Source organism: Xyrauchen texanus, chromosome 23 (genome assembly GCF_025860055.1).
Source record: "Xyrauchen texanus isolate HMW12.3.18 chromosome 23, RBS_HiC_50CHRs, whole genome shotgun sequence".
NCBI lineage: Eukaryota > Metazoa > Chordata > Actinopteri > Cypriniformes > Catostomidae > Xyrauchen > Xyrauchen texanus.
Window position 1 is genome coordinate 7044179 of NC_068298.1, and position 281602 is coordinate 7325780.

Here is a 281602-nt window from a genome sequence, read left to right on the forward strand (position 1 = left end):
ATTCACAAGTTAAAACTTAAAGGAAAAAAAGTGTTCATGTAGTGCATTATTTGTAGTGCCAGTATAGCACAGTGTGTTTTTATTAGAAATTTCCATACTGTCCCAACCTTTTTGGTTTTCGGTTAGGGTGTATGATCAATAAAATATGCATTCCTGTTGACTGTATTCAATCATTGAACGCTAAAAACAGTTAACTTTTGGCGGCACTCTGTGGACATTTCACCTAGAAACTGGAGATAACATGCCCCTATTCATTCAACAACATGTTTCAGTTAAAACGTTTTAATTTTGTTAAGCACAGGCTGATTTTAGCTGAAGAACTTTTAACCTAATGTCATCAAATTCATTAAGAATCTGAAATTTTAAGTGTAGGATTTTGTTCTTTGCCTAAATGAATTCGTAAGCGATTGCATAAAGTAATGGCACACTTCTACTTTAAAAAAAACAGCACAGTTTGAGCTGCTATTTATGGCAACAGCGCAAATGTAGCATGAGACTTAAACACTCAGAGTAATAATTCACTTTAGCAAATACCACTCATAAATGAACAGCTGGTTTGAATTGCTCCTACAGATTTTTGGCTGTTTTCAAACAGTAATGGACTAATTACCGGCTGCCTTTAAAGATGTTAAACACTTGTTGGACTTTGCCCTTAGGTTTGTGAAGTAGCTTTAACCACACAGCACTGACGGATTGCCAAGTGTAGCGACCCAAGACTTTGCTCTAATATTGATCACTGCGCTGAAATGTTGCTCTCTGCCCCTTGGGCCAAAACTGCAGCTTCCCTCCCATTTTTTTCGGGGGTTATCCATTCAAGGGGGAGGCGGGGGCATCAAAGTCAAGCAGATCTTGAGCCGTGCAAGAGCAGGAATTTGGCACACTCATGCACCCCTCCGCATGCCGAGCACTGGCTCTTTTGTTGTGGGATACACGTTCATACACATGGTAATTAGACTCATGTGGCTGAGGCCTGCGGTGGAGGTACTGCCATGCGGGGGAGGCATGGATACAGAGTGAAAGTAAGAGATTAAGAGACGCATGGCAGCAGAGAATTACTTGGGGAAGTGTTTTAGTATGTTATAAAGTTTTGTGGGTGTGCCACTCGTGCAATGCTGTCTCAGAAAAGTGAGTAAAGCACCTGTTGTCTACATCAAGACCAGTTTTTCAGGTTCAGAAAACTGCAGTAACTCACTGCTGTTGCAAATTGCAAATCCTTTTATTTTCACGTTTCACAGTTTAACTGGAAGTTTAGGAAGATAACTTAAATGGATATTTCAGTGGAACGCAAAAGATGTTAACAGCCTCCATCACCATTCATTTTCACTGTATGGATAAAAAGATGCAATGAAAGTGAATGGTGTCTGAGGCTGTCATTCTGCCTAACATTTCCTTTCATGTTCCATGAAAGAGTATCAGTCATATGGGTTTGAACAACATGAGAATACTAAATGATGACCATTTTCATTTTAGGGTAACTTTCTCTTTATTAGCTTGCATTACATAGTACTTTGGCAGTTTTTACACAGTGTGCTGTATGAAAAAATTTCAAATTGAAGAATGGGGCCATCTGTTTTAAAAGCATGATTCATTCCTGACAGTCTGCTTCTGAAGTGAATTGTTGTAAAACAAGTTCTTAATTATGGTTAATGTACAGAAAGGTTTTTATTCATAGTCACTAGATGTTTGCCCTTTTAGTGTCATATTAGAGTTGTTTCAAACTGAATTAATAAGCCAAATCAAAGAGCTATTCACAATTATTCATAGGTTGTAACGTCTTGGTTTCTTTAACAGAGAATGTGAACAGAGATGTGTCTGCTGCCTTTGCTTTAGGCAAAATTTCATTTCCTTTCTTTACCTGACCAAAAGTGGCAAAATCCCCAAACAAATTATATCAATGAATTCAAACTTTCAGTTTACATTGGACACACATGTAGCAAAATAAAAGTGAGAAATGACTTGATGCACTGCTCTTTAAATAGTTGGCTTAATTGCTCATTTGATTTGTTTTATCTGTGCAGTTACAGGAGACTGTGAAGAGGAAGTTGGTGAATGCAGGTTCTCCACTGGGCCGTGACCAGGTCAACGGTTTCAGCGATGGCTACCCACCTATTAAAAAGGCCTGCGTGGAGGACACACTCTCTGGTCTTAATGGGGTCTCAAACGGCACTGTGCCACCTCTCTCACCCTTGGACTCCAAACATAATGTGATGATAGACTCCATGGTGCCCAACGGAAACCACAGAGCACCTGGCTCAGAGCACAGTGGCACTAGTATAACCGATAATGGTGCCACACGTGGTTCAGAGTGCGATTTTCGTCTGAAAGAAATGAAGCAGGAGCCGGTGGATGATATCTTGCCTTGCATACTGCCTACTGGAGGTTCAAACGGCAACAACAGCTTGTTCCCTGACCTCAACCTCAACGATCAAGACTGGAGTGAGATCATGGAGGAGTTCAACCGCTCCGTACCTTACGAGGACATACAGGAGCTCTTCAGCGATGGCTTTGGTGATCGCAAAGACCCTGATCTTCCATCTGGAGGTGCTGCTCAGAGCTTGATGCCTCCAGATCTGGCCAGTGTAAAGACAGAATTTTCTCCCGCCACGGTCACCTCCGCATTCGATCAGGACTCTTGCTCTGGTTCACCTCAGGTGAGACCCACCTCATCTGGGCCTCCGCTACACACAAACTCCCCCGTAACTGCTCCGGCAACTTCTACAGCCTCCTCGCCAGCGCTTCCAGTGCCACAACTTCCACAACAGCCCCCCATTCAGTCCTCCAGACCACTCCAGAATCACCTGCTGCCAGGTCCACCCAAAGACCTGTCACCTGCTCAACAGCTGCAGCAGTTAGCGGCACAACAGCAACGAGTGCAAATACTTCAGAGCCAACAGCAGCACGTGGTTCCGAAACAACCACAACAAAAACCACAGCAACATCAAGCAGTAAAATTCCACCAGCAACCCAACCACCCCTCATCCTGGCCCCAAAACGCACCCACCCAAAGTCAACTGGGTGGGACATTTGGCCTTGAGAAGCCCACAAGTCCTTCCTTGTACCCTCAAGACTTCCCCAACCCCAAGACCCTGCTAATGTCAGGCCAGCAGCCCAACAAAGGCTCTCCCAAAGCGGGCACCCCAGCTGGGTACATGCAGTCCGGTGGCCATGGCAACATGTTAAGCCACCCGGCAGCTCCTACAGGACCACTTAGCCACCCAGCCAACCCAGGGGCTCAGGCAGCTATGTTGGACTACAGTAACACTAAACCCTTGTCCCACTATGAGGCTGGAATGCCAGGAGCCCCCAGGGGCCCGCCCAACACACAGAACCAGAACAAACAGAATCAAGTGTTCCTGAATCTGATGCGACATCAGCAGTTGCAGAAGCAGAGGTTGACAGGCATGAACTTCAGACCACCACACCTCCAGCATGCTCAGGTAAGACCACCTTTCTACTGCACCTCCAACATATGCTGATAAGTAGTGGTTGTCTGATATAGCTTTTCTAATGTCTGATGCTGGTATCTAGAGAAACAAATATATATAGATATGTGCTATAGGCCTATATACATAATGTCAGCTATAAAAAAATAAATTCACACTTTTCTCTGAACAAACTTGAAAAATTGTTTTTCCTTTTAACCTACTGGTGGCAAAGTTGTTTGTAGTGCATATTTGAAATCAGTTTCCTCACAAAACTCAGTGTTTAAGGGGGGCAATAGAGTTACCTTCAAATGTCTGTTTCGTTAAACCTTATGCACTAATATTATGGTAGCTTGCTATAAACATGCCAACAGTTTAATTAACTTTAAATTGCTTAGAAAGATCTTTTCAAACTTTTGCTCCGCCATGACCTTAATTGACCAAAAATACAAAACCTTCTTTAGAAGTTTATGCTAATGCCTATTATAGTGCTCCTTTTGGCAATGCTGACTAAGCAATGCTTAAATTCGAATTTGAGTTTTGACACTTTTCAAACAGTTTAAGTATTGTTTTAGCATTTAGACACTTTGTGCAAATTTTGTTTGAAAAGTGTGTTTGTGCAATATTTCTTTTAAAATAAATGCCACTTGTTTTGAGATTTTAGTATCCAATGTAATCAGAGTGAGCTTTATTGCCAAGTATGCATACACATACAAGGACTTTGTCTTGGTGACAGAAACTTCCACTGCACAAACAATACAACAAGAATAGAATAAAAGTAAAAAGTGAGTAGAAAATACAAGTGTGTGTGTATATATAGAAATTAGGGCTGGGATAAACGATTATTTTTTAAACGATTAATCTAGCGATTAATTTTTTCGATGCAACGATTAATCTAACGATTCATTTTTTCAGTCCGATTCGATTTCGATTAATCGACTTGTGACAACACCGGTAATACCGGTTTCATCGGGGGTGGGGGTGTATAAAATGTAAAAAAAAAAAAAACATTTGCCGGGAGTTTGATTGACTGGCGATCTGATCCATCAATCATAATACGCCATTTTTGTCCGACAAAGTAGTCAGGAGAGAGAAGATTAACATCGGTAGATTTGAATTTGAATAATGGATTGTAGGCTACTATACTGACATCTTTCCGCGGTTAAAACAACAGTCCTTCTGATGTAGGCTACATTCATGTTTAGCCTATTTGATGCTATAAATTAACCAAGGAAAAGTTGATCGGCTCACGAGCAGCTTTAACTGAGGCAATCTGTCACGACACATTAAAGAGCCACAAAATAGTAGGCCTATTTATGGTTTAATTTTCTTTGAATGACCAAATTTGAAAGTTGAGACTTTATTAAATGTTACCTGCTTGGTCCTGTCTGTCAGCGCGTTGTCAGTGTCCTCTATGTATTTTTCACGACATTCATAGCTATAAGCGCATTATTAATAGCTATAAGCGAAAACTTTAGGTGTCGACAACGTATTATAGCCTACTCCAACATCGAGTGCAAAGTGGGGAGTTGAAAAAAAAACTTACGGTGCTCTGTCATCTGCAGCTGCTCCCGGGTGGCGCCTCTTCAGATGCTGGTGCATTGCCGTGGTGCTAGAATGGAAGGCCATCTCCATTTTGCAAAGACGACATATCACGGAATTGTTTCCTTTTAAAGAATTCCCATACTTTAGAGGAACGAGTGCATGCCGCCTTGCACTTCTGATAGTCTGAGGAGCCACTCGTGTTGCTACTACTCGCCGGCACTGCCGTCTTTGTTTTGGGTCCGACGAGTCGACGCGCATATTTTGTGTCGACGTATTTTTTGCGACGACGTCGACGAGTTGTCCCAGCCCTAATAGAAATGCAAAATAAGACAAATAACTTTTAAACTGTTCATGAGATGGATAGCCTGAGGGGAAAAAAACTGTTCTGGTTCTCAGTGCTCTGTAGCGCTGGCCAGAAGGCAACAGTTCAAAAAGGTAGCGGGCTAGGTCCAGAGTGAATTTTCCAGTCCTTTACCTCACTCTAGAATTGTATAGTTTGTGAAAGATGGTCAGGAGGCAACCAACAATCTGCTCAGCATTCCAAACTGTCCTTTTGTAGCTTTCTGATATCCGATTTCGTAGCTGAACCAAACCAGACAATTATTGAAGTGCAGAGGACTCAATGACTGCTGAGTAGAACTGTATCAGCAGTGCCTTAGACAGATTGAACTTCCTCAAATGGCAAAGGAAGTACAACCTCTGCTGGGCCTTTTTCACAGTGGAGTAAATGTGGGTCTCCCACTTCAGGTCCTTTGAGATGATAGAGCCCAGGAACCTGAATGACTCTACTGCTGCCACAGTGCTGTTTAGAATGGTGAGCCTCCTGAAGTCCATAATCATCTCCTCTGTTTTGAGCGTGTTCAGCTCCAGGTTGTTTTGACTGCATCAGATAGCCAGTTGTTCAATCTCTCTTCTGTATGCAGACTTGTCGTCATCTTGGATGCAAACTTCATGAGCTTGACAGAGGGGTCCTTGGTGGTTTAGTCATTTGTGTAGAGGTGTGACTTAAAGGGAGGCACAAAATGAAAATTCTCTCATCATTTACTCGCCCTTCTGTCATCCCAGATGTGTATGGCTTTCTTTCTTCTGTAGAACATAATTGAAGATTTTTAGTAGCATATTTCATCTCTGTAGGTCCATACAATGCAAGTGAATGGGTGCCAAAATGTTGACGCTTCAAAAAAGCACTTAAAGACTCCATAAAAGTAATGCATACGACTCCAGTGTTTTAGTCCATATTTCCAGAAGTGATATGATCGGTGTTGTTGAGAAACAGATCAATATGTATGAACTTGTTTGCTTAATTCTTCTCCCTGCCCAGTAGGGGGCGACATGCATGTGAACCACCTAAAGCACAAGAAGAATGTGACCGTGATCCGTTTCTCACCCACACTTATCATATCACTTCTGAAAATATGGACTAAAACACTGGAGTCGTATGATTACTTTTATGCTGACTTGTGAAATATTTGGAGCATTACCATTTTGGCACCCATTCACTTGCATTGTGTGTACCAAAAGAGTTGAGAAATTCTTCTAAAAATCTTAATTTGTGTTTCACAGATGAAATTCATACACATTAGGGCTGTCAAATTAAAATGAGAATATTCATCGAATTTAAGAAAAATACACCCATTCGAAATTTGGATGTGTGCCAAGCACTGCCGATGACTTTAGACCGATTGCATTCTTGCGCTAAAAAAAGCTAGATGAAGCGCAAAAAAATACAGTTTAACAGTAACCTGGTGACTCGGGGGGGCTGGGTAGCTCAGCGAGTATTGACGCTGACTACCACCCCTGGAGTCGCGAGTTTGAATCCAGGATGTGCTGAGTGACTCCAGCCAGGTCTCCTAAGCAACCAAATTGGCCCAGTTATTAGGGAGGGTAGAGTCACATGGGGGAACCACCTTGTGGCCATGATAATGTGGTTCGCTCTCGGTGGGGCGCATGGATGCCGCGGAGAATAACGCGAAGCCTCCTCACGCGCCATGTCTCAGCGGTAACATGCTCAATGCGAAGGCAAAGATTCATCCTCCACCAGTATAGAGGCGAGTCACTATGCCACCACGAGGACATGGAGAGCATTAGGGAATTAGTCATTCCAAATTGGGGAGAAAAAAAAAACTGGTATATCGCTGTTATTATGAAGTTTGTGTCTGTGGTAGTATATACTGTGGTACCAGTGCAAGTGTAAAACCATGTTAACACAGAACTGCCTATTGAAGCATTTCCCCCCTCATTTTACTTTTGACTGAAAATTTGAGAATATGGACAGACTAAATTAATTTTTTTATGCACTTTAGTTTAACAGACTGGAATGTTCTTTGGAATAAAATAACAAAGTGCTGGATGATTATAAGTATTCAATGCGCCCTCTTGTGGACTAAGGAAATAACGTCAATTTAAACTTTAATGTTTTAAGGGACAAATTTGAATTGAGTTTCTCTGCCCAATTGACAGTCCTGATACACATCTGGGATGGCATAAGGGTTAGTAAATGAGGAGTGAATTTTCATTTTTGGGTGAACTTTGGGCCACTGTACATGCTATGAAACCAGGAGATGCTGTGTCACTAGTGGAATTGTGACACTAAACTTAGACTGGACAAGGATGAAATTATGTATTGTCTTCTTTCACATTCTTCAGGGAAGGAATTGTTTCAGGAAACAGGTTAAAGATCTTCTCTGTACTGGTTTTCAGAATTCTTGGTCTTTTTATTTGTATTTAGTGCTTTTGTGTGTTGTCGGGCTTGGTCCTGCAGCTAAAAATATATCACAGTATTTTTCAGCCTTTTGACAATGTTCAATATTTGAATATTATGCTTTAAAGTAGTTTAAAAGTTTTTTGTTTTTCATCAGATGAATGATAATCATCAACTAGGTTAATGCAAAAATAATAAGGCATGTTTTTCAACATTGTTTTATATTAAATGAACACAAGGAAACATGTTGTTTACTATATTTTTTTCTGTTTATATGCACCATTATAACAATACATACTAATACACTGTAACATTTACAATCATACGTTTTAAGCATTTCATTAAATAACATAAACTAAATGTTTAATCAGAGTTTGGACTTGATTAATTGAAACGGAAAGTTTGATTTAATCACAAAAGTATCTAACTCTGCTTTTTTATTTTGCTACTGAGGTTTAAATCGGAAATGATATTTAAAGGTCTTCCTTCATACTTGAGGGTCGTGACGCAAGGAACAGGCACAAAACCAGTGTACTGCACTGTTCTTTTGTAAACTAATGTCCAATAAAAGCCCATTTAAAATGATTATATTTGCAATGTTGTTCTGCACAATGGTATTCTGCAACAAAATATTTAATATATCGTAAATGTACAATATACTGTCCAACCCTTGTGTGTTGTCTGTAGTGTTTTTGTCTTTGTGTGCGTGTTTGTGTCTGGCAATGGGCCTCATGCGCCCCAGGGTTGAACAGTTTGTCTGGGTCAGGCAGCTGGTTGCTAAGGAGTATAAAGCAGGCAGCCACACACACACACACACACACACACACACACACACACACACACACACACACACACACACACACACACAATGTGGTGGGGCTGGTATGGGCTGAGAGAGAGGAGTCAACAGAGAAAAGGAGAGACGAGGGGACGACAAAGCCGTCTTTCATGCGTGCTACTCACCCGCCCCTGGCTGTCCTCCTACACTGAGTATTTTCGGATCAGCCCCCCCTCCCCCCAATCATTCGTTCTTTTTAAATATAGGCATTTAGCGCGTTTGAGTTTTACTTTTTCCCAAGATATCAAATTTATACTCCTCGCTCTGTTAATCCACTTTGGATACATTATCATTAGCTCCCTCACGTTAAGCCTGTGTTTTTCATTCGCTCAGAATCCAGATGAACACTCACTTTCAGATAACGCTGGTCTGTCTGGTCGCTGACCCCGAAATACCTTCGTACTTGGTGTGTGTGAGCGTGAAGCGAAAACTGAAGCTAGAGCATGCAAGTGTGTGCTCTTGTGTTTGTTGTGAAAGGGAGGCAACCAGTGCTGGCATCCTTTAATTTCTGCAGTCCAGCTATGAAGTGCTGAGGATGGTTTTTACCTCATAATCTGGGCGGATCAGAGAGGAAATTACTTTTCATCTACTTTGAATTTTGAATTACAATGCAAGTTTCTAAGTGGCACAGTTTGAAACATTTAACTGGTGTAGATTTTAATTATGCTTCCAGGAGGTTCAAAGAATGAAAATGGCTTCTAAAGTGCTTTTGATGTAGGCCTAAATGTAATTGTGAATTAACTAGTCTGCACAAGTTTTGATTTTAAGATGATTCAATATTTGGTTAATTTTGATAATATTAAAAGTAAATCTGTTCCAGTGGATTCCTTTGTTTAAATTTTACTTGTAATGTACTCTCTTAATCTGCAAACAATAATGGCTACTTTTTCCCTATCAAAGTAAAGGCAGATGCTGATATCTTGAAAGCAGGATGGGCTTATGATCAATGTATTGTGTATATAGATATAATACAATTTATTTATAGTGTAAAAAACAATCCAAAATTAAATGAAAACCTTTGTTGCTCAATATACTAAAACCATTCGAAAACAAAGTGTGGATTATCCATTTTCAAAGGTGTCAATAGATATTAGAACTGTTGCACTTCTGTTAATTAGATTGAAGCATGTTTATCTTGATTAATCGGTCCGGTAGAAAAATTAGTTTGTTTTTTTTCTGTTGTACTTTGAAGCACATGTTAAAATCAGCTTTAAATTTCTCCCTCTCTCTCTCTCTGAAGGAGTCAGGATCATACTCCACTGCCTCCCATGTTCCCGGTCCTGGTAACACCATGACGCCGCAGCCGAGCGGCAACAGCATCCCAGGTAACCATGGTAATGCAGCTTACATGAAGCAGATGCAGATGATGAGCCAGCAGCAGAAACAGTTCATCCAGAGACAGATGATGGCTGAACAGGTTCAATTCTCACTACTCTATTATTGTAGGAATAAAGCTGGAAAACTTTGTGGATTTTAGAATCGATGAGCCTGATGCAGTAATTTTACCATGTTAAAGGTGACGTGTAATTTCTGCTATTGTTTTAATTGCACAGCAGTGTCTATATAGTATATATACTATATACTCTTGTCAGGGATACTCTTATCAACCTACAAATGGGTTCCTTAAATGTATATTCACCCAAAAATGTAAATTATCATCATTTACTCACCCTCAGGCCATCCCCAATGTGTATGACTTTCTTTCTTGTGCAGAACACAAAGATTTGTAGAAGAGTATCTCAGCTCAGTTGGTCCATATAATGGTAGACAGAACATTGAAGCTCAAAAAACCATGTAAAGGCAGCATAAAAGTATGCAAGTATACAATCCAGTGGTTAAATCCATATCTTCTGAAGCGATATGATAAGTGTGGGTAAAAAAAACAGGTAAATATTTAAGTCCTTTTTTACTATAAATCTCCACGTTCACGTTCACATTCTTTAGTTATTTAGTGATTTGCATTCTTAGTGCATGTCACCACCTTCTTTGGTCAAATGTGGCGATTTATAGTAAAAAAACACGTATCGTATTACTTTAGAAGACATGGATTTAACCACTGGACTCTTATACATTACTTTTATGCTACCTTTATATGCTTTTTGGGTGTGTCAAAAGTCTTTGTCACCATTCACTTGCATTGGATGGACCTACAGAGCGGAGGTATTTAAAAAATATATATTTTTTAGTGTTTGAAGGAATGCTTAACCATGATAAAACCACTAGATCACCTTTTGTGGCTATTTGCTAAATGCAGACAACATCATTGTGATAAAATACACCAATATTCAATAACAATTTAAGTAAAAAGTTAATTAGCCTAATGATTTTGTGCCATGCATTAATATAGAATTAAAGGAACGTTCTGGATTCAATACAAGTTAAGCTCAGTTGAAAGCATTTGTGGCATTTAGTTGATTAACACAAAAATGAATTTCAGCTAATTTCTCCTTTTCTTTAAAAAAAGCAGTGAGACACTTACAATGGAAGTGAATGGGGGCCAATTTTTGAACAATAAAATACTTACTGTTACAAAAGTATAGCCACATGGCTTATAGGATATGCATGTAAACATGATTTTAGTGTGATAAAATCACGTGCTAACCTATACTGTCTAAAGTTATACATTTTACAACTTCATTACCATGATGATGTAATGTCAACAAACCCTAAACTAACTGCAAAAATTACAATTGAAACAAATTTACAGCTCAAATAACACATGAGTTTTAACAGAAGAATTAATGTGTGTTTTTATAAAATTATAAACTTCACATTTCTGTTTAAACCCCCCCAAAAATTGGCAACATTCACTTCCATTGTAAGTGCAACCTTGATTTTTGTTTTTTAAAGAAAAGGAAGGATGAGTCGAAATTAATATTTGTGATTATCAACATTATGCCACAAAGGTGTTCGATTGAGCTCAACTTGTAATGTATTGGCTCATCTGTTCAGAGTTTGCAATCAAAACTATCAGTTTTATAAATCCTAGTTTGTATCTATTGTATTGCTTTGGGTTTGTAATGCTAATGGTTATTCAGTTCTCTGTGTTCCTGCATTCTTCTGCAGTGCCTCTGGAGGGCGCCGGTCTCATGAGAATATTTTAACCTTTAGCATCTGTGTGTCCTTCCTCTCCTTGAATTCAATGGTATTATGTATGTATGTATGTTTGTTGTAGGAGAAACAGCGGCAGCAGCAAGAACAGCAGTTACAGAGGCACTTGACCCGTCCCCCGCCCCAGTACCAGGACCAACAAAGCCAGCAGGCCCAGCCGAATCCATTCCAGCAACAGCAGCAGGTCTCCCAGTTCACAGGTGCAGCTCCCTGCTTGGCTCAGCAGCACTCCTCCGGCTTTACAGAACACAACATCTCTGGTATGTAATTTCTTTTATTGGCCCTTATTGGCCACATATGGAATCATGTGCAGTCAGTCAGTCGGTCATTATTGCCAAATGACCCCTGACAGGACTTGCATCATCCTGAGGGTGTTTATTGTGATAATTACTGGCTGAGTGTGCATTTATCTTGCTTAATACACCGCTACAGTGAGGGAAAAAATATTTGATCTTTACTGATATTGTTCGTTTGCCCATTGACAAACAAATGATCAGTCTATAATTTTAATGGTAGGTTAATTTCAACAGTGAGAGACAGAATAACAAACAAAAGAATCCAGAAAAATGCATGTCAAAATGTTATAAATTGAATTACATTTTAATGAGGGAAATAAGTGTTCGACCCCTCTGCAAAACTTAGTACTTGGTGGCAAAACCCTTGTTGGCAATCACAGAGGTCAGACGTTTCTTGTAGTTGTCCACCAGGTTTGCACACATCTAAGGAGGGATTTTGTCCCACTCCTCTTTGCAGATCTTCTCCAAGTCATTAAGGTTTCGAGGCTGATGTTTGGCAACTCTAACCTTCAGCTCCCTCCACAGATTTTCTATGGGATTAAGGTCTGGAGACTGGCTAGGCCACTCCAGGACCTTAATGTGCTTCTTCTTGAGCCACTCCTTTGTTGCCTTGGACGTGTGTTTTGGGTGATTGTCATGCTGGAATAACCATCCACGACCCATTTTCAATGCCCTGGCTGAGGGAAGGAGGTTCTCACCCAAGATTTGATGGTACATGGCCCCGTCCATCGTCCCTTTGATGTGGTGAAGTTGTCCCGTCCCCTTAGCAGAAAAACAACCCCAAAGCATAATGTTTCCACCTCCATGTTTGACGGTGGGGATGTTCTAGGCAGCATTCCTCCTCCTCCAAACATGGCGAATTGAGCTGATGCCAAAGAGCTTGATTTCACACAGTTGTCCTCTGAATCATTCAGATGTTCATTGGCAAACTTCAGACGGGCCTGTACATGTGCTTTCTTGAGCAGGGGGACCTTGCGGGCACTGCAGGATTTCAGTCCTTCACGGCGTATTGTGTTACCAATTGTTTTCTTGGTGACTATGGTCCCAGCTGCTTGAGATCATTGACAAGATCATCCCGTGTAGTTCTGGGCCGATTCCTCACCATTCTCATGATCATTGCAACTCCACTTGGTGAGATCTTTCATGGAGCCCCAGACCGAGGGAGATTGTGTTTCTTCCATTTGCGAATAATCGCACCAACTGTTGTCACCTTCTCACCAAGCTGCCTGGCGATGCTCTTGTAGCCCATTCCAGCCTTGTGTAGATCTACAATCTTGTCCCTGACATCCATGGACAGCTCTTTGGTCTTGGCCATGGTGGAGAGTTTGGAATCTGATTGATTGATTGCTTCTTTGAACAGGTGTCTTTTATACAGGTAACAAGTTGAGATTAGGAGCACTCCCTTTAAGAGTGTGATGTGCGTTTTTCTGGGTTTTTGTTGTTATTCTGTCTCTCACTGTTCAAATTAACCTACCATTAAAATTATAGACTGATCATTTGTTTGTCAGTGGGCAAACGTACAAAATCAGCAGGGGATTAAATATTGTTTCCCTCACTCTATGTACCAAAAAAATAAAGAGCATTGATTTGAGTTTATTTTATAATGTGAGAAGAGTGCGAGTTTGGATTTGCTACGGGAGACTAGCAAAGTGTAGGAAATGGGTTTATCAACTAGACAGTTTAGCTGTCATTGTACAAAAATAGTTTACTGCAGATTGCTGTGATTGACCAAAATCAAGTATTTATCCAAAGAAGTTCACACTATGAATTCTTTCGTTTACTGTTCAGAGAAATGTTAAATGATATTAATAAGAGTGAATGGCGACTGTCTAGGATACAGCTTTACACATTAGCATTTAAACTTCAAGTGAGATGTGATGAGGTTGACCACCTTTGGAGTTTTGAGTGAGCGAATGGGGCTGCACGATAATAGCAAAAATCATAATTGTCGATTATTTTCCTTGATCTATTGTAATCACGATTATTAAGTCGATTAAAATATTACATTTCCATGACGTCACAAAGCAAGCAACAGTGTGGTTCTTCAGAGCAGCAGATTTTAATGGTGGATATGAGCTGCGCTCCAGTTTCTTTTAAGCATTATATTGTAATAATGTTTAAGGTAAGGCAAATAAAAATGATTTTAAATGGATATCTATGGTATAGAATAAATTTAATTATTGCTAAATTACTGCTTAAATTATTAGTCGACGTACAATAAATAATATGGAATATTCAGTATTCAAACTTATTAACAGACAATTTAAATCGACCAAGTTACTGCATTTAATAAGCCATTTCATGGAGAGACAGGGGACCATTTAACCTGTTAGATATTCACTGGTGATCTTGTTCATGTAAGATCATCGTAAGATCACTTTTTGGCCTCAGTGGTTGCACTTAAAAACAGTCATTTGCTATCAGAGTTGTGACGCTCTGCACAATGTTCTGCACTCTCACGAATGCTCTCATTAAAAACAAAGCTGTCTAAGCAGCATAATAATTCAATTATTTACACCACGCCTGTACCTTGATGAGAACGGGAGTGTTTTAGTTTAGTCATGTTGTTCATTTGCAGTGTATTTAACATCTATGTTCAAAGCAAGCGGCTCTACAGCTTCTTTTCGAGTGTCAGGTGATGTTTCTTCAGTGTTAATTTTTGTGTGCCATAAAGCAAGCATCTGGGCATTCAGATGGTTTAAAACTTGCGCATTAGGATCAGTTGTCATTACAGATAGGATGGAGGACTAATCTAAGCCGCTCTGATTGGCCATTGCCATTTCGTTGCTCAACGGATATGTTAGTTATTGGTGAGAATACTCAACTGCTGCAAAAACACATTGTAAATAGAAATCATTGATGCGACTGGAGCAGATTTAAATTGAATGCTGTAAATTGATCGTCATTTTTCACGATTACATTATCGTGGCAGCCGTAATCGCAATTCGTTTTTCGATTAATTGGGCAGCCCTAATTTTACCCTATTTACATCTGCATTTAGAGCTTTCTGGTTGTGATTGGGTCACTCAGCATGGATGTTAATACCAGTTGTAAATGGCCTCTCTCTTTCTACTCATCAGAGAACTTCTGTTTGACATGACTGGCCTGGCTATTTATTTCAGCAAATAACAAACAAATTAGAGTCCACTTCTAATGCCTGTTTTTACTTTTTGTTTCTTTTCCGTTCAAAAATGAATTTACCATTTTCTCTTTGGAACTTGTAATTAGAATTTTAGAATTTTATTATTGCCAGTGTTACTTTGATCTGTATATTCTTGAGCAAAATCATAGATGTGAAGTAAAGTATTTTGCTGTCATCAACAGCAAGGACTCATAAATCCAGCTTGGCGTTATGAGAATTAGGCCCATTGAATACTTTGATCTCAGATGCTAAGCGTTTGCGTCAAAACCAGTTGAACGCTAGCTTTTCTAATCATGCGTCATTTGACAGTGTGGCAAGCACATATGTGTGTCTGAGTGGTGGTGGCGTAGTGGGCTGAAGCACATAACTGGTAATCAGAAGGTTGATGGTTCAATCCCCACAGCCACCACCATTGTGTCCTTGAGCAAGGCACTTAAATCCAGGTTGCTCCGGGGGGATTGTTCCTGTAATAAGTGCACTGTAAGCCACTTTGGATAAAAGCGTCTGCCAAATGCATAAATATAAATATGTGCTACAATGTGCATATTGACTATTTCTCTTTGGGATTTTAAACCCATAAATATGTCTTTATAGTTCTTCAGACTTGAGTTATACAAATGCAGGTATCACCTGACCTCTTTAAACATGTGCTTTTGACATGCACATTTGGATTCCACCTTCATCTTCTGTTATTTGGCTGTGTACATCTTGTAGGGCTTCTTTGTGACACCAATGGCTCAACTATGAGTGTTGCCACCTTGTGGGCCCACTAATTAGTGTAAATAATTCCAGGTGCATTGGCATTTAGAAAATAAAAAAATCAGCAAATTAGAGTGCATTTTAATTTGTAGTAAGATTATTTTGAATATGCATTGTCTGATTGTGTCTACTTTTATTTTTAGGTTCGTCACAGCCAATTGGAAACGTAAACTCTCTCGGTGGTCCTGCATCTGGAGCTCAACGAATGTTCTCTCAGACGCAAGGTATCCCAGCTCCTGGTGCCCCTCCAGCTGCCAGTCAAGCAGACATGAGCCTCCCATCCTGTGCAGGTGGTCTTGATGTACAACAAGTCCTATACAGCAACATGCCCATGCACCCCTCCCACCCCAACCAGCAAAGACCACCTGTATCAGCCATGTCTGCGGCCTACAGACAAAACATTCTAGCAGCCCAGCACCAAGCACATTTAAAGAACCAACCCAATGCCACCCTGTTGAAACAACAACAACAACAACAACAGCAACAACAACAACAGCAGCAGCAGCAGCAGCAACAACAACAACAACAGCTCGCCCGTCTGCCCAACAGCATATCCAATGCATTGGCTAGTAACATTAGTGCTGCTATGCCCAACACCATGCCGACAAGTATTCAGGGTGCTTTGCCTACACAGACCCAAGCCTGGCAGCAGCAGTCTCAACAGCATCCAGGTCTCCAGCAGGGCATGGGCGCCGGAGGCAATCCTGCCGGGTTTGCCAACTCTGGCTTCCACATGCAGTCTAGGATGGCCAAACTACCCAACAATGGCCCATTTCCCCAGGGTGGAATGGGTAACAGCGCAGCTGGTAGGGCTTTGGTGGGCATGAATACTGCGCAAATGATTCCTAACATGAATCAGCAACGGACCAATAACCCTGCCATGGGGCAACAATTGCCCCCTCCCAACCAGCAGGTGCCCCAGCAAGGGCAGCCACAAGCGCCACTTCAAACCCAGCAGGTTCTTGCTGATCTGGGGCCCTTTGGGCAGTCGCAAACAGGACAGGTGCCCAACCGCACCGTGGGACTCCAGTGCAATCAGGCCTATCAGCTCAACAGGACAGCCAATCAGCAATTGCAGTTCAGCTACAATACCCAGTCAGGAGGCAGCTTAACCGGCTTCCCTGGTGAGACCGATCTAGTGGACTCGCTGTTGAAGAATCAGTCAACACAAGAGTGGATGGCCGATTTGGATGAGCTATTGGCCAGTAACCAATGAGTGATGCCGATGGGCCAAATACAAAACTTTGTAAGGGGCTGTTCAGGCTGAACTCGTTTTTGCTAGATGCAACACAAAGAATAGAACAGAATGCAGGTGTCTAGAAATGTGTTTTTAAAAGTTTCAGTTCTTTAAGTTCTGGGTTCAATACAAGTAAAGCTCAATCTACAGCATTTGTGGCACAATGTTGATAACCAAAAGGAGTCTGTCCTTTTCTTTAAAAAAAAAAAAGCAAATATCAAGGTTACAGTGAGGCACTTACAATGGAAGTGAATGGGGCCAATTTTTGGAGGGTGTAAAGGCTGTAATGTGAAGCTTATGATTGTAAAAATATCCTTGCATTAATTCTTCTATATAAAACTTGTGCATTATTGGAGCTTTTATGGAGGGTTTTATGACATTACGTCATCACGTCAAAAAAATTATATAGAATTTACAAAGAAAGGGTTAGAAGCAAAATTATTACACTTAAATCAGGTTAACACGTACTATTTGAGTCTTGTGTCTATACTTTTGAAACGGTGTGTATTTTAACACGGATTGGCCCCATTCACTTCTATTGTAAGTGCCTCCCTGTAACCTAGATTTTTGGTTTTGTTCTTTTAAAGAAACGAATGAAGAGAACAAGAAGAAAGGGAAAGACAAGTCGAAATTATGTGTTGTGGTAATCAACATTAGACCACAAATGCTGTCGATTGAGCTTAACTCATTTTAATCCATCATATTCCTTTAACTTGAAATGTGGTTTAAAAATCGCAACACATCTGCACGAAATGCAGCGCAATGGTCAAAAATGTCCATCTAATGTGTCTTTGTATAGGAAAACCATTTAAAAACTGTGCAGATGGATGCAAAAACATGTTCATTGTGAACAGCCACTAAGTCATTTCGGTGCCTTTGACAGAGAAGATCTGTGAACGTCCACTTTTGGATGTTGGTGAAAATGCATATACTGGTCATTTAGTGGTTAGATCTGCTGTTGTCTCTAGTATGTACATTGTGTATATAGTACAACACGAGTTGGGCACAGGACCAAGAGCCTGTGAGGTATTGAAGTATTCTCTGGACGGGAAATTTCAAGGGAAACATTCTACTACTGAACCTGTGGCTCAGTAAAACCACTGAATTTTACTATGATGTGATGAGTGTGCACTCGTACACAGCCTCATTATTTCATGGTTTTAAAGGATAGTTCAGATGTTTATTTTTTACTTTAATTCCTTCAAGTTCCAGATGGTTTATGGTCATTGGATAGTTTTATATTCACTAATTATAGGAATGGGATGCTTTGGAATTTATCAGGTTGTGACAGCTTACAGGAGTGACACTGTAACCATAAACCGTAAAAGAGGAAGAACATTTGAATTTATTAAAACACTACAATACTGAAGTGAAAGTGGGTGGAGCCATGCAATGTCAGCATTACACTTTTACATGTTACTCAATTAAATTCTGAAATTTGCTTAAAAAAAAAAGCCAAAGTTATAGACCTTTCCATTGGTAAGAGGGTTTATATTCTGTTTTCCTGTTTCGGTAAAGGTTCACCCTCTGTGTATTATGTTGTGTTGATGGAAGGGCAGGTGCTTGTTAGAATGGGCTTTACCTGCCTCACGACTAGACTGTTTCTGCATCCGAGTCTGTGATGGAAATTCATGTATATTTATATTTTTTGTATGTATGCAGTTTCTATTGTTCAGGAGAAGATAGAGCTTATTTTTATATGTACATTATTGCACATTTTTGTAAGTATTTTTTACTTTTTATTACTGTTCTCTGTAAAACAAGAGTATTGTGTAAATATAGTTCTCTAGAAACAGGCTTGTTTGGTGTGTGTTTGTATATTTTGTGTATGATGCATGTCTTGAATGGTCTAAGTCGGAGGTATTTGCTTTTTTTGCAGCCAGCCTAGATTTAACATTTAATATTACATTGAGGAAAGCTTCAAGTAATGCAATATAGAAATAAAGCGGTATAAGTAAGCACAGGGGTTATAAAAAGGATTAATTTATATCTAGCCTAAAATGCATCTCCAAACAAAACAAGTAGTTAATGATCAAAGGAATACTTGAAAAGGTCAGTGAATGAAATGAATATTTATTGAGTTGAGCAGTGCTTAATTAGTAAGTTGCAAAAGGATTGGTGACAGATCCTGCTTTTTGGAATGCCGAATTCCCAATGCGCTAAGTCCTTGTGGTGGCGTAGTGACTCCCCTCATTCTGGGTGATGGGGGATGACTCTGTGTCCTTCACGTCTGAGGCTGCCAATCCACGTATCTTATCACGTGGCTTGTTAAGCGCGTTACCGCAGAGACGTAGCGCATGTGGAGACCCACGCTATTCTCTGCGGCATCCAATCACAACTCGCCACGCACCCCACCGAGAGCGAGAACCACTCATTATAGCGACCACCAGGAGGTTACCCCATGTGACTCTACCCTCCCTAGCAACCGCCCCATTTTGGTTGCCTGGATTCGGCATCAATATTGTTGAGCTACCCAGGCCAGAGTCCTGCCTACCCGACGGGTGACCCGCAAATTTTGGTCAAACGGGTGAAAAATATCCAACTGTGTCGGATACGGATGCGGGTCGGGTCGGACACCGGTTCAAAACAGTCACGTGCAAATGTAAAAATAAATGCATATTTTTAGGAACACATCTACAAAACTATGCCTGCCCTGTATTTCAAGTTGATAAAATATTTGTTTTTAGTTTATTTGAGCCCGCGCCCTCCCATGAGTCTCTAGGCCTAACGTTACATTCACTTTTAAAAAAATCACACAACCACTCGAACTGCTGCATGAGTCGTCTAGATGGATAGTGAGGAGTTGAAAAAAAAATAGCTAGAGGAGATTATAAAGTTGTCGACAATACTTCATCGAAACTCAAGTCAAGTGTGTGGGAGAAATTTGGAGTCATCTCTGATGAAGAAAGCAACACTGTGAAAGGCTTTGCTGCATGCAAAACCTGCCTTAAAGTTTTATTATTCCTATTTGGATGAAGAGGTCCTCTCCGACTTTGTTGCATTCCTGGAGCGATTTAAGGAAGCCACTAAAGCGTTAGAGGCATCGAAAACCCCGACCCTCCATCTAACCATTGTTTGGTATGAGCATCAGACGCCACTTGCGAGCTTCTTCAAATGATAGCGTGACCATTTCCTCACTGAAGGAGAAATGCCTCAGTATCCTCCAGGACAAGTTCGAAATTCATCGTTTGCACAAACTTGCAATGTTCCTGCATCCTAAACTAAAAAGTATGAAGCTACTTGCTGCTGACAGTGAAGTGGCAAGCGTGCACAGTGAGATGCGGCGCCATGTGAAAGGTCAGTATTATTGCAACACAGCCACAAGGGAAAAAAATGTATATTTTTTTTTAAATAACATTTGAAAACCTGTATAAACTGAACAATAACAATATTAACTATTGAGAGGTTCATGAAAAATGTCACAAAGAAACGGCAAAAGTAGCCTAATGATTATTGAATAGGCCTATGTCAAATATAGCCAGGAGACAGAACAGTCTGTTTTCTTTCGTTTTGAAATTTGTTTTGTTTAAAAGTACACATTTCAAGCTTTCTATATACTTATCAGGTCTGTGATGCATGTAGCAGTAGTTTATATGCTGAGTTTCGTTAATTTCCAGTTCATGCGCCGTTGCTATTACTTCTTATTTATTAAATTCAGACAATTGGTTATAAAACATTGATTAAAATTAAGATAAAATTAATACAAAACGAAATTCACTTTAAAGAAATGCTTTATACAATACGAAACTTAATGAAGTGGTCAATAACGTCTGCCCACTCTGTCTCCCGACATATTGCACAAGTTATGATCTTAGGCTACTATGCTTTTCACGCCTCATATAATCAACATTGATGAAATAATATATAAATATATATAAAATTGTGAAACTAAATGTTTTCTTTAATGCCTAGCGCATACCACACGTAGGCCTAATAGCCTACAGTAGCCTACCCTAAATAATTTCTATGTCGGAGTGGGATTTGAACGAAAGAAAAATGATTTGCCACCTAAAAGTTACAGATTTTTTTGTCACACGTAGGCATTGTGTATTTCCCTCATATTAAATATAAAACGCATGTGTAGACTGATATTTTTCCTTTATTAAGGGAGTATGGATGCATAAACAGACGTTTCCATATATTGGTATTAAATGCATTTTCATTTATAAAATGCAGTTTTGACTGCAAATGTCACGTCCATAAAATTTTTGCAATATTTGTTTACATTTATTATAGACCTTAAGGATGAAGTCCTGAGGAAGCGCAGTCCCACTCCCCACCGGAGAAGCGAGTTCGAGTGTCGGCGGACACTTTATCTGACGTGGAAGATTCCAGTGAGGGCCCGCAGTATCAGGACGAAGTGGCTGCTTACATCGATCACAAATCGCCAAAAGATGACCATTTTGACATTTTGTCATGGTGGCAAGACCATGCTCACCTTTTCCCTAATATTGCCCAGATTGCGAGGTCTATCCTCGCCATCCCTGCATCCAGCGCTGCAAGTGAGCGAGACTTCTCTTGTGCTGGATACGTTATACGAGTCAGCTGAAACCGTCAACAGTGGACGATGTGCTTTTTTTACACAGCAATTTAAAACACCACAAATAGGATCTAATCACCTCGCACTGGATTCATAAACGGGACAGTTTCACGTCTCAGCCCTAATTAGTTGCCGGTGTATGCGTTTAGGATTCGCATACAACTGGACTTTTCTTTCATTTAAAATTATCACATAGCCTACACTGTTTGTTATTGTCTAATTTAAAACTGTTAAGTAGGCCTATGTGTGGTGTGAAATTGTCTGATGTGCTAGACGAAATTGCATTGTTTTGTGGTAACGTTAGCCATGTTCTGTATAGGCTATCGGCTTTTTGACAGCTTCGGCTGTTGTCCTTGTCTTAAGGCAATCCGCCAAAGGCAATACAAATTTGAAAAAAGTGTGTCTATAATGTGATTGGCTAAACTGATGGGTCTCGGTTCAATTTTAAGCGGATCGTGTCGGGTTGCGGATTGTAATTAGTGCTGCTGTCGGAAAACGGGTCGGATGCGGTTTTAAGCACTGCGGGTACGGGCGGGTGCGGATTTACAAAATCGGACCTGTGCAGCTCTCTGACCCAGGCCCCCAATAGATCCTGCTTTCTAATTGCGTCTTTATTAAAGCTAAGCGTATTTAGAGTAGGTATGTGTGTGCAAAATTGGCTTTAGAATCCAATGTATTGTCTATTTCCATATTATTAAACATAAGCCAATCATTGGCCTACAGTTCACACTAATCCTTTTTGCAACTGAATTCATCAGTCAGTGCTTTTCTAATGACGTGTCAGCAAGGCCGGATTTACCACCGGGCCGATTGGGCCGGTGCCCGGGGGCCTCCGACCTCTAGGGGGCCTCCAAGACCCCACTAACTGTGTGGCCTCATCCTTTTTTGTAATTTTTTTCTTAGTATTAAATTAAATTAAAATTCATGAATGCGTGTGTAATTGTGCGTATGTGTGTTAACAATAATTTATTTACATGCAAAAAAGTATCATGATCAGTTTTTCGGCTGTGTCGGATGATGACGAGTCAGGTTACCGCGGAAACTGTTGATAGCGGCAAAACAGGCGGTAGAAGATAGTGTGAAAAACAGAGAGTTGAGGACATCGAAAAAAACAAACAAAATGGATAAAAAACGGTGGAGCAGCGGAGCCACAAAACGTAAAGCTAAAAAGGAGAAGGATAGCAGAGAGGTTTTAATTAGGAGTAATATTCCAGCCATCTCTACTTTTTTCAAAAGTCGGCTCAACGAAAATAAAGAGACTGGCGGCGCCGGCGCCTGCGGTGATGCTGGGTTTAGCACAATATCCAGCTTTGCTATTATAGATGAACCTGAGCATCAGCACCAGCACCAGCACCAGCACGACAGGATAGAGAACCCCAGCCCGCCTGGAGTGACAGACACCTATTCAAATGCCTCCCCACCACCACAGTCTCCGACTCCGCTTGAGACCGAAACCGAAGCTGGTGCTGAAGGCGGCAGAGACCCGGCGGTGACGTGCATTACCAGTTTGACCGCCTCAAAATGTAGGCATATCTATTACCTTTTCCCCTTATTAAAAACCCTGATTATTAGATGCCCGGATCTAGGGAATTGGTTGATGAAACATTGATTAAAATTAAGATTTAAATGAATACAAAACGAAATTCACTTTAAAGAAAGTCTTTGTGCTTTCTGTTTGAGGTCTCTGTGAAAACGTTTTAAAGCATTCTTTTACTTTTAGTGCCGCTTTCAGAGCGGTCACGTCCGTAACGGAGAACTGTCACGTCCGTAACATTTTTTTTCCTCATAAATGCGAACACGAAAAATAAAATAAAATGAATATTTTATTCTGTGGAGACTGTCAATCCTTCTTCATCCGGTGCCGGTGGGTACTATTACTTTTGATTTGCGCAGTGTAATTCTCTGAATTGATTGCTCTGCTACCAGCCTCTGTCACGTTACAACCTAGTATATCGTTGATCATATGTTTCTCCGTAAAAAAAAAACAGACTGTACAGACATGACTATAGTTATTCTTAGTTATGTTATTAGCCTGTATTTTCATAGATTTTAATCTGCTTTTATTCCAATAAATTCTGTTGATTTTGTTCTGTGATAGTTTCCATTTTGTCTTTTGTTTTATAGATATTTATAGATCTCTTTTGCTGTCACAGTTAACATCTCAAGAAATGGAGTTGGTGTTTTTGTTTTTAACTAAAGAAAAACGAGGAAAGGAAAAAGAAAAAGAGGAGAGGAGGAGGAGGAGGGGCCTCCAAGATTTTGTGCCCCGGGGCCTCTGCTTCCTAAATCCGTGCCTGCGTGTCAGAGTATACATGCATCTCACTTTGGTTGCAGCGAACTAAAAAGATACCATTTTTAGTTTGCCATGTCAAGTGGAATGGAGTTTAATACTTCGAAAAGCATGTCATAAGATCCCTACGTTCGGATTTGCGCTCCATCAAGCTCTGTTTAAACGCAAGAACGGGTTCTCATTTTGTGCTTTGATTTCTGCAGTCGGCAAGTGTGGTTTGTTCTCTGTATAAGCTGCACATTGCCTATACAGCTGAAGTGCCGCTTACTGCCCCCTGGAGAAAACAGGTTATAGCCTAATTCGAGCTTATATTGCAAGTTGGAAGATTACTTATACGCTGATTCCGGTAACATGATTAATTGCGTTTTGTAACGTGTTATTTTTTATATAATTAATTGCACTTAATGTACACGTTAAAACGGCCCTAGTCTTTATATGGCTTTTTCCAACTATTGCATTTTTTATTTTTATATAGTGTAATTGTGACTTTATTTCTCTAAAATGTGACCGTATAATTGAGAAATATTTTCTAGCATTTGTGACTTTCTATGGCAGAATTGCAATTTTATATGATTTTTATTTTGTGCAGTTGCGATTGTGTATCATGCAATTGTGACTTTCTCATAGGAATGATTTTACACCAATTAATTGTGCGATTATGTCACATAATTGCAAATGTATTTATTGCAATTGCAAGATACTGTCTTGGGATTGCGAGTTTATATTTTACAACTGAGATTATTTTTTGCAATTGTGTCTTTATGTAACACAACTGTGAAAAATGTAATCAGAATTGTGATATTACGAAGACATAATTTTTTATTCCGTGGCAGGATCTGACTTAAATACTTTTAACTTGGGAGGAGAAAGCTACCACTCAGGACACACTAACAACCAAATCATTTATATTAAATTCCAAAGGTGCTGGATTAGGATCTGTTATAGCACACATTCAGCATTGTTTTTTCACCCAATGCATATTTCATTACTAAAATGCATTCTTTAATATGTTTAATTTCTAGCATATCAAGCGATACTTGGTTTACTCCCAGTGAACTCCTGTTCAGTCAAACAGCTAACGGTTAAAAAATCTATCAGTGATGTAACATGGGAAATTTGTTCACGTCCGAGTCCCGCCCACTCTGGGCAGGCTGAGATAAGTAATTGAGAAAGAGACATGTGTTCACAGTGTGTCGATTGACCAGAGAGGAGAGCACATCTAACTGTCCCCTGTCTCCATTAGAATAATGCTGGATCAGGTTGTGATGTTAGCAGCTGTTACATTGCTGGGAATTCTGGAACAAGGTAATTATTACATGCTTGTAGTTGGTCAAGTTCTTTACATTGATGTACTTGGAGAAACAGATCGCACTACAATTAAATTCTTTGTGCTTATGGCCGTTTCTGAGAAAATGACAAATATTATAATTTGAGGTTTCAGCTTGAAAACGTTCAAAATTGTCAATGGAACGAGACAAAATTGACTTTTCCCATTTTTCAATCTCTTACATTCTCACATTTAAAATGTATTAATTGGGAAAAACTCTGCTTGAAGTTTTGACTTTTAAATGTAAGTTGACTTAAAATGTCATGTTTTGTGTAGATTTACGCTAGTTATTTGTGAATTTAATATGTCATTTTCTATTTGCTCGCCTACGTTAACTGTGTGTGCTATATTTTTTCATGTCCAAAAAAAAGATACCTTTTTCATGGTTATTTATTTGAATGAGATATTTAAGATACGGTCTCTTAGATTTTTTTTATTTATCAAATATATCTTGTTTTAAGGACGTTTAGATATTTTTACTGGTAAGCAAGACAAATACACCAAGAAAAGGACATTTTGCAATGCATGTCTGGGTGTCTCTTGTGGTCACTCAGTATTGAAACATCTTATCTGGAGATGTCTGAATTATAAAAGTTTATCTCTTCCTTTCAGCATACTTCTCTTTAAAGGTAATCTATGCACGGAGGAAGCACTCAGTCACTCCTCCGGCCACAACTGGACCACCAGATTTTGAGAGAGTCTTTCGAGCCCAGTGAGTTTAATGAAACCAGGCAAATTTAGCTCATGGATGTTTTGAATGGATCACATTTACCTCTGTTACATGAATGCAGGACAAATTATGTTTGTCTGTATGTTTTTATTTTTTGACTCATTCATATTTTTGCTTTGCTAGAGCCAACTGTTCAGAGTATTTCCCCATTTTTATCTTCTCGCTTTGGGTGGCTGGAGTTTTCTTCAGTCAAGGTGTGTTTCTTTAAATTTGATTACTGTATGAACAGATATATATATACACAATATTCTGGGAACACTTCACAATAAGGTTCAGTTTTTAATGCATTAGGTATCATGAATTAACAATTGAATAAAATACAGTAATATTACAGCATTTATTAATGTTGATTATTAAAAGTTTATAAAAATCCAATTGTTCAATGTTAGTTCATAGTCCCTTAACTTATGTTAACAACAGGGACGGATTATGACTTGCAAAGGCCCTGGGGCCAATTGTCTCCAAGGGCCCCCCTCCACCCAAAAGTTGTTTGGGGGGTTCGTTGTTCATGCCCAATATGGTTTTCAAGCAGGGGGATCACCAAACTAGATTGCACAGCCTTAAAGCCTAGGGCACCCCCGGGTAGTCAAGGGCCCTTGGGCACTGGCCCCATTGGCCCGGTCAGTAATGTATTAGTATATGTTGAAATTATCGTTAAGATTTATAAATGCTGTAAAAGTGTTGTTCATTATTTGTTCATGTTAACTAATGCAGTTAACTAATTTTAACAAATGGAACCTTATTGTGAAGCATTACCTATGTTTTTTGGTTAAATGTACAGTATATTAAAAGTTGCTCTTATATCTTTATATAGACAGTTGATAGCTCACACATCTAGTTCTGCAATCTGACCTTGGCTTCTTTGATATCTAAGGCAAGACATTGGTCACACAATGGGGTTTCAGCAAACATTTCTGCATACACCATTCCACCATAATCTAATAAAAGGGTACAAACACACAGCAGGTTTGCATGTTAAAAAAAAAGAAACTCCTTTGAAAATGTACTATGCAAAACATGGTGTGGTGTTGTCACTTTGCTGAGCTCTTACATGAAGCTTCCAAAAATACATTCATTCAGGTCTAAATGAAGTAGTCCAAAATATCTTTTGACTTGGGCCAGTAATAAACCACTCAAAATGTGGAATTATTGTATCTGTTTCTCCTCTCTAATGTCTTCTAATTGTTGTTTTCTACCTCTCAAGCTATGGCAGTATTCTTTGGACTGTTGTACCTTTATGGGCGCTATCTGTACTTCCACGGCTATTCGGAGTCGTCTCAGGGCAGGTAGGGGTCTGGAGATCTCACATTGTTCCAGTGCAGTTATGTGTATGTTTGCACTGTTGTTGCTCACGTTGTGTTTGTCTGGCAGACTGGAGCCTCTGTACTTCAGTGCAAATGTTCAGTGGATGCTGATCGCTCTGGCTGGGCTCGGGGTGATTTGCACCATGACTCAAGCTTATCTGGGTCTGGACCTGCTTCACTCCTTTAGTCATGTTCTGGGCCTGACTAAACACACATAAAGATAGTAAGTACTGGATTTGTACATGAAGCTGAGGGCAGAAGCAGCTTTGTCGTTTTATGGTGATCCGATGAAATAAAGAAACCAGAGTGGAATGGGTTACAACGAAGTCAGATGTGGAAACATAATAGAGGGCAGCTATATGTGCACTGACATTTTTTAAGATATATTTTGCATAGCAAAATCCCACCTAACTGAATTTAGTCATCTTTAACCTTATACGATTTTAAAAACCGAAATATTTTACAATTTATTTAATTTATTTTGAATTACACAATTCTAACTGATGTTGTTATGAAATTAAAATGTGTACATCTTTAATATTTTTTGGAGTGTATGTAAGGTGAACATTTACACTTGGGTGTGAAAAATTGAAGGCAGCAGCTGAAATATATGCAGATTTTAAGTGGTTAAATTTATTCTGAATGAATAATATGAACAATATTTCATATGATTGAGTTTTCTCATTAAATTGAAATGTTTACATCTTAAAAAGAGAGATCTGTTTTTGAGTGTAGTCACAAATGTTCATTCCACATCACTTTGTTATTGATTTTATATTTGTGTATAAGACACATATTTATAATCTCTACCATTCCAATTACTCAATTCTTATTTTGAATAAATTTACTTTAAAAAAAACATGAGAAAATAAATAAATAAGATGTTTGCTTTTAAAATATTTTGCTTATCTTTGTCTAGTTTTTTGTACTTTCTTTATTCACCCCTGGGAGGCGCTACAACACACTGTTTAAATCTTATAAAACTGCATATGTCTGGAAATAAAAGGAATAAAATGCTGTCCTCTCCAGATCAGTGTGACTGAGGTATTCCCTTTTCTTATGCATTTCCAGTTTCTCTCATTTGGGGAATTTACTGACCCAATACTGAACAATTTTGCCTAAATTAATCAGTCAATTAAATGCGTGATTAATTGTAAGAATTGGTATTTGCTAAGGAAATCACGATTATTAGGGTAACATACAGAATCTTTAACATGGGGTAAGGGATCATTGAGATGGCCTCAGTCACCATTCACTTTCATTGCAAAAGGGAAGGAAATCAGCGTTTATTCTGCATTATATATCCTGTTGTATTCCATGCAAGAAAGACGTACTGATTTTGAACAACAAGAGGGTGAGTAAATAATAACAATTTTCATTTGTTTTTTAGATTTCAAAGGTACCATATTTAGGACAGGAAATCAGTCCTTTCCATTCTTAAATGCCTCTGAAAAAATGTCATGTGGCAAATAATGTCCCTCGAGAAGCCACAATAAAGCATGTGGGGTACCCTACGGAGAATGTGGGATTTCCAAATTAGAGATGAAATAGTGTTGTCCTCTCTCTTACTCTGAAAATAATTAGCTGTAATAAGAAAAGTGGTTCAAACAACCTCCAACAATCAGTTTTGTCACCAGTTTATTGCTTTAGAACAGGGGTGGGCCACTATTTTGGTAAAGGGGCCACATCAGGCTTTAAGTAGTGCATAGGGGGCCACATTGTATTTATTTTGAGATACAATGTTCTGCCTTGATTTGGTTTTTGTAACTTTTAAGCCCAGAAAAAGGCAGAGATTATACATTTATTTTATCATCCCTACTTCCCTGTTAATTTCTTATTCAATTTAACACTCTCTACATCAGGGGTGTTTTAATAAAAATAAAAAAAATGTTTAGAACTTTTAATGTTTGTCGCAAAGTGGGCGAGTTTACAATTGTTTTTCTGAAACATTACCCATTTACATGCTAAAAGGGTCATGATGCGGGTCTCCTCGATGGATTGACTTTCAGCACACATCTGAATAACACAACTGCATGAAGATGATAAATTATTACTGCAAGATTTACATTAACATACAGGTGTGAAGGGACGTCAACATTTCTAAATTGCACAAATAAAAAATACATATAATATTCGTCTCCGGCTTGCTTTTGCTCGCATGTCAATGATGCTGAGATCTACTTTTATATTTAATTAATCACTGAGAAGGTTTGCCTGCAAAGTAGCATTAAACATCACAAGCAACCTCAAGAATGGACACAGGGTAACCGTATTACACTTTTTTCCTTTTTTGTTCAAATTTGTTCAAAGGAAAGTCAGAGACCGAAAAAGTGCACTCGCGTGCATGATTGCCAGATTGCACAAAACAAGTATAACATTAGGCAGAATATTTCCAATTTGCGCAAGTATAAATCTCAAACTGGGATGTTGCGTCTATTATCTGGCAACCCTGAGCATGTTAAAAGCATGTGGTGATGCGTTAGGTCCCAATGCAAGAAATATAGAATAAACAATTACGACAAAGGAGCCGCGGGGCCACATTAAACCAGTGGAAACATGTGGAGGGCCTGATCTGGCCCGCGGGCCATATGTTGCCCATGTCTGCTTTAGAATAAGATACATGTTAAAACTGATTTCATTTTAATAGATCAAGCCAAACTTACTTATAGGCCATGATATCTGTACCCGCTTTATTGAATTAAACATAATACACATATTGTGCATAAACTTCAAATTCACACGAGCATGCAAGGAATGCATGTTTTCTCTTTTTGGAATCCTTTTGGTGGTAAATGTTTAAACGTGTATGTGTGTGTGTGTGTCTCTATAAATGTGTATATATACATGTAGTGTGTGTGTGTGTGTGTGTATATATATATGTATATGTGTGTGTAAATGTGTACACATACTCACATTTGTATATATGTTAACACTTGTTAGATTTATTAAGCATTGTCTTATCCATTCTCTCTCTTTTACAATAACACTCACCCTCTGATACCGTGTGTGTGTGTGGATTGTTGTTTAATATAGTGAATGTTTCTCTTGGCTTGTTCTTATCAGCAACAGGATGCAGAAAGCTGCTTGTTAAAGGTGCCATGTCACCACTCTGTGATGCTGATAATTCTTATTTCCTGTAGCTGTACTCAACCGCTGCCCACTTCACTTGCCCAATGTGACACAAAGTGAGTAAAAACCAGAACTGAAAGTGTCTTTTCCCTGTTTCCAAAACTACCGAGAGACTTAAACTAGACCTGAATGTTTTAATTCTAGTGAAATAGTTTAGAGTGGTCCAAAAAAGCATTTAGACACTTAGGCCACACTTGTGCAAATGTATGTCATCACATTATATATCAAAATATAAAACCAAGTAGCATTATTTTAAAGGTAGGACAAACACACGTTTCAGGCATAACATTTCACACAGATAATTTTGTTTGGTTTTAAATGATAAAACAATAGATATACTGTTTAAAATTACAATAAAAAGTATTAAGACACTTTCTTGGAACATGTCCATACATAGTTCACCTAAAAAATTAAATTCACTCATCATTTACTCCCATCTATCTCTATGCTATCCCAGATGTGTATGACTTTCTTCTGCAGAACACAAATGACAATTATTAGAAGAATATCTCAGCTCTGTAGGTCATTCAAGTGAATGGTGGCCAAAACTCAAAACATCAAAATGCACAAAAAGGCAGCATATAAGTAATCCATAAGACTCCAGTGGCGATAATCAGATATATTTTTGTCTTTTATTACTATCAGTTCTCTTATCTGCCCAGTAGGTGGCTATATGCACTAAGAATGTGAGTTTTCAAAGACAAAAGAAGAAGAATATGAAAGTGAAAGTGAGATTGATGGTAAATGAGGACTTAAATATTGACCTGTTTCTCACCCACACTTATCATATCTCTTCTGAAGACATGGATTAACCCACTGGAGGATATTGATTACTTCTATGCTGTCTTTATATGCTTTTTGATGAATTTTCTCTTTTGGGTGAACTATCACTTTTAATGTGGTAATCTGGAAAGGAACTGTACCTATTAAAACGTACATTGACACTAGTTTATTAAATGCCAGTGCAATAATTTCTCTGAAAAAGTAGCGAAGTTAGCTATTTTTTCTTATGCAATGACATTTACAATACATTTTGTGTTTGGCTTAGGATTACAAATAATGTTTCGAACTATTGTATATTTATAAATGAATTATAAACCAGTACAAACCATTAAATGGTTTGTAAATCTATTGTACTGTTCTGTATTGTGATTATAAAAAAAATCCACAGCTGTATGGGTTTTAAAACGTGAGAGTCAATACTGCTGATTATATCAAGAACCCCCAAATGAGTCATACATGGGCGCTTTATTGTCGCTCTCTTTCACACACTCACTTTCTCCTAAACACACAGGTGCACACTCTTCAACTTCAACATTGATTTCAGCACTGACCTGGATAGGAAGTTGTGTGTTTGACCAACAGGAAAAAAAAATCATATGGGATTTTTTGCTGCTTCCTGTTGCAGGAAACACGTTCAAGGATGCTGAAAGCAGTGGGGTGATATGTGAATTAGGGAACGAGTGTTGCGATTAGTGAATCCTTACAGATGTTAAAGGCATAGTTCACACACAAATAAAATTATGTCATGATTTTCTTACCCTCATATTTTTCCAAACTCATTTTTTCTTGTGTGGAACACAGAAGGAGAAGTTTGGCAGAATGACAGCCTCAGTCACCATTCACTTACATTCTATGAAGAATAAAAAGATGAAAGCAAATGGTGACTGAGACCAACATTCTGCCTGACATCTATTTTGTTTTCCACAGAACAGAGAAAGTCATAGTGCTTGAATATTTCAATTTAAGCAGTTTGAGTGGGAATGTTTTAGCCCTGTGATGGACTGGCCACCTGTCCAGAGTATGTCCCTGCCTTCGGCCCGAGACAGCTGGGATAGGCTCCAGCACTACAAGCAGATCCAGCATGGACTGGAAAGTCCAACCCTACATAATACAAGCAGCAATAGATGATGGATGGATTTTGATTAAAGCTGTTGTAAAGTAGATTCTGAAATAGAATAAGCTGTAATGCTGGAAAATATTTTTGCAAAGGTTTATTGAAATACACATTCATACATCAAACGGGAAAAATAGATGGACAATGTCCAAAAAAAAATTATAAATTGCATTATAAAGATTGTAAAAGTACAGTTCAACATTTGATTTCAAGTAAACAATCTTCTTTAAGTGATGCTTTTTTTTTATGTTTCACATCTGGTTCGCATCAAGTTATTTTCAGACAATATCAAGACTCTCTCTCTCTGTTCCGTCGCTGCTCCCGTCAAGAGCTGTGAAGTCTCCATATTGGTTTCGCTCAGGGAAAAATCCTCCTCCACCAATACAATATTGCAAAACACACATCTATATCAGTCCAGGGCCAGAAATTAACCAAGGCTCGGGACAAAAATGCCCCTGAAATTAAAACTGTGGTGGTAAAAATTGCCCTTAATCCTTATTTGTAACATCAGAAATCATTGGCTGAGAAAAGAGTCATTTCGGATTACATCCAGTTGGAATAACCCCACAACACATGGCCATGACTGCTATATCAGAATTGAACACTCTGAAGGTGATGAAGCCAGACTCAAACTCCTCTGTGATAAGGAGAACAAACATCACACAATTTTGTATGATAATTTAACCCAATGAGCAATGACTCTGACTGGGAAATGAGCATTTTGGTTTCTCCCTAAAAGGAATTCTCTAATCAACAACATTTCTATAACAGTTCAATACTTCTAGCAGATGGTCCGTATAAGTCTGCTGTTGAATCCTTGTTTCCAGCATCATACACCACTGGACTGCTGGGTCCCATATCGGTTTTACAGTCCCCTGCTGCGAACGTCACAGGGTATTTCTGTTAAAACAGAGACAGAAAAAGCAAACATTTCAATTAAAATGAAAGTGTTCTATTTCAAGTTGAATATCTGCTCTTGTTTTAAGCTCCAACACCAACTTCATTATTGGTGCTAGAATATTGTTCACCCCAAACTGATTGGATTGCTTCAGAAGACGTGGATTAAACCACTAGAGTCATATGGATTACGTTTATGCTGACTTTATGTGCTTTTCAGAGCTTCAAAGTTTTGATCACCATTTACTTGCATTGTCTGGACCAAGTGTGCTGTACAAGCCCTCAAAAGTGAAGCCAAAATGTCTCGAACGCCCCGGTGACTGGTCCTAGTATAGGTCATAAACCCCGCCTCCCCATGTTATTCAATGGGACGTGACATGAGACCAACTAAACAATTAAATTACACTTCACATATCTTTTTTCCAAAGATAGTTTCTGTAATTTACTGTAGTTTCTATCACGGTGATGTAATTTCAAGTGTTTGTTTTCAAAATAAGTTTGTTTTTAGTTAAAACGGTGCTGTGACATCATGATTGACAGCTGTGATTGACAGGTTCTCTGAGTGAAGTAGTCACTGAAGCACCAAATTACTTTTTTTCAGGATCTTCAGAGGACTGAGGAGATTGGAGCTTTAAATGTAATATCTAAATTTTTATAATTAATTATTTCACACCGTCATAAGTTTAAAAGTGCGATTGATTCAGGGAGAGTGAGGGCGGGGCCTTGATTTCACGGCTTTACTTCCTGCTCACTACTACGCAGACTTAAGTCCCAAGATGTCAGCGCCATATCGGGACACTGGTGGCTTCAGTTCTCACCAATGGAAAAGAACGAAGGGGCGTCGTCCATCTTTTTTTACAGTCTATGGTCTGGACCTACAGGGCTGAAATAGTCTTCTAAAACTCTTAATTTGTGTTCAGCTGATGAAAGAAAGTCATACACATCTGAGTGTGACTCAGGGTGAGTAAATGATGAGAGAATTATCCGTTTTGGGTGAACTATTCTTTTAAACTGGATATTCCAGGAGGTAACCTACAGATTTTTAAGCACATTTTCTACAACTATATATGAGGTGGTAATTGAAAACAGGAAAATGTGTTTTACCTTGAATAAGTTGTAAAGGTTTCCTCCATGCTCACTCAGAAATGGCTCTCAGTGTGGTATTGTAGTATAGCAGAAGTCATCCAGTTTTTCAACAATTAATTGTTTGGAACATGCCACACTGACACATCTTGTGCAGGGATGTCATAATACCCAGGGTTCTTTGGAATAAGAACTCAATGGGCAATCAGATTGCCATTAATGCAATATCTTTTCAATATATAGTGACAAGTAACATAGCGACACAACTGATTTATGTGTTTCAGAGTGTGACAAAACAAGTTCAATGTTTCAAAATATACTCACTTTTCCAGTAACTAGCAACTTCTTCCAAAAGAGTTGCGGTGTGGTGCACCAAAAGGCTACATAGCTGTTTTTAATGTCACATTACAGCCATGAAGCAGTAATTGAACGTGCACTTCATAACTGTCCTCTTTTTCATATTTGTTACACACATTGGAAAGTCCAATTCGTTCTAGTAAATCACTCATAGGTCTCTCTGTTTCCCCCCCAGTTCTTTCTCATTTATCTTTATTTGTTTATCTATTTTTGATTGCATCAGCTCCTGAATATATCCTGATTCGCAGATTCAGTGAATGTACGGAGTTCTAAATGGTGTTTTTTTTTTTTTCATGAACAAATCTGTGTTTTTGAGTGAAAATCATTCTCATTTGCTACCATACACTCACTGAAGCATATTTCAACTAGAGGTAAACCGATATATCGGTTTTACCAGTTTATTGCTTTTGGAAATATCGGTTATCGGAAAATATCAACGAGATCAACGATGATGGTTGTAATTATTTCCTCTGTGTTCCTCCTCCAGAGAATACAGTTCTACAGTCTTTCATAATTTAAATATTCATCCATATTTTTATCCTAACTTCAATGCATATTTTGCTATTTTGATTAGTTAATCGAGTGTTCTAAATTGAAGCGAGAACATGCAAAGAAAAATTTGACTATGTGGAAAAGTGCCACGTCAGCACATGCATCATGTCTTAAACTTAATCTCTGCTGAAAAATATTTAGAAAATCCTTAATCTGGTGAATATATAAGCGATAAAAACCTTTTACATGGAGCAAGAGCCAATAATCCCAATAATCGTCAATTTGGATTTTGGTTGCACAATACATTGCATCTGGGATTTTATTAATTTGGTACACTTGTAGCCTGTCTTGTCTGTGCCCTTAATACTAAGGGCCGATTAATCAGTTATTGGTCTTCCACCAAATTCATTATTGTATCAGTAAAATCCACTGTCGGTCGACCTCTAAAGTCAACAGATTTTGGATATTTCAAATTTGAATAAAGGCTAAGAAAACTTGTTTCAATCATGAATGATTCTGTGCTTTTTAACGATTCAGTCAAATAAGTGATTCACCTGTGACATAAAATACACATTTGTCACCACCTACTGCTGTGAAGCAGTGTGGAAATGGCCAATGAACAAATCTTTTTGTCAATGGATTTAAAAGACTCTTAGGGATGACACAAAATTCCCACTACCGCTAGTGGCCAATGATTTAACCAGTCACAAATGTTCACGTTTACATGCGAAAATATGAAACACGCCGCCAACTTGCCACTCGTTATTTTCACTTGCAAACGAGCTTGTTATTCGCTGCAAATATTTGCCAGAATTTTGCAGCTCCACACCACTATTGGTGAACCTCCGGCAATCATTTGACAACAATGGACAATTTGCTGCAAGTTTGCCGCAAGGCTCATTTGCATGTGAAAATGATCAGTGGTGAATTTGTGACAAATTTGCCATTTTTGTAAGGGTGAGTCTGAACTCCACCTCTTCCTGTGCAGTAACTTATTTTCTGATTGTCCGATTCATCAGCCAATCAAATTGCTTTATTTTTAACTGTGGGTATAGACTTTAAAGATGCCCATACCTTGAGTTACACAATCATTCATGAAGCAACATAGATATTCCATATGAATATAATTTGTGCTTTTTGTGAGTTTTCTAATTTGTCGATTGCTTACAATGGTTTTATGGAAGTTTAGGCTGACTGGAGCGTTCACTGTCATGCTAAAATTGTTCATGTTTGTGAGCATGCTGCAATGTGACGTAAGGCACTGTAATGCATGTAGTCTATAGGGTGTCCAATCTGTTTTTTTGGGGGCGGCTGTGGATCAGGTGGTAGAGCAGGTTGGCCATTAATCACTAATGGGTTGGTGGTTCAATTCCCGGCCCACATGACTCCACATGCTGAAGTGTCCTTGGGCAAGACACTGAACCCCAAGTTGCTCCCAATGGTGGGTTAGCGCTTTTGCATATCAGCTCTTCTGTCATTGGAGTGAGTGTGTGTGTGAATGGGTGAATGAGTCACAGTGTAAAGCGCTTTGAAAAGGTTAAAAAAAGCACTATGTAAGTGCAGACCATTTACCATTTTCTTAATATGGCATGAATTGCACTGAACATAAAACACATGAACCACCACTGCCATGTAATAAGGCAAGGCAAGTTTATTCATATAGAACATTTCATACACAACAGTAATTCAAAGAGCTTAACATTAAAATAATGTACCTGTTAGTCATCACTCGTAGAACCCTCTGCAATTCCAAACGTATGGGTGTTCACCCATGTTTCATCTCCTTCAGGCTGGTATTGTTCATTACCCTGCTGGCTTGACCAGCGGTCACCGAGAGAGCACCTCCCATTTAAATTGTTCTCATGCACACTGGCCACAAGAGTCCAGCCACCTCCGGCTGTGGTCATATCACAGAAAGTCTGGTACACTGACCCATTCTCTGTTGACAGGAAGTAAATGCCATCTGAGGAGAAACAGAGTACTTAGATTTTACTGCCACAACAAAGGCGATGACCATCAAGACAGAGTTTTAAAAAGAAAAGTACAAGTATACACTACCAGTCAAAAGTCTGGACCCACTTGTTCATTCTTTATTATTACTATACACATTTTAGAACAATAAAGTTATATCCTGGAATACTTTTTAAACAATATTGAATGAGTTCCCATGTATGGATACATGTGATCTACTTTTCCCTCAAGCCCAACTCATCCTTTTAAATGTTTTTTATTTATTTCATTATTTTTTTTTAATAATTTAGTTTTATAAAGACGTGTATGTATTTAGGAACAGTTTATAATTGTATACAAAACTAATGTCAAGCATTTAAGGGAAGTGCATGATGTGCATGAGTAATCGATTAATCGAGTACTCATTCAGCTTTAAATATTCGACTGGTAAAACAAGTGAAGTCAATTTTATTTGTTTAGCGCCTTCCACAACACACATCGTTTCAAAGCAGCTTTACAGAAGATCAGCATTAACAGACAATAAAACTGTAATGTCTATAATGTCGATGAATCATCATTGTGTAATTAGATAAAATACGATTTTTAATCGTGTTTAAAAATAAGCAATTAAGTAATAATTGTATTAATAACAATACAAATTAAATTAAACAATAATTCAAAACACTACTCAATCTTCTACTCAAAAAAGGGCACCTCATGTTGCCGAGGGCAACAATTAAACTGCTTCTCTCACCCAAATCTTGCCATTACATATGCATTGGTTGGCACTGTGGATGCATGACATTGTTAAAGTAATGGTTAACCCAAAAGGAAAATTCGATCATTATTTAAAGTGATTGTATCACTTTAGAAGATTTGTTATGCTTTTATGTGTCAGTGCAAATGCAATTTGTTCCCCCTTTTTGTATTGTTTTAATCTAATGCAGATCGCTCATGTTTTCCATTTAAGACGCTTAAATTCTACATTTTAAGTAATCGATTACTCTGTTTTTTTTATGTGTCAAAGTACAAGACTATACAATTACTCAATGCCTATCCCTTAATTAAGTAGAAGCTTTTAGATAAAAATATCTTTTTAAGATCATAAGAAATGACAATTCAGTGAATGTACAAACTTTTGACTTTTTTTCTTCTCCAGAATACACTTTTATTAGTATGTAAAACAATACAACAAATAATTGTTGACTATTATATAAACTTGCCTTGTGAAGCACCATATTTCTCTTTGATATCCAGGCAGCTCCGAGCGAGCGTTCTCAGCCTAGCGTGATACTTGCCTAATTCTGGATTTATGTAGGTGCCATTTTTAATAATTGGATTCGGGGTGATGGCCCCCATAACACCCAGCGCTGCAAAGAAGCAGAGATATAATGGACTTTTTAATTATTGATGTCAATGCTAAATAAGATAACAGTCAACATAGATCACATAAATGTAGTTCTACATTTCATAATAACTTTCATAGCAATATTGATAATGATAGTCGCCTACTTGAGTGCCTTAACCGCAAAAGACATATCAGAAAGAAAATGCAACGCAACTTAATTCTCAGTTTTCAGCTCGGAGTTCTCATCTGATGAAGGTTGTGCTTTTTCAGCATTCAGTGCAGTCCAGTCTGACTGTGTGCGCAGCTTTTATCACCAGCTTATTTAGAGTAAATTTGACTTATTGGGCAACAAAGTCAATCTGGCCACTGGTTCAGTGTGCAATCATTAAACAACTCAGTACACGACTTTAAATCAGGGAAATGCCCATTATTGAAATAGAGACTGACCAGCTGTCTAGTACTCCAAACCCCTCTATACCAGCAAACCAGGCTAGGAGACTAGCTAAAACCAGCAAACCAGATTTGCCTGTCTTGAATTTGATTCTGACAGTTATTGGCAGCTATTGTGAAATCATGAGAAGGTGCAGTGATTTTAAACTTCTCATGGAAAGCCAATGCTCAGGCCCTGTAAACAGTGTGCCAGAAATGCCCATCAGGTAAACCCAACCAAGGCCGATGTCCACTGAGATGTTACTGTCTGTCTGTCAGTGTCATAACGTTCAGACTCTTATGTATTGCCCAATCACTGATAATTCAGTGTACTGTATTAATTCCCAAAACACAGTCAGATTCACAGTCACGGTTCGCTGATGACACGACCGTGGTGGGTCGTCAGTCAGATCAGCGAGTCAGCATACAGAGAGGAGGTGCAGAGGCTGACGGACTGGTGTAGAGCCAACAACCAGTCTCTGAAGGTGGAAAAAACAAAAGAGATGGTTGTTGAACATTGACGGCTCCTCTGTGGAGATCGTCAAGAGCACCAAATTCCTTGGTGTTCACCTGGCGGAGAACCTCACCTGGTCCCTCAACACCAGCTCTATCACCAAGAAAGCCCAGCAGCGTCTCTACTTTCTTCGAAGGCTGAGGAAAGCACATCTCCCAACCCCCGTCCTCACTACATTCTATAGAGGGACTATTGAGAGCATCCTGAGCAGCTGCATCACTGCCTGGTTTGGGACTTGCACCGTTTCGGACCGCAAAGCCCTGCAGAGGATAGTGAGGACAGCTGAGAAGATCATTGGGGTCTCTCTTCCCTCCATCAAAGACATTTACACAAAACGCTGTATCCGCAAAGCAACCAGAATTGTGGACGACCCCACACACCCCTCACACAAATTCGTCACCCTCCTGCACGTCTGGCAAGAGGTACCGAAGCATTCGGGCCCTCACGGCCAGACTGTGTAACAGCTTCTTCCCCCAAGCCATCAGACTCCTCAATACTCAGAGACTGGACTGACACACACACGTGTCCTGAGTTGCACTTTAATTATTGTCACTTTATAACTGTCTGCTACCTCAATAACTGCTATGTGCATAGAACATTATCTCATAGTATGTTATGTTTACATTTGCCATTTTTAGAAACTGTCATCTTTTTGCACTACTGAGTACTGGTCAGCGCTGCACTGTCTCTCACTGTGTCTATTGTCCTGTTCATTTTTTGTAATTTATTGTACCGTCCCGTACTTTTTGCACACGTTTGCACGTGCACTTTATATATGTATGTTATTAAGTCAGTGTAGTCCCCTGTGGTTCTGTGTTTGTCCTATGTTGTTTTATGTAGCACCATTGTCCTGGAGGAACGTTGTCTCGTTTCACTGTGTACTGTACTAACTGTATATGGTTGAAACGACAATAAAAACCACTTGACTTGACTTGACTTGACTTGAGATTCTTCCCATAATAAAACACTGGACAGGAACATTTGAGAAATATTTGGAAACGAGTCACAATTTGCTTGTTTAAAGTTAGTCAATTATAAATATAAAAATGCAGTTTTTCTACATCTCATTAATGATTCACTCTCCTTTAAATTTGCAGAACCAAGCCTGCCTTGGTTAAATAAAATGTACAATTATACCCTTACATTAGTGTACTGTACATAGAAATTGCCTTGTTTATTAAAAAAATAAAAGCAGTTACAGTAATTTACTGACAATGGAAGTAAATAGGGCCCATCCATAAGTGGAAAATACACACTGCTTCTTAAGTGTAGCCACAAGACGTAAACATTTACGTTAACATGATTTTAGCTTGATAAAATCACTCACTAACATTATTTGGGTAAAGTAATAACCAATACTTTGATTTCAAGGTGCCGATGTCATGCCAACAAAGTTTTAATAATGGAAATAACATAACACAGAGAGTTAGTGAATTATTTTATAACTATAAAATCATGCTAATACACATAATGTATATAACACATAAAACAGTGGGAATTTTAGCATTTATGGACTGGCCCCGTTAAGTGCCAGTATTTTCTTTTCCCCCATTTTATTTTCAAATAAAGGAAAGACCAGTCGAGATGATTTGTTTTATGGAAATCAACATTATGCCACAAATGCTGTCAATTGAGCTTGACTTGTACTGAACCTGGAATTTTCCTTTAAATGAGAGTTAATGGGAATGCTGGATTCAATGTATTTCACAGCTTGATGAGCTGGTAATAGGCACATTAATATGTGGAACCAAATAATAATGCATGATTCCAAAAAACATTTTTTATAAACTGTTATAGTTATTTTACAGACTTTATAATTCACCAGCAATTATTCACACTTCTGAGCTTTCTGGTCACAGAAGAAATAAGCAGATTGATGAATAATAGTTGTTTATAGTTGGGAGTTTGTTAAGATGCAATGTGAACTATCTATAGAGACACCTTATTCAGTGTAGGTTTATGACAGTAGATTTTCTTAGCGTGTGTTTTCAAATTGTTGTTGTAAATGTGGAAAATTGTCTTTAAGAGTGTCCAATATGTCTCTCTTGATCTCTGGTGATCACGTATCCTGTCTTGGCTCCCACCTCTTGTATTGAAATTAATATTTAGGTCAGTTGTGCAGCCATATCCTGCCCTAAACACAAACACACACACACACACACACACACACACACACACACACACACACACACACTGACCTACACCGACCTACACCACTACGGATGCACGGTAATCTTTCTTACTCCCTCCACACACACACACACACACACACACTTTTAACTCCATTGATTTGACACACACCATCCATATTCTTGTATTTTTGACCTGCTGTTAGAACCTATAGGGCCTGAGGTGAAGACACACACACAGGGATCAGTATTTAAGAGGCTGTGTTCTTGTCTTGACAGGTTGGGCTCTGAACACACAAAGGCAATGTGTTAAGTGTGTTGAGTGTGTGTGTAAGTGTCACAATCTCTTCACCATCAGTGAGGAGGTAAAAGTCAGACCGCCATCTCATACACCAATCACAGTGCATTGAATGGGGATTATCAAAGGAAAGTTCATCCAAAAAAGAAAATTGTGTCATCATTTACTCACCCTCATGTGTTCCAAACCTGTATTTCTTTCACATAGTGAGAAACTAGGTTGAATGTTTGCCACTTTCATTGTATGGAAAAAAAGATGCAATGAAAGTGACTGGTGAGACTAACATTCTCCCTAAACTCTTCCTTTTGTGCTCCAGGAAAGAAAGTAAGTCAAACGGGTTTGAAATAACATGAGGGTGAGTAAATGAAGACAGGATATTCATTTTTGGGTGAACTAGGATGTTGCTAGGCAGTTGTTACATGTCCCTTGTGGTTGCTAGGCAGTTGTTACATGTCCCTTGTGGTTGCTAGGCAGTTGTTACATGTCCCTTGTGGTTGCTAGGCAGTTGTTATATGTCCCTTGTGGTTGCTAGGCAGTTGTTACATGTCCCTTGTGGTTGCTAGGCAGTTGTTACATGTCCCTTGTTGTTGCTAGGCAGTTGTTGCATGTCCCTTGTAACACAACTAACTAGACTAGAAGTTCAAATAGAACAAAAGAAAGAGAGAGAAACTGTTACATCTTTAGTCAATTAAGGTGCTTTCCTTTGTTCTAGTGTTTAGGAGCTTAAAATAACTTGCGTGTGCCCATATTGCCTGCATTTCCTCACACGAACAAACACAGATGTTTGAAACCTGCTCCTATTTTGGGCTGATATAGCGTTTTATTTTATCTTTCCCTCCTATATCACTCTCATTCCTCCAGTCGCTTTCAAAAGGACTCACGCTTGCTTCTCCTGTTATCTCCAACTCAGTCGTGTGGTCTCTCTCTCTCTCTCTCTCTCTCTCTCTCTCTTTAGAGATATAGCTTTTTGTAAACCTTGTAAGCATTTCATTGTGATTTTTTAACTCCTTATCTGTTTGATATTACATTTGTTTCATGTTGCTATATCTAGTGCTGTGTAGGTTACTTCTGAATTGTAATCTGATTAAATGTCATCTGTTACTACCCAGCGCTGGCTACATCTCTTTTCGCCCTTGTTGCAAGACAACCCTTTTGCAAAGACCACCTTAGACCAGCATAGCCATGTTATTCACCATTAAAAAATGGTGGTCAACCAGCATAGTATTTCTAATGAAGCTGGTTAAGATAATTAAAAAGCCAGGTAGGGACACCAGCATACCAGCAACCAAAAGCAACCTACTGCTAACCAGCAATTCTGGCCTGGTGTTTTCAAAAGGGGAAAGTGCTTGTTTGAGCAGTTTGTTTATCAGATGCACATAGTTTGTTCAGTTATCCATCTTGAGATAAGAGATTGTCTGTGAGGAATGTGTTGTGAGATTGGTCAGCATTCCTTCCAACCCTCAAATGAGATGAAGTGACCTCAAGCCTATGAGACTTGTGTTTATGTGTGGCTTCACCATTTCCTCTAAGTCTGACAAACACATCAACAACAAGTAGCAGTTCACCGCTCTCAGCTGGTTTACTGTGTCATCGTCTATTGTTTAAGCAATACAATGATGTTTAGATCCCTCATCCTAATGTGATAAAGGAAGGTAAATGAGGTAGGGGAAATGGGGAGGGGGAGTTACCGGGTGTTGGGGGAGGTTAGTAGCTGAAACGAACGCATGAAATGAACATACAAAGCGTATCATGACTGTGGTCTAATTTCACTCACATATGCCGTTTGGAAGGAAATCTCAACACTGTGGCAGCCAGACAGGATATTATGGGACTTTACAAACAAAAGAGAGAGATATGAGCATCTTTACATATGAGTTATTATTTTAATTTGACTCAAAATAATTGCATATTTCCGTATGTACATTTTCATGACAATTAAGCACATCTGCCCCAAACATTTTCATTACCGTTGAGCAACTGGACATTGTACTTTATTTTTTTTTTTTACTTTTTTTTTTCTTGATTATTCTTAATAGATTCACATATATGGTTTTATACAGTATTACACTAAAATTACTGTTAACAATGTCTTTTTTTATTATTAAAAATACAAAGTAAAAGCAGTACAATAAATACTACCATGCTGTATAAACACTTTATAATTTAAATAAGACATACTTTTTCATATTACAACAATAAGTACTAGATTTTTTTTATATATATCTATATATATATATCTATATATATATATCTATATCTATATATCTATATATATATATATATATATATATATATATATATATATATATATATATATATATATATATATATATTTTTTTTTTTTTATTACATTAATTATAATTTGTATGTGCTTAATTTTCATTAAACTAATAAAAAAATAAATTAAAAAAAAACTAAGTGGGGACAAAAAACTGCTGTGACTGTAAAATAGGTTTAATTTTCACAAAAACAGGCTTTTTGTTTTGTGGTGAAATATGACCCATAATTATAAGGCATGTCATTCATAGGTTTGGTTACATTCATCCTTATAGATAGCGCAGATAAAAACGGATGTTCTGAAAGTTTATATGATTTTAAATGTATTTAACATTTATATTCCTAATACATTTAAAACAACAATGTGTACAAACACAACGTACAATCGAGGTGAAATGCCCAAACAAAAAGAGCATGAAGGAGAGAAAGTAAAAGAAAGTAAGTTGTAGGGACACACAGAGTGCAGGAAATGGTGGATGAATGGAGAGAAACGGCGAGAAGGAATATGAGAACTTGAGGGGTCAAACGCCTACACTTGGCCCAAATGGAGTTAATTAGAAAACAGAGAGAGAATTATGTGCGAAAGCCAAACTCTGTTTATTTTAGAGATAGACACCGATCACATGGTGTGACCTCTGACCCCTGACAAACACATGCACACAAGATCTCAGTGGAAGATTAACTCCCTACTGCCCGATTTATGAGCGCCACATCATGCACAAATATACAATTCTGAGTTTAGGCCACTGATGTCCCATTTGATGTCTTTGAACATGCATGTACTAACAGGGGTTAGGCTATCAGGTCATAATCTCCACGAGTTCTGTTATCACTCTGGGAAAAGCTTTTATTGGCTGGTAGGTAATGGGATAGTTTATATAATGAGACCCCCATGTAGAAGGGAAGTAGATGTCTGAACCTTTCCCCCTTAAACCATGCTCTTTTCATTGGCTACACGCCCTCAACAACATATATTCATCCTCTCGCCTGTATAACCAAATCCAGCGGGGGCTGTTTGAAATTCAATCTTTACAGTATATACAGTATGTAATATGGATAGTTGGCATTAAACACTTTAAGGAAGTTGACGGTTTGACATGCTATACTCCATCTAAAACTATTTTAAAATAGCATTGTACTTTTTTCTTAATCATTATTGTGCTTATATGTTATTAAATAATTTCAATTGAGAGACCGCATAGAATATTTGTACTTTATAAATTCAGTTGTCCCACTCGGGCCTTTATTTACTTATTTATTTTTTGCACAAAATAAATATATTAATTACTCATTTTGTTTCTGTTTATTTTGAGTTGTTTAGTTGCTGATTATGTTGAATTTAGTATTTGTAGTTTTAATTAGCGATAAACCATGAAGAGGTACACAGCAATTACAAAATTATACTAATACAAAAACAATGATTTTTGAGCATAATGAAAGCTTTAAAATGACCCCCCAGTAATTCCAGAGAAACATTAGATGCTTCCAAAAAACAAGAAAAATAAATAAATAAAAAAGGCAGAAAGCATGCATTATTATGGTTTGACATTTTAAAATAACTAGCACTACAGAAGTTGCTTGAATGATGTCAGTCTAGGTTTGTGAGAACAGCAACAGGTTCTGGAGTTTACATCAGAATCCTCAGAGTTCAGATCCAGGCCTCGTTTTTGTTTTTATTGCCCTTGAGGTCCCCACCTGAGGTTTTATTCAGCCACTGATGACAGAAGCTACAGACCACGACTCTTACTGTGTGTTTAGACAGTTTGGAAAAGAAGTAAAGTCAGATGTGTAAAAGGCTAGAGGCAGCGGGAGAAAGAAGTGGGATCATGTTTCGTTAAAAGCACACCATTGATTCCAGCCTAATTTCTACAGAATCCACTTCTTGCCACAGGCGGGTGGAGCTTAGAAACACTCTACACTCCCCCACTATTTCTGATTGGATCACTGGACATTCCCCCTCGCAAGTGCCATTCCAGCCCCCCTAACTTGCACAGTTCTTCACTCTATCCTGACTGGTGTGCTTGGCCTGGAAGCAAAATCTATGTGTGAGTGAGTACTGCTGGAGAGTTATTCTGATTTGCCTAAAAGAGAATGATAGATAAGGCTAGATTGGCAGGGTCTGGAGAGATTATTGAATATATGTGGTTTTGCTTTGTGAATAGTGATTGGTTTATGACATGATAATTTATTGGAGAATTTGTATTGTTGTGAAGTCTTAATATCAGTGATTTTCAGCATTAATATAGGGTAACACAACTTTAAAATTCAACTATGTAGTAAACTATAAAGGCAATTATTGTTTCCTTGTTTTTGTTCATTCACTGTACATGGTAATTTAAAGAGCACCTATTATGGTGGTACTGTTTTGAAATATATATTTTTTTCTATATGATATACACACTATTTTGTACTTTTAATGCCTTTTTTTAGAATATAACAAATAGATGTGATGTATTGGTTTTGAATATCAGTATCAGTTTAGCAGAGAACAGATAGATTAGGTGTATTTGTTTTAAATATCTGTCATAAATTGTGGATTTCTGATAGAATGTTTATCTAAGGCTTTGCACATCTGACTCTATGTAAAAGGAAAAAGTAAACCTCACACTCAGTCATGCTTCCGATTTTGCTCCTGGCAACTCTTATTGAGTGCCCACCCAGTCACGCCCACTATTTGGGCTCTGCTCCCCTAATTATCCAGTATCAGGTCTGGGAAGAGCAGCCCTCAGGGACAAGGGTGGGCCGCCTCCTGGATGACCTGCGTCAGCGTGGAGAGACCGGGTCACTTGAAAACTTCCAGGTCGTGCAGGATGGGCATGCCCTACCAGTTACAGTTGCTGCAAGAGATGGCACTGTGTCAACACTTGGTAAGCTGGACAGAGAAGAACTATGCTGGGGAGCAGAACTCTGCGAACTGGCCTTTAGCATCCTCTACAGAAAGGGTGGTGCTATGCACTTCCTATCAGTTCGTGTTGAGGTGATGGACATAAATGACCACAGCCCAGTCTTCCCAAGCCCAGTCCAGGAGGCCGAGATCTCAGAGACTGCCTTACTGAGAATGCGCATCCCTTTGGACCATGCATTGGATCCAGATGCTGGACCTAATGGCCTGCAAACCTACTCGCTGTCTTCCAACCAGCACTTTGCTTTGGATGTCCGTACCTCTGGAGGGACCAAGCAGGCTGAATTGGTGATCATCAAAGAGTTAGACAGAGAGTTGCAGACATCTTTAGAGTTGATTCTTACTGCCTGGGACAAAGGGAACCCACCCAAGTCAGGCAGCACAAAAGTTATAGTCACAATTCTGGACTCCAACGATAACAGCCCTGTATTTGAAGATGCCCCGCCATTTATTGAGCTGGCAGAGGATACCATTCATGGGACGCTTGTCATTAATCTCCAAGCAACAGACCCTGATCAAGGTGCAAATGGGGACGTGGAGTACACCCTTAGTAAACACGTCCCGGTAGAAGTTCAAAGACTTTTCAGCATCCATCCCAAAACCGGTGCTTTGACTTTACAAGGCCCTTTAGATTTTGAAGAAAAGAGCATGTATGAGGTAGACATCCAAGCTCGAGATCTTGGTCCCAATGCAATCCCATCTCATCACAAATTGCTGGTCAAATTGCGAGATGTCAACGACAATGCTCCACGGATACATATAACATGGACTCCACCAGATTCCCCTGTTGCAACAGTATTAGAGGGAGCACCAAGTGAGACTTTCCTTGCTCTTGTAATGGTGTCTGATGCTGATTCAGGGGCAAATGGCCAGGTACGAGTTCACATTCTGAATGGTTCTGGCCCCTTCCTTCTCAAGCAAATCCATGAAGATAATTACATGGTTGTAACCAATGATACTCTGGATCGTGAGAAACAAATGGAGTATAAACTCACTCTTCTAGCTCAAGACAGTGGTGATCCTTCTCTCTCCTGTATTAAGCACCTGACTGTCCATATTTTGGATGAAAACGATAATGCACCAGTGTTTACCAAAAGTTACTACCGCAGTGTCATCAAAGAAAACAACATACCTGGCTTCCATTTCTTGACAGTGGAGGCCCATGATGTTGACCTGGACTTCAGTGGAAGGGTATCATTCTCTATTCGGGAGTCAAATGAATTGGGGACACAGACAGTGTTTTTCTCTGTCCACCCAACCAGTGGGGCTGTTACTGTTCAGCAATCTTTAGACTATGAGGAATCACGCTCCTACTCTTTTATTGTAGAGGCTGTTGATCAAGGATATCCCCCAATGACCAGTAGTGCAACAGTGCTGGTTGAGATACAGGATGCTAATGACAATTATCCTGTAATACATGAGCCCTTACCCAAGAAAGGGGTTGCAACGCTAAGTGTCCCAGTGAATGTGGAAAAAGGGAAGATTGTGACTGAACTTGGGGGTAAAGCTCTTGAGAGTAGCTTCCACAAACCAAGAAATGGCTCTTCCCACAACAAACCTGATGGTTTTCTAGCCACCACCATCCAGGCCAGTGATCCAGATTCTGGTCTCAATGGAAGACTACATTTTAGGATAACCGATGACAGCCCCTCTAACATATTCTTTCTGGACAAAACTACTGGGCAACTCTATGTGAACACATCTAATGCAACTGAATTGATTGGTAGAACATTTAAACTGGGTATTGCAGTATCTGATATGGGAACACCTGTGCTAATCACAACAACCACTTTGGAAGTGACTTTCATCAACTTTCGTGACCACCTCAAGAACTTGTCTCAGGATAACCAGGCCCAGTACAGTTTTACAATGCTTTTAGCCATCTGTCTTGGATCAACCTGCCTGTTTTTACTTCTAGCCGTTGTGTTGGCCAAGACATTCTGTCATCCCAACAAACGGGACAACCATGCTTATAATTGTAGACAAGCTGAGTCAACCTACACCCGGCATCCACGACGCCCTCAGAAACACATTCGTAAGACTGACATCCAGTTGGTACCAGTGCTTAGGGGTCAAAAGGAAACCCCACCTGAACATGAATATGAGGCACTGTCCTCTACATCACCCCTAATGGAAAAGCCTTTTCCACAGTGCCAGTTTAACCTAACACCTACACTTGCTCGCATGGCTCAAAATCAAGCTTATTCAGAAATGGATGGGAACCTACCAGATACACCAAGCAAGACACTCAGGACACCTGGGAGCATAGAGTGGAATGGAACACTACCTTATCGAACCCTGCACAAGACCAGAAATGCTTCTTCCTCGTCTTTCTCAAACTCGCAGGTCGGCACACTCAGAGGCCACAGAAATGAAGAAGTCAACTCCACTACCATGGACCCCTCACAATCTATGGCTTCAGTTCACAGTAATCAGGCTACACTTTGGAGACCAAAGACCACAGAAAGAAGAGGAAGGATGGAAGAGTATGACCATAAGCAGATCCTGAAGAAACTTGTTCGACTCTCGATTGCAGCCTTTGAACACAACAGCTCCATTGAATTGTCCTCCGCATCACCTGAAGTGCAAGTAAGAGTTTTGCCATTGTGTTTTTAGATCATTTTAGATTTTAAAATACATTACCTCAAGCTACTTTAAAGGTTGTTAGAGATATTAAGGCACTGCAGTTCATATAAGTTTGAATTCATGATAGCTTGCTAAATTCTTGCTTGTTTTCCTACTCTGTATTTGTATTGTGGGACTGACCCATATCTATAACAACCTAAGGGTACAGCTGATATATGATGATTAAGGTACTGAAGTGTATTCAGGAATACTCCAGTCACAGACAGTAACATAAACATGAATATGCCTTAGGAAAATCTCTGCTAATACTCAATTATATCACATGACATAGTGCATGAGGGAAGGAAATACAGATTAATTTCACAGCTTTCCTTTGAGGGGGAAATCAACTTAAACCTAATGCATATTTTCTGCACAGTAAAATCAAACTTCTCTGACATGTTTGGGCTGGTGGCAGTCAGTAGGAAATCACATTTGCTGATCTGCTTTGACCTTTTTACTCATTTTAAACAGTTTTTCACCAGTTTATCTTTCAAAAGTGCTGTGCTGGTCAAACTGTGTATCCTCTGGACTTAGATCCACCCAGATGCTTACCTCTATTAATGTGTTTAGCAGAACAAAAGGTCCTGGCATGTGTTTTTGTCCTCACGTGAATACCATGGCCAGCCAGGAAAGAGTGTGGATCCTGATTCCAGCCCACCCCCCCTCCTTCTCCTTTCCTCTTCCCACATCCACCCTCACTCTCCACCCTCCCTTACTCACTTAGTCCAGTTGGCAAATTGACTTGAAGAGATGTATCCTATGGCGGCTGTATAGGATAGGGGCCGAAATGTCCCCAGTGCCTGTCCTTGTAGCCAAGGCTGGGTTTCTTATGTGCATCCTGGAATAGACCCTGTGTAGAAAGGGCTTCCTTTCTCTCCCCACCCATTCTACACGCCTTAACAATCTAACCCCTTTCCTCATCCCAGTATGCTCTGGTGTTTCTACTGTGTGGCTGCCCATCTACCATTTTGTGCTGTAGCTGCTTCCTTAAAAAACATAAATTATTATGTGGATTTTGAAGTTCTAGTTTTGCCAAAATGCCTTAAAACTTAGCAGGGTTTGTATGTTGTGATTCAGAGGCATCTGTTATGGTCAAGTTCATTTGTCCTATGTAGAGAACATCTGGAAAACGATGGCAAATATATTACAAGAAGTGCACCAATAATTTTTTGACGTGATCTGGAAAGTCATAAAATAATTGTAAATTGCTAATCAATATTGACATTAATTAGATTTATTTTAATGTCAAAGTTTATGTTTAATTCTACAGCAGGTGTCCCAGCTCTTGGCTCTGCTGCATCAGGGGCAACTTCAGCCTCGACCAAATTTTCGTGGAAACAAGTACTCACACCGAACTGGCAGGTAACCCCATGTATTCCTTCTTTTTGATTAAATGTATGTGAGCAGACAATAACCGCAGATAAATTTGGACATAAGCAATAAATGTAGTCTCATACATTTACATTACATTTACATTTATGCATTTGGCAGACGCTTCTATCCAAAGCAACTTACAGAGCCCTTATTACAGGGACAATCCCCCCTGTGGCTGTTGGGATTGAACCAGCGACCTTCTGATTACAAGTTATGCGCTTAGCCCACTACGCCACCACCACTCTGTTCATACACTTGTTCAAGTTTTGGGCTCATAACTCAAATATGTTTAGACTAAAGATTTTAAGTGTTGATAACTCAAACGATTGAGTACAAAACTGAGGCTATGGGGAATACCCATAATCCCTTAATCGCTTTTGCAGAATAATTTACGTATGTTGTTTTGTTGCAAATAGTTGTTTTGTGTAATGTCCATTAGGGTGATCTGTGTCCCCTTTAGTCAGGCTGGACCCTGTTAACTCTATTTCAGTTCATCATGTGCAAGTGCATCTAAAGTACAGGTTTCTACGATTCTGTGGAGAAATAGGCTTATTTTAATGATTAACCTAGAACTGGTATTAATCTTCTTTAACTATAATGAATGATCTAAAGTTGAGTCAGTTCAATTAACGTAGAAACAACAATGTTTAAATAGCAAATCTGAGTTAAGTCTACTTGCATCTAGTTACTTTAATTGTTAAGTTCATTATAAATGAACACCAAGTTAAGGGAACTTAATTACATGAGTTTTGGAGATGCCATTACTCAAGTCAATTGAGGGAACTAATTAACTCAAACAATTGAGTAAAGTCAACTTATTGGGTTTTCAGTGTACACAGAATAGAATTCAGTCGCATACATTACCAAAATCAGGGGCGCCTGCAGCTGTACGGCCGTACACACTGCGCGTACCATGAGCACTCCGACTGACCTGAGAAATATTTACTCTCAGAATATTTAATCAATCATGAAATGTGTACGGTATTTCTGTTAGCTCTTTAAAACAACTAGCAATGCCCAGTTTGCAAATTAATAATTCTTTTGAGTCTTTTTAGTGAATTGGCCAAACAGGCATACAAAATGGTCTGAATCGATTCGTGATTCAGTAAAATTTGTTTTGAGCACTCTCTCACTGAATCATTTGGAGCGGTTTCTCACACAGTAAAACAGTTTCTGGATATATTGCACTGTTTTTCAAACGTTTTCCATGTAAGCATTCGCTAGATAGATGTCTGTTGAAAACTGCTTCATGTTTCACTGTGTTTTTAGCATCTCTCACAGGACAGGAGTGCTGCATTTTTAGACGCTGTGTCAAGAGTCAAAACGTCTTCAACTGATAAAAATGCATCTCGAGACACTTGTGTTCTGCTCTATTCCTTGTGGCACATTTGGCTTTTTTAGCAAGAAAATGCATCTGTCTGAACGGTCACTGGAAAAAATGATTTAGCCATTAGTTACATGAATGCTTCTCATCCTAAAGAAAATAAAACAACTGCTTATCTCAAATTCACCAGTATTGAACGTTTTGGTGTTGTTTTTTGGCACACACAGAAAAAAAATATCTCCCAGGGGGGGGGGGCATGCCCCCGGACCCCCCTAGATATAACGTTTAGTAGGCAGGTTTCTGTGTGTACCCTCGGATAAAATCCTACAGTCGCCCCTAACCAAAATAACATCTTGGTATTTGGTTTTATAGTAACTGACTTTGGGATTTTATCAGGTAGTTTTCTTTGTAAACAAGGAAGTGTCAGTCAGTACAGAATGAGATGTCTCATACTTCTGATCAGCCGCTGTCTGTCTCACTCACCTAAAACACAGATCAGCATCAGAGAATGAAAAAGAAAAACAAAGGTGGCATTTGATATGTACAAAGCCATTTTGCAGCCAACATCAAAGCTTAATCCAGAGCTGTTTCTATGAATGTACAGTAGTCAAAGGAAATATTGTGACTCATCTTTACAAGACAGAACTTGCTTAAAGGGATAGTTCACCCATAAATTAAAATTCTCTCATCATTTACTCACCCCCATGCCATCCCAAATGTGTATGACTTTCTCTCCTCTTCAGAAGAACACAAACGATTTTTTTTTTTAATAATATCTCAGCTCTGTAGGTCCGTACAATGCAAGATAATGGTGACCAAAACTTTGGAGCTCAAAAAAGCACATAAAAACATCATAAAATTAATTCATAAACTCCAGTGTTTTAATCCATGTCGTCTGAAGCGATCCAATCGATTTTGGGGGAGAACAGCCCAAAATATAACTCCTTTTTCACTATAAATCTTAATATCTGCAGTCCCCTTGGCGATCAAGATTTCAAGTCAAATACACTTCCCAGCGCCATCTAGCACTCTGCGCATGCAAATAATAGGAAGTGTAATCAAGCTTCAAATCATGTTTGTGCCTAGAGACTGCAATGGCAAGATGTACAGTGAAAAAGGAGTCACATTTGGTCTGTTCTCACCAACTGGATCGCTTCTGAAGATATGGAGACATTTGGATTATTTTTATGCTGCCTTTATATGCTTTATGGAGCTTCAAAGTTTTGGTCACCATCCACTTGCATTATATGGACCAACAGTGCTGAGATACTCTTCAGAAAAAATCTTTGTTTGTATTCTACAGAAGAAAGAAAGTCATACGCATCTGGGATGGCATGAAGGTGAGTAAATGATGAGAGAATTTTTAGGTGAACTATTGCTTTAAATCAAAAGACCACACATTCACTCTCTGTGTATGTGTGTGTGTGTGTGTGTGTGTGTGTGTCATATTGTGTTAGTTTAGAGTTTATCTTACAGTGTAAATGTCAACTTGAGAACTGCATTTGTCTGATACTAGGGAGGATCTCACACTTCTTGCCTCTGATATTCCCTTACAAAAAAAGTATTGTGGTTGTACCATGGTACAGTAATAGTATCAGATAATACCAGTACCTTAATTGAATTAATAACTAACCAGTTCTATTTATTATAGTTATCATTTTAGAAATTAATGGATTTTTTTTGCTTTGTATTGAGTCCATTGACAGTCATGTGAGCTGTACTTTTCTTTGAGTGCTATCGTAGTTCAAGCCAATGTTTGAATAATACAGAGGTAATGTGGTCTGTGTTTTATGATTATAATTTTCTGTGACATTACAATTACATGAACTCAGTCTGTTTTAGCAGACCTAATGTTCCTCCTCTTATTGTGTATGGTAGGTCAGGGGCTCACGATGCTGACTGGCTGAGCACTAAGGACAGTGGTCATGGTGAGAGTGAAATGGGGGATATGGACTGGGAAACGGGCAGAGACTCACCTGTGGACCCCTTATATGAAGAAGACCTCAGTAATCTGCTTCATTCTGGTAAATACTGTATGTTCATGCTTTTAACACTGCAATGCTTTAAATTATTTGATGCTTGATGTTTAGTGTAATATAGGTTAAATTAGATGCCTAGACAGATTAGATGATCTTGGCTTTACAAAGCCTTATCTGAAAGTTTATGATAGATAGATAGATAGATAGATAGATAGATAGATAGATAGATAGATAGATAGATAGATAGATAGATAGATAGATAGATAGATAGATAGATAGATAGATAGATAGATAGATAGACAGACCTATTTTCATGTGTAAAGTCTTTTTATTTACTCTATACTAACATGTGTCGGCATATTTCAGCTGATGTGTTTCCTTTGTCTATGTATAGAGTAAATGTTTGTCAGTTCCTTCCATCTATTGTTATGAGCTTAGTCAGGTTCTGACTTAACAGGGACCTGTTTTGTTCTCCAGAATCAAAGGGTTTGCAAACTGACTGTAAGCAAACTTAGCTTGATTTCAGTGTTTATTTCCAACACATCAGATCTCATGTGGTGATGTATCACATTCTGACATTCCTATACACATTATTTCAGTTCAGTCACTAATTAGGTTTCATAACGGATGCCGTCTTAGAAGGCAGCAAAAAGCAAGGCAGCTCACTAGGTTCTGGAGCTCATTTGTTTTCAGAGTGTGGTTGTGTGATAGGTTTGAGTCAGTCCTGACGAGAACTTCATGTGGTTGTGCTGTTACTCATGCCAAAGCACACAGACAGACAGTAAAATGGCCAATGTTTATTGTCAGGGGCTACCTTTCTGAAACATGCAGGCACATATTCCTTGTGCTATAATGAGGTATCTCAGCTTTCCAAACCACTGACTCACATGATGGTAACCCTTTAGCAATTTGGTTTCAAGGGTGACGCATACACACCTGCTCACACTTCACATGTCCTTGGGCTACTCACATCCTTAATGTTAATTCATTAACACAATGGAGTTGAGGTGTGTGTGTTATGCATACCCTAAGGACAGAGAATATGATAGCGTGTGAAATGTGTTTGTGTGTGTTCTGTCTCTCCCTTTGAAGGCTGTGTATCTGTGGTCTCTACATATCCTATGGAGATGGAATTGTTTCATATTAACATACAAATGGAAAAAGATTCACAAATAGAAAGAATGAGATTTATAAATATATGCAAGGAGTTTCACAGAATATTGTGAATTCACAAATAAATACAATTATATTTGAAAATGATAAATGGTATTTACAAATATATATTTTTTAACTCACTGTAAAACAGTTAAAGGATAGGAAAGGAGGAGGCGAGAACTGGCTTGACGATATAAATCATAGTTTAATGGAAAACTTAAAAGACAACACAAACACACATGACGGACATGTCCGCTAACGATCTCTCTCTCCCGCACGGCCCTCTGCAGTCAGCCTTTAAACCTCACGGAGGCATAATTAGCCTAATACGGGACCGGGTGTGTAGGATCACGACCCGGCCCCGCCCTCCACCCTGCCACACTCATTCATTTGTGAATCACACACATTTATTTGTGGATTGCTTCCTGTGCATTTGCGGATCGCTATACACATCTGTTGATTTTAAAACAAGTCTAGAATCAAGATGTGCATGCAAATCTACAATTAGTTGGACTCCACCCATCGTCTACTCAAGCCAATCAGATAATGGCCACATGACCAATCGTAGCACGTACTATCTTCAACCAATCACACTTCATTTTACTATTATCGGGGCGGGACCAGATTCACAGCTCTCATGAGCATGGATTCAAGCACATATAGATAAGCTATGCCGTGTGTAAACCTCACTCTCCTGACCTCAAGAGATGCACTAGCGACTGACGCTAGCCTTTAGCTTCCTTGTTAGCATAGCTTAGAACTGAGTTCCAAAAAAAGCAACTATTGCCGCCGATTCATCTGTGAAAACTGATATATCTCTCTACCTCTACTAAAAATCACTCCTAACACCTTGTCAACTTTATAACAACACCATGACAACCACCCAGAACCCCATAGCAACACCCTAGCAACATTGTGTAACCGGTCCTGGTCGCTCCGAACGGGACTCGAACCGACGTCTCTGGCGTGGGAGGCAGGTGCGCTAAAAAGGAGGCTAAAGGCTGCAGCCTCTAGCGTCAGTCGCTAGTGCATCTCTTGAGGTCAGGAGAGTGAGGTTTACACACGGCATAGCTATCTACCAGCTGGCTCCCGTTACAATTGCAACACCCTAGCAACCACTTACATTGTGGAAGTGAGTTTTGCACTGGAATGCACCACTCATATTTGCAAATTTCTCTAATTGTCCATGGAATTTTGTACAGTGCATGTGTTTTTCTTTTCTTAAAGATAGTTTAACTAGGTGAATAATTGCCTATTTGAGAAAAAATAGAGTTCATAGCAGCACTAAACATGTTGGTTGAAAGTACACAAATGTCACACAGATGTAATGTGTGTACACACAGTCTGCTGTTGAGGTGGTTTGGATGTGGTTGGATTCTTTTGGTGATTTTAAACAAGTCTGTGGGTTTATGGGTTTTATTGTTTTTAAGGAATTAACAACCCTCACCATTTCCCTCCAGAATTATTTATGTGGCACTGTGAGGGAGGGAGATTTGGGGAAGGAAAGTAAGAAAGATGGAGCAAAACATTTATGTTACGGTATATAAAGTGACCCCAAAAAGCATTCGACCATACTTAAAATGCCTGAATGTCAATGCATTATTTTTCACATAACCAACTTTTTTGAAATTACCCGTTCTTTTAATCAACTGTCAAGGGGATTTTAAGTGGATGAATTTTTAAAAGTACAGATCTTTCAGGTTGTCTCTTAATATGAGGTTGGGAAAGTTGCTTGCAATAATTGTCAAATAAAATGCTGTTTAAAATGGTTTTAGATTTAGTACAACTTGTAAGACTGCAGGAAATGTCAACTTCCCCAAAAGTATTTAATGTCAACTACCCATTGTACTAAATGCAAGACAAATATGTAGTCTAGTAGTTAGTAAACGGTCTATAAAATATATCTAAACTAATTCTTTCCTCTTTCTTTAGATGTTTTCTCAGATGTTCCAGATCCAGCATGGATGGCTCGTCTCTCTCTTCCTTTCAGCACTGACTACCATGAAAACCTGTTTGTCCCAGATGGGCCACCATCCCCTGATGGCCCCTGCCCCATCTCTAGTCTTGATGATTCTACTTCCTTCTCCACCTTTGGTAAAACCTCAGATATGAGCAGCGCGCTGGACGGCAGAGCTCTGATGCCAGAAGTGAGCTCTCTTTTTGAGATGCTGTTGACACGGAAAGCTGATGCTCAGTCATGCCCGCCTGCAGAAGTGCTGTACAGACTCTCAGCAGCTTATAGACGCTCACTCGGGTTAGAGCCACCTGCGAATGGTGCCATGCCCCCACGTGCCACCAAGGGCCAACTTCCATAATGCAATGCTCCAAGCAAATGCCGTAACAGCAAGGAAAATATTGATATAATAATTTATTCCTTGTGCCATATTTGAGGTGTTCTGCCAAAACCTCAAAAATTGAACGTTGACCCCTAAAAACTTAACAGCAACAGTTCAAAATACCATTATCTTGGCCAGGTCTGTCTGGAACAGGTTATGGCCAATACGATCAAGAACCTTCTAGATACAGGAGGGTCCAAAAGTCTGATTTTCTAATTTAATACACAACTTTGTATTTTATCAACAATATGAGTAAAACGTTGGATAGAGACATTTTCAGTGTTTGGTTTGTCCATCTTGTGCATGCATTTAAATTAAGCATAGTGCAGATTCTTAAATACTTCCTAATAAAAAAAACTTATAATGACATCACAACTTTTTTTTTTTCTTCAAAATCCTAAATTGGGTTTAAAATTTGAATACAAAATTTTATTTTTATTTTAAACAAATAACAACATCCACTACAAAAAAAAAAAAAAGAGAAAGAAAAAAAGAATTAAGCCTATTTTATAAAATTCACAACAAAATTCCATCAAATTGAACTGTGTAATGTTTAACACAATTAAATTAGTAAAACTTAAAATACTTAATTTTCTTTAAGTTATTTTATTAAAAATGTTGTGCATCAATTTTATGAAATTTAAATGAGTACATTTAAAAAAACAATTGTCTATAAAAAAAATAAAAAATAAATACTTTTATCCAGTCCTGTGTTGCAATGCATGATAAAAGTGTGCAAATAATAATTATTCATTACAATATTTGTAGGCAACATAATCATCATTTTGCAACAAGAGTAATTCATTCTTAAGTCCTGTTGATTGGTGTGACTCCAGGACAGGAGACATGATTCTGTCCTCTTTTTTTTTATTCAGAGGAAATAGCTTTTTGTATTCCCTAAAGAGTAAACAACTTAACAAATCCTGTTTCTGACAAGGAATTTACTGAATTTTCTGTGTCACAGACTGCAGGATTTCCTCTGCCATGTCTGAACAGCTTCTAATGATGGTTGTTTTGGTTATTAAGCTTTCCCTCTAATCTCTTGTGGAGATACTATTTCGTAATTATTAAAAAGATATTTCATGGCCAGATAAGTTTGATCTAAACACTGTATATAATTAAATACCAGGTTCAGTGAAGACTGCAAAGCACTGAAGGCAAAATCCAGTTACGCTCTGAATGTTCAGATGATTTTCTTAGGATGATGTAAGTTATTGATTTCAAAATAAATGTGTAGAATTTTTGCAATACTATTTTGTATATAAAAGTAGCAATTTTTGTATGCATATAAGTGCTAGTGTTTTTGTAAACCATATAAGTGAAATAAACATTTCATAAACTCGTGTTTATTTAAAAGGGTGCTTTTGAATGATTTTGAATCTTACCTTTGCACTAGAATCTATACTCAGATCTTTTTGTGGGGTGGACTGTAATTTACGGAAGCCCTGAACCACAAGGTGGGAAAAAAAATAATATTGTCTCAGTTACTTCCAGAGCCGAAGTTTTCATCGTTTTTCTCTCTTCATATAAATGCATGCAGTACCAACCTTGGCCACCAGGTGCCACCATCAGTGAACATGTATGCTTTTTACATAATATGCTTTTTATGCGTTCACAATAAAGTTGCTAATCTACTAAAATGTAAAAAACACAAAATGTAAAATTAGACCATACGTTATTTATATCATGTATTTTACCTGGCGCCTATGATCACATATAGAAGTTACGTCCTTTACTAGGAATGTGAGAGCCCTTTCATGATCATCCATTCATCTGTGAAATAGTAAGGAATAATTGTATAATTATTATTACATACTGAGATCATACTAAACAGTGGTGTTTTGTTTTAAACATATTCTTTTCAATATTACAAGCATAAGATTACTGTTCACTGATAGTGGCACCTGGTGGCCAAAGCTGGTACTGCATGCATTCTTTGAAAAGATGTTGGAAAAAAAAAAACATTTTAAGAGTGAAAATATTTAAGACTAAGGCTCAGCAAGGAACTGAGACCATTATTTTTTTCACCCACCTTGTGGTTCACGGCTTCTGTAGTAATTCTTACTTTCTTCAGTTTCAGTATTGACAATTGTGTAATGTGTGTGTGTTTTTTTTTGGACTGCAAAAGGTCTCAACCTACATGAGGCTATTTCTGCCCATATATAAATATCCCTTCAATAAAAAAGCAATAGAGATTTTTTTCCCTACATTTGCCACCATCTAGATTCTAGATGAAGAAATTATATTAAAAAGAATGGGAGAAACTGTAAAGCCCAAAAATGGCGGATGTAGAAAAGGAAGTCCTGCCTTAAAGGTAAAAGAGCCAATCACCTTTAAGATCCAGACGGTCAACTCGAGAACACGCATGTGCATTAACTGAACCAGCCCAAACATCAGTTTTTTTGCATGATCGGAGCTAAAAGAGCACAATTTATGATACCAGGTTGCTCTGGGGGGATCGTCCCTGTAATAATTGCACTGTAAGTCGCTTTGGATAAAAGCGTCTGCCAAATGCATAAATGTAAAATGTAAATGTAAAATACCATTTTTTGGCAGATTTCACTGGTGATTTGAAATATTTTAATTGATCGTAATCTTGACCACCCGTTTTGGAGATCTCAGTCTTTTGCCATTCAAGTACATATGAGCTGCACTTGTATGACTTCCATTTGTAAAACCAATGCAAGACGGGGAGTTTTCTGATCAGCCATGACATCAATTTGTAGGCAAACCCAGAAGGTTTATTCACCATGGGTCCAGTTGGACATTCCCTAAATCTAAACCTAAAGCTACTTGGATGTTTTGTTCTCCAACATAAATTACAGTCGTACCTCAAACATAAATTTTGCAGCCGGCGTGTAATGTTGCTTACAAAAACCACAAGCATACAAGTTAACGTGCCTGATGATGCAAAAACGAGGTGTGACTGTAAAACGTCCAAGTATCTTAAAGTAATGTTTACCAAGGACCTTATTCTACGCCGATCAAAAATTCCCTATTTTGCACAAACACATTTTCCATAGGAAAAACCACAGGGAGCCCATGACTCGCTAATTCTTTTCCATGTTTTTGGACTACAACCTGAACAGCTCGATTCTGTTTGGTTACGCTAGTGTCCGAAAAATGACACTTTAAGCTTCAACGTGAAAAAACATTCGGAAAAGTGTTTTTAGAAAGAATTTCAACTTTATTGGAGTCTATTTCACATTGTTATTACTGTCCACAAAAGGACACAAATGAGTCAACGGACACTGACAAAGTTTCCAAGATACAAATCTTTAAAGTAGACAAAGAGAGGAAAAAATGAAATTATCAAATTAACCCTTATCTGCCAAAAGCATTCATGTGGTACTTGACAAAATAGAAGTTTCTGATGAAGTCAGAGGATACTGTATGCGTCTGTGACATTCTGTAACACTACAATGATGTAAATGACAGTAAACGTATATCTATGTATACACATGAACAATTTATAACTGACAGATCATGTTATTTCAGTGGACAAATTTCCATTGCAATTGGGGAAAAAAAACATCACATCCTTTCCAGGAGAAAATTGGATTTTCACTATTTCTACTACAAGCTGTAGAATTTGAGACTTCTGTCCATACCACTGGAAGCCAGGAACTGGGCATGCTCACCAAAAGCCACACCAGTCACCAGACCAGAATGATCTACAGGTAGAGAAGTTTAAAAGGGGAAAAAGGTTAAATAAGGCAAATGATATAAATGGCCTAATTTACTGTCTGGAAAAAATAAAAGCAGTTTGACTTAATGTGAAGCTTTTTGATAAAGAACATTTTAGACTAAAATGCACAGATGAATCATTCACAATAAGACCAGTAATGCACATTAAGTAAAAAGTGTCCATTTTTAAATTTCAACAACGGTTGTAACAAAATTGGATGCTTTGTAATCATACTCTCAATCTCACCAGAGAAGTTGAGGACTTCAGACCACTGTTTACAGATATAAACTCTAATGTCCGATCCACCCACAGCCAGATATGTTCCACTTTGATCAAAGACCAGAGACTTCACCTACAGAAGAGACAAATATTAGCCACGCTGTTTTTCCATAAATTAAATTTGTCCAAAAAGTCAACCACGTCATAAATGCATGTCATCGCTATCTATGAGGCATTTACTGAGACAGCAGACCTCATAACTGTTGTCCAATGTGATTGTCTTGAAGTTCTTGAGTTTCCTCAAATCCCAAAGCTTCAGTGAACTGTCCTGAGCACCTACAAGGGAAACAGAGGGCAGAAGTCATCAAACACACACCAAAAGACCAAAACGTTCTCTTCTGGGTCATCATTACCTACCAGTGGCCAAATAGTATCCATTCTCAGAGAAGGCGATGGCGGTCACAGGGCCGGAATGGCCAGGGAAGTTGGCTACATTGGTCCTTTCCTTCAGATCCCAGATCTTAATCTGAGAATCTGCTGTGCCCGTGCCGAAAATCAGACCGTCAGGATGGAACTGAGCACAGGTCAGTGCTGAGGTAAAAGATGGAGAAAATGGTTAGTATTTTTATTCTGAAATGAGGAAATATTGGCACTAAACTTCTAGAACATTTTTCAAACTCTCAATAGTTTTTTTTAATTGGTCTAATAACAATGTCCTACAGTGAATGTCCATGCATCACAGGAGATATCTGTAAAAAATTATTTTACTGAAACTCAAATAGTTTTTCACCATAGTATTAATTTCACCACATCTTAAATACTGTATTGTGTTCAATAGAATAACGTTATGGAAAGTTTTTAAGGACTTAATTTGACATTTTGAAAAACTTTCCAACTTTTTTCTTTGTGTGCATTTAGGATAAACTGTTAGCTACGAAATAACAACAATTGAATATTTTTACTCTTTGCATTGTTTGGCCAAATTACAGTTTGATTGGAAATGTCGTCCAATCAAAATATTCTGCTTTCAAGCAATATTTACAATTCATCAAACATGGTAAAATGGTCTGCACTTATATAGCACCTTTTTTAACCTTAACAGTATTAAAAGCGCTCTACACTGACTCATTCACACACATATACACCAATGGTGGCAGAGCTGCCATGCAAGGCGCTAGCCTGCCATTGGAAGCAACTTGGGGTTCAGTGTCTTGCCCAAGGACACTTCGGCATGTGGAGTCATGTGGGCCGGGATTCAAACCACCAATTAACTGCGATTAGTGGCCAATCCGCTCTACCAACTGAGCCACATCACTTGTTTAATCTCAAGCATGCTCTTTGCTGACACTTTTGTCGACTTACACTACCGGTCAAAAGTTTTGAAACACTTGACAAACGTTTCTCATGATCTTAAAAATCTTTTGATCTGAAGGCATATGCTCAAAAGCTTGAAATTAGTTTTGTAGACAAAACTAGAATTTTGCCACCATATTAATTTATTTAATTACAAAACTGAAAGTTAATGAATTTTTTTTTTTTTTTTTTAGAAATTGATGACTTGGACCAATTAATAAAGAAAAGAAGCCAATAATTGCCCAACTTACAATACTGTTTAAAAAGCATCCCAGGGTGAGAAAATGTCAAAAGTTCATGTCGGCAAATTGTAGGCAAAGGGAGACCACTTTGAAGATGCTAAAATATAACACCGTTTTGATTTATTTGGGATTTGGTTTAGTCACAACATAATTCCCATAGTTCCATTTGTGTTATTCCATAGTGTTGATGACTATTATAAAATGTGAAAAATTATAATAAAGAACAAAGTGTTTCAAAAATTGACCAGTAGTTGTACTAATTTAGAAATTTTTTTTTACTGGGGCAAAATAGTTTGTTGTAGTATAAATATTAGGTATATAAATGAAGGGTGTAAATATTGTAATGTTTTAGGTTCATTTCTCTATTTGTTTATATAATCATAGTTTTAAACATGTAATAATTAGCATTTTTATAATGGATTTTCATTGTTGTCCTAGAGTTCAGGACAAGTAAAAAGTACCAGAAATAAATGAAGGTCTGGTGTTTCTAAATTAGTTTTAACGTAACCTTCATACATATACATACAAATGTCCTGCCGCTCACTGGATGTTTTTTGTTTTTGGCACCATTCTGAGTAAATTCTAGAGACTGTTGCATGTGTAAATCCCAGGAGATCAGCAGTTACAGAAATACTCAATACAGCCCATTGTGTGGCAGCACTGCAGTGCATAGAATCATGCAGATACGGGTCAGGAGCTTCACATCAACCATTAGAATGGGGGAAAATGTGATCTCAATTATTTGGAAAGTGGCATGTTTGTTAGTGACAGATTCTGTTCAGAAGATCCACAGTCTCCTTTCCAAAAGGTTACCGGTTAGAACAAAATAAAAGAATGGTCTATTGAACGTTCTATAAATAAACAGTGCTCTGCACCAAGCGGTGCGTGAAATACCAATTGCAGTGTTCCCAGATCTCACAAGAGATACAAGATATTGCCTGGCTAAAATAAGCAATAATTTTTTCTTGTGTGGAGGATTTATCAGCATAGAAATCATAAGCAGTTAATTTACAGTTAAGTATAATTTTATTTACGGATCTGCTTCGGAGTCAAAACCCGGCAACATCAAATCTGTACCAATACATCATGTCTAACAATAATTCAGTGAAGACTTGGAAACAACTGAGAAATGTACTGTTTACCTCTAATAATGTTTCCCTTTTACCTGGATAAACCATGCATGCATATTTACATTTATGCATTTGGCAGATGCTTTTATCCAAAGTGACTTACAGTGCACTTACGACAGGGACAATCCCCCGGAGCAACCTGGAGTTAAGTGCCTTACTCAAAGACACAATGGTGATGGCTGTGGGGAGCGACCCAGCGACCTTCTGATTAACAGTGTTGTGCTTTAGCCACTACGCCACCACCACACCGCATATGTAGTAATTATTCATTGTTGTTAAAAAGTTCTTCATTCACAGAATGTGACAATGGGCAATTAGACAAAGAAATGTCTGATGCAGTGGTTTCCTTCAGGATCAGCGCACTAATTTCATTTTTCGGGCAACATGAAGTGGTGTAGTTACAAAGATTGACGGTGATAAACCATTTGACCTTTAGTTTCATAAAGAAAATATCAGAACAAAATTAACCAGTTCTAACAAGTTACCAGCATTTAAAAATACATTTTTCACTCCGGAACATTTGAAAATCACTTTGTTTCGGTTTTTGATCACGTGTATGCTTTTGTTTTCGTTCCTTGAACCGATATACAGTAAAGTCCCTGTGTAGTCCCTGATATACTGTATATGCTCTAAAATGGCTCAGAAGGGTTATTATATCTTTATTTTTTTACATCAAACAGCCACTACAGCCAAGAATATTCAAAATGTCTAATGCAATACGTAAAATAGTCAAACCCCAGTTTAAAATAACCACATGCTTTCCAACTGTTTGTAATTATATGAACCAATATAACAATTCTGAGACTTTTGTACTAATGGAAAAACATTTTTATGATTCAATTGTTTTATATTAATGGTTTTATATATTACATTGATTTGTTTATATCTCAAAACAAAAACAACAACACTGTATAAATATTCAATATATTTGCTAGCCCTAGCAGACAAAGTAATACATACCACATCCAGCAGTCTCATCTGTGACTTTGGTCAGCACACGTCCAGTTTGAATATCAGAGAAGGCCCAGTACTAGAGAACAACATATTATAAATAACCATGCATAACAACATGCAAGTCAAATGAAGTTTGTGAACTCTACCTACTGAGAGGCAGGTTAATCAGCCTCTCTGTGTGTGTGTGTGTGTGTGTGTGTGTGTGTGTGTGTGTGTTATATATACCTGGTCCTCAGATGAGCTCAGTAAGTAGTCTCCGGTAGCATGCAGCGAAAGGCCAGTAACACCCGCCTCGTGAGCCTTGATCACCTGCACGCAGTTGCCCCCGGTAACAGACCACACTCGAATAGTGCTGTCTGGAGACGCCGAGAACACAACCGACTGACAGAAACACAAAGTGAAATATAAGAAATACAGACAAATAGTGAATGTGCTCATTTATAAAAATGGGAGGAGACAAAGCGCTTACCTGAGCGGGGTGGTAAATGACAGAGGTGACCTTTTTAGTGTGCCCTTTGAGGGTGGCAACAATCTGCTCCTCTCTACGGTCAAACACCACCACATTCTTATCCGTGCCACCTGACAAGAGAGAGAGAGAGTTAGAGTAATGTTTCTGTGAAAATGTACACGTGTGCAACACTTCGTATGTGTGTGTTTGTACATACCAGTGAGGACTTTGTTGGTGTCTGTTGGGCAAAGATCCAGAGAAAGGATTCCTGGGATACTAGCACTGTGAAGACCCTAGTGAGAAAAGAGCGTAATGTAGTGAGGACCAAAAAAATAAAAGTGAGAAAAGCAGAAATTATATGATATTAAAGAGTTAACTTGATTTCACTCCCTCAATGTAAAATGTTTTATTTAGGGCTGGGTGACATATCAATTATTCATGATAATAACAATGAAATAATATCGTGTATATCACAAAGATTATAATGTTCTTTTTATATGGCCATTAAGTTTTATAAAATTCACGCATACAAATCGACAAACGTTCCACAGAAGAGGTAATGACAGCGGCAATGACAAATATTGTAAACAGTCAAATATACATACACTGACGCCGCACTTGTGTGAAAATCTCCAAAAAGCTACAGGTGAAGTAAATAGGACAGAAATATATTACTTTTATATAAACAAATCTAATCCTCAAAATAATAATGACAATTCAGTACAGTAATAATTCAGTATTACGCAATAAATTAATATATGTAATATAACTATAATCTAAAATATATGAAGGTAAATAATAGTTTTTATTAAGCTACTATGTATCACTGTTACATCACGGAGTGTGGAGAATAATGGCAGTGTTGTAAGAAAACAAATATTCAGCAGTTAAGAGCGATGCAGTGGGAGAGAGGTATGAAAATATGAAATGTTTGTGTACTGTTAATGTGCCGTTTCACACGCGACAAGGCAAAGGGGAAACGAGGAGGTTACCCCATGTGACTCTACCCCCCATGTGACTTTACCCTCCCTAACAACCGGGCCAATTTGGTTGCTAAGGAGACCTGGCTGGAGTCACTCCCTGAATTGGAACTCACGACTCCAGAGGTGGTATTCAACATCAATACCCACCAAAGCCCCCATTCAAAATTTTTATTAAATATCTCCCAATTAAATGGCATTAACAATAGCAGCACCTGTAGAGTCAGACACATGCTCTCTTTCTCTGATTTCCCTTCATCTCTTGCCCTCATGAAAGAATGTTTGTTTACCTCAAAGTTTAAGCTGCAACAAGTGAAAAACGAAGGGATGTAATTTATAAATATAATAGCTATCTATATACCTTAATATAATGCATTAAATGTACCGCAAAATTAAAATAGAAATAAAACAAGGAATAATAATTATTATATTAAATAATGACAATGAATCAATGTTTATTTATATATAATTTTTAAATATTTAAAGATAACCATGTATAATTCTGAAATAATTATACATTGAATTATTGTTATATGAGGGGCTAAGCAAATATTTGTATATGCGATTTATTACATTTTTTAATCGATTGACAGCCCAAATAAATATATATATATACACACACACACACACTCATCCAGGCCTGGAAAACACCATTTTAAAATTCCCTGATATGTCCATGAACATGGGAACCCTGACATATGCATGGAAAAGCATAAACTTACAGCATGGGATGCCACTTGGCGGTACTTGCTGAGCTCTTCTGCTCGGACGAGCTCTTCTGGCACGGTCTTTCCTCTCTGAAAAACAAAACCAAATGGAGAAAGGTAAGAGCTTTTCTGTCTTTCAAAGAAGTGACCGTAAAACACATCCTTCTAAAATGAAGTTATATCACACATGAGACAAATACAAGCTTTGAAATTAAAATCTTCACCTTCTTTCTCTCAGTGGTCAGGACAGTGGCCTTGTCTTGGAGCTATAAAGACAGAAGATAGAAATAATTACATTTGAACATTCAGTGGCTAGTACAGACATAAGCCATGAAGTCAACAACAAGTGGTCCAAGCGTGCTTGAACGTACCTTCTGTATGATCTCCGGAGTCATTCCAACCTGCTCACTGATCTCCATGGCCTCACCACCAGCACCCTGAGACATCAAAACAGAATCATTCTAATGGATTGCACGGTGTATGTAAAATTTGTAAAAAAAAAAAAAATATGGTTTGGTTACTGACCACAGCAGAGGGTTGGGATGCGGGAGCAGCCTGTGTAGCAATCAGTCCAGCCTGAGGTTTGAGTGTAGCCAAGGCTGCAAGTAGAATAATTAACATGTTAGTGAAACCATGTATCCAATTTCTCAAATTCTGGTCGAATACTTTTTAAAAGCTGCTCTTACCCTCTCTGGCTGCAGTGACCTCTTTAGTGAGACGAGCAATGACTCTGCAGGCCGCATCGTGCTGGTAGAGGGCATGAGACAGCTCCTGTCGGGTGGTTTGCAACTGCTGCCTCAATGTAAAACTATGCAACATTACAGCGTCCTGGAAGATATAAACGATATAGAGAAAAATTTACTTCGACCTCATGCACTGCAGATAGACACATCTACAAGGACTATTGGGCGAAAGATACATCACCTAATTAATATTCATGAGCAAAGCCAATAAGGTTTATAGTGGGCCCTGCATACATTTATGTGGTGACTGGGAACTCACCCACTCATCTTGGAGAGATTTGAGGATAGCAGGAATACTTGTGGCAGATGGAGCCTTTGGTCGAATGGGGTGAGACACTAAATATAAAGGAACAGAGAATGAGTATAACTTTATATTCAAAGTCATGCACTGTGAGACCTAAACAACATTTTGAAATTCCTTTCAGAAATGTTTGGAACCTGATAGACCAGAAACCTCTCTTAGAGACATATGCATACTAATGGGCACATCTAAAATGCAACAGTGTCTGAAGAGTGCTAACTTCTCATTACATGAGCATCAGGTTCATAGATTTACCCTTGATGTCAATGAGCTGCTCCTCGGACAGTGGCTGTCCATTAATGGGATCGGCTCCATTCTCTGCAATGTATTTCTCAATCAGACGTCTCTCAAAAACTTGACTGGAAACTGGAGAGACGCAGGGGTGCTCCGGTATCTCATTTGAGACTGAAGACAGAGACAGATTTAGATTAAAAATGCATTCAGCATAACAAACAGCACAGATTGATTCTAAAGAAAGACACATTCAACATTCACATGGCAAAACAGGTAAACCTTATGGCTGATTTCAATATATGTTCGTATAAGGCAATAAACCTTATTTCTCACCAGGATCTTACATCACTTATTAATCTTTAAATTCAAATTATTCTAGACATTATAAATCCTTTAAACGTGTATACATTAATGTAAACATGTCTGTTTTCATTATGTTTTTCCTGATTAATATTTATATGTTCTGCTTGTCCAACAACACAGTTTACCAACTGCCATTTTGTCCTGTGTTTTGGATTACACCCTGACTCCCAAAATAAAGCATTCCCAAAAAGCATTCTGTTTAAACTTTTCTCAAAGTTTCAGAGACCTCAAGCATCAGCCAGTTAGCATGCAAAACTTACTTTCAGTTACACAGTTATGCACCCATTCACACTTTTGTTTCTAGCTTACAACTACAGCACATATATAACGATTGTTCTTCTAGAAAGCCCTAAGCATCAAGAGAACACCTTCAAGGTGAAGCTTTCCTAATACTGCACAACAATGGCTAACACTATACTGTGCTAATCATTCATGCTAACAGAAACAAAATATACTTACTCGCGCAAACCAAAGACATCTCGTTCAAACAGACGCGCTTCCGCTTTCAAAATAAAGCTAATATATAATCAGTTCATCCACTGAATTAAAATTCAATCAGAGCTCGTTGTTTTTATCTAATGGAAGTGCTGCATGTCCTGATTTAGAACACGTTGATATACGTACACTGCACTACCGCTCAAACCGCGCTGCATGATGGGATACTGACTCCTCCAGAGAGGAAGACGAAACTGCTGTTCTTCCTCCAGGGGGCGAACAAAATCAACCATTCAAATCTCAGGACGGTATGTGTAGTTCAGTAAAACGTACAATCGTTTAAATCTATTAATGATATATATTGGTACCTGAAATAAGATTGCTGACATAGCAAGTCGCCACAACAATGACAAAGGACAGTGATTCGTCCAATCGTTTATGAGCGCAGAGAAAAGTAACAGGAACCACAAACTTAATAATAATATAAAATAAAGATTAAAAAAATTAATAATATAACATTTAAATAGCAGAGAATACATTTAAAGCTTATTGTTATTATTATTCGGCAAAAATTTATACTCAATTAACACTAATACAAAATCACATACATACCCCAAACTAAATTATTTAAGGATGAAACAGACTGCTTCTGCTTTGGTTAAAACTCATTTATTTTTAGAGATATATTTGAATTATACTGATTTCTTTTTCAATAAATGTTTATTAAGTTTGTATTATATACACGCACACACACACACGTGCGCAATGATTTCATACAAAGGTGTTCACTACAGTCTACAAAGAGAAAGGACAACTGGCTCTAACAAGGACAGAAAGAGATGTGGAAGGCCAGATGTACAACTAAACAAGAGGATAAGTACATCAGAGTCTCTAATTTGAGAAATAGATGCCTCACATGTCCTCAGCTGACAGCTTCATTGAATTCTACCCGCTCAACACCAGTTTCCTGTACAACAGTAAAGAGAAGACTCAGGAGGCCTTATGGGAAGAATAACAAAGAAAAAGACACTTTTGAAACAGAAAACCAAAAAGAAAAGGTTCGAGTGGGCAAAGAAACAGACATTGGACAACAGATAATTGGAAAAGAGTGTTATGGATCTTAACCCCATTGAGCTTTTGTGGGATCAGCTAGACTGTAAGGTGCGTGAGAAGTGCTCGACAAGACAGCCACATCTATGGCAAGTGCTACAGGAAGTGTGGGGTGAAATGTCACCCGAGTATCTGGACAAACTGACAGCTGGAATGCCAAAGATCTGCAAAGCTGTCATTACTGCACATGGAGGATTTTTTTTTTATGAGAACTCTTTGAAGTAGTTAAATTTTTTCAAATTGTAATAGTAATTTTTCACGTTATTAATGTCCTGATACACTGTGATCAATTGAATGCCACTTTGGTAAATGAAAGTACCAATTTCTTTCCATAAGGGCAAAATCTGTACATTGTTCCAAACTTTTGGCCTCCAGAGTGTGTGTGTGTGTGTGTGTATATACCGTAGTTACCGTAGACTTTGCCAGTTCAAACCAATCTGGTCATTCTCTGTTGACCTCTTATCAACAAGACATTTCCACCTGTTACATTTTTGTTTTTGGCATCATTCAGAGTAAATTCTAGAGACTGTTGTGTGTGAAAATCCCAGCAGATCAGCAGTTACAGAAATACTCAAACCAGCCCGTCTGGCACCAACAATCATCCATGCCATTATCTAATCAGCCAATCATGTGGTAGCAGTGTAGTGCATAAAATCATGCAGATACGGGTCAAGAACTTCAGTTAATGTTCACATCAACCATCAGAATGGAGCGAAGACAAAAAAAAATTGATCTCAGTGATTGAGCATGGCATGATTGCTGTGCCAGATGGGCTGGTTTGAGTATTTCTGAAACTGTTGATCTCCTGGGATTTTCACACACAACGGTCTCTAGAGTGGAATTTACTCAGAATGATGCCAAAAACAAAAAACATCCAGTGAGAAGCAGATCTGCAGAATGGGAATGTCTTGTTGATGAGAGAGGTCAACAGATAATAACCAGACTGGTTTGAACTGACAAAGTCTACAGTAACTCAGATAACAGCTCTGTACAATTGTGGTGAGAAGAATATTATCTAGAATGCTGTTCTGAGATGCGGGTTGGTGCTGTTTTGGTGGCATGAGGGGGATTTACACAATATTAGGCAGGTGGTTTTACTGTCATGGCTAATCGGTGTGTGTATAGATTATATATATATATATATATATATATATATATATATATATATATATATATATATATATATATATATATATAAACACACACACACACACACATACAATGTAATTGATATAAATTTGTTCATCATAACAAAATTTCACCAAATGTAATTGTGTAATGAAACTAAAATGCATAAATTTTAAAAATACTATAGCTTGACTAAGCATGTCATTTGCAAGGTTGTGTCAAATATTTATTGCACTTTTAATTACAGGTAAACCAACGTTTTAGAGTCATCAGGATCTAGGGTGACCAGACATTGTAAAGGGCACAAATGTAATAACTTTGGACAAGTATGATGTCAAAATAACGGATGCCACAGATAACTGGTCAGGTGCGAGCAGGGCTGGTATGGTGTAATCAATGAGGTTAAGGATTAAATATCATAATTAATTTTGATGCATCACAATGTGCAGACAGCCTCTTAATGTTTTTATTAATTAAATTGATAAATTAACTAGTTTACAGATGACAACTGACCTTAATTCTTAACCCAAAACCGCAAAATAACAGTGTCAACCAAAAGCAACTTATTAAGTATAATATAAGCTTTCAATACTCACAACATGCAAATAACTGAAAGTTACAACAAATACAACAGATGCATGAATGAAACAGGCAAAAAAGAAATAATGAATAGTACACAGTCATTTGTATAATTTATTCATGTTCTGGTGCATTTCTGGGAACTTGGGTAGTACATATTACTATCCAGATTTTACACCTGGCTAAAAAACAAATGCTCACATTTGACAGATAAGTCTTGAAAAATATAACTTTTGTGTGTTCAACATACATTTGGATGGCAGAGACATTGCCAAAGCATAAAGCTCGAGTTCCCTTATGTGTTCCTTTTTTTGTCATTGTCATCTAGTCACCCTAATTAAGAGACTTAAGATTTCACCCGGCCCCTTTCCTTTCTTGTTGTGACCAACCTGCTGGTTCCATCAGTCAGCAGATCCAAAATTGGCTGAAATACTCAATAATTTGTTCATTTAATAGATTTGTTCACAAACGAAACATCTGTCAGAGAAAATAAAAGGCCTCACTACAAGGACTTTTCTCGGACTTCCATCGAAAGCCAGCTTTACCCCATTTGATGCATGAAAGTGGTGCAAATAAATCATAGACTGCAATGTCTTTTTGCCCAAAGTACTGACCTCAACCCGATTAAGATGCTTTGGTACAGCCTCAAAAAGGCAATTCACATTTTAAAAATATCACTGAAAATATGTATAAAAATAGTAGTGCAAAATGCATAATATCCCAAAAACAACACCTTTCGTATTGAGAGACTTTGCTTGTAGATTTGGTCTTATTTTATTGATATGGTAGTGAGTTCCACTGTACCTCTGCAACACCACTGTGATTCAGCTCAAAACTTAAAACAAAATGTCATCATAATAACAGAAAAGCAATAATAAAAGAGCACCTGGATGAAATGTTATTCCCTTTAAATAATTTCGTAAATCAAGGTATTGATTAACACATAGAATGATTGAGTTAACTTGCGTTGAATACTGCACAAATACATCTTATTTTGTTAGTTCATTCTGAGAAAATTATCCTTTTTTCCCCCTTACTTTAGGGAAAAGGAATGTATGTTATACAAACACATTCTTACATGACAAATTCAGATTTCACAATAAACTGTTTGTACTTAAAGGAATACTTTGGGTTCAATACAAATTAAGCTCAATGACAGCACGTGTGGCATAATATTGACTGCCACAAAAATATTTTCAACTCGTCCTTCGTTTATTTAAAAATGGCAGATACAGTTATGCATTTACAATGGAAGTGAATGGGGCCAGTCCATAAACATTCAAATACACACGGTTTAAAAAGTATAGCCACAATATGTAAACATTACATGTTAACATGATTTTAATGTTATAAAATCTGTTCTATATAATTCAGTGTGATGAAAATCCATTTTAGTGTTTTAGGCATTGCATCGTCATGGCAACAAAATGTTAAAATTGGATGTAACTTTACACCAATAAGGTTGGTAAGTGATCTAATCACACTAAAATCATGTTAACATGCATATTGTTTACGACATGTGGCTATACTTTTGAAACGGTGCGCATTTTTATGTTTATGGACTGGCCCCATTCACTTCCATTGTAATTGCCTAACTGTAATCACGATTTTTGCTTTGTTTTTGAAATCAAGTTCATTATTTAATCAATATTAATGTATAGTAATCAATATTATGGAACAAATGCTGTTAATCGAGCTTAATTTGTACTGGACCTGGAATATCCCTTTAGAGTGTTAAATGTACTTACCGGTAGATAGTTTACTAGTTCAAAGTGTAGTAACATTATCATCATAAAAGTACACTCATCATTCAGGCATGATTACAGAATAGTTGACCATTAGGGGAGTTAAAATGACTTTAATTCATGTGGGTCTAATTAAAATGAATGTTCATTAAACTAAAAGACTTTTATCTTAACCTCATGTGTACTCGTTACAGTTTCAAAGTGTCAAATTTATGAATGTGGATTCATGACAAATCTCTAAAACGTCCCTTTCACTTTTCAGGTCCAGCTTTAAGTATAGCAGCAATCAAGCAAAAATGTAAAAAGAAAACAAGATGCTAAAACAAAGGGTTCATTTTAAAACGTGTGTGTGCCCTAACAGCAAAATAACTCATTCTTTGAAATCTCAGGACTGTTAGAATGAACTCATGTTTCAATCGAGAGAGGAGGCACTGATTATAGACGAGAAGGCGAATGGACTGAGCTTGTAGCCTGATCCACTGTAGAACTTATTCTGAAACTCCACCCTGAGAGAGAAAGAGACATAGTGAATGCCCGATACATTAATCTAATCATGACAGTAAAACACAAGTACTGTAAAAACCCTTGTCAGGTAATAAAACATAGATACATTTTATGTCTGATTGCTTAGAAGAGTCAAAACACACTTCTCCTTGACAAGTGACATGATTTGAGGTATCATTCTTGTCTGCAACGCAAACAGTGCAGGACAAGTTACATGCCAAAGTTTAATACGGTAGGTTACGGGTTTGTTCAAATCCCAAACTCCAAGTATGAGCAATAGTAATAGTGATGCATTCCTAAGCAAATCCAACTAATAATTCACTTAATGCGGAGTATTAGCAAGATGTGAGACATAAAACATGTACAGGTATATGCTAATACGTTTCTCTCACCAGTGAAGTCGAAGAGCGTGCAGGAAAGCGGACAGGCCTTCCATAACGAGCAGGATAGATATGGTCAGCACAGCAAAGACGGCAAATATAACAACCATAATAATGCTCCCCACATAACTGAGCTGCTGGAATGATATCCGCATTACCATCAGCCAGAGCACCTCAGACAACTCTGAAAAACACACACGGACAACATGTGATGAACACACGCTCTACATTTATCACGACAGTAGTTATAGGTATGTGTGCACACTTACGGGCGTGAGCCAGGCTGAGGGCCCAGAGTCGCAGGTACGAGGCCGTGTTGGAGATGCACCCCAGACAGTACTCGATAGTGTGAATGGCCTGGTGCATGAACACGTTCGGTGCATCAAACTCCTTGAAAATAGGCAGGATGCAAACAAATGAAGAATTTATAGTGTATAATAATACATTGTTGATTTCAGTTTGATTGCGATTTGAAATGTTAGTGAGATCCGAGGTTTAAAATGTGCATTATAATTAAGCATATTAGCATCCTTTCAATTTCAATGAACTCGACATTGAAAAAAATGGAGCATAGTACCTATTTAGAAATATTTGTATTCATATTAACTATTTACAGATGCTTTGTGAATCATTTTGACTAAATAATTAAAAAGAACTATTACAAAAGAACAATTAATTTGCAAATGATCACTACTTCACATTTCACTACACAACCTGTCTCCCTTCCCTCTCACCTCCTCCTCTTCTTCTCCTCCTCCTCCTCCTCCTCTTGTATCAACATCTCCCTGGTGAGAGTTTACTGAGCCGTTTTCAGCAAGCAGAGGACGCCGGTCTCCCTTCAGAAGATTAGAGCATGGTCATATGCACGCACACACACACACATACAAGAGCACATAGGAGATTCATATTCAAAAGAATTGCTCACTGTAAACTGAGTTTTCTTTTTCCTGTACGTGATGTATTCTTGGATTGGTTTTCCCAGGAGCAGCACAGGAACAGACAACAGTGCCACGATCACCAGAATCTTCTGCACTGTCACCTGCAATGACAAAAAATATGGTTTGTTTGTATTATTTTAGGTTAATTCAAAATTAAAGGTGCACTCAGTAACTTTAGTCTTTGTGTCATCTTGGACTTACACTGACACCTAGTGGTGTGGATGAAGCATAATTTAAATTTGAGTTTCAGATGCCATTGTAGAAATGTAGTCTTCACAGTCAGCCATGATTACTTTAATCAATGAGTGAAAGTGTCAAATAACAGGATGGTAACTGAGATTAGGCGAGTAGTATTCGGATGGTCATGTGATTCTAACATGGCTGCCCCCAAGTAGACTAAAACAGCTTTTTATAAGGTTACTGATTTTTTTGTGATTACTATATGAATCAAATCACACACATTAACACTATACCTCCCTCTCCACTGCCCCTCCCCGAGAGCCTCCCAAAAAGACCAGATATTTGCCCCAATTCCCCACAAACAATACAATTTCCCCAGTCTTCTAGATGACCATTTCTCAAAAGCTGCCACCCTCCCCATCTCAGAGCACCACTCCTCAAATGAGGGCACTCCAGCCGACTTCCATCTCCTTAAAACTATTTGTCTGGCGATCATGACGCTGGTCTGGACCAAACTCTTTATGTGCCTATTTTCCACATCAATGAGCACCCCAATCGCCCAAAACACTGGGGCGAAACGAAATTTGAGTGCCCAATACATCTCACACATAAAACTCTGAAACTTCAACCAAAATTCTTGGATATTAACACACCACCAAAAAATATGGGCCATGTCTCCATCTTCCGATTGGCATCGCCAGCAGGTGTGTGTGTCTTTAAGACCAAGCCTATACAATCTAGAGGGTGTCCAATAGAATCAATGTAAAATCTTAAATTGCATAAGGAGCACCCTTGCATCTCTAGTTGCAGACTTTTTTTTTTTATCCTAGACCACACCCCCTCCTCCAATACCAAGTTTAAATCTTTCTCCTATAATCTCTTGATAGAAGTTAAAGCTCCATCCACAGACTCTGAATTAACAGGGAGTAATACACTGATGCCTCATGAACTTTTCCAAAATGTTACTGATTTTAATGTGAGTGGTCATGATTTCCTACATACATTGCAAAAGTACAATTCATGTCTTTAGCAGTTAAACTTTTTTAACGAGGAAAAAATTACTGAGTGCACCTTTAACAGTACTGGGGAGAACTGGGAAATCAACAGAAGAGGAAATTGGTCAATAATTTCTTTCCACTGTTGCATTTACCCACCCGTACAATACAGTACATACAAATATATTTTAATCCTCAAGTCTCACTTCCTCTTTACCAAGAACATCCACATGTTGTAATTCCTCAATCAAATCACACAGTCATGAGAGGCAATTCTAACCTCTATAATGATGCTTTTAAATTAAGTTTAAATGGGTCAAGCTTTGTATGCTGTGACTTTATGACATCAATGCAGGCTACAAAATTAGTCTGAAACAGATTTTCAACATTGCATCAGGATAAGGATGTTTGTTTTTCACAAAACAACACTAGTTGAGCTCAAGCAACAGAGTTCTGGATTCATCAGCTAATATGTAAGAAATAAATGATAATGAAATGTGGAAAAACAGGGTGGAAGTAATGTCAACATTTCAAAACATTACATTAAATGAAGCCATTTTGTTAGTTGTCTATATTCTCTGCTTGGAAATGGATAACTGATATGTATAAAACTGCACTGCAATTATGTATTTCTCTTGGTTAGACATATTTGAACCTAATAGGGTGGAATTTCTTTTGTCTAAATGAGCTGTAGATTGGTGACGTTTTCTTAATATTTTATTGATTGCCCATAAAATTTTGCTTAATAGGGTGGAATATGTTTGAGTGGCATAAGTAAGATGTATTGATAAAGCTTCAATACAATTACACATTAAAAGGAGTGTTGAGACGTTTCAGGTTTTACTAGATAAATTTCCATTACTTGACATTTATTTTCCTAACTAGACCTCAATTCAAGGTTGGGTTCATTTGTTAAAGCAGCCATTAGTACATGCTAACAGAGTGAAAAGAACCATTGATGAAAAGCAGAAGACATGTACATCTATTTAAGGATAATAATTATTAAAATGAGAAAAAGTATAAATAAATAATAATAAATTAGTAATTTAAAAAAATGCTATAATAAAATGTAACAATAACCATATCATATGAGAAAATAATATTTAAAATTAGAAGAAAAAAAAGATATATTTTTTTTAAATAATAATTTAAACATTAATTAAAAAATAAATGTAACTATACATTTTTTAAATGAGTAAAAATAATACATTAATAATTTAAAAATGAATAAAACAATAAAATGTAACAAACATATATGAAATAAATGTTTTATCGAAAAAAAAAAAAAAGACAGTTTACAGATAATGACCATAGTGATGCTAAACTTACATAAAGTGCAGCCCAAACACAAAAAGATAAGACACATAACACACCTGGCCCTCATACAGTGGTTTGTTGTCCTTGTTCTCAGTAAACAGGAACATGTCTATAAAGTGGATGAGGATGCTGGGGGCGGAGTCAGAGTTCAGAGGGCCAAACACCACCCACTTATAGATCACCATGAAGACCAGGTATCCAAACAGACACAGCATGAAGCACAGCTCTGGGATCAGCACCAGAAATATACTACTGATCTCTTTAAAGTGACTACACAGGAGGAGGAAGAGAGAGAGAGAGAGAGAGAGAAAGTGATGGGATACATATCACATGTCCAAACTCAACACTCACAAAGCACAAATTGGGGGTGGGTGGATTGCAAAATAGTGAAGTAAGAACAAGTCAAACCCATGTTTTTTGTGAGTATGTTTTAATCAGAGAGATACTAACAGTCTACTAAAGAAAAGTTCAGTGACTGTTGTACGTCTTCTAAAATCTAACGTCAGCTATTTTTTTAATATAAATCGCATTCAGCTATTTTTTCCAGCAGTTAACACAAGCTTCCGCAGAATCAGGCGTTTCTTCTCCGTGTGTAAATGTTTAAATTCTTCATAACTTCATTATGATCTCTTGCTCTTCACTGGGGAAATACATTGCAGTGAATCTCTCGTGAGAAATAAACCACGTTGACACTCTCCATGCTTCACGATTTTGCTGTTCGTCACTCTTTGATGTGCACACGCTTCAAGGTTATTCATTTACTCGGGATAAAACTCTGAGTTGACAGAGAAAGTTTATAGCGAGCGTTGGGAGTCCGCTGAACCTGATCTAAACCGGTTTGGCTCTGTCTGGTTTTGTCAATCTGAACATTCGATGCATTTGTCAGTGCTCCCACACTTTTTCACCCATGCATTTCCATGACAGTTGCTCTTGATTACTGGATATGGATTAAGAAAAAAAAAGTGTGCATGTTCACTATTGAATTTTCCATGACTTTTAAGACTTTGCTAACTTCCATGACTTTTCCAGGTTTGTAAATCACACTTTTCAAATTCCCTGATAATTCAATTTTTCTATGACTGAGCCATTTTAAGAAGGGACTGGCTCAAAAATGTATCCTTCTTAGAAAATGTGGAATGAGCTTTACTATATTTACAAAAATATATTTAAAAAGGAAATCATGTAAAAGAGTTTTAAGGCCAGAAAAAAATATATACTGTATATTTTTGGCCAGTAAATTGTTTCAGTTTGCCCAACAGATGGACCTTGTTTCATTTCCCTTTTTTTAAGTTTAATCTGTAACAAAAATAAAGTACACATCAAGAGGTGAAATCCACAGACAAGAATGAGGAAAACAAACATACTCACATATAGTTGAACATGGACAAACACACACCAAAAGTCATGTGAATGACCCCGATAATGACAGACATCTTCATCTTATAGCTGTTGAGGAACGTCAGGTGATTATTGGCTAGACCCCAAATCTGAAGAAAAACAATTACAGTTATCATATAGGAGGTCACAGCTTGGTGTGTATATATATACAAAAAAAAGTTACTACTGTATGTAACCATCAAAATAATTTAAAAGACAGAAAATAATTTAATTTCACTGACTTACAGGATCAATTCCAAAAGGATACGGCCCGGTGAAAACACCTGTAATGTTGGGATCCAGCGAGAGATACTGATTCATTTTGAATGTCTCCTCACTAGAGAAAGAGATTTTCAGAATACATGAAGAACTTCACATACTGTACAATATCTTTGGCCATATGAATGAGGACAGGGGAATATATGTGTGTGTGTGTGTGTGTGTGTGTGCTTAGCTGTCATTTGTGGACAAAACTATCCCCAAAAATTGAGCTTAAGCTGACAAAACCTGACTTTGGGGACAATCGATAAAATAAAACAGTAGAAATCTATGGAATGACCCCATTTAGGTAGCCAAGTAAATATTTGTGTGACATACGTCCAGTTGTAGTACTCTGCATTGGGCTGGACGTGCCACCCGGAAGAGAAGGTGCTGAGGCCTCTACTGAAACACTCATTGTAAACGGCTCCAGTATAGATAGAAAAAAACCCCATCAGCAGAATCAGATATCGACCTCCAAACATCATACGCCAGATCTGTGACATATGGGACCAAAGGAAAATATTAAATACACGAAACAAGTGTAAATAATACAAAACAAGAACACAAAACTAAAAGTACACCAAGAAATTGTGATGGACATTTTAGATGGCATTTTAAAAAATGATTCACTAAATGGGCATTTTTGCCATCACATTTGAAATATCTGGGGTGTTTATGAGCCCTGAGCAGTAGGTTAATTTCTGATCCTGTGGTACAACAGAATAGTTTGACAATATTTGGTGAAGAAAAGTTTGTGTGTCCCCCTTCTTTTCTTTTTACCTCATTGTTACCGTTCCTCAGTTTTGGGTCTTTCTCCTCCAGAACCATCCAGAGTGCCGTTACTGTCATCAGAAGGCCGTGCCCAACATCTCCAAACATGACAGCAAACAGGAAGGGAAATGTGATGATGGTGTACACCGCTACAGAGAGACAAGAAAGGGAGATAAAAGATGCATGAGAATATATTTACTGGTGTGTGGATTAAACTGCTAGTGGTGCATGTTGCGCATTACAAAATAGATCCTGAATGCAGATTGGTTAATACAGCGTTTCAGCTGCGCTAAATACACAATATAGGAACAGCTATGATGCGAAACACTGATCAAAAGCTGATCATTATTTTTGATGCATAGCAAAGTTGGTGTTTTACATAAAATGAGCATGATTTTAGTGATGATCACTTAGTAAACTTTTCTGTGTAATGTTACAGCCAATTTTACAACTTCGTTGCCAACACGATGTAATGACAACTAATCCTAATCCCCTAAATTGACTGTAAATGTCAATTTAAACATCTTTACAGCTCAAATATTGCATGAGTTTTAACAGAAGAATTAATGGAAGTGCTTTTATAAAATTATAAGCTTCACATTTCTGCCTTTAAACCCTCCAAAAATTGGACACATTTACTTTCATTGTAAGTGACTCACTATAACATCGATATTTGCTTTTATTAAAGGAAAGTTGAAATACATTTTTATGGTAATCAACATTATGCCACAAATGCTGTCAAGTGAGCTGAACTTGTGTGTGTTACCTGGGTTAACCTCCCTGTAGCTCGCTACTCCGTAGGCATCCACAATGTTCTGGAATCCTGCAGTGAAGGCATTGGTAGGGAACAGTGTGGGAGGAGAGGTATTGGCCGGTAAACGGTTATAGAAAGAATCCACACCACTGCCACTTTTCCTCTAAGATACAGGCCAGAAATCCCAACTTTAGATATTTTCACACAATTACAAGTATTGTTGATATCTCTCCTTTTCCCTACAACAAACTTATGGGCATGTTTGGAATGGTATACTACCATCCTACTTGTACTGTTTCTGTAGCATGCAGAACATACACTGTTCACGGTATGTACATAAGGCAGTATACACTAAATACTGCAAAGTATGCAGTAGGCAGTATGCTAGAATTCCATTCTGCACATCTCCAAGAATTCTACTCTTTTCAAGAAAAGATTTGTGACCACTCACCCCTCCCTCTCGCAGGGCGCTCTGCAGGTTGGGCAGCTGGCTGACGGGGCACCAGGCTTCTGCGATCAGACATTTATCTGTGACGGACGGGCTGCAGTAGTTCAGCACCATCTGCACAGCCTTACACTTCTGCACTTGAACACGCCACTCGGGCAGACGAGCCAATGCTCGAACAAGCAACTGCTTCATGTACTGCTCTGTCTCACCCATCACCTACAGCCAAACAGAGAAAGACTTTTCAAAACTGAGGAAGCTCAGTTTATATAGTTATAACTGCTTGTGACATTCTGTGTCTGTGTATTTCTTCCCACCGGTGAATTCATATCCTGATCGAAGAGTGATTGAGAGGAAGGCAGAATCCGAAATACAGCATCCGAATCATATTTTACTAGCAGTCCTGGTGTATCTCTGGACAGGTTAAGTTATTTTTATAAGTCATCTGCCTGTCTGTGAGATATCTGTTAAACATCATTATAGAACGATTCCAGTAAAACTCGTTGTATCTCTACGATGGTCAGGATCCATTGGTGACACAACTGCGGGTGTGTCACTAGTCGTAGATCGATAAATTCACAAAAACCGTGGTCAAATCTCACGAGTGCTGAGGATCTTTGTTGTTGAAGACTGTTAAAAGGGCAAGTCCTGTGGAGTAAGTATGGTGGATTCCAGTAACAGTCAGGAGTTTCACTGCCGAAACTTTGATGAAATCAGAGAATTGTTCAAACCAAAAACCTAAACAAGAGACATTTTTGTTGTTTGAACAAAATGGGACAAACAATAAGTAGACCAATAGAGATACATTGGATGTTTAGAAATAAAAAATGTTTCGGAACCGAACTGTATGTCAGTAACATGGCCAGATGGGTCAGAGGGAAAAATGCAATTCGATCCGTTTCCACAAGAGGGGTCGTTTAAAAAGACAACGTCAATTCAATGGTGAACAAAGGATGGGGCGACCCAGAATGGCATTATAAATATATGAAAAACCATTTGAGGTGACTGAGAAAGAATTCATTGACTTAAATTCCCGAATTGGCCATCACAAACAATCTTCCGGAAATAAAACATGGAAGAAGCCAAATCCTTGAAATTAAGATCACAAGAAAAGGGGAAGAAGGTAAGATAATGTTAAAATGAACACTAGAATTTAAATGGGCTAACACACAGATGTTCAGACATCTGACAGAATTTCTAATCAAATTATCAGACCGTAAACAAGATCTTTTGCCAGATTTGTTCAAAATGCACACTTTTGTAATCATACCAGACTCTCCATTTTGTATGCTGGGCCGAGATCTATTGCATAAAATTGGTGCATAAATTGTTTTTGATAATGCTTCTCTGAAACTCAAGTTACATGGATGGTGATGCACCACATATCTATGCTACCAATTTGTGGTGGAAACTAGATAACTTTATGGCCAACTTTACGGCCAAAAACACGGGAAAGGTAGTTGTTGTTATGCATGTACGCATATGCTGCATAGTGCATTTACACCAGCGGTAAAGGTACACTGCTCTGCCGGAATTGTGGACAGGTAGACGTGCCATGGTAGAATTAAGTGACCACACCATGGTGGTCTGAGCTATTGAGAAAAAACAAACCGAAGTAGTAGTCCAAGTCAACCCAATACCACATCGAGAGAACACAGATTATGGACAGGAACAGAGAAATTCTTTGGAGCACTGTTCCCACAAGTGGGTGTTGCAGTGTTGAAGAATTCGAAATGCCTAGATATGAACTGATATCATTCATAAATTAGACAAAAAAACTACTGACACAATACGTCAAGAACTAAAATGCCTAAGATTAATATTGCTACAAAATAGACTGGTCCTTGACCAGATAACAGCAGCCAGTGGAGGAGTATGTATTATCATGGGAACGAGTTGCTGTACTTTCATTCCAGAAAATTATGAAGATGAACATGCCATAGAAATGGGCCTGAAAAACATGACAAAGATAGCAGCGGATTTAGGAACACCAGAGGCCTCAGAACGGCCAAACACAATAATCTCAGACTTAGTCAAGTTTAGGTATAAGAAATTTAACGACACAATTTTAGATCAGATAAACAGGACAGTAAGGGTTCCGAGCCACACTTGTTATATTTTCAAGGGCAAATAAATGTGGGTGTCATCCGCATAACAATGTAAGGATTTACAATGTTTCTTAAAAATACAACATAAAAGGAAGCATACACATGGAAAACAAAATAGGAGCAAGAATCCTAGAGGAACCCCACAAGTAAGATGAGCTTTAGAATATAGAAATTCACTAATATTAAATGAAAAACGTAAATATTTTGAAAAAAAAAAAAAAAAAAGAGATTTGAAACAGGTCTAAAATGAGACATAATTGTAGGGTCTAGATTAGGCTTTTTCGATTAGGAATGCCCAATTCCCAACGCCTCGTTGTGTCGTAGTGACTCATCTCAATCTGGGTGGTGAAGGATGAATCTCAGTTGCCCCGGTGTCTGAGACTGAGCTTGTTGAGCGCGTTACTGCGGAGACGGCATCCACGCACAACTCACCACGTGCCCCACCGAGAGCAAGAACCACACATTATAGTGGCCACGAGGAGGTTACCCCATATTGCCAATTTGGTTGCTTAGGAGACCTGACTGGAGTCACTCAGCACACCCTGGATTCAAACTCACAACTCAAGGGGTGGCTGTGGCTCAGTTGGTAGAGCGGGTCGGCCACTAATCGCATCCCGGCCCACACGTCTCCACATGCCGAAGTGTCCTTGGGCAAGACACTGAACCCCTAGTTGCTCCCGATGGCAGGCTAGCACCTTACATAGCAGCTCTGCCGCCATTGGTGTGTGAATGTGTGTATGAATGAGACGCAGTGTAAAGCGCTATGATACCATTAAGGCTTAAAAAGGCGCTATATACCATATACCATTTAGTCAGCGTCTTTACTCACTGAGGTACCCAGGCCCTGTAGATTAGGCCTTTTAAGACGATGAAGATGAAAAAGCTGTCGATTGAGCTTAAATTGTATTGCACCTAGAATATTCCCTTAACATTACAGAAGCTATATACTTGGAATTTACAAATATTTATAAAATCGTTAGTGTAAATGGAAGATGTGTTTGATTGTGAATGTTTGACATACTGATTTAATGTCTTCGATTCGTCCTCCAAGCCCATTCAGAGTCTCTTCTCTCTCTGCCTGGTTCTCGGGGTAAGGAAAAGTTTGTGTGTGGAAGCTGCACATACATGGAACATAAAGGAAAATTCACTTAAAGTTAAAAAATGACAACTGTTCAAGAATTCATTTTTGTATATTATGGTCTAATACATATTAAACCAAAACTACATGAGAACACAGTGAAGTAGGAAGGATTGAGGCCAAACTTAATGATAGGCTTAAAAAGAAAAAAAAAAAAAAAAAAACCTACCAATCACAGATCTTCTTCACTTTCTGTCCGATCTGATCTCCCCAGAATGAAATTAAAAACACGGTCCATTGTACCTCCTCCCCCTGAAAAGAAAGAAAGAAAGAAACCAGAAATCAGTCATGTTCCTCTTGACTTTGAAAAACATACAGTACATATGTACATGTTCTTTTCAGGAAAATCTTATTGTGATTGGTCAATCCTGGGATTCTGTCATAAAATATTTTTGAATAGTGACCACTACACTGTATAATTGATCCCAGGTAAATGTATTTCTACATAGCTGTGCTAGTTTCATGCCACTCGTATCATTCTACAGTCTCTTTCTTTACATCAAATCAATACTCCGGGTCTATTCATTTTTTTTTTTTTGGCAAGTAGTCATGTAATAATTGAGATAATGAATATTAAGCCAGTCATTAGAGCAAAATAACCCCTTGAAGTCCTGAGTGACCAGCTGACTGTACATTATCCCTTACAAATAATACAACCTACCTAACTTCTAAATAGAAATTCATCATTGCATTATAAATGATAAACCTAATAATAATAATAATCAGTATATTAATGAGTTGTATCTTACAGACTCAGGATGCTCAAGTTTCTCTTCCATCTCATGAAAGTCCACAATGATGTAACCACGACAAGCTCGCCATAGCAGCCTCTCAAATGCGGGCGCTTTCCACGGGTGGACCACGCCGGCCACAAAGCTCAGCCTGACATCCTGCCTGTTCTCTACCAGACCCACAGGGTCAAACGAGACCAGCGGGGCCTGTAATGCATAAACACACACATACATGTATATGGTTTTCATTAAGATATGCATCGTATATGATTTACATTAAGATATGCATCTTATTGTGATGTGAGGTGCACAGTAAAGTGTTGTCGTACAGACCTGTGATGCCGTGAGTGAATGTGTCTGTTTTAAAACTCCTCTGTACTGACACAGCTGAGTGTACTGAGATCGGAGGCTGTCTCTGTTCCTGGACACCTGCATATTTACAATGATACAAATTCACAGGCTTAAAGACAACATGAAACAGCATTCATAATGCATTTACCATCTGTAACATGTCATTGTTTAGACTGAAACAGAACATGCAGTTGAGAATATTTCAGGGCAGGAATTTTATTGGGATTTCATTGGATCATTTGGCTGATTGGAATGATATTATTGGTTAATAAAAAAAAATTAATTGTGGAGATTGTTGACTCGTGTTTCTGAACTTCATGAACCAAGCGATTCGTTATGCTGTATGTTCATCTTTGCATGGAATCGGTGAGGCAAAACAATATAAAGTGTTGACCATTAAATGATACAGAATTACTAATATATATATATATATAATAAAATTAGAGCTGCCGATTTACCGTGTTAATTTCCCACTGATGTGTACAAACATATCAGATATAAAAGTACGGATTTTCCTTCCATTTGAGCCATTCAAGCTAGATGTGCATCTGTTTTTACAAGCCACATCAAAAGGTGGTAGCAGACCTCAACAGACCTCACCAGCAGCACAGCCTCAGAAGTTGGAATTTTTTTTACGACACGGAATACCAGTAAACCACTCCAAACGTGTCTGTCTGAGGCACCCACATGTACATAGAGCAACACTTAAAAATAGCGCAGACGGAACGCAAGAACGCATACTGTGAGAACTGGACACATTGACGAACTCAATGCAATACAGATTGCTGACAACTGAAGGCATGTTCAATGATAAGAGTATATAACAGACAATTTTGTGATCTTAACACACTTTTTGAATGGTCTAATCAATGCTTTATTCATCTGCTACAGTAATGCAATTTATTTTAAACTGAATTTCAATTCATATTATATATTTATTATGGGCCCTAAGTTTTATATTAATAAATATTTGAATTATTATGCATTATTTATATGAATTATCTTTATTTGGGGGCCTTTTTCAGCAAACAATGTTGTATGCAATTAACAGCGATTCATTAATTGGCATGTCATTTAATTAATTTAATAAATAGATTGTCTGCCCTAAATAAAATATCATGTTAATGTCGACTTATCACATTCAATTAAAGTGATTCATTATATTAAAAATAATGCAATAAAAACATTCATGCAATTAATCATATCCTTGATCCGTGATTTCCGTAATAAGGAATGTATTGGAATGATCAAACCAGATCAGACAAATTCAAGCTTTATTGTACAACCTTGATGTTTTTACGAGTTTGGCATTAGGGGGCAGTCAGCGCAACACCAGCTTTACAGGCAACATGCCCTTTCAAACCAATGAGCAGACAGCGCAGCCTTCCACAGATGTGCTTTTGAACTCAAAGATAGCTGGACCGAGCACAACACAATTTTCGAGGTTTCGAGTTTTCGAGACACGTTTTTTAAAGTTTCAAACTGCATTTTACTTGACAAAGCATGCTAAAAACTAGTGAGTTGTGATGCAAACAAAGTCAGATGCTCCAAAAAGCCTCCATCTGATGCTTGAGTACAAAGAACAACAATTAAAAATAGAGCAGATGGAAGCACGATAATAAAAGTGTTATGTTCAATTATATGGAAATAAAACAAGCAGTATTTGCTTCTCTCTAAATCCTTGTCTGCTGCCACAATATATGTATATGATGTAATGTATTTGAGTGATCTGAATTATAATATTTACTATAAACCTAAATAGTGGTGCCGGAAACACTGGAATAACATGTGTAACTGAATCATGTACAGAAAAACTGTACAGAAAAACATTTATTAAGAAATACAGTATACACAAACCTCCTTGAGTTCACGGGCCAAGCGCTCACTCTCCTCCTCAATGGTGAGGAGTTCCCTGGGCTGGGGGGCAGGAGGGATGGGAATGGGTGGTTGTAGTTTCTGAGAGAGACTGCGAATGATCTCCTGCTCCAAAAATACTAGAGGACAAAGAAGTGAGGATATATCCTTAAAGTCTACATGTCATTTAATTCTGTAATGTGTTTTAGAAAGCAAGAAAACATGATAACATGATATTTTACAAAAAATTTACAGGAATTATTTTCTTTCCATTGTGTATTGGATTGGTAAGCGAAAAGTAGGTGTTCCATAACATAATTGAGTCAGAGGTGAATGTGAGTTTACAGTGGATTGTGGAGGACTACTCCTTTCCGGAAAAACCACCAAAACCCACTTTTCAGGTTTTTTTAACAGGACTTGGAGATTTAAGGTGACGTTTAACCCCAAGAGCATGTGTTTCAATTGTAATGCTGTGGTGGCTCAGTGGTTGAGGCTCAGGGTTACTGACCAGAAGGTCGGGGGTTCAAGCCCCAGCACCAACAAGATGCCACTGTTGGGCCCTTGAGCAAGGCCCTTAACCCTATCTGCTCCAGGGGCACCATATCATGGGATATGTGAAAACTAATACATTTCACTGTATATATGCAAAAAAAAAAAAAAAAAAAGTGTGTATAATAAAGGATTCTATTCTAATAATAATAATAATAATTCCATTTATATTGCATTTTGCTAGGCACTCAAAACGCTTTACATAGTATAGGGGGACTCTCCTCAACCACCACCAGTGTGCAGAATCCACCTGGATGATGCAACAGCATCCATAGTGCACGAGTTTACTCGCCACATTCCAGCTATTGGAGAGAGTAGAGTTAAAGAACCCCTGCTGGCCTCCCTAATACCTCTTCCATCAGCAACCTTAGTTTTCCCCAGGATGTCTCACATCCTGGTACTGGCCAGGCGCTACCCTGCTTAGCTGTATTAGGTGACATGGCTTCTGATAGTCTTATAGTATTATTGCTGCAACCCTTTATTACATTAAATGGCATTAAACACTGCATTTGTGTGGTTTTAGAAAAGCTGAATTACCGACAACAGCAGCCTAAAACATATCTAAATAGTTCTTTGGCTATTGGTTAACATTAACCAATAGGTCTAGGTGATGTCAGTTGAAAAGCAAAGTCGTTTCAGGGGTGGAGCAAGTTATGAGAGTTGTAGTGCAATTGACTCACCCAATGTTTTTTCCAACTCTTCACATCTCCTTACTTCACTCACAAACTTCCTCTGGAATGCATTCACATTTGGATTCAACTGAGAGAAAGAAATTACAGAAAGACACTTCAAACCAAGATCGTCATTCTCTTTATTGAGCTTTTTGACATCAGTAAGGCAATGTAATACAGTGTCATCAGTGACTATGAATATTATTTGATATACATTTTAATATCTTCTGACCATCACATTAAAGCCAGCTTGTGTCGTTTTGTTTTTAACCATATGTATAAGCAGTTGTCGTAATCCTAACATCATGTGCACTGTATTGTTATTCTCCCTTTCCATGTGAGGTCAGCTTCATCGTTCGCCATTTTTAAATCTTCTTTAAAAACATATTTTTATTCTGTAGCTTTTGAATAGATCATTACATAGTTTGAAATGGATAAATACAAGATGTTGTATTTAAATGTTTTTATTTTATTATGTTTTACATTTAACTTTAAATCAATTTGTATTTATATCACTCTGTCATTTTGTTTATTTGATCTGAAAGCACCGGTCTCAGTTATGGAGATGCACATCCCTAATTATTCGACTATTCGGCGATTATTGCAAATTAAAATATTGTACTAAACGTGCTTACTAACAATAAAGAGGAAAAAAATCATCTTTTAAAAATACCTCTAAATGACATTCACTGAATTATGGTGCATTCACATACACATTGCTCATGCGAGTTTGACCGCTGGATTATACATTTATGTTTAAACTCACGTTCGAGCGAGTAATGCGAACCCGCGAGTATTCCCCCTTCTCTTCTGGAAAAAGAGAGGAGGAGTGACTTCTACAACTTGTTTCATAGTAATGTACAACCAATAGCTGGAATCAGGTAGTCCAACTTCCTTGCTCACTTTCCTCCAAGCGATGTCTTTTTTCTTACCGGTCTCTGGACATGCATGACGTTGTGTCATACAATTCCGGGTGCCCACACACCGCTACAACTATTTTTTCATCCACTTTTCCAGATTTCTTCCGCTACTACGTCAGTACGTAAGTGACATCCAGACAATCTCAGTGCTGATAGGCTTTCGTGACAACGCGTCATGCGTATTTCTCGCTCAAGTTGAAAAATTTCAACTCACGCAAATACATGAATTAAGCGATTTCGCTTGTTCGAGTCACGTCATTCGAGGCGCCCGGTGCACGTGTCAATTCACATGTTTGCATTGACTTTGTATGTAATTGCGCCATGCAAAATGCTCACTTCACGTTGTATGTGAATGCATCATTAAAAGGGGAAAAATACTTTTTATAAGTTTAATTCAATAAAGAAATTCACTGCAAAAAAAACTATTGTTATCAAATGTTTTTGTCTTGTTTTCCATTTAAAATGGTCTAAAAAAATCCTTAAAACAAGATTTAATTGAGAAGCAACATATAAGATATTTAGACTTGCTTTAACAGGATGTATCTTGAATATAAGCTGCTCTCGCGCATCATCATTAGAGTTTCATATGATCTCATGTTACGTTAAATGAGAACAAACGACTATTCGATAATTAAACTTTTTGTTGACAATTGTTTTATTTATTTTCGAAGTTGTCCATAACGTCAAATAATCGTTTCAGCCCAACTGTATAACCATCAAAATTTTAAAACAAGTCTTTGTCAAGCCAACATCAAAGTTTCATTTTACTGCTGCTGACGTTTAGTTTTGAGCTCAGAGCTGATCTGTCTGTATTTTAGACAAAGAAACTACATATCATGCAAGTGAAGTACAGGGGTTACAATATGAGAGAGGCAAGGACGGAAAACATCTTACATCTCTGAACTCCACAATTCCCAGTTCTCCCAGTTCACTGACACAGTTGTAAGCTGATCCGGACTGGAGGAAGAGCTGTACCAGACACACTTCTTCACTACGGAACAGAGACCCCATGACCTGAGAGACAGACAGACCGACCATGTATCATGAATACGTCTGGAAATGCGGAATCACTAGGAAAATTTGTATTGTAATCAAACTTCCTCTTCTGCTTTGAGACAACAAGTGTGTGATGAGTGTATGTACTTTTCTGTGGGGTTTCTGATGTTTCAAAATGTCATAAATTCCCAACACAGATGTCCTGAGCAATGTCACCTTTACTGTGTCTACAGTTATTTGGCTGAAAACTGAGGATTGGATTAGAGTGTGTCAAACTAAAACCTTTGTAAAGATCAGAGAAATGTCAGTGACAATAAAGACAAATTATGGTAATATCTGAATACTATAAACCGTAATTAGTCATTAAACAGGGGGCTGTTTAACTACAAAGTCTGTGTTCTTGCATTCAGAATGAATGAATGCAGACCTCAAGGCCAATTTTTTGTTAAAAGAAGTTCTGCGCACATGGCGTAAGATGCTGAAAAAACAAGAAGAGGCAACACAAGGGTCAAAGAGGTCCATTTAGTTCAAGTTTATGCACACCAACAATTTAAAAATAGCTAAAAAAAAATAGCTGCTTCCTGAACAGAAGGCCCCTTTAAACCAGTCACCATGACTTTTTAGTGACATATGCTTTACTTGATCTTAAACCAGTATTTCTTGTGTATTGTGTATAATATAATTATTATGTCTGCTGTTTTATGATCTCATTAATTAACTAGGCTTATTATATATTTTTTGCAGTTCACTTCAATATGACAATTTTTATCTAAAATCTTGATGGAAAAATGTCAAGCCCATGTCTTTTGTCAACTAGCCATCATAAAAATGTGGGCCTTACTTATAAAATAGAAAATGTAATATCACCTGGTGACCCATATTTCACCAGAGAGCCATCACTGGTGACATGTGAATCATTCAGATCACATGTATCATCACAGGTTTTGACAGCCGGCTTGTTTAAATACACATTTCTAGTGTCAGCAGCCAGACACCTAATCCATGCACATTTAAAGGTCTAAAAGACTCTACACTAAAAATGTTGGGTCCTGAAAACAAACAACCCAACTAAGCCTGAACAAACCAGCCAAAACCATTCTAATTCAATGAAGAACACTGATAATGGGAATTGCAATCAGGGCAATAGTTCCCGTTTCCAAAGTGTAATGAAAGTTTCCATTCACATGATGCATTATAAGAGGAACATATGAATGACAAAAAAAATTAAAATAAAAGATATTAAAAAAAAAATCATACTTGATCGGAGTAACTTTTTAAATTTACAAATAAAACACACACTAAAGCTTACATTTCAGAAAAGCAAAAAAGAAAAGCACCAAACAAATGTTTCCATTAACTGCTGTTTACTTTTTACCCAACCTAGCGATGTTGAACAATACATTTTCATCAAGATAACAGGTGATCAGGAGGATCAAATTAAACATTAAATGAACAAAACCCCTCTAAAAGTGGCAGAAAAGCAGGGCGATATTCTGTATTTTATGTGAAATCGGATCATGTTCAATAATTACAGTGTGATCAGAAATTGAAACTGAGAAAAACATCGTGTCTAAGAAAACTTAGTGCAGATACACTCACCTGCAGATAAAACACCGACACCGGTGGCAAACAGGACTCACTCTTGTCCTAACAACTTTGCAACACAAACAGTCATCCAACGGGGCATACAAACTCGTGTCTTGTTAAAAGAATGAAGTTATAACAGCTTGACAGCGCGTGAATCACGAACTTCCCGTTTCTTTAGTCACGTTACTGCAGAACATCACGTGACTATACTAAACGATACAGCTTCCAATGAGACAGAAAGATGTTATTTAAATTTATTTGAAAATGTATGAATATGTATTCATACAAATGCTTTATTGTGTGTATTGCAAAAAAAAATAATAATAAATAAGTAAATAAATTAAAAAAAAAAAATAGAAGAAGAAGAAACGTTGTTTTTCCTCCCGGGGACGCTCGGCGGCGTTGAGCCGCATTTAAATCTCAGGACGTTGTTGTTTTTTTTTTTTTGGTCTAGGCAGGGTTTAGAAGAAATGCATTCTGATGGTTCTCTCGAAGTATTTCAGAGCTTCTTGTTGGAGAGAAGGGCCGTCCCGTGGGTTTGTGGGGCCTTGAGAGAGATCATGAAAATGGGCCCACCAGTGTGAAGAAGAAGAAGAAGAAGAAGAAGAAGAAGAATTTATTGTCACGCGTTATATATTTTACATAGGCTACACACATCGAACTATCTTTGTTTTCACATATCTCAGCTAAGCTGGGGTCAAAGTGCAGGTTCAGCCATGATACGTAAAACAAAAGTATTTTGATTAAAATGCAAAGTAATCTCTTCAGTATTGTCATTTGTTTAATTTAACATTCATTGTAGTCCTTTCAGATGGAAAACATATGTACATATAAATGATGCGATCCAAAGTGCATTTGAACAGCGGTGAAACACTTTCTTATGATGTGTTACATTCATACGAGCAGACAGAGAAGTAAGTTTGGAGCAGAAGAAATAGAAATAAACCTTGTGTAAAACTGTAAATTGTCAGATTTACGCTAAGCTAAAATGCTATTTCTAGCCATTCTACATGCACATGTTACCAGACACGATTATATTGTTTTTTTACCCAGAAAATTCACGTTGGATCATAATTTATTTTTTCTAGTAATAACTTTGATATTAGGGCAAAAATCGTATCCTTAATAATAATTTTTGTATTGTACTGTAAAAATATCTATAAATCCTTAAAAAAGATAAATCCAATTTATTCAGAGTTTCACTCAGGTTTTTCAGAGAATGTATTTTTAAAATGTCCCTTTTTGATATAAATTAATGTATTTTTGGTAAAAGAAATAATATAAACAATTAATATTTTTAAAAATGTGTATATAAAATCATTACAGAACAATCACAAACGATTATTGTATATTGATTTGTGGCTGGTTAGTCCAAACCAACGCGGACAAAGGAACAAGGGTCATGAGACCATGCCGTTTTACGTTCTACTTCAGCCGTGCAGTAGTGTGGGATTTTCATTAATCTAGGGCTGTACGTTTGCAGAATTTTGTAATCGATTCCAGACTAATTTGATCGATTCTTACGAGAAAATGGGAAATCTTCAAATAAACAGTTTAGTATAAAGCATACTTTACACTATTTATGATCGATTTGAATGACAAAATATCATGTCACGCCACTGAGTGGAATCGATTCCCTTGAGCAGACTCAACGTCTCTGATTCAATGAATTGATTCTTTTTGGAATTCCTGACCTAGTTTCTTCCCAATGACTCGAGTCTTGAATCCGTTCACCAAAAAAATAAAACAAATAAAATGTTTATTGGCCATTTCTGCACAACTTTACACCAGTAGGTTGGACAAAGAAGCATATTTAATATTCCATTAGTGAGTTATTGAATCATTGATAAAACCACTGAGTCGTTCATTACCGAAACAGGTTTATTCTTTACTGTGTGTCAAAAACTCTTAAGAGGATTTTATCCAGTCCCTTTCTTTCCCTGTTGTAAACAAGATTGACTCAAATGCCGATTTGAGCAAATGTATGCCCCCTATTGTTTAGTCAGGCACTGCTGAAGGAAGGAAATTCAAACATCTTTATTTTAGAACATTTACAATTATTATCTATATAGCAATCGTTTTATAACTAATATACAAGTAATACAATTAGTTGATTATAAACTTTTAAACTGCTCATATTGTAGAAAGAAACCATTCAGTTACTAAAAGAAACAGTAGATACATTGTCACTGTCATGGACTACTTAAGTGCGCTCCTGTCATGGGAAGGAACAGGACCCAGGAGCCCAGAGGTAGTGGGGGGACCCTGATCGTGGCTTTGATTCCCACTATGGATATTGATGGTATATTCCCGATTCAGAACTGAAAGCGCTTCACGCCTCTGGTGTTCATAGAGGCTCATGAAGTCAGGAACATGGCTAGAATAGCCTGAAAATGGGATGCCTCTGTGAAGGAAGCAAAATTGAAAATGGTCAATTTTTTTTGGTTTAAATATATGAAAAGTGCAGCAATACAATTGTTTTCTCATTGAACATTCTCATTTGTTTTATACATTTACAAACAATACCACTAGAAAGATGTTTTCATAGCTCACACTGTTGGGTAGAACTGGGGTCCAGTCATGTGAGGAGAGAAAGTAAAGTGATGAACAGCAAGAAGACTGCTGGAAGGATTCAGAGATTCTGGTGGGTAGAAGTAGGCAAGGCCAGGCATCTGATGACTTGTGGTGCTGCTTGTTAGGCTATATAATGGAACACCTTGTTGCGCCTCCATGGCGTGGTTGTTGTAGGCTGATAAAGGATCAAATAATATTTTAGGATTGGAGGAGATATTCGTTATATGAGTGTAAATAAAATATAGAACCACCATCCAATCAAGGGTATGAACTAAATAAATTGCTTTAAAATTAATTCAGTGTAACAAACACCAATGCTTTAACAATGGGTTGGTACAAAGTATAGAAGTACTGAATTATGTTACTGTATTGCATGGGCTTTTTAAACAGATATGAAAATGCAGTCTTAAGCAGACTTACATGTTTCAGGGTTCAACAATAAGGATTTTTTTTTTTCTGCTGGCCCGGTTGGGCAAATAGTTCAGACTTTTACTTGCCTTGTCAACATTTTCACTGGCCCCACCACAAATAAATAAATAAAAAAAAATGTGGAATATATTTGATAAGTGCCTTTTATTTAAAAAAAATATAAATATTTATAAAAATGTTTTTGTTACAACCCCCCACCCCTAATTTATTTTTAATTAGCAACTATCACAATTTCGGCAAACGCTCATCTACGTTAGCAAGGTATACAGTATAACATGGTGACAAGATTAAATCAGCATAATTAGCAACAACAATATTCAATACATCACACATATTTTTAGGTTTGCAAGACATAAATACAATTAACGAATGTAAGATGCATTGAAAAGCAGAACTGGCTTGAAACTCTCTCACACTGGCGCCAGGTCATTAGGCCATTCTTATTGTTGAGCCCTGTATATTCGTAATTCAGTTAATTGTGCAAAACACAATTAACTTAATATTGACAATAATTTGTCAATATTAAAATATATAGGTTTTTCTATCACAACCTAGAATGAACACTCATTCTTTAATAGGGCAAGGAAAAAAAGAATTAGATAAGCAGCAAAACCTGAATAATTTAATGTGCTCTGCCCTAGATAACTGTTTTGTCTGATAGATGATAGGGGCACTGGTTGAGGGACAGATCTTTGTGCCCATGTCAGAGTGGAGGGTAAGGAGGTTTGGGCAGGAGGTGTGGCAGGTGGCCCTCTGGAAGTGTAATTCTTCTTTTTCATCACACGTGGCTGAAAGACCCAATCTATGTTTGATTTGAAAAAAAAAAAAGAATATTGAAAAATGAAAAAATCAAGAGCAATTTTTGAACTTCCGCAAGTCTTAGACAAGGACACCTAATTCAGTAATATCTGTCAGAAAATTGCTTATAGCACCTTTAATATCCTTGACTTGGCTTCTGTAGCTTACCCGGATACTTCTGTATGTGTAGTTCCTTGATTCTCTGGGCTTCCTCATAATAAGGCTTCTTCTGTTCTTCAGACAGCTTGCTCCATTCTAACCCCAGCAGGACACTGATGTTGGTGTTGTTAGCATCAGGATTGGCCTTAGAAAAGATGGGTCTGTAGCTTTTTGACCACACCATGAAGGCATTCATGGGCCTTTTGACAGTGTCTTTCTTACGCTTGTTCAGAGATATTTCTGAGACACCATCTGCTCACAAAAAGAATTCAAATGAAATCTTGAATCGTAATACAAATAAGGGTTTTATTACTTCAGTGTTCTTAGGGCAGAAACATTTTTACTTCACTAAATCAACCATTTTCCTTTCTTTTTTTCTTTATTGTAACAAGACTTAAGTAATAGTTCACCCAAAAATGTCATCCCTGATGTGTATGACTTTCTTTCTTCTGAAGAACACACATAAAGATTTTTAGAAGAATATCTCAGCTATGAATAACTTTGTAAGTAATCCATGGCTATGTTCACACAATCAGTGTTTGGGCTTACCAACCATATTTACTTTCAGGTGAGTCTTGAACTGTCCCATACAGTAGGAGTTCGAATGCTGTCTGTATGAACGAACAACACGTGAAACGCACGAGACACACGCGTGTGCAGTGCAGCGTGTCTCTCACTATACATGACGTAACTAACTAGTTGTCCAGTATGGTTCTGTTCACACAGCACAGGTTTGCTGAGAATGCGGATGTGCTGGTGTCAGTTTGGTTATAGAATGAGGTTGTCACACCTTTAAATAACCATCTTGTGTGTGAACGTAACTGTTTTAAGCACTCAAAGCAGATATGACAACCCTATTCTGCTGCTGTGTGAACGTGGCCCATATAGCTCCAGAGGTTTAATCTATGTTTTCTGAAGTGATCTAATCAATTTCGGATGAGACAAAATGTAGCTCCTTTTTCACTGTACACCTTGCCATTGCAGTCTCTAGGCACTATCATATTTCAAGCTCGATTACACTTCCTAGTGCTTGACGCATAAGCAGAGTGCAAGATGGCACTACGAAGTGTAATCGAGCTTGAAATTATGTTCGCCAAAAAGACTGACGATGTAAACATTTATAGTGAAATGGGAGTTCAATTTTGGTCTGTGCTCACCCAAAACTGATTGGATCACTTCAGAAGTCATTGATTAAACCACTGAATTCATATGGATTACTTTTGTGCTGCCTTTGTAGCTTCAAACTTCTGACCACCATTCACTTGCATTGTATGGACCTACAGAGCTGAAGTATTATTTAAAAAAACGTAATGTTTGAGACTATTAAACTGCCAAAATTTCCTTTTGTGTTCCAAGGAAGAAAGTAATTTGGGTTTGGAACAACTTGAGGGTCAGAAAATGATAAAATAATTATTTTTTGGGCTAAAATATTACTCCCTAAAATACATATATGGGTCCAATATGCTGAAAAATAACTTTTTACATGATGTGGTCTTTTCATCTGACTCCATGTATCCTTATTTAAGATCCCTTTGACAACGTGGACTGACTTTATAATTTTTATTTAATTATAATGCAATTATAAATAGTTTTCTCATAATATAGTTTTAATCTGGCATACTTTTTAGTAGGAAAATATGCAAATTGGGATGCAATTGTAACGGTAGCCAGCTGGTAGGTAGCTGTGCAGTGTGTGAACCTCACTCTACTGCCCTCAAGAGGCGCACTAGCGACTGATGTTAGAGGTGGTGGCCTTTAGCCTCTTTGTTAGTGCACCTGCTTCCCATGCTGGAAATGCCGGTTCAAATTCCGCTCTGAGTGGGTCTAGTAGGACTGGTTACAGTGGTGCCGTGACCCAGATGGGTGTGATGGTTAGGGGGTAAAGCTGCATTCACACTGCCAGAGACACACAGCGACAAAACGACCCCATCTCTTTAATTTTCAATGAGAGCTGGCGACTTCCGGCAACAGGAGCGACGGCGACCTTTGGCGACCGGATGTGGGCATGTCCAGCGACCCGACAAAGTTGAGAAATGTTTAACTTTATGCAAATGAAGAGCAACTTTCGGGCATGACAGCAATACGAGATAAGATGGTAAAGCTCAGGAGATCCTAATATGTTAATAATAATATTAATTGTAAAGAACAGTGCAGTTCAGACTCTCCATACAGCTGGTAGGTAGCTGTGCAGTGTGTAAACTCTACTGCCCTCAAGAGGCGCACTAGTGACTTTAGCCTTTAGCATCCTTGTTAGCATGCCTGCCTCCCATGCCGGAAACGCCGGTTCGAAGCCTGTTTGGAGTAGGACTGGTTACACAATGACTATCTAACCTACCTGGAACTGATGGAGACTGGTTCAGTGCTTCAGTGTTGACTTTGACAGTCTCGTCCCTGAACATATTGCGGTTAAATGAACTCTTGTCATCAGGTGGACTGTAGATTGGTTTGTGTGAGTCTTTAAGTGAGAAAACCTGAGAAATCTTTAACGAGGAAACGTGTGCGTTATCTCCCCTGTCTAGAGAAGGCTGAACTGAAAGAGCAGGTGGAAATATAATACTGCTAGCGTTTTCCTGTTTTATCTCATTCAATGAGTGGAAATGTTGATCTTGTCCGTACATCGTCTGAGTATTAAGTGGTCGAGCTTGGACGGCGCAGACCTTCACAGGACGATCAGATTTCTTCAAAACATATTTTTTTTCTTTCTTGACCAGTCTGGATACTGGTTCCTCAGAAGTTGTACCCATTTCAACTTGTAATAATTTCGCCTGAGCTCTTTTTTTGGGGTGTCTTTCCATTTCTTTGGCCAGCCTGTCGTAATTCTACTGCAGCAAATGTAACGGTCATGGAATTTTGAATGTAATTTTGGCGCGAGCGAACTACGGGGTTGTTTAGTTCTCGCGCTTCGACAGAAATCGAACATCAGACAAGCAAAGTGCACGAGACCACTATACTGTAAAACACACTTGACAATAACTTCCACAAATAACTTATTTTACATGGAAGTTGGGCAATCGTGAATTGGTTAATTCCCATCCAATATTTACATGAAAGGTACATTAATACAGATTTTCTCCACGTATTCGCTTGCTAATCCAATTCTAATTATGTGTCTCCATCTAGTGGACATGGACATTTTTATACTTCGTGAACCACACAATACACGAGTCAAATATTCTGTCGTTATTTACTCATGCTAGTGTTGAAAGTAAATATTTGCAGCATAATTTCCTGTAAATTACATTGGACAGGCAAAGCACATAATTCCCCTACATTTTTCTAAAGAGACACATATATTCAGCAGTGCCTAGTAAAGAATGAATGTTAAAATAGTTGTTTTTCTTTCACATTCTGTGTTTGTTTGTGTGTATGTACAGACTAGAACATTTTGCCAGACCAAAGCTATAAAATCAGAAACATCAATAAGGTAAATACGTGAACCGATTTTCTCTTTCTGTATGTGGGTAAGTGCAAATATTGAATTTAACACTTTATATATTTGCAGTGTTTATTATCAAAATGTGCTACATTATAGTTCACCATCATGTTATGGGCAGTCAATATGATCACTGGAAGTTACAGTATGAAATACATAAGAAGGGTTGATTATGTTGAACGACAGATACAGAAAATGAAGTGTCATATCTATCTGCATGGACGGATAATTCTCTGCCCACTTCACACAGGTAAATATCTCTATTAAATATTTGTAAATAGACACAGGTGTTTTGTTGAATTAATGTGTCCCAAATGCACATAAATTGAATAACATGACACTTATGATGTTAAGTTCATACTTTATTTTTACTATAAGTGTAAAGTTAATTGAGTGTTAAGATGTGGCAAAAGCTATAGATTTTTATCTCAGATTTACATGGATTATGAAAAAACAATTCTGTTAATTTAAGAATTGAAAACAGGAGAGAGTAACCGATGTAGCCAACCCAGACAGAGCGACGTCTTCACTTTACAGGAACTTACACATTTAAAGGAATATTCAGGGTTCAATACAAGTTAAACTTAATCGACAGCATTTGTGGCATAATATTTATTATCACAAAAATATATTTGGACTTGCCCCTCCTTTTCTTAAAAAAAAAGAAACAAAAATCTGGGTTACAGTTAGGGACTTACAATGGAAGTGAATAGGGCCAATCTGTAAATATTAAAATATTTAAAAAGCTTCAAAAGTATAGCCACAAGATGTAAACAATATGCATGTTAACATGAATTTTTGGTAAATTAAAGTACCAATTTCTTTCCGAAACAGCATAATCTGTACATTATTTCAAACTTTTGGCTGCCAGTATACTTTATAATATACTATACACCAGGTCTGTTAACACACAGCAGTTCAGTGGTACAAGAAATTCATTTACCCATACACTGCGGCATCTATGTAAAATAATTATATTACTGATTATAGTCATATAGTTCTGATTATTAATTAAGAATACTTATTGTCATTCTACACAAATATCATAACCATATTTCCATTGATGTTTAGAAGAAGACAGATGATGTGGCTTATGCTGAGGTCATCACTTCCAAAAAACCACTTTCTAACAGACACAATGTAAGTAATGAAACTGCAGTGCAACTTATAATCTAGAATCTATTATCTAGAAGTCACCCAAATAAATACCAAAGACCACAGTGGAAAAATTTTGATTTATATCACAGTGGAAGAAGTTGAAAATGTAAGTGTTTATTACCAGCATTTGTATTTTCAAATACTCAAATATAAAGATTTTATCATATGCTAACAAGTTTCTAAGATGCCCTGTGGTGAAAACAATCAGTTACTTCTTTGTATTGTTTGCTTTGACAGCTTTATGTTTGTGTATGTGATATTTTGTTAAACTGTTATATAAAATCTTATACTAGATCTTTGTCTGGCAGCATTCATGTAAAATTTTAACTTGTCCATTCAGAGTCAATATTTGCCTACAGGATTTTATAGCTTTTTATCCTTTATGAGGGCATAATATTTCTGACCATAAAAATACACAGTATATTTAGTATACAGTAACATATCTTCCATTGTTTATGCATAATACTTACATTTAATCAATTCATTAAAATAAACTCTTAACCTAAAACCTAATAGAGTAATAATAGGATTATATAAGTTATGACAAAGAGAAATTGATCATGCTTTTTATTTTGTCCCCAATAATCTCAGGTGTCACAGTAACCAGGCTGTTAAACAAACATAGTCACAAGTGCTCTCCCAGCACTCTGAAAATGTCTCTAACCTTTTATAACCTTTTTCTTTCTTTTTTTTTTTTTTTTTTGTCACACATCACATCTGATTTTCACCAATACATTGAGATTTCTTGTAAGTGAACGAAGAAGGATGTTTAAAAGTGTCCTTCAAGAGGGGATCAGAGGCTAAAAATAAAATAATAATTTTATATATATATATATATAATTGGCAGGGCCATTTCTGAGCATATGGTGGTCCTAAGTGAAATCTTGGAGACCACACACACCCCTTAGAGAATAACACCACAATACAGTCTTTAAAAAATTTGAATGTATTAAATTTAAGTTGGAACATAGGAATTACCCTAAGCATCCGCTTATACCGCTTATAGATAGAAATGGCCCTGGACAATGAATTTGATGCTATAACATTTATCAGTATAGGTAAGGACATAGTTCTTTATTTGTTTCCCATGTGCATTATTTTTACTTTATCAAATGAAGATTGAAACCAAATTCCTCTTCTGAATCACAAATTTGTCTTAGTTGATATAGTTGGCTTAAGGGTAAACATTTAGTCAGAGGTATTGACTGATGCTATCTGCAGAAATTAAAATATTTTTGTCTGTTAAATATTTACTTAAATGTTAAAGCATGTTAATCATGCCACTCCTTATTTCCTACTAAATGAGAAGTTTGTATTGTGTGTGTGTGTTTGTTTTCTCAGAAAACAGAAGAGTTAAGATATGGAGATACCAACATGTAACTTAAGATTTTTATGAATATTTAAAATAATAACAATACCTTAAGTCATATATTTGTTACAGGTCCTGTGCAAATGTGGGACTGTAAGCAGTTTAATGAAAAAGTTGCAGATCTATAAATAATAATAATGGAGAGGAATTTGTTTGCTGTTGTCCTTACTGAAGTTGTTATCTCATTGAAATAATATCTCGGAGCCAGAACATATATTGCCACGTTCCCATGAGTTAATATGTCATTGCCTTAACACACTAAGATGTTCACACAAGTTTCAATAGACCAACACAAAATTAAATTTACCGAATCCGTCCCTTTCTGGGCATCATACGGAAGTGTGTGACTGATAGGGTCATTCAGCTCCAATTTTCTGAAGACATTAAAGCAGCTTGATAAAGGATGAGTACATTAACAAGTGCTTTATTTGACTTTATCTTCTTCCCTAGGAAGTTTCTCTTTTAAATCAACACTTTGCACATTTATAACTTGCAAAGTGGTGAATGGTAAAATGAGAGTCTTAGATCTCCAAAGATGAAAAACAACAGGAATAGTTAATATACTCTGATTACCATTATCTAATCTCATCACTTATGTTTTCCACTCTTCCCAAACAAAGAAATGGTTTGTGTGTGTGTGTGTGTGTTTTACATGTACACAGGTGGAATACCTGTTAAAGTAATCCCATTTAGCGACAGTAGCTCTTGTTAAACACTAGATGGCAGTACCTCATCTCGTCATTTGATATAAAAAAAATAACCAAAAGATAACTTTCATAACATCATGAGCAGAAGTCAAAACGTTGCATTATATCATGCAGATCATAATACAAACTCAAATAGTTAGAAATGTCTTGAAACTTTGATAGATAGACCAGTATTTTCATACAGTGGTCCCAAAAAGTAAGTTCAATCGACAGCATTTGTGGGATAATATGATTACCACAAAAATAACTTTTGACTCGCACCTCCTTTTCTTAAAAAAAGAAAAGAAATTTGCAGCAAGGCACTTACACTTGCACTTATGGAAGTGAATGGGGGCCAATTTTTTAATGTTAGAATACAAACTGTTTCAAAAGTAGGGGGACCTTAACTTTTTCTCTTGACCATATATGGCACTAAATCTCATCTCGATAACTTTATTGAATGTCTGTGCTCCTCTTAATCTTGACATTTCATCTGAATATCAACATTTGTGAGATTTATTCCATCCTGATCTATTTTTTTTTTTGTCATTGGAAGATAGTGATCTGTGACATTCTATTATGTTGGATATTAAAAGCATTTATGTTTATTTGTTAATGGGTGTCTGTGGGCACAGTAATGTATTTAGATTTTTGGAGTAAATTGTTTATTTTTATTATGAAGTAACAAGGCCAAATATAGGACCTACAAATAAATGATGCTAGCTTTTCTTAGTACTAAGACTATTTTTGCCTAACCTACGAGTCTCAAGGTGATTTTTAGTGTTTGTGCCCTCTTTCTTTAAATCAAACTCCATTTGGTATGTTATCAAATGCAATAACATTTAACACCTTTTTAATTGTGGCTTAAGTGCCCAAATTCTTTTCGAGGCCACGTATATCCATATTTGAATGAACTACTGGAATGCTCTGCATTATATGATGTTTGTTAATGACTTATTAATGAAAGTTCTTATGATGAAATTATGCCACTGGATCAAGGCATTAGAAGTGGGCGTGAGCTGGACGGTTGGGATGTGAAGCTCCGCTCTGATTGGCTCTCTGATCCGCTGGGCGGAGGTGGGACGCAAAGCTCGGCTCTGATTGGCTGTCTGAGCCGCTCCGCGAGTCGACGGCGCACTGCGTCCCTCATCTTATCTACGAGTGCGGCAGCAGCGCAGCTGTGCGTCACGACACGCATACAGAGTGCTGAAATAACTTTACCTGCCGAGTTGCGTGACTTTTTTCATCACCCATCGGGCGTAAGTTGGGTTTTATCAAAGCACCAGATCTAAATGGCTAGTCCAGGTTCGGATGCAGGACGGCATCTTTCTCTGCAGCCTCTTCATCATCATTATCATCACACCGAACCGGCGCCCGAACCTGCTGTCCGCGAGGCGCAGAGATGGATAGAGGTACGTGACGTCATGGCACTGCGTTATTTGTTGATACAATGTATCTCTCTGATACAAGCGCTTGTTGAAGCTTTGCAACGTTTGTTTCAGGTTTAACAGTAAATGCGCAGGTACCTCCGGTGTCTACGGTGCTTGATGTTCGCTTAGAAATGCATCATGTAAATGTTCTTGGACCTTAGAGGGGCTACGTGTGGTCACCTGTTGAAATTAATGAGGGCTTTCATCTGAAAGAATTCCTAAAGGAATTTAAATGGAATTTGTACCATAATTTAGAACCAATCCTAATGGGATCAAACCAGAATCCTCTAAGAATCAAATAAGATCCTGTTGCATTAGCTGAAGTTCCTTTTTCTGTTCATTTATTTCAGATTTTCAGTTTATTTAGTTCTAAGACAACATATTTTAAGTATAATAGGAAATGTGCAGGTATATCTAGTGTCTACAAATGTTGGCATACAATTGCATGTTAAATGTTTTTGTTGTCCACACTTGTTGACAAATTAGGAGTTTGTCAAAACATTCCCTTAATGAATGTGAATTGAATTACTATCATAATTTATAATCATTCCTAATGGTATTTAAATCAAGTTTTCATTCAAGCAAATATATATATATAATAATACAACAACATAATAATTATTACTTATGATATATAAGTCACTAAAATGAGTGTCATGTCCCCAGTCTATGCATACATTTCTATACATTTACACTAATGTATGGCTCATAATGACTCTAACTTATGAATGGAAGATGCCAACATATTAAGACACTCATTTTAGTCTGGATAATGTTTCAATCTTATAATGCTTGTATATTGCATCAGGGAGAAGCCATACCATTCAACCTTTTATTACCCAACTGAAGTAACATTTGTTATTACTGGCAGAATAGATAAATTGGTACATAACACATTTGATCTGCTGATTTGCATTCACATTTAGGCAGAGTAGCATGCACCTGAAATCATTTGTGGTCACAAAAATGTGCCTGATGCTTACCCAATAACTGTCTTTGAACATCAACAATGCTGGCTGCATTCAGGCTGACTTGTGGTGCTCATACCAGTGCCAGATGCCCCAAATAACTGTTTATTGAAAAGCACACACCTCAGATAGGCTTTTGTAAGTGGAGTTCAATGTAACAAAGCTCAAAGCTTTTCTGTCCATTGTGCAGATACAGTGATCTTTGTATGAAACTGGGAGTGTTTTCACAGCGCAGGGATAAGGTGTGCCTCTCCAAAGTCTCATTTAGTGTATGTATGATCTCGCACCTATGTCAGCTTACTTAAGCAAATGTAATCAGACCATCCACCTTGCCATGAGTTGTTACATGGATCTGTAGAAGTTGATTTATGATGATCATTTAATGATTTTAATTTCAACAAAGGGCCATGTGCCTTGTGATGTTGACATAAAACATTTTTCCATCCAAGTTGAGTATTTGAATGATGTGAAAAACCATAGTATCACAAAAAAAATGCATGCGACTAAAGCCTCTTTTCCATCCCTTGTGTTTAAAAGAACAAAATGGTCACTTCTGGAGAAATTGTATCCACTGTGACTCTTTTATTTCTATATTACTCACGGATTGGAGCACACAGACAAAACATTTAAAGAACTTTGTCTCACCACACAGTACGAGCGCTATGTGTATGCGTTTCTCCATCTTTATCTTTGCTGTTCGGATCTAAGATTTTATTCAAAAGTGTCAATAAACCTGCTCTCCAGGGCCTGGGTAGCTCAGCGAGTATTGATGCTGACTACCACCCCTGGAGTCACAAGTTTGAATCCAGGGCGAGCTGAGTGAGTCCAGCCATGTCTCCGAAGCAACCAAATTGGCCCGGTTGCTAGGGAGGGTAGAGTCACATGGGGTAACCTCCTCGTGGTCCCTATATTGTGGTTCTTGCTCTCAGTGTGGTGCGTGGATGCCGCGGAGAATAGCATGAAGCCTCCACATGCGCTCAACAAACCACGTGATAAGATGCATGGATTAACGGTCTCAGACGCGGAGGCAAAATTGGAAGTAAAATTGGTTGCGAACAACGTTTCATGTTGACTTTAAGCTGAGAGCCTTAGACTAAGCTAGACACATTGGTAAGCTTAGGAACACTGGTGTTGCTAAATCAAACTTAGTCTCAATTTAGGATGTGCTTTGTCAACTCACCAGCAATATGACACAGCTCACTGCACAGTGCCTGGGGAGTCATCGTTTTAGCATTAGAGGTTGTTATAATTGGCCTGAGAAGCACATTAAATGCATTGTAATCTGTTTATACTGCTTGCAGGCATGTGGAAAATAACAGTGATTCATTCTGCAGCTGCATGTTCACTTAATTGCATATTATGTAGGCTATTATGTATTACATGTGATATGAAAAAAAAAAATGCCATTTTTAAAATTTCTGAAAATGTGAGCGTTGCTTGAATGTGCAAAACTCACTGCCATGATGCTCAAGTATTATGTGTGATTGCTCAGGTGTTGCAATGGGTTTGCTTGCTTTGCAAAGGTGTTCTGAGGGCTTTTCAGTGCATAGGTTGCAAGGGTGTTCTGATTGGTTGCTATGTGGTTTCTGATAAAGGGATAGTTCACCCAAAAATGAAAATGATCTCATCATTTACACACTCCTATGCCATCCCAGAAGTTTATGACTGTCTTTCTTCTGCAGAACACAAAACAAAGATTTTTAGAAGAATATCTCAGCTTTGTAGGTCCATACAATGAATGTAACAATTAAGATAAAGTGAATGGTGACCAGACCTTTGAAGCTACAAAAATCACAAAGGCAGCATAAAAGTAATAAATATGACTCCAGTGATTTTATATATATTATATGTTAACACATTCTGTTAGTGAAAGTGTAGATTTATAGTAAAGAAGGATTGAAATATTGATCTGTTTCTCACCCAAATCAATTGCACCACTTCAGAAGACATACTGTGTAAAAAAACACTGGAGTCAGGTGGATTTCGTTTATGGTGCCTTTATGTGATTTTTGGAGCTTGAAAGTTTCTGCTCACCATTCTTTTGTATTGTATGGACCTATAGAGCTGAGATAGCTGACAAAAATCTTAATTTGTGTTCTGCAGAAGAAAGTACAGTAAGTCAGATACATCTGGGATGACTTGAAAGTTAGTAAGTAATGAGAGAATTAACATTTTTGGCTGAACTATCCCTTTAAAATGGCTGGGGTCCCTCGTTCAATTTGCCACACATTTCATCATCCTCCAGGCAAAAAACACAAGTTCAATCAGTCAGAAAAGTAATAGCAGTCCTCAATAAGCTGCACAATTTGAGGCATCTTTGAAGTATCATTCATATTCAAAGCACAGACAGTATGGGATAAGTTACGCAACAAAGTTTAGTGGACTTAAATCCAGTGTGTTATTTGTAAATGAGCATATGGACGAAATGTGAGGAAAATTTGGTGTTAAATTTATGCAACAACTTGACAGAGCAAAGCAATACACTCGCCAATAAAAACTAATTTTCAGAACCATCTTCCTCTTTGTATATGTTGATTTCAAACGTTATAAACAGAAGAGTGCTTGGTTGTGCAAAAAGTGCAATTCCCGTGCCAGGCCTAAAGAGCCTGTTGGGAGTGTCACGTGGGGTCACTGTGTGTGTGTGTCTTCACTGATTTGGTTGATGCCATTCAAAATGGGCTGGACCTTTTTTGGAATGTGGGAAGACATTTCCCGGGGCTGTTTTGGAAAATGAGGGAAGTTTGTTCAATATTTATTGCATTGTCTGTCTGTCACGATCCTCTCTCATCTTTTTGAGCAGGTCTTTGTTCATACATGTGTGCAAAGTAAAACATTTCCAGTAGATATCTCCTTTGCAAAACCAATTTGGTTAGTTGATCAAGCAATTTAATGGAAGTACCTACAATAATGTAGAGGGGTGAAATATTGTAACTTAGTCTCAGATTACACTACAATTTGGTCAGCATAAGGGTTGGTTCGATACCATAATTTTGGCTTCGGTACAGTACAAGCACTGATTCTTAGTATCGATACTAAATCACACTTATCAACAAATAAATCGCCTCAGATGACCGATGAAATTACAGAGAAAATGTCTTTATTAACAGAACTGCATAAAAGCCTTGCAGTTATAGAAGTGGACTATACAATAATATTACTATAAGCTGCTATCTTTTAATACAATCACATCCAATGATGGCAGATTTCATACCACACCATGGTGAGGTACCAAAATTAGTGAAAAGATGATATTGTACAATTTTTTTTAATTTTGGTACTGCTGAATTTGGTTTGTACCGGTATATTGCACACTAGCAAATGTAAATTTATAAATTATATAATTAGGTTTTTTTTGTCTCTTCATACTATAACAACTTTTTTAAAGTGTGAGCAGCAGGGTATTTTATAGGGGGATGCACAATGTATTTTCAGTTACAATTATGTCTTTGTGGTTTGACAGCTTGAATGAAACCTACTGTATTCAAGGCTACCTACAGAGAAATTGCTAATTAAGTGTCGCCATTTCTAATTGTTTAGTTTGCACGGTTATAACAGCTTCATACACTAACCTGCAAACTCATCAACTTAACTTTTGTGTGTATGGTGAGTAGATTCACAACATTTGACTGCCACATGCACCACATCGATGCGTCCTGTATCATACCTGTGCCTTGTCCTATCCATGACTGGCATCACCCCATTGTGGTCTGCCATCCATTACACCAGCCTACATTAAACAGAAGACAAACTGACAGTGAATTGGAAAGCTCACAAATCATGCTTCTAATCTGAATGTCAGCTAATGCTAATGTTTTGATGCCTCAAAAACGCATTGAGAATATAATGTGCTGATCAATATCCATGTGTCAATATTTTATGGCATTCCTAAAATGCATTCTATTTACAGTACTTTCTTAATATACAGTATTTTCCTGGTGTAATTTTGCATGATTCACGAGTGCATGTTATTCCAAAAGAATTTATTTAAAAACTTCTTAATCTTACTTAAAAATGTAATTACTGCCTCTAACTTTGATATCACCTAATGGTTAATGTTTTAGGCTACAGTGTTATGTAATGCACCCTTTTTAATCTTGCCAATAGTAGTAATTTTAAGACGGTTGACGTTAATGTAATGAAAGTTATGGCTGTATAACAATGAGTGATATATTTAAAAATCATTGTGCTACTGTATATAATTAGCCTTGCATTGCCTTGGTATGGAACACCCAGTTTTCATGATCCAATCCATTCTTGATGGATTATTCTTATTGAGTATCCTGTTTCACTTGGAAGTAAAAGGGGTTGTGAATGCCATTTCATTTTGACTTAAGACCAGAAGAAGATGGTCTTGAGAAAGAGGTCCTTAAGTGGGATAAGAAGATTTAGATAGGAGATTGGGGATCTGACCTACACAGTGGATCATATTTGAAGAATAATGGTTTCCTTCACTTTTTTTTATCCCTGGATTGGGATAATATCCCATAACGTTAACACATTTTAAGAGTTTACTCCGAGAACTACATTGCACTGTTCATATATGTACACTAAAAATCTATAAAAAACTATAAATCTTTATATACATTTATAGTTAAGGTAACTGTGTCACTAGGTTAGACTGATGATACTACAGAGAGTAGAGATTATTGTAAATGCAAAATCTGACAATACTTTTAGTGGAATACTAAAAAGATTTCTTTAAACAGTGTTCAGCTATTGCAATATGGTTATCCAAATAGCTGGTTTCCCAACATTGAACACTGAAAAACTGCTACAACTAAGCCAAATCTGCTTTTCCAACAAGACCATTCAACCCATTACGTTGGGCTCTGTCAAATTAGAGTCCAGATGGCCAAAGTATCTCAACGTATTAGGAAAGGGGGTTAAAGAAAATGGGGCTTTGAGGTTTTACTCGTTCACTGGAGCTTAAACTCTGTATTGGACTTCTTACACTTTCATAAATCTTCAAGGTTTGGTCTGTTTGAGTGGTTTTCTTTGCTTCCAGTAGTTATTAATGGACTGATTGTTTGGCTCGTGTCAGTAGATGTAAGCTGAAGTGGATTCTCTAGTCTACACGGTCAGATGCCCTCATCCACAAACAAACACACACTTAAATGCTTGAAATACAGTACTCTGCTACTTCAATAAGTACTGTAAGTGGGGCATAGCTTTAGAGACATACAGTATATGTGTGCAGCTTGTGTTTGGGGATGTTTAAGTTGGACAGAAGTGATGTACTCTTGAGAGTTGGGCTCTTTTTGCTTATCAGGGGAAACTGCTGCCTGTACCTTACACAGACACACAGACACAGACACACACACAGACACACAGACACACAGACACACAGACACACACACACACACACACACACACACACACACACACACACACACACACACACACACACACACACACACACACACACACACACACACACACACACACACACATCCTTAGAATCCACACTCATACTGGCATACACAATAGTCCACATTTTTAAATGCTACAGTTTGCTATGGCAAGCATGAGTAAATCCTGTAGATTTATGATGGAGGGATCTTTTGACTTTTGCCAGTAAGTAACCACCTAGCAACCGCCCTCAACATGCCAGCAACCATCTCTAGCCATGCCATAGCAACAATCCAGAACACCCTAGTAATCGCATAGAAACATGCTAAGCAGTTTTGCACGGGCAAGCTTGTTACATTTACTTTGAAGACCCTGTGAATTCGCTTGACAAGAGTAGTTTTCTTTCCTGTATTGGCATATTTCCTATTTTGATTTAAACAAGATGTTTTGGGCTGTAGCTTACATATTGAAGAGCTCACCCATTTTATGTTTTATATTTATTTTAAATAGCCAATAGGCTTTATTTACATAACAGACATGAACCAGGGGTTGGAATTTGCTAGTCCGTTGCAGGTGGGTTTAGGGGTGGGACATTCTCATTCTAGAGAGCATCTGATAAAAGTTAATTTTGTCAACATTTAGGAGTACACTAGCATATTGATGGCTTTAAAGCTAACTTACATATCGACTAAAGTGACAAAACTTTATGTACAAATCTATTTTTATTCTTCTCTTTTGTTCTCATGGCCTCCTGTCATGCTCTCACTCGTCTCACTAGTTTCTGCTTTCGGTTTGTTCATAATTTGACTGTAAAATGAACTGAGTGACTGAACAGGACTCATCTCTTTTGCTGTATGCATTAATAGTTCTCTGGAAATATCCCTTCTAAGTTCTGTCACTTAACAATGAATGTTTATGGAAAGCTGTAATGAATAGCTCAGTAAATTGTTTTCATCTGCCCTATGCCAGTGAAATTACCTCTGTTGGATTACTTTAAAAAGCATAGCTGGGATACCTGTGTGACTGAGAATTCATAAAACCTTTCTGATAGCTACTGTACATTAATTTTCTACAATGAGATATTTTCAAAATTGCCACACAAAGGATAATTTATTTGTGTGAGTGCCAAACTGTTATAGTCAGAATTTATCAAATATATCATGCATTGTATGCTCCTTAAGCCATAGAGTTGAAGCCGCTCTATAATTGACTAGATTAAAAAAGTCACATTTGATTGGATACATAGTATGTACTTTAAAGGTACAGGAGGGCGGCTGTGGCTCAGTTGGTAGAGCGAGTCAGCCACTAATCGCAGGATTGGCAGTTCGATTCCCGGCCCACATGACTCCACATGCCGAAGTGTCGTTGGGCAAGACACTGAACCCCAAGTTGCTCCCAATGGTAGGTTAGCACCTTGCATGCCAGCTCTGCCGCCATTGGTGTGTGAATGTGAGTGTGAATGTGTGTGCGAATGGGTGAATGAGACACAGTGTAAAGCCTTTGATAAACTCTAAGGTTAAAAAAGGAGCTATATAAGTGTAGACCATTTACCATTTATTTATACTTGCTGTCTGTGCTGGCTTAGCATATGATTCACTAAAAGAATTATGCAGATCAGGCGATGGCTCAAACACATTCACAGAATCTGTGCTGCACTCAATTTGCATGGCGCACTTCCTGATCTTGCGGGCCAAAAATGCAATAATTTAAAGAATAAATAAATACAAAAGATGCTGTGCTATTTCAGCGCTGATTGCACCTGCTTAAACTAGATTGCAGGTGGTTAATGAATAAGACGCAGGTTTTTGCACTAAAATTTGCAAAAGTGGTGCAACTGTTAAGTGAATTTCCCCTAAAGTTTGTCATTTCCGCACAATTAGCAGACTTGCAAAAATAACTTTTATTTTTTTTTTAAGAAAGTCAGCGATGCTTGCCTGTGGAAAATGCTAGGTGTTACATGTGGTTGCTATGGCACTGCTATAGTTTTTTGAGTAGTTGTTAGCATGTTGCTGTGTGGTTATTAGGGTGTTCATGGTGGTTGCATGCACACCTGAGTGTGTCTTTGATATTCTGGTCATTAAATACGGCTTGGGTGCCCCTTCTTTAATGCAAGTAGGAGTATCAGGATTACTTTTGCCAGTTTTATCATTCAAAAATCCAGTTGCTTAGAAATGTAATGGTTCATCTCTCCTAAAATATGTCACTCAATTTGATGTACAATTCTTGTTCATGTGTATGTCAGATTTGTGAACTATACTGTATTTTGTGAATATACCTGTACTTATTTTGAGAATATTCTGACCTTACACATTATGTATGAGACAGATAATCTAAGATTGCGAATGTTCTCATGGTTTTGTTTTTATCTGAATCTATGGAGGTCTTTTGTGTCATCTGATTACTGATTCTGACTTTGCAATCAGACAATGTCACACACACACACACACACACACACACACACACACACACACACACACACACACACACACACACACACACACACACGTGTTGTGTTTCCATGTTTTATGGGGACTTTCCATAGACATAATGGTTTTTATACTGTATAAACTTTATATTCTATCCCCTAAACCTAACCCTACCGCTAAACCTAACCCTCACAGAAAACTTTCTGCATTTTTACATTTTCAAAAAACATAATTTAGTATGATTTATAAGCTGTTTTCCTCATGGGGACCGACAAAATGTCCCCACAAGGTCAAACATTTCGGGTTTTACTATCCAAAGTGATAAATACACGCTCACACACACACACACACACACACACACACACACACACACACACACACACACACACACACACACAGACAGCTGCCCTATGGTAAGCCCTCATGTGGAACAATGGAGACTGCTCCTATGAATAAGGTCTTTCAGAGAGTATCACATGCACACACACAGATATACACGCACACACTTTTACAAATAAGCGTATTATCAGACAGATGTGTTTTGTTGAGATAGACAGACAGTGCAGTCATCATTGTACACACAGTAGATGCATTAAAACAACAGAAATTTTTAAAATGTCTCCTTCCTTAAATGTCCCTTATTTGGTCAGTTAAGTATTGGAATTTGAAGTGCCCTATAATTACGGTCATCTAAGATAAACACGGTTAGATTAAATAAAACACCACAGGCCTACCTCTATCCAGTAGTGCAATCCCATAATATTCACCTCTCAGTTAGCTTAGCGGCACTCAGTTTCTTCAGCTACTGTATGCAGCAGATAGATTAATTATTTCAATGATTGACAGGTATGTGGTTTACTCTGCCACTTTGCAGATGTTTTGCTCTGAACCTCAACCCTTTATTATAAGTGTGATGTCATTTATGGGATGTTCTTGTAGAGCAGGAACACGTTATAAGTAAGGATTGGTCACGATAGTCAACTAGTTGTCCAACAATGGACTAATCTTCTAGTGAGGTCAACTAGTTTGCTTTTTCAACTTTTGTTTTAGTTGTAATATTTTAGCAGTGGTATTTTAAAGGGATAGATTGTTAAAAAATGTGTCATCCCTCATGTTGTTCTAAAACCATATGACTTTCTTTCTGCCATGGAACATAAAAGGAAATGTTAGGCAGAATGTTAGCCTCAGTCACCATTCACTTTCTTTATGTAGAAAAAAATGCAATGAAAATGATGCAAAGATGCTCTTAGAAAAGTTTTGTCTTTAAATGTATCCCCTTTAAAGCGCTGCCGTTACAGCCATACACATTCAGCTGGCTGTCCTTGGCTTCATGAGCATTGCAAAGATGTGCATGATTTTTTTCTTCAGAACACAAACGATTTTTAGAAAAATATCTCAGCTCTGCAGGTCCTTACATTGCAAGTGAATGGTGATCAAAACTTTGAAGCTCTAAAAACCACGTCTGCTGAACTGATCCAATTGCTTTTGGGTGAGAACAGACCAAAATGTAACTAATTTTTCACTATACATCTTGCCATTGCAGTCTATAGGCACGATCATGATTTCAAGCTTGATTACATCTCCAAGTGCTTGACGTATAGTTGATGCTAGATGGAGCTAGGAAGTGTAATCTTGAAAATCATGATTGCAAAGGAGACTGCTGATGTCAAGATAAAGATTATAGTGAAAAAGGAGTTATATTTTGGTCCATTTTCAACCGATTGGATCGCTTCAGAAGACATGGATTAAACAACTGGAATCTTGTGGATTACTTTTATGCTTCCTGTAATGTATTCAATGGAAAGGAGGAGGCGAGAACCGGCTTGGCAATGTAAATAATAGTTTAATTGGTAAACGTAAAACAAGGACACAAACACACACGTGTCGGACATGTCCGTAAACTATCTCTCTCTCGTCGCACCACCGTCTGTCATCGGCCTTTATCCCTCTCGGAGGCTTAATTAGCCTGATAAGGGACCGGGTGTGTATGATCACGACCCGGCCCAGCCCTCCACCCTGCCACACTTCCTTAATGTGCTTTTTGGAGCATTGAAGTTTTGATCACCTTTCACTTGCATTATAAGGACCTACAGAGCTGAGATATTCTTCAAAAAATCTTAATTTGCTTTCTGCAGAAGAAAAAGTCATACACATATGGGATGTCCTGAGTGTGAGTAAATTATGAGAAGATTTACATTTTTGTGTGAACTATTCCTTTAAGACGAAATGTGAGTTCTGCATTCCATGCGGCTCTCTTCTGTAGAGCACCAAAGAAGATGTTAGGTGAAATGATAGTATCAGTCACCATTCACTTTCATTGTATGATTGAAAACTGCAATGAAGGTGAATGGTGACTGAGACTTTCCGTCTCTAACATTCTGCCTGACATTATTGAGTTCCGCAGAAGAAAATGATTAAGGGATTGAAACAGCATGAGGGTAAGTAAATAATAACAGAATTTTCATTTTTGAGTGAACTATGCCTTTAAACCAATTAGTCGACTAGTCGGTTTTTAAAAAAAATATATTGGCAGAAATTTGCACATTCATAGTTATATGTACACGGTTTGTTTCTGTACTTAAATTGTGTACTTGATTTAGCGAGGGACAGTGGGAATTTTCTCGTGTACAAGTTCACAGTAATTTCTGAGCACAGCGTGCTTGTTATGTTAGAGTCAGCAGCTGATTTCCATTTTGGCGAGAAGCCATAATGGCACCAGGGTGGCAGCTACTGTTTCAAACGCTACTCATTCTCCATTGTTGGTCTTAACTAGCCTGCCGTATAAATTATTTGGGTAGGGTGTAAACATGGAAATGTTCAGGGGCCCTCTACCAGAGCCTCTGATTCCCTACGATCAGAGTGAGTTTTCATTACAGCAGGCATGCTAAAGGATGGCCAATGTCTGTGAAGTTATGCTATTATACAGGTTGTATGGAGGCTAATGCCTCCTACACACTACACGACTTTCAAAGATGTCGGATCGTAGTACCGTTCATATTACACAACTGTGTTGTCATATAAGTCGTAGCGTTTTCAAATTACATGACGAATCGGCGACAGGTGTGAACACATTACAAGACATTTCACTATTGACGAATCCACGACAGCTCTACCTGGACTCAAAATTACGTTTCCCAACAGAGTACACACGAGAAGTGATACGAGATACGAAAACAAATGCATGATCACATGTTATGCATTTCAGAATATGATGTGTATGTTTTTAATCATATATTTTAATGGTTACAATATGAAAAAGTACCTTCCACTGAAAAAGCTACCTATTTGCTTACCTGAATGTCCAAAATAATTGCCAATTTCTCTCCAACTCTTCTCTTTCTCCACCCGGTTGTGGTACAGTTCAGATGAAACATCAAATAGGCACTTTAGCTCCTGCCAATGTTCCACTAATTTTTCCTCCATTTCTTCGGTCCAATGAGACTTTCTTGATACCGCAGCCTGTTGCAGGTACATCAGGACTCGTCCCACTGAAACTTCCCATTCTCTGTTTCTTGCTCTCTCATTGGCTGTAGGTCAACGCTGCAGTTGTATTCAGTCAAAACATATTTCACATTGCACGATTTGGAATCGCAGACGGGTCCAGATATTTAACATTGTAGATATCTCGCTGACATTCGCGACGTGTCGGCGGTTCTCTCAAAACGTGTCTTTGATAGTTCATACACTGCGATCGTCGCTCACGGGTGCAAGCTCCGATTTGCCTACGATTTCAGGGTTTTGTCGGCGATCTCGTGTAAAATCGTGTAGTGTAAACTCGGCATAAGATCTGTTACAACTATGCAAATATTAGGTAAGGTTGTATATGCGTACATCATGTTAATGGGTCATGAATGAAGGAGTTCTACTGTTCAGTTTTTCACACTGCTTGCAACAAAATTTGTTCTGGTTTGTTTTTTTGGAGCTTTTATTTTTGAACTTGGTCTTGTTGCGGTAATTTGCTCAATCACTATTTGGTTTATCATGTCCGGTCCCCAATCGGCCTGATGGGGCATGCGAGGGATAAATGCGGCCGGTGACGACGGTTCGAGATAGAGAGAGAATTACGGGCATGTCCGACATGTGTGTGTTTATGTTTGTGCTTTTGTTTTGAGTTTAATTAAATTATTATTTATATTGACAGGCCGGTTCTTGCCTCCTCCTTGCCCATCTTAACCCCCTTACAACGTATATATATATATATATATATATATATATATATATATATATATATATATACTTTTTATTTTTTATTTTGGAGCTTCAAATTTGACCTACAGAGCTGAGATATTCTTCTAAAAATATTCGTTTGAGTTCAGTAACGGATGAGAGAATTAAAATATTTGGGTGAACTATTCCATTGAGACTACAACATAGTTATCAACATTTCCAATTTGTAGGACCAGCCAGAATCAGCTAGCTTTTAATTTTGGGAAAATCTGAGCAATACAAGACAGCAAGACATTCCAACCTGTCCGAGCCTGTGCACTAACTGCTAGTCCACAGCTCCAACCTTATACATTTATTTGTATTTAATCTCTTGTTTTGTAATTGACTGATGAAATCTGTTTTTTGCTGCTCAGTGCACTGCTGGCCCCTGCATCTCATTGAGGGCACTTTGTCTGAGGGGATTCCTCAGGGATGAAATATGATTATGGATCAGAGAATTGAATCACCCCCCCCCCCACACACACACATTTACCAGGTTTGACGACAGTCCAAGGTTCATGACCTCGTGCTAAATCAGCAAGTCTTTCAGAATAAGCCATCTGGGCTCTTGTGTGTGTGTGTGTGTTAGGGGTGGGAATACTTGGTAATACCCTATTTTATTTTTATTTGGGTTGCTAAAGGTTAATATTGTGATACAATAATATTGCAATTTTATCGTATCATGACCAATAAGATAAAGTGTATATTTAACGATACAACCATTATAATACAACTAATATATATATATATATATTTATGCTTAGTGTATTGCAATTCCTAATTGTGATCTTTTGCTTTTTATGAAACAAAAGGTTGGGGTTTAGTGTAGAGAGGTAGGTTTTGTTGATCTTAAATGAGATAGAGTTCTAACCTTAAAAAGGCTCGTCTGTTTGGGATTAAATTTAACTCACTTTTGGTGCCACACAGTGGATATTTCACCTCGACCGTACCACGTAACATTAATTTGCAAAAGGTCACCAGTCACATAATTTTCATGAGATCGGACTGGTATTTTAAGTGAGGAAAAGACTGAGTGACGTCAAGAAAATAGTGCATGTCATGTATTTTAAGTGAATTTATGTTATCCGCCACAGATGTACACTTTTAGTGTGTGTGTTGTTTGTGTTTTTTCACCCCTTTTGGCTTTGGAAAACAGCTTGCACCCGCCACATCTATTTACTTTAACTGGAAGTTGATTCAGGTTCTTTAATATCGTCTTCCAATTCTTTCATTCACTTTGTTTTGCTCTACCACTCTGTTCTCTTTCATTTCTTTCTGTCCATTTAAAAGTTATAATTCGTTCTTTTCTCTACTCTGCATCTCTCCCTCTGAATGAATCTCAACACCCCACTGAAATCATCACCGTTTGTTTGGTGCATTGTACTTGACTCATAATAGCCTGAAAGTGAAGTATTAGTGAAAACCACTTCATTGTCTGTAAATACAGTAAGACGTGTTTGCACAAACCACAAAGACATTGCAAAGCGAATTGTGTTTGTCTCTGAACAGCAAGTTAACTTGTTCATCAGATGACTGGCATTTTTAGAGTTGGCGAATAATCCACTTGTAGAGGTTTTTTTTTAGTGATTTAAGTAATCACTAGGAAATATCCAGGGTGCTTTCCCCACAGTTAAGCTCTTATCAAGATTGTATGCCTCTCTGTGGTTATTTGGGCTGCAAATCCTTTTGATTTTTGTTTAGGTATTCTGATTATGTTCAGGCCACAAAAACTACCAAACTAAATGTACTCTTATAGAGTAATCAATCAAATTCTCTTTTACATCACAACTCTGCATTGTGTTTGTATAATCGCAAATATTGTTCCAATAGTACCAATCCTTGAAGCAAAGAACGTCACTTCGTGATTTCATTATTTACTCAGCCTCATGTTGTTTCACCCTGCGAATGGCTTGTGTAACGGGAGCCAGCTGGTAGATAGCTGTGCAGTGTGTAAACCTCACTCTCCTGGCCTCAAAAGGTTCACTAGCGACTGACGCTAGAGGCTGTAGCCTTTAGCCTCCTTGTTAGAGCACCCACCTCCCATGCTGGAGACCTAGGTTCGAGTCCCGTACAGAGCGGGTAGAACAAGAGCGTCACATTGGTGCCGTGACCCGGATGGGAGTGAGGTTTATGGGGGTGAGTGTAACGGGAGCCAGCTGATAGATAGCTGTGCAGTGTGTAAACCTCACTCTCCTCACCTCAAGAGGTGCACTAGTGACCGCCTTTAGCCTCCTTGTTAGAGCACCCGCCTCCCACGCCGGAGACCTAGGTACGAGTCCCGTACAGAGCGGGTAGAACAAGAGCGTCACACTTGCCTCTACATATTAAGCTGGAATAGGAGAAAGTATTTGCCATTGAAAGAGTCACAGGCATTAGCTTTATGTGTGTGCAGGATGAGTCTTGTTAAGTGCACTTGGCTTTAGTTGATATGTGGCATGTTGGATTTAATTAAGGCTTTGTTTTCCCAGTCACAGGCCCCTATGAAGTTTCACAATGGCAGGATCTCTGCATTTCCAGGTTCTCTCCAGCAGTATGGAGACTGGAGGAGGGCTGTCAAATAAAAATTCTAATATTCCTCTAATTTGAGAAAAATATGCACATTCGAATGCTAAAACTGTGCAATCGAATTTTGGATGTGTGCCAAGCACTGGACGATGACTTCAGACCAATCGCATTCTTGCGCTAAAAAAGGCTAGGTGAAGCACAACAAAATATAGTTTAACAGAAACCAGGTGTCTCGCGTTTTAAAGTACTTTTTATCTTGACACAGCATCTAAAAAACAGTGCTCCTGCATGAGACGCTGAAGCAAAACAAAGATGTGCACCTAGCGCATTTACATAGAAAAACAAATGGTAAACTGGATGGTTGCAAAAGCGTTTGGTGTGAACAGCCCCTTACAGTAGGTGGAGGTCTTTGGCCGTTGCATCTTGCTCTCTTATCAGGATTTCTCAGATTATTTAATGGGTCTGTCTGTAAGTCTGAAACGTGTGTCCGGAGATCCTCATGTTCTGTTCTGATCAGGGTGCATGATCCGCTTTACCACTGAGTTTAGCCGAATACCACTGCTAGCTGGGAATGATTCTACCCTACATACAGCTGTAATAAATGAAAAACACTGTGGTGTACCGCTGTTATTATGAAGTTTGTGTCTGTGGTTGTATATGATGTGGCACCAAGTGTAACACCATGTTAACACGGAACTGTCTATTGAAGCGTTTCCCCCCTCATTTTACTTTTGACTTAAAATGTGAGAATATGAACAGACTAAAACTTTTATTTTTTATTTATGCACTTTAAAATGTGTTTAAAATATGTGGAATGTCCAGCCTGGAATGTTCTTTGCAATAATATTACACAGTGCTCTATGGTTATATGTATTCAATGCGCCCTCTTGTGGACTAAGGAAATAACGTCAATTTCAAAAATCGTCTGACTTTAAAATTCAATGTAGAAATCTTTTATGGTAAAAATTCAAATTTAGTTTCTCTGCCCAATTGACAGCCCTAAACTGGAGGCTTTAGCAGAGGGAAAGGGAGCTAATAACCCACCCGTTGGAATGGAGCTCTGGAGCAAACCTTGGGAAAATGGCACAGAGACAGATCTTTGTAAGAGGCCAAACAGAGTCGGCAACATGAGATCCAAGAGAACTGGCATAGAAAGCAGACACTCTTAGTCAACATGAAAGAGGATGTAGAAGGTGAAGATTAGACTAGGGTTAACAGCAAGAGCTTCCAATTTTGTAAAATGCTCTGGAGCACAATTTACATAGCAAACATTATCATCTGATAACTGATTTATAACATTCCTACTTACCTAATTACCTATTAGGGACATATTAAAGAAAACATAATCGTTCCTGCTCATTCGAATTAAGAGTTTGATTTACTCTCTTCCCAGTCCACAAAAACCATTAATGGAAGCTAAGCTGCGAAAAATGCGTCATTCAGAACGTCACGGTTATGGTGTCAGAACTATCAGCACATTGACTTCCCAGATTTAGTTTACTTAAAAAGGATGTGCAAAACTACTTAAGATGCATTCTTGCATTCAAAAATATGTAGATGGACCTCAACGGAAATGTGGTTAAGTTGGAGCATTTTAACTTTCAACACTCAATGTGTGGTGCTCAAACACATCCATCTGCATGTATACTGCTGCAGGGGTGTTTCCTATTTGGGGATCAGCCCCGACCTTTGCAGATGTGCACATCCGGAGCCATCCTTTGATGAAATATGTGAATATAATACATGAAATGTGTGAGATGTAATGTTACAAAAATGTCACTATGCGATACGATGCTAAGCCTCACTATATGATAAATATTAATATTAAACCACTATATAGTTTACAAAAAAACTGCGGCCACAAACATTTCACTCAAACATGTTCAAGGATTCAGCATAAATGTCTTTTAAATCATGAATGACACAACAGTGTCTGACATTGGCAACAAAAAGAGCTCTATACTAAAGTTACTTAAACAACAGCACTGCATTTATTTTGTTTCATTGTAATGAGGAAAAACTCATATGAACTCACAATTTTCAAGATCTTCTTGAGAAAAATCCTCATAGTTTCAAAGCAGCTTTATAGAAAATCATGCCTTAATGTCTTAAAGCCCCCAGAGAGTGAGCTAAAGTGACTGTAGCAAGGAAAAACTCCTTTCAATGTTATTTAGTAGTGAAAAACAAAAACTAGAGAGGAACTTGACCACTGGTTTTATGGTATATGTTCATAATCTAGTATTATGTAGCAGCTTGAACAAAAAACGATTGACACACGTAATATTTTTACCCTCTTCCCCTGGTTTTACGTTGCATGTAAACTTGACTGGCATCATTACCAGCTTATAAGTTGTGTGCAAGTGTTATACTCATTCCTGTTTACATTTCGATGACACCAGAGAATAATAAGTCTAATGCAATCACAGGGTTGGGAGATATTTATGAGCATCTTGCTCAGTGTTACACTCCAACTTTGCCGCTGCTGTTTTTCTGCATCGCAAATCCACCGATTTATGCGGTGATGTCGGTCTAAATAAAACAAAATGTTTCGTGTACTGTAGCGCCAGGACATGACACCGTTGTTTGGCAAATTCAACATGCTGCAACGCTACAACCTACTTGGCGTTTACCATCGATCTTCTCGCCTATGTACTGTTGATCTGTTGCTCTGTTGTCCTGTGAGCGCTCAGCGCTGGCATAGCCATTGATCAGGAAAAAAAAGAATGGCACTCCATGTCAAAAAGGTTGCCAACCCATGCTGTTCTGATTTAGAAAGGTCATGTACTCATAAATCAAGCCCATTCGGCTGAAGTACTGACAAGTGCCATTACCCATCACACATTTGTTATCAATTCAAGCTTAAATGCATTTCCATCTGGCGCTATTGATAGCTTGTTGCATGAGCAACCTCCGAGACATGGGTTCTGGTCCTGGGAGAACCAGGAAATAATCATGTACACATAAACAATTGCGAGCATGATTTGGTGGGTGCATTTTCGCTCACAAATTACATTCTCATTTCACTGATGGTTTGGTTTAGGGTTGGGGTTTGGGTTAGGGCCTATGGTTAATAAAACATGCATTCCTGTTTGACTGTATTTCATCATTTACAACTAAAAATACAACTTGCTTTTGGCTCCACTCTGTGGACATTTCCCATATAACTGGAGCTCACATGAGACCATATATTCAACAACACTTCCAGCTTCGTTCATTGAGGGCAGCGAATTCTATCTGTTTTCTTGTGGAAATAGGTTTCATCGTGTCCATTTACATATTGAAGTCTTAAAGGTACAGTAGCTATAAGAGAGGGTGGACAGTGGTGATGAAAAACTAACTTGGGACTTTTTTAATGGACGAAGCCTTGACTAACATTGTAAGTGATCTTTTTTATAATTCCTTTTAGTGACTCAAACCATATATGACCTCAGAGAGTTTTTGATTTCCTTGTGAGGTTTTATATATCACATGTATAATGTTTAAGGCATTTTTAAAGAACTTTATTTAACATCAGCCAGTCTGAATTCTAAACAATGGCTTTCTGTTTGAAGACCTTATCTTAAAAGGGTGTTTGGAAATGAATTATCCCACTAACTGGAGGGCTTTGTTCCACTCACGCATGTTGGTCTTAATGAAAGCTTGTATTCAGGGGTCGACACAGAGGCAGTGATGTAGACACTGATACCTGAGAGATGGGGCTCACATGTGCAGGCTTATGCTCTGTGTATTTCAGTGTCTGGAGAGCTGATTTGCCCACTGGGGTTTTACTGAACAGGATATTGAGGCCTTTTAGGGGCACATGAAAAAACACACACTTTTTTATTTAAGTAATTTCATGGCAAATCAGAGCTGATCCTTATCAGTGCAGCCGTGCTCCTGCATGTAGTTTTGGGAGTGTGTTTTTAATTTTCCATTATCTGTTATTCAGAAAAATGTATTGCATGCTTGAATCTGAAGTATTTCGGTACTGTAAATAGGGCCTAAATCCACTCACCTTTTAGTGTAATTTGTTTTAGAGGTACAGATTAATTGTAGTTAGTAAATGTAATCAGTTAGGCTTATTGAGTGTCAATTAGTCAGCCGTGGGTGCCTTTCTCTTTAATTAACGATTACCTGTGTAGCGGTACTTTTAAAAGTAATCAAAAGGAAATGTACGAAATATCATATGTTCCCCAAGTTGTAATGGAGAAAGAGTCATATCTGTGTTTTCTATAAACATTATACATTAACGGTATAAGTTCATAGTAAAATAAGAGGCCTTTTTGCATTTTGTGGTTACCAATTCATTGATCATTGATTATTTTTAGGGGTGGGATCTTCAAGTAATTTTGTAGCCGAGCACTCTAACAAAACACAAGCGAGTAATTGATAACTTGAAATTTAGAATTTCAGTTCTTTTGAAAAAACGACCACTATGCACGAAGAACATCTAGATTAAAAAATGACAAAACTTGCACTCATACAGCATATCTTCAAGTCTTCTGAAGCGATGCAATCACTTTAAATAATTGTACAAAATTCTGGGGTTGAACTATTCCTTTAAAACTGTTGTAATGGCATGATTTAGGTGAAAGAAACTGTTTCTTTGTTGCCTACGGCAGACAAAGGGACAAAGGATATCAAATTGCAATATTCGAGTAGTGTTTTTACTAATCGAATATTTAAAGATAAATGAGTACTTGATTAATCGATTACTATCCCTAGTTATTTCAAATCTGATGTTTGTCATTTTTTCCCCACTTGTGTTTCAAAAATGATTGTTTTCAATGGTTTATTTTGTTTCCTGAACACTCCCCTGTCTTCCATTGGTTGGTCAAACAGTCCCTGTAAATGTAAAATATGGTATTTTAACATCTAAACAACGAACATCAGCATAAATGACTATGACTATGTGCGTTTCACATCCCTGATCTCTGTCTGCATCACCTCGGCCTATTGATGGACTACGATCTTGAAATGGAATGCATAGACTAACAATTGCCAACAAAAGCCTTCATCAGCCAATTAACAAGGACAATTGCATCTATGTGAACTTCTGCAGTTAATCCAGGCTGGACTTCAAAGACATTATTAGTCATTAATCTTACAGTTCAAACAAAATCGATGTTTAAACACTGACCCTTAACCCTTACTTAGTTTAATAATTTTAAACCATGACTTGCACTATACATAAGTAATATTGGCATTATATTCATGATGTTAACCAGAGGGGAACTGGCCCCCTTGGCTGTTTCTTGGGAGAAACTGGCCCCCACAGTTTCTCCCAAGGTTATTTTTCTCCATTAATCAACATCTTATGGAGTTTTGTGTTCCTTGCTACAGTCTCCTTCAGCTTGCTCACTGGGGTTATTAATACAATTATTATTTAATTACTTATTTTTAAACAGGATTAACAATTGTATTTTAGCTATTACACAATGATTATTCATCGACATTGTAGACATTACAGTTTTATCGTCTGTTAATGCCTGATCTTCTGTAAAGCTGCTTTGAAACGATTTGTGTTGTGAAAAGCGCCATACAAATAAAATTGATCATTTCTGAAATGTGTCATCCCTAGTATCTAGAACTTTTATTTTCATTAAGGATCACTTCTGGTCTTGAACTAGGCAGTTGTTACAAGAACAGCACCGCAACAATCTTTGTAAAACATGCTGTACTTATAGATCATCAGTCACATGTACAATGACATTTTTTAACTACATATGACCTGTTTTTCATGCACCCTACCACTTTTTTCTTTTCTGTAAACAATCATATGTTGCCCTCACAAACGCACTGGGCAAAAATAATCAATACTGCCGAGTCCGAAATAGCTCTGAAGTAACATAGAAGCAAAGTCTATCCATTTACATTTTCAAATGCTCTCTGTCTGTGCCAAAAAAGTCAACTTGTCTGAATAGATAACGAACATAATTTCAGAACATCATATCAGCTTTCACTCTGCAGAAGAGATTGAATAACAAACAGTCTGTGTTAATGGGACCAGTAGTTCTTTCAGACTGGACTAAAGGCAGTGTGTTTTCATAAGAAAGGTCTGTGTGTGTTTGGTCCTGTTGGCATTTCCTGACTGGCCTTCGATGAGTGCATCTGATTAGACTTGAAATTTCCTGCTGTGAGCGCTAAAGTGCCTGTCGCTCTGAAGTTACACATAACACAGAGAATTCCTCTCACACACTGTGTGTAAAGCACATGTACACACAGATTTGCTATTTCTGGAGAGTACTAGGTGTCCTACAGGGATTAACAGACTGGCTATGTTAAATGTTCTGCTGTTACCGTACATGTGCACCGGCACAGGCATTTTCAGTTCATTCCCTACAGCCAGGTGCACACTGTGTAATTGATAATCTTCAGATTGTATGATAAGTCCCCGGTGAGATTTTGCATGAATCCAAAACTATGTCAGACTGTAATGACAGAGGGTGGGCAGGGGGGCATCGATAATCCTCCCAGCAGTCCTGTCTGTTCTAGTTGAAGGTGTTTATTTTTAAATATTTTCCTTATGTTTTCCACATAAGAAAGGAAGTCTTATGGGGTTGGAACAATATGAGAATGAGTAAAAGATGACAGTTTTATTAAAAAAAAAATATTTTGTTTTTTTGAGAAACTAATCTTTGCATTTAAAAAAATCCATTAAATCTATACTGTATGTATACTTTTGACACTTAGACATTATTAGTATTTTTTCCAACTAGAATCGTGCTTATATATATATATATATATATATATATATATATATATATTCAAAGTTAAGATAACCACTCTTGTTTTTTCTAACACACCCCCAAAGCTGCAGATCTCTAACATTTTAGGCAGGATTGAGCGGATTTCTCATCATTACTGTAAGCTCTCAGGTTTTAAGAGGTTGGAAGGTAGCGTGATCTTTCGTGAACCCACTTACACATCCCAATTCAGTGTGAGAAGAAAGAACTGTGTGGCCTCTCTCTCTCTCTCTCTCTCTCTCTCTCTCTCTCTCTCTCTCAACCCACTGCATGTGATAAGACAGCTCTCTGTTGGCCATATGTGTGATGACTATACATTACATAAGCCTTTATGTGTCTGTTGTTTATTTCTAGAATTGTATTTGATCTCAAGTTCTGGAATCAACTACTTTCTTTGATGTACATTTTGATGTATTTAGACATACTTAAACATTAGCAGCCACCTGTCCAGGGTGTTTCCCTGCCTTCAGTCCGAGACAGCTGGGATAGGATCCAGCACAACCCGTGACCCTACATAAGGACAAGCGGCTATAGAAGATGGATGCCTTAGTGAAGGTTAGCCAGTCATAACAGAGTTCAATTACGAATAGTCTTACACACAAATCTTTTTCTCCCAATTTGGAATGCCCAATTCCCACTACTTAGTAGGTCCTCACGGTGGCGTGGTTACTGACCTCAATCTGGGTGGCGGAAGATGCGTGCGTCTCAGTTGCCTCCGCTTCTGAGACCGTCAAACCGCGCATTTTATCACGTGGCTCATTGTGCATGACATTGGAGACTCACAGCATGTGGAGGCTCATGCTACTGTCTGCGATCCACTCACAACTTTCCACGTGCCCCACTGAGAGCGAGAAGGTTACCCCATGTGACTGTACCCTCCCTAGCAACCAGGCCAATTTGGTTGCTTAGGAGACTTGGCTGGAGTCACTACATACAAGTCTTAACAGTACAGTAGCAAAAGCAGTTAGTTGAAATTTAAGGGTCAGATAGGGGGAGGGAAATGGCAAAAACCCATTTTTATTTATCTTTTTTCCACTCTAAAGATTTACTTCATCAGCCATCTGCATGTTGTTTTGTTAGTCACAGTTAAATGCTCTTCCAATGTGTAAACAGTCACATATCTGGGGAGCTGAGATTGTGAATGTGTGGCTGCTTCCTAAGGGGCCGTTCAGACTGAGTGTGTTTTTTGTGCACAAAAAAGCACACACCCGCACAATGAATAGAACAGAACACAGGTGGTTCGAGAGACACGTTTTAAAAGTTTACGTTCTTGTTTACCTGATACAGAGTCTAAAAACATTGCACTCCATGCATTTGACAACAGAAACTTAGTTAGTAAACCACTGTAGAGTCAATATTTAAGAGATAAATAAAATCAGACACAAATTTGGACAAGTATTGATATACAGTAAAAGCTATAAAATTAACATGGTTAGCATAGTTCAGATGATTTGATTTTGGAATAATTTGATGAGACTTCTGATTGCAGACTTTGATATCTTGGCAAATCTGAGCAAGTTTGAGATCTCTTCAGACCTCCAGAGGAAACACATGATATTTCTGGTGTCTCTTTCTTGTGAGAGAATAAGACTTTGCCAATTCTCTATTTAATCTTATTGCTACCTAGGAGAAACAATTGAGCTATTAAGGAGATCACATTTATGATTTGTCTTTCTAAAGGAAGGTTATTTCATTTGCAGAATCCGAATTGCGCCACTCAGAATGGGTATTGATGAATCAAGTGTTTTGGTCAAAAACACAGTTACAGAATTAATGTCCAATGCTGTTTATGTGGTTGATCAGCTCCACTCATATTGGCTGAAGTTGCAATGAGCCGACAGTTCTTTTTAATATCTGTGATGTCAGGAGGAGGAATATTTGCCATTATAGAGAACATATCCTGAACTTATCCTGCCACTGCAAATTACCTCTACATGGGCGGTACAGAATGAGCTACACATGTTTGTGTATGTGTGTGTGTGTTGCGAGAGAGACAAAAGATTGTTTGAAGTATGAGTGCGGAAGAGTGTAAATTATACTGTATATAGTATTGTGGACAATCTTCATAAATACTGAGGATGAAACAGACACTTTCAGTTCAATAAAACTTGCCCTGATAAATAAGAAGGTATTTCATGTGATAACATGAATAATTAATTTCTTATAAACTATAGTACACCTACAGAATTAAAGTGACAGCACTATGGCAAAAAACACATTTGATTTGAGTTGTTCTATAGCAGATTGTGGAGATTGTGATAATCCACATTCTAAATCATAGTTATCGCACAGATAGGTTTGAGCCGAGGTGAAAGGTCAATATGCACTGGAATAATCTTTAGGTTAGAGGTCATGTACTATATCACTTTTGCCAAAATAGCATGTCAAATGATCCAGATAATTTCATGGCCTTAAAAGTAATGGCCGACAGATTGTTTCAGTGGCTGCTGCCAGTAATTGTATCTGAAGACTTGGTTGGCTGATGGCTGGTATAATACCTAACCAGTGTATAAAATACAATTTAATGATAGCAAATGAGACACTCAAAATTGTAGATATTAAATAAAACTGGAAAATGTGCATTATTAATTGACAAGGTTGTTGGTAGATTTGGAAAATGGTAAAATTTATCGGCTAAAATACAATATATTGGCTGATTTATCGGCATTGTATATCGGTCGACAACTAGAACGAGCACTTTTGTTAATGGTCCAAGTAGGCATGAATAGCAGCTGATGCCTCTAATCTCTAAAAAAATCTAATATAGGGGCCTGGGTAGCTCAGCGAGTATTGACACTGACTACCACCCCTGTAGTCACGAGTTCGACTCCAGCCAGGCCTCTTAAGCAAACAAATTGGCCCGGTTGCTAGGGAGGGTAGATTCACATGGGTTAACCTCCTTGTGGTCACAATAAGTGGTTCTCGCTCTCAGTGGGGCATGTGGTAAATTGTGCATGGATCGCAGAGAGTAGCATGAGTCTCCACATGCTGTGAGTATCCGCGGTGTCACGCACAGTGAGCCACGTGATAAGATGCGCGGATTGACTGTCTCAGAAGCGGAGGCAACTGAAACTTGTCCTCTGCCACCTGTGTTGAGATATATATATATATATATATATATATATATATATATATATATATATATATATATATATATATATATATTAGATAAGACAATACAAACAGCGGCTTTAGAATACAATGTATTGTTTATTACCATATTATTGATCATAAGTCAATCATTGGCATACAGTTCACAGCAATCCATTTCACAAGTGAATCTGTCAATCAGTTCCAGATTTATTATGAGGGCTTGTTTAAGAACCCATCAATGTACACCTGCGTCAGACATGCTTGTGTAGTGTCTCGGGTGTGTTGAGTCATAAACATAACATTTTTAGGTCTCTGTGTCAGGTTAAATATAGTTTAATACTTAGAACATATTGTGAGATCCCCTAGTTCGAATTTGCGCTCCATCAAGTGTTTTGAACGCAAGAACGTAACATTTGTCTTTGTTGTGCTGCCTGCTGAAGGGTTGTTTTGTTCACTGTATAAACTGCACGTTGCTCATACTGCTGCAGTTTCACTTACTGCCCTCTGGAGTAAACAGGTGGTACTACAAGCTTGCGTTTCTCAGGAATCTTCCATATTACGGTCCGGGGGCATTGCGATTAATTGCGTACATTTTTTAACATGTTATTTTTAATAAAATTAATCTCACTGAATTAATGCGTTAAATCGACAGTCCTTATATATATATATATATATATATATGTATAATTTTTTACGAGCTCCAAAAACAACAGTGTAAATGAAAAATTGACCAAAAGTAAAGTTGGCCAAAAAGCACACATTCAAGTAAATGTAATTAAAAATGTATATAGGTAAATATTGCTGTTTGTAACTTACTATGTATTATGTCAGTGAATATAAATAAAAATGTAATTAAAGATTAAATATCTTTCTTTCTTGTGTTCATTTAGTCTACTGTAAAATTTATTATTTTTACTGTTTCAGTTCTTCCATTAAACATTTTGAATATATTTGATGTCAATGGCTGTGTGGTTGAGATGATGGTTCATCTTGGTAAAACAACACACCCTTTTAAGCTATTTTAGAGTAAGTAATATCCAGATATATTGTAAATAATCAAAAAGGTGAAGAATACTGACATTTATTTTTTTAAGCTACAGGTATACTGTATCACCCATATTTCGGTTTTCCACATGTCGGTATCTCACGCAATGCAAGTAGCACACATTTCATCATCAGCACAGTACGAGCAGATTGGCTGCGTCATTGTGCATCACCGGTGCATTCATCCACCAATGACTGTGCAAAAATCTGGCTTATGGTCAAAAAATAATACTTTGAAAGGCTGAGCAATCATCAAAACAAAGTACAACCTAGCCTTTAGTTTGCTTTATCACTGTAAGAGAATTTTAGCAGCAGTTATTGTCTCTTTGCAGGTTTCTCCAGCGATTTGTCTCACCCCCATCTGTCTCTCTCTGGTGCATGTGTTGGCGTGTGGTTATGTAGGTGGTCCTCCATTCAAACTCATTTATCTCTATTTTACTTGCTGTTCTGGATATTAGTATGAAACAGTCTGTGCTAAAGCGTGGCATGGGCGTTGCAGAAAGATCTTACATAAACATCGCACATTCATGTTGTTAGCAAATGCATTCTTACCTAGAAGGAAGATTATTGTGCATTTTTTTGTGGCAGGTAGAAAGTTATTCATGTTCTCAATGTTTGCAATTTGTAGTCAAACCGTGGCTTGTAAATCCCTCGTAATGTTAGCCTGGCATATGTGAGATAATTCCTGAATCAGAATGAAGAGCAGAGGGTTACACAAAACTTCATCCCAAAAATACCACACAAACTCCCACAGCAATCAGTCATGATTCTTAGTTTAACCGCTAATACCAGTCGCTGATTTACAGAGCTGGTGCGTCTCAGTGTCTGCATACAAGGTGATTATAGATCATGCTAATTGAGCTCAGACACATGATGGCACTTGTGGTTTAAGTGTTATGACGTGTGCCGGCGTATTTCTTTTGCCAGTACCAACTTCAAGCTGGGTGTATCCTAGTCTACTCTTGCCATCCAAAACTAATCTTTTTCAAGGGAGATGTATTTGATCTATCTGAGAGGTGGATCTGAATTAGATCATCTTGTTTTTTGAGGTAAAGATCGTACCCTTTTACACATACAGACTGATGGTCAAGCTGATTTGCTGTTCATGACACCCTAGCTTTGCTTGCATACAGCTGATTGTTGGTTTGCAATGTTTTTGGCCATGTTTAGGCGCAAAAACAATGCCAAAAGCATAAGCATGAAAAAAAGGAAGTCAGAAGAATACACATCCAATTTACTTTGTGTTAATACGCAATTACAAAATCACAACGCATTAATTACACTTATATTTTTCTTATTCTTGAAACTTGATTTATACCTTTACAAAACGTTCTGTGCGCATGCAATTTATTTATACGCTTGCAATTTGATTAACGCTTTTACAAATCTTTCTCCGTATGTGCAAATCATTTAAGGCACAATTTTACCTTCATATTATAGGCTTCAGCAATACACACTCACAGCCGAGTTTGCTTTCACTTGTAAACACATGCCTATGACAGACCGTGTCATTGGTAAATTCAGAACTTTCCTCATTCGTGTTCAACAATGGATGATACAACACTGATTGTGGAGGTGGAGAAGCACAAAGTGCTCTATTGTTTACCTTTTAGATGCAAATGTGGTCCTCCTCCTCATGTAGGTCTAAATAAGATTTCACAACTATCCATCCTTATCTTTACATGTTGACAACAAAATCTCAAAAGAAATGATTAGAGTATTCCTTGATTTTATTTGGAAAAATAAATCGCACAATCTAAAAAAATATTCGTGCAAATAAACGATGTGAAGGGGCTCGAAATACTTAATTGTGATGATATTAACAACACATTCAAAGTTATGTTGACAATAACTCATTATTGTATTTTATTCCCAGTAATATCTTTAAAAAAGTCGGTGGCCTGTCTTGATGAATGAAATGTAACTATTCTATCAAATTGGCTCAATTTCACCAGCAAGTTTTGTTAGCTTGGAAGTTATTGCAAAATCAGTTTTATTTCAAATTGTTCTGTAGTCTATACAGTATATAATACAATTACATCAGAAGTAACAGTAATTAAATTACTGAAAAATGAAAAGTAATCTCTTACTTTACTTTTGTCAAGGAAAAAGTAAATTAATAAAATTAATTACTAGTAATGCATTACACCTAACATTGGTATTAGTACCTAAAAATGGGTCAGACTGAAGATGGTTTTGTTGCATGAGGTGTTGTATTACTTGACTCTTTGGCTGTTTAAATGCAGTCATGTTTAACCCTTGTGCGTCAATAAAAAAAAAATTACTCAGAGGTCCTGAGGACAAAAATGTCTGTGTCAAAAAGCTGCCATAATAATATTATATATTGATATTATTGTCCACTTTCAATTAGTAAATTTTTGGAACCAACATCAGTCATCTTATTTTAAATGATCACAATGTTTTAACCATTAATATCATTTTTAACACTTGATTTTTGCAATCACCCCTCAGATTGTGCACACATGATAATACTGCCATTCAACTCGTCCAGCAGGTGAACTGAAATAGTTTGTGAAGTGTCTCAAGTGTTTTCTCTCTCGTTGAGCAAACCAACAAGAAACTCTTCATCACAGCTGCAGCTTGTAGAGAAATCTTCTTTTTTCGCCGTGAATGTGCTAACAGCGGTCATTCGCTTCACTTTCTATGGGAAAGGGCCATTTCCTGGAAATTCGCCTCTCATTATCGCGTCGTGTTTGGTCTGAAAAGATCTTTAATGTGTTAAATTGACAGCCCTACTTATTATATAAGAGCTCTGCTTTGGATTTTTAGGCAAAACATTCTTCTATTTTGCACATCCAGAAACCTGAGGAAAAAACATCCATTGTTCTTCACATACATTGCAGGAAGTGCTTGTCGTGTTTGTATAGAATAATATTTCTGCTCTTTGTGAAGTGGTGTGCAGATTCCTCAGGGTAATATGCTAGTAATGGCTCGGCATTATCTGTAAGGGCCGGTAACAGAGTTCTATTGTTCTGCCCTGCCAGAATTTGTTTGTATAAACTCCTGTAGCTTCTCCTGTTCCACTGTCAATCATGATACGTTGGGACACACCCCAGGCTAAATTTTACACACAGGCTAAACTAGCACAGTTACGACAAAAATCTAAATTTTGTATTATATCCCTTAACATTGCAATCGTGATTAATAAATGTAATGAATTGATTGTACTTTAATAAACATATTTTGTTAAGCACAAGTACCTGCCATATTCTCTATAAAGGCTACACATCCAAAACTAGCTGAGACAGTACTGTGTTCATGTAACATGCATCAAAACTGTGCTAAACACTCTTCGGGACTGTAACGAATTCTGCAGAATTGAGACATGCATCTTTCACAGTTTTCTGTGCCTTCCTTGTCCTTTGAGTGTTATTAAATATTTAGCTAATTTGAAAATACCTTCAGCAGCCATTAAGATTGCATATTTAAAATCCATTCTGCAAAATTTTTAGATATTTGTAGAATTATAATTTTTTCCTTAGATTTTTGGGGTAAAATGTGACCTGGACTCATTGTGACATTCACCCTATAACCTTCCAGTAATGTTTTTGTGTGTGTAAAGGGGAGTTTCACCAGAATAATCCTGAATCATTTCTTTCAAATCACTATTTGAGTCAGTCTAATCTGTGTGGACAGTTTCTCCCACAGATCTTATTGCCTGTGTCAGCCATGGAGAATCCATTCACTTTTGCTGAATATAAAATCTGTATTTAATGCTGAAAAGATGCTCAAATTCATCACATCACCTAAACGAACTATTTTCGGAGTCATCTGGAATGTTTTCTGCAAGTCTTTTGTTTTTGAACAAGGGGGTTACTTGGGACTGTAGGTGAAGATACCCTCTGGAAAATTTTAAATCATAAATGATTTGAAGAAATATAGTCTTTCTGTCATCTGGGGTGATTCAAGGAGTGGCTCTGCAGATCTGTGTGAATCTAAAATCAGAAAAAGTGGGGCAGAAATTCTCCTGCCACCTCTAGTCCACTCCCATCAGCCTCTGGGGCACACTGGATCTTTTCTGGCCTCCTTTAATTCATGTTGACTCTTTAATATCTATTACATGTAATCGTCTAAACGCAGAGAGAGGACTTTCACACAACTAAACAAAGCTTAGCAGCTAGAGGAAAATTTGCACAGTACAGAGTTTTACAACATGATATTTGCAGATGTTGGTTAGATTCATAAACCCTTTACATAGAAGTAATCCTATTGGATAAAAGCTTGAAAGAGAAATGGAAATGGAACTGCTCCTCTGGTGGTTGATAGGATGAATTAACGCTTAAGGTTTTTTTGTGTGTGTCAAAGTGCTTGGCATTGGTTAACTGTTAAAGAGAGCTTTAAACCTATATTGATATTATTATTTTTGTTTGGTAAATTTAAATGGACTAATAGCTTAGCTTTCTTTCTTTTTTATCCCATTTTATCCCCAATTTGAAATGCCCAATTCTCACTACTTCTAGTAGGTCCTCGTGGTGGCACGGTTACTCACCTCAGTCCGGTTGGCGGAGGACACGTCTCAGTTGCATCTTATCACATGGCTCGTCGTGCATGACACTGTGGAGACTCACAGCATGTGGAGGCTCATGCTACTCTCCGTGATCCACACACAATTTTCCGCACGTCCCATTGAGAGTGAGAACCACTAATTGCGATCACGAGGAGGTTACCCAATGTGACTCTACCCTCCCTAGTAACTAAAGCCAATTTGGTTGCTAAGGAGACCTGGCTGGAGTCACTCAGCATGCCCTGGATTTGAACTCACGACTCTATGGGTGGTAGACATCATCAATACTCGCTGAGCTACCCAGGCTCCCTTGACTATTAGCTTTCTTAATCAGTGAATTTCTCTCAGACCGTATGCTACAGTTCTGCTATTCCTATTGTATCCTAAAGTGGACTTGGGCTTTTCAGTGATGCCATGTGTTTTGTAATAAGATCCTTATGCACCAAACTCAATGAAAAGCTGCATAATGCCTGTTCTCCTGTAGTGTATTAAAAAATGCTGAATAGTGTCAAGACACTATATTCAGTTTACATTTCTTGAAGTTGCGTGTTGGACGTCAGTTACCCCAGTTGCTGTCACAGGAGAGAATAGAAGTGTACTGCATTGCATTGAGCTCTGACTGTGAGATAGATGTGCTCTCTAACCTTTGGCTGAACCGCATGGATCCTGCTGCTCTTCAGACTGCAGGAAGAAAGACAGTATTCTTCCTCTGCCATACACTCACCCAACTATCTGACAGAATGAAGGTTGTTCCGTCACCGAGCACGGCATATAACAACACATAAAAAACACTTGTATTAAGTCCTTTCATCAAGTTCTTTGAGAGGGAGACAGTATTGCATCGCTTCTGATTTCCAGAAGCTTTCAGAAGGTGTTACATAAAGTGTTTTAAGTAAATAATGTTTAAATGAGCAAAAAAGGGGGTAATTCTCAGGAAGCAGTGCTATTGATATAAATCACACATTCTAATTGAAAAAAATATATTGTTTTGTTCCAGCACTTTTACTTTCGGATTTGTGTTTGAATGCTGCAGGGTTGAAAATCAGGGCAAACATTTCGAACGGCTGCATTAGTTACAAATATCTTGTCTTGCGTTTTGTGTAAAGAAAAATATTTTTCAATCAAACTGAATACTATTATTTTGAGACTTTATCTATCAAGCCCGACAATGCAATGTACAGTTAATGTAAACATAATGAAACACTGGTAAAGACTGTAAGATACATTTGATAGTTCAAAAGATAACTCCACGTTTAGATCAAACACTTTTTTATTGCCTCTTTCCCCAAAACCAGGAATAACCAAAACCACCTCCAATAACTCTTCCTCTCTCCCCCGAAGAGGGGCGCTACTTCCACCCTGCTCCCACAACAGTACCCCCTTATGGCGAGATATGCCATTAAGATAACACACAGGAGTAACAATCTCCCTCTCTTTAAAGAGAAAAAAAAACCAAACAAAAAAACGACCAGCTAACCTGTCATGGTGTATTAAATAAGAACAACAATATAACATAAAAGGTTATTAGTAAAGGGAGGGGAAACTCATGCTTGAGTTCATTTAACAGTCCAGCATCCTTCATAGAGAGCCTTAAGAAGTGAGGTTGAGGAAGCTCCCTTTTTGTAAGACAGTCTGCAAGTTGATCTTTTGTTTCAGACCATAACACTTGACCAACCCTCTTAGTTTGGATCAGTTCTTTTATCGAACTGATTTCCAAACGCAGTCTTTTCTCAGCAACAAACTTAGTAGACTTCAGTGCATCTACAAGAGAGAAATTATCGGTGACACAGATTATGGGTACAGGAGAAACAGTACAACCAGCATTCAGTTCAGAAAACAGAGTTGACAAAAAAATTGCATTATCAATCCCCTCAGACATAGCAAGCGTTTCACCTGCAAGAGTGCTTCTGACAACTCTCTTAATTCTCTTAGATTGCCATGAAATTGGAGAGAACTGCCCATTTTCACCCATCAAAACAATGAAGTACCCACCTTGAGTACCCCCATCTGAAAGATTTGCAAACGATGCATCAGTGAATGTAACCATTTTTAAGTTACTGTCTTTCCCAAGCTGTTGAAAATTCAACTGAACTGACTTGGTCTTGAGTTTACAGACTACCCTGTTAGCTTCATTAATGTTCTGAACTGTAGCTTGTTTGAGACAAGATGCCAAATTACTTGCATCAAACATGACATCAGGCCTGCTCTGTCTAGCAACCCACAGAAGTTGACCTATCTTTGACCTAAGTTGTTCTCTCTCCTCTTCTGTGAGAGGTGAAGCGGACTCTGCTGCTCGTGAAGGTGTGATATGTATGGGCTGTAGGTGCTGAATGTATGTCATTTGGTGTATTTGTACCTTCTTACCCAAAGTCACAAAATCCACACCCACATAGGAAAAGTTATTGTGAGCTTCATGACCTACATTGAACTTTGACCTAAGGTAAGGTATGACACTCTCTGAAAACAGCTGTGAACCTCCCCATATGAAATCATCAACGTGACAAGCAAGTACACCAGTTACCTTCGTGTCCTCATCAAGCCAGTAGAAAACTGCAGGGTCAACCTTAGACACAATACCTCCTGCTTCAGTCATAATGCTTTTAACTCTGTTATACCAACACAATGAGGCATCAGCTAAACCATACACACATTTTCTTAGTTTCCAAAGTGTCCCTGTGCCATTGGCCTCCAGTGGTGGTTTGATAAAAATGTCTCTGGACAGCTCCATGCCTTGTAGGAAGGCAGATTTTATGTCCATTGAGTGAAGTTCCCATTGTCTTTGACATAACACTGCCACTAGAAGTCTCAGTGACTCTGAGGCACAAGTCGGCGAGTCCTTTTGCAGCTCAGAAACTTGTAGCTCCTCAAATCCTCGTGCAACAAGTCTTGCTTTGGGAACTAATCCATTTTCAGTCTCTTTCAAAGTGCACACCCATCGAGTGGAGACGCACTTTTGTCCTTTGTCCTCAACTTCTTCAAACACCTCGTTCTGTCTCCAATTTTGTATTTCCTTTTCTTTTGCTTCATCAAAAGACACATCCTTAGTCACAAAAACATCCTCGTGTGTATCTGAATTTGAAGCCTCTTTCTGGACACGAAGATCCTCTAATTGTGACAGATCTGCTGATTCACTGTTACCAGCTACCTCCGCAGGCTCAAGTAGCTCCAAGTTATACCAGTTCTTATATTTTCCATTGGCTTTTCCAGCACGTCCTAGCACCTTTGCTGTTTGTGAAACACCACTTGCTTGATTTCTAAATGTCACAATTTGTCCAGTCTTTATGTTAATGTTTCCAATGTCTGGTCTCTCTGCTTCTGCATTTTCAACAGCAGGTAAAGGATCATTCTCTGCGTTTTCTACATTTGTCTCTTCTTCAATGATGTCCACTGCACGTTGTCCTTGGTTATTCCCCTCAGAGACAATCTGAGGCTCTTCATTTTCATGAGTAACTTTTCTTAACCTTAGTTGGTGCACTCTGACACAGGTGCCTCCATGTGTGACAAAACCAACTGCACTATCCTGTCCAATGACCACTCCAGGCCCTTTCCATTCTGGACAGTCCACTCGTTTGTAATAAACCTTATCTCCAGGTTCAGTATCGCTCGTCAGTGGGCCGTAACTGTTTCTTTAGAGCTCTCCGTATCCTCTCCGAACATTCAGCTTCTGTAAAAGCCTTTCTTGCAGCATGCAGGGCTGAAATGTGCTTAGCAACCCATTCACTCTTGGTAGTCCCCTCTAGAGCCGGTGCTTTGTCTATTAACACTGAGGGCAGATTAGGATTCTGCCCGAACACCAGCTGATGTGGACTGTACCCATGGACACTTTGCATACAGTTCTTTGCCATCAAGGCCCAGTCCATTGCAGTGCTCCAGTCACATTCAGTACTAGCTTTCACTTTCATAATGATCTCAGTTAGGGTTTGATTATGACGCTCCAACAGTCCATTGCTCCAGGGGCTGTAGGCAGGTGTTGTCTTAACTTCAATATTAAAGTTCTCGGCCATGTCTCTCACTTCTTCATTATTAAACTCGCCACCATTGTCACTGAATAGCTTTTGCGGTGGGCCATGTACACTAATCCAATCGTGGATAAAATGCTTGACAATTTCAGAAGCCCTCTTGGTGGTGAGGACACTACCAGCACTAAAACGAGTAAACTGGTCAATAATGTGTAAGTACCAGACCCCTGGCTCAAGCTCGTGCAAATCTATAGCAACTGTTTCATTATACGTAGATGCCAGTGGTAATCCGACAGCAGGTTTTGGTTTGGTTCTACAGTATTTCTGACATGCTTCACATTGGTTTATGATCTTTTGCAACAGGCTGGGGCATTCTGCGTCCTTGTTGCCAGAATTATCCATCAGTCTTAGTAGTTTGTCTGCAGAGGCATGCCCAAACTGTTTATGAAGCTTTTCCAAAACTTTCATCTTCTCACTTGTGTTCATCTTGTCTGTGATTGACAATATTTCATCTTCAACAGTTAATATCTGATCAGAGTGAGCAGGATTTTTTATTTTCATTGTCCACAATGTTCACACAATAATGTCCAGAGCTTGTAAAGTCTAGTTTGACCGGCTGGTTGAACATTACTGCGCTGTCATTTTCCATGTCCAGAACGGTCCCTGCCCTTTTTAATGATGTCTTACTCAAAAGCAGGGGGATGTTTACAGGTACCACTTCTGTTTCAATATTACACTTCATGTTGCCAATCTTTGCAGGAATCTTGACTCTTTTTCCTGAGTAAACTACTTTTCCATCTCCAAACTTGAAAGGCCTATGACTTTCTGCTTCTGTTTCTTTCATCATCTTTACACTTTTCTTCTGTAATACAGTACTGTAGTTGTCAAGCCACTCTTGTCCACAGACTGTCCTAGTACAAGCAGTGTCTATTATTGCTGAGCCATAACATTCGGTCATGAATATTTCTGCATCTGTCGGTGATTCTTTGGTGTACAGAGTAATATTACACTCTTCCATGTCAGTTTTATCTTCTGTAATCTTAACACTCTCACCTTTATGCGGACAATCTTTGACCCAGTGATATGTACTTTGGCACACTGCACATTTCGATCGCCGTCCGTACTTATCTAGCGGGTTAGTACCGGGCTGTGGAGTTTTCTGGTGAGCGCTTTGCTGCCAGGACTTACTTTTCTGCCGTCGCTGCTCTGTCACAAACACGGACTCCTGGCTGATACTTTGTGCTGCCGCGCTCGTTTTTCCGCCAAATATTCTCTTCAGAGCGGACTTCATCGAGGCATAAGTTAAGTCAGTGCATGCAGTTAGAGCCAACTGTCTATCCGTCGTATCCAAACACGCAGTATCCAAAAGCTTAAAAGCTAAAACTGCGTCGGGTAGCTCCATGTTGTACTTTTTCATCCGAGAATAGCGCTGTTCGAAATCAATAATATAGTCCGCCATGGACATGTTCGCTTCTTTCATAATCCGGTCGAAATCTGAGTAAGCATCGTAGATCCTGTCCTTTTCCTCTTTAAGGAACAAAGCATCCAGTTTCACTAACATTGTGGTCATTCCAGTGTCTTTATTTAGATCATCTACCGGAATTTCCATCGCTGTATCCCGCGCCCTTCCTGATAGCGCCAGGGCGACGGCAAGAGCTTGTTTTTTTTTTTCCAAATCGGTAACTCTGGTCCAAATGTTGACTTCATTCTTCCAGCTTTCGTAGGGTTTTCCTTCTTCAAACGTTGGTGGAACCCTGTAGTTAGCAACCATCCTCTGCTACCAATGATAGTTCAAAAGATAACTCCACGTTTAGATCAAACACTTTTTTATTGCCTCTTTCCCCAAAACCAGGAATAACCAAAACCACCTCCAATAACTCTTCCTCTCTCCCCCGAAGAGGGGCGCTACTTCCACCCTGCTCCCACAACAGTACCCCCTTATGGCGAGATATGCCATTAAGATAACACACAGGAGTAACACATTTACCACCGCTTCAATCGTGTAGTCCGTGTTAATTATATGTATTTTTTTGGTAATGTTGCTCACTAAAATATGATGTTAGAATGATCAAAACATTATTTTTAAAGGTAGGAAATATCACATCATAATTCTGCATTTTCTTTATTATATATAAAAAATAAAATAATATATGTTTTTGTATTCTTTATTTTTATTATTATTATTTGAATATGATACAGTATATATATATATATATATATATATATATATATATATATATATATATATATATATATATATATATGGTATGAAATATTTGGCTTGGTGAGTTTGTCAGTTTGTTCTGTAAGTTTTATTATTTCTCTCCCTCATGTCCCGCAGGCGCTGCCGTCAAGCATGATCAGTGTTTCCATGGGAACATTGATTGTTCCCAGGGGAACGCTGATCATGCCACTAATTAGCATTCTAGCAGCACCTGGTTCGCCTCTAATTGACTCCCTTCTTAAGCCCTTACTGTTCTCAGTATCTTTGCTAGATTGTTGTTTGATGTGAAGTAAATTACATCACTCTCTGTGCCTAGTTGGTCCTGTCTCGTGTATCTTTTTGTTTGCCCATCTCTGCCCGTGTGTCGGGAGAACGATTGCCTGCCATTCTGCTGGCTGTTGTTCTCTGCACCTCACTACGCTTAAATGGAGGATTCCAACAAATCTGCTCCTGACTTCCAAAAGGCACAAACTCGCCTACGAACACACTCCAAGGATTGTCCCATTGTGCGGCCATGGCGCGCATGCATCCTCAAAACCCCTCCCCGCAACTGCAGCCGGTGCCGGGATCCTCAGTCTTCACCAGCACAGTGAATGTTAATATTTATTGTTATTAAATCCTTTGAACTGTTCCTCTGTTCTTGGGTCTCTTGTCTCTCTGACAGAAGTCACTGGCTTTCTAAATAATACATTTTTTATTTTTATGAAATGTATAAATTTTAAATGTTCTTTTGCATAACACACTACAAAGAGTTAAATCTGTTGAAAAAAATCAGCATTAAGTGACACATAAATGACACCTGAGAGTAACCCTTTGATCCCCCGTAACACAGGTTCAGCATTTTCTGACACTCAGTATTTCATGCTCTTCTAGGTTCTTAGCATTCTGCAGTACTAAATTTAGTCTCCGTTAAAAATAAAGCAGTGTGCTCCGGAGAACAGAGTGGAGAGTTGGAGATTGAAGGGTGAATTAGTGGATAGTTGTGTCAACAAAATGCAAGACATGAAAACATATAGGCTGTGCCAAGTGAGCTGCCTACCTAGTAGACTCCAAAAGACCTGTCCCTCACAATAGTAATGAACAGGATGGAGAGATAAGCTGCTAATTATTGCTCTAAAGTAAATTAGTTGGATTACTGGCTGGCTGCCAGGAGACATAAATATTGCTTATTTTCAATTTGTGGTTATCAGTTGTCTGATTTCACAATCCCTGTTTATGGAGACTGCATGGTAATTAAATCTAGCTGGCAGCGTTATAGTTGCTTGATGTGGCATGTCCCACTTCAGACATGATAATGATGTCATGATAATGATGTTAATGTGCGCTCCTGTTCAAACACACCAAGAGCCTCCTGGATGATGTGGTTTCACCTTCACAATATAGCTGATTTCAAACGAGTCGTTTTTGCAGAGTTGAGAAAATAAATGCTCTTTATGGACTGGAGAGGAAGCTTTGAGTTCTAAAGTGTAAGGATAGCAGAAAAATGGCTTTTTACAACCAAAGGAAGACAGGAACTTTTTCAAAACACGGGACTTATGTCAGTAATAGAACTGTAATCTCGCCTCTAAATGGCATATTAAGTGGCAGTTCACACCCAAACATCACATCAACACATCACACCCGTTGTTTCACTATGTAAACATGTGCTACGTGCCATGTCTGGTATCACTAATAGTGGCTGTTTTGTTGTTTTAAACTGATACACATTTCAAGATTGTTTAGAGATGCATCATTGAAACACCTCCTGCAATTCAGATCATATTGTAAACAAAGCGTCCCAGCAGGCCGTTGTCTCATGAGAACATTTTTGTGTTGTTTTTCCTTCGTAACTTTGCTGAGTTCCCTCTGTTTTGCTCCCCTGCAGAGCACAACAAAGCCTGGGAAGTGGTTAACTTGGATGCAGATGCTTGAGAATGGGCTTTGTTATCTCATTAGAACGTCCACTGGGAACAGAGTCGCAGAAAAAAAGGAAAAATCTTTTGATTGTTTTGGGAAACAATGCAAACACGCACCGGGATGCATTCCATTTGTCGCTGCAAAGAGGATGCATTCCAGTGACTAATTGAGTGGCCCCGGACGACCTGCGCCGGTTGTTTTTTGATTGAGCAATGTCTGGTAACTGCCAGAAGCTACCGTGGAGTTTAGATGGGGTTTAAATATCCGTGCCGATGGAATGCTGAGGTGAACCTACAAGCCTGCATTCTGCGCCACAACAAGCTAGTTAGTTTGAAATTGGTGGGTTTTATAACCCAAAGGAATTAAAGAGAAAAAGCATGCAATCCTTATAATGCTTTGTCTTTGGCCATTTGTGATGTAGTTATTCTTTATGTTTTTATGATGTTCTCAAATCCCAAACATTTTCAAGGTTTTCACAGTTTGAACTGGAAATAGGATAAAAAGCTTCTTGTAGCCACACAGGGTGTGCTAATGTCACTCTCAGAAAAGTCTTGCGGTTGTACAATAATGGTATTAGATGATGGTAATACCATGGTATTTTGAAATACAGGATGGGTCATTGACAAATTAGGTTGTCTGAGATGAAAGTTTATAGAAATGCAATCTTTGTGTTCATGCTGGTTTCATAACTTTTTTTTTTTACAGCATTTATAAAAATTTCTACAAAAAGGCTTTGAAAATATATAGTAAAATGTATTATTATAATTCCTTTGCACCTTGAATGCACAATTTAATCCTCTATATATATATATATATATATATATATATATATATATATATATATATATATTTTTTTTTTTTAATTTTGCTTATTTTTAAGTACAAATTGATGGATTCACAACTATTGTAAAAAATATGTTTATCATGAATATCATGATTTTTGGAGTAATGACTATCAAGAAATTTTCTTTGGGTTGCTTCATGTTCAGGGCCTTTTCAATAAAAAAATCAATAAATAAATTCATTAAAAATTCATTAGAAACTTCACACAGTCATGAGGGTTTAAAGGAGTCCCCTTTGTTTTTTTTTATTTTTATTTCTATATTAGAATATAACATTATTCCAAACTACTTTGGAAAATACATTTTTTAATAATATATTTATTTATTATATTTCTTATTTATGTATTTTTAATACATAATGAGATTTATTTACTTATTTCTGTCTCCGGATGGTTATACCATCCGGAGATGGTGTACAGATGGATAAGTATAAGACAGATGGTTATATAAGACAGATGGTTATATAAGTACAGTGTAATTTCAGCTCTGTTTGTTCATATGTTTGTGAAAAAAAAATGTCTTAACCGATCAGCCTCAACATTAAAAACCACCTGCCTAATATTGTGTAGGTCCTCCTCGTGCCACCAAAACAGCGCCAACCCACATCTCAGAATAGCATTCTGCTATTCTTCTCACCACAATTGTACAGAGTGGTTATCTGAGTTACTGTAGACTTTGTCAGTTCAACCCAGTCTGGCCATTCTCTGTTGACCTCTCTCATCAACAAGGAATTCCTGTATGTAAACCAACAATCATGCCACGCTTCAAATCACTGAGATCACATTTTCTCCATTCTGATGGTTGATGTGAACATTAACTGAAGCTCTTGACCCGTATCTGCATGATTTTATGCACTGCACTGCTACCACATGATTGGCTGATTAGATAATGGCATGGATGATTGTTGATGCCAGACGGGCTGGTTTGAGTATTTCTGTAACTGCTGATCTGCTGGGATTTTCTCTAGAATTGACTCTGAATGGTGCCAAAAACATCCAGTGAGCGGTAGTTCTGCGGATGGAATAGTGTGTTCGTTTTCTGAAATAAGCTTTGATTTGCACTGCATCATGGAAGGTCATTTCCTATTGCTCTGTTCTTTGGTTTTGTTTTTGATTCTCATCTTGAATTTTCTCAATTGTAGAACCAGATATTACACACTATTCAAGATCAAATTACAAAATTACACATGGATGCTTTGTATAGGGCTGCTTAGAATATTTTTATCCAAGTTACTGAGATAGAGTTGATTTTTTTGTTGTCGGAATTGTGTGAGTAATGTGTGTGTGTGTGTGTGTGTGTGTGTGTTTGCAGGCAGTGACTGGCAGGAGTTTTGGTGACAAAGACTTCAGAGGAGGACTCGACAACGGCATTCTACTGTGCGAGTGAGTACTGCAAAATACTATACAAATACAGACACATTTAAAAGAATAGTACACAAAAAAAAATGAAAATTTTTCACCCTCATGCCATTCCAAACCCGTTTTCTTTATTCCATCCATCCATCCATCCATCCATCTTCAACCGCTTATCCGAAGTCGGGTCGCGGGGGCAGCTGCTCCAGCAGGGGCCCCCAAACTTCCCTATCCCGAGCCACATTAACCAGCTCTGACTGGGGGACTCCGAGGCGTTCCCAGGCCAGCGTGGAGATGTAATCTCTCCACCTAGTCCTGGGTCTTCCCCGAGGCCTCCTCCCAGCTGGACGTGCCTGAAACACCTCCCTATAGGGAGGCGGCCAGGGGGCATCCTTACCAGATGCCCAAACCACCTCAACTGACTCCTTTAGACTCCTCACGGATGACTGAGCTCCTCACCCTATCTCTAAGGGAGAAGCCCGCCACCCTTCTGAGGAAGCCCATTTCGGCCGCTTGTACTCGTGACCTAGTTCTTTCGGTCATGACCCAGCCTTCAGATCCCGAGGTACTTGAACTCCTTCACTTGGGGCAATAACTCATTCTTTATTCCATGAAACATAAATGAAGATTTTGAAGAAAGTCCAAGCTGCTCTTTTCCATACCATGAAATTAAAGGGGACTGTCAATCTCCATAAATGTCTAAAGCATTATAAAAGTAGTCCAAACAATATTCTAGACATCTAGAGATACTCTTAAAGGGATCGCTCACCCAAATATGGAAATTTAGTCATAATTTACTCATTCTCTTGTTGTTTCTAACCTGTATGACTTTCTTTCTTATTTGGAACACAAATAAAGATGTTAGGAAATTGTCAGGAACTGACGGCCTCAGTCATTATTAAATGCCATTGCACCTTTTATCCATACAATGAAAGTGAATGGTAACTGAGGCAGGAACAAAATCTCCTTTCTTGTTAATAAGAAGAAAGTCAGTCTTACAGATATATAACTTAATCGGATAGCCTCACAGACAGGCCTCACATGTAATAGTTTAATTTGGAGGCACATAGATGTCAACGTTTGACACACAAACCACAGTAATGGTGATACTCCACCAACATTAAGTCAAAGATGAGCTCTTAACATCAACACACAACTATTAATCAACAGTGTGGACAAAAAACAACAACAGCAACACAAAAATAATAATATATATATATATATTCATACTGCAATGCTCTCTAGGAGTTGGCAAGTGTGTTCAGACAACATTGTTAAGCAAGTTGAGATGACTTGTTAATTCAACTTAAGTACAAGTTGATGGAATCATAACTTAATATGTTACGTTGCCTGGGCAGTTTAGTTGTGTCAACTCAAACAAGCACAGTTATACAACTAGATGTCAAAAATATTTTTACTGTGTATAGTACACTCTTTATGTGGATGCCATGTCACACAAGCAAGAGTGCTTTCCTCCCAGTAAAATGTCCAACAGGGGGGTGTCAAAAGCAAGTGAAATGGTGTCATAATCAGACAAGGTTTTAAAGGTGAATGTTAGATTGAGGTTTTAATGAGTAAATCATAGCTCCCTAAACTACAATTGCAACCTAAACCTAACCAATAGTGTCCTAAAAGTAAATGAGAGGTGTATAAAACAGACATCCTTACCCTAAACCAACACCTAAACCTAACAAATAGTATCCAAAAACAAAATGCGAAATGAAAAGCACATTTTCTGAAGCAACCACGTATTACTTCTATGACACTCTCATCTCATGTGCCAGCTTGTGTGCTTGACTGGTCTCAAACTGCGTACTTCAGAGTCTAAATTGCAACACTCTATAGGTGAGCTACTGTACAAGCTAATCACATTGGAATAAGTGTGTAAATGTAGGTAAGTTTGTAATACAAGTGTTAAAAAGTATTGTTTTTAAATGATGTGTTAGAGTATAAGTGTTTCAATATCATAACAGCAGTGTGTGAGTAATAAAGTGAAAAATACGTCTCATAATCATTCGTTTTAGTAGTGAATGTATGAAAGTGAATGAAATGCACAGTTGTTGTAGCGCCTCTAGTGCTCATTTCACCATGAAACTGTAGTGAAACGTAGAATTCGGCACATAAGAGCATAAACACTAACAAGCTTCTTATACAAATAGTGAAGCGTCCCGTTGCTGATTTACTAAATATCTGCGCTCTTGGAGCAAAGCTTGTCCAATTAGATTAGTGGACCAGAACTAACTGTTTTATAATATCCATGTATGTTTACAGAGAAAGTGCTGCTTCATGATGTCTGTCCATGAAGCATAAATCAGAGATGTTTCACAGTGATAAATATGCAAACCATTGCAGTGGAAACCTGTGTGTCGAAAGTAAATGTGTCTTTCCTGTCATGATCTTGTTACACACACGTTTTTCATTAGCAGGAACTGAACTGGCCTGTCCTTTCCCTGTCAGCAATAAATCTGTGAGATGTATGGAGCTCTGTCCTCCAACAGTGACAAGCCTGTCATCAGCACAAGTATGTGGGTGTGTGAGTGTGTGTGTGTAAGAGGGAGACAGCAGACCCCCTAAGGCAGCTAAAAGAAGGGCCACATTAACATGGCTGTCTCCACTTGTGCCACACACACACACACACACACACACACACACACACACACACACACACACACACACATGGTGGTGCAGCTATCCTTATGAGGACTCTCCATAGCCATAATGATTTTATACTGTACGAACTATAGATTCTATCCCATAACCCTACCCCTAAACCTAACCCTCACAAAAACGTTCTGCATTTTTACGTTTTCAAAACAAACATTGTTAAGTATGTTTTTTTTTATGCAATTTGAATTATGGGGACAATAGAAATGTCTAGAAATAGAATAATACCCTATAATTACCAGTTTGCAACCTAAAAAAATCGTCCTCTTAAAACACGTGGCGGCACGTGAAACCTACCTGTATTCATTTGGCGGTAATAGCGCGTTGTATATTGCACCTGGCAATTGTTGTGAATAAAGTGCAATCTACAATGAGCCTGATTTACATTAAAGGCGTGTTTGCGTGGAAAGAAATTACAGTGACTTCATTTAAATCCTAATGACGCAGTGCAATTTCAGCGCTGATTGCACCTGCTAAAATAGATGTCCTTTCTAAATATTCTTAACTTTATTCTTAAGTTGGAAAATAAGATAAGAAGAAAACTGTATTCTTAAGAATGTTTAGTGAATCCAGCCCCGTGCCCACAATCTCCCCAGGACAAGCAGGCAGCTTGAGCATATGGACCATTCACACTGGCGCACACATAATGTTTCAATTCTGACAGAGCTGCTTTTCAGTAAGTACATTCTGTGTTCAGGTAAAGACTAATATAAACATACGATGAATGACCACGTACATGAGTGTGTCCATAGCGTGACTTCTGTATGTCAGGCTTGCGGGACCCCTTGTGTCTGATCCTTTTAGACATTTCAGGTGCATCCTCAAACACTTCTTCTCACATTTAGAGCTTAACGTAAACCACACACACAAACATCCGCAATATTTCGCTTGACCTTTTACACCACTGAGAACTGAAAAGGAATAGTTAAATTCTGTAATAATCGTATACTCTCCCTTATGTCTTTCTACCTTTATGCTGTTGTTTTGTCTGTGGAACACAATGGTAGAAATGTTTTCAAAATTGTTACTAAGCTCTTTCCATACAGCGACCACTTCTGTCGAGTTCCAAAAAGGCCAAAAAAAAAATAGTCCATGCGACTCATGTGCTATATATACATTTGATGTCAGAGGTTTACATACACTTAGGTTGAAGTCATTAAAACAAATTTTTTAACCACTCCATAGATTTTATATTAGCAAACTACAGTTTTGGCAAGTCGTTTAGGAAATCTACTTTGTGGGTCAGAAGTTTACATACACTAAGTTAACTGTGCCTTTAAGCATGATGTCAAGCTTTTAAGCAATTCGCTTCTGATAGGCTAATTGGAGTCAATTGGAAGTGTACCTGTTGATGTATTTTAAGGCCTAGCTTCAAACTCGAATCCTCTTTGCTTGACATCATGGGAAAATCAAAAGAAATGAACCAAGACCTCAGAAAAAAATTGCAGAATTCCTGGTTCATCTTTATGAGCAATTTCCAAACAACTGACGGTACCACTTTCATCTGTACAAACAATATTACGCAAGTGTAAACACCAGGGGACCACGCAGCCATCATACCGCTCAGGAAAGAGACACATTCTGTGTCCTAGAGATAAATGTAGTTTGGTGTAAATCAATCCCAGAACAACAGCAAATGACCTTGTGAAGATGCTGGAGGAAACAGGTTGACAAGTATCTATATCCACAGTAAAATGAGTCCTATATCGTCATAACCTGAAAGGCTGCTCAGCAAGGAGAAACTCACTGCTCAAAAACTGGCATAAAAAAGCCAGATTACAGTTCACAAGTGCACATGGGGACAAAGATCTTGCTTTTTGGAGAAATGTCCTCTGGTCTGATGAAACTAAAATTTTACTTTTTGGCCACAATAACCTTCGTTAGGTTTGGAGGAAAAGGGTGAGACTTGCAAAGTGAAGAACACCATTCCAACAGTGAATAATGGGGGTGGCAGCATCATGTTGTGGGGGTGCTTTGCTGCAGGGGGAACTGGTGCATTTCACAAAATAGATGGCATCGTGAAGAAGGAAAATTATGTGGATATATTGAAGCAACATCTCAAGACAGTCAGGAAGTTAAAGCTTGGTCACAAATGGGTCTTCCAAATGGACAATGATACCTCCAAAATTGTGGCAAAATGGCTTAAGGACAACAATTCAAGGTATTGGAGTGGCCATCACAAAGCCCTGACCTCAATCCGAAAGAACATTTGTGGAAAGAACTGAAAAAGCCAGTGCGTGTAAGGAGGCCAACAAACCTGACTCAGTAACACCAGTTCTGTCTGGAGGAATGGGATAAAAATTCCAGCAACTTATTGTGAGATGCTTGTGGAAGGCTACGAAAAATGTTTGACCCAAGTTAAACAATTTAAAGGCAATCCTACCAAATACTATCAAAGTGTATGTAAACTTCTGACCCACTGGGAATGTGATGAAAGAAATAAAAGCTGAAATAAATAATTCTCTCTACTATTATTCTGACATTTACATTCTTAAATAAAGTAGTGATCCTAACTGACCTTAGACAGGGAATGTTTTCTATGGTTAAATACCAGGAATTGTGAAAAATTGTTTAAATGTATTTGGCTAAGGTATATGCAAACTTCTGACTTCAACTGTAAGTCTTTTAAAGCCATTGAATTGCTTTGTGTGAGGAACAGACCAAAATGTAAGTGTAAATGTAAAAATCGCATGTCAACGTCATTGATGGCAGACGATATCTTGTCTTGCATGTGCGATAACAGAATGAAAGATTATCAGTGAATAATGACTTAAAATATGGGATCAGAACATCATATGGAAGAGTAAATGAAAAAAATTGTGTGAAGTATTCCTTTAAAGACCCTGCTGGTTGTTGTTTTGCTGTCCTTAATGAAACACGATGGCCATTTTTTTATTATTATTTTATTATGTATATTTTGTTGTCCTGTAGGGCCAATTTACCCTTTAGTTTAGTACCCCTGTCTTCAGCCATACCCTCTAGACTTCATCTGTTCTTTCACCTATACACTAACATTCCCAAAATGTTCCAACCAAAATAACAAATGAAATTTGTTTCAAACCATATTAGGAACATTTTCAGTTTCAAAAGAGTCACTGGCGATGTAAACTCATCATCTGTGTTGCTTGTTCCTGCAGACAGATGTGGCAACATTCACTGATCCATGTCCCAAAGAGCAAAGAGTGCAATGTTGTGCAGGAGTTTTTTTGGACTCTTCTCATCATGTTGACAAATCCTTGAAGCAGTCATTATTCAAAGATGCTTGATTAGTAATGAAAGATCGGTGGGGTTTGACTCTGATTCACATTCAGACTGTCTGATGTGTCTCTTTCTCTCTCTCAGACTGCTGAGCTCAATCAAACCAGGTCTTGTGAAGAAGATTAACAGGCTGCCCACTGCTGTAGCTGCACTGGTAAGGACTTTAATACTAATACCTACAAATATTAATTAGTTGATGTTGGAATATCGTTTAAAGTCTAAATGCCATGAATCAAGAATCTTGTAAACAAATCTTAGTTTACCAGTGGACCTATAAAAATGTGTCCATCAGCAGTTGGTTAATCAGATTGAAGCTGGTGATTTCAGCCAGCTCTTGGTATTTTATTGTTCAAAATGCATCAAACGATCAATGAAAGAACTACTGGCTTTTCTGAATGGCGATGAATACTCTGAGGATTTGTCCTTGTGTGTGTGTGTGTGTGTGTGTGTGTGTGTGTGTGTGTGTGTGTGTGTGTGTTGCTGTGAATGAGGTTGCAGTCTTTGACAGGCTCTTAGCTGATGATGATCACCGTGTGCTGGGCTACTCCCCTCTGAAATATGGCGAACCATTTTTAATACTGTTTAACTGAGAATATAAAACAAACTGTAAAACGAGTCATTTTGCTGTGGTGATGCATTTTTGCTTGCTGATTTTTCTTCTCTACCTTCAAAATAAATCCTTTGAGTTTTAGGCAAAGGTTTCCTGGATGCCTTTCAGAAAGCTTTAAACAAACATTTGCTTCCACAATATGAAAAATGTAAATGTTTTAAAACATATTGAAACACTTTGAAAAGTTAATTGCATTCATTACATCCCATGGAAAATCACCTTATGTTTATATAGACACGAGACAGAGTTATTATCGTATACTAAACTTAAAGATTGTTCACCCAATAATGAAAGTTACTCACCCTCATGCCATCCCAGGTGTGAATTACTTTCTTTCTTCAGCAGAACACAAATTAAGATTTTTAAAAGAATATTTCAGCTTTGTTGGTCCTCAAAATGTAAGTGAATGGTGACCAGAGCTTAAAAGTAATCCAAACAACTCCAGTGGTTAAATCCATGTCTTCTGAAGTGATATGATAGGTGAAGATCAAAATGTAATTACATTTTTTTATCCTTTTTTACTATAAATCTCCACCTTTGACCAGCCCCAACCAGTAGGTGGCAGAATGTGAAAGTGAAAGTGTAGATTTACATTAAAAAAGGACTTAAATATTGATCTGTTTCTCACCCACACCTATCATATTGCTTCTGAAGACATGGATTTAACCACTGGAGTTGTATGAATTACCTTTATAAGGTACTATAAACTAAAGAATTGTTGAAGGCTAAATAAAACAAAATAAAAATTATTAAATAAATTGTTTATCTTAGCATGGCATGTAAACTGACTCTTTAATACAGAGATAGACATAAATATTTTAATATTTTTCTATCATTAAAAATGCAATTGAAATGTAGTATGCTTGCCTATGTGGCATGTTATTTGAGTAAGGTTGCTAATACCGATTTAAAGTTAATCTACTGTTGCAAGTTTTGCCACTCTTAAAGGTACATTACGATGAATTAATCGCCTACATTTTTGTTAGAAATTGACAATCTTTATGAACATCTCCAGTTCATAAATGCATTCTTGCGTTACCCTGAATCACTAAGCTTAGCCTTCAATAATAATTTATATTTTAGCTGTCGAGTTTAATTTGGTATAATGTTTCTGTCTTCTGTCATTTGTCCATGATTAAATCATGTTTGCAATCAAAGAAAAGAAGGTCCGGCATAATTGCACAGTCCTAGGCTCTCTTTTGACAAATTGTACGTTTCTTGTGGAGGAAGTTGTTGCTGAAAGAATTCACATGAACTTTCACCAGAGATGAATACAACTGTTTCAGTATGAGTTTGATTAAACGTCTTGAATTGTTTTGTGGCACAGCTTTGATAGGTTGAAGTTTCTAAAACATCAAGGTCGCTGTCGGCATTTGTGTGTTTACCTAGTTCAACTCAGATATTCTGTAGATATTAGTCAAAATGTCAAACTGTAAACTGAGTAAAAAAAACCATGAGGCCTGAATGCTGTTTCATGGAGTTTCAGACTCCACCTCTTATTTTCTTTTAGGGTGTTCTCTCTCTTTCTCTTTCCACTTTCTTTTATCCCAAATTCTTTCACATCAATGATGTGCCTGTATGTCTCAGGAGGAGTTACCCAGGGTCCCCTGCTCTCCTCTATGCAGCTCTTTAGTGAATGAAAAGTATGCACTCAAGAGGGGGTATGCACTCATTTCACCGTGCTCTTGGTTGATGAAGATTGAAGTGTTTTAGGAAGGGGCATTCCTATTGCCAGTACCTTTTCATGTCCTCATCTCATGTCTTAATATGTTGGATAAACAATTACACTTAATTTTTAAAGATGCAAGTCATTTTAGTTTTCTTTGATCACAATTAAGTGAACAGTGGGGTGAAATTTAGCTAATGAGCAGATGTTGCCATTTTCACCATGTGCCTGCATGCTATGCACTTCTAAAATTAAAAACTGGCAATTTATTAAGAAACTGTTACGTTCCCGTGTTGTCTGCCCCGTGTTTTCTGTTTCAGTCGTCACTGATCAGACTTTTCTTTGTGTTTATTCCGTTATTTTTTGTTTGTCAATAAAAGCCGCGATTGGATCCGCACCTCCCGTCTGCCTTCTCCTCCCCACACATCCATAACAGAAAGAAAAGTCCACGATGGGAAAAACTAACTTTAACACAAAAAAGAACACACGGCTGGAAGAACAAACACGAAGGGCAGGTAACAAGGGCAAAGGCACGACAAGAAAACCATACAACAAATGACAAGGGAAAAGGAAAACAACAGGGTTTAAATACACAGACACAATGAAGACTGAACGAGACACAGGTGAGAACAATGATGCAATGATGGCAGTGATGAGATCAGGGAATTGTGGGAAGTATAGTTTTTAGACAGACAAGTGAAACACGGGGCAGACAACAAGGAAAACGTGACATGGAATGTGATCAGTGACGAGTGAAACAGAAAACACGGGGCAGACAACACGGGAACGTAACAGAAACAATCCAGGTGTTTCTTTTTTTTTTTTTGTTTGTTTAAATTGAAATGTTTTAAACAACACATTTGTATGGGAATATTGTTTTCTTTGGTAATCAAATTAATGGATTTTTCCATCCAAAATGTTACTTTCCATCCAATTAGTCATAACAAAAGCCAGTTGACATAATCCTCCAGGACATTACATCATTTTAGTGGGATACCAGCAGCAAGTATTATTACAATGGATTTGATGAATTCTTTGATATTTTTAATTTTGCTTGTACTCATAAAATACTCATTTTAATTTCAATACTAAACTCTTTAACAAGAAAAAAAGAAATATAGCCTATATATATATATATATATATATATATATATATATATATATATATATATATATATATATATATATATATTAAGGTTATATTCATTTAATTTTGCTAAACATTACACAATTCAATTTGATGGAATTTTGATGTGAAATTGAAATATTCAAATCTTAATAATAGCCTGAAATATGTTTTTATAATATCAGAATTGTAAAAGATTATTAAAAATATATAAATTAAATTCTTTTTTACACCCTCATGCAAGCCAGTTCTTAATTCCTAACTTTAGCTAATTTATCCATAACTAACTTTAGTAAATAAACTTTATTTCAATCTTGTTAGATTCTATCCCATTACTTTTTTTTGCCATTTTTTCAGTTATGATTAATAAAGTTTATGTGCCTGACTTTTTCTGAAACTCTGGTATACACTTTTATATAAATACTTTCTTAAATTACAACACAAATACAATTTTTTTTAAAGGTTGCCAGGTTTAACGGTACTGTATTACAGGAATGACCCAAAGGTTCAAAAGTGTGTGATGTACAGAGGAAACTTACAGCAGACAGAAGAATACGCTGTAAAATAAAGAGAAGGAAAAACATGGAAGATATCAGGTGTTAATCACCCCAGTGTTCAGAATTAGTGTTTTGAAGGAAGTTTGCTTTGGCTGGGCCGCTTCCTCTCCCCTCCATCATTCACTTGCTAGATTGGCCGTCTTATCTTCCCCGTCCACTAATCAGCGCCGCCACCCCTCCTATGGCTCATAACAGGCATGTGTAATTTCACGCCTGCATTCCTTACCGCTCTCACTCGCTCTGTCTCACTGTGATCCCAGAACTACAATTACGCCCGAATATCTTATCATACATTAAATCCCTGGAATGCTTTCGCTTGCCCGTTATGTCAGACAAGATCTCTCACGTTTGTATCACAATAGCTCTGTTCCAAAACCTAGAGAGCTGCCTGCTTAGACAGTGGAGGGGAAGAAGCACATACTATGGTTTTTGGTGTCTGCAGTGTTGCTTCCAAAGCTGATCAAACTACTTCTCAAACAGTGGCATTTCAAAAATAATGAACTAAGCTCAAAACTGTATTTTGCTGCAGAATAGGCGAAATATCCAATTATGAATGCAGAAGTATATGTTACATCAGGCTGTAAATAACTGTTAAAGGCTGTCAAAGAACACTCTGCACTTGGGCAGTGGTGTATGTCCATTATATACATTGTTAATCATGAAAACCACTGTTTTAATTACTAGCTGTTTGTTGTGAAGCCACGGCCATTTGAGAGCTAGACCAGTCATCATAGAGAAAAGCCTCACTTCCATGCAGGAGTGAAATACATTGATTGAAAGCACATTGTCCAAAAGGCAATCAGATACAAATCCAAAGCAAATACCATTTATGAAGCTCCCCTAGACTCATAGAGAAGCATGGCGTCTGGATGGGACCCAAAATGACGAGTTTATAGCTCCTAGTCCAACGAACATTGATCTTCACTCCCCTCAAATATAATAGTACAGGTTAGGGGTGGGAATTACAAGGTAACTGGCGATACGCTCTTATATGGATATCTAGGTCACGATATAATTGCGATTCTTTATTTTTGGTGTATTGCGATTCAAAACTGCGATACATTTTGTGATATTTACCATATTTTACTCACAATTTTTCATTCTTATTCATAGGTCTTCAGAAAACTGTTGCCAATTCACCAAATGCATTATTAAATAAATATAAAAGTGCCTCAACTAATTTGAATGTATACAATTTATTTGTGAAGATTAAAAATGCTGACCCTCAAATAAGTCTGTGGATTATTTAATGGATCTCTTTTGTGTTCAGTTTATTTGTAAAAGGATGTAACATTACTCAGTCAATTTAAATATTATTCAAATTTGTCCTCGTGGGGGGCGTAGTGACTCGCCTCAATCCGGAATCTCACGTCTGAGACAGTCAATCCATTGATCTTGTCACGTGTTACCATGGAGATCTAGCACGTGTGGAGGCTCAGGCTATTCTCCGTGGCATCCAAGCACAACTCACCGCGCACCCAACCGAGAGCGAGAACCACATTATAGCGACCACGAGGACGTTAACCCAATGTGACTCTACCTACCCTTGCAACCGGGCCAACTGGTTGCGTAGGAAGCCTGACTGGAGTCACTCAGCACACCCTGGATTCGAACTTGGGACTCCAGGTGTGGTAAGTCAGCATCTTTACTTGCTGAGCTACCCAGGTACCCGCTTTTATGCTTCTTCAATGTCATGGAGCTTGACTGTAACTACAATAACACAAAATAACACATAATACCAGAGCACTGGGAAACAGGCTAATGCACTAATGACCAAAAGAGCGATCACTTCGCTTCTAGTATTGTGGACTTTAATGAACAACATAAACAATTTTTTTATGGATCTTTGACCAAACGAAATGTTGCCAAACTCTGGATCTGAAAGAGGAAGGTGGATTTTGAATAGTCTCTGACGTGTTCATGATGTCAACAAATTTCTGTGTTGTGGGTGACGTCAAAGGAGTTCCGCTCTGTCTCAGGTTAATAACTGCGCCATCTAAGGAACAGTTTTAGAATTTGAAAAATGTGAATATCGATACAATATTGTGAGGAAAAATATCACAATGCTATAATACATACATTCCCCCCCCCCACCTCTAGTGCAGGTATCTGCTTTGGACTACCATTTAAGCTCGGCTTCAGTAGCACTTAATGAGTTGCCTGTCTAACGACTACTGTGGACATATTTATTTGGGAAAAAAGCAGATTGCGTTACTTGAATGAACAACACAATTAGTGATGTGTGAATTTAATTCGGTAAAATATTGAATTGCACAAATATTATTGTGTAATTTATACAAATTAAACTTGTCGTCGTTGCTGCATTTCTTCAAAATTTTAGGGGAAGTTTTGCTTCCTCTTTAGTCTTAAGCAATCGCCACTGTCCAACATTGACTAAATGACTAGGTGCGATGTGAAAGAGCAACAAACGACAAAAACTCTTCCATGTAAATCCAAGTTTTTATCTTAACCAGCTACAACCACAATTATCATGCCAATTATTAAATTGTTATTTATTAAATATTAAAAAAACATTTCTGTGGTGTTGCACTAGCTAGCTTTTCCCATTGTTAAATTGTATTGGTCCAAAATACTGTGTATTACTGATAAACATTACTATACATTAAACATAAAAAAATGTAATATATAGTAATATATGGAGGCCTGGGTAGCTCAGCGAGTATTGACGCTGACTACAACCCCTGGAGCCACGAGTTCGAATCCAGGGCATGCTGAGTGACAACAGTTAGATCTCCTAAGCAACCAAATTGGCCTGGTTGCTAGGGAGGGTAGCGTCACATGGGATAACCTCCTCATGTTCGCTATAATGTGTGGTTCTCGCTCTCGGTGGGGCACATGGTGAGTTGTGCATGGATGCCACGGAGAATAGCGTGAGCATCCACACGCACTATGTCTCCGCGGTAATGAGCTCAACATGCCACGTCATAAGATGCATGGATTGACGGTCTCAGACGCGGAGGCAACTGAGATTTGTCCTCCACCAGCCGGATTGAGAGTCAATACGCCACCACGAGGACTTAGAGCACATTGGGAATTGGGCATTCCAAATTGGGGAGAAAAAAATATATACAGTATGTATGTAATATATATGTCATGTCGCACAGCATATTTGCTTTCAGTAAGGACCAATTACTTGTCATTAGATACATATCACAGCTATAAAAAAAATCATCCAAAATGGCAGACGAGATAAATGAATATAGATAAAATTTGCTTTGGCTTATTGTCAGGTTTATTTAAACTAAGAAGGTAGTGTTCTTGTTCCTGGCTGCAGGCTCATACAAGGAAACGTGCCTATCTGAAGTGCATACCTGAAATGTTTTACAAGAGTTTACAGAAGGACTGTAAATAGATGGATGTTCTTAGCTCTTATCAAAATAATCATGGCGTTATGAATCAATCTTAAAGTTAAGAAGTAATCTCCAAAAAATATTTCCAAAAGGTTTTTAAATTTGGAATTTTGGAGGTTTGGAATGATCTGCCAAAATTTGGAGTCCTTGAGATGCAAGTTCAAACCACAAAAATGCACAAATGCATGCATAAATCTTGTGAAACTATGTTTTACCCACCATATGTGCATATCAGCAAATATAAAGTCTTTCTTTTGACAGGAGTTCAGTTGGAAACACAAATAAGCTTAAAGTTTCAGACCTTCTGGTGCAAAAATGGCACCCCTGCTGAAAAGACCTATTCAGATGGGCATAAATTCCCTTGCAGGTCCTAGTGTGTTCGGTGTTGAATTGACCCTCCGCTAAGCCACACCCCCTTAGTTATTGTTGCTCATGCTGAATAATTTATTTAATTGTTGCTTTAAAAGTTGCATGTCTGTTAAATAAAAAAAGGTACATTTTTCAAATTTGAGATTAAATCATAATCGGGCTGAAACATAAACCGATATTGCGACATGATTTAGTGTGAGTATCAACCAATAAGGGTTGCGATTTAATTAAATTAAACTGTATTATTACTGTACATGCACAGCTCTGTTGTCTGTACGTGTGAGGCTTATGAACTGAGCATTTTATATTTACAGCGCTTTAGATTCACTAATTGCACATTTGTGTTATTTCAAATATGCTTGGCCACTAAAAGTTACTATCCAAATCCAAGGGAACCTCATAGCACTGGGTTTTTGTGGACAGAACAGTGGATGAGAGCATTTCTCTGCTTTAAAATGGCATTGTTAACTCAACTACTGTACAAACAAACAACTTCCTTCAGTGTTCTGCCAAAATAAAAGCCTCTGCCAAAATAAAGGCTTAAGCATTTGACCGGACCACAAAGCAATGCCGCTTGCAAGTTAACCTTGTGCGACCTCGACTGATCTCAGTTCAGGACACTCTTGGCAGTCATTAAAGGGTTAAAAAAGATGTGTGACAAAAATTTCACAGATTTATCGTGAAACAACTCACTGTTAAACATGATGGCCTCCTGCGAGGACAGTGAGCCTTACTTATCTTAGAAATCCTATATCTACTGTGCATTATTACATTGAGTATCAATACATATATCCAAAATCTTGAAAATTATGCTTTCAGAGGCTGTATATGGAGTCTGGTTGAAAATAAGGTGCATTTCAAACTGTTCTGAGACCAGTGCAGTCAGACAACATGCTGGAGGTCAAGTCATTCACTAATTAAGGAGCAAGGGAGCATCCTATAGCTTTCCTATACAGCCAAGTGCATTCACTCCTAACTTCTGGTCAAAAGTTTAGTTTCAGGCTGCAGATGATGTTTGCACCAGGGACCAAAAATGAAATGCTTTTCATTTTAGTTCGTTCTGAGAAGGAACCATATTTATTTGCTCTGGTTCTGGCGTTCCACAGCCTCCTTTCCAAATGGTAACCGGTTAGAACTAAATTAAAGAACGGTTAATAACGTTCTTTTTAAAATGTAACTTACATGGTTCTAATTTGAACTTTGCCCTGTCCTGCAGCCTATTTCCTCCCCATCTCAACAGTCTGCTTCTCATTTTCTTTGTTTCTCCATCAACATAAACATATCAACATATTTTGTTTGCTCGCCAATTCCTCTTAATGCACGTGTTAGCTTTTTTATGTGTAAGCATATATTCTTGGCTGGTAGTTTGTATGGATGGAGGTGAAGAAAAAAGGGAGGAATTCTGCGTATTGGCTTGGAACATGACTGCTATAAAGCCAATGTTATGTGTACACCTCTTCTAAATGACTGCATCCAGCACAGTCATGCGTGTAATTGTAGATGTTGAAACTTTGGTGACTTTCAACTTAGCAATGTTACATCCATTCTCCAAGTCAGTTTATCAAATTACTGCCCTTTTCAAGGTGCCATGGCCAACAGTAAGTGCTGTTATTGTGAAATGGAAACTTCTAGTAACAACAGCAGCTCAGCCATGAAGTGATACGTCATGTAAGCCAACAGAATGGGACTGTTGAGTACTTCAGGGTAGTATACAGTGCATCCGGAAAGTATTCACAGCGCTTCACTTTTTCCACATTTTGTTATGTTACAGCCTTATTCCAAAATGGATTAAATTCATTATTTTCCTCAATTCTACAAACAATACCTCATAATGACAACGAGAAAGAAGTTTGTTTGAAATCTTTGCAAATTTATTAAAAATAAAAAAACAATCACATGTACATAAGTATTCACAGACTTTGCTCAATACTTTGTTGAAGCACCTTTGGCACCAATTACAGCCTCAAGTATTTTTGTGTATGATGCTACAAGCTTGGCACACCTATTTTTGGGCAGTTTCTCCCATTCTTCTTTGCAGGACCTCTCAAGCTCCATCAGGTTGGATGGGGAGCGTCGGTGCACAGCCATTTTCAGATCTCTCCAGAGATATTCAATCGGGTTCAAGTCTGGGCTCTGGCTGGGCCACTCAAGGACATTCACAGAGTTATCCCATAGCCACTCCTTTGTTATCTTGGCTGTGTGCTTAGGGTCGTTGTCCTGTTGGAAGATGAACATTCACCCCAGACTGAGGTCTAGAGCGCTCTGGAGCAAGTTTTCATCAAGGATGTCTCTGTACATTGCTGAATTAATCTTTCCTTCGATCCTGACTTGTCTCCCAGTTCCTGCTTCTGAAAAACATCCCCACAGCATGATGCTGCCACTACCATGCTTCACTGTAGGGATGGTATTGGCCAGGTGATGAGCGGTGCCTGGTTTCCTCCAGACATGACGCTTGCCATTCAGGCTAAAGAGTTAAATATTTGATTCATCAGACCAGAGAATTTTGTTTCTCATGGTCTGAGAGTCCTTCAGGTGCCTTTTGGCAAACTCCAGGTGGGCTGTCATGTGCCTTTTACTGAGGAGTGGCTTCCGTCTGGCCACTCAACCATACAGGCCTGATTGGTGGAGTGCTGCAGAGATGGCTGTTCTTCTGGAAGGATCTCCTCTCTCCACAGAGAAACGCTGGAGCTCTGTTAGAGGGACCATCGGGTTCTTGGTCACCTCCCTGATTAAGGCCCTTCTCCCCCGATCGCTCAGTTTGGCCAGGCGTCCAGCTCTTGGAAGAGTCCCGGTGGTTCCAAACTTCTTCCATTTACGGATGATGGAGGCCACTGTGCTCATTGGTACCTTCAATGCTCCAGAAATATGTCTGTACCCTTACAATCCTGTCTCGGAGGTCTACAGACAATTCCTAGGACTTCATGGCTTGGTTTGTGCTATGACATGTACTGTTAACTGTGGGACCTTTTATAGACAGGTATGTGCCTTTCCAAATCATGTCCAATCAACTGAATGTACCACAAGTGGATTCCAATCAAGTTGAAGAAACATCTCAAGGATGATCAGTGGAAACAGGATGCACCTGAGCTCAATTTTGAGTGTCATGCCAAAGGCTGTGAATACTTATGTACATGTGATTTTTTTTCATTTTTTATTTTTAATAAAATTGCAAAGATTTCAAATAAACTTTATGCTGATAGTTAAAAGACTGGCCCTGCAAGACCAATGCACAACTGTACAGTACAGTACATAAGCATGCTTACTTAGATGTGTCACTAAAGACGAAATTGACTTCAGGGTGTTAGGGGTTAGGTGGAGTTATTCATTATAATTACCTTAATATATAAAGAATAGAAGTCTATGCTTTGTCCTCATTTAGAAAGCGAAGTCAGTGTGTGTATGTGTGCGGACAGAATGAGGCCTAATGTAGGTGAGTCTTGAGGCTTTGGCATTAGCTGTATTCATTGCAGTTGTGTCATTCATCCCATACCTTCAGGTTGTGATATTGCAATACAGATGACATAAAGTTTGGCTATAGAAAAGTAAGGAAAGTGTGAGTTAGAAAGTATTTTATATCTTTGTTGCAATTAACAAGTGCAATCCCTTCCTTTGTACAGCATATTTCTTTGTATGCTTTGAAATCTAAATGTTTTGCTCTCCATTCATCAGAGGCCTGAATGGAGACTATTGCAGACTATTATTTTGCACACTGACCTCCTGTACAACAGAGGGCAGCATACTACATCTAGTCTAATTAAATATTCTTGCTTATTGTTCAGGAATTATAATATTGGTGCTGTGGTCATATTAAAGAAATCTTTGTTTCAGCTGTTAAAGTTTAAAGGCATCTCGATCAAATTATGAAAAGTATAGATTAGGACCGTTCTATCAGGAAGACTTGCAGACTTGAGTGAGATTTAAGATGACATTTATTTGATGAATATAAAACAGAAAAGTAATGTCTCTCTTTGGTCCGAAGAAGTTGTACTCTGAACCGTCATATCCTGCTGCAGATAGGAGGCAGGGGCGAGGAGCCTACCCCTGTGCAGGACGGGACTCAACTGGTGGTGGTGGGGTGGTGGAGGTTGCTGTGTTAGCACACTGAAACAGCAATGTGATAGATTGTGAGCAGACTTATAAAGCAATGGCTTACATGTGATTGGCTGGGAATTACCCAGCTAATGGTGCGATGATGTACAGCTGCTAGTATTCCCGCTAGAACTACGCTGTGCTTACATTTCCAGGGGCGTCATGCACCTATTATTTTTTTTTTTGAGAGGGCACCAAGGTCAGCCACTAATCCATCTGAAACCCCAGCCCTTTTTTAAATAACAATTACATTTGCAGCTGTTTGTCAATAAATGTCTGTAATGGATATATTTGGTTACATTTTATGAGTTAGCATGCATGTCTGACATCTTCAGGCTGTTTTACGTCTCTATTTTGCGATCATGCCACCTCTTTTTTGCAAGCACTTTCCAGTGCTTGTTTATTTTACAAGCTTAAACAGTAATTTCTTATGATAAAATACTGTTTTCAGTACTGAACTGTAAAATCAATTCAGGCTAGGTCATTTTCTGTCACAACACAACAAATAACTGTGGAAAAAGAAATGAGAATAATCGCACTGCATTATGGGAAAGTGGTGTATCATTATGGTGTTTAGTGTTCCCTTTGAATGGAAACTTGCCTTATTTATATGTAATTAAGTTCACCAAATTGGTGCAAGTGTGGTTAAGAATTCAATATATTGTACTGTGATATATGGAGAAAATGAGTCAATTTAGGGGTTGACTTTATGTCGGACCATGATGTATTGTCTAGACCAGGTGTTTTCAAACTGGGACCACAAGGAAGTGCTAGGGGGTCCACAAAAATTAAGAGAAAATAAATGTAACAATTTTGACATTATTTCACATAATTTATGTTTCATTCTAAAATCATTAGATTAATTACACATTTTTGTTTTTAATATTGACAGCTATAGCAAGAAATAAAATACTACTATAAACGGGTATATACTGTAATTTAATATATTATATTAATTAATCTTATTTGTAATAAATGAGGTTTGTATTGCACTATTCTCTGTAAAGCTGCTTTGAAATTTGTTTGTTTTGTTTTTAATATTTTACTGTAATATATATATATTATTTTTCATTTACTTTAATTTATAATGTTTCTCTTTGGGTTTATACATCTACAATTACTCCAGCATAAGAAAGATACACTGTCAACTTAATAAAAATGAATTATTTTCCAGTTAATATTTTAACAAATTATTTTGGCTTCAGTACAATATAAAATCCAATTATTTAATTTTGCAAACAAAAAATCGACATAATATCATGTTTACTGGTTTTATCACACAGGGGGTAGATAAAAATACAGATGATCATCATCAGGGATGGATTATGACTTGCAAAGGCCATAATAAAAAAAGGAGGGGGTTGGGGTGTTCGTTGTTCATGGCCAAAAGGGTTCAAGCGGGGGGATCACCAAACTAGATCACGCATCCCTCCAGTCAAGGGTAATCTGTCCCTGATCATCGTGATTCTACAATACAGCACAACTAAATTACAGTAATTTCTTGATCCTGTTCACTGTGATGTCACAGTACATGGTTGTGTTTTAAATGTAATAAATTGTAGAAAGATTTTTGTCAAACATACTGAGAAAGTCATACAACTAGTAGCAAGAAATTTACTGTAAACTCACACTAAAACATTTTTACAATTTAAGAAATTTAACAAAATATAATGGTTTGCATTTCTCTAAGAGTGTGTTATTTCTCCATAACATATTTTGACCACAAATATGGTCTTAAATGTCTTAAATATGGACACACAGTGCATATAGACTTTTACAGCAAAAATTTCAAATATACAACAAACAAGGCACCAAAACATGATGACAAACATCTCAAATAAGCTGGGCTGTGATTCACAAAAGCGTCATAAGCCTTAGTAGATTGTAGAAACCATTGGCGCCAATAGTCTCTACAATCAACTTAAGATTGCGATGCTTTTGGGAAACCCAGCCCTGGGCAGACAAGATATCAACATAATGGTAAAGGAGAAAAAAAAGAAGAATTAAAGAAAAGGGGCCCCGTTTTTATGAGGTTAATGAAGGTCATTGCACTAAGACTTTGAAAACCACATCTTTCATAATATTTCATAATATTACAAGTGTTGGAGCAATTCACCAATGATGATCAGTAACCTTAAAATCTGATTGACAGACTCATTTGGCAATGCGTCATACAATGGAGCATGAGTAAAGGCTATAAATATTTCTATGAAACCGTATTTTGCATTACTTTTTTAGTTTTTTTTATGTCTCTCTCTCTCTCTCTCTCTCTCTGAAGTGAACATTTTGAATTACTAACGAAGGCTTGGATGCATCATTTACCAGCAATGGCAGATTCTGATTGGTAGTGTAAGAAAGTAGTTCCATGCACAAATGCTCTTTTTATGACCGTTTTTCCTAATTTTTTTAAATGTCATTGAACTGTTGTATATAAGCAATATCACACTCGCAATCTTGCTATATGGCCCTATACCAGCACTGCTGTAATTACCTATGGCATCACAGCAGTGCTGATGTAGGGCCATATCGCAAGATTGTGAGTGTGATATTGCTTTATATATATAATTTAAAATAATATATTATAATATTTATAAAATTATAATCCAATTTTTTTTTATAAAATAATATATTAGGAAAAATAAAATTTATAAATATACTTTTAATATAAATATAAATATAATATACATTTATAATTATTTTATTTTATTCAAAATCATACAAATTATACAAAAAATAAAATGGAAATAAGGTACTTTAACAGTTAATAAAAATTATAAATGCAATAAACAATGTAAAATAAAATACAAAAACATAAAATAAATACAATAAACCTAATATATAATCATTTATTATATCAGCAAAATATATAATTATTTACTATAAAATCTCTCTCTCTCTCTATCTCTCTCTCTCTTGGGCATGAGATTAAAATAAGTTGTCCTTCCAAAACAACAGTGGGACAACAATCACTTGGGACAGGAAACTGTGCCACCCTTCCAGGTCCACTAGAGAGAGAGGTTGAGAGAGAAAGTGTTGAGCAGGGAGGGGTCGGGGTCCTTTCAATGGTGCTGGGAACCAGAGAGGAGAGAAAGCAGCGGAGGAGAGAAGAACAGAGCGGATAAGTGAGCTCAGGTTGCATACTTCAACAAAAGACCCCAAGTAACCTGAGAGAGAGAGAGGCATTCCTGCACCTGAAGTAAAGCAGCCTACGTGTTTAAAAGTATAAACCTGTAGCGAGCGAGAGAGAGAGTGTTTTGATTCCACAGGCAGAGGGTGCCCAAAACCACTGGCGACGGTTTGCCTCCTCTCTTGGTTTTTAAACGATGTGTGTGTGAAGTTAGTCTTGGCACTAAGTTTGTGCGGGATCCACTTACGCGTGTGTGTGTGTGTGTGTGTTTTAGGATAATGTGTCACTCTTCCGGAAGGGTTGTGAGGAGTTGGGTTTGAAGGGCTCTCAGCTGTTTGATCCTGGAGATTTGCAAGACACCTCCACACGCACCAACAAGTAAGATCAACCAATCTTCATTATTGTGTTTGTGTATGTCCATAAGTATGCATGCTTTGAAACACTGGATTTAAAACTTTTAAGTAATTTCTTCTGCAATGTTACTTGAATAGTGGATCTCTATGAATGTTCCCAGATGTTTTGGTTTTAAATAAAAAAATTAACTTGATTACATTTATGTAAGAGTTGATGAATATAATGTTGTCTCATTAAATCATAGATTTTACTGTATTGATCTGCATTTTTTATATATTCTATAACAATTGTAATCACTAATTATATGTTGATTGTTTCACAAAGACCACAATGAGATTGAAGTCCACATGAAATCAAAAAATCTAAAATCAAAATGTAAACATAACAACCGACTATTGTGTACTTGCAAACCTGTATGACTTGTATGATGCTTTTTTTGTTGTTGTTGTCTTTGTTGAAAAGGTCTTAGCCAATAGGATCAGATATTAAACAGAGCTGTGTTTGTCCACTGCATAGTCTGTAATCTCATATGTCCCGTTCAGAGTTCAAGAGTGTAGTTGTTTCTGTAGAGACTGAGCTCTTCTCATTGAGGGATAAGCCGTCAGGCATAAGGAGGTGTTTCTGAGAGACCAGAGTGAAACTACAGTGAATAATAGAGCTCAGCTTGCTTACAGGACTGGTTTGTCAAACTCAAAGGATAGACGAGTTAGGTAAAATTTAATTCCTCTCAACGTGAATGTGTTTGTTGGCCTGTGCACTCCACTCAGTGTTGCAAATCTGAATTAAAAGAGTGCCACAATTTAAAGTTGTTGTGATTTGTACTAAAGACCCCTTTAATCAGGTTCCCATTTTTGTATAACCACTTACAACATCTCTGGTAGAACTCTTCAAAAAAATGATTTAAAAGTATGGATGCACTATAAATCTGTGACTAAATCATGCCATGTCCACACTAAAATATTTTCGTCTGAAAACGTGATCGTTAATGGTATCCTTTTCCAAAGTGTGCACTGTGCAGTAATAGAGAGATTCTTCCAAATGTTTCCATTTTTGGTGGAGGAAAATTACATTCCAGTGTTGATGAGAGTGAAAGGTTGCAAAATCAGTCTATTTCGACAAGAACATTTTAGTGTGGACGTGGCCTTTGTATTGGTCAATATCAATGTTATTTCAGAGGATTGCATATTTGAAACAGATACATTAATACGTGGGGATTTTCTCTGGAATATAATCATTTAATACATCTTAAGTTGTGTAACCTCTTTTCGATGTGAACGTTTGACTCCAATGCAACACTTTTTTGTTCTGCTCAACACTCCAGCTCAGTAGGTGGTGTTTTTGCACCATAAGGTGGATAGCCAACCGCCAACAAACATCACACGAAGAAGAAGAAATACTTTTTTCCTGTGACAGTGAAATGGATCATGAAAAAACTTTTGATTAAATAGTACATAAATAAACAGCAATGGTGTTGATGTTGGAGTTGTTGTTGTGTTCAGTCCATGTTGTGTCCAACTCTGTTCCTGGAGGGCCACAGTCCAGCAGAGTTTAGCTCCAACCCTAATGAAACACACCTGAAGCAGCTAATCAAGGTCTTCAGGAGTGCTAGAAGATTCCAAGGAGGCATTTTGGAGCAGGGTTGGAACTAAACTCTGCAGGGCTGCGGCCCTCCAGGAACAGAGTTGGACTCCCTGGCATTGCCAGTGCTGTGTTGTTCGATACACAATGATATCATATTAGACAGATAGCTAGCTGCTAGCTAGTGGCTACCTAGTCTAATTACTGGTTTCCACGACAGCAGAACTATAATGTAGCTAATAGCCAGCTAATATTTCCTAACCAGCTGATTTCATGACTGTGATTCAGTTAGTTATTTGTGTTTAACTTTGCCAAACTGCTTGTGTTTCACCCTTATAAGGTGGCCCACTCCATGCATAATAAACAGCTTTTATTAGAATACTGATTATTGATATAACGATATATCAGGCAGGCAGATTAATTTACCGATATTTTGAGATTATCTGTATTGGCCGATAACTGTGCCTACATGGCCGATTAATGGACCCCTGGTCATATGATCTTAACATGTCAACCTCCATGAGGTGACTCACTCCATGAGTAATAAAACAGCTTTTATTAGAATACTGATTATTGATATAATGATATATCAGGCAGGCAGATTAATTTACAGATATTTTGAGATTATCTGTATTGGCCGATGACTGTGCCTACATGGCCGATTAATGGAAACCTGGTCATATGATCTTAACATGTCAACCCCCATGAGGTGACCCACCCCATCTACAATAATTTGATTAGATTAATAAAATAATTTTATTAGAATACCGATTAGTGATGGACCGATATATCGGGCAGGCCGATTAATCAACCGATATTTTGATGTTATCGCTATTGCCCGATAACTGTGCCTACATGGCAGATTAATGGACCTCTGTTAAGGTAGACTTCAAACTTATTTTTTCGCAATTAAGAACGAGGCTGTGAGGGATGCATGTACAGTCTGTTCACACGGTTGTGATGTTCAATATCTTTTGGTCGATCATTCAGGCAACTAAATGTTAAAAATACAGCAAGCCAAAAGAAATCCAGAAACACCAGAAAACATGAGTTATGATCATTAGATGTGATCTAGAACATTTCGATTGTACAACCCATTGATCAGACTCTAAGTAAGCCTTATTAGAAATTGCACAAAAAATATTATGTCGTCTGATTAAGATCTATAGAAGTGTTTATTCCACCTAGTGTCAGTTTCAGAATCTACAATAAAAGCTATGACAGCCTTGTCTAAGTATAGTGCACATTTTCTGTTTAAATATTTTTTTTTATATTGCATAAAATAAGTTTACATTTAAACCCAGCAATTTTGTGTACATCCAATTTTCTACCAATAGTCGGCTGTCAGCCATCCTGCTCTCTAGATATCGGCGTCAGCCAATAAAAAACCCATATGAGTTGACCACGGTGTCTTCATTTCATCTGAGTGTGCATGATTTTAAAGATATTCTAAATTAACATATATATGTTAAGTGTACCTTTAACTGGCTCTTTTGCTCATCTGAAATCGACATAAAATGTGCTTGTCTTTGTCTCTCACCTCTACTGTCCTGTCACTGTTCTCTCCAGTATATCTCACCTCTCTCATATCTCTCTGTCATCACACTTTCCACTGGAGCAGTGACAGATCTATAAAGTGAGCTCAGAAATGAAGTATGCAGAAATTCTGCTTGTTGATGGAAACAGTGAAAACTTTATGACAGGTAAAGGGAATGAGAGAATGAGAGGTCGACAGACAGGTGCTATCAGAGTGAATGATCTAATATGAATTGGAATCTGTCATGTGGTGAATATCTTAAAGCGAGAACTCCTAGAACAACAATCCATCCTCTGATTCTTCAGTCATGAAGGAAAGCAGAAACCACTGCTGCACTTGTTTATCAATCCTCTATTCATCTTTTCCTTTCTGTTTTTAGTCTCTCACTCAATCTTTTTTCATATCATTTTCTATTAATTGAAAGTTACAGAAGGGAAAATGAACTTGCAGAACAGTTGTACTGGACACATGAGTTAGAGGTCACATTAGGTTGTGTCACACAGGCCTTGTTTACACCTGGTTTTAAGATGCATTTCCGATGATCCAATCACAATTGATCACGTAAGGAGCAGTAGCATTTAAACCTGGCATAAATATCCCTCTCAAAGGAGTCTCCTGTGACCACTTGTGTTAGGATTTTGAGGGGAGGGTCTCTGATATCATGACTGCAAACAACACAGTCTTTGTTTTATATCTCCCAAATATACTTGCATTTAATCTAAGCACAAACATGATGCTTAAAGCTGAATTCTCTCTTATTTTTTTATTAAGTATTGGCCTATTTATGGCAGTTGAAAGACTGCCAAAAAAATAATGCCAAAGGTTTTCAGATGTTGTATGTGAGAGAGTGGGGAATATATTATATATTCTGCTATGAATATATAATACATTTATATATTTTTTCATATTGATTATTGATTATGTATTGATTGTTTTAAAATAGATTTTTATGTGTCTTGTATTTCTTGTTTTTATGTAAAGCACTTTGAATTACCATTGTGTATGAAATGTGCTATATAAACAAACTTGCCTTGCCTTGCCTATGACCTGAGGATGTATGTCTGTGCTGTGTTTCCACTCATTGTATCACACCTGTTCACTTCAATTGAATTGATTGATTGACATATACAGTACTTATATTCTCTCTCTGTCTCTTTCTCAGAGGTCCAGATAGTAACAAGAAGATAAAAAATGTAAGTAAATAGAGTACCATGTCTGCTCATATATGTAGTGATATTATCCCTTGGATTGTCCCTATACTAGTTTTTTTTAAAGCTGAAGTGTGAAATTTTAACATACAAATATTTTCCCTTGTTCAAGCTTGATATGCAGATATTAACTATAAAAAGCATTCAATTGTTAGGTTCTAGTTATGTTAAAAGTTTGGTACTTCAGTACCAAGTCAATACTAAAATAAAGATGTCACGATACCAGTGTTTCTGCAATGTAGTACCGAGCACCGGCTCAATCCGATAACAGTACGCAGTATGACTAATACATGACTAATACACGTCTTATATGAGCATGTGGTCTGTGAGTCCTTTTACACTGAAATGCACAATTAATCAAATTAAATTGTGACATTTCTTAGTGTGAATTTCTTAGAATTCCCAGTTGCTAGGGAGGGTAGAATCACATGGGGTAACCTCCTCGTGGTCGCTATAATGTGTGGTTCTCGCTCTCGGTGGGGCGTGTGGTGAGTTGTTCTTGGATGCCGTGGAGAATAGCGTGAAGCCTCCATACGTGCTAGGTTTCCGTGGTAACGAGACAACAAGCCACCTGATAAAATGCGCGGATTGACGATCTCAGATGCAGAGGCAGATGGGAGATTCGTCCTCCGCCACCCAGATTGAGTCTCTACGCCACCACGAGGACTTAGAGTGCATTGGGAATTGGGCATACCAAATTGGGGAGAAAAGGAGAGAAAAAAAAAGAATTACTTGATTAGACACTTTGATGATAAAAATGTAATTAAAATGTAAAACATGGAATTATGAAAAAATTAAATGGAAAACAGGATTCGTGAAAAAGTAAAACAGATTTCATTAGGGCCTACTTAAAAACACTTAAGCAATGCATACTTGATTGAGAAACACTTGAAGGAAATATGCATATCTTTTCATGTATTATTTATCTTGATTATTCACAAATTATCACACAAAGCGTTGGTTTTCCTAGCGTGAGAACACGTTCAATGAGGTGATCAGCTTTGCTTACAATCAAATATGTGTTGGAAAGAATAATCCTCTCATTGTTTCAGAAGGAAATGAGAAAAGGAGAAGTTTTATAGTCTTGAGTTAACCCTCTTTTAGAATAAATATGACAGGCCCATTTGGTTTACCTAGTCCTGACATCACTGAGCTAGCAGACAGAGAAAAGTACTGCATACAATAACAGGATACTGTTATTGTTCCATACAAAGGGGTCCAAAAGTCTGAATCTGGGATTCCAAATGTAATTTAAACTTGGAAAGAAACAAAGATTTGGGATTTTGAAACATTTAAAATGTAATCGGAAGAGAAAATATTTAAGATTCTGCTCTATTTCTAGGTCACTAATCAAATAAGTACATTTGTGAAATTTACTAAGTTACGGTCCAATCCTGACCTTTCCTTGCTTCCTTTGAAGAACACAAGATTGGAACATTCTCAAATCATACTGGATAACATGGATCATCAGATCTTGCACAAACTTGTGTAGACTATAATCGGCAAAAGGACAATCTTCTGTTGCTCCTCTCTAATTTAGAAACTAACATCATGTTACAATCGATTTGGTTCCTCCAGGTTTTAATCACAATCTACTGGCTGGGCCGAGCGGCCAACAGCAGCGCCACATACAACGGGCCCACCCTGGACCTGCACGAGTTTGAAGGGCTGCTGTCACAGATGAGAAAGGTAAAGATAAATCAAAACCTCATATTCTAACTGCCCCCATCTACACACTCTGCAGCTTAGATATGAACTTGATGGATCAGATTGTAGATGGATTGTTTCTATACACACAAACAGAGCACTCGATGAAGCAGTCACACTTACAATTTTTGCCAGGCATATAAAAACAAGACAAAAAAATCTCTTAATGATTTACACTGAAGGGAGTGCCTGCAATGTATACCATTAGGCAACCACCAGAACACCTTAACAACTACTTAGAAAGAATTTTAAAATGCACTGACATTTTCTCCTAGAACTTTTGTACTGTATAAAGCACGATGATTGTATGATTTTTGCAAGAGGTATCAGTTTAACAGGGTTCTAACTGTTTTCATGGGCTGAGTCTATGGTGTCCCGTCTTTGGAACAACACCCCACCTCTCCCCATCCATCTTGGGGTTGTTGTTAGAAGTGACTGTTTATCGTTGTTTCAGATGGGTTAGGATCACTGGACTCAACCAGGGCTGAGATCTTTTGTTGGTCTCCAGAGAATACAATGATCTCACACACTTCTGTTGGCCAAATAACAGTGTCTCTGTGTGAAATATTTTCTCTCAGATGTGCCCTGTTTTTTAACATTTCTACCTCACAAGGACTTGAAATGATAATACCCTGCCTAGAGCAGTGGTTTTCAACTGGTTTTGCTCTAGGACCTAGATTGGATACATTGGATGACTGTACGACAGTACATTGGATACAGTGTTGACCCAACACAGTTCCAAAATAAGTAATGTCCTTAAAACCATTCATTGGAATGTAAGGGAGGGGGTGTTGGGGTGTGGCTTGAACTTCAATTGTTTTGGTCGCATTCTAGTAGCGACCCTGCTGGTAAAAGTGTGATTTACCAATCTAAAACATGGAACAAACACTGGACCAAATATTGTATTAGTTTTAGCCTTATTTCCAAGTGACTGAAGAAATTTCACCAAAAAATATGTACAAACTGTAGAATAACAAAAAATATGGAAGTGTTTACTACTCCCTTTTAAAAGTTGATAAGTCTATATATTTTGTAATCCTAACTATGCACGATTATACGGTCAGTGGCATTTTATTATTTGCATTTAGCTTTGTTTTTCCCATGCTGTTAGTAGCCCTGAACAGACCTACAAACCATTTTTGGGTCTTCAACCACCAGTTGGGAACCACTACTCTAGAGAACTTGGCGTTTGTTCTACAAAAGTGGAGAGACCATGTCGAACGGCAGCTAAATGGACGTGGTCAAAAAGAGGGTGATGTCACTGGGCAGCAATTTATTTTTCCATCATGTCGTGTGTCCTTTGTATGAAAAGCATTTTCCCATCTGGTCAGATGGTCACAAACTGACTGATCTCGGTTCAGTCCTAGAGTCAGTGCAGAGCTGCAGGATGTTAATGAAAGGCTTGTGTTTTGGGCAAAGCTAATTGAGAAAGAGCTAGCTGGTGCTCTTGACCTGAGCTCTGTTATTTCTTTAATCAGAAAACTGCTTTTTATTTCCCATTTCCTGCCAATCACAGCGATGAGGTCATTCTGTATAAACAGCTGCTCACCTCATTTCCTCTTCCAGTTCCTCTGTCATACCTCGTCTATTCCAGTTTTCCCTAATTCTCTCCAAGGTTAGGTCCAGGGGAGGAACTAGAGGTGGGGATTTTTTTGATTGACTCTTTTAAATCCAGTCACCAAAAAGACTTGCACACTGATTCATTTAGTGACTCTTTCTGTCAGTTAAATCATTACACCAGTAAGTGGTGTAATTTTTTCAATACATTAAGTTATTAATCACTGAAACAAGTCTTACTATCCTTTATTAAAATGTGTTCATCTACAAATCAACTAGAAGAGTCGAGAAATGGTGTTTACGCAGCATTGGTGTTTTCCCAACAAATGTCAACAAAGCAAATACTTCATTTGTTCCTCCATTGTGTCAGTTTTTGGGTGTGGGCTTATAAATAAATAAATTATGAGTTTGACCTTTTGCCATTTTAATTGGGTATGGTCATCTGTACCCAGCTATTCACATTTACAAATTGGAATAATTTTTCACAGGAGAGAAAACTGCTCATCAAAATCTTTCATGGCTCATTCTAAAACACCAAGTCATTCACGACTGAAACACCGCTAGCAGGAAATTGAGTTTGTGAGTGAACTTTGATTATATGTGTGTTTTTCAGGAGGCAGAGGAGTGGGACAGCCCGAAGCATAGCATCAGGGACAGTGGTTATATAGACTCCTGGGAGTCCGAGCGCAGTGACTCGTTCTCTCCGCCAAGACACGCTCGAGACGACTCGTTCGACAGCCTGGACTCCATCGGCTCCCGTTCCCGCCATACCCCCTCGCCTGACGGCCTGCTCGCCTGTGGCTACAGTGATGGTGAGCGCCACACGCACATTAAAGTTTACTTGAAATCAAAATTGACCCCTTTACACCTTATTAACACACATTCCTGTTCTTTTTGTAAACTATTCATCAGTGCACATTAACCTAATGAAGAAAATAGCAAATGTGTGAGATTACACTTAAAAACTAGATAGGTAAGGTTTGTCAAGACAAAGTCTTGTCTAAAAGTTAGTTTTAAAAAGTAAAAGGATGGATGGATGTATGGCAGACAGACAGACAGACAGACAGACAGACAGACAGACAGATAGATAGATAGATAGATAGATAGATAGATAGATAGATAGATAGATAGATAGATAGATAGATGGATGGATGGATGGATGGCAGATGGATGGACAGACAGACGGATAGATAGATAGATAGATAGATAGACAGACAGACAGACAGACAGATAGATGGATGGATGGTGGACAGACGGATGGACAGACAGACAGATAGATAGATAGATAGACAGACAGACAGACAGATAGATGGATGGATGGCAGACAGACAGATGCATGGATGGATGGATGGATGGAGACAGATGGACAGATGGACAGACGGATAGATGGATGGATAGATTGATAGATAGATATATGGATGGATAGATGGATGGATGATGGATGGATAGATATATGGATGGATGGATGGATGGATGGATAGATATATGGATGGATGGATGGATGGATGGATGGATAGATATATGGATGGATGGATGGATGTAAGACGTGTTACGTCTTATATTGAAAAACCCTTAACCAAGTCTGTAGAATAACAGTATGAAAAAAATTATAAATAATAATAAAGTAATCATTATGTTAAGTATAGAGTAATGTTTAATCAGGAAGCCTCAAATCCTAATACTTAATGATTTTAGACCAGTTGTGCCTTTAGCCAAATATGTGGAATAAATTGATTTAATCAACATGTTATTTTGGCCTCAGTTCCCTAAGATAGTCCAGATTTATCTAAATGATAGCATATGCATGGCAAAAATTCATTTAAAGACCAGTCTCTGTATTCTAAAGTAAATTCTACTCAAAATGTGTAATGCCTTATTCATATGTGCAATTTGCCATGGGTGATATTGTGCTGGTTTGATTGAGTTGGCAAGGCACATTGCACAGATATGACATCATGTGGACATGATCCATGTGGTTTCAGTGGCACTGTAGCTTAACCCAGTCCTCAACCAGTTTTTCTATTGAGATGAGTGTTGGTATGGGTTGCAGACTTCCTATGAGATAGAATCTAGTGAGAGAGATCCCAAAAGAAGATGTTAGGCAGAATGTTAGCCTCAGTCACAGTCACTTTAATTGTATGGTACACAGATTAAATTAAAGTGAATGGTAACTAAGACCAACATTCTGCCTAACATCTCCTGTTCTGTTCCACGGAAGAAAGAAATCATACAGGTGTGGCACAACATCAGGGTGAGTAAATGATGACAGCATTTTCATTTGAACTATCCTTTTAAAAGTTTTGTAGACAAATGTAAATTGTGCTTAAATGCTTTTTTTGTTCGGTAATACCACACCATTTTGTGTAGTTCTTCTAAAGCATTCTTTGGATTTTAGGAAGTTGCATTGCAGAACACAATGATTGCTGTGTCTTTGATTCTTTTCCATTTGATGAGTAACATACACACAGCATATACATGTTTAAAAAGTTTTACAAAATAGGTTAACTTTGAAAATATTCAATGAATGTGTGACAGAACTGTAAATGGTTCTGCAGGATATTTATGTGAGGATTTAAAGTACACATGGAGATGTAATTATATTTGGCACTATATAAAGGTATTTTATAATGTTACTCTTCTCATAAGTTTATTTCAAGTTAATATACCAAAAGCAGTTAACGGTTTTAACAAGACGTGTGTAAAACTTTATTGCTTTCGTTAACAATATACATAGCATGGGAATGAAGCCTTTTGGTCAAAATTCTGTAGTTTATCAGCCATATTGGAGATTAAGAGGAAACTGTGGGAAGGCAGGCTGTTTTTCGCACATGGTTCAGTTGCTTCACACGAATCTGAGTTAAATTCCACCCTTTCTCTTTTCACATCATATTTGAGTGCTAGCGGCGGTTGTTTACCATGCTATAGGCAACAACTCAGGCGGCAAAAATTGATTTTGATGTGTGAATGCAAACCCTTGACTCTCTTGCTATGCTAATTAGCCAACTGGAACCAAGTAAATTGAATCCCCAAAGAATCACTACAGACGAGATCTCACTACAGATGTGATTGTGCTCTAGGAGGATATAAAAGAGACTGTTGCCAACTTTCCTGCCTTATGTGTTTATCACTGATGTCAGAAGTTAACGTTTGAGTGGCGTGGCATGCATCATCAATCATCATCATGCATGATGTGTGTTTAACCTTGGCCACGGAGGCTGACAGACAGACAGACAGACAGACAGACAGACAGACAGACAGACAGACAGGGTGACATGTGGAGAGCACCTTGCCTAGGAATGTGAACGTGGATGGAAGATGAGGAGAAGTTCAGCGTTAGGTCACTGTTGATCCAGGTGCTGCTGAAAACTGCTCTGTAAAAGAACTCTGATGCTGCTCAGTTTGAAAGCAAGAGGTGAACTCAATAGAAGTAGCACATTTATTTATTTCTCATAAAAAGTGCTTTGAGTTTGTAAAACTATGGTATATGCCTCTATATAAGCCACAATTTAGTGTGATTTTTTGACTACACAATTCCTGGAAAAGAACTACACCACCCATGAATCTTTAAAAGAGCTATCGACTGAGCAGAGAATTCACTGTTGCCACGGAAACAAAATTGGTGCAATAGTGGCCCACTCCCATGACGATGCACTGCTAATGACAAAATTGAGATGTATTGCCTGTACTCTCAAACTACTTATATTTTGGTATAGATAAATATTTTGTAATAAACTGTTTATTGTATATTTTGTTTACAATGACTATATAGTATATTATAATCATTGACTATAAGTCAATTGTTTATATTTTGTACCATCAAATCTGATTCAATTACGTAATTTGCAGTGCTTAATGGGATTGCAGTTTAACTCATTAATGTCTTGCTGCTTCATCTTTTTCTTCTTTTCAATTTTTATTTGTTTTTTTGCTTCAAATCAAAGTTCAAAATGTGATTCATGTCAAAGCTGGTTGGTTAATTCCCTATGAAAACATTGAATGGATGAAATACTTCCAGAAAAGCTGGTGAAAAAGTGAGCAGTCACTGTTGATCTCTTTTCCATAAAGACTAGAACAGTTATTCCATTTGAAGTTTTGTCAAAATTCAATGTTGTGCATCAGTCCTCCCAAATGCAGCCACTGGTTGTGCTTGTTTAAGCAAATGGGGTTTTAAATAGCTGTTTGTCTGTACTCCAGGGTGCTTGAGATATTGTTTTGATTGGCAGAGATTGGGCCGTCATAATTTCGGTCAGACATATCGATTTTGGCTTGTATTTGTATGCAATTCATAATACTCATAGGCACCAAACAAAAAAGGACCTTGATGGATTTGTATTTTTTCAAACTGGGGTTTCTCAAAATGTTCCCAGACTTAAAAACAATAGTTCAGTCAAAGTTCAGATTCAACCCATTTTATTTATCACTGAAATGTCCAGCAATGTACATTATATTAGTTTTTACCACTTCTGTATTACGTAACTAAAAGGTTATTACAAACTAGAGAAAATGTGAGTTTTGCCCTTTGATATGTCAAGGGTCCATCCTTCAGTGTAAGTCTGTGGTATTTTTGTGCCCATTATAGCTTCCACCAGGTTCAATTTAAATCTGTTCTCTTGAAAACATAAGCACAGGAGGAGGGAAGAATATGTCTTTTTTTTATAGTTTTATTATCTTCCCTGAAGTCCACTGATAATGTTAGTGAATCTTTTTTTTCGCCACAACAGTCATCATTTAGTAATATATTATAATTTTCCACCCTCTTTCTGGCCCTCTGTCTGAACGCTCGGTTTTGGCCTCAGCTCCTCCTTTAAACGTCAGTGTAAACATACACTGTTTTGATTGGCTAACATTGTGCAGCTCCTCAAATTCGGCAGAGAATGAACAACCCCACAATATTAAAAAACTTAATTTCAGGTTTTAAAAAATACACATCCAACACATTGCATCTATATATATTAAACTGTTCACACACACACCCTGTCTACACCGGACTTGAGTGGCACATCGCGCCAAAGCAATAGAACCCATTATATTCAAAGGTCAGTTGCAGCGCATTACACAAACAGTAAATAGGTGTCCCGTTAATTTGTGCTGGTGCTACTACTGCCAACAACACAAATAAATGGCTTAGAGAGTTTGTGTAGACATGACCGGTGTAAACATCCTCAAGCCATTGTGTCGTGTCGTGTCAACAGACGCACCCAGTGTAGACAAGGTGTCAGCACCATGAACTATCAAACAGTCATGACATTTGAAATATTCATGAATGGAACTGTTTACTTACGTTTTTATGACTGGTTCACAAGCAATCCACGCTGATATCAGTCGACAAAACATTATATCCGCAATGTAATACGCTAAAGACAAATCCACATGACGCACATTCATAGTCCAAAGCATTCTGAAGATGCACACATCCAGTTTCCAGTATAATCCTGCACTGAGGTGCACATTGCTGGAAACACATAAAAATGGTCAAAGACATCCATCTAGTGTGTTTACATACACCAACAATTAAAAATAGCACAGTTGGGTGAAAGAACAGTTTATGCGCAAAACAACAAGAAGCAGAGCAGTAGGCCTATATCCTGCTCTCTCACTCTCTCTTTACGAACTGACCCCCCAGTGGGCGGGGCCAAGGGTGCGATGATGTAAAGTAGGCATTTCTGTTTTTGCTGTAGAGGCATGAATTAATGAGTACCTTTTGTGACATCACTAATATACGGATGCAGATGAGGCAATTTGGCAGCTTGGTTTCAATAAATACTTGTACATTGGGGTTTAAGTTTTAAGTTCTGAAATGTACAGTTTGATTTTATTGTAGAAAAACCTCTTTATATGTCAAAATATCAAGGAAAATTTGATTCCTCATGACATGACCCCTTTAAGACAATTGCAAAACCACTCTAAAAAAAACACTAATTGTAACATCGCAGGCCACGGCAGCGACTCGGAAAGCGAAGCCCCCCAGAGAAAGATGCCGGATGTGCGTAAGGATGACATGCTGGTGCGACGAACCTCCTGCAATGAGCCACGGACTGCCGTTCCTTTCAACCAGTACCTGCCCAACAAGAGCAACCAGAGTTCATTTATGCCAACGCCAGCACGACACCCGTGTGCCGACAGAGAGGACAACCGCAAGAGCTGGAGTAATGCAACCTCACCTGTCGGAGGAGAGAGACCCTTCAGGTAAATCAATTTTGTCACTCTGGTGAGTTCATAAAAGGATTGATTTTCCATTTAGTGTTTATTGAAGGTAAGATTGTTATTAAGGGCTCAAAGATATGTTTTGAGTTAGACAGAACTGTAATTTTCCATTTCGGACCAGTGCTTACGTGTCATATACGTGTGTCCTTATGACTTGCAAACTTACATGAGGTTTTGTCAAAATTGTGATCTATCTATCTGTCTGTCTGTCTGTCTGTCTGTCTGTCTGTCTGTCTATCTTATGATATTTTTTTATATTATATATATTCTAGCTGTAAAATTTCCACCTATTACTGCAAATTAAAAACATAAATTATCTGTTTATATTATTTATATATAAATTATTATAATACTATGATGATGTGTATATATTTACAGTATACTATACTGTATATACTCTATATAATTTATATATTAACAATGTATATATTTATATATGTTTTTATTGAATTCTTAAATTACATTTAAATTATTTTTTGGAGAAATCAATAAAAAATAGAATTATTTCTTTAGTGTTTATTTCAGCAGAAAACCGATGCAAGACCTACAATGAGCCACGTAAAATTTTGGTAGAGTAGTGAGATTCTATGATACTGGGTTGGCTATTTTTTATAGTTGACAGTATACAATAGTGTATACAGTTTACTGTGCAGTAAGCAACGCGTCTGTGTTCCATTCCGAACATTGCCTCTGTAGATATTTGCCAAATTGTAAGCACACATAATGTAATCTTTGTTTTCCTTTTTATCTTCCCTTCCTACTGTGACATAACACTTCCCTTTCCATTTCCCCTTCCTGCATTTCCCTTCCATCATGTGTTTCTGTCTTTCGTGTCATTGTCTTGCTCATGTATGTTGTTTTTGGGGGTGTGTCACTGTTGTTGTGTGCTGTAGTGGGAGTGACTCCATTTCATCAGAAGAGTCCCATCAGAAGTGTGTGGTAACAGGAAATGGCGTTCACTATATAGACTTGGAACCAGTAGATACTGATACTCACCCTAAAAAGTCTATAGTGCTTCCTCAAAATGAGCTTCCATCCAATGACCCTGAAGCAAATTATCCACAACTCAGTGACCCTCAGATTAGTTCCCCTTCTTTTTCCAAAAACCACCTCCACCCTTCTGTACCACCCCACCCTCAAGAGCAGAGCCACTCAGACTGTAAGAAGATGGAGGAGGAGGAGGAGATGGAGAGAGATGGACAGGTCACGGTTAACCAAACCTCTCAAAACATCAGAGATTTCCTTCAGAGCGACGTAGAGATGTTCCATAATCAGACTGCTGGAAATTATGCCAGGTGCCCAGACTTCCCATCCACTATGCCAACATACAAAACAGCCACACCACCCCGATTTCACACTGGACTATGATGCACTATAAACAGGTTTTTAGATTGCAATGTAGATTGCATAGCATTTTAAAGTGTGTAATCAGATTATTTTTTATGAATTGCATTACACAGTCCTATTGATTACATTACCTACAGTATCAGCCAATGACCATAACTAGTGTGTAATTTACTGATTATGCTCCTAAATTAAAAAAAGGACTGATAGATTATCATTGTCTTCCATCTTGAGTAGCATAGTGTTTTTCGTGACACTGTAAGCACATTTGTTTTACACTGGAAGTCGCTGCATGTGTGTACGGGGCTTTAAGCTGCGTTCACACTGGCAGAGACAAAAAAACCTCATCTCATTCATTTTCAATGAGAGCTGGCGACTTCCGACAACAAGAGCGACGGCGCCCGTTGGCGACCGGATGTGGGCTCGTCCAGCGACGCAACAAAGTTGCGACCTAACCGCCAGCCACTGGCGACATGCAGCGACAAAGTAGCTGGCAGTGTGAACGCAGCTTTAGACATGTCATTTGAAATCAGTTCAAGATAACCGACGAATCGTGCACAGTAAGACCAGGGATGTGTATTAAGAAAGTAAATAGTGTACATTTTTATGTTACTTTTTGGCTGGTATTACCAAGGTCACTTAAGTTTCAAATGGCAGGTTCTGGTGATGTTTTTAGAAGGGGAATTAGTCCTCCCAAAGTGCCCCCCAAAATAACTGCACAACTGAAAATCCACTTCCACAATCCAATCAGTTCCCAATTGATAAAATTAAGTCCCGTCCTATTTTTTTTTTACTTGAAATATGTAAAAAGTCCTTTTTTATATTAAGATAACAGTAGTTTTTATAGCAATCTGGTGGGAACCTGCTACCATGTTGACTGTTTGACAAAAAATGTAGCTTCTTTTGATGTCTCTTTCTCAAGCGTTCTTGTTGCTGTGTCTAAACACCAGTGTTTGAGTCTATCCTCCTCAGAGGATTCCTGTATTGTTTTTGGGATCAGAACTGAAGATCAGAGAAAAAAGAACATGCACATTTATGTTCTTTTTCTTTTATGTTTGGAGTTGTTCTAGGAAATCAGGGTCTTGAAGGACCAATTTTGGCACATTTGCCTGACTCTGACTGTCAGGTGCAACAAAAGCTAGACAAGTTTGGGTTCCAGTCCCACACCAGGCCTCTGCTGTTTGTAATGTTTGGGGTTGATGTAGGTCAGTGTGAATGAGCTTCAATGACACACCAAGGAATGCCTTTGGATCTGGTAGCTCAGATTTGCATGGCAGGCTGAGACAGGGTGGTCCTGACTGTGTTTATTTCATAAAGAGCTTTTGCTGATAATCGTCTGGCTCTAATGGGATATCGTTTATTTAATATTTAAAATGCAGTATTTTAAAGAATTTTTGTTCCTCAAAAATGTTGATGCATCAAGAATCATTTTGGAATCAGATTGTGTCTCCCCGAATCAAAATCGAATCGTGAGGTGTCTAAAGACTCCCACCCATACATCAACACAAACACACACACGTGTATACAATATTGAGGAAAGACTTTAAATGCTGCATTGAGTACATTCCATTTGTGTGTGTTTATGAAAATAGTCGCTTACACAGGCACACAAGGAACAGGCGACCCACCCAGAGGAAGATGGGGAATGTACAGATTTCCTGTGTTCAGCCATGAACTGGCCTGATCTGAGCTTGGCTTGGCACTGTCAGGAATGAGTTAGAACATCGAAGCTCTTCAGAAGGTGGACAAAATAATAGAAACACCATATGAAATACTTTGAGGTTACCAAGTCACCATTACACATGTAGCTTCAAAGGTGAGGCATGTTCGGTTCAGTACAATTAACAGTCAACTAAGGCAAGCATCACATTTACTATTGCTCATACTTAGGGTAAGGAATTGAACAAACCCATATGCACAAACACCATTGATGCTTATGGGAAAGAACTGGATCATTTGTAATCTGGAAGAATGGTGCAGTTTTTTTTTCCCAGATACTCTTCAGGGGACTTGAATGACATCATTTCAAACAGGTTTGAATGCATTTTGAAGCCAAATGATGACACTACTACTACAGTACTTTATATCAGTATATTTCATGGTGCTTCTGTTATTTTGCCTACCCACTGGACATTATATGGAGGTTACACAATCAGAAACAATTCAAAAGTTTGGAGGAATATATTGGTCGGACACTTTCTATTCTATTTCTATTTTATTCTGTTCAATTGGATCACAAATGTATCCACAGCGATGTGTGTTCAAAGTACTCACTATTGGACAATGTGTGTTCTCTGGAATTCAAACCCATGACCATGGCATTGCTAGTGTTATGCTTTACCCAATGAGCTACAGGAATATTACAGTGCATGATGGAAATAAGTCCATGTTGCATAATGAAATAAGTACTTCCAGTAATGTGAACTGTTTCGAGCCAATTTGGTCAGGGTTCTTACCATCATGAAAAACCTGAAAATATCTGGGAATTTTCAAATGGTTATTTTCAAATGATTAAAATAATAAAAAAGTAATGGGAATTTCTATAATAAATGTACATTTTCTTGTTATATCTCTAAAATTGTTTCTAAAAAATCCTAATGTGGGAACGCTGTATAGTAACAATTTTTTAAGTATTTATACAATTTTGTAGGAGAGGACTGTCATCTTGCTTTATAGACGGTTATATTTGATGCTATAAATGTTGTTTTCTGTTATGTATCTTGATAATGAACAAAACCAGTCTAGCCTATTTTAAAGCACCAAGAGATGTTCTGATAGCTAAACTGGGTTTGGCTATTAGGAGTGGATAAAACAGATCTTTGTATATATGAAAGCTTGGACTTCATGACTGTAGTGATACTGTCTCCGAAATCACAGATTATTGATCTCTAGATCATTTCAGGATGCTTTGTAAACATCTAGTTTGTGTGGCTGCACCAAAACCAAATACACTGTAGATATTTCACATCAATGGGCTGTTTTCTGTTGAAAATAGCTGTTAAAATTGAGAATATTCTCTGATTTGAAGTATATTTTATTAAACAGGGCAGAGAAAAGGCTTGAAAGGTCAACAATGGCTGTATTCTTGAAAGTATTTTTGTAACATGATCTGTAAAGGTTAGTCTACATGCTTTCACACCACGGAATGAATCAAAACCAGATTTGGTGCCAATTTAAACAACATTTTACACAATTCAAGGGTAAAGGAAACAAGATTTCAACAGAAACTGAGCATTCGTGAGACGATGAGAGTGGCAGAGATTCACTGGAGACACTGGTGTTTGAATTTCTCGACATTGCTTTGTCAGGTGTATGTTTGTGTTGGCATCACAGAGGTTGGCTTTTGATGGTGCCAGTGCTGCTTGGTGTTTGGCATTAATGATATGAGAGTGGGTTAGACTGTTTGCCAGTTGATGGACTTTAATGAGCCCGTGTGTGAGAGTTCCTAGGCTTTTATAAACACTGTATTCTCACGTCTGATTGTTTTAATCATGATGTAACATTACAGGTCAAGCACTAATTACATAAAAACATTCACTTTGAGGCAGATCTGACTGTGGTGAAGGGATAATATTTTTTGTTCTTAGCTAGAGAAAGTAGAGAGGAAACAGCAGGAATTTCGGTCCCAACCCTGTTCTTACACACCCACTTTAATTATTGGAGTTTTTGCTGATAGATGAATTGTATATCTATGTGTGAGCTTGAAGAAAATTATTTTTCAATGGCTTCAGTAGGGTTAAAAGTCACTTGTCTATGCAATAGATTCTAAATGTATTATATATATATATAAAACAAATAGGGGAATATGTTTTTCCGTTTATAGGTAGGTGCAAAGGTGACAGTTCAGTGGAATAGATGAAATGGAGTGAAGTTAATAATAAATAAGAAATCATATGATGATAAAATGCCTGTTGCATCACCATTTTTGGTTTTCCTAAGGGAGAATTCACTTTAAAAAACACAAACTTAAGGCCAAGCCATGCATGTCCTCAGATCTTTATCATTATTGTTTTGTGTCTTTGCCAACCAATCAGGCCATGACTGTCGGTATCTTTAACGATCATAACACTAACAAAACATTCTTAAAAGTCAACATGAAATCAAAATTTACTTGCTAAACACAAATATTTACTTGCTAAACACACATGGTGTTTTTGTGCAAGATTCATTAGTGCATGTTATTCCAAAGAACAAAAATGTATGTTGTTGGAATCTTTCATCACATTTTAACTCCATGTGTAATGCTCCATGTGAGGCTGCACAAACTATTGGTAAATGTTAACCAATAACCATATAGCTATAGGCTATTGCTGTAGGTAATGGAGCTTTTTACTCATATTTAACACATTTATTTAAAAGTACATTTACATTTATGCATTTGGCAGATGCTTTTATCCAAAGCGACTTACAGTGCACTTATTACAGGGACAATCCCCATGGAGCAACCTGGAGTTAAGTGTCTTTCTCAGAGACACAATGGTGGTGGCTGTGGGGATCAAACCAGCAACCTTCTGATTACCAGTTATGTGCTTTAGCCCACTATGCCACAACCACTCCATAAAAGTATATTTCACCCAAAAATTTGAAGCTCAATGCAAAAGCACATCAAGGCAACATAAAAGTAATCCATATGCCTCCAGTGGTTTAATCCAAGTCTTCAGAAGCAATATGATAGGTGTAGGTGAGAAACTCAATATCAATATTTGACTCCTTTTTTACTCTGAATTTCCACTTTCACATTCTTCTACTTTGTTTTTGGCGATTCACATTATTTGCACATATTGCACAGAATTTGTAGTAAAAAAGAACTTGAATATTGACCTGTTTCTCACCCACACCTATCATGTCACTTCAGAAGACATGGATTTAACAACTAGAGTCTTATGGATTACTTTTAGGCTGCTTTATGTGTAGCTTTTGTAGTTTCAGAAAGGTCTGGTCACCATTCACTTGCATTGTGAGGAACAACAGAGCTTAAATTTCAGAGCTAAAAAACTTAATTTGTGTTCAGCAGAAGAAAGAAAATCATACATATCAGAGATGCATGAGGGTGAGTAAATGATGAGAGAATTTTCATTTTTGGGTGAACTGTTCTTTTAATGCCAGTTAACGTATGGTAGGCCAACAGTGGAGCACTCTTGCAGATTTGTTTAGATTCATTTAGAAAGAATGTGCTGAAAAAGTCTTTTAGAATGTGAAAAGGCTTCAACTTTATACAATATCCCTTCACAAATACAGTTAGAGTCCAACTTAAGCTTTTGTTTGGTTTTCAGTGGAGACTCTCAGCTCTATTTCTGTTTCCTTTGGTCTCTTCTGCTGGACGGATTTGCAGCAAACTCGAGACATATTAACATTTATGAGGAATACTCTGGGCTTTACAATTGGTTTGTTTTTTGGGTGGCCTGTATTTTCAGTGTCTGTGTGTTTCTTGTGGTGAGACCGCAGGCTACTTTCACTGACACACATCTCAGTGCTTTAAAGAGCTCAAACCATTTGTTGTTGGCTAGATCTATTTCTATTTGGTCTTGATCCACTTCTTTAAGAATCTTAATGACCATGTGATAAGTGAATGGAGATTTGATATGGTTAATGTGATACAGGTTATGCACCATGGCATGGATTTAATAGAGGTACATTGAAATTGTAATACTGCTTTCTGGTGCCCTCTTTTGTCCATGCATGCATGTTATAACATATGAATTGTAGCTTCATCAGGGCTGCCAGAGTACACACAAATATTGAACATGTATGTGCGATTCTTCATTAACTGTTAAAACAGCTTAGAAAATGTCTAAGACACTTATGAGACTTGTGTTCAAAATCATGGTTCTACACTTTACCATTATGCTTCCATACATTTCAGAGCTTAATAACATTTAACACAGACAGCACTGTGGTGTTTCGGTGACACCAAAGACATGACATGGCAATTTTTGTTTACTGAGAAAGACCACATTGCCATTTTAGCTAATATAGAGAGAATTTGGATACACAGAATATCAACATTTACCTTTTTCCCCTTAAAACAGTTTACTGTATACTTTGCATCGAAAGTGAATAGAGAATACAATACAAATGTTATAACACACATGCATAGATGTATTTAACATGTAACAACAGTTATTAAATCCATCAGGTGCTTTTAATTTCTCTTCAAGCTGAAAATAGCTCTAAAATAAATCAGGCATTGAATCTTCAGTCAAAATTTGAAAGAAGAATGCTATTTATTACTTTATTAATTTGTTGATCTACTTCAAAAGTTAGATCGGTTGACATTAAAAGCTAATATAAAAGATATTAAATTCAATGTTTCATTATTTGTATTTATTGATAACATATAGACATTGGTTATATTCTGTTTTTATTTGATGTATTTCTAATCTTAAAATATGTCATCAAATTATGCACATATTCATCAATGCTTTGATTTTTTGATTTTGTGTTTTTATTTATATAATTTTAAATTCAATTTGTGGGATTGCTTGGACATGGTACTTATCGGATAAAAATCATATCCTCTATATTCTCAATTACATCCATTCAGTAAGCTTTCTTTTTTAATTTTGAAATCATTGCTGATCATTGCTGACCCATAAATCATTGTGTCTGTGCTCTTTTGTCTCGCTTGTTGTAGATTCAGCCGCTCATCTAGTGTTTTTGACGATCCTGAGTAAGTGATGCTAATCTGTCTGAAACACACTTGGGCGGATGCATTTTCACACTCACAGTGCTTAATGTATGCATGCAGCCAGCTGTACATTCAACACTTGGTTTTGGTACCAAAAACTACTTTGCAATGTGGCTGTATTGCTTACAATGTAACCTCATTGTCCTCAATCTGTATTTATGTAAAAAGTGAATATTCGCTTGTATTGGTCTACTAATGGGACCTTTTAATACTCATGTTTACTAAAGCACTTACTGTATGTCTAAATTAGGAGGTTTTACTGAATATGCTACATTCTCTTAATGGAACCTCTGCATTTTCTGCATACGTATTGAAAATGTATTCGTTTTTCCTTTTGAAATGTAAATTTGGAAGTCATCTCAGAAAGACTTTTTTTTATTCTTCTTACCTTTTTCTGTGGATGCATGGCTTATGAGCTGCACAACCTGCCTATTTACAAATGCGCACAATAGCGGTGGTTATTTACTGGTTGCTGAATAATTTCCCTTGCCTTTCCAAAGTTGACTATGGTAATTACATTTTATAAATCAGTGAACCTAAGGCAGTAAATTAGTGAATTCCTGCTCTCTCTATTACAGGAGTGTGAGTATGTTTGACGTGAGGAGTGATGAAGAATCCATGTTGCCACCACACTGTCAAGTTCGACATGAGCTGATGCACAACCAGTACAACAGGCAGAAAGAGGAAGAAGACCATTGGCAGGATGTACGTGTTTTCATTACCTGTACTGTTTGATGTCAGCCCTGATAATGTTTGTTGTGCTGGTGTGACATAGCCAATATACTGTTATTTCAGGATCTGGCCAAGTGGAAGAGTCGAAGGAGGAGTGTGTCTCAGGACCTGATCAAGAAAGAGGAGGAGAGGAAGATGGTGGCGAGATTATTGAGTGGAGATGAAGGATCACAGAGAAGGAAGAGCATCAAGACATACAGAGAGATAGTAGAGGAAAAGTATGTCCATCTTTTTTCAAAGCCATGTCTAGGGAACAAAATATCTTAAAGATTTTGGGGTGGGCTCTTTTCACTTGGGCAAGTAAGCAACCAGCTAGAACACCCTAGCAACCACCTAACATCACGCTAGCAACCGCCCAGTACACCCTAGCAACTATTTTGCAACATAGCCATTTTGCAATGCCTTAGCATCCACATAGAAACACCTTAACAACAACCCAGTACACCTAGCAAAGCCCTAGAAAGCACCCAGAACACCCTAGCAACCACATAGCAATCCCCATGTAACCATCTAATTATCTTGCAATGCCTTAGCGCCCTTCTAGATAAACCCCAGCAAGCACCCATTACAACCTAACAACCATCTAGCAATGCCCTAGTAAGCACCCGGAACACTCTAGCATCCATATAGCAACACCCTAGCAACCACCCAGTACACCCTAGCAACTATTTTGCAACATAGTCATTTTGCAATGCCTTAGCATCCACATATCAACAGCTTAACAACCACCCAGTACACCTAGCAAAGCCCTAGCAAGCACCCAGAACACCCTAGCAACCACATAGCAATCCCCATGTAACCATCTAATTATCTTGCAATACCTTAGCGGCCTTCTAGATAAACCCCAGCAAGCACTCAGTACAACCTAACAACCATCTAGCAATGCCCTAGCAAGCACCCAGAACACCCTAGCATCCATATAGCAACGCCCAAGCAACCACCCAGTACACCCCAGCATTATGGCTGCGAGATTTGCACGTGCAAACACCACTTATGTTTCTCTGAATATTAAAAAATAATCAGGTTTTATATTGAGCACATAACTTGATGTGTCATATACGCATTCAAACGTTTACTTCCTTCAAATTTTTTTAATACTAAATCAATTTTTTTAAATTAATATTTGTATACTCCTTGGCATTATTATTGACTAATGCAGTAATGATACCTGATGTCTGTGTATCTGTATGTAAACATAACGTGTATATGAACATAAAGTGGGATGTGTTGCATATTTAATCATTAATTGCAGTACTGCCTGCCAGCTAAGCTTGGAATACATATGGTTCTATTATAATTGCAAATTGAGGAATTTATTTTATTTTATTTTTATTAAAAAATATCCCAGAATATTTCACTTCAAGCATAACAAGTCTCATTTTCGCTTTTATTTCTCTCTCTCCACTAGGGAGCGTCGCGAGCGAGAGCTGCATGAAGCGTATCTGAACGCCCGAACGCCAGAGGAAGCTGCAGCTGTGCTACAACGCTATGCCCAGCGCTTCACCATCAGCGAGGCCGTTCTAGAGCGCCTCAAACTCCCCAAGCTACTTGAGAGGAGTGTGTCGTCCAACCCCACCTGTCTCGACTCCCTCCCCACCTCTATAGACATCTCCGCTTTCAGCTCTACATCGAACCCGCTGCAGTACCTGCGGCAGCAGTCACTCCCCGTTCCCAAGTTCACATCCATGGTTGAGGCTCGGGTGACGGGATACAATTTAGAGCAGGGAATCATGAGCGATACAGAGGGCATTTCAGGTCCAGTTCGCTCACACGTGACAGCATCCTCACTGGATCCAAAACAGAATAGACAGAGCAGAAGTGGCAACAATGGAAAAAGGACAGCAAAGGTACAAACAAATATCATGTTCACAACTGTCTTAAATATTATTATAATCTCAAAAGTGAATGTTTCATCCCCGTTTCTCCCCAATTTGGAATGCCCAATTCCCACTACTTAGTAGATCTTTCATAGTGCTGTGGTTACTCACCTCAATCCGCATGGTGGAGGACAAGTCTCATTTGCCTCAGCTTCTGAGACCGTCAATCCGTGCATCTTATCACATTGCTTGTTGTGCATGACACCGGAGACTCACAGCATGTGGAGGCTCATGCTACTCTCCACGACACACACACAACTTACCTCGTGCCCCTTTGAGAGTGAGAACCACTAATTGTGACCACGAGGAGGTTACCCCATGTGTCTCTACCCTCCCTAGCAACCGGGCCAATTTGGATGCTTAAGAGACCTTAGGAGACCTGGCTGGAGTCACTCAGCACACCCTGGATTCGAACTTGCGACTCCAGGTGTGGTAGTCGGCATCAATACATGCTGAGATACCCAGGCCCTTTGTAAAAGGCTTTTTATGAGATTATTCTGGAAACATTACCAATAATTCGTAATGTTACAGCATTATACTCGAATTCTTACTTTTGTTTTTATTTTAACATGGCACTAAAATGCTGTCGTAAGTTGGGATTCGAGAATGTAAAAAAAGAGCCTGAACCGAATGATAGTCATGATGGTTCCGTTAATGATTCTTGAACTTCTGGATTCTTTCACTTATGCGGATGATTGGCGTTTGCTTTTGGACAAAATTACGAATGTTATCTTTTTAATATATCAACTTTTCACATCGACAGCAATGCTTTTGTAGAGAAAATGTACTTTTACTTAAAGGAATAGTTCACCCCAAAATTGTGTTCTGCTGAACACAAATTAAGATTTTTAGAAGAATATCTAAGCTCTGTAGGTCCATACACTGCAAGTCAACAGGGTCCAAAACGCTGAAGCTCCAGAAAGCACATAAAGGCAGCATAGAAGTAATCTAAACGATTTCAGTGGTTAAATCCATATCTTCAGAAGCGACATGATGGAGTGGATGAGAAACAGATCAATCTTTAAGTCCTTTTTTACCATAAATCTCCTCCCTGCCTAGTAATATGGTGGTGATATGTACGAAAAATGTGAATTGCCAAAAATAAAAGAACTTTAAGAACATTAAGGAGAGAAAAGCACTAAGTAGGGCTGTTTGAAAGTGACCATTTATAATAATAAAAAAGGTCTGTTTCTTACCCACAGCTATGTGTCATCTTTAAAGTTTCAGAACACTGTTTAAAACTGTGCTCAAATTTGCCAAGATACGTCAGTAAAACCAAGGAGCTTGTAGTGGACTTCAGGAGAAAAGACAGAGTACACAGCCCCATCACCATTAATGGAGCACCGGTGGAGAGAGTCAGCAGTTTCAAGTTCCTCGGTGTCCACATTACTGAGGAACTCACATGGTCCGTCCACACTGAGGCCGTTGTGAAGAAGGCTCACCAGCGCCTCTTCTTCCTGAGACGGCTGATGAAGTTTGGAATGAACCACCACATCCTCACACGGTTCTACACGAGTACTGTAGAGAGCATCCTGACTGGCTGCATCACCGCCTGGTACGGCAATAGCACCGCCCACAACTGCAAAGCCCTGCAAAGGGTGGTGCGAACTGCCAGAAACATCATCGGAGGTGAGTTTCCCTCCCTCCAGGACATATACACAAGGCGGTGTGTGAAAAAAGCTCTGAGGATCATCAGAGACTCCAGCCACCCGAGTCATGGTCTGTTCTCACTGCTACCATCAGGCAGGCGGTATCGCAGCATCAGGACCCGCACCAGCCGACTACATGACAGCTTCTTCCCCCAAGCAGTCAGACTGTTGAACACTTGATCTATCAGGATCAATAATTAGCACTGCACTTTATTAACCTATAATCTCACACTGGACTGTCAAAATATTCTCCTCAATTCAACTACTTATATATATTTCATATACTCCCACTTATTGTATATTGTGTATTCTATATTGTGTGTATTGTTTACTGTGCATTGTATATAATTATTGTGTTGTGTAAGTATGTGTACATTTGATATGTAAATTGTTTTGTGTAAGTATGTTGTTTATTGTAATTGGTATATGTCTCGTCACTGTCATGACTGCTATGTTGCTCGGAACTGCACACAAGAATTTCACCTACTGTTGCACTTGTGTACATGGTAGTGTGACAATAAAGTGATTTGATTTGATTTGATTTGATACCAAAGTCGGCAACCAGAAATCAGTGATTTCAATATGAACTCAAATATTTCTCATCCTCCTGAGCAAGAAAAATGCGGCTCCGAAAGCACCAACAATAGTTATATGTTGCCCTCTGCTGGCTGGAATGATTAATGTGGGAGTTAAATTGGGAGTGTGCTGAATTGGGGTTTGTGTTCTGAACTTGTTGTATGAGTGTCTGAATGGGCTGTCTCTAGGTTAAGTGGTTCTTATGGCAACATAAAGAATCATCAGACCAGCCCATTTTAAACACCCAAATCACAGTGATTTACTTGAGCTCCTTGAACATATCCGTTAATCTAGATTGGATTTTATAGGATTTGCTTTATTTTATGCCATGCATTCACATTCATGCCTTCTTTTTTCAGACCTCTTAGTTGTTGTTTTTTTTCCTATAGTATATTCAATTACTATACCAACCAATGTAAATATACCAGATTGAAAGGAAGTTTGTAGACAGGGAACAGGAGGACACGGGAAACATGGGGTTGAACCTCCTACTAAGACTTTAATTCAATAAACACAAATTGGCTCTTCAGCGTAACATTTAGGCACAGCACTTTTCAGTCTGTCAGCCTGGTAAATGTCCCTCACCGGTATCAGGTGTGGATGCTCTTTATCGCTCTCCCCAATGCTTACTTCAACTAGAAACAAGTGTTAGACATTATCAGACTCAGGTGTGTGCACACTTACCACTTTCGCTCTGTCCGGACGGACGCTTGACCACGCCCCCGCTGCCACACAGATGTTCACTACTCGGCCCGAACAAACAGATCTGATTTTATCGCTAATGACATGCGTGGGACATCAGTCCTAAAGATCAGATTTGAAAAACAAATCAACAATTTATGTGCAGTGTGACAAAGCCTTTCTGTCTCTCAGGTGGATGAAATGACACAAGTGAATGGAGAGAGGGAGGATGACATCCGTGGCATTGAGGAGAAGGGACAACCACAGAGAGTCATAGAGGAGGAGGAACATTCTCTGCAGTGCTTTCCTTCTCCCTTCCAGCACACAGAGATCATACAGACGGATGTGTCAGGAGTTCAGCCCATGGACACACTCTCGTCCACACACACACCCAAGCCAGATTGCTGGGAGGAAGATAGAGAGATGACAGAGGTAAGAAGGGATCCGGAATGGTTCGAGAAATCATCCATGAGCGGCGCTAGGGGTGGGCTACAGGTGCTTAAGCCCTGAATGTTTTTATCATCTTAAAGTCATGTCAAAAGTACCAGAGTTTTGGTATCAAGTTGATATTTAATATAAATATAGTTTAATGTTAAGTAATACAGTGCGTTCAGAAAGTATTCAGACCCCTTTTTTTTACATTTTGTTATGTTGCAGCCTTATGCTAAAATGCTTTAAATAATTTTTTTCCACATCAATCTACACTCCATACCCCATAATGACAATGCAAAAACAAGATTTTTGATAACTTTGCATTTATAAATTTATAAAAAGAAAAAGCTGAAATATCACATTGACATAAGTATTCAGACCCTTTGTTATGACCCTTGAAATTTAGCTCAGGTGCATCCAATTTCTCTGGAGCTTCTTTGAGATGTTTCTACACATTGATTGGAGTCCACCTGTGCAAATTCCATTGATTGGACATGATTTGGAAAGGAACACACCTCTCTATATAAGTTCTCACAGCTAAAAATGCATATCAGACCAAAAACCAAGCCTTGAGGTCAAAGGAACTTCCTGCAGACCTCAGAGACAGGATTGCGTTGAGGCACAGATCTGGGGAGGCTACAAAAATTTTAGGCTGCATTGAAGGTTCCCAAAAGCACAGTGGCCTTCATAATTCTTAAATGGAAGAAGTTTGGAACAACCAGGACTCTTCCTAGAGTAATCAGGGGAGAAGGGTCTTGGTAAGAGTGGTGACCAAGAACCCGATGGTCACTCTAGTTGAGCTCCAGAGATCATGTGTGGAGATGGGACAAACTTGCAGAAGGACAACCATCAACACTCCACCGATCTGGGCTTTATGGCAGAGTGGCCAGACAGAAGCCTCTCCTCAGTGTAGTACACATGAAAGCCCGCTTGGAATTAGCAAAAAAGCACCTAAAAGACTATCAGACTGTGAAAAATAAGATTATCTGGTCTGATGAAATGAAGATTGAACTGTTTGGCCTCAATTCCAAGCGTCATGTCTGGAGGAAGCCATGTATCGCTCGTTACCTGTGCAATACCATACCAAAGGTGAAGCATGGTGGTGGCAGCATCATGCTGTGGGGATGTTTTTCAATGGCAGGGACTGGGGGCTGGTCAGGGTTGAAGGAAATCTGAACACATCAAAATACAGAGATATCCTTAATGAAAACCTGGTCCACAGTGCTCAGAACCTCAGACTAGGTCTAGGGTTCACCTTCCAACAGGACAATGACCCCAAGCACACAGCCAAGACAATGCAAGAGTGACTTAGGGACAACTCTGTGAATGTCCTTGAGTGACCCAGCAGGATCCCGGACTTGACCTGAAAAAAGCTGAGAGGAAATGGCTCAGAGCTTGAGAGGATCTGCAGAGAAGAATGGCAGAAAATCCCCAAATTTAGGTGTGCAAAGCTTGTCGCATTATACCCGGCTGTAATCGCTGCCAAAGGTGCTTCAACTAAGTACTGAGTGAAGGGTCTGGATACTTCTGTCAATGTGATATTTCAGTTTTTTATTTTTATAAATTTGCAGTTATCAAAAATCTGGTTTTTGCTTTGTCATTACGAGGTATGGAGTGCAGATTTATGTCGATTTGTTTAGGCTGCAACATAACAAAATGTGAAAAAAATGAAGGGTTCTGAATACTTTATGAATGTACTGTATATACAGTATTTAAAAGTTAAATATACAGGTCTTTCTATAGAATAATACCTAATACAGATGTAATACCATTACACTGTCTTGATGGAGACTGCAAGAATCCCACTCATGACTTTATATTTATATTTTAGTATCTATATCGACGATATAGAACGTTACCCTATGACCATACAGACTCATTTTGCTGTTGCGCACCGTCTCCGTGATTACATTGTAAATCGTACATTGCAATGTTTTCCAGATATTAGGCCTTTAAAACATCATGCCTACTATTTGTCTCTCACAGTAGTCTTTATACATTAAAACATATCACTGTCTTCATATTTTAGAAAGGGGATCATCATATTTTGGGGTTCTTGACATAAAAAAACGAATTCTAGACCTTTTTATCCATATAATGTTATCAGACTAAAGCAAATGTATGAAGAGTTTACCGACTCTGTTTAGCAGTGGAATACATTCAGGAAGGCTTACTGTGTGTTGTTGTTTGCAGATGGACAAAAGAGGGACAATCCCACTGGTTGGGGACACCCCTATGTCCCCCAAATTGTTGGAGCTCAAAACAGATGAGACTGTAGCAGGTCGGTCAGCTTTTATTTGGTAAATGGACATCTACAGACAAATACAGAAATGCATCATGCAATTGCAAACTGCTTTTTCACAGTTTAGTATAGTAAATTCAAGTTGTGACATGGAATACATTTTTTTGTCTAATGGGACAAGCCAATGATGTTCCAAGGCATTTAAACATAATTTTAGCTAATTAAATACTTGGTCATCAGTTTATTATACAAATTATACGTTTTTCTAATTATTGTGTGCTGTAGATTTGTATATCATCAAGTCTCATTTAATGTAAATTCTGTTTGGCAATGGCTAAATGTTTCTTTACAGGTCAAGGGCAGTTCTCTGCAGATCAAGCATGTATGATCACAGAACCAACTGAAGGGAACCAGAGTGAGGCTGTACAGGATGTGATTCAGTCTGGCTCCTCTGATACACAGGTTAGTCTGTTTGTGAACTGGATTTTTATTTGTGCTTAATTAAAAACATAAGCAAACAAATTTGATGATTTCTTATTGTTCATAGCAGCTCATATTTAACTATGAAATGATCTGATTTGATTTGGTTTTGTTTGTAGGTCAATACACAAGCAATTGTGTCCTTGGAGAGATCATCAAATCAGTCAGCAGCATCCATCATATCATCATTTAGAACCACACCAGTGGGTGACACTCCTACATCAGGTGAGTCCCACTATATGTTATAATTTCCAACAATAACCTAGGGGCATTTCCCCCAAAATTCTGTTCTCCCACTAGATAACTGCAGCCAAGAGTAAAACTCTCTTATCTACCCATTTTTGGGCCATTGTTTAGAGCTGTCTGCCAGTGCCCAGTTTACATTGTTGTCCAGTAACCCTACATTGTGTAGAGATTTCTTCACCCCAGAGCTTTTTACTGTATTGTCCCGTCTCATGGAGTCTGCTATTGTCTGCAAGCCAGTTCAAGTTCATGGCCATTATTTTGGTCTAACACCACATATTTTATCATTGTGGCAAATGGACATTGTAATATTCATAATGTTGTGTGCAAAGTTCAGTAACAAAATTCTGTAATGTAAATGAGCAAATAAACTTGCAATATTGACCTTTCTTGTTAAACAGTCACCTTCAGCTTGCTCACTGGGGTTCTATACACAATTTACAATCATATCTAATCAAACTACACAATGATCACTCGAAGGCTTTATAGATATTATGGTTCCATTATTATATATTTTTTTTAATTCATGATTTCCTGTAAAGCTGCTTTGAAACGATGTGTTGTGAAAAGCATATACAAAAAAAAAATGGGATTCACAAAAACATGTTTTGTGATACTTACATGTCCAGTGTACTTGTACTTTGTGTGATACAATGGACCATTTTCAGACTCTTTTCTGACATATTTAACAGGATAAATCTAGCAAAGTCTTTTATATTTGACTTTTTTTTTTTTATTTAATGTCCTAATTGATTATTTCCTTTTGGTTTTACAGTCATTTGCTAAGCAATTTTAATTTTAATGAATGTGCAGTAAGTGCCTTGTTTCCTTTTTCCAGATATGGCTGAGAAAGATGGAAATGTAAGTAGAGAAAATACATCTATTCATCTATCTGTCCTCTTTTCTAATCTGGGTTGACTTTGGTTTCTGGCTGTTTTTCTTCTGGAGATAAATTAAGAATGTATTATTTTTTTAAGGAGGGATCTTTGGAACTGGCTCTATTAAAATGAATATACATTTATTTTGTGCTTATACCTAAACAATAGAGAGAGAAAAAGGTTCTGGAAATAAACATCCCTGTTAAATCTTCCAGCCTGGTTCTGTGTAACAGGTTTACAGTGAATTGTCCAGCTGGATGTCCAGCTGCAAGTAGGATGTTGTCGTAGTCAGACGCAGTTTTAAACAGAATTTTAGATAAAAGATTTTTAAATATACCCCCCCCCCCAACCTAAAACTTTTGCCTGCACCAAACCAATAATGTGTTTTAAAATAGAACTGAGATGTTTAAAAAAGACATACCAAATCAATGCCTAAACCTAACCATTAGTGTTTTTAAATATATATGAGATGTTAAAAAAAGAAAACCTTACGTTATCAGTGCCTAAACGTAAAAATCACATTTTCTGAAGCGGTCCTTTCGACTCGAAGTCCAACCCCCTGTCAGGTGAGCTACCATGCAAATGAATCATGTTGGAATAAGTGTTTATATGTAGGTGTGTCTATAATACAAGCATTAAAATTTAAAGTTTTTTGAAAGCTGCTTAAAGCTAACTATGTAAGATTTTTTTGTTAGAAATGAACAAGTACACCAACACTCTTCCACACCATTTTTGCCACACCTTGATTTGCTATGGTAAGCCTATAATAGTTATTTATTTTTTAGAGCTGTCGGGATGGATTTGGTGGGAAAATTACATCATTCCATCAGTCATCCGTGCATGCTTACATTATGTCCGTAAATAAAGAAAAGAAGGTCCGGACTACAGCGCGTGTATATGTGCGGTGATAGGTGGTAGTAGTTTGAAGCTGACAGCTTGTAGCCACAACAAATGAGCAACATTAACCATGGATCATTCATCACCCTCTGGGGTATCGCCCATTTTTAAAATAAAGACACCTTGAACCAAGAATAGTCTGCAAGCAAAAAGGGAAAAAGACAACCTATAATAATAAAGCACCAAACAATATTGGCTTGGCTTTTCAGAGGTGGCAACAACTCAGAGATCTTAAAGGATTGAAAACTGACCCAGAGATGGCCTCTTTTTTTTTTGGACTGATAGCACTATGTAGCACAAATTTTATTCCCGGTAGTAAGTGTTATTTCCTAATTGCTTATGCCTCAAAAGTATATAAAATGGCTATTATTCCCCACAAACTTTGCTTTTGTGACCAGGACAGTGATATATTGAAATTAAAATTTTATCATCCGTATCCATGGTTACACCGGTTCTCCTCAAAACATCAGATTATTTCGTTCAGGAGAGCAGAGCCAAAGCCTGACTGACGTAATTATGAAAAACAGTGTTCCTTGCAAGTAACTTGCCATTCTATGCTTAAACCACTAGAGGGCCAAAAGTTACATTGTGTAGTGTAGCTTTAAATTAACAATATTTCTGCTTTCTTAAAGGGACAGTTCACACCATCATTTACTTACCCTCATGCCATCCCAGATGTGTATGACTTTCTTTCTTCTGTAGAACACAAAGGAAGATTTTTAGAAAAAAATCTCAGCTCTGTATTTCCTTGCAATGCAGGTGAATGGTGATCAGACCTTTTGTAGCTCCAAAAATCACATGAAGGAAACATAAAAGTAATCCATATTTATCCATAAGTTATCCAGAAGCGATATGATAAGTGTGGGTGAACATTCACTTTCAGATGTGAAAGTAAAACTAATTAGGCACCACATGTGACTTTCAGATGTAAAAGTGAAAGTGGAGATTTTGAATAACAAAGGACTTAAATATTGTTCTTTTTCTCACCCACACCTATTACATTGCTTCTGAAGACATAGATTTAATCACAGGAGTCTTATGATTTACTTATATGTTTGGTTTATTTGATTTTGGAGCTTTAAGGTCTAATCAGCATTCACTCGCATTGTATGGACCTACAGAGCTGAGATGTTCTTCTAAAGAGCTTCGTTTGGGTTCAACAGAAGAAAGAATATCGTACACATTTCTGGTCTTATTGTGAATGATTCATGAGAGCTTAATATTTTGAAGAAAAAGGCATTTATCTTTTTAATAATTTACCAAAATGTAATAGATTGCTCTGTTACAGACTCTAATGGGCTTTGTAGGTCTGACATCATCCCTTATGGCTCTTTATTTCCTTTGGACTTTAAATGAATGAAATGCATTTGTGTGTGATAATAGGATAAATATCAGCATGAACAGGAGAATTTAAAGCATGAATGGGAACAGGTTCAGAAGGAGGTGGAAGAGGAGGAGAGGAGGTACCACAAGGAGGTGCAGTTATCTTTCTTGAATGTTTAATGCTGGAGATTGGCTGGGGGATTGGGGGTTGGTTAATAGAAGCTTTGCCGGTGACTGCGTTTCACTATCACTACAGGAGGGAAAGATTTTGGAAGGGACTGTGACCACTCTGACCCCTCTGATCCCTCATTCACCGAGCGCACCTTCAGCCCTTCCCAATGCCCACAGCATTTCACCACAATCCCAGTGGGAACCCGCAGAGAAACAGATGGTAAGAGTTCAAGGAACAACAACTGTTGCTTGATACTTGTGTAAATGATACTGACAGTATTTCTCGCTCCATCAGATGTCTGAGAACTTCAGACAAAGGGAAAACGGCATCGGAGAAGCAGCCCAGAACAAGACGGAGTGTTTGCAGATGACAGCAAGGTCTGGGACAACTTAAAAGGAGGAGTTCACCAAGAAATTACAATTGTGTTATCATTTCCTCACTCTCATGTTATTCCAAACAAATATCTGACTTGCTTTCTTCCCATGAACACATAAGGCAGAATGTTAGCCTCATTTGTATTTTCACTCATTGTAAGGAAAAACGATGTAATGATAGTGAATGGTGACTGAGACTATCATTCTGCCTATCATCTCCTTTTGTGTTTCACAGGATAAATAAATAATATGAGGGTGAGTAAATAATTTTGAGTAAACAGAACAAACATTTTGGGTGAATTATTCCTTTTTTATCATTATTGTTAAACATACTCTATTGTTTTCTGATGCATGAATGGCTTTATTTAAAAAAAATTATTTTGTTTAACAAAATACTATTTATTTTTATATGGTTCTCTGCTTCAAAGTTGTGGGTCAGTGGGTCAGTCCTATGGACAGAGAGGACCCGACGAGAGTCAAGAAAAACAGCCTCAACAACAACTACAGCATAGTCAGGGTGAGTCTGGTGAGTCCTGAGGCAGACGGGAGAGTTGACTCGCAATTGATTTCTATTGATTTTGATGTTAATAAGTTGCTATGTGTAACGGGAGCCAGCTGGTACGTGATAGCTGTGCGGTATGTGTAAACCTCACTCCCCTAGCCTCAAGAGGTGCACTAGCGACTGACGCTAGAGGCTGTAGCCTTTAGCCTCCTTGTTAGCATGCCCACCTTCCATCCGAATCCCACTCGGAGCGGGTTGAGCAGGACCGGTTACATATGGCAATGGCACAATACTCTAAAAGCAAAACATATTGGGTCCATGCGTACAGGAGTTTTAAATTGAGATCCGGGAACCCCAACAGGGCCACAGAAAAATTTCAGAGAAAAAAATGTGTAACATTTTTATTTTCTGCTGTAAAGGAATTTTCTGGGTTCAGTACAAGTTAAGGTTATTTGACAGCATTTGTGTCATCATAATATTGATTACCACAAAAATGTATTTTGACTAGTCCCTAAAAAAAAAAGCACAAATCTGTGTTACAGTGAGGCACTTACAATAAAGTGAATGGGGGCCAACTCACTTTTTCAAAAGTATAGCCACAAGACATAAACATTGTGCAAGTAAACATGATTTTGACATGATTAAAAAAGATAGTTCAACATTAGATTGCCATTGTTCTCTTATGTGGGTTGATATTGTAAATAAACATATGTTGTGAACAAAAACAGTCTTAGAGTATATTTTATCCCCCCCCATAGCCATAACGATGTAATGTCAACAAACCCTAACACATCTGTAGAAACGACAATTTAAACAACTTTCCAGCTCAAATAATACATGTGTTTTAACAGAATAATTAATGCAAGCAATTTTATAAAATTACAAACTTTAAATGTTTTGCCATTAACACCTCCATAAAATTGGCCCCATTCACTTCGATTGTAAGTGCCTCACTATAACCTTGAATTGTTCTTTATTTAAAGAAAAAGAGGGGTTAGTCGAAATAATTTTTTATGGTGTGACAGGTACTTTTAGCTCTCTTCTTGAAGGAGGAAGCAGGAGCCAGATAAACAATCCACATAGTCTTTTATTTTACACACACTAAGTTCTAAGTTTCAGCATAAAATTACACACACACACACACACACACACACACACACACACACACACACACACACACACACACACACACACACACACAGTCACCTTTTGTGTCTGTCTCCCTCTCCACCGGCTGTCTGAACTTCCTTTTTATTCCTTTCTAGCTCTCACTGTAACACAGAACAGCTGTTAGAGATAATTTCCCACAGGTGTCAATCCTTACCGTTCTTCCTCACACGGCCTCACTATCCAGAAGTCACAGAATTTCCTTGAAGACTGGATAGAAATGAAAGGATGATTGATTGTGATTATATCATTATATTGATAGATCTAGTTTTTCACAGTAAGAAAAAAATATTATTTTATATTTTAAGTGTTCATCTCATCTTTGCAGTACATTCTTTTCATAATAGTTTATACTCTTGTTAATCTTGCTAAGGAGTTTTCCCTCTCCTTTGTAAACTTTAGCATGCTTAGCTTAGCTTGTTTTTAAAGTAATATTCTCTATTAAACTTTTTTGGAGCAATATTTATTGTAAAAAGTTACATATAGAATTGCATATGAATACAGCCTGAATTGAATTGAAAATGTTTCTCATTAGATTTCTACATGACTATAATAGTGAGAAGACAGAAGATATGCTGTCAACTTAAAGTAAATGTTTTCCAATAAGACATATATTTTATTGTGTTTTGGCTTTAGTACAAAGGTAATAATATAATAGCAAATTGAATTTAAAATAAAAATGCAAGAATAGATAATACATTTCATTTCGCAAACATGTTGTCTTTATAATGTCATGTAGTAAAGCATCTTTATATATGAAAATAGATATCATTCTTTATATTTTAGAAAGGGCTCCATCACATTGGAATCATGATATTAAGGGTACTTGGCATCAGAAAGCTTGAAATCCCCTGCGTTAGCCCGTGTTTAATTGGAACTATTTATTAGAGACACTTTTGGGGATTGAATAAAATATAAATATACACAACATTTCTCTTGATATGCATTCTAGAAATATTTTGAATGACCTTTTGAAGTACTTCTATTGTAAATTATATTTGAGAGGTATGTTAATGATTTGTTTGTTTGCTTATTTATTTTTTATTTAATTTTTTTCATTTACAGATGTGCCACAGGGCAATCGACAGCAGCAACAACAGAATGAAACCTTGAAAAAGAATATTTCACAAACAAAACCTGGTGGACGCAGGAGGTGTGTGTGTGTGTGTGTGTGTGTGTGTGTGTGTGTGTGTGTAACATTTTACAATAAGGCTCCATTTGTTAACATTAGTTAACAACATTAGTTAACATGAACTAACAATGAACAGTACTTATTAAGCATTTTTTCATCTTAGTTAATGTTAATTTCAACATACTAATACATTTTTAAAATCAAAAGTTGTATTTGTTAACATTAGTTAATGCACCATGAACTAACATGAACAATGAGCCATTGTACTTTTATTAACTAACATTAATAATAATAATAATAATAATAATTCCTTACATTTATATAGCGCTTTTCTAGTCACTCGAAGCGCTTTACATAGCATATGGATGATGCGACGGCAGCCATAGTGCGCCAGAATGATCACCACACACACCAGCTATTGGTGGGGAGGTGAGAGTAGAGTGATGTAGCCAATTCAGGGATGGAGATGAATACAAGGCCATGATAGATAGGGGCCAATGTTACACCCCTAATCTTTACGAGAAGTGTCCTGGGATTTTTAATGACCACAGAGAGTCAGGACCTCGGTTTAACATCTCATCCAAAGGACAGTGCCTTTTTTCAGTATTGTGTCTCCGTCACTATACTGGGGCATTTGGACCCACACAGACCGTAGGGTGAGCACCCCCTGCTGGCCTCCCTAATACCACTACCACATTAACAAAGGTTAATAAATTGTGTAACAAATATATTGTTAATTGTTAGTCCATGATGACTAATCCATTAATTAATGTTAACGAATTATTGTAAAGTGTTACCTGTGTTTGTATTTATTTGTTTTTTGTTTGTTATGTTCATAAATTCTGTAAGCTTGACTGGATCCTCATTCATCCTCATGACTGAAGCTTGTCTGTTGTGAGCGTTTGTGTATGCATGAGATGAACCCTTCATGTGGCTTTCCATCCTCAGGTCTGACTCTTTAGAGAACATTGGACCAAATTCAACCACATCAACTTCATTCACAGACACTCAACCACCTCCATCACCAAACAGGTACACTTAGTTTCTCTCTCTACAGGTCACTGCAGACTTCTCAGAACCAAAGACTTAAGGCCTCGATATACTTCCTACGAAATAGTAGTGACATCATTTACAAAAAATCTGGCCAAAAAGAAGGTGTGTTTGCGTTTGTTTTGGTGGTTTGTAACAGCGTGCTGGGGCGAACTTTTAGGAACATTTCTATTCGACAACAAAACACCGTCTTAATGCTATTGGTCCATGTCATTGTTAGGTGTGACAGAGATCCACCTACATTGATGCCGACAGTAAGTTTTGTTTATGTTGTTTAGTGAGTCAAACACATCGACATTTAGAGTTTTTAGCGACCTGCTGTGACTTACCTATATCTGCAGGGTCATAGCTAGTGGGGTGAAAGCTGGAAATTATTCTAGGGGCCCACAATAAACTGTCTATTTGTTTTATAGAAAAGGGGCCTAGAGCAATATACAGTCAGGGGGCCAAGAATATCTTGCTACGGCCCTGTACAGCTGTAGAGACATTGTCCAAGACCATGTCTTTCAATTTATTTTTGTTTAATTAGTCTGTTAAAAGATTCAAATCTTCTCAAATACTCTCAAGTGTCCATTCACTCATGTGCCATCTGCAGCAAAAGCCATTCACACATCTGTAAGATATGCCCATGATTATTCTTTTGTCTTTATTCTGAACATTTTCACTTCACTTCCAACAGACGTGTTGATGGACAATGCATGTGTTTTCTGTTTCTGTTTTTTTAGATATTATTGAGTGACTTTTTGTTCACTATTTCTAGATCCCCAATCCAGTGAGCACATTTGTGACATTCAACATAGCAAACGGGGCAAACCAAAAACGAAGAAATTCAGAAAATGTCATTTTATCAGTTCAACTTTCCACTCAATTAGTTAAGATGAAACAAAGTCTTTCTAGAAAGTCAGTCCACTATCTCCCGGGAGGCTATTTCCAGTCATGCCAGTGCAGCTCCTGTCTACTTGAATGGGGGAACACGTCAAGATTACGTTCAAAGAACGTATTTCAAATCAGCAATCAAATTTGAAAATAATGGAATCATAATTTGTGCTGCTTTGCCTCATATTACACTAAAAATGCATGAATATCTAATGCACATGCACGTTCAGTTGTTTGACAGGCGATGTCTCTATCTAAAAGGTGATTGGCTCTTTTACCTTTAAGGCGGGACTTCATTTCTACATCTGTTGGCCATTAGACCTTCTTGGTTGGGCGTTCCAAGTTCTCCCATTCATTTAAATAGATGTGGCCCATCTCTGCTAAATAGTCTCTGGATGAAATTAGTTGTAATGAGAATTGTAATGAAAAAATGAATACGTATTAAATTCAAAAAATGCAAAATAGAACATTTTCACAAGTGGGCTCAGATTTGCTGCGTTAGTCAGTATGTTTCAAATTTTAATTTAGTTTTTATTTCAACTTCATTTTCAATTTATCTATTCAATTTAATTTAGTTTTAAATAAAATGACCCCCATCTAAATAAATAATAGTCTATACTGAGATTTCTGTCTGAATATTTTTCTCCATCTGCCGAATGATTTGGGAAAATACAGTACATACAAATGAGTCAACACAGTAGTAATTAGCACTCACTGAGAAGTCTCACAATTTGACTGCAAATGCTACATCCAAAATCACTGGAAAAGCCCACTGATCATATTAGGGCCATGTCGTCACGGACATGATTTTCTAGTAAATTTATTGGAAACCTAAATCCCTGATGCATACCTGTGTGTCTCGCAGCAGATGCTGCAGAAGATAAAACATTTATAATAATTGATATTTGCTTGAGCAGCAGCCACGTTGGTCTGCAATCAGTCTGAAATCTTTAAAAGTCAACCAAATAAAATTTATTTGAGCACTTCTTAAACCACATAAACATGGAGAATATTAATTTTGAGTCATAAATTTAACAGAATTGTCCTTCAAAAGTTTCAGAGATGTAGGCTAAAAAACGTTGTGCCTAAGTTACCATACAATACAAATTAAAATAAATTTCAAATAAAAACATCATAACCAACTAAATTAATCTCGTAACATGAAGTTTAGCTTCATAAACAAACTCTGTCATAGAATAATACATTTATTTTATAGTCTATAATTAAATTATAAACAAAACATTTCACTGCACAAAATATCCTAATGTTTTATTGTACATGGTCGAATGTTGTGAATGGTGGACAAATGCTGTAAAAGAATGTATTTTTCATCAATGCTTTGAAAATAGTCAATAATAAATAGGTGCTGGTTATCTGTTTAGAGTTGTTGTCTGCTTTAGCAATAATGCTTTTTCTCCTGATTATTTAAAAAGTTACACAGTTAATTCATCAAGCTATTATGGACCAGTTCAATCTGACAAAACTGTGTGGACCACAAGAGACTACAGAAGCCTACATGTGTAGATGCATTATGCCTAAAAAGACTTAATATCCAATATTAATACCATTTTTATTTAGATATGCTGTTTTTAGTAAACTGTGAGAGACATGATGTGGGTGACTTGACTTAATCAAGTTCTTGATTTTAAGTTTTTAACCACGATGCGAGCGCAATGCGAGCACAGTCTTGGCTGCACAAACGCCAGACGCAATTTTACTAGTTGTCAGGTCCCGTGTCGTGTGAAACTGCCTTGTTTAGTTTCTATTACATTGGAAACATACCCGTCTTTATGTTTTCTTCATGCCAGCCACCTCGGTAGTCAATGTCATACAGTAGTCTCTGTAGTAACATTCAAGCGTATTGGTTGACTAATGAGTGTGTCTGTGCACATGTATATGTGTGTGTGCATGTGTTTGCTTAAGCACAGTGAAACAATGTCTACCACTTCAGTGGCTAATACAGCTGCATGCAGACAGACATGTGTTCATTAATTTCTGTTTTGTTATTTTTATTTTTCATTGCATCACAGATGTCATGGACTCTGAGTCTCAAGTCAAGTCTGAGTAAAAATGCATCCGAGTTCGTAACAAGTCCAAGTCCATTAAAATTGGAATCGTGACTCGGACTCGAGTCCGAGTCCAAACTCGAGTACCCCAACTCTAGTGTAACTTTATACCTTTATTTTTGTTTGTTTGTGTGTAGGTCTGTGAGTGGAAAGAAGCTGTGTTCAAGTTGTGGTCACCCACTTGGCAAAGGTGCCGCTATGATTATTGAGACTCTCAGTCTGTACTTCCACATCCAGTGCTTTAAGGTATGTGTACATTACTTAATATTTGTAATAGAGCTGTTAGTAGGGCAAGTTTTTTGAGTTTTCATTTTTATTGTCTTCCACAACTTCTGAAAAGTCATTTGATGCTCTGGTACGGTACTCGTTTGTTATTAAAGGAACGTTTCAAAGCATTCTAGAGCATAACAAAGTAAAGCACATAGTTAGAATAGATGTGCTGCCTGTTGAAAGCAATGGATTTGAAATGGTGGCAGTGGTGGCTCAGTGGTTGAGGCTCAGGGTTATTGACCAGAAGGTCAGGGGTTCAAGCCCCAGCAACACCAAGATGCCACTGTTGGGCCCTTGAGCAAGGCACTTAACTCCAGGTTGCTCCGGGGGGATTGTCCCTGTAATAAGTGCACTGTAAGTCGCTTTGGATAAAAGCGTCTGCCAAATGCATAAATGTAAATGTAAATGAAATGAAACGAAGATGTGCTTCAACTGCAGACTTTCAGCTTTAATTTGAGGGTATTTACATCCAAATCAGGTGAACGGTTTAGGAATTACAACAGTTTGTGTATGTGCCTCCCACTTTTTAAGGGACCAAAAGTAATGGGACAGATTAACAATCATAAATCAAACTTTCACTTTTTAATACTTGGTTGCAAATCCTTTGCAGTCAATTACAGCCTGAAGTCTGGAACGCATAGACCTCACCAGACGCTGGGTTTCATCCCTGGTGATGCTCTGCCAGGCCTCTACTGCAACTGTCTTCAGTTCCTGCTTGTTCTTGGGGCATTTTCCCTTCAGTTTTGTCTTCAGCAAGTGAAATGCATGCTCAATCGGATTCAGGTCAGGTGATTGACTTGGCCATTGCATAACATTCCACTTCTTTCCCTTAAACTCTTTGGTTGCTTTCGCAGTATGCTTCGGGTCATTGTCCATCTGTACTGTGAAGCGGCGTCCAATGAGTTCTGAAGCATTTGGCTGAATATGAGCAGATAATATTGCCCGAAACACTTCAGAATTCATCCTGCTGCTTTTGTCAGCAGTCACATCATCAATAAATACAAGAGAACCAGTTCCATTGGCAGCCATACATGCCCACGCCATGACACTACCACCACCATGCTTCACTGATGAGGTGGTATGCTTTGGATCCTGAGCAGTTCCTTTCCTTCTCCATACACTTCTCTTCCCATCACTCTGGTACAAGTTGATCTTTGTCTCATCTGTCCATAGGATGTTGTTCCAGAACTGTGAAGGCTTTTTTAGATGAGTTTGGCAAACTCTAATCTGGCCTTCCTGTTTTTGAGGCTCACCAATGGTTTACATCTTGTGGTGAACCCTCTGTATTCACTCTGGTGAAGTCTTCTCTTGATTGTTGACTTTGACACACATACACCTACCTCCTAGAGAGTGTTCTTGATCTGGCCAACTGTTGTGAAGGGTGTTTTCTTCACCAGGGAAAGAATTCTTTGGTCATCCACCACAGTTGTTTTCCGTGGTCTTCTGGGTCTTTTGGTGTTGCTGAGCTCACCGGTGCGTTCTTTCTTTTTAAGAATGTTCCAAACAGTTGATTTGGCCACACCTAATGATTTTGCTATCTCTCTGATGGGTTTGTTTTGATTTTTCCTAGCCAAATGATGGCTTGCTTCACTGATAGTGACAGCTCTTTAGATCTCATATTGAGAGTTGACAGCAACAGATTCCAAATGAAAATGGCACACTTGAAATTAACTCTGGACCTTTTATCTGCTCCTTGTAAATGGGATAATGAGGGAATAATACACACCTGGCCATGGAACAGCTGAGCAGCCAATTGTCCCATTATTTTTGGTCCCTTAAAAAGTGGGAGGCACATATACAAACTGTTGTAATTCCTACACCGTTCACCTGATTTGGATGTAAATACCCTCAAATTAAAGCTGAAAGTCTGCAGTTAAAGCACATCTTGTTTATTTAATTTCAAATCCATTGTGGTGGTGTATAGAGCCAAAAAGATTAGAATTGTGTCGATGTCCCAATATTTATGGACCTGACTGTATATACAATATACTGATGTCTCTCTGCTGAATCTCTGTACATTTAACTGGGATTAGAGAAAGTATTTTGACATAAAATAAATAAAATTACAAGTCCTTTGCTGCCTCAAAAATGGGACCTCAAGGAGGTTAAAAAACTTGAGACCAGTTGCTTTATTGTGTGCTGATTATACAATAGTGTTTATACTGATTATACAGAGCACAACAGTCTGATTCTAGAAGTAAAAATCTCATTCATTTTCCCTTTATAGGCAAATAGATTTCTACAATAACTTTTTAACTTTTAAAGACAGATCTACCTTGAGCTCAGAGGTTGTAAATAAATGGTATATGCTTCTGTTAAAGCAGACACAGCCAAGTCTTTCTACCTACACTCTGACTAATTCTATATCTGTATATATTTGAATATTTTGCAATAAACAATTACGTCATTCGCAATGCTTGTACAAGGATTGTAGTTCTTCCTATTGTACATTTTTGTGTTTTTTTTGTTTTGTTTTGTTCAAATTTTTGATTCTTTTTGTGCTTCAAATCAAAGTTTGTAATGTTATGATTCACATCAGAGCTGGCTGGTTTGGTTCATGGTTTAGAACTCGTTTCTGAGGATTTTATTGAATCCATATGGAAGAAATGAATGGGAAAAATACTTCAAGAACCAAGACGGGAATAGGTGGGGGGGTACTGTCTATTGAATTTTCAGAAATTTCAATTATACAATAAAGGCTTTGTAAATAGTTCTCTTGTCTCTCTTTCTCTCTCTGAATAATTTTTTTTATATTTCACTATCACTCACAATATCATCAATTTATTTAACAAATACTTTCTCTGTCTCTTTGTTAGTGTGGAATCTGTAAGGGCCAGTTGGGTGACACCAGTACGGGAACAGATGTGCGTATCAGAAACGGTCTACTCAACTGCAATCAGTGCTATATTCGCTCCCGCTGTAAGTCATATATACACTTACACACTATCAATCACTCTCATTCTCCCTGTATTATTATTATTCATTCAAATGTAGCAGATGAAGGGAGAAAAATCATGACATGTACCAACCCTGTAAAATGACTTAAATAATATAAGCAACACAATGCAGGAAGTCAATACCACAAACATTTTAATAATTCGTAGATATCTTGAATCCAGTTCATTGTTAATATGTGAGTGTCCTTTAATATCTCTTTCAGCTGCTGGTCAGCCAACCACCTTGTGAACTCTTTGATCTGGAAGCATAAGAAATCTACCCGTAATACTCACACCTTCATTACTCACGGTCTTCACGTACGTGAACACAAGCACATTTAAAAGCAAACCACTGCAATGTCTTTAAGTCGGGATTTCCATGTTTTTTCTGTATCCGAAACATGAGGCTGCCACTAAAAGCATGTGACTGTAGTGAAAATCATGTTTAACATTTTCAAGTGTCTGGCTGAACTGACATTGTTACTGACTAATAAGTCCATTCATCAGACAAAAAAAATAGTTTTTTAAAGCATACTGTTTGCAGACAAATAGAATATTTGAAAGAAATTACATTTTTGAATTTCTGTCTAAATCCTGATCATGAAAGTCTTAATTTGCTCCCCAAACACAACTAAGCTACATAATCTTCCTGGCATTCAGAGCAGATTTTTAGAAGGCATATGAGCAGTGTTTTACATTATTCTTGAAGTGGATTAAAGGGTTCCTTCAAGGAGTATACCGGGTTCGATAGACAGACAGACAGACCGACAGACGGACGGACAGACAGACAGACAGACGGACAGACAGATGGACGGATGGATAATCGAAAGATTTTGTGGCATAATCTTGATTACCACAAAAAAAATAAATAAATACTTTTGACTATTCCATACTTAAAAATAAATAAATAAAAAAATGAGGTTACTGGGAAGTGAATGGGTAAATTTTTTGGAGGGTTTGAAAGCAGAAATGTGAAGTGTATAATGTTATAAAAACACTTACATTAATTCTTCTGTTATAACTTGTGTGTTATTTGAGCTGTAAAGTTTTACTGTCATTTTAGGGTTTACAGTGTTATGTCGTCATGGCAATGAAGTTGTACAATTGGAAATAACTTTACACTTAAAATCATGTTGACACACAAAATTGTTTATGTATGTGGCTAATCTTTTAAAACAGTGGGTATTTGAACTTTTATGGATTGGCCCCGTTCACTTCCATTATAAGTGCTTCACTGTAACTGTGATTTTTGCCTTTGTTTAAAAAAAAGGAGGGACAAGTCTAAATTCATTCTTGTTGCAATCAACATTATGAAACAAATTCTGACAATTGAGCTTAGAACCCGGAATATTCCTTTAATACCAAATGTCCAAAATATCAAGCTGTAACTGACTGAATCCTTCTCTTGTCTTAATCCTGAAAGCTTAACATGTTAGCATCCATAGTGCCTCAATTAACTGAAGATGAATTGTGAGAACACAGTCACTATAAGACCTGTGATCTTTATATTGAAGCAAAGTACATATTTTTGTATATAAGAAGTCAAATTTGGCTGATAAAACTAATGCATGAAAACAGGTTGCTGGTTCAAAATTCAGTCATATCGAAACTGCTGCTTCTTTCACATAAATCGCCAAGTCATTCAATGTTATTTTACTCTAAACAGATGGGTTGGAATGTTGTTGCACTGAAACAATGTGCCTTAGGAGAGACACAATGCCTGTATGAGAAACTTAAAGAGATGTGTTCAGATCCAAAGACTGTTTCTACGCTTATTTGAAAGAATGAAATATTTTTGGCCACGTTTGATGGTATGGAACAAGTTGCACCTTGCTCTTTGAATTGTGAGGTCTCGGCCTGTAAATGATTTGAGTTTTGCCCTTTTTACAGCACATTGTACATAATTGTTCTTAGCAATTGTATTATGCAAGGTGTATTTGAAATGTATGGCCCACACCGCAGTACGTTTTAGAACATTTTGATTGGCTAAAAGGAGACTTTGTTTGTCAAATCTGGTTTAGGATAAAAATAAATAAACTAATTAATTAATTAAACAATTTTTTTTTTCTCCATCATTCTAAAGATTATTGAATACAACTTCGCACAAATTTATGTTAAAAACCTTATCATAACACACTCACTGGCAAAATGTATCACATGTCAAAGAGTTGGCTTATGAATGTTCATTATGAGCCCATTCATTATATTTACCTGACCATAAAGGAATGTGAAGGTTTTTTGATCATGTGGGCTATTTTATCTTCTGTCATAATTGAGTTATTTTGCTAGAGTTTCTATGCTTCGGGATCTGGTCATGTATTTTGTTTAATTTGTCATAACTTTAGGTTGACACAGGGCCAAGGCATGTTTTATGTTGTTTAGAAGGGAAAATTGTTACCTTGGAAAGTATATATTATATCTAAGGTATATTTATTGTGTTATTCAAATCTACACTATCCACAATAGATTAATTTGATGTTCAAACGCAACAGCTTTACATTATTCAGTATGTTTATAAATAAAATATTGAAAAACACAATCAGTTCATGTTCCTTTGTTTCTCAGGTCTGAAATGTTTTGAATCAGTGTGTTTTATGTGGAGGAGGGGGAAACAATTGCATTATTGATTTAATTAAATTATTCTAATACCAGTAAAGGAGCAGATCAAACTTTTTCTTTTTCATGTTGGGGCAAAGGGATGGAAAAAATAAAACAACTTTAACACAGATTACATGATTTGAGCAATAATAATAATAATAATAATATATAATAATATATATATGTATATATATAAACGTTATATATATATATATATATATATATATATATATATATATATATATATATATATATATATATATTATTTTTTATTTATTTATTTATTTATTTTTTATGTTTTTTGTTTGTCAAATACATTGAATTAATGATACTGTTTCCCAAACAATCCAGCTGGAGTTAGATCATATCAACTTAAAAATCTAAAAATACATAACCTACTACATCAAGACAGACAAGTGACTGTATTTGCACACGATTTGTTTGTGTTCAGGTAAAGGAATCGGTTATTGTCCCAATTTAATTTACCTTACAATATAAAAAAATATGCTCTTTGATGTCAACAAGATGTGAAAAAGACTGTATATTGACGAATACTCATATTTACAATATTCATAAAATTCACAAATACTCGTAAAAACAATATTTACTTAAATTCATTATAGTAAGACTCTCATGTCATGCCAGATGTGTGACTTTATTTTTCCTGATGAACACAAAGGTATTTAAAAGAATATCTCAGCTCTGTAGGTCCATACAATGCGTGTGAATGGTGACCAGACCTTTTATGGTCCAAAAAGCACATAAATGCAGATTAAAGTAATCCATAAAACTCCAGTCGTTAAATCCATGTCTTCAGAAGCGATATGATAGGTGAAGGTTAAAAACAGATCAACAAGTCCTTTTTTATCTGTAAACCTCCACCTTTGACCAGCCCAGTCCAGTTGGGGGCGATATGCACGAAGAATGCAAATAGCTAAAAAAAAAAAAGAAGAAGAATGTGAACGGGGAGATTTATAGTAAACATTATTTAAATATTGATCTGTTTCTCACCCACACCGATCATATCATTTCAGGAGACATGGATTTAACCACTGGAGTTGTATGAATTAATTTTATGATGCCTTCATGTCCTTTTTGGACCTTCAAAATTCTGGTCACCAGAATTCACTTGCATTGTATGGACCTACAGAGCTGAAAAATTCTTCTAAAAATCTTTGTTCGTGTTCCGCTGAAGAAAGAAAGTCATAAAAATCTGAAATGGCATGAAGGTGAGTAAATGATGAGAGAATTTGCATTTCTGGGTGAACTATCCTTATAAGCAGATGATTATGAGACTATAGCATTAATAATATGATTAACAGATGAACATGCTTTTTTCCAAAGTTTCTTTTAGAGACTGAAAATTACCTTGAAATATGAATGCAAATATCCATAAAATTCCAATTAGTGAAATTAAACCTTGCTGTAAAATTGTAATCTTTCCCATACATCTACATTTATAAAGAGGGTATATTAATTTACATTTCTGGTATCATTATCAGTGAAGTCCAATTGAAAGTGATCATGTACCCAATACTTACTGTACATTATTACATAGACATTAATACAACCTGTGTGAAGCTGGTGGTCAATCAGAATGTTGCTTTACATTTGCAGCAAAAATGTATTCAACGGTCTACTTTTGTTTGTTAATATATATATATATATACTAATATTTCCTTCCCGATAGTCCTTGCATAAAAGCAATCAAGTTTATGCATTTGGCACACACTTTTATCCAAAGCGACTTACAGTGCACTTTTTACATGGACAATCCCCCCCACAGAGAAACCTGGAGTTAAGTGCCTTGCACAAGGACACAATGGTGGTGGCGACTGTGGGGGGTTGAACCAGCAACGGTCTGCTTACCAGTTCTGTGCTTTAGATCACTACACCACCACCACTACAGTAAATAACATCAGATTTCAAAATGAGTGACACAACCCACACTGACATAACCAAAAATGGCAAAAGTACTTCCTTAAAGTAACCATCCTCTTTCTCTAAAGGTTCTTTGTGAAGGCATTCCATTGCTCACTTTTGTTTGGAATGACCCTACAAATATAAGTAGGATGAATACCGGTAAAGCCATTCAATTCTTCCTTCACTAGAAATCAGCATTAACTATCCAAACTAGAATGAGAGTATTTTAAAGTAGCCATTTAGTCCATATTTTAAAAGCAACACCACCGATATATGATCACAGTGACTTGTTTTCACCCATATTGCTCCCTCCTGCAGTGCCTTTCAAGGGTGGAAAACTGACATTTGGAATTCACTATCTTTCTCCTGGGTGGTCTGAGCTCTTCTTTTGTTGTCTGAGAACACAAAACTGTGAAAATGTCTTCAAACTCACCAGCTCTCCTTTCACAGATGATCCAAAGCAGAATAACAGAATGAGTAATTAATGCTGCAATCTCAAAAATAATTATTATCACTACAGAAAAGAGATAGACAGATACGTTCAGGTAGAGGTTACAGTTTAGGAGAATAAACAAACTCGATTAAAATTAAAATGAAATTAAAATTAAAATAAACCAACAATTACAAACAAATGGTTTAGAGTTATAAGTATAATTTACTGCAACGTTTCATACCTCTGATTAATAATTCACTAAAAGTCTGGCCCTCTGCTGAATTACAGGAGAGGATAAAAAGTGTTGCATTATACCAAGCTTTGAAATAATATAGTAACTCAACGTATGTTAGGAATATACAGTATGAACATTTTGTCTGAACACATATTGGTTAATATCAGTTATGTTTAGAGACTGATTCTGGAGGAATATGGACTGCCCACACGCAGTCTCTCATGTCTCATTATTCACCCATTTCCAAATAGTCCTATTCCTGTTGTTATTTCAAGTTCCTAATGAAAATTTGGGAGGAGCTTGTTCATACAATCCCATTAATCAATCACGTTCAAGTGCTATATAAACCGTAGCTCACCTACCTCTCCCAGGGCCATTTCTAGGCATAGGTGAACTAGGCGGTCACCTATGCCATACCATCAACCCCCCCATCTCACCTAGGGCGCCAGAATGGTCTGAAACGGTACTGACATATCCTATGACCTCTTTCAAGCACCTGGCTACACACGTACATGACATGGAAATCATATCTGATTCTCAGCAGCGTCACCATCTCTCCTTCACTGATTCCAGATTCCATCCAAGCATCACTATCTTAATCCGGCCAGTATGAAGAGGTTGTATGACGGCATCATTTCCCCTTCCCTCCAAAATTGTAATAATAATGGCGTATATTGTCATCAGTGTTTCATACTGTGTTCCTGGATGTCGAAGACAACTGATATTGATTACATCTTGGATAAGTGTCCTTTAAGTTTGACACCTAAAGGAATCAATACAGACACTGATGCACAAATGCAGATATGTTCTACATGTCTTAAATGTTATTAAATAAAACTATTTACACAGAATATTTTCAGTACATTTTTGGCTGTTATTAAAGAAACTTACAGTTTGTCATGTCCTCGGTACACGCATGCTCATAGGATCAGCAGCTCACTCATCAGACGCCTCTGTAATTTTTGGCAAACTTTGGCAGTTCATGGACCGCCACTTTCGGTTCTTATTTTTAGTCGGACACAACCGAAGAGCTGACTTTCGATTCTGCTTGTAGGTTTGATTCCTTCATTTCGAATGGGTTATTTGGTTCAATAACTGGTCTAGTAACTCGTAAAAGTTTTTCTCATCCAAATTCCTCTCTTCCTCTCCGTCCGTATTAGTAACATCAGTGAGTAAAAATGCCTAGGCTACTTAAGTGTCAAGACCTTCATTTGCAAATATTTGTAAATAATTCAAAAACAACACAGAAACAAACATCTGTAGGTTTTTAAATGTTTTATTCAGCAACTGCTATTTTCATCTCAACACAAAGCAAGTTCGATGTGCTGCATAGAAAGTATTTACTTCAGCTGTACATCTTGCATCATCGACCCGGAACTAAAGTTCGATTCAGTTCGATGTTGTGAACCGGCTCGACCGGTTACTTTCTGAGAATCTGCTTAAAAGAATAATTCATTCAAGACTCGGACATCACTACTACTCACCTCCAAAATCCCCTCTCCTTTCCTCTTGACGCTCCTTCCATGGCATTCTATCAAATTATTGCCATCTCCAATCCCAACATACCTCCTCAAACGGCCCTTGCAAGCCCTCTTTCCTATCCCTTCCCTTGTGCTAACCAAACGTTAACCCACGGCAGCACATCTCCAATCTTTTTCTCATCCAAATTCCTCTCTTCTTCCTTCTCGCCCTGGGGAAGATCCAAGTGTGAGGCTGCCTCTGCCTGATATATCTGCTCCTCCTCTTTCATGATCTAACCCCTTCATTCCAACTGCCTTCCATTGGAAGATGGCAACATAGGCAGTCTCACACTTGGGTCTGTGCCTTAGGGGAATAAGTGAGGCTGCCTCTGCCGCCAGCTTCCGCCCATGTCTCTCCTTCCTTTCCTAATCCTAGCTCCTATTTCCTAGCTCCAACCTGATCAGCCACATATACACTCTCTTCAGCATCTGCATTACCAGCCCCTCCTCATGCCCCAGTTATGGATCCTCAACAATTCAAATATCCAAGTATCTGTGCCCAAATTCTAGCAGAAATTCAAAACATTGGCTCAAGAAATGGACTCCTTCCCAATGCCTGTGCCTCCCTTTTCAGATTTGATCTTCCAGTAAATCATCCCCTCAACTACTTGCATCATATTTCGACTGAATCGATATTTAACTCTGTCTCCCTCAATACCCTTCAGACCTACTAGACTTCCTGGAAAAGTTTCGTTTTAAGCATATCGTGCTCGTGTCGGTAAAAACGTACCTCTGCGGTATTCAATTTTTGGATAAATTAATTTACGCTCACCCATGCCCAGAAATAATCAATCCTCAAATCTCCATCCAAATCAAAGGCATTCAAAAAGCTCAGCCTGCCCACCCAGATGCTAGACAGCCCTTAACACTCAAAATTCAAGCCAAATGCCTATCCATCCTGCGATTAATCAAATTGATCTTGTTTTAAGGAATTTAAAATATTTTTACAGGAAAACAATACAAATATTATTATCAAAAATATGATTTTTGCCCTAATATCAAAGGTCTGACTAGAAAAAAGAAATTATGATACAGTGTACATTTTTTTTAATAAAATAATTTGATCGTGTCTGGCTAGAAATAGCATTTTAGTTTAGCGTAAAGCTGACAGTTTACGCAAGGTTTATTTCTATTTCTTCTGCTCCAAACTTTCTTCAAACTTACTTCTCTGTCTGCTCGTATGAATGTAACACATCATAAGAAAGTGTTTCACCGCTGTTCAAATGCACTTTTGATCGCATCATTTATATGTATACATTTTTCTATGCTAAATATTAAATGAAACAAATTACAGTAAAATGCAAATTAATCTCTTCAGTAATCAAAATACTTTTGAATGTAACTGTATTCTAATTACCAATGATTTAAATTGTAACTGTAGTAGAATACAGTTACTTATATTTTGTATTTTAAATAGATAATCCCGTTACATGTATTCCGTTACTCCCCAACCCTGTTCACGGGTACCCGCGCACTTAGTCGGCCATGGATGGGACCTTACCCCAACATCATTTTAATCAGGTGCCTGTTTTAATCATTGGAATGAGCTGTTCAGTTTATCAGGAGTTTGCCATCCTGACAGAACTCGGCCTTCTCTTAACTACCTAAGCTCGGGATCTCCGCCTTCTTCCTTCGCCCCCCAGCCGTTACGCCATAGGACTAGATAGTCCACGTGTCGACTCCGGGAGTGAGGGGGAGTACGGCCGGACTGAAATCACATCACTTTCTCTGTCCAGGTACAATCATTAGAATCACTAAGCCATGTAAGAACTTCCTGTGAGCATGACCGGCTAACCGTCCAAGCATTAAGAATACCCGGCCATCTGTCAGTCCTATGGTCATGACACACCACAGGCCTACCCTACAACCGATTTAGCTCCATGTCTTACCTAAGAACTTGATTAAGTTAAGCACTTTTAAGGCATGGAGATTTCCATTATTTCCCTCCCAGCGCGTATAACAGTTTCCGCGCTGCCTTCATCTTTAAAGTAGGCTGTAACCTTTTTGAGAACCCTGGCGGCCAAATGCCATAATTACAGCCGGTACGGGATAAACCAAGCCAACCCAGCCCGTACGCTTCTTCTTATTTGCAAACAGAAACGTTTGATCTATTCAGATGCGTGAGGATGCCTCTTTTCAATCCAATGGTTTCTTTTCAATCCACTGCATGAGGATGCCTCCACAACTAGAAATGCTTAACCTATTCACTTTCGCATGAGGTTGCCTCCAAAAAACAATAATAATCGCATGAGGATGCCTCCACAACAGGACACGTTTATTTTTCAGACCAATGCGTGAGGATGCCTCTGCATCCAGACATGCTTAATCTGTTAGACCATTGTGCAAGGTAGCCTCCTCAACTAGAAATGCTTAATATATCAGTTGCCTGCAGAAGGATGCCGTAGTTCTTGCTATTATCGATAATCCTCTGGTTATCCCGTGGCCATGGTCACCCAACTCATTCTTGGGGGGATTTAATATTCCCAAACTTCATTTTCTTCTTTTCCCTAGAAGTCCGTTCAAGATCTAATTATTTCAGGGGAATCTAAGAGCTCTATTTTGATTTGTGATTCAACTCAAACATGGACAGCATGCCAAATTCGTTTACCACTTTCGCTGATCAAGTGAACTCGTGAATTGAAAATCCTTACACAAATTTGGGAGGAGCTTGTTCATATTATCCCATTAACCAATCACGTTCAGGTTGTATATAAACCGTAGCTCGCCTACCTCTCCTATGATGTCTTTCGAGTGTCCCTCCTCCTCCCCATCTCCACCTTTATCCAGTCCATAGTTCCACGTACACAGGGGGAGTCTAAGAACTCTGTTTTGATTCGAGATTCAACTCACACACGGACGGCACGCCAAATTAATTTACCATTTTTGCGCTAAGATTGTATGATCAAGTGAACTTGTGACATTTTCATAATAGGTCCATTCAGTTGTTGTGCAATTAGAAAGGGTATCACAGGGCAGGGAGACATTTTCACCATCACTGCAAAACACAAGTTTCATTGCTGGTTCTTTGCCTATAAATACACAAACGGAAATCATGCACTCATTTCCCCTTGGTTTATAGACACAAAATGGATCATCTAGTACAAATCATTGTTTACCTTTATAAATTCTTGACAAATACTTCTATCCATCATTCCAAATTACTTAACAATTTTGCATCAGACATTTAACTGAGCATGTTCAAGCTAACTCCCTAGATATTTAAAGGTAATATAAACACAAATAAAAAAAAATAAAACTCCCTCCCAGACTCTATGACCCAAACTAAAACAATTAAAATGTGAAATTATGATTGTATTCACATCATCTCTTTAAATAACTGTTATTGAGCATATGCAGATTTCTTTACCTGTATGAAATTTCAGAGAAATATCAGTCCCAGCAGATATAAAAGACACTATCAGCCATTTTCTGATTCTGCATTTCTCCTTCCTTTCACTGTTTACGCTATGACTCTAAGAATTTATAGATATTACAGTTTCATTTTCTATTATTGCATGATTTTCTGTAAAGCTGCTTGGAAATGTGTGTTGTGAAAAACCCTATAAAATGACTTGACTTTTTAGTCCCGATTATTCCTTTTAAAATCATCTGCACTTCCTGTGGTGATTTATTTCCTGAGATCAGTCCAACATAGTGTATAGTCCTGAAACACTGGACCTGTGGCATGTATTGATAAACAGTATTTTTCTGTTGTTCAAACAAAATACAGTTACCAAGGTTACAATGCAGTTTATGTTAAGAGATATATATATATATATATTTTGGTAAAACACTGAAGAGAACTAACTGAGCAAGAGTGAACATTGCATAGCTTCTACAATTCTAAACAGAACAATAACTTCTTACTGCAAAATTAATAGCCAATATATTAAATCATAATTAAATCATTCTACAATCAGTGAGAAAACATCCAGTCCTCAACACAAAACAATTGCTTGTATTCATTTAGCAGATACTTTTATCCAAAGCAACTTTCAAATGAAGAAGTTGGAACAGATGTGCTGATGTCAGTCATCGGCAGGGCAGGGCTGGACTGGTAATCTGGCATACCGGGCATTTTCCCGGTGGGCCGACACACTTTTGGGCTGATCAGGGGCGGAATGGCCATCGGTAGAACCGAATGGGCCGCGATAAACAAAAATGAGCCACCGCGTTATCCAGAACGGACCACAAAACGGTGCCACGATATGCAGAAAAAGACAGCCAGTCTTCCAGGTCCAGCCCTAGTCATCGGTTATTTGATGCCTTTCAACGCCCAGGGCTTTAACATAGTTTTGAAATTTTCACTTGGTCTATTTATTAAAAATATATATTTTTTAAACTAAATATTTGAAGTGTTATTAATTAAATTGTGTTAAAGATTACACAATTCAGTTTGATTAAATTTTGTTATGAAATTGAAATGCATAAAATTTAAAGGCACACCTTCTGGTCACGAAGTGCATCAAGAAGTCTTTTTTTTTATTATTGAATATTGATGGAGCAACAACATTTTTGTAAAAATAAATAATAACGGAAGTTTTTTTTAATTAAAATTCTTAATTAAAATAAAAAGTGTCAAGGGGGCCTTTAACCCCTCACTTGGATGTTTCCATTGTGATATAATATAGCTATAGGAACAAAAGTTATGGGGCAATATTTGTCACATATTTTTGAGACAGAAAGATGCTTTTTTTTTAATAAAAAATTAAGATAATTCATATTCACAGAAAAGGGATACTCATTTCCTGTTAATTTGACATTTGGCATTTCATAGTATTCTACAATAAATTAATCTCCATTGTGATTAGATCAGTCAATGTGAGCCCACTTTGAAAATTCATCATAAATCTATTCGCCCCTGTCAAGAAAAACAATATATAGGGGCCTTTAGCTCCTGCAACAATTGCTTTTTACCTCAAACACTATCCTTTCATTTATTGGACAGTTATTGAAAAACCTAAGATGTACTCCGAAAGGGGAGTAAACAATTTTATGTATATCAATTCTACACATGCATTCCAGTCTATAGCGTGATGTAATCCTTCCTCGTGATCGCGCAGTGTGTTTACATGAGCTGAATGGCAGGCTAAACAAAAAGTTAAACAGACACATGCAGTGCGTGCAAGCCATTTGCACATCACGAGCCTGCAGCGCTTCACTTTCAGTTAATCATGCGAGTCAAGGTGCCCGCTTTGCTTCGGTCAGGCTTCGCGGATGACAGCCTACATTCTGTTTCACATGTTTCTTTTTGCTTTCAGAACACCACGACATGGAATAAGGAAAACACCATTATTGATCCTTGAGATTTCCAACCTAGCATGCAGGTACACCCTCCTTAAACAATGTGACACACAAAATTACATTAAACAATTAAAAGAGAAAACATAAAGCCACACCGTGGGGTCCAAAAATCTGGGGGTCTAGAAGGTGTCTCAGACTCTGGAATGTTACCCTATGACTATGCACTACATGGATGCTTTTCGCTGCTGTCACTGTCACTGTGTTTACATCAGCTTCGTTTTTTGCTTGCGTGGGCCCCCTAGTGGCCTGACCCCCTGGGCACACATCCATAAAACCCACTGGATGATCCGCCCCCGGTGAACAGTCTGTGGGTCTCATTTGCTGTTGATCTTTATACTATAGTAATGGTCTTGGTAGCTAGGGCCACAATAAAGTGGTTTAATCCATGCCTTCTGAAGAAATATGATCACTGCAATATGATTGAGTGATTCATGAGAGAAGCTTGTTCACGCTTCCTGTTGCTTGACGCAGGCACAGAGTGTAACCCCTCCTGGCCCAGCTTAACTCATTAATATTAACTAGGTCATGTGACTAAGCTCTCAAAGCACAGAAGACTCGCAAATGGCAAGAAGTAAATACAGTATACGGCTTTAGTAAGCACTAAGCACTGTACTGTAACATAAGCAGAAAGCATGTCATTTCCATTGGTGGTGCATAAATTCATTGCGCAATTCATTTTGGGTCCCCAGTAGTGGCTTCAGCCCATCCCCCTTGATAGCAACACTTGTAAGGGGTATAGGCCTAAGCTTGAAATTTTATATTATTTTATTGGAGCACCACCCATTGAAATGCTTTTTAAAATACATGTATATGTATAATATACTATGTATATTATTTCGTTTTTTTTTTTTTACTTGAAATTGTGGTTGGTTCTTGTCTTTTTGTCAGAGGTTAACTCATTTACTTGTGTTTGTTCTGATAATGTAGGCCCAACATGAACAAAAAATAAGATTTGTTTTCACTGAAACTATACAGCAATAACCAAATAATCCGTTAATTAGAAGGGGGTGTCCACATACGTTTGGTCATATAGTGTAGAGCTGAAAAGTGTGAAAGGCCAATCTTACACTGTTAGACTTTGCTGTAATTTTACAGTTACTTACCGCAAAAAAGCCCAGTAAAATACCATTTATATTATTTACGGTTAACTACTGTAATATGCACTGCATTGTGGGTGTTTTGTATGAAATTTACAGTAACTTACTGTATATGGTAATTTGCAGTACTTTACTGTTTACGAAAAAGCAGTAGTGCTACTGTAAATGAAGAAGACAGATTTCTTGAAGTGTGTAGGCTTCTGTTGACAAGGACTGCCTCTCTACAGTATATATGAATCGGCATATATGCCAAGCACTATACAGGAAAAAATAAAAATAATAATAAAATAAATACAAATAAAAAAATAGAAAAATAAACACAGCAAACAAACAGGGTAAAAATGGTATGTGTGTGGCAGCCGGAGGTGGAGAATGTTCTTGGGGATGGGGGGCATGGGCCCTTGGCCCCGCTGTGCCTCTTTTTGGTGGCCCATTGTAGTGTGGCGTGGGCGGGGGTCTAACTTATGCCATGGCCAAGGAGGAATCAGAGGCAGCCTTTTAATACCATATTAGTAATTGTCTTGTTATTGTTATTATTACTATTATTATTATTATTATTATTATTATTATTTGTCCTCTTCCTTATCCTCCAGCCTCCCCCTCATTCCTGATGAAAAGTCTAGTTGCTATTATTGCTATTACTATTCTTACTATTATTGTTTTATTATAAAAGACTATATTATCATATCTTCCTCATCCTCCAGTTTTTATTTTTTACTATTATTATTATCATCATCATTATTATTATTGTCATCAATGTTTTTTATTTATTATTATATATTTATTATTTTTTATTACATCTGTTGTACATATAAGATGTTCCTCTGTTAAGATAATTCCACTCACACACAGTCCGTTTTAGTGGAGGTTTATTGATCATTGATAATTAGTCATTTAAAAAGTACTTTTATGAAGACTAAAGTGAATGAACTGTTGAGATTATAATGTAATTCTATTTAGTTTGAGTTTGCAAATTCGACTGATTCAGTAAAAAAGTGTTGTACTGCATTTAAATATCAAATAGCTTTCCCTTTCTTATACCGGGTGTGATAATAGTATCTGTCAGCAGAGGACGCTCAAACCCCACTCAAATGCTGGATTGACCCCACCCTTTTCAGAGTTTTGCAGTTTTATTCTCTCCTGAACATGATCCTTTTAAGATGTGCTTTTGTTTGTTTTTGCATGTCTGTCTATGAGAAGATTTGTTTGAGCAACTGCATAACCCACTGACTACAAAATAATAAATAAAATAATAATAATAATATTTACACATTTCAACTTGATAACAAAATTCCATTAAATTGAGTACATTTGAAAATAAATACAATAAATTAATAATAAAAAAATATTGTATTATTTCAATTTAGTGGAAAATAACACACAATTAAATTTGACGGAATTTTTTTATGAAATAGAAATTCGTAAATCTTACAAATAGGCTAAAATATTATTTGAGTGTGTGTAATGGGGAGCCATTGAGACTTGTGTACCTAGGCTACTTATTTGTGTAGGCTTGTTTTTGTGTTACAATTACAGAGAGATAAATAAAGGTGAGACAGTGTACGGTAACATAACCCTCTTTATGTGTCTCCTCCTCTTCTTCTTTTTCATCATCATATTCTTCTTCATCTTTTTTTCCTTCTTCTTCTACTTCTACTTTTTCTTCTTCTTCTACTGCTTCTTCGTCATCTTCTTATTATTATTCGTTCTCCGTTCTCTCAACCATTACATAATTGACTGACATCTTGCTTGTCTGACTGTGCTCTCAGTTCTTATTCCAATTGTGAATGACATCTGGATCTCCATTCGGCAACTTGAACATGAATTGTAATGCACAATCCACAACTCTGTTGCCAATGCTGAGGAAATGAGCTTTACGTTATTTAATCTGAATGCATGTTGCAGTGGATTTGGATCAGGAAAATACCATCATACTGTCTGGTACCCAGACAATCAACAACCAACATATCAATGAATTGAATACCTTATCTTACGAGTTTGCATTGGATTTTAAAATGTTTTAGTTTTCTTACCTAGATGAAACATTGCTGTATTTGGGGGCATGAATGGGTTTAACCATTATCTCTTCATTTTAAATCACTAATGACAGAATTCCACTGGACAAATCTTTGTAAGTGACTGAAAGACATGCATTTTAATAAGGCAAGCACTTTTATGTGAAATTGATAAATAAGCTAAAGCCAAATGTCAGCGTTCGCCAGAGAACATACTGGGGAAATAATGCAATAGTTAAAAATAATAATAATAATAATAATTTTTCAGAGGCAAGAATTGGCCGTATTGAACAACTTTTGAAGTTGTCTTAAGATTTTATGCACTGAGAAGTCTATGTCCATCTTGTCTCTAGCCAGAACTATATAAATATATATATATATATATATATATATATATATATATATATATATATATATATAGTTATATATGTTTGTTGTTTAATATATTACACATTCATTACACAAATATAAATGAAAGTCGCATTAATGCAACCACTACATTATAGAATTATTCACTTTCGAAGTGATGGTTTGGAATGTAATTCAAACATGTTTAAATTGGCCTGACCTGAGACAAGAATGACGGCAAAATGGCCAAATATTTTTTGTTCATGTAGAGTGAAGTTGTTTACACTTGTCTATTCCAGTGCAGTAAACGGGAGTCCATCCGATACACTTGGTCATTTCGCTCCATTTCTGCCACGTTATAGCGCCTCGTACATGCTTGCGATTTGAAAAATCTAATTGATTTTGTTAATATGTAGGCCTATATCTTCCATAATAATAACGAACGGCAAATGTGTTAAGCAAGAGAGGCTGCTGTATGCAGTGGGGTGAAATTAAGTTAACGCTTGTATTTAATCTCGAATTTTTTTGCTGTGTCCGATCAGTGTGTTTATAATAATAACAATATTATTCCAATGATTTCAGTGTCATGATATTATAATTTAGCCAAGAGAATCACTATTAGAAACCACATTTAGTCACCGTGCGAAGTGCGCTGCTGTCCAAGGTGCTGAAATGGACATTCGCATTCTCGGTCATCAAACGCTGCTAAACCACCTCAAACGCTTTCGAATATATATATATATATATATATATATATATATATATATATATATATATATATATATATATATATATTATATATTTGCCTCTTTTCACCCTTTTTTTCTTCTTTAGTCCATTCGTTGAGAGAATAGCAAGCCTCAAGGATATTTCAGATGTCATCAGAAATGCATCAGGATATTTTAAAGAGCAAACTGGACAGTATTATTTTCAGCATCATAATTGTTTTTATAACAGCCATGTCAATGGTACACCTGAAAAACTATGTGCACATGTAGAAATATTTCCTTCTTAAATATAAGCATCCATTACCTACATATAAATAATTCTGAAATCCTGGACAAAAAACGTGTTACATAATGATCGCAAAATAGGTGAAATCATCCTAAAATTCGACGGAGAAGACAACATGCAAATAATATAGAAAATAAATACGTTTTGCATCCATTCCCTTTTTCCTCAAAAGAATGCGCCAGTTGTAACTTGTAAAACATTAGAAAGACTCCGTGAACTACAAGAGGGGATGTGGTCTATAGGACGTCAATACGTTTTAACACTATACAATTTGAGCCACAAAAACACAGCTGTAGAAAGACACACAAAACGTTTACGTATTCCTGTCAACAGTGAAGTATGTACTTGTGCCATTTCGAAGAACAATTATCCTTAGGTTAATAGTGAATATGTAGATGGACGTTTGCAGAACCCCTGGCTCTAAGGCTTGGTAAATTTATAGGTAAAAATATATAACAGGGTGCCTCGTTTGGCAGTATTCTGTAATACAGACATGTAACTTACGCTATTGGTACGTTTAGAGTCAATGTAAACAAATGATTATGGCGCCAAGATATAATGACATGTATAATGACATTGAATAATGACATTGTATCTCATGAGTCCTTGGTGAATGTTCTTTGCAGCAAGAGCGCGCATTGCAGTCTATCGAATAGTGAATTCTTCAGAAATGATCGACGACCACAGCCAAAACAAAAAAGTCTGGATAAGGTCAAAATGGTAACATAATATTTGTCATATAATTATCCAGCTTGTGGTGTAAACCAATGGCATCGAAAGTAGTCGACCAGAGTTTTTTTTTTTTGTGAGTAAAGATTCTGGTCTCTGTCCTTCTTTTGGCATTCTCCTCTTTTTCATCAGTCACTAGTTAAAGTAAACACTTGTTTGTTTGTTTGTTTGTTTGCTTGCTTGTTTGCTGTCGTCGCTTTCTTTACTGCATCAAGTACCAACTCAGAACATGCTGGTCTTTACTAAAGTGGTTTTGGCTGCATTCTGTCTTTGTAATGAGGACAGCACACTAGCGAACGGTCCGCCCAGAGAGTCCGGAATAGAGGTGATGGTGCCTGGGGCTGAGACCCAGCCTTGATTCGGCGCAGTCCCTCCCATACCGGCCACTGACGTCTTCACCTGTTCTACCGGCCCGTTCCCAGTGGCGCTGACCTGTCCGCCGGTGGGACTCGGTCCACCACAGTTGGAAGTAGGGTTCGGGTTAGGCCCTGGTCCACCGGTGCTGTCTGGATCGGTAGCTTTTGCCTCTTTACTGTCCTCCTCTCGCGAGTCTGGTTTCTTCCCCGATCCGTTCTTTGCTGCAGCAGCTGCAGCGGCGGCGGCGCGCTCTTGTTTGCGAAATTTGGCGCGCCTGTTTTGGAACCATACCTGTAGAAAAAACAAACAAACAAAAAAAAAAAAAACATATTTTGGTCACAATTAACGCATGTTTTAATGTGAATATTCATTACATAATTTTATAAATTTAATTATTATTATTTAAATTAATTAGCTATATTTACATGCAGTATGTGTAATATGGACACTGTAAAGTAGCCCACATTTAAATGTGCAACAACAACAAAAAAACGTGCAATTTGCATATAACAAAAACGCAATGCCAAGAGATTGTTTTCGTGTTTTCTGCCCTAAATTAAGGAAATGTTAGAAATCAGTGGATGTTATCGCACCTGCACTCTAGCCTCGGTGAGGTCAATCTTTAGCGCGAGCTCCTCTCGTGTGTAAATGTCTGGGTAGTGAGTCTCAGCGAACACGCGCTCCAGCTCCTTGAGCTGTGCGCTGGTGAAAGTTGTCCGAATGCGCCTCTGCTTCCGTTTCTCATTCAAACCTCCGTGGTCGGTGAACAGCTTGTAGGGAACTGTTCAAATAAGCAAGAATTCAGTTGTTAGTCATTTATGAAAAATACAATTAATTAAAAAAATATTGAAATGTTACCTTAAATCTTTTTAAAAAGCATGCACTATTAACATGCAACTAGTGGGAATGACAATGCAATTCAAAAATCGTGCCCATACTAGGTGTATTCAAGGGTTACCTGCATTATGAATTGTGTAAGATAAGATCAAATCATGATAAAAGATAATGTTATGAAATCCTGAGTCAGCTGTAATCCCATTATCTTGTGAAATGCTACTAATTGAATGTTATTGGAAAGTTGTCATAAATGCTTCTATGTCCTCTTTTGTTGCTACTGTAACTTCAATTCAGTGTCAATAATGAGCTTAAGTCCCTGGTTATTTCATTATTTTCAAAGGTTTATGTCTCATCGCCAAGTAAATAAATTATGCCTATCATTTTGGCAGCTTAAGATAATTTTGTTGGCGGTTAGGGTGTGACTGGGATAGTGTAACCCAGTAACTGAATTACCGCTTGCCTGCAATCGCTTCTAACGTGATAAATTCTTTCATTTGTGTAAGCAAATTTCGTTTGGTAAATACTAAACACATTTCCATTTTCGAAAGCAATCAAGGCGTTCTATATACCGGGGTCGTGATTCTTGCGTCTCTCAGCTGGCGAACTAAATGTGACTCTGGGCTTACCTGCGGCGTACGGACTGCTCTGGTGGTCCCGCAGGGTGCCCAGGCTACAGGAGCCCGGTGTGAGCGACGGGCACCCGGAGGTGGCCCCAAACGTCGTCCTGATGGGATTGTACTGAAAGCCACTGGCTTGGCTGCAGGAGCTGAAGTCCGCATAGGCTGATGCCAGGCTCGACGTGTCCATCCCGGCCATACAGGACTCGTAGGCAGAGGAATTGAGGTAAGAATACTCCATTTTATACATTGAAAAGGCTCAGTGGAGAACGAATGCTGCACTCCCAAGGAAAAACGGCACACACAAACGTCAAATTCAAATTGGATTAAATTGGCGAGGAGCACATGAAAATAGCCAGGCAAAAAGCGGACGGAGTTGGGGAGCCTGTGACGGCTGAATTTTGACTGCTTTGAAGGAGGCTCGTGCCGTGGGTAGATGTGCACTGCTCGGCGCCTGCTCAAAAACTGCTCTCCTTTATAGGAGCTGAGCCTTGTTTTATGAAAAGCCTCCCAAGGAGCCGCCTAGCCCCAGGTCTCTAGAGCATATAGTCCTCATAATAAACTTGGCTCTTTCCGCTTGGACAATAGCACGGTGTTTGGGTCTTATTGCTAGCGCTTTTTTACATGACAATAACTCATCAGTCTATTGGGCTGGCACTGGGGGATCGGGCTGTCCAACCTCCCTATCATTGATCCCCTGCATCTCTAATTAGAATTTAATACCCCGCCATTACGCGCCAGCCCCCTCCACCACGTATAGCCCTCTCGCTCAAACCGCCATCTTGCCCTTTAATTCAATCACACCGCTTGGAAATAATGAAAGTTGGGTGACGATTCTCCCTGATCCAATTTTCTCCGAGCTTTTAAGGCTTTAAACCGACGGTATACCTTGGGCTGAATTTTCGATAGTATTTCCCCGTCTCCTTTTCTCTTTCCTTTTCCAAAGCACTGTTTTGGCACTCGCCGCTGAGTTGCAGGAGTTGAAGAGACTATTGTGGTTATCGTAGAAGAATGTTGCATGCTTCATTTAGCAGGATCCTCATAAGCCATGTCAGCTTGAAGGATGTGGCCGGAAATGACTGCAGCTTGCCTGACAAACGTTACTGACTACATTTTGGTGGCGCGCTCTAATAATAATAATAATACTAACATTATACACTAATAATAACTAATACATTTAGAAATCTATTTTCGAAGCAGAAATTACCGCATGCACAAATATTAAAGGAAAATGATGAAAATGCAAAATAATGATTAGGCCCTACCACAGAATTTCATTTCGACTCGTCCCTCCATTTCTTTTTTTAAAAAGTGCAAAAATCGAGTTTACAGTGAGGCCATTATGGGGCCAATTTTGGGAGGATTTAAAGGTAGAAACGTGAAGTTTATAATTTCATAAAAGTTAAAGTTCATTTTTGTTAAAGAAGAATTCTGTGTTTTGTTTTTTTGAGCTGTAAATAGTTGTTTTACAGTCGTTTCAGTGTTTTGGGGATTATGGCATTACGTCGTCATGGCAATGAAGTTGTAAAATTGAATATAACTTCACACAAAATATATTAGAGGCCTACGCTATTTTCCAACACATTTTCATGGCGAAATCGTCAGGATTCATACGACTTTTCAAATTTTGGCTAATTCGTATGATATCCTAAAATCATGTCAACTCGCATACTGTTTAAGTCATGTGACTATACTTTTGAAACAGTGAATATTTTAACATTTATGGATTAGCCCCATTCGCTTCCATTGTAAATGCCTCACCAGATTTTTGCTTTTTTTTTTTAAAGAAAAGGAGGGACGAGTCGAAAATAATTTTTGTGGTAATCAACATTATGCCATAAATGCTGTTGATTGATCTTAACTTGTATTGAAGGTGGAATTATTCTTAAATTTCAATTTAGTTATCCAGTTGTTCATATAGTAGTTCCATCTTGTAATTTATAAATAATTCTGCTGTTGGTATTATTGCAGTTATTGTTGTTTGAGGGCAAATTAACCTTTGTTCATTAGAGTAACAAAGTCGTAAAATAATCTAATCAACAAAACGTTTATCCTTTCAGATTTGTCTAAGAACATACATTTGTTATGGTTACAGGTTTGCTTTCTTTGCACTCATTTCTTGGGGATAGCACAATATAATTAAGTCATGCATAATGCAAATGCAAGACATCTTGAAATTGTTAAAAAATAATTTATTAACATTTATGCATTTGGCAGACATCTTTATCCAAAGCAATTTACAGTGCATTCGATGTATACATTTGATCAGTTTGTGTGTTCCTTGAGAGTCAAACCCATGGTCTTGGCATTGCTGGAGACCAGCTCTATCAGTTGAGCTACAACTCCATTAACCTACAACAATACCTTGATGGCAATTTGTCTAAACTGTGGCTATTCAGGGTTAAGAATTTTTTTAAAGGTTAAATAGGACTTACTTTGTATTATTATTTATTTGAATACAGTAAATATTATGCTGGAAATTGCATTGAGGAAAATTTTATCAACCAAAGGATTGTGTTCGAGTTTCCTTTCTGACAATAAAAAATAGGAAACACCTCATGTTATTCATCTTCTGTGGAGCTATGAACAACAACAAATATTTAATGCTTAAAACAGCAGATACAATCTTTTGTGTGGTGATCATTCTGAAAAGAAAGCATGTGCACCTGTGATTATGCCACACACTCTCTGCGAAATCATAAGGATTCAACTTTTCTAAATTTGGCTAATTCGTATGAATTCATACGACTTTCACTACAGCCAAATACGTCGCTGTACATCGTTTCCATCTAATGTGACAATTACTTACAACAGCTTCCTATCATGGTTACACACTCTAAAAGCATCAAGCATTTCCAGCTTGATTTTTCACAATCTCTGCACCGTTTAAATGATCTTTTTTCGTCCTTTAATAGTTTTGTCTTCTTTTGTGAGAAAGACAAGTGACGATTAAAAATTCCAGCCTTTCTTGATTCAACCCGGCCCCTATTATGTAAATGTTTTCTTTCTACACACGAGTTGTGACTAAAAGATGTAGCAAATGGTTAATTTGATTATTGAAACCAAAGACCAACTGGCCCACCGTCCTCCCTCCACGCGCCTGCTAAGGAAAAGGAGGCATCGCGAGGAATTAATCTAATAAAATACAAAAGACCGAGAAAAGCCCTTTCTGATATTTTGCCGAGGCAAATGCAATTATAGCTTTTACCATCCGTTTCCCCTATTCAAACAGCTCTTTATTCTCGTGCTCTGTAGTCCACCAGCCAGTGAAACGCCCATCTTTTATATTTTCAACATCTCCTTTTATATGATCAACTGGTTTTGCGATCTGTTGGGCGGACTAGAATGTCAACGTTAAAGCTTTGATATTTCTGTTTGAATGAGCGACCTGTCCACCTCCAAGCCCAACGAAAAAACACTCACACGTGCGCGCGCACACACAGATGTATGTTATTTTAAGGAGGCTTTTAAATCCAGTCGGCCATAATCTGTTATAAATCAGTTAAATCAGCGTGCACCGGCATTATATCGTTAACAGGTCAATAGCATGAAGCACTCTGAATTAAACCCCATTCTAATAGCTAACCGTAAAACTGTACGTTATCAGTGATTAACAGTGTGATAATGGTTCAATACCGTAATTTAGAACGTAATTTGGGAGTTAATTTGTGATTTAATGACTTATAAATAACAGCGTCCATATGGCTTCACTTACATAAATCAAAGCACTGCGACGCCCGCAAGATGTTAAATCTTTGCTGACAAAGTGGCTGACAATAGGGGTGTAAATTTAAAAGGAGCAGCGGAGACTTCTTCATCTTCTGCCCGCTTGCTCTGTGCTGGTGGAATGCGGATCGGCAGGAGGACAAAGGGAAAAACAAAATGCCTTTGTGTGTGGATGGATAAGACGCATCAGCACCAAAAAGAAGATGAAAAAAAGAGGAGTCAATAAGAGAGAGGCCACAGGGGTGGGACTGCTGTCAAATGGAACATAACATCTCACTTAGTCCTGAAAATCCTCGGATTATCAGAGATGAAATTAATATGGGTGTATGTATCTGCATTTAGGCCTATTGCTTTAGGGAGTGTCGTGATGTTAGGCAATTTAGCGTTATCCGATCATTCTCACAGTGAAAAAATAACGTTGCTTTATTTTTATTTTTGTAAATAAATATAGGCCTGTCAATTTTGAATTATTTTGTTTTGAATTTTTTGTTGCATAAATTAGAGGTTAGCCTTGCATTATAGGCCTACTTAGGATAGGCCTGTAATGCAACACTGTCAATAAGATATTTTCTAACTTTCACACCGGACATTCACAAAGAACCATTTTATTACGGAAAGTTTAAATAGCCTACAGTAAATTAGGCTTCCGGTATCATTTTGACGTCCTGCATAACGCACCGTGAAATGTGACGCAGCAAAATAGGCTATTTTTTACGTGCACAATATTACAAAATTAATCGTGTGATGAATGGCAATTAACCACTCATCTAGGCCAAAAAATAAATCAATAAATATATATATATATATATATATATATATATATATATATATATATATATATATATATATATATATAATATCGTCAATTTCATTTTAACCCTGAATCCCGCAATTTCTCTTATAGCTAAAAAAAAATAAATAAAAAATATAGGCTATATATATAGGAGCCTTTATATAGATATATATATGCGTCAATGTCATTTTGACCATTAATTCCGCCATTCATTAATCCATGTGATGAATGGCAATTGACCATTCAGATAAACACAACTCTTATGTTATCATATAGGCAAAAAAAATAAATAAATATATATATATATATATATATATATATATATATATATATATATATATATATATATATATATATATATATATATATAGTATATATATATATATATATATATATATAGCCTTTATATAGTCAATGTCATTTTAACCATGAATCCCGCCATTTCTTTCCCCAAGACTTTTTACTATTCCTATTGATGATTCACGGCGACTATTAGCTGAAATCACGCGATGCGTCATTATTTGTATAGAACAGGCGATATAGGTTAATTATATGGAATACGTCTATGTTGTACGTCTATTGTTTCTTTATCAATATATAAATAATTGCAGACTATGATCACTTGCCTGTTTGAGAATAGGCCAAGAGACCCGCGTTAGTGTAAGCGGAGGTCCGAAAGCTGCATCCGGGATGGCAGCTCTCATTTCCTTATGGCTAGCTCAGCTCACTGTCTTCCCAAGTGACCACGATGATGCCTGGCCTTCAGAGAAGCAGATTAGCATAAAAATCTTATTCTGCGGGGACAGTATTAGCAAACATATTACCCACTAACGCGGCTCAGGCCCCTCCGAGATCCTGTGCTCGGAATCAATTACGAAATTACTCCAACCTCTAAGTCGACATTAACGGGAGAAGAAATGCCATCGACCGGGCCGAAATAAGATTTTGAAAAGATGTGATTATTTAATCTCTTGCCAGTGTTTAAGAATTTGATTCATAAAATTGTCTAGAATGAGACGGAATTAAATTCTTATCGGAGTCCCCTGTCATCGTTTCATCCCGTGTTGTGTAACGTTGGTTTAACAGTGACCCTCATTAGATTCCGCCAAATCCGGCGCTTGCATTGACTCTCGAATTGCTTTCTTAATAAAGATGCATGGTAACCTGTAGTCTTTGGCTTAGGGTGTGATACCTTAAATGCATCAATTATTGATGTTAAATTCTGTCATGCATTTTGCTTTTGGACAATTTGCATGCAATTACATGGCACACTACATTATAACCACTCTTACAAGACAAAAAAAAATTGCCATTACAAATGGTTACTGTCTGAAATGAAACAGATTTATTTCCAATCTTCTGCTTAAGTGACTATTTTACGTGGTCAATCAACGAAAGCATAGCTGTTTATTTTAACGTGGCTTAAGTATGCCGGCTGGGTCATTCGTACAAACGAGGCCAAACGAGTAAGAGGGGGCATATTTTATTTAACACACTGGCATTGTTGTCCGTATTAAGCAATTGACAATTATTAGCCCCGATCTCATAAATCAGCCGGCAGGCCGTTATTATGCTTGAATAGAATGGCCGATGAAGCTCGGGTCACTGTCATTAACCAGAGCCCGTCTCCATGAGGCTACACAAGCGGGCTGGTCGGCCCCCCGAAGGCATTTGGGTCTCTGCAGGACCTGCTGGCTTAATATCACCCGTGAGCTGAGATAAATGCTTAATCACACATGCATTTGCGGGAGACAGCGGACTATTGTATAGAGCGAGGGTTTACTGGAATTAAGCGATTAATGACCAGCTACGTGAAAGGAGACACAGCAGCACATCAAGAATGATTGAGTGTTTTTTAATGTTTTCAAAAAATCCCCTTTGGTCTCTTATGGGGTTCCTTGTTGGCCTTCGAGTTGATCGCAATTAAAGGCCAAAGCAACCAATTTATTATCAATTGCCAAATGGACGTCAGGACCATTAGTTGCTTGTTTTATTCTTTTCGCACTTCTCAAAATGTTACGTTCTGATAACACTAACGTGTTTATAACTAATAATAGCCTATTATAACAACAAAAGGCCAATTATTTTTTTCCCTTCTGTCTGGCGAAATGTTTTCAATGTTTCTATAATGCCTACAAAATGTGTGTCTTATTAAACTATTCAATTTCTGTGTACAAAAATTTATAAATATATTTCAGATAGGCTAATCACCGGTCAACCACAACATTAAAACCACCTGCTGAACATGGTGTGTAGGTCCAACTCGTGCCGCCAAAACAGCGCCAAACCGCATCTCATAATAGTTTTCTGCTATTCTCACCATAATTGTACAGAGTGGTTATCTGAGTTACTGTAGACTTTGTCATTTCGAACCAGTCTGGCCATTCTCTGTTGATCTCTCTCATCAACAAGGCGTTTCCATCAGAACTGCCGCTAACTGGATGTTTTTTTGTTTTTGGCATCATTTGGAGTAAATTCTGAGACTGTTGTGTCTGAAAATCCCAGGAGATCAGCAGTTACAGAAATACTCAAACCAGCCCATCTGGCACCAACAATCATCCATGCCATTATCTAATCTGCCAATTCTGTGGCAGCAGTGCAGTGCATGTAATCATGCAGATACTGGTCAGGAGCTTCAGTTAACGTTCACATCAACCATCAGAATGGAGACAAAATGTGATCTCAGTTATTTGGACCAAGCTTGATTGTTGGTGCCAGACGGGCTGGTTTGAGTATTTCTGTAACTGCCCAACAGTCTCAAGATTTTACACCGAATGGTGGCAAAAACAAAAAAACATCCAGTGAGGGGCAGTTCTGTGAATGGAAATGTCTTGTTGATAAGAGAGGTCAACAGAGATTGTCCAGATTGGTTCGAACTGACAAAATCTACGATAACTCATATAACTGCTCTGTACAATTGTGGTGAGAAGAATAGCAGAATAATGTTCTGAGATGCAGGTTGGTGCTGTTTTGGCGACACGAGAGGGACCTACTATATTAGGCAGGTGGTTTTAATGTTGTGGCTGATCGGTGTATGTGTAGGCCTATTCGTCTAGATAGTCACATAGTGTTCCCTCACCAGTAGAAGGCTACAGTCTGCAGTAGCACTGCTGATGAACATTGTGTCTCTCTCTCATTGTGAAAACAATGACTGGCATTCTTCTGTGTCCATACGCGACAATAAATCTTATGTGACCCATGTCATACATTTTGAGTTTTACATTTGTCTAGCGATGAACTAAGTGTTTTTGATGAATGAAAATGGATATCAAAGGTCACGGAACCAGCGACCGTGAACATTTGAACCCAATGTCTGGCAAAGGCCTGGAAAGATTTCCTCCTAAGTTTTTTTTTTTGTCTCCCTCTAACCCTTCTGGTTGTTGTCGGGTTTTTCTGCTTTTCAATTATTTGTTATATTAAATTATTATTTCCATAAATTGTAGCAATACTGATGCATGGGTTTCGATTTCACTTTAAGAACATTTTGTTATTTGAACAATTCTTGGTTTGCTTCTAATGTTAGTTTTAAAAAAATTTCAACTTTCAGTCGATTGAACGGATCTTTTTTCTATATTGTTTAAGATTATTTATTTATTTAAATTCGTTCAACTCTTTTCTCCCCAATTTGGCATGCCCGATTCCCAATACACTCTAAGTCCTCATGGTGGCGTAGTGACTCAATCCGGGTGGTGGAGGACGAATCTCAGTTGCCTCCGCATCTGAGACCGTCAATCCGTGCATCTTATCACGTGACTTGTTGAGCGCATTACTATGAAGACCTAGCGCCTGTGGAGGCCCATGCTATTCTCCGGCATACCCACAACTCACCATGCGCCCCACCGAGAGCGAGAACCACATAATAGCACCATGAGGAAGTTAACCCAACATGACTCTACCCACCCTAGTCACTCAGCTCGCCCTGGTTCAAACGTGCAACTCCAGGTGTGGTAGTCAGTATCTTTACTTGCTGAGCTAAGCCCATATATTGTTTAATATTATTGAATAACAGCTAAAATCGGACAAATGATAACATATAATAGACTAACTGCAATTCTGTGGTGCCACAGGTCTTTTCTGAAGCCAAGCTTAAAAATGCCTTATTTGTCAGTTCAGTCTAGCGTATCTCATCAGACAGCATCACTCTGAAAATGTGATGAATGCAAGCTGATGGTGATGATAAATTGCTTGGTAAATAGCTTCGTTTTTAGAACCTGAAAAGGAACCTAAATCAGAATGAATAGTGTGAGGTGGAATAAATACCTGGAGAGTCAATGGTGTTAGATCAACCCAAACTTGTTTAATGTGGTTCTGCCGGAGCGCTGATGGATTACTACAGTACTCTCTGCACCTGCTGTTTGCACTGTGATTTTATTCTCGTCATTAATATCTTAATATTAATAGACTGTAGCTTATGAACAAATGATCTTAAGGAACACTATAGGCTATACAAATAATTGTCTGTTTTCACACATTTATTGAAAACAGGTGTACTTGCAGCTTGTCAAAGGTTGCACAGAAAATATGGTCACCTGTTACATGTTGCCATACAGTGTCACAGTACACTTGAAGAAAGTACTTCTATTATATCTGAGAGACACCTGGACTGATTCTTTTTTCTTTTCTTTTTTCTTCAGTCTTTATAGCCTACAACACCTGTTATAGCACAGTAATGTGGTCAATTTTAACAACACTAAATAAAATAATTATATTTTTCTCTTTGATACTACTTTGTGGATTTGACGTAAATGTAGGCTAGTTTTGTTATTATTTATAATAAATAAATAATTTCTATATCCCATAGAGAAATGTTATATTTGGCAACATAGGCAGAACACATTTATTAAAAACATGTTAATATATGGTCGTCACTGATTTATAAAAGTGATGTACATTTATGAAATATAAAATATTACAAAAATTGCCATTTTTACATATGTATCATAAAGTATATTTCCCAAATACTAGTGGAATCTGAATATGTATGTACATATATGCTCATATATATGAATTATAATTTTATTCAATGTATTTGTTCACATATGGATCAGATTTTTTTATCTTATTTATAAGGTTTAGAATAAATACATCTTATAATAAACCTTATAAATACATATTTTTTTATTAATTTATAAGTTTCGCATTTTGGCCATAATTAAATGGCATGATCTTACTGATTCAAAGAACTTCAGATTGATAATCAACTAGTTTGGAAGATCGAACGGTCATTTGCGTAGATTTATTGGAAGTCATGGATAATATTATTTTAATATTATGCAATCATGCCTTGTAATATTGCATTATACTAACACCTTCTGTAACACCACTCACGAGATAACGTTTGCATGTTTTGATTTTCAGATGCTGAAGGCCAGACTCATATCATGGAAACAGAAGTTAGAGGCCTGAGGTAAGATATTGAGCTTTAGAGTCAGAACAACGCCCGAGAGTGGCAATAACGCTAATGTGATAAAAGAAAGTGGTTTTCTGAATATAGGTGGGTTGGAAGCAACAGCCAGAAATATCTATTTTCAGACCTAAAATGAAAGAGATACGGAGGGCAAATCCTGTGCCAGACTTGTTCATCACATTTGTTTGGAAGCCCTAATCCGCCAAATAACAAAAATAATGTATACTTTGGTAAATCAGAATTATGACATACTAAATCATAATTATTAGATTAAAAGACACAATTTTGAGATTTAAACTCATAATTATGACACACAAAGTGAGTGGTGGTGGTGTAGTGGTCTAAAGCACATAACTGGTAATCTGGTAATCAGAAGGTCACTGGTTCGATCCCCACAGCCACCTCCATTGTGTCCTTGAGCAAGGCACTTAACTCCAGGTTGCTCCGGGGGGATTGCCCCTGTAATAAGTGCACTGTAAGTCGCTTTGGATAAAAGCGTCTGCCAAATGCATAAATGTAAATGTAAATGTACAAAGTCAAATTTTTTTAAATACCAAGGCATAATTTTGAGATAAAAAGTTAAACTTTTTGAGATAAAAAAAATTAAAACATTATGAGATAAAAAAGTCAAAATTACAACATAGCTACTACGTCATAATTTCGAGATAAAATGTCATTATTATGAAATACTAAGTCATCATTTTGAGATATGAGAAAACATTACATTGTGAATGGGTAAGGATTGCAATCATGGGTCAGTCAGGCCAGTCACCATTATTACCCAAGTCATAAAATCCACATTAGGAACACATTTAAATATTAATGCATTTATAGCTAACATTTGGTAAGGGGTTTTGAGACATCTTGCGATTAGAACTGAGATTCGATCAACAGTTACATTTTAGATATATTTTTTAATAAATACACCTTTTACTTTTTATCTCATAATTTTGATTTATCTCATAATCTTGAATTTTTATCTCAAAAGTATGACTTTTATTGGAGACATTTTGACTTAAATCTCATAATTATGATTTAGTTGGCTATGTTATAATTAGACTAACCACAGCACAATTTATTTTTTATGTGGCGGAAATGGGCTTCCATACTGTTGGAACATCAGTCTAAGAATTTTGAGAATGGGTAGGTTGACTTGATCTGTCCTGTTTGCCGCAAAATGTAAATTCAAAAATACAAAAAATACAAATGACAAAAAATGAACATTGCAATTCCGAACAAAAGTCTTTTCGAATTTGAGACGCATGAGATTAATTAAGTAAATGCGTCATTCCTATAAAATATACAAACGTAGACTTTAAAAAAAATAAAAGACTTCAGCTTGCATTTTATTTCGTATTATTTTATTTGGAAGAGTTTCTGTTTTCTCGCATAAGTGAACTGGGTGGAAAGAAGCGAGTTTTTCTTAGCCACGCGCAGGGCAGATTGATGTCATTGTCTCGGCACACTGACCTTTGCTGTAGTACCCACGGCAGACATCACAAACTCTCACATCAATTTAGCCCAATTGGATGTGGCATGTCTTGGCTAACTCGATTTGTGCAGAAATGCACCTGTCTCTGCCTCCTCTCCCTATAGATTTGCTCTGAGGGTGGAGGGGTAGTCTCTCTCTCTCTCTCTCTCTCTCTCTCTCTCTCTCTCTCTCTCTCTCTCTCTCTCTCTCACACACACACACACACACACACACACACACACACACACACACACACACACACACACACACACACACACACACACACTCTCTCTCTCTGCAGATGCAGTCTCTTTGCAACAGGCCTGGTGTGCCTTCCAAGGTCTGGGCAGAATGTCTCCAAGCGCCAGAAGGAGAGGCCATTAGCTGGGCGCTAATCATATTACTGCACGTTAAAGGGGGAAGTGAAGGCAAGCAGGGGAGGAGGGAGAGGAAGGGAGAAAAGTTTAAGGTGTTATTAAGGTTGTTCATCTCTCATACTGCTTGTGCAATTTGTGTTGGCTGGGCTATGCTTGTGTGTGTGTGTGTGTGTGTGTGTGTGTGTGTGTGATGACACAAACATGCACAATTGTATACACAAGATGTATACATTGTTTGCTTGTTTTACTTCTGTGGAGATTAGATTTGTTAATGTGTGTGCATGTGTTTCTTAGCCTTTATTTATGGGTGTGTAGAAGTGTGTGCTTGTGTGTGAGTGCGAAGGATTTGTTTAGGTTATGCAGAGCAGGCCGGCTGTCAGAGATGAATAATATGAGTGGCTTTATGAGCATTAGGTAATGAGAGGCATGCTGGGAACTGAGCGATCAGCACCAGCTCTCTGCGTAGAGTCTTCCATCTGTGCTGACACAGTGATTACAACACACACACACACACACACACACACACACACACACACACACACACACACACACACACACACACACACACACACACACACACATCCATGCTACCATGTTCAAAAAAACTTCACAGGCCAAGTTCAAAAATGTGTAAGTTCATCATCACAAACATTTAACCCATGTGCGACATTCGGGACATTTTTATTTTTCAATCATTTTGGCTGTTAATGCCAATGGCATACATTTTGACAAAGGTGTGTATTTTTGGGGGAATTTTAATATTTCAACCTCAGTTCTTAAAGTACATCTATAATACATTGGTACACAAAATAGTTACTCTCAGGACCTTCAGGAAAAAAAGTCCCCAATGAAACCAATTAAAACTGCTACATTTGATCCCAGTGCCATTAAAGCATAAAATCATGAATTCTATGATACTATTCTTTCATTTTGGAGCCCTGGCTTCAAAATGTATATAATTTTTTTATATTCCACCAGATGGCGCCATGTTTGGCCTATGGAGCAAATACATCATTTTTTCCTTTTTACAGAATTTACCTGGAAACCATAGCACAGCCACACTGATGCTTGGAGGTATGGACGAATGGATGGATGGATGTCCATCCATTCAAGCATCAGTATGGCTGTATCCAAGCATCAGTTTTAACTTTGTATCAAAGATTGTAAATTACTTATAACTCTGTGTTTATAAAGGAACAACACTACTTTTCATGTATGCACATTTACATTCTAATTGTGTATTTAACCCTTGTGCGTCAATAAAAAACATTACTCAGAGGTGTAAAATGTCCACGTCAAAAAACTGCCATAATAATATTATATATTAATATTATTGTCAACTTTCAATTAGTTATTTTTTTAACCAACATCAGTCCTGATCTTACCAAATATTTATTCATTCATTAGGATTTTAACCATTTAAATGCCAGTTTGTTTATTTAATGCCACTTTTGTTTTTTAAAAACACAAAAAATTATTATTTTCCATATACTAAATGCTAAAGTGGTTTAATCAATGTCTTCTGAAGTGATCCAGTTGGTTTTGGGTGAGAACAGTCCAAAATGTAACAGTTTTTTCACTGTACATCTTGACAGCAGTCTCCTTGGCAATCATGATTTCAAGCTCGATTAACCTTCCTATAGCACCTTCTAGTGCTCTGCTTATGCATTAAGCACTAGGAAGTGTAATCGAGCTTGAAATCATGATCTTGCCTGAGACAGCAATAGTAAGATGTACAATCCAAGGTCATATTTTGTTCTGTTTTCACCCAAAACCAACTGGATTGCTTCAGAAGACATTGATTAAACCACTGGAGTCGTATAGATTACATTCAAAGGCCTGGATTTTGGGTACTTTTGAATGATAAGTAGATGGTGTTTCCCTTGAAAAGAGCCATAAACTCCAACATGATTAGATGACAGACAGACAGACAGACAGACAGACAGACAGACTGATAGATAGATAGATAGATAGATAGATAGATAGATAGATAGATAGATAGATAGATAGATAGATAGATAGAGAGATAGAGAGAGAACAGTATTAAATCTGGCCTTGTTTGGCCTGCCTGACTGAGGGTCAATGTCTTGCCCTATTGTGCCCCAAGGCACACAACCGATCAGGGGCACACTGACCAACCCACTGGGTGGTTTGTGTGTTCTTACTGCTACCCTTGTCATTTGTGGGGTCACAGTTAGTGACCTGGTGTTGCCAGAAATCCCCCATACAATACCTCACACAGATAGAATGACCAATATGCCCCCCCACCACCACCACAAGGCTTGTGCTGAGGCATCACAACACACACACACACACACACACACACACAAAATGACCAACATCCCCCTTCCCCTCTCATACTGACCCCACATTGCCTCCCCATTATAGTGGATTCAGAAAGCTTTTAGGGGTCCGGTAACGCTGAGAGATTGATGGTGTAAAATGCATAGTGGTGGGGGGAAGAGCAGGTGGTTAAGAAGAAAATGTCCCTCTTTTAATGGGAGCCGCAGAGCTTAATTTAATAATTATGAAAAGTGAGAGAGTGGGGAGAGGGGAGCCAGGCGGGATAGATGGATGACTCCGGGACTGTCTGGAGCTGTAACAGCAGACTGGAAGAGACAGACGTTCTCTTCTGAACAGGTGAGAGAACTGAAGTGTGCCCACCCTATAGTGCATTCCAGACAATTACTTACAGTGGGGTTCAAAAGTCAGAGAACACTTCTAATTCACATTTTTCTTAATCAAAAAGGTTTCATTACAAATGATATTACCAGCACATCTTTTAAATTTAAGTGAAAAATGTATAGACTTTCTGAGCATTTGGTGTGTGGCCCTTTTGCTCTAATTACAGCGTGCACTCGAGCTGGTGTGGACTCCACATGTTTGTACAAAACCTGATGATCCATGTTATCTAAGCATGATTTGTGAACATTTCAAAGAGCATCTTATGTGCTTCAATGGATGGAGTTAACATTGCAATGTCACAAATTTGCTTGCATTTGATTATTGACATACATGTTTCTTATTCATTTTACGTATTTTATTTGTTTACATCTTTTAACAATCCAAGTTTAAAAGTGATTTAATATAGTATCAGACCAATATCTTTGGACCCCATTTACAGCATATGTAAAGAATGTACAATATATGCAATAATTTAGAGCATGCAGACAGTGTGTGATGTAAATACATGTATATGCTGTAAATGTGAAATAGTGTAAATATACTATTTATAGCCTGTCATAGATTCTGTCTGTAAACAAGCCCTTCTTTTTTTTTTGTACTCGGCAAAACATGCCACTTTATACTAAATATAGTAACTTCTTCAACAAAAAGTTGATATCCATAAATCGCAGATCACATGGCACCAAATACAACTGACTAGAAAGCAAAGGAATTTGTAATCTACTACGAAGCTAAAATATATATACTTCCATTTGTGTTATTTCAGAACTTTTAAATAATGTGATGACTTTACTATTACTCTAAAATGTGGAAAATCATAGGTTAATAATAAAGATTGAGTAGGTTCATTCAAACTTGCGACCCCTACGGTTTTTCCAAAGGTGCACAATTGAAAAGTTTATCCTTTTCTCTGTAAGGTTATGCTTCATTTTTGTCTCATCTTGAATTTCAGCTGCTCCTGTTCCGCAAACATGTATCCACTAAAACGGTTGTCTCGGAAACCCGACGTTCCCATGCCTCCCCTCAAGCTCTATCCCTCTCCATCATCTCTTTCTCCTCCTCCTCTCCACAAGCCTCCCTTTATCTGTGTGTCTCCTTGAGTTCCCTGGGCAAGATGTATTGATAATTTCCTGCAAAAATATGATTCCAGTTTATTCTACAGAGAAAAAATCCAATAGCTCTGGCTCCAATTGGATTGGGTTTTTCAGTGGAGTAGAGAACAATAGAGAGAAGGAACCTGGCCCCAGACATTCTACATGAGATTATTGTTAAACAGAGACCTGATAGAATTACAGGGTACAATAGATGATAATTGCATCACAACATGATTTCTCTTTGCTGTACAACAGCGCATATTCATCTGCCATATCCATCCACTTAGGGCACCGATGTGACGTGAGGGAGGCAAGGCTGGGCCACAAAGAAGATGAAGATGGGGAGGCTTTGAGATGAAGTTATAGACAGGTGGGTTGAGAGACAGCTCAGCCATGCTACAACAGATAATAGTGTTTTAGGACACTAGTGAGCAGTTCATATATTATCATATAATGAATCTATAAAGGATAATAGACATCCAGATCTATTAGAAGTGTAATGTCACACATTATCCACTGTAGATCAAATCTATATTATATATAATGTCAGTAGATAATATGACAGTATGACAGCAAACTTCACTACCTACAGTAAACGAGGCCTGAATCAGGAGGGACGTGTTTAGATTAGACATCGAAGTATATCCCAAGGAGAACGGGGCTAGATGTCACAAAATATAGTTGCACAAATGTGTGTTTTCTCCAGAAGAGGCTTTGCATGTTAGTATCAAACAGCTAGTTCAAAACTCTCTTCAATTCAACTTTATTCTACCCTAAATACATTTTCTACCAAAAGCAAGACACACTATCATCATATTTTTTTTAAAATTGTTTTTATATTGTTTAAATGTGTTATTAGGGCCAATACATTTTTCATGATGAAATGAAATGAACTTTTTCATGGGCAAGATTAAAACTTTTTTGTAGCCAAGATATCAAGGTATATATCAAGAAACTGACTTTCAAAAATCACGGGGTCAAAAGTGTGACTTTTACCCCATGGCTTTTCCAATGGTCGATTTTTTAATTATTACATTGGTCCTCCCAATACTTAATAAATGCATGGTTTCTATTAAATATATTTAAATGATATGAGTTTTCTTTTCCCCATGCTTTTTAAAACAAAGCCATATTAACAGAACACATTTTCCCACTTTCCCAAAATCGTTTCTTATATTCTTGTATTTTCAATGGTTTTAAAGATTCACCCAAAAATGAAAAATCTATCATCATCTACCCACACTCAAGCTATCCCAGATGTGGATGACTTTCTTTCATCTGCTTAACACAAGCAAATATTTTTAGAAGAATATTTCAGCTCTATAGCTCCACACAATCAAAGTGAATGGGTGCCAAAATGACTTAAATATCGATCTGTTTCTCATCCACACATATCATATCATATCTGAATACATGAAATTAACCACTTGAATCTTATAGGTTACTTTTATGCTCCATTTATGTGAATTATGGAGCTTCAAAATTGTGTCACCCAATTCACTTGCATTGTGAGGACCTAAAGAGCTGAGATATTCTTCTAAAAATCCTAATTGGTGTTCTGCTGAAGAAAGAAAGTCATACACATCTGGGATGCCAGGAATGTGGGTAAATGATGAGAATTTTCATTTTTGGGCAAACTATTCTTTTAAATTATTTAAAATGTTTGCAGTTTGATATAACATTTACATTAACATAGAATGCTTTCCATTTTCTATTGCTTTACAGTAAGTTCACATCACTAAACATGTATCAGAAGATGCATGCACGTACACAAACGCTCCCACATTCAAAAACAAACAAACTCTAAGTAATTGGATTAACTCAGGGCCAGCAGTAGTGACTCTGTTATGGTGTGGTGATGGTGTTGGAGGAGTGGTTTCCAGTAGAAGGACCTTCTTGGCAGTGAAAGATCAGCTCTTTTACAAGGAGCGACAACAAGAAAGAAAAATCGTGAAAGCACTCAACTCTGATGTTCTAAAAGTATAGGGGGCACTCTGCCTGCCTGGCTGGCTGCTCAGCACGGTGTGTGTCGGCTGGTGTGTGTGTGTGTGTGTGTAGTGGGCCAGAGGGGTTAAGGAGGATGGAAGGCACCCATACTTCAGATTGGCAGCAAGCTGCCGCAAGGCTAATCTAATCAAGGGCCTCACAATTCAATTAGAGCCATCTCAGGGGCCCCACCACCAGCTTGCTGAATGTTCAGCTCTCCTCTTGGACGGCCTGTTGCCCCCCTCCTCCACCATCAGCCCTGCCCGGTACAACCCAGCTGTTCTAGATGAATTTAGATGAAATTTGAAATATGAAAATCTCCAATAATTTATGGGAGCTGTGAGGGATGGCAAGAGGAAGCGTTGGCTGGTGGTGGGTAATTCTCCCCTCAGGAGAGGAAGAGTCATCTCACCAGCGGAAAGAAGTGTGTGCCCGGCTGCTTATGTTGCAGAAATATATACGGTTGGGGAGACCACACAAACACGCACACATATTTCACCCCAGAAGCACAACTCATACTTCACCAGTCAACTCCATCTATTGCCCTCTGTTGCAACATCCACCTGAAATGGATGAGCCTTCGTTGAAGACTCACACACTCTCTCTTACATACCTTCAGGGAAGTTTAGCTCATTGGCAGAGAATAAGAGAGAAAAAGCAAGAGTGAATGATGGGCAATACATAAAATGAACTCTGATTCTTAAGTAGAATACAATGGCCAGGAGGAAGGAAGGGTGGGGAGGATGCTCTTAGATAAATTACACCTCATTAGATCCTGGCTCTCACTGGCACATCATGTCAGGAGGAATCTTTTTTATTTGCGCAAATTTGCCTAGAATTCCTCTTCGTTTTCCCGCTGTCCATTATCAAACAAGGCAATCTGATTACATTGTGATTATTCTCTTGCTTGCAGACACTCTCACATGTAGTCAAGGCATCTCTCTCTTTCTCTGTCTGTTTCCAATCTGTCTTGCGTTTCATCTCCTTGAAGTGATATATCTAGCAAGGATGCTCTATCAATTCTATACAGTATATGATGGATAACTTTTAGTTGATATTCTCAATCTGAATGTGGTGCTAAAATATGAATCACAATTATTGTTAGAGTTATGAGTTCTAAAATAAATGTTATAGAATTACGAGTTGTTGTCTTTGATATAATTTACATGTTATTGTTACGGTTATTGTACATCAGTGGCATTAAATGTAAGGTGCTTGAATGCAGTTTTGCTAAAGGACAACGTGAACGAGTGACCCGTGCTGATTGTTCTTTAATAGACTGCAAGATTGGATATTCTAGGATATTTTGAGTGTGTTGGAGTGCTAATTCTTCAAGTACTTGCACAAAAGCCAAAACTGGGTCTCATGACAACCCCATTAGCTCTTCGAATTGAACGTATTAATAAAAATAAATTCTTACCAGGACAGAATCAAATCTTGGAGAACAGGTGAAAGGGATTCCTATGGCTAAATTATCACTTCAATTGAGTAATTAAAACCCAAGTTGGAATTCAATTAACAAGATCCTGTGGCTCCAAATATGGCTTCCCACTTTTGCTTTAATCACAAATACAGAGAGACAAACTGAACCAGCTTCACTTCAATGTGTTAGCCAACTTGGCTTTTGTGATTTTGACAGTATTGGGGCAAGTGATTGTATAGAATAGATTATCATCACCTTTTCCAATAACAAACATTCAAAAAAAACAGGGATGAGATGAAATTGTAAACATTCGACTTTATTGAAATTTCCTCACCAAAAGCCTAATGACAGATCAATACAAATATAGTCTATTTCATTGCACAAATACATGGGAAAAAAACTGCATTAACATGGCCATTCTCAGTTGACCTCTCTCATCAACACTGCATTTCTGTCCAGAGAACTGTTGCTCACTGGAGGTTTTTTTGTTTTTGGCACCATTCAAAGTAAATTCTAGAGACTGTTGTGCATGAAAATCCCAGGAGATCAGCAGTTACAGAAATACTCAAACCAGCCTCTCTGGAACCAACTAACATGCCATGGTCAAAATCTCTGAGATCACATTTTGTCCCCATTCTGATGGTTGATGTGAACATTATCTGAAGCTCCTGACCCATATCTGCGTGATTTAATGCTCTGCACTGCTAGCCCATAATAGGCTGATTAGATAATCGCATGGATGATTGTTGGTGCCAGATGGGGTGGTTTGATTATTTCTGTAATTGCTGATCTCCTGGGATTTTCAGAATACTATACAACCTGCATGGTTGGTGCTGTTTTGGCAGCACAAGGGGGACCTACACAATATTAGACAGGTGGTTTTAATGTTGTGGCTGATGGCAAAGGCTAGAAAACAAGTGATTCATATTATGAGATAACATGAAATGTATGTGTGATATATAGTAAGAGAAGAAAAAAATGAGGGTTGTGAGAAACCTGCTGAGAGTCACAGCAGGCAGCAGACTGCCTCTTCCCTCTCATTCTCCATCACTCCCGCTCTCTGGCCTCCAGGAACAAGGCAGTTCTGCAGGATACCTTGTCTGTTGCCTTGACTGGATGAAATGCAGTGCCGGCAGGGGATTAGGGCCTACTAATTGTGGTTTTGACTGATGCTGTGTTTGTAAATGATGAGGTGAAGAGAAGCAGAACAGGAACATGGTGTGCAGGCCCCGTATGGTGCACTTATGACGGATCCTGAGGGCTGCTATTCACGTTTGTTACAGCTGTGTGGATATACTACTCCCTTTGTAAACTGCAGTGGTCATTTACCTATTGATAATTTACTGAATAGCAAAACAAATTGGGATGTATAACTGAAAATTAGACTGTATATAATATAAAAAATGTAGGGTATTTTAAAGACCCAAAGATACAGATTAATTTTCTTTTTGTTTTTGAAATAGTTTATATAATATCTTGATTATTAAGCATATTTTGTTTTGGGGGGAATTTTCTATGACTTCTGAAAACAATGGCAGTCTTGGGTAATTTTTATTATTATTATTATTATTATTTAGTTTTATATTTTAAGCACCATTTTGTAGATGTAAGTTTCCAGCTGAACGATCAACACCATCGTAGGCGTTACCGCCTCATTTTTTTCCCCAACAGAAATTAAATATGGCGCATTGGCGCTGTTCTGAATAAGGTCTATGGCTCGCTTTATGTTTCTCTTTCACTCTCCTGCTCGGTCTTTCTCAGCATCTCCCAAACCCCCCTCTGGGCCGTCCAACCTTTCTGTCCTCTCCATCCTTCGCTACTGCTCTCTATCGTGCAGCAGACGGCTGGTGGCTCAATGGCTAACTGGATTACGGGACAACAGGGCACCTTCCTCTCTGCCGTTGGCCTCAATCTACTCGCGCCAGCGTCTATTGAGCGCGCCCGGTCCCCGCTCAGGCCTGGCTTTATTGAGCCGTGTATGGGTCTTTATGCCTTGCGTGCTCGGCCTTGCCCCCATCCCTCATCAATCATCCGGCTTTGAAGCCGAGCTCAGAGCATAGACAGACTTCAATGCGTTTGTTCAACCATGTCTATAGGAAAAAAGAGAGACAGAAAGAATGCTTACTACAAGACTGATCAGTCACATCAATCGCGCATTTGTTCTGCGATGTTTCAGTGAAGTCTAGAAATACAAACATTTAGAAAAATGGAGACAGTTGGCTACTATCCATTGTCAATTAGTCAATTTTAAGCTGCAGATAAAACCTGGCAATTTATGCATCATATAGTTAGGCTACTCTTCCATATGGGTTCACCTAACTTTGGTGAATGGTTCCCGTTTGGTTATTTTGATGAACCAAGTTATTTAATTTTTTTATAACGATATAAATTCCAGAACGTTGCTACCAGCCCTAAACTGGAAGAAATCTAACCTAAAATCTGCATAACAATAAACCGATTTTATGCCATTCAAATATGTTATTTATCAGGACTGAATCAACCCGATTAGGGTGCACCATCAAAACGGATTTTAAGGGTTACAGTAGATCAGGTAGAAATTGTTTACCACTTTTAGCAATGTAGCCTACTAGGTTGATGTTTGTAGTAACCCAATTTAGTGCTTTTGTTTTGCATAGGACAGTGGCCTAAAAACATGCCCTGTTTTTAAAGCAAAGTTCTTTAAATGCCTTACAATACTTTTAAATATATAGCTCCTTGGGAGCAATGGTAAACGTGGTAGAATAATGTCTTGTCAGGTCTGTCGATGAGCTCACCCCCCACCCTTTTTTTTTTCATCAAGCCTCAACAGTATGTCGAACTTCACTCTCTGCGCCTAACTTTTTTAATAACGATTTTCTCCCCCTGGCCGTAGACTCACACTCGTCTCCTGGATGAATACCTCAATCTGATTGTAGCTCTATTTTATAGCAGACGCCAGGGCGCAATAAGAGCAGAAACGCCACTTCACCCATCAATTAGATCTCTATTAGCAACCAATACCCACCGTACTCCAACCAAGAACCAAAATTAAACAATTCTTCAAGTTGACAAGGTCAATTCAAACTGTAGATGCCTTTGTTTCATAACAAATGTTTCCACTTAACGGTTTATTTCTGAACAAGCATTAATGATCACTCAAGTAATAAGCACTGGATTAGCCCTTTGCATGCAAATGACAAATGCAATACAACATTTTTACAACATACTTTTCTCTTACCCAACCAACCATCCATCCATCCATCCATTTCAATTTAAACCTCATAATGGACGCGAAAGAGATATTCGAACAAATTGTTTCCAATAAAAGAATAATTGTCAAGCACCTTCGTGGATTTCAAAACCAACAGTTCATGAATAGAGCTCACTTAATCTCCCTATTGTAGGTTGCACAACATGATGGTACTGCCTGGATCATTATACAATATATACAGGTATGCTGGTAATTCACTGCTCATGGACCACTTAAGCAAAACGTCGCTAACCATGCAGTGAAATTTTACCGCATCCACCAAGGGATGCAAACCAAGAAGAATATAAAAGGAAAAGTTTAGTCCTAATTTGGTTTTAGTAAGATTACTACAGTGAAATGATTAGGTCCGGATTTACTCGTATATTTGTTTTAGCCTATCACAGGCTTTTCTTGTAATTACTTTGAATACCTGTCAATTTGTGGAAGTGATATATTATCTTAATGTAAACTGACTGTATAGTAAAGCAAATATTGGTCTGGTTTTTACGAGAAAAAAAGCGAATACTTTAATTTTGCAGGCTTTTAAAAAATCCAATAATGCCATCCAAATGAGCGATCTCCTAAGTCACTGTCAAACCTTTTTTATCCATAAAGAAATATATAAAATCTGCAGGACAAGTGGCTCCACCATGTATTTCTCCATTTACTGAGTCAAAGGATAGCCATTTATCATCGATCGAGACAGCGTCGCATTTTCTACCTCAGACCTTGTCCCAAATTCAGCATTTTAAGGAAAACTGCAGTCATTTTGATTGATGAAATCTAAAGATGTCTCAAACAATCCCAGAGATCCCCAACTGTGGAGCTCCTACGGGGTGCTTCACTCCAGGCATTGTTACTGTGACAGAGGGGGAGCTTCGTGAGAATACACGAACAAAATCGTGATTTCAGTGTAAAAGCGGACAGAAAAGGATTTCTTTACATTCATCCGAGCCTGCAGTGGGAAAGTTGGAGAAACTCTCCATTTTACCAGCAAACAATACCACCTCAGTGTCTGTTGACTCCTAAACATAGCCCTGCAATATATGGATCAAATCTCAAGAAAGGCCTTTTTATTAACGTGACGGACTACAGAAAGTTCCCATTAAAGTATTCGCTTAAAATTCAAGTTGCTATGGAGTTGCTTTATGTCGTCGTCTTTAATAAGATTATATGAATAGATTATTTTGGGTCTCTGGGTTAGGCAACTTTGTGGCGCTGGAATTCTCTATATTAGGCCAATCAAAATGACACATTAATAAAATAAGGTAAATTATGCATGTTTCTCATTGTGGTAATTGGGCCAGATATTATTGAGCACTAACTTTTGGTCATGGGTTTACAATTTTTCTGGGTTGTTTGCCCGTCATTCACGACAGGAGAAATGTCACCTGCTAAATTAGCTACCACCCTCTATTATTAATAAGTGGAGCCAAGCGCAAGGGCATATTTTACTCCGCGACACCCAAAGGGAGTTTTAATAAATCTCCCTCCATTTAACGGAGTTTTCCCTCAGACTCCTCCGGGCGAATAGAGGCCATGTCAAGATTGCGTTTGTGTGCCAATGCTTAGGAGCAGCTGCTCTCAAAAACAGACAAGCCGTTGTCAATTAACCACTGACGAGCAGGTCCGGGGATCGCCCGAGGCACTTTGGCGACCAGCAGTGTTACAGTGCCCGCAATTAGTATCCATTTCTGTCCAGACCTCCTCGGAGCGCACAGACACGGCGCGGTCAAATGACAAAACATTGCAAAGAAAACTGAATGGGCCCCATATTTGTGTCCCACTCTAAGGACACGACACATTATGTCTGTTATAGTGCAGTATCCCCTGCTGCAAACCCCAAGCAAAAACCAAGTGTTATGAAACAGCAAGACGTTCGGATGACAACTATACTCGATAGCTGGGATCTTTGTCCCGATTGTCACCGTTAACAGCTGGTGGGCATTCCGAGCCTGTCTGTATCCTGTGGCCTTTTGGCCTGGTGGGGGGATGGACCTTCGGACAGGCCCGTCCAGCAACCCGCCGTTAGTTTGGGTCAGAGAGGCCAAGTCTCTAACAGGACAAGCAAAGACCCTCGCCAGCGGAAGCTGAGCCGAACAAACGACTCCAGCCCAGCCGGCCCAGGGAATCATTAGGGGTTGCGTTTGTTTAACTAATTAGCAAGCTGGGCCAGGCAGGGGGAGACTTGTAGGACAAGGCATTAACTCAGGGGAAGATCCAGAGTTCAAAGTATAGGGGGACAAGGCCTGTGTAATGCACTGAAGTTCAAGAACAGAGCAAACAGCACATGCCAAAAACGGGCAGTGCGCATTCAACATGGCAGCTAAAAGAGACAAGCAACCCCAAAGACAGAAAGGAGGGGTCCCACGTTAAATATGGGAAAGTTTTGGGAAAGGGTCGCTGGGTCAAGAAAAGTCAACAAGAGAGCAGTGTTAATGACAGACGGAATTTAATATACATATAAAAAAATCATAAATCTTCAACTGAGGTCATCCAGCAACACAATGCATACAAAGGGGGCGAGTGTTCAAGTCAACACTGATTTGTTGTTTGAGGAAAAGAATGGATTGATCCAAGCTGTTAGCATTTAACACAAAACACTGCCACTAGAATGGCATTTTGGTGGAAAAAAAGAGGGTTGCCCACGTTGTTTGTGTAGGCAAAGAGTGTTTTATTCAAAAGACTTCTGCATGCACCTATCCCTTACCAAAAGACTAAATGTGGTTGTATTCATATGTTGTAAATGGTGAAATAGCACGTGTTGTAATCAATGCATATGGTCAGAATCATCCACAGTCTCCACTGACCAAGGGTGCTTAAATGAGATAGGCCTTTGCCTCCCTGCAGATCAGATCTAACTCTCATAATAAACACGCCTGAATCACCCAAGCAAGGTCTTCAGGATCATTATTACAGGAAGGTGTGTTTACAGGTTTAGAGCCAATCTCGGCAGTAACCGAGCCTGGCCTGGCCTAGACTAGACTAGATGTGCAACTTTGCTGACCACACAGTGAGGTCAAAGTATAATCATTGATGAAAACTCTGCGTGACCTTGGGCATTTTCTCATTACCCCTCCCCTCCTAACCCTTGTTAGTCTTCATGTCTGTCCCCAGAAACGCCACATTCCATAACTCTTCATAAAAAACCATTATTAGGGAAATCTTTTCTTTTTGACAATTTAATAGTGCAGACCAATCATGTGGGTGACACCAACCATTAATCTACCATCAGAGACAAAGAGCAGGCCTCTTCGACATGCCGACGGGAGTCTCCGCCATATTCAGATCCAATCCACAATGCAAGCATTGTAGATATAAAATCGTTATGTTTACGAAACCAATCATAAGCAAGAGTGTTTTTCTTTTTCTTCTTTAATTCTGGCGCCCAAATGGATTGTGACGCAAGCAAAATAAACAGAGCTGCCTATGTCCTCATTTTATTCTTTTAGGTCATGGACAAAAGCATAAAGTAGTCTGCTTATAATCCACCCGAAATGCATAGACAGCTTATTAAAAAAAAGGAGAGGTTTTGTTCTTTAAACCTGGATTATGAATTCTTTTATTTTGCAACATTCTCCAATGGGACTAACAAGACAGAAAATGCTTCCTTTGAGGATTCACCTTTAGGAGCGCCTCAATAAAAGAGACATCAGCTCCACGCACCAGCCTATAATTTTTAATATATATGCAATAAATGTTCAATTTGTTTTCTGAAATGACGGGAAATTATTTCGTCATATTTTAAGACCATTATTACACCCGTGCTCCCACTCGAGCTCCTTGTGTTTGATTAAGCCATTCTGATATTGTAGTTGATAAGTTAATAACGATACTGTTAGGGTTCTCTTGACATTAAATCCTCCACGGGGCAGTTATAAAAGTGCTTCTTTGTGTGTAGACCGTGGCCTTGGCTTATTGCTTCAACCTGTCAGTAACTCATCTCTAATATGATGTCTCTATTTAGCTGAGAAAATCACCCATAAAATACACGCCGTCATAATTAAAGTGTATCCCAATATGTAAATATATATGTCAGAAAAAAAGGAGAACCGATTAAAACTAAAATAAACAAAAAACAATTTTAATTGAATTAACGAACGAAATAATAAATCACGCACGGAAACAATTAACAGGCTGAAAAATGATCCTACAAGGCCATCTTAGATTTTCTTAGATATTTTCATCTTTGTTCTGCTTTTATTTGTTGATCCGGTAATGGGTTGTTTATTTCGCTGCCACTTATATGGTTTCTTTTGCTAATTTATTTGGCTGTTGTTCGTTTTCAGTCCTTATTCTTCATTATTTTGGGAGTGTTATTACGATTGTCTTGGGTGAATATTTTTCTCAGTCTGTTGTAGTTTCTGAACTATATTCGGCAATAAGTGTGATGATTTAGCCTACCACTGAAGCCAAATGTTTTAGGTGCTGTTATTTAAATGTGCTGTAATATTCCTTCTGGTACGTGTTGTCTATTTACAATAGACTCTAAATGAAAATGTGCGTCTTAGCCAATTAAAAATTTCTAGAGATGTCCATGAAATGCTTTTTTACATGAATGCGTTAGGGTATCATAAACAGGAATGCAACCTAGAATTGGAAAATAAAATATTCTACTTTATTTAAAAAGTATTATTGATATGCCATTATACACACACACACAAGGACGAGGCTTGCTGAAGACAAAGTCGCTTTGTAGTGCAGGACCTAATACGCACCATCTGAGATGTATTTTGTGACACTCCCTCCTTAAAGAGCGGCACAACGATTTGGGCGACTTGTGTTCGGCGACATCTTTTTTACATTTATTTAGTAAGTTCTTAGTTTGTAAATATTTATTTTTGTGCAACAATGAATCAGACATCGTATTGCTTTTAAATTATTTTATTGAGGAAAGAAAATTTAACTTTTTTTTTTCTTTTTTTTTTTTCTACCATTGATCCCATTCTTTCAACATCCATTGGAGTGCAATTTAAAGCAGGCGGCAGAGACAATAGTTCAAGTCATCCTGAAATTTGTGAAACGCCTCGGCAATTTGTGATGACAGTCATGATCTCCACAATTCAACGGAAACAGGTAAACCAAGTAAAGCAACAAAATAATAAACTCTTCCAAATGGCAGCAATCCTGTCTTTCCATTCATTCTCATTTCGAAATTGATGAAATGATGACGAAATGATGATGAAAATTATGACAAAACTCCAAAATTATTTTATTCCAATTTAATGTAAACCAACAATACGCTACTACTACTAGGCACAAGTAATCTCTTAAAATGTGCAAAGTGGAATTTTTTAAATTTTTTAATAACCTTAACATCTAACAACAACCAATTAAATTAGGCCTAATAGGTACTATTTTATTTGGAATTTTAATATTTAACTACATTTTATTTTAAATTATTCATAATGCTGTATGGACAAAATAATGAACTAAACCAGCACATTTATTCATATTACTAGTAGTTTCTGCATCAATTTATTTTCATATCCCTTCTCGCGTGCCCCTAAATAAGTTTCGTTTCGCGCCATTTCTGATTCTGTTTGTTTAATTCCTTTATTCTGGGTTCGATACACAGCTGCGAAAAGAATACAGTCTTATTTTCCGATAACAAGCACATTCCTTTTTAAGATAGTCTTTGATTTCACTGGCTTTACGCAGTCTTTGGCTCCGAGCTGTCAATCCGTCTCTTTTGTTGAGCTCTGACTTCTATGCAGATTGGACGGAAAGCCCATCGTCTGATGTGATGGATCCGTTTCGAAATAGGGAAAGGTTAAGGGTGGAAAAGTGAAAGGGTTTCCCTGGCAATTGCTTCGGTTTTACGAAAATGCTTTACTTACGAGGTTTCATTTCCCAAAAGACCAGGCTACCAATTATTATGCATTAAAACTGTTCGGACCTGATATGAAATAGGCTAGTAATATATTGCCCAAGTTCCTATGTTTTCGAAATTGGCCACTTCAAAAAAAGGCAACTGGCTCTTAAAAATAACGAAGTAATAGCCTAATCGGTTTATATCAAATAAGATCAATGCAGCATCTCTAAAATGTTTTCCCTGATTGCAATCCAGAACAACAAATATGTATTGTGCGCCACATTACAGACAAAAGGGATGTTTAACACTATCGAAAAAAGGCGGCTTTTTGTTCTGTTATTCCACGTCCAAACACCGACACAAATGTATCTATTCAAAATCGCTCTTTAGCTATACGAGCTGCAGTTAAACTCTGTGAATCCGTTGAGAATAACAACTATTTGCAGATGATCTGCCAATAGGCTGCTGGTTTGAGCACTGCAGTGATCTCAGAGGAAAAACACTGCACAACACTGCAGCAGTCTCGAACACAGAGTAACACCCAGCATTGCACAAAGATACCCAAACACTTTCAGTTCATGTTAAATAGAATGCAATATAGTGAGTTAATAAAGGGTATAAAACTGCAATGTTAAAATGCACTAGGTACTTACAGTGCCGCGATGCGCCTTTTCCGTTTGGTATCCTGTCAAATCCTAACACTGGAAATGTAGAGTTTGTCTAGTCTTTTTCTGGGAGATTCACTTTAACAAGTGGAAAGTTTGTGTCCTTCTGCTCCATTTTATACATGATGAGCCGTCAGTAATGGGATTATTAAACAAAAACGGTTTCAGGCGCTGGCGTTAACCTTTTTTAATGCCTAATTAGGTTTTGCAAAGAAATAATTAGATTTTGCATCGCTTACATTGCCTATATTTTCAACTGACGTAGAAACAATTTCATCATTATTCGACCCTCTTGTCGATCAACTTAACAATATACATTTAGCTTGATTGTATACAATATGCGGTGATCAAATATTGTGCATAAATTAATTATGTTGCACATTTGCCCATATCACTCCAGTGATGCAATGAAGAGAGCGCCCTCTGTGCGTCAAGACCATTTATCGCACATTGTCTTTATTTGGATCACAACTCTATGGAGTACACAATATGACATGCCCTTGTGCTGCTGCTGCTGCACATGGACAGTTTGCGACTCTATTGCTTGTGACCAGTTTACGTAGATTACTTGCTGTTTTTCTGAGTAGCCATTGGCTGGTTATGAGAAGCATATGCAACTAAAATACAGGAATTACAAGCATATTAAAACATTGCGTCAGCTGTTCTTTAACTACCGAATTCAAGCATGAAAAATGTTCATTATTATGATAACCTTTGGAGATCTGTGAGATCCAAAGGTGCTAAAAAAATTATCTTCCAAACACGGACAGTGCAGACGGAGTTAATCAAAAAAGACAGTAGAGTTTGTGTTGAAATGCAATCATGACCTTTGCAAAATTCCATTGAAAATTCCACTTTTTTGGAAAATGATCGTCACCCACAACCTTTCTCCTCACAACTCAACTCTTTGGAATAATGGCGCTATAGGCCTCGTTATTAATAGGAAGTCTCTTTTTAAAAGTGACTGGCATGTCAAGGGTTTTATTTTTATGCAAGATGTATTGGACACTGATTGACTTACAATTATGACATTAATAACTACAGAGTTGGTATTACAATTACAGGTTATGATAAGACATGCAAAACTGTGCCCACTGGTTTGTTAATAATAATTCAAGTTTTTCTGATTCTTTATCTAGGCCTGTTGCCTTTCTGCCTCCTTTGAAAATATGTAATGTGTACCCATGTAACAAACTTATTTATAAGGAGTTTAATCGTATTATCGTTGGTGATGTACAGTGTTATTTCCTAGGAGATGTTGAAGTTTCTATGGGACAAATCCTTCACCTTTAATCTTGCATACCCTGTTGCTACAAAGGGCAAAGATACTTATTGCAAATGTTTATGATTTAACCCTGTAGGTGATTTTTCACAGAAAAGATTTCATTTTTAAATGGGTCCATGTGGCTTCTGCTGAAACACTCAAACATGTTTTCTTTCATTGTGATTATACATTAGAATTTTGGGTTGATATATATATATATATATATAAACAGGCCTATATACAATTCCTCCTATTGTCCTACGATATACTTCTTTAGAAGAACAGTTTGAATCCCTACATTTCTGACATTGTAAACATGATATTTTGTTTGGGTAAATATCATATTTCACACATATAAATGAAAACATGTAAGCACTCCTTTAATATATTGCTCTGTGATTTTATGAAAAATGTTCAGTTTCAAATAAAATATAAATGTTTTTTTTTTTTTTAAACTGAAGCGCCTTGCTTCTTTTTGTTTGTTTTGTTTTTGGTTATGTATCCTTTTTTTATTTCGGCTGCTGAGTCTTACACCATGTAAATGTTCTGTCTTGTGATGGATAATTGCAATAAATAATAATAATAATAAAAAAGAATAAAAAAAAAAAGTATTTTCTTTAAAGCTACATGCATGCCTTTTTATGTAATTGTCATGAGACCTTTATTTAAATATTATTTTAAATTATTTAAAAAGTGTGTGTCATGCCACTGAACTTGAGGAAGCATCATTAAGTAAATAATTAAGTATTTTTTAATATTGCTTTGACTGATAAACATCTAAAAAATTGAGCGTCTAGATTGTGTACTGCTGCACGTGTCATAACATGTCTCTCGTTTCTCTCTCACGTGCTCGCTTTTGGATGGAAATATGTGATGAACATGAACATTTTGGGATATGTACCATCTGCCAGCATTTGCGTGCATATATGCGACTTTAGCAGACATGGACCCGCACTTGCGATTCATTCGCAAGCACATTCGCACCATGGATGAGTTGTGATGTGCACTGATAGCTTTATGGTCTATAGCCATTACGACGCGTCTGAGCAACGTACATTGGCCTTATGCAAGCACGTAATCGATAGGCCTATATTAACCTCATCCTCAGACTACTATATTTGTAACGTCCAATTTAGATAAACATTTCTCCATTGCTCTAGCAAAACGAGCAAATAAAAATAAGGCTTAAAATAAATCTTTCCAAAGGCGTGTCCAAATGTGCTCCATGACCCTATGCTCAAAAATGATATATGGCCTTAAAGGAATTACAAACACAGCCTATTTGAGCATATTATCATCTATAGTATGTGGGAAACAATATGTGAAAACCTTCATTTTTGTGGTATTTTGAAATATGTTACATAGGTTACATGTGGGATATGTGACATTTTATATCAGTGAAAACCATAGCCTATGCTATATGGTTTTTTTCTTACATACACAGAGTTTTGCATAGATTGCAATATCTCAAAACGATCTATTACTATTCACAATCACTTTGTTCAATTCATCAGCGTGGTTCGAGGTGCAACCTTCCCAAGTGGGGATTGGTGACAGCGGGATAGCCACCGAGGCCCTGAGACTACGCCTGACATTGACAAGGATATTGATTATACGCACTCAAAATAATTTTAAGATTTATGCTTTTCATTTACATTTATGCATTTGGCAGATGCTTTTATCCAAAGCGACTTACAGTGCACTTATTACAGGGGCAATCCCTCCGGAGCAACCTGGAGTTAAGTGCCTTGCTCAAGGACACAACGGTGGTGGCTGTGGGGATCGAACCAGCGACCTTCTGATTACCAGATCAGCGCTTTAGCCCACTACGCCACCACCACACATTTTCAATTTTATAACAAAATTCCATCTGATTAAATCTTGAGATATACACATACATACATACACACACACACACACACACATATATATATATATATATATATATATATATATATATATGTCTATGTGTCGAGATTGTTGCTTGTTGCCAGGAGTGTGTATAGGGAGTTTGTTTGCATCTCAAACAGTTGGATTGACCTGCCTACATAATGTATCTTACAAGTTAATCAATTACAGGCCTAATACCTCTAAGTAACTAAGATATAACTACACCACATAATTTCAAAATACGTAAAAGAAAATCTTCAACAGAAAATAACATAATTCTAAATTAGTATAATAACCTGATCAACATTTAAAATGTAGTAAACGGCACATTAGGCCAACTTGCAATTAAGCGAATATGGCAAATAATATGAACTCACCAGGTTGTATAGGATTTCTATCCATGCAGGGTAAAATGAACACTCAAAAGACGAATGCAATCTTATATTAATGCTCAAGAACTTTTCGCAAATTCCCACCGTGTTTCCATTGCACCCGCACACGTGTTCACTCTCATTCTCAAACGACCTCCTGGACACCTGTCAGGTAGGCCTAGGTTACAACCAATCATCACCATCAGGAGGCGGGACTTTGCGATTTAGTGCGTTTCATTTGGATTAAAGTCCTCTGAAAACATAAAAGCCTTTTTAAAGTCTTCACGAAGTAATCTTGTGTAATTTATTATACATTTCGAAATAAATATTTATTTTCAAACAATCTTTCGAAATACGCCCCAGCCTGCCTCCGTTGATCAGATAGTCCCGCCCCCATCTCACGCCATTGGTTGAGTCAATGTTGTTTAAATATTGTTGGGTCCATGCTGGATGGGTCTTAAAGCAAACGGAGGAATTTTTATAGCATAACAGAGACAGTATTTAAAGTTGTCTGGAAAATTAACCAACAAATTACTTAGCCTAACTTATACAGCAGTTATCTCTACATATTAAGCTGGAACTGGAGAAAGTATTTTAACACTGTAAAAGTTACACATTGCAGCTTTATACCCTAAAATGCTCTTTCTCTTAAAATGAATAGTCTGTAATTATTTACTCACCCTCATGTAGTTCCAAAACCACAGAATGTGTATGTTGAAGTGTATCCTGGCCAATCTTATTAGGAGTGAATCAGGAGGGAATGTGTTAAGCTTTGAACACTGAATAAATCAATACATCTGAAAGGTATTATAAAAACAGTACAAATGACTTGTGCGCTAGATTTCTTGGCTCTTCTTCCCATGCCATCTACCTCCTCTACAACCTCCTCCCTGGGGCGTCGCAAGACTCCCAAAAAACGTCTGCTGTCCTAGTGAAATTGTACAGGTAAATCCTTGTCTAATGAGGGAGATTACTGTATATGTAAGAAACATCCATCCATCCATCCATCGTCAACCGCTTATCCTGCGTACAGGGTCGCGGTGTATGAAACATTTTCCACAAAAATATTTCAGCAATCATGTTGTGTGTCCTGTACTGTATGTCTGTCGGCTGATTAGAATCAGAACTAGCAATGCCAGATTAAGAAATGAATCACTCTTTTGAGTCGGTTCATTTGGTGAAAAGGTTAATTAAAAGGGTCTGAACGCTCACTCACGGACTGAATGGTGTGGAGTGGCTTCTCACACCCGCAGATGAATTTGTAAAAATGCTTAAAAAACTGTTGTCTGCGTCAATGTGGTTTAACCAATAGGCAGAAAGTCATTTTGTTGTCATGTATCTGTGTAAAGGACAAGCTCGTGTGTCTCTTAAAATATATAATTATTTGACTGTTTTATGACAGGGAAGGGTTAGTTCAGATTGTCAAATGGTACAACCCCAGGAAAACTTCATGATATTCATGATTCAACAATTCAGCTTATTTTGTATTATATATGTGTGTATGTTGTCCACTGTGCATTCATTGATTGATACATTGTTAGGTTGTATAGTTTTACAGACCAAAGCTGCAATTGTTGTAATACTACAACCAAACTTTATAGCTCAGAAATTGAGAAGTTTTTCCCCTTAAGTTAAAATAAATTAAAGTAAGCTTTATCCTACTATAGAAACGCTCTTAAAATGCACTTTGTATTTTTAAAATTGCCTGTACAACACAGACTTCCATTTGTTGTAGCTCAGCCAGTTGTCCTCTTCCAACACACTTAAGGTCAAGCTTCCATTTGTATAATTAAATAGTTTAAACAAATACCAAAACTTAAGTTCAGCTCATAAAAAACATACAAGTGAGATTCACACACTAGAAATATATTTCTTTTAATTTGACCAACATTCAACTTAGACTGCTAATTGACTTTTGTCATGGGGCAATCGATTCCGCAGTTGGGGAGCACCACTGCTGGAAAATGGTGCTAGAACCTGCTGTTTTGCATGAAGCAATACAGCTTTTGTTTCGTGCTGTTTTTAAACCTGTGCTTGAGTGTAACATCCTTCGTCTGCAGCACTGACGCAGGCACACTTTGGTCAGAATGGATGAAATGCGATTAAAGCATTTACATTCCAGTATTAAGCGATTCAAATAGGAGTACTCCGCATTTCTTACTGCAATTCTTATTACTCTGATTATTCGAAAAATCTCAATATCACAATTGCAATATTCTGTTTACTTGAGCAACAGTTGAATTTCATTATTGTCTTAATCGCATTATGAGGGTGCATGTAAACGTAGCCATTGACACATACTGTACAGAAAGGTTATACTGAAATACCAATATTAAAAACCACTAACAAGAGCAAAGCATACATTAAGTACAGGTATTGCCTTATGTTACCGGTACTGCTCGACCTGCTCCGAGTGGGATTCGAACTGGAGTCTCTGGTATGCGAGGTGGCTACACTAAAGAGGAGGCTAAAGGCTACAGCCTCTAGTGTAAGTTGCTAGAGTACCTCTTGAGGCCAGGGGAGTGAGGTTTACACACATTGCACAGCACGTACCAGGTGGCTACCATTACACTTACCAATTAACCGTGGTACAGTAGTGCCAGTTTAAGTAAATTTATAAAATGTACTTTTTGACTACCAAGAGTCCTTGTGTCACTAATTCTTCTGACCCTACTAATTGCTCACATTTGTGCTGTTTTGACCTCCCATTTCAGGCAGGAACAGGAACTGACCATTTAAATGAAGTTCCAAATGTAAGTTTGGGAGAAGATTGTTCATCTATCATACTGTCATACTGAATATAAGCAGCTGCTTCCCTCAAACCTGTGACGATTCTTCTGGCGTCCCTCCACCTCCCAATCTCCACCTTTATATTTTACATGCCTTTATTATTTATAATTTAAAATTGTCTTTGCATTTCTTGTTTTAGTCCGATAGTTCACGGGGGATCTCAGAGCTCACACCCAGCCCTGTACTCGAGCCCCTCCATTACCATGCCAAATCCTTTATGTGCTTCAGGACTACATTAACATGTAAACAAGTCAAGTGACATTTGCAAACACTGTGTCAATAGTTTGGGTATCTGCATCTGCTATATGAAAATATAAATAGTATACATCTACTACTTTGACTTTGGCCGAATATGTATTCTGCACAACACAGCAAGTCTTGTTATGTGCTTTACAATGAGTGATTTACACAACCTACAGTTTTGAACCATTTAAAAACACAAGACAGCTTTTTTGGAGGAAATAGTGTTCCAATATCTTTAAACATGTTACCTATGGCTATTCTAGGTGTCTTTAGGTTTGTTTAGTTTGATTTTCAATCCTGGGAATATGGACTCCAATCTTGCAATCCATGCGGCTTCTTAATCCTATACATATGTCTATCCCAGATTCCAAAATCAATGTTGTGTAGATTCTAATTCAGTAGAGAACCATTTTTGTCCATAGCCTTAAATAGTACCAGCTGATCCATGTGCTCCATGGGAGTTGGCTGCTGGCCAGGTGGTGGCCAGCGTTTCTCAAATTTGCTGAAGAACAGAGGGTCAGTAAAGGGACCACCATATACAGTGAATTGGAGCACGTAGACCAGTGCCACCACTAGGCTGGAGACCAGAAAAAAGGGAATGAAGGGACGGAGATGTGTCCACACAACTCCTGCACCGTAACCAAGGCCACCATGGTCACGGTAGTGGGTGGTCTTACGGGATGTCGATGACAGTGCATTGGGCGAAGTATAGCTGTCTGAATCCACATTATTGGACGAATCTGGATCAGTGGAATCCATGGAGAAGTTCTGTTGATGGTTGACAGGAAGATACTCTCAGTAGTCCTGATTCACAAATTTAAAACATCCTCCCAGGAAATCATAATGAACAAAGATTCATTTCGATGGTGCATTTAGCAAAGAAAGAACTTTTGATTATTTCCTTGGTATTGCGTGATTCCATGTGTCTCGGGAGGATTTTCCCAGTCGATCTTGTTAAATGAAACACATTTAGCAGAGGATGTGAAATCTTCTGAAATGCACTCCGTAACTTTTAACCTACAGACACAATCAAAGAGATCCTCAAGCTCTCTTATTTCTCAGTTTTTGTCTTTTCCCTACTCTTAACTCTCTCTGTGGGTGTTTGATAGCACCGTGCTGGTGTCTGTTGGGACCTCACCAAGAACACTTGCACCAGCCACACATTTAGTGAAATATGAAACTCTAAGAGAGAGAGAGAGAGAGAGAGAGAGAGAGAGAGAGAGGGGGGCATGGGGATGAGATTCCTATGCATAAATATAGCACCAAATGACTAGAACATGTGAAGGAAGACGTGTGACAGTATGAAACAGATACATAGAGTAATTTGGTTCGACTTGTCAACAGCCTTAAATTAATTAAAGTTGAATTGTACGTACATGTTGTGTAATCCTTTTCCACTCCCTTTTCTTTTCTCTAGATAGCTCAAGTAAACACCACCACAATCATGGAGTAGTTCCTGTGAAGTGCTTAAATCTTGGTTTCATGACATCTCAAGATGGCAAAATCTTTAGATATCATACGACTTGGCTCGTGCAAAAAGCTTGGACTTTTATTCCCACAGAGACCAAAAGATCAACAAACAGACTTTCAAATCAAGGAAATGTCAGTGAACAGTTCTGGTTCTCATTCTATATTTATTTAAGCAAAACAAGTAACTAATGTTGTATGTCAATAGCCTGTAACTCCTCGTCTCGATCCAAACTCTGGTGTTTTATGTTTATTTCCTACTAAAATTATGGTTTGTTCTGTTCACCAGGGTTTGGTGAAAGGGCTACACTTTATGGTTAGCTTTAGATTTACGTTAGGGGTTAGACTTAAGAAAACTCATAATAACATAGTTTGTTGGTTGGCAAATTTTTTTCTGAAGGAGTAAAAGTCTACCATTTTTGTATGAGACAACTCATATGATTTCTAACAATTTCACCATCTCTTACTATTACAACACTTTTTTGCTAAATCATTTTTAGACCATTTGTAAATGGACTATCACATAAATTACTGTGAAATATCAAGCGTTACCTTTTTCGTGTCATAACTTGCGTAATGAACCACTTCTGTAAAGGTTTCCAACATTAAACATAAATGCATAAACAACACTAGGACTATGTTTGGAATGACATATACTGCTTGTACTTTTTCTGGAATATGCAGCATGTGCATTGTGAATTGTGCAATAAATACCTTATCAGAATGTATAGGCTTTTGTTGAATTGTACATTTAAAAGGTGAAAAGTTCACTTTTTTTTTTATCATCTTGTATTTTAGAGTTTTAGTTGGTATGCTTAGTATTAAAGGGATAATTCACCCAAAAATGAAAATTCTCTCATCATTTACTCACCCTCATGCCATCCCAGATGTGTTGGACTTTTGAAGATTTTTAGAGGAATAGCTCAGCTGTCAGTCCATATAATGTAAGTGAATGGTTAGCACAACTTTGAAGCTCCAGTGGTTTCATCCATGTATTCTGAAGAGATCCAATCGATTTTGGGTTAGAACACACCATAATATAATTAATTTTCCACTGTACATCTTGCCATTGCAGTCTCTTGGATGATATCATGATAGCAAGCTTGATTGCACTTCCTACCGCTTGATGCATTTGCAGAGCACTAGGAAGCTCTTCCTCATTGAAAGTGTAATTGATCTTGAAATGATGATCGCCAAGGAGCTGATGTTATATTTTGGTCTGTTCTCACAGAAAACCAACTGGATCGCTTCAGAAGATATGGAATAAACCACTGGAGTCATATGGAATACCTTTATGCTGGCATCATGTTTTTTTTATAGCTTCAAAGTTTTGGTCACCATTCATTTATTTGTATGGATCTCAGAGCTGAGATATTCCTCTAAACATCTTTGTATGTGTTCTGCAGAAGAAATATAGTCATACAAATCTCGGATGTGTCATTTTTGGGTGAACTATTCTTTTAAATAAACTCTTTAAATGGATTCCACATCCAAGTCTGTGGTATGTAAAAAAAACCAAACATATTTCTGAAATATATTTCTGAGTCAGAATTTAACAACGGTGGGAGATATGAAATACCACCATAGCTGGTTCTTTGTCCGATTAAAGTGAATATTCAATACATATATACATGCACAGAAACACATAGTAATTTGGTGTATTCTAAGTATTCATGCCATAAGTTCAAACACCATTTAAGTAGATGAAAATCTGAATACTGTATCACCACCAATCACAAACAATTAAAAAAGACATAACATATTGATCATCCAAACTTCATATAAAATTCAAAAATCATTCATTCACCTAAGCAGATTATGAAAAATATATTTGACACTGAATACAGATAACTTCTCTGCATTCCTTCATTTTTCTTTCATTCAATTTCTCTCTTTCTCCTAAACCTCTCCCATGACATCTGCATTTATTACATTTTTATTCTGATCCGTCTCTTGTGCTGCCTTCGTACTAGAATCTGATCCATTTTCCTCTGTCTCTTCGATTTGCTCAGCGTCATCCTTCTCTCCCTCTCCTTTCTTGTTATCTTCAGTCACGTCCTGATGTTCTTCTTTGTTCTTGTCCACCACCATTTTCTTTCCCTCAATCCTCTCTTTCTCTGTCTTAGAGAGGTGATGACATAGGGACATATGTGAAAACACACAGAGATTCTGGATTGTTGCCCTTTAGTAACATTTCCAACACTTCCAGAAGGGGACAGCGGTCAGCAAGCGATCTGGAAAAGAGAGAGGAGGATTTTTGCTTCTTTTTTTGTCTTTTTGTTGTTGTTGTAATCAATGCAATTCACAGATAAATGATTCTTCCACATACATCCATACATGTTTTTTTTTTCACATTTGTCCACTCTTCCACAGTCATACTGATCTGTTCATTTGCCTTGCGGGACGAGAACTCAAAAGCAGAGGGAAAGAATCGAGTGCACAGAATGCCAGCCCATAATTCCAAGAAGTTTTCTATGCTGACACCCTTTAAGATGTGAAAGGAAAATTAGACACTCACACAGGATAGTTCTTTCTAGGTTTAAGGATTTTTTTTTTTTAAGTTAAAGTTCAAGTTCAAGACTGTCTGGTCATGAAATTCAGTTTGACCAGGATATGAAAACACAGTGGCCCCCAAAAAGTATTTGGACACTTTCTTATAGTATGTGTATATTATTATATGAGCTGTAAATGTTACTGCATTAGATCCAAACCAAGTGAATTTTATTTGAACAAAAAGTAGCGACATGACAATTTTTAAACAAAACATTTCACAAAAAGAAGTTTGTTAGCTTTTGAATGATAAAGCAATAGATAACATTTTCAAAATGAACATTTTTGAATATTTTGGGGACTTTTAGGGTTTCAAATGCTAGTGGAACATGTACATAATTAATGTAATGAACTGTGGTTACTCTGAAAGGACACCTGTGTGAACTTCAGGGGAACTGAGGCAGATCCATTTCAGTAGTTCACATGCAGCTGTGGCTCAGTTGGTAGAGTGGGTTGGCCAATAATCGCAGCGTTGGTGGTTCAAATCCCAGCCCACACGACTCCACATGCTGAAGTGTCCTTGGGCAAGACACTGAACCTGAAGTTGCTCCCAATGGCAGGCTAGCACCTTACATAGCAGCTCTGCCGCCATTGGTGTGAATGTGTGTGTGTGTGAATGAGTCACAGTGTAAAGTGCTTTGAATACTGTTAAGGCTTAAAAAGGTGCTATATAAGTGCAGACCAGTTACCATTAGTGTACTCTAATAATAACAACTCACACACCTTATATTTTATGATGTTGTTCCAAGTTTTTTTTTTAATCCGGAAGAACAAAATGGCAAAAAAAAACTAACAAACCAAAAATGTTTACCCCAACAATAAACATAATGAGTGCTATAATTGTTTTTATTGATGTACAACTTGTACATATCTTTTAACATCTGAAAAAAATAAGAAGTTTTAGGCTTTCCTGACCCTTTCAAAGAGGTGAAAGCAAGTGTGGCAGGGCGGAGAACGGGGCCGGGTCATGATTCCTCACACCCGGCCCCTAATCAGGCTAATCAAGCCTCAGAGAGGGATAAAGGCCAACTGGAAGCTGCAGTGCAACAGAGAGAGAGATTTACAGACAGCTGTCCGACGTGTGTGTGTGTGTGCGCGCGTGTGTGTGTGTGTGTGTGTGTGCGTGTGTGTCAGTCAGTTTTATATTAAACTATTATTTATATTGTCAAGCCGGTTCTCGCCTCCTCCTTTTCATTAATCCCTAAACACTGGTGCTGAAACCCGGGAAGGAGGAGGGATGCGCCATAGTAGAGTCCTCGCCACTACCATCCTCCCCAACAGTGCAGCCGCAGCATCCGCCGGAGGACGGAGGAGCCCGGCTGCCTGGAAGCGGAGGAGCGGCCCCAACCGCGAGGGGAGGAGGGGCTCCCAACCAACTGCCTGAAATGGTTACCGCTGTCAGGGGCGGGGGAGACCCCTACCGTCGGCTGTGGCCCAGAGATGGCTGTGGTTCAGTTGGTAGAGCGGGTCGGCTGCCAATCGCAAAGTTGGCGGTTTGATTCCCGGCCCACACGTCTCCACATGCCGAAGTAAGACACTGAACCAAAAGTTGCTCCCAATGGCAGGCTAGCCATTGGGTGTATGAGTGTGAGTGTGTGTGAATGGGTGATTGGGACACAGTGTAAAGTGCTTTGGTAACCTCAAAGGTTAAAAAAAGTGCTATATAAGTGCAGACCATTTACTGTCCACCAAAAATGCAAAGGGGCATTCCGTCCTCCAATCCGTCCAGGAGGTGTGGTTGTTGTCCATTAGAGTGTGGAGGAGTGGCCAAGGACCAGTCTACGGTGTATCGGAGAACCGGTGAGTAAGTGTTTTTTTTTTCTCTCTCTCTGCTCCATGTTGGCCTTTTCCTCTGTTTTTAAAAATGTTTTGTTAATTTGGCACGATCGCTGTTACGGCATGTAGGTGCCAAATTTTTTTTGTTGTTTCCCTCCCCTTGTCCCCTCCCTCATCCAGGTAGACAGGGATGACCTGCCGGCAGACGGGGCGGAAGGCATGCCCCTCCCTAGAGAAAGGAGAGAGAACGGCCTGAGAGAACGAGGGAGGAATGTGGCAGGGCGACATCAGGCTAATCAAGCCTCGGAGAGGGATAAAGGCCGACTGGAAGCTGCAGTGCAACAGCTGTCTTTTGCACTGTGTGTGTGTGTTTGTCTTTTTGGTTCAGTTTTATATTAAACTATTATTTATATTGTCAAGTCAGTTCTCGCCTCCTTTCCATTAATCCCTTTACAGTAAGATTTAGTAGATTTGGCTCGCTGTTCATAATGGAGGGCTCAAGCTCGAGACTCAACCTGGTCTCTAAATGCCACCCTGGACTTTACTTAAATTAGATGCCACTTGGCGCAATATATTGTTATTTAATCAATGACATTCAGACATTTCTAAGTGTGACCTAGTTGTTCAAACACTGTACTTCTTGGGCCACAGTCATTTCTATGTTTATTGCAAACTTTTAAGTGTATTTACAAAATCTTCCACTTGCCTCATAGTTCAGTGTTTTGATCCTGCACCACTGTAGAATTTTATGTATAACTGAAGCTCCACCGGCCATGCCTATAGATGTCCATTAAACTTTAAAGTTTCTGACTCCCGGAGTCCTACAACAAGCCAACACACACTATTTACACAAATGCTAAAGCCAGATGGGAGAATCCATATTAACAGTTACACACTAGAACAAATCTATTCAACAAAGTGATGGTGTTGTTTACATTGATAAATTAAATGATTGTGTGGTTTATGACAACTTGTATGGTATCTGTGAAAATGATCTATAGGATTATGAGGTTTATGACAATGAAGAAGACAGCTATGATGATGACGACTTACAGGTCCTTCTGAAACTTGGCCATTGCATCTCCTCCAGCTGAGGGATGGCACCTCGTGGGCAGACAGATGATTTTGATGGAGCTCTAAGAGCAGATGATGGAGTTGTTCCATTTTTTCTTGCAGGATTGATATTGTCTTTATTCTTTTTTTATGTCTCTTTCAGCCTCTGTATTCGTAGGCTCATTTGTTGTCTCCTCTTCTGGCGTTTCTCCTCAGGTTTTTATTTTCTTTGTCACAATTTTCATCAGTTTTATCAGTATCATTCTCTATCCTGAAAGATTCATTGTTACTCTTCTTGTCTTCTTCTACTACCTCACTATCTTTATTTTCAGTTTACCAGTCTAATTATTTAGCTCTTCGATTGTGTTCCTTTGGATCTCCTCCAAAGGAACACAATCGATTTTGGGTAAAACCTCCATTTTACCCAAAATGGTCTCTTCCTCTCTCACTGTATTGACATTTTCAGTTTCTCCGCCCTCTTGCTCACATGTCTCACTGTTGTTGGATTCAGATTTCATATTCTGTTCCTCCTCTTCATTCTCTAAATCAGCTCCACCCTCTGTATCAGTCACACCTCCTGGCTCAGAATCAGCTGCTGTGCATTTGGGCTCCTTGGGGTCCACGTGTTTGGTCTCCTGTGAAACAGAAGCAGAATGACTTCACAGCACAAACTTGCCACTCACAAACGCTAAAATGGTTTCCGTGTCCTGCTGTGTGAGATGCATATACCAGTGTTTATCAACCAATTGGAGTGTTGTGTATTTTGGATAAAATGAAGACGAAATTCTCAAGGGCTGAGAAATGTCCCATATGAGCACTCAAAATGCCCAATACAGTATTTGCGAAGCAAAAAGTTGGCAGCCCTAACTATAGGGCTTTGGCAAAACTCCCAAGAGGGCCACAACATTACTTAATTATTCAAAATGAAAGTTAAATGAAAACTATCAAACTTGCTGCAAAACATGCAACATGTCAGCTGCCAATATATCATTTCACTCTGGTGAAAATGCAAAGATGAGCTTTCACTCGGACAATTTCAGGTCTGCAAGGACTGTTTTTACTGAACATACAGTAGAAACTTCTAGAATCATGAAACATAGTGATACATTTTTTATTGGTCTTTCAAAAGAAAAAAATAACAATTTTAAACAGCATTTTGCAATTTTTATGTTTTAAAGAAAAGATTTCTTCATTATACATGGTACTGTGTGGACATTTCTGAGCACCACCATGTTGATATACTATAACAAGCCTAATATTAGGAATGCATATAGGTATAATGGCTGAGAGAAATTATGCTTAGTTCTACTATGTACTACATAAAAACAGAAGCATGCCTTCATAAAAAAAATGAACAAAAGTGAAAGATTATATTGAGGCTGCTAAATGAAATAAATTGCTTCATATAGCTTACAAGACACAGATGAACAGATAATCAGCCAGTGTGCATGGTTCAATAACAGACAGAGTATACTCTTTCATTGATCGATCACATCACCAAATGTTGTATGACTTTTGATGACTATCAAGACTGAGAAACCTTATTGCAAAGCACAAACAATGGATTACAAAAAGTTTAATATCCTTGGGACTGTGAAGAGAATGAGAAAATGGTGATATGCATAAAAAATTGGCATGAGATTTCATACTCTACACGCTTTTGGGAAAAATCATCAATCATCTGTGATTATGTGCTTATCCATGCAAAGTCATTAGATAGAGAGTTTTTATTTGGTATAGCATGCAATTAGAGCTGTAATTCTTATATTTGTTCTGTACTCTTGCAAAGATTGTTAAATTAGGGAAATACTCAGTAGTACACACTAGTACACTCAAGGGGGTGAAAAATCATTTCTGCTAATCAGTCAGGTTTTTTCTTCACCAAAATATATAAATGCCTCAGATACAGTATAAATTCTAAACTTATTGTAAAATGTTTATATGAAAACACACACACACACACACACACACACACACACACACACACACACACACACACACACACACACACACACACACACACACACACACATGTTGTGTTTCCATGTTTTATGGGGACTTTCCATAGACATAATGGTTTTTATACTGTATAAACTTTATATTCTATCCCCTAAACCTAACCCTACCCCTAAACCTAACCCTCACAGAAAACTTTCTGCATTTTTACATTTTCAAAAAACATAATTTAGTATGATTTATAAGCTGTTTTCCTCATGGGGACCAACAAAATGTCCCCACAAGGTCAAAAACTTCGGGTTTTACTATCCTTATGGGGACATTTGGTCCCCACAAAGTGATAAATACGCTCACACACACACACACACACACACACACACACACACACACACACACACACACACACACACACACACACACACACATACATAAATGGGCAGTGACATACTTTGCTTTCAACATAATCTAACATAACATCCTGAACTGGAATTATACAGTACCTCCTCCCCTTATGATGCATTGCCTATCTTTGCATGTCTTTGCCCAAGGGTACTGTGTAATGTTCTCAATTTGAGATCTGAGACCACATTAGAGTTTGTGTCTATGTTTATACTCTCTTCTGTTCTGCTTTCGAGGAGCTGTCCCAGGTATCACACCAGGTCATGACTAACCATTTGGAAAAAGAGCAGAAGCATTTCGTTGTATGAGCAGTTGCATGTTTGTGTGTGTGTGTATATGTGTGAGCAGGAGTGTTCGTATCGAATTACTATATGTAAACTGAGTCAGGATTAATATCAAGGAGCAGCCACAATCTTACCAACACTACTCTGACTATAATAACATAATATTGCAAGTGACATGCATTGGAGGGCAACTAAATGAACAAACTTTACATAGCATCCTCGAAATGTAAGAGTGCTCAACTGTATGTATGAAAGATGGAAAAAGAACAAGAGACACAAACACAATACATCCACTTTCTTTTAACATGAAATTGCCAGTGCCAAGAACATAAACCTTTATGTTCTGTTGACATAACATCTTATTTTCAAGTCAAAACCTTTTAATAAGAACCTCTGTTCCAATCGAAACCCATTTGACTGCTGTTATTTCAGCTTCAATCCTTTGTCCTCTGATAAAGTATGCATAACTTTGTCTATATCCTTTCTAGTAACACTGTTTGACTGACGTGTCTTCAGTTAAGACACATATGAACACATCTAAAGCAGCAGTTTGCAGAAGTTATCGTTTCAAGTGTCAGAGAATCATAGCATGTGAAAATGTATTGCATTTATTCACATTTTCAACCTGGCATCTCTGAGATGGCAAACGTACTTATTTCTCAGAAGACTGGAAAAAGCCATGGAGTATCAACCTGATATGTTTAGTATGTTTTTTGAGATGTTAAAGGGTATTTGTTTCTCTCAGACCCAAAACAGAATACGAGGGTTAATGTAAACGTAAAAGACAGTGAGAGGAACATGCTCACTCCATTGTTACTTTATTACTAAATGTACCTGGTCATTCATTTCCTATACCTCACTGGCCACTGTGTTATTTTCAGAATCCTCCATTTGTTTGGGTCGTCTGAATGAAAACTCCTGTCAAACTGAACTCTCAGACTCTTCACAGTCTTTTCCCTCTGTCTTTCTTCTTATTTAATTGGTCTCCCTCTCCTCATCCTTCTCTCTCTCTCTCTCTCTCTCTCTCTCTCTGACCTTTGAACAACACATACTCCAGAAATAGTGTAACACTGGCTCTGACAGACCAACTGAACAGCTGTTCCGTTAAAAACCAATACACAACACATACACAGTAATAATAAACTGTATTGTATGAAGGTAAAATAGTGCCTAAATGATTTGCAAGTGCAGAGTGAGATTTGTAAAAGCGTAAATGAAGTTACGAGCGTGAGAGAAAAAAATAGCATGCGCAGAGTAAGTTTTGTGAAAGCATAAATCAAGTTGTAAGTGTAAAAATGAATGGCTTGCGCACAAAAGGTTTTCTAAAGGTGTAAATCAAGTTGCAAGCATAAGAAAAAAAATATCAGCAATAACATCATTTTTTATATAGCACTTACGTGTAAGTCATGTGTTGTGAATTTGCTATTTCATATGACACACAGTAAATGTGTTATATGAAATATGTATTCTTATGACGCTTACACTTTTGGCACTGTTTTTTCGCCTAAACATGGCCAGAAACATTGCAAACCTACAATCAGCGGTATGCAAGCAAAGAAAGGGTTTAAAGAACAGCAATATCCTTTTATTGAAGGATATATCCTTTAATTCTGTGTCTAGCTGCTGTATTTCTGTATTGTATAGATGACTATATTAACGAATAGTATTCTGTATGTCTAAGAGTTTTTATGCAGGAATGTGCAAATGACATTGTTTGGGTTTGTAGAGGTAGTAGTCTAAATTTGAAAAATAAAATGTTAAAATAGTGACTTTAAATGTTGAACACATGGTATAAGTAGCATGTCTAAATATGAATTTATATGGTTTTGTTTGTTTTTTATATAGCACTTTTATGACACTACACTCAAAGCATTTTACACAGTGAACAGGGGACTCTCCTCAACCATCACCAGTGTGCAGCATCCAACAGCAGCCATAGTTCACCAGTACACTCACCACACATCAGGTATTAGTGGAGAGATAGAGCCAATTAATGGATGGGGATTATTAGGAAGCCATGATTGATAAGGGCCAATGGTTTGGCCAGGACACCAGGATTACACCCCTACTCTTTTTAAGAAGTGTCCTAGGATTTTTAATGACCACAGAGAGTCAGGACCTCAGTTTAACATTTCATCCAAAGGACAGTGCCTTTTTACAGTATAGTGACCACATTTATTAATTTATTTACTTGTTCTTTACCCTAAATTTACAGTTACATTTAAACAGACATTTTCATTTTAACAGCACAATTTTTTTAAATTATAATTGATAATCACTGTTAATAGACTGTGCACTAATGGGTGGGGTGTGGTGGGCTAAAGCACATATCTGTTAATCAGAAGGTCACTGGTTCGAGCCCCACAGCCACCACCATTGTGTCCTTGAGCAAGTCACTTAACTCCAGGTTGCTCCGGGGGTATTTTCCCTGTAATAAGTGCTCTGTAAGTCCGTTGGATAAAAGTGTCTGCCAAATGCATAAATGTAAATGTAAATGAAAATGTAATGGGTTTTTGGTGCTTAGAAAATGGTGTCCATTACAGTAAATGACAACTACAATAGGCTATATCCTATATCCCCAAAAAGCTAGATGTGTGGATGAAAAAGGAACTTATTAATTATCAGTAATAAATATAAATAATAGTTGAAACGGTGAATAAGGGATTACAATAATTTGTCTGCACAAATACAAATTCCTGTAATTGAAGTAATGAACATACTGAACGTACTTTCACTATATGGACAGAAGATGGCACCAGATATGCTATTTACAGTCTTCAACTACTCCATTGCCATGCATAAACTGTAATTAGTCTTTATATGTTTCCAAAACATGAATCAGAACATTATTAATTCTAATAAAGGCTTTAATAACTGTTAAGAAACAACACTGTCAAAGTGCTACTCCTTGGTAATTTCGTTGAGTTAGTCCACCTTGATCGTGTTTAGGCGTTGGTCTTGGGGTCTCCACAGACATTATATAAAATATGCACAAAGGTTATTTTTGTCCACAATTCAATTCATCTTTATTTTACTATCAAAGAAATGCTACTGAGCATCCGCTGACTTGCAGCAGAAGACTCAATACTGCTAGCGGAGGATCCACGAATCATGTCGGGTGCGCGTCATAAGTTAACAAAACATTTCCATGTGTTTAACACTAACACACATGCTTATGAAACATCGCTGGGTGGTAATAAGTATATACTAGCAAAGGAGAGGAAAGGGGGGAAAAATGCGAATGTATTGTTGTTTGAGGAATTGGATTCAGTGAAAGCGTTGGGGACCGGAAATGTGTGTTATTTACTGATAGCAGTTGCTATTGTTATGGTTGTAATAGCATGCATTTCTTGTTGTCTAGTTGTTGCTCAAGTCAGTAGTTTGTAACATGTTGCCTAATTGGTAAGGTATAACACATAACGCCTGTATTAAACTAAATTAAAAGCTAACTGTTTGTGCATTTATGTAGTTGATTGGTGATGATATTCAAGATGAGTTATACTGGAGTCTATCTGTCATGTAAGTGATAAGAAAATGAATTAAGGTTATATCTAGTATTGAAGTGTTAATGAATGGCAACAGTCAAACAAACTTTTGTTTTATCCTCAACCACTGTGGTGTGATTTTCATGAGGCTAAAATGGGAACAGAATTGATATACAGTCCAAAACTTTTTTTTTAGCTTATTTTAAGATTCACGCTTTTAAAAGTGAATAAAATTCCATCAAAATAAATGTTTTATTTTTGACAAATTAAATGAATGAAACTTAAAATATGTAGTTTTTAATTTTTATTTTATTTTATTAAAGATCACTCAATTGGAATTTTAGAGTCACTTGACGCCATGTGAGTATCGGACGTGTGAACGGTGAGCTCTGTGCTCTCTGCTAGATTTAATACTTTTTATGACATTGTTCTAGGAGGACAATATGTCAAAGAATTCAAAATCCTCAGTGTCTGGAGACATTAAAAGACACTTACGTGCTTAAGCTGAGACCCCCGACCAGGCCGCGGGGTCTGGGAGTCGATTTAGTTGAATGTGGCGGGAGATGCTAAACATGTTGGCTATGCTGACGAAGGTCGTTGCTGACTTGGAGGATCTTGCTGTGATACATCGATCGATCACCGCCATGGAGGCGAAGTATACTGATGTGGTTACAGTGGGGGATGTCAAGAAATGGATCGATTATCTGCTAATCCGCTAGCAACCAAGGTGGATATGAAGTGTATCTGGGAGAAGTTAGCAGACATGAAAAAAACGTAGCCAGTGGAATAACATCCGTATCATCTTCTTAGGGGGCGGATCATACAGTATGCCTCATTCACCAAAAAATCCAAAGCACAAGAACTCGTGGAATTGGAAGGGAATATTAAAAGTGCAGAGGCAGAGCTGAAGCGCCGAATGTCATCTAATGACCTGATTGAAATACAGATAATACTATTTTGTCATGGAAGGTGGAGTTTAGGCAATTCAGGGCAAGAAAGTCATACTTTGAGTAGGGGGACAAAGCAGGGAAGCTTCTGGCTAGATATCTATCTTGTTTTCTATAGTTCCACGTCTTAGTGTACTGATGAAGCTATTAGAAACTTTGTGGAACCATTAAAACTTCCTAAACTGATGACTGAGCAAAACAATTATCTTGATTCTGAAATAACCTTGGAGGAGTATAGCCTATAGGCAAGGCTCCAGGGCTAAATGGCTTTGCTGCTGATTTTTTTAGATCTTAAGCTACAGAACTGGCTCCACTTTTGCTAGAAGTGTAAGTGTAAATGGAATCATTAAAGAATGGGAAGCGTCCGCCAACCATGACACCAGCTCGGATCAGTCTGATTCTTAAAAAGGAAAAAGATCCAAGCGAGTGTAAGTGTTACCTTCCAATTTCCCTGATCCAGCTAGCTGCTAAAATATTGTAAAAAATATTGGCTAAATGATTAAGTAAAGTTATGACATCTCTTCTACATATAGATCAGGTGGGGTTTTTCGGGGCCGTAGCTCTTCTGATAACATTAGGCGTTTTATCAATATCATGTGGTCAGTGGTGAATGATCAGACGCTACATACGGTCTCTGCCATCTCACTTGATGCCGAGAAGGCATTTTATATGGTAGAATGGGATTATATTTTTAAGATTTTGGAAATGTATGGGTTCAGGAATACTTTACTGGATGGACAAAATTACTTTATAGACACCCGTTAGTGGTGGTACAAACAAATGGATTGATTTCAGATTATTTTACTCTGGATAGGGGCACCCAGCAGGCTCTTTCCCATTATTGTTCTGTCTTGCCCTGGAACCATTAGCAGCCACAATAAGAAAGGAGGATGATTTTCCCGGGGTGGTGGTGGCGCATAAACTTTTGCATTACACAGATTATATTTTATTATATGTCTCCGACCCTACTAGATCTATGCCTTGCCTCCACAGAATTATTAATTCCTTTTCAAAAATTCTCAGGGTACAATGTTAATTGGTCTAAATCTGAAGCTTTGGCTCTGACAGCGTACTGCCCGGTAACAGCTTTTTAGCTGGGCGCCTTCCAGTGGCCCAAACAGGGCATTATGTATTTGGGGATTTTATTCCGAGCAAATTTGTGATTTAGTTTGTTAATTTTGACCACTTAATAAAAAGGTTTTCGAGCAATGTGGGCAGGTGGGCTTCATTACATTTATCTATATTTGAGAAGGTTACTGTTATTAAAATGAATTGTATTAAGATTTAAGATATACTTTATTGTCCCCGAAGGGAAATTTGTTTTGGACACTGTCCATTCCGTAGCTTTACAGAGACAACACAAAGACAGTTCACAACATTTCCTCAACACATACTTCTCCCGAACGTTCTCTCATATACATTTAGTAGGTACGTATGTATAGTAGTAAACACATTAACCCTTCCATTGGCACAAGGCCCATAAAATGCACAATTGGCATACTGCACACTCTATAGTCCCCATAAAATACACAACTGATATATTCCACATGGCCTATATGATACACAATTGTCATACTGCACACTATTAGCACCCCTAATATACACAACTTATGTGTTGCACACTCTATCTAGCCTACAAAATACACAATTTACATATTACTCACACTACATATTAGCGTTAATAAGCTTAATGGACAAAGGTACGAAATAATTTTTATAACGGTTTAACCTACATTTAGGAACTCTAAATCTTCTGCCAGAGTGTAAAAGCTGAAACTCTAGAT

At 37.9% G+C, this 281602-nt stretch overlaps 8 protein-coding genes and 1 pseudogene across 14 annotated transcripts in view; 4 read left to right on the forward strand and 5 right to left on the reverse strand.

Moving 5' to 3' along the window:
* The window catches only part of maml1 (mastermind-like transcriptional coactivator 1), a 25429-nt gene extending 6587 nt beyond the window's left edge, over positions 1-18842 (forward strand). For both annotated transcript variants that reach the window (XM_052154658.1, XM_052154659.1), the window contains exons 3-6: positions 2019-3437; positions 9747-9923; positions 11682-11877; positions 15958-18842. In XM_052154658.1, the coding sequence (XP_052010618.1) occupies positions 2019-3437; positions 9747-9923; positions 11682-11877; positions 15958-17030 (2865 nt within the window). In that variant the 3' untranslated portion in view covers positions 17031-18842. The remainder of the gene's footprint in view (positions 1-2018; positions 3438-9746; positions 9924-11681; positions 11878-15957) is intronic.
* Positions 18843-24709: 5867 nt separating this feature from the next.
* Positions 24710-28258, forward strand: ltc4s (leukotriene C4 synthase). Its single transcript, XM_052154694.1, has 5 exons — positions 24710-25186; positions 25821-25920; positions 26062-26132; positions 27143-27224; positions 27310-28258. The coding sequence occupies exons 1-5, from the start codon at positions 25129-25131 to the stop codon at positions 27458-27460; spliced, it is 462 nt and encodes a 153-aa protein (XP_052010654.1). The 5' UTR covers positions 24710-25128; the 3' UTR covers positions 27461-28258.
* Positions 28259-32546: 4288 nt separating this feature from the next.
* On the reverse strand, positions 32547-39772 carry itln3 (intelectin 3). The gene is given in 9 exon segments (XM_052154780.1): positions 32547-32661; positions 32806-32905; positions 33048-33168; positions 34270-34313; positions 34316-34427; positions 36813-37060; positions 38271-38417; positions 38560-38608; positions 39728-39772. Coding segments are annotated over 9 exon segments (981 nt in total).
* Positions 39773-46069: 6297 nt separating this feature from the next.
* On the forward strand, positions 46070-59079 carry pcdh12 (protocadherin 12). Of its 2 annotated transcripts, none has more exons than XM_052154650.1 (4): positions 46070-49533; positions 50843-50934; positions 54149-54294; positions 57337-59079. In XM_052154650.1, exons 1-4 carry the CDS (start codon positions 46657-46659, stop codon positions 57717-57719), a joined length of 3498 nt encoding a protein of 1165 aa, XP_052010610.1. In that variant the 5' UTR covers positions 46070-46656; the 3' UTR covers positions 57720-59079. The 2 variants fall into 2 exon arrangements, with proteins under 2 accessions (XP_052010610.1, XP_052010611.1); XM_052154651.1 differs by having other exon boundaries at positions 50846-50934.
* Positions 59080-60928: 1849 nt separating this feature from the next.
* prpf19 (pre-mRNA processing factor 19) lies at positions 60929-69743 on the reverse strand. The gene is made up of 16 exons (XM_052154674.1): positions 69562-69743; positions 68761-68910; positions 68464-68540; positions 68148-68289; positions 67987-68060; positions 67833-67898; positions 67686-67727; positions 67477-67551; positions 65992-66067; positions 65796-65905; positions 65552-65707; positions 65333-65402; positions 62065-62238; positions 61901-61983; positions 61675-61780; positions 60929-61414 (listed from the first exon to the last, which is right to left on the reverse strand). Exons 1-16 carry the CDS (start codon positions 69578-69580, stop codon positions 61317-61319), a joined length of 1518 nt encoding a protein of 505 aa, XP_052010634.1. The 5' UTR covers positions 69581-69743; the 3' UTR covers positions 60929-61316.
* Positions 69744-72233: 2490 nt separating this feature from the next.
* On the reverse strand, positions 72234-93096 carry LOC127663171 (V-type proton ATPase 116 kDa subunit a 3-like). Its single transcript, XM_052154663.1, has 20 exons — positions 92939-93096; positions 91238-91357; positions 89433-89511; positions 88207-88343; positions 86332-86427; positions 86017-86205; positions 85437-85519; positions 85151-85244; positions 82028-82240; positions 81589-81739; positions 80832-80971; positions 80388-80545; positions 80037-80127; positions 79782-79900; positions 78470-78683; positions 75909-76022; positions 75718-75819; positions 75253-75373; positions 74996-75167; positions 72234-74605 (listed from the first exon to the last, which is right to left on the reverse strand). The coding sequence occupies exons 2-20, from the start codon at positions 91352-91354 to the stop codon at positions 74512-74514; spliced, it is 2484 nt and encodes an 827-aa protein (XP_052010623.1). The 5' UTR covers positions 91355-91357; positions 92939-93096; the 3' UTR covers positions 72234-74511.
* Positions 93097-104702: 11606 nt separating this feature from the next.
* LOC127663168 (LIM and calponin homology domains-containing protein 1-like) lies at positions 104703-214174 on the forward strand. Of its 5 annotated transcripts, none has more exons than XM_052154652.1 (26): positions 104703-104944; positions 146036-146106; positions 152083-152152; positions 167188-167291; positions 171545-171575; positions 173169-173279; positions 175468-175666; positions 180788-181040; positions 181952-182353; positions 189669-189795; positions 189886-190040; positions 191231-191669; positions 194798-195037; positions 197231-197318; positions 197632-197741; positions 197879-197984; positions 198841-198863; positions 201161-201253; positions 201357-201491; positions 201567-201649; positions 202075-202172; positions 204381-204468; positions 205396-205479; positions 208577-208685; positions 211526-211628; positions 211870-214174. In XM_052154652.1, exons 1-26 carry the CDS (start codon positions 104825-104827, stop codon positions 211893-211895), a joined length of 3468 nt encoding a protein of 1155 aa, XP_052010612.1. In that variant the 5' UTR covers positions 104703-104824; the 3' UTR covers positions 211896-214174. The 5 variants fall into 5 exon arrangements, with proteins under 5 accessions (XP_052010612.1, XP_052010613.1, XP_052010615.1 ...); XM_052154653.1 differs by having other exon boundaries at positions 202075-202163; XM_052154655.1 differs by lacking the exon at positions 181952-182353 and adding an exon at positions 189037-189072.
* Positions 214175-229083: 14909 nt separating this feature from the next.
* Positions 229084-231141, reverse strand: LOC127663189 (paired mesoderm homeobox protein 2B-like). Its single transcript, XM_052154687.1, has 3 exons — positions 230682-231141; positions 229812-229999; positions 229084-229509 (listed from the first exon to the last, which is right to left on the reverse strand). The coding sequence occupies exons 1-3, from the start codon at positions 230920-230922 to the stop codon at positions 229084-229086; spliced, it is 855 nt and encodes a 284-aa protein (XP_052010647.1). The 5' UTR covers positions 230923-231141.
* A 38126-nt stretch (positions 231142-269267) lies between these two features.
* On the reverse strand, positions 269268-272931 carry LOC127663265 (smoothelin-like protein 2; annotated as a pseudogene).
* Between the last annotated feature and the right edge of the window lie 8671 nt (positions 272932-281602).

Bases quoted from the DNA above. Each gene is read 5' to 3' on its own strand.
- pcdh12 (XM_052154650.1), top strand. From the start codon at position 46,657: ATGCTTCCGATTTTGCTCCTGGCAACTCTTATTGAGTGCCCACCCAGT. The intron at 50,935-54,148 runs GTAACCCCATGT...TGTGTATGGTAG, and splicing joins TACTCACACCGAACTGGCAG to GTCAGGGGCTCACGATGCTG. The intron at 54,295-57,336 runs GTAAATACTGTA...CTCTTTCTTTAG, and splicing joins CAGTAATCTGCTTCATTCTG to ATGTTTTCTCAGATGTTCCA.
- LOC127663168 (XM_052154652.1), top strand. From the start codon at position 104,825: ATGGCTAGTCCAGGTTCGGATGCAGGACGGCATCTTTCTCTGCAGCCT. The intron at 190,041-191,230 runs GTATGTCCATCT...TCTCTCCACTAG, and splicing joins AGAGAGATAGTAGAGGAAAA to GGAGCGTCGCGAGCGAGAGC. The intron at 197,742-197,878 runs GTTAGTCTGTTT...TTTTGTTTGTAG, and splicing joins CTGGCTCCTCTGATACACAG to GTCAATACACAAGCAATTGT.
- LOC127663171 (XM_052154663.1), bottom strand. From the start codon at position 91,354: ATGGGGTCTCTGTTCCGTAGTGAAGAAGTGTGTCTGGTACAGCTCTTC. The intron at 85,520-86,016 runs GTAAGATACAAC...CTTTCTTTTCAG, and splicing joins AACTTGAGCATCCTGAGTCT to GGGGAGGAGGTACAATGGAC. The intron at 75,820-75,908 runs GTGAGCAATTCT...AATCTTCTGAAG, and splicing joins AAAAGAAAACTCAGTTTACA to GGAGACCGGCGTCCTCTGCT.
- LOC127663189 (XM_052154687.1), bottom strand. From the start codon at position 230,922: ATGTATAAAATGGAGTATTCTTACCTCAATTCCTCTGCCTACGAGTCC. The intron at 230,000-230,681 runs GTAAGCCCAGAG...TTATTTGAACAG, and splicing joins GAGCAGTCCGTACGCCGCAG to TTCCCTACAAGCTGTTCACC. The intron at 229,510-229,811 runs GTGCGATAACAT...TTTTTTCTACAG, and splicing joins TCACCGAGGCTAGAGTGCAG to GTATGGTTCCAAAACAGGCG.
- ltc4s (XM_052154694.1), top strand. From the start codon at position 25,129: ATGCTGGATCAGGTTGTGATGTTAGCAGCTGTTACATTGCTGGGAATT. The intron at 25,187-25,820 runs GTAATTATTACA...TCTTCCTTTCAG, and splicing joins GCTGGGAATTCTGGAACAAG to CATACTTCTCTTTAAAGGTA. The intron at 26,133-27,142 runs GTGTGTTTCTTT...CTACCTCTCAAG, and splicing joins TGGAGTTTTCTTCAGTCAAG to CTATGGCAGTATTCTTTGGA.
- prpf19 (XM_052154674.1), bottom strand. The intron at 68,061-68,147 runs GTAAGAGCAGCT...TTCTACTTGCAG, and splicing joins GGTCACTGCAGCCAGAGAGG to CCTTGGCTACACTCAAACCT. The intron at 65,906-65,991 runs GTATGTACAAAC...CTCTCTTGTCAG, and splicing joins CACCAACAAAGTCCTCACTG to GTGGCACGGATAAGAATGTG.